This window comes from Lissotriton helveticus, chromosome 12 (genome assembly GCF_964261635.1).
Source record: "Lissotriton helveticus chromosome 12, aLisHel1.1, whole genome shotgun sequence".
NCBI lineage: Eukaryota > Metazoa > Chordata > Amphibia > Caudata > Salamandridae > Lissotriton > Lissotriton helveticus.
This window is the reverse complement of record NC_136073.1, coordinates 908,743,489-909,031,846: the sequence shown is the minus strand read 5'-3', so window position 1 is coordinate 909,031,846 and position 288,358 is coordinate 908,743,489. Positions and strand designations below refer to the sequence as shown.

The following is a 288,358-nucleotide window of genomic DNA, read 5'->3' as shown; positions in this document are numbered from 1 at the left end:
GTTCTCAGTTACACAGTCAGGTAACACACTAACATTACTTCACATTAAACAGTCAGCGGTAAAGTGGACAGGTGCCCTTCCCAGACATGGCTACTGGTGGTCTTCACCCATCATTAGAAGCCCAGGAGACAGAATGTCCCTGGATGTGTCCAGACACAACTCTCCCATCACTGATGAGAACCAGAGATCGGATCCCAAATCTAGAGATGCAATGAGTGAAGAGTGAACTCCACCGCTTCAGGATCTGAACTGGGAGCCCAACTCTAGACATCCTGATGAGTGAACTCCACCCTATCGGGATCAGCAATGAGAGCCCGACTCTAGACATGGCAACGAGCGAACGAACTCCACCCTATCGGAATAAGCAATGAGAGCCCTACTCTAGACATGGCAACGAGCGAACGAACTCCACCCTATCGGGATAAGCAATAAGAGCCCGACTCTAGACATGGCAACGAGCGAACGAACTCCACCCTATCAGAATCAGCAATGAGAACCCTACTCTAGACATGGCAACGAGCGAATGAACTCCACCCATCGGGATAAACAATGAGAGCCCGACTCTAGACATGGCAACGAGCGAACGAACTCCACCCTATCAGAATAAGCAATGAAATCCCTACTCTAGACATGGCAACATGCGAACAAACTCTACCCTATCGGGATAAACAATGAGAGCCCGACTCTAGACATGGCAACGAGCGAACGAACTCCACCCTATCAGAATAAGCAATGAAATCCCTACTCTAGACATGGCAACATGTGAACAAACTCTACCCTATCGGGATAAACAATGAGAGCCCGACTCTAGACATGGCATCGAGCGAACAAACTCCACCCTATCGGAATAAGCAATGAGAGCTCTACTCTAGACATGGCAACGAGCGAACGAACTCCACCCTACCGGGATAAGCAATGAGAGCCCTACTCTAGACAGGGCAACGAGCGAACAAACTCCATCCTATCGGGATAAACAATGAGAGCCCTACTCTAGAAATGGCAACGAGTGCACAAACTCCACCCAATCGGGGTAAGAAGTGAGAGCCCGACCCTAGACATGGCAACAAGCAAACAAACTCCACCCAATCGGGGTAAGAAGTGAGAGTCCGACTCTAGACATGGCAACGAGCGAGCAAACTCCACCTAATCGGGGTAAGAAGTGAGAGCCCGACTCTAGACATGGCAACGAGCGAACAAACTCCACCCAATCGGGGTAAGAATTGAGAGCCCGACTCTAGACATGGCAACGAGCGAACAAACTCCACCCAATCGAGGTAAGAAGTGAGAGCCCAAGTCTAGGCATGGCAATGTGCAAACGAACTCCACCCTATCGAGGCAAGAAATGAGAGCCCGACTCTAGACATGGCAATGAGCAAACGAACTCCACCCTATTGGGATAGTAATGAGAGCTCAACTCTAGACATAGCAATGACCAAATGAACTCCACCCTATCGGGGCAAGAAATGAGAGCCCGACTCTAGACATGGCAATGAGTGAACGAACTCCACCCTATTGGGAAAGTAATGAGAGCTCAACTCTAGACATAGCAATGAGCAAACGAACTCCACCCTATCGGGGCAAGAGATGAGAGCCCGACTCTAGACATGGCAATGAGTGAACAGACTCCACCCTATTGGGATAGTAATGAGAGCTCAACTCTAGACATGGCAATGAGCAAACGAACTCCACCCTATCGGGACAAAAAATGAAAACCCCACTCTAGGCATGGCAATGAGCAAACAAACCCCACCCTATTGGGATAAGCAATAAGAGTTCACCTCTAGACATGGCAATGAGCAAATGAACACCACCCTATTGGGATAAGCAATGAGAGCTAAACTCTAGACATGGCAATGAGCAAACGAACACCACCCTATCGGGATAAGCAATGAGAGCTAAACTCTAGACATGGCAATGAGCAAACGAACACCACCCTATCGGGGTAAGCAATGAGAGCTCAACTCTAGACATGGCAATGAGCAAATGAACTCCACCCTATCGGGGCAAGAAATGAGAGCCCGACTATAGACATAGCAACGAGCGAACGAACTCCACCCTATTGGGATAAGCAATGAGAGCTAAACTCTAGACATGGCAATGAGCAAACGAACACCACCCTATCGGGATAAGCAATGAGAGCTAAACTCTAGACATGGCAATGAGCAAACGAACACCACCCTATCGGGGTAAGCAATGAGAGCTCAACTCTAGACATGGCAATGAGCAAATGAACTCCACCCTATCGGGGCAAGAAATGAGAGCCCGACTATGGACATAGCAACGAGCAAACGAACTCCACCCTATTGGGATAAGCAATGAGAGCCCAACTCTAGACATGGCAATGAGCAAACGAACTCCACCCTATCGGGGCAAGAAATGAGAGCCCAACTCTAGACATGGCAATGAGCAAACAAACTCCACGCTATTGGAATAAACAATGAGAGCCCAACTCTAGACATGGCAATGATCAAACGAACTCCACCCTATCGGGGCAAGAAATGAGAGCCCAACTCTAGACATGGCAATGAGCAAACAAACTCCACGCTATTGGGATAAACAATGAGAGCCCAACTCTAGACATGGCAATGAGCAAACGAACTCCACCCTATCGGGGCAAGAAATGAGAGCCTGACTCTAGACATGGCAATGAGCAAACAAACTCCGCCCTATCGGGGCAAGAAATGAGAGCCCTACTCTAGACATGGCAATGAGAAAACAAACTCCACCCTATCAAGGCAAGAAATGAGAGCCCGACTCTAGACATGGCAATGAGCATACAAACTCCACCCGATTGGGATAAACAATGAGAGCCCAACTCTAGACATGGCAATGAGCAAATAAACTCCATCCCATCGGGGCAAGAAATTAGAGCCCGACTCTAGACATGGCAACAAGCGAACGAACTACACCCTATTGGGGCAAGAAATGAGAGCCCGACTCTAGACATGGCAACGAGCGAACGAACTCCACGCTATTGGGATAAACAATGAGAGCCCAACTCTAGACATGGCAATGAGCAAACAAACTCCATCCTGTCGGGGCAAGAAATGAGAGCCCGATTCTAGACATGGCAATGAGCAAACAAACTCCACCATATTGGGATAAACAATGAGAGCCCAACTCTAGACATGGCAATGAGCAAACGAACTCCACCCTATCGGGGCAAGAAATGAGAGCCCGACTCTAGACATGGCAATGAGCGAACGAACTCCACGCTATTGGGATAAACAATGAGAGCCCAACTCTAGACATGGCAATGATCAAACGAACTCCACCCTATCGGGGCAAGAAATGAGAGCCCTACTCTAGACATGGCAATGAGCAAACGAACTCCACCCTATCGGGGCAAGAAATGAGAGCCCGACTCTAGACATGGCAATGAGCAAACAAACTCCGCCCTATCGGGGCAAGAAATGAGAGCCCTACTCTAGACATGGCAATGAGAAAACAAACTCCACCCTATCAAGGCAAGAAATGAGAGCCCGACTCTAGACATGGCAATGAGCAAACAAACTCCACCCGATTGGGATAAACAATGAGAGCCCAACTCTAGACATGGCAATGAGCAAATAAACTCCATCCTATCGGGGCAAGAAATTAGAGCCCGACTCTAGACATGGCAACAAGCGAACGAACTACACCCTATTGGGGCAAGAAATGAGAGCCCGACTCTAGACATGGCAACGAGCGAACGAACTCCACGCTATTGGGATAAACAATGAGAGCCCAACTCTAGACATGGCAATGAGCAAACAAACTCCATCCTGTCGGGGCAAGAAATGAGAGCCCGATTCTAGACATGGCAATGAGCAAACAAACTCCACCCTATTGGGATAAACAATGAGAGCCCAACTCTAGACATGGCAATGAGCAAACAAACTCCACCCTATCGGGGCAAGAAATGAGAGCCCGACTCTAGACATGGCAACGAGCGAACGAACTCCACGCTATTGGGATAAACAATGAGAGCCCAACTCTAGACATGGCAATGAGCAAACAAACTCCATCCTGTCGGGGCAAGAAATGAGAGCCCGATTCTAGACATGGCAATGAGCAAACAAACTCCACCCTATTGGGATAAACAATGAGAGCCCAACTCTAGACATGGCAATGAGCAAATAAACTCCACCCTATCGGGGCAAGAAATGAGAGCCCGACTCTAGACATGGCAATGAGCAAACAAACTCCACCCTATTGGGATAAGCAATGAGAGCTCAACTCTAGACAAGGCAAGGATCGAACGAACTCCACCCTATCAGGGCAAGAAATGAGAGCCCGACTCCAGATATGGCAACGAGCGAACGAACTCTACGCTATCGGGTTAAGAAATGTGAGCCCAAGTCTAGACATGGAAATGAGCGAACAAACAATTTAACATATAGGGACCCCTGTGAACGATATCAGTTCTGAGGGCAGGGAAATTACCATTGTAATCAGAACACCCCTGAGCAACTAAACACAATTTAACAGTATATGATTACTGTATGGATGGGCCAAAAGAATAATCACAAAACAATCTATCTACTTTACTATTGACTTGAAATCTTTTTTTCCAAAATTAAGAGGCTGATATACAAAATGAAAAAATACAGTCACATATATAGCAGACGTATACACAAATGGCCCTGCACTCAAAAAAACAAGTAGGTTATTAGTGAAGGCAATTTATTGTCCATAATCAAAACAGAGAAATCAGTTGAAGTCTTCCCAAATGAAAAGAGCAATAGTCGTTTTTTTGATTGAAGAAAAGTAGTTTCTTTTATTCCATAGAAAACTTCTTAAAAATCAAAACTGCCCACGCGTTTCGTCCTCATAGGGAATTCTTCAGGGCTTGATATAACATTGAAATGTATCAAAGGTTCTTTGAAGTGTGGCTCTTATAAGTGCAATCGGATCAATAATACAACAAATGGATAAATAATGATTCACCCAGTCACGTTCGACGGAGTCAGTATTCGGAATCTAAGAAGATCTGACCACACACGATGCACAATATAAATCTTTCTTGAGGTAACAATGCAGGATACGTGTGTCCCGAGTAGTTGTGGTGGCATTCGGTTCAGATAGTAGAAACATATATATCAGTCACCAATCACCTCTACATACAGTCGCACATGCACAACAAGAAAACTCATTTCACAGAGCCTCTAAATTCCACAAAGATCAATCAACAATCCAAGCCACACAGTTTGTGATTGTGTCATTTGTGACACCAAATTAAGGTTGAGAGTTATTGCTCATTTCCTATCTTGGACTGCTGTCACCCTGATTTGACAAATAGAAGTCCAAGTCATTTGAGGCCCTGTGTAATTATGTGACACCACCGTATGGAGTGAAGACCTTGTGCTAATCCAATATGTTTTTGTGTGTGATCAGTGGTGAGTCCAATACTGCACAGAGGTCTTTTGTTTGTATATGTGAAGTGCCCATTACATCAACAGTGCTCTACTGTCATCTTGTGGCCAGAGAATGTACTGTTTCCACTGCTTACCTTTGGTTGACTTCATTGTTACTCTCATTGTTTGCTTCCTATTTGTCACCTTGTGTGGGCTTTACTTCCTCTTCCTGCTTTTGTCCCTCCCCTGGAGTATTGCTGCATTACTTGTTTCTTTCACTGCTTACATTTCTTGGGTTCCTTTTTTGTTTTTGTTTAGGCACTCCACAAGAGTGCATGTGTTTTCAAGCTGTCTACTTCCTGGACTTCCGCCTTGTTCAGGTTGCTCTTTCTCTGCCCGCGTGCTTCTCTTCGCCTCCCACCATGATGAACTCGCGTGCTTCTCTCCTTGGGTCTATTTCTCACCCCTGTTCTTCTCCTCACCTCTCACCATAATGCACTTGTGTGCTTCTCTCCTTGTGTCTGTTTCTCACCCATGTGCTTCTCCCTTTTGTCTGTTTCTCAACCGTCTGCTTTTCCTCTCCTCCCACCATGATGCACTCGTCTGCTTCTCCCTTGTGTCGGTTTCCTACCGGTGTGCTTCTCCTCACCTCCCACCATGATGCACCTGCTGCTTCTCATTTGTGTCTGTTTCTCACCTGTGTGCTTTCCTCTCCTCCCACCATGATACACTCGCGTGCTTCTCCCTTTTGTCTGTTTCTCAACCGTCTGCTTTTCCTCTCCTCCCACCATGATGCACACGCCTGCTTCTCCCTTGTGTCGGTTTCTCACCCATGTATTTCTCCTCGCCTCCCGCCATGATGCATTAGTGTGCTTCTTCCTTGTGTCTGTTTCTCACCTGCGTGTTTCTCCCTTTTGTCTGTTTCTCACCTGCGTGCTTCTCCCTTTTGTCTGTTTCTCAACCGTCTGCTTTTCCTCTCCTCCAATCATGATGCACTCGTCTGCTTCTCCCTTGTGTCGGTTTCCTACCGGTGTGCTTCTCCTCTCCTCCCACCATGATGCACTTGCGTGCTTCTCCCTTTTGTCTGTTTCTCACCCATGTGCTTCTCCTCGCCTCCCACCTTGATGCACTTGTGTGCTTCTCCCTTTTGTCTGTTTCTCACCCATGTGCTTCTCCTCGCCTCCCACCATAATGCACTCGTGTGCTTCTCCCTTTTGTCTGTTTCTCACCCATGTGCTTCTCCTCGCCTCCCATCATGATACACTTGTGTGCTTCTCCCTGGTGTCTGTTTCTCACCCCTGTGCTTCTCCTTGCCTTCCACTTTGATGCACTCGTCTGCTTCTCCCTTGTGTCTGTTTCAAACCTGTGCGCTTCTCCTTGCCTCCCACCATGATGCACTCGCGTGCTTCTCCATTCTGTCTGTTTCTCACTCGTGTGTTTCTTCTCCTCGCCTCCCACCATGATGCACTTGCCTGCTTCTCCCCTTGTGTCTGTTTCTCACCCGTGTATTTCTCCTCGCCTCCCACCATGATGCCTTTGCGTGCTTCTCCCTTGTGTCTGACGCTCACCCCTGTCCTTCTCCTCACCTCCCACTGTGAGGAACTTGCGTGCTTCTCTCCTTGTGTCTGTTTCTCACCTGCGTGCTTCTTGCACTCGTCTGCTTCGACCTTGTGTCTGTTTCTCACCCTTGTGCTTCTCCTCGCCTCCCACCATGATGCACTCGCGTGCTTCTCCATTGTGTCTGACCCTCAACCCTGTCCTTCTCCTCGCCTCCCACTGTGAGGAACTCGCGTGCTTCTCTCATTCTGTCTGTTTCTCACCTGCGTGCTTCTCCTTGCCTCCCACCTTGATGCACTTGTCTGCTTCTCCATTGTGTCTGTTTTTCACCCTTGTGCTTCTCCTCGCCTTCCACCATGATGCACTCGCCTGCTTCTCCCTTGTGTTTTTCACCTATGTGCTTCGTCTCGCCTCCCACCATAATGCACTTGCGTGCTTCTCCCCTTGTGTCTGTTTCTCACCTGTGTACTTCCCCCTTGTGTCTGTTTCTCTCCCGTGTGCTTCTTTCTTGAGCCTGTTTCTCACCCCTTTACTTCTCTCTTGTGTCTGTTTCTCATTCGTGTGATTCTTTGGCTAGCTCCACAATGCGCTCTCTCTTATCTGCTAGCTTTCCCATCCTGCTCAATGTTGCTCTCTCTGTTTGCTTCTCTCCTTGTGAACAAGTTGGATCGGTAAACAAAAACAAAAAAAGGCGCTCACGTCATTTCGATGGCATGTGCATGTGTTCCTATAACATGATGTGCCAGCTGCGTAATAGACCTTTTTTAGCCTTGATTTACCTCATCAGAGATGTTGTAAGAATCTATAAAACTACTATCATAGCCGATAGGTCCCAAAGGCAAGACCTATTGTCTTTGCCAATGCTTGTTTAAAAAAAGCAGTGAGAACACCGTTTATTAGTGGTGTCACAGCAGCCCCACGTCAGGGCCACCATAGTTATGCTTTCATTTTTCACACTGTGTGAAAGGCATTTTCTGAACATGTTTGTATTTGCCGCTAAGATTATTTTCTTTATAGTGAAGGTTTTTTTTTTTTTTTAATTCATGGATTGTTTCATTTTCTCACGGTTTATTTGCCAGTGATGTACTGTTCTTTTGGCTGTTGTGGGTGTTTAGTTACTGGTGACGAATTTGTATGTTTTAAGCTTCACTTCCATTCACATGTGCCAGGTCTCTCAGATGTCTTGTTTGAGCCTCTTCCTACAAACATTTCGAGTTGTAGATGTCTTGAGGTTTGATGGGCGTCCTGGGCAGGCTCGGGCACACCTCTGGCATGCATTAAAATTCATTGAAAGGCCGGGCCCGGAATTCCAGGATAAAATGTATGTTTGTCCTGAAATCTACAGGTTTGGCTTCAGAAGAATTTAGGGCCATGTTATCAAGAAAGGGCAATACATTATCGCCGCTTTTATCGGCAGGAAACTGCCGGTAAAGCGGCGATAATGGGCCTGATAATATGCCCTTGTGAATTCCCATAGAAGCCCAGGTTAACAACAGAACCTGACCATCACCATGATGGAAAATGGTTCTCCAGAACATGAACCGCAGGTCACAGGATAGGTTCCCAGCCTGTCTGTCTGTCCCTCTAACCTCCTCGGACGTATCCCTACCCAGATATAATTCCCGCTACGGTCTCGTTCCTTATCCGATCAGAATTTAAAGTTCAAAAATTTTAAAGTCTCTTGCATCATAGGAAAATCGTCTCAATAGACAGCATGTCGTGCTGAGGAAAGGTGTGGAAAAGCGGCTACACACATCATATGCACAGGCTCTCTTATAACCTTTCACTAACTTTCTACACCCACATTTGAAACATTTTAGGGGCTACATGCTCTCGTGATTGGTCCATTGGAGGGGTGGCGAGGTTCACCTCATTCTCCTCCTAGCTCAAACCAGTTCGTAAATTCCTGACTCGTCCCAGAGGTTCTCGGGACTTCATAAAATATTCACATTGGTGCTTAGTTAACATTTGCAACACTTTCTCTGCATCCATGTTTCATTGCTCATCCGTTCCCAGGTCTTTTAAAATAGTCTCTTTGGCACAACTCCTGTAACAGGCCAGGCTGACCTTGATATCTCTCACTCCGGACATAGGCCATGCACTCGTGACTGATCATCCGCCCTACCCATGCGCGGGGGCCATCTTTGGTTTTTCCGTGCGCAGTCGCATTTAATATCAGCCACTTTCAAACGAGATCGACCAGGCCCTCATGGGAACTAGCACGAAAGTAAACATAAGAAAAATTAGGTATAGAACTTAAGCCTTCTGTTTACCACCCACCATTCTAATTTCCCGTGTTAGGTGTTACCTAGCAAATGCAACAGTTTAAAGCGATTTTACTTACCGTCAGCATTCTATGCCGCAATATAAATTTACTACAAACACAGAAATGCATGCAATTTACTCTTAATCACACTCTATGTTACTTCACATCACATTTTATTAATCAATTAGATGTTTGCAACATAGCAGTTAGTTTCCTATGTATATGGTGTCTAAGTGCATTTTGTTGATTCGTTTGCATGCGTCACACAGTTAGTATCATTAAAGTTATGATGTCGTTAACTTTGAAGGGGTACAACATTTGTTTTGTATTTCCCCTGCTCCATCATGTTGTATACTTTAGGCAACTGTTATCGCGTGTTGTGACCCAACCTCTTCCTCTTCTCCGCAGGGTACCTCCAGGCCTGCCGGGCCCTCATGATCACCTCGCTGGTGTTGGGCTTCCTCGGCACTCTCTGCGGGATGGTGGGGCTGCAGTGCACCAAAGTGGCGGACGGGAACGCAGTGTTGAAGGGGAAGTTGGCGACGGCTGGCGGAGCGATCTTTGTATTTGGAGGTAAGAAGTCCCTTTTGCTTTCCTGTGGTTGCCATTTTGTGTGCACACGACTGCCCTCCAATCAAGATACGGGTATTAGTAACACCAAGCGTGTCGTTTACTGAGTAGCAATGGAACACGGCTAAAAGTCACATTTCTAACCATACCAATGTTTCTGCCAGTTCTCTTAATAATTATATGATTTTTCCACGATTCCCATGGAAGAAATCCATGCAATAAAGATGCTAGCTTGTGTGTTCTCCAAAATGTACCAGGCATAACACTCAAAGGTTGAAACTATCGGTGTACTTTTTACACCAATCGGGCTATAGGTAAGCGAGTCGCAGGCAGTACCTCTGAAACGCTGGTGATAGAAGCTGCAGCCCTATTGATGAGGGGAAGCTCACATGGGGACTCATTGAGTGGCCCATGGTCTTTGAATATACCTCCTAGGCTTTCAGTGAAAATCAGGCAGTCTGAGGTTTCTTGCAAAATGGTTTCATGAACAGAAAAAAATTTCAACTGATCTATCATCACCATTAAGGGATTGGTAGCTCTCCCCAGATAGCTGGCTCCCCTAAAGAAAAATTAATTCACAGATGCCTGGCTTTGAACAAATCTCCTTTAACCTAAGACTCTCTAATCAATATTCCAGCAGTAGAAATGTGTCCATGACCCATACTGCACTAATCATAGCCTGACCCTACTCAACACTGCACTAATTGAAACCTGACCCTGATCATTACTGCACTAATCAAAGCCTGACCCAAATCAATACTGCACTAATCGAAGCCTGACCCTGATCACCACTGCACTAATCAAAGCCTGATTCTGATCACTACTGCATTCATCGAAATCAGACCCAGATCAATACTGCACCAATTGAAACCTTACCATGATCAACACTGCACTAATCAAAGCCTGACCCTGATCAATACTGCACTAATAGAAGCCTGACTTTAATCATTACTGTGCTAATCGAAGCCCAGATCAAAACTGCTCTAATCGTAGCCTCACCCAAATCAGTATTGCACTAATTGAAGCCTGGCCCAGATTAATACAGCACTAATCAAAGCCGAGGAGCAGTTTCCAGCTCCATGCAAAATGGCCGCCTGCAGTCTGCAAGACTTCAGGGGTGCATATGTTTCCAGCGCATGGGTGAGCGCTGCAGCCCAGGCTTCGGGGATTGGGTCCAGTTATGGGCTTGGAGCCTCCACTGGGAGATGACCTGATGTTTACAAACTCTCTGATGGATGCAGCAGCGACAGGTCTACACCTGAGCTGTGTGAGCCCCACCATCACAGCTTCACAAGCAGCAACACAGAGATGTCAGTTCCTTCTTTTCCACTGCTCATCTGGACAGACTGCACCGACCTCCATACATCCACCCACCGACGCTCTGTTTCGGTCATTTCCGGAGGACACTGGCCGGACAGAACAGCGCCACTTTCTAGAAGGGCTTCTCATGTTTCCATTCCATCTGAATAGTTCATAAAAGGCAGCCGTAGATGTCCTCGCTGCCACCAATGTTGGCTCCTCCCAGCCTTCCCAAGGCCTCGAAGTCCTTGATGGCTTTGAGCCTCTGTGGGCAGCCTCTGAAGTGTCCACAGAGCCCCGCAGGTGGGCACGATCACACCTTGCGTCAGTCACGTGAGGCGGAGCCGGGATTGGACTCGTGACTCCGACCTGGGAAACAATGGCCCTCGAGCTTGTGATCCGCTGGCAGAGCCCAGCCTTCAGGTCACCTCACTCTGCTCTGCCAGGGCTCACTGGGGCGGGGTGAGGCTCCGTGGGCTGGGGTCACAGCCACCCAGGGCCCGCACTGTGACTGCCAAGGACCCGGAGCCCTGCTGTTGCCTCTCTGTGGGCACTTATGAACCCCCAAACCTCTCTCAGAACCCCCTAACACACATCCAAGGACCCAGAGCCCCCCTGCTGCCTCTCTGTAGGTACTTGTGCACCCCCAAACCTCTCTCAGCCCCCCAACACACCTCCAAGGACCCGGAGCCCTGCTCCTGCCTCTCTGTCGGCACCTGTGAACCCCCAAACCTCTCTCATCCCCCCAACACACCTCCAAGGACCCAGAGCCCCCCTGCTGCCTCTCTGTAGGTACTTGTGCACCCCCAAACCTCTCTCAGCCCCCCAACACACCTCCAAGGATCCAGAGCCCTGCTGCTGCCTCTCCCCAGGCACCTGTGCACCCCAAACCTCTCTCAAAACCCCCAACACACCTCCAAGGACCCGGAGCCCTGCTCCTGCCTCTCTGCGGTCACTTGTAACCCCCAAACCCCTCTCAGCCCCCAATACACCTCCAAGGACCCGGAGCCCTGCTCCTGCCTCTCTGCGGTCACTTGTGAACCCCCAAACCTCTCTCACGACCCTCAACACACCTCCAAGGACCCGGAGCCCTGCTCCTGCCTCTCTGCGGTCACTTGTGAACCCCCAAACCTCTCTCACGACCCCCAACACACCTCCAAGGACCCGGAGCCCTGCTCCTGCCTCCCTGCAGTCACTTGTGAACCCCCAAACCTCTCTCAGCCCCCCAACACACCTCCAAGGACCCGGAGCCCTGCTCCTGCCTCTCTGCGGTCACTTGTGAACCCCCAAACCTCTCTCACGACCCTCAACACACCTCCAAGGACCCGGAGCCCTGCTCCTGCCTCTCTGCGGTCACTTGTGAACCCCCAAACCTCTCTCACGACCCCCAACACACCTCCAAGGACCCGGAGCCCTGCTCCTGCCTCCCTGCAGTCACTTGTGAACCCCCAAACCTCTCTCAGCCCCCCAACACACCTCCAAGGACCCGGAGCCCTGCTCCTGCCTCTCTGCGGTCACTTGTAACCCCCAAACCCCTCTCAGCCCCCAATACACCTCCAAGGACCCGGAGCCCTGCTCCTGCCTCTCTGCGGTCACTTGTGAACCCCCAAACCTCTCTCACGACCCTCAACACACCTCCAAGGACCCGGAGCCCTGCTCCTGCCTCTCTGCGGTCACTTGTGAACCCCCAAACCTCTCTCACGACCCCCAACACACCTCCAAGGACCCGGAGCCCTGCTCCTGCCTCCCTGCAGTCACTTGTGAACCCCCAAACCTCTCTCAGCCCCCCAACACACCTCCAAGGACCCGGAGCCCTGCTCCTGCCTCTCTGCGGTCACTTGTGAACCCCCAAACCTCTCTCAGCCCCCCAACACACCTCCAAGGACCCGGAGCCCTGCTCCTGCCTCTCTGCAGGCACCTGGAAACCCCAAACCCCTCTCAGCCCCCAACACACCTCCAAGGACACGGAGCCCTGCTCCTGCCTCTCTGCGGTCACTTGTGAACCCCCAAACCTCTCTCAGCCCCCAACACACCTCCAAGGACCCGGAGCCCTGCTCCTGCCTCTCTGCGGTCACTTGTGAACCCCCAAACCTCTCTCAGCCCCCCAACACACCTCCAAGGACCCTCAGCCCTGCTCCTGCCTCTCTGCGGTCACTTGTGAACCCCCAAACCTCTCTCAGCCCCCCAACACACCTCCAAGGACCCGGAGCCCTGCTCCTGCCTCCCTGCGGTCACTTGTGAACCCCCACACCTCTCTCAGCCCCCCAACACACCTCCAAGGACCCGGAGCTCTGCTGCTGCCTCTCTGTCGGCACCTGTGAACCCCCAAACCTCTCTCATCCCCCCAACACACCTCCAAGGATCCAGAGCCCTGCTGCTGCCTCTCCCCAGGCACCTGTGCATTCCAAACCTCTCTCAAAACCCCCAACACACCTCCAAGGACCCGGAGCCCTGCTCCTGCCTCCCTGCGGTCACTTGTGAACCCCCAAACCTCTCTCAGCCCCCAACACACCTCCAAGGACCCGGAGCCCTGCTCCTGCCTCCCTGCGGTCACTTGTGAACCCCCAAACCTCTCTCAGCCCCCCAACACACCTGCATTGAACCGGAGCCCTGCTGCTGCCTCTCTGTGGGTACTTGTGAACCCCCAAACCCCTCTCAGCCCCCCAACACACCTCCAAGGACCCGGATCCCAGCTCCTGCCTCTCTGCGGTCATTTGTGAACCCCCGAACCCCTCTCAGCCCCCCAACACACCTCCAAGGACCCGGATCCCAGCTCCTGCCTCTCTGCGGTCATTTGTGAACCCCCAAACCTCTCTCACGACCCCCAACACACCTCCAAGGACCCGGAGCCCTGCTCCTGCCTCTCTGCGGTCATTTGTGAACCCCCGAACCCCTCTCAGCCCCCCAACACACCTCCAAGGACCCGGAGCCCTGCTCCTGCCTCTCTGCGGTCACTTGTGAACCCCCGAACCTCTCTCAGCCCCCCAACACACCTCCAAGGACCCAGAGCCCCCCTGCTGCCTCTCTGTAGGTACTTGTGCACCCCCAAACCTCTCTCAGCCCCCCAACACACCTCCAAGGATCCAGAGCCCTGCTGCTGCCTCTCCCCAGGCACCTGTGCACCCCAAACCTCTCTCAAAACCCCCAACACACCTCCAAGGACCCGGAGCCCTGCTCCTGCCTCTCTGCGGTCACTTGTAACCCCCAAACCCCTCTCAGCCCCCAATACACCTCCAAGGACCCGGAGCCCTGCTCCTGCCTCTCTGGGGTCACTTGTGAACCCCCGAACCCCTCTCAGCCCCCAACACACCTCCAAGGACCCGGAGCCCTGCTCCTGCCTCTCTGCGGTCACTTGTGAACCCCCAAACCTCTCTCAGCCCCCCAACACACCTCCAAGGACCCGGAGCCCTGCTCCTGCCTCCCTGCGGTCACTTGTGAACCCCCACACCTCTCTCAGCCCCCCAACACACCTCCAAGGACCCGGAGCCCTGCTCCTGCCTCTCTGCGGTCATTTGTGAACCCCCGAACCCCTCTCAGCCCCCCAACACACCTCCAAGGACCCGGAGCCCTGCTCCTGCCTCTCTGCGGTCACTTGTGAACCCCCAAACCTCTCTCACGACCCCCAACACACCTCCAAGGACCCGGAGCCCTGCTCCTGCCTCTCTGCGGTCACTTGTGAACCCCCAAACCTCTCTCACGACCCCCAACACACCTCCAAGGACCCGGAGCCCTGCTCCTGCCTCCCTGCGGTCACTTGTGAACCCCCGAACCCCTCTCAGCCCCCCAACACAACTCCAAGAACACAGAGACAGTGGCGACTCCTCCGCCAAGGCGGAGGAGCGTCGCCCCACTGCCAGGAGCAGCAAAAGAAAGGAAAAATAAACTGATAATAACGGAAGGCTATTAGTTTGATTTTGTCCTCCTGCTGCGGCGGTGCGTGAGGGGGCAGTGGTTTGCCCACTCCTGTGCGCAAGGACTGTCTGGCCGGCCCTCTCGGACCGCCCAAACCTTTCCACGTTCTCCATGGAGGCTGCATTACAGCCTGTGTGGAGGACATGCCCACCACTACAGTCCCTGGCTGAACGCCGTGTCACAATGCTGCATTGCAGCGTCGTGATTGGCTTAGGGGTTGGAGCCTGGCTGCCTGCTCCTGTTCCAACCTGAAGTCAGACACAGGCGAGCGGGAGAGAAGACGCGGGACCCAGCGGCACCGGCAAGTGTTATTATTTTTTATTTTTTGCAATGCATCCTGCGCCCCTCCCTTCTCACCCCTGTGCGCCCACCTCCCCACCCAGGAGCCTTGCCCCTGCACAGAGCCCTGCACAGAGCCCTGCTCCCGCCTCAGTCACTATCATGGACCGGCCATATATGTACCACAGAGCTGGGCAGACTGAGGACCGCTCATAGTATGTCATTGGCAGACCGAGGACCGCTCATAGTATGTCATGGGCAGACTGAGGACCGCTCATAGTATGTCATGGGCAGACTGAGGACCGCTCATAGTATGTCATGGGCAGCTCAAGCCTTGTTTCTATGCGCTGGCAGTTGAAGTCTTGCTTCTAGGCATTGGTAACTGTACTTTGACGTTTACCTCTTTAATTCAGGAGGCGGGTCTTTGCCCCTTCGATAGGGGGCAGCTCACCTCATTCCAGGTATTATTCACTCTTTTTTGCAGGTAAGGCAGCCTCTCCAAATACTCACTCACTCACGTCAGTTTTAAATGAAGTCTTAAATCGATGCCTTGTGATGTACTAAGAAACACTGATGAAAAGCAAACTGCTGGTTTGCAGTGTGAGTCGTCACTAAGCAGCGGTCTTGCTGTTGTGCAAAGAATCACCAAAAATGCCAACCCTTGTGTCCTTTCAAGGGCTTGGTTGGTGCGTGATGTGACGTCAGAGGTTCAGTTCTGGGTTAAAGATGTTTATAGTCCAAGGCAATCCTCAAAACCTCTAACAGTGGTTGGGGCTCAGCATGTGATCCTCCCTGTGTGACGCGTCTTCATTGGTGAGCGTGGTGGGGTTGCATGTGATCCCCGCTGTGTGACGCGTCTTCATTGGTGAGCGTGGTGGGGGTGCATGTGATCCCTCTGTGTGACGCGTCTTCATTGGTGAGCATGGGGGGGCTCTGCATGTGATTTCCGCTGTGTGACGCGTCTTCATTGGTGAGCGTGGTGGGGGTGCATGTGATCCCCGCTGTGTGACGCGTCTTCATTGGTGAACATGGTGGGGGTGCATGTGATCTCCGCTGTGTGACGTGTCTTCATTGGTGAGCGTGGTGGGGGTGCATGTGATCCTCCCTGTGTGACGCGTCTTCATTGGTGAGCGTGGTGGGGGTGCATGTGATCTCCGCTGTGTGACGTGTCTTCATTGGTGAGCGTGGTGGGGTTGCATGTGATCCCCGCTGTGTGACGCGTCTTCATTGGTGAGCGTGGTGGGGGTGCATGTGATCCCCGCTGTGTGACGCGTCTTCATTGGTGAGCGTGGTGGGGGGTGCATGTGATCCCCGCTGTGTGACGCGTCTTCATTGGTGAGCGTGGTGGGGGTGCATGTGATCCCCGCTGTGTCACGCCTCTTCATTGGTGAGCGTGGTGGAGGGTGCATGTGATCTCCGCTGTGTGACGTGTCTGCATGTGGCCAGCATGGGGGGGCTCTGCATGTGATCCTCCCTGTGTGACGCGTCTTCATTGGTGAGCGTGGGGGGGGTGCATGTGATCCCCGCTGTGTGACGTGTCTTCATTGGTGAGCGTGGTGGGGTTGCATGTGATCCCCGCTGTGTGACGCGTCTTCATTGGTGAGCGTGGTGGGGGTGCATGTGATCCCCGCTGTGTGACGCGTCTTCATTGGTGAGCGTGGTGGGGGTGCATGTGATCCCCGCTGTGTGACGCGTCTTCATTGGTGAGCGTGGTGGGGGTGCATGTGATCTCCGCTGTGTGACGTGTCTTCATTGGTGAGCGTGGTGGGGCTGCATGTGATCTCCGCTGTGTGACGTGTCTTCATTGGTGAGCGTGGTGGGGGGTGCATGTGATCCCCGCTGTGTGACGCATCTTCATTGGTGAGCGTGGTGGGGGCTCTGCATGTGATCCTCCCTGTGTGACGCGTCTTCATTGGTGAGCGTGGTGGGGGTGCATGTGATCTCCGCTGTGTGACGCGTCTTCATTGGTGAGCGTGGTGGGGCTGCATGTGATCTCCGCTGTGTGACGTGTCTTCATTGGTGAGCGTGGTGGGGGTGCATGTGATCCCCGCTGTGTGACGCGTCTTCATTGGTGAGCGTGGTGGGGGCTCTGCATGTGATCCCCGCTGTGTGACGCGTCTTCATTGGTGAGCGTGGTGGGGGTGCATGTGATCCCCGCTGTGTGACGCGTCTTCATTGGTGAGCGTGGTGGGGGTGCATGTGATCTCCGCTGTGTGACGTGTCTTCATTGGTGAGCGTGGTGGGGGTGCATGTGACCCCCGCTGTGTGACGCGTCTTCATTGGTGAGCGTGGTGGGGGGCTCTGCATGTGATCCCCGCTGTGTGACGCGTCTTCATTGGTGAACATGGTGGGGGTGCATGTGATCCCCGCTGTGTGACGTGTCTTCATTGGTGAACATGGTGGGGGTGCATGTGATTTCCGCTGTGTGACGCGTCTTCATTGGTGAACATGGTGGGGGTGCATGTGATCCCCGCTGTGTGACGCGTCTTCATTGGTGAACATGGTGGGGGTGCATGTGATCCCCGCTGTGTGACGCGTCTTCATTGGTGAACATGGTGGGGGTGCATGTGATCCCCGCTGTGTGACGCGTCTTCATTGGTGAGCGTGGTGGGGGGTGCATGTGATCCCCGCTGTGTGACGTGTCTTCATTGGTGAGCGTGGTGGGGGTGCATGTGATCCCCGCTGTGTGACGCGTCTTCATTGGTGAGCGTGGTGGGGGGTGCATGTGATCCCCGCTGTGTGACGCGTCTTCATTGGTGAGCGTGGTGGGGGTGCATGTGATGTCCTCTGTGTGACGTGTCTTCATTGGTGAGCGTGGTGGGGGGTGCATGTGATTCCCACTGTGTGACGCGTCTTCATTGGTGAGCGTGGTGGGTGCTCTGCATGTGATCGCCGCTGTGTGACGCGTCTTCATTGGTGAGCGTGGTGGAGGGTGCATGTGATTCCCACTGTGTGACGCGTCTTCATTGGTGAGCGTGGTGGGTGCTCTGCATGTGATCCCCGCTGTGTGACGCGTCTTCATTGGTGAACATGGTGGGGGTGCATGTGATCTCCTCTGTGTGACGTGTCTTCATTGGTGAGCGTGGTGGGGGGTGCATGTGATCTCCGCTGTGTGACGTGTCTTCATTGGTCAGTGTGGTGAGGGGTGCATGTGTGATAACCTATGGTCAGTAATAATTGGTGTCCTCAGTTCATGGCTTGGGGATGGGGTGATGTGCACCAATAGAGACTCTCCCTTCAGCTCCCCGTCATGTGATCATTGTTTCTCACCCACTGGTTTCTCTCCACAGGCCTGTGCGCAGGAGTCGCCGTCTCATGGTACGCCTTCAATATCACCAAAGAGTTCTTCGACCCGCTGTACCCTGGAACAAAGTAAGTCTCTTCCACTCAAGTCAGCGCAAGAACCTCTGGTTGGAAAAGGGAAGTAAACGTTGGCACAATCACCTCTCATGACTGACCTGCACCGTGAATGCACCAGCCTACACCCCAAGCACCCACCATCAGAGTCTGAGGTTCCACATCCAAAGCCTGATAGGCCATGGTGAACCCCTGACATTCTGTACCACAAATCCTGAGATACCACGGTGAACCCCTGACATTCTGTATCATAAGCTATGAGATACCAAAGTGAATCATTTTGGGAACAGAAATGCATTTTGGGATCATAAATACCTTAATGAAATGTCCACCACTCATAAAATGCCCCTGCAAAGGAACAGCAGTCATAAAATACCACATATGAAATAGTCATTGATTCTAAAATCTCGTTACAACCCGCTCAAAAATATCCCCATTTTAAATTCTCAGATAAAACCAGCAACTATGATCAAATATTCCATTGATTTTACCCCTGGCCATAAAATAACCACTGTAAATGACAATGAGTAATAAAATAACCTTCACAAAATTACAATAAACCCTAAAATAACCTCTGCAAAATGACCATCAGCCTTGAAACAACCTCCACAAAATGACCATCAGCTGTAAAACAACCTCCACAAAATGACCATCAGCCTTAAAATAAACTCTACAAAATAACCATGAGCCATAAAACAACCTCCACAAAATGACCGTCAGCCGTAAAACAACCTCCACAAAATGACCATCAGCCTTAAAACAACCTTCACAAAATGACAATCAGCCTTAAAACAACCTCCACAAAATGTCCATCAGCCTTAAAACAACCGCCACAAAATGATCATAAGCCTTAAAACAACCTCCACAAAATGACCGTCAGCCTTAAAACAACCTCAACAAAATAACCAGCAGCCATAAAACAACCTCCACAAAATGACCCTCAGCCTTAGAACAACCTCCACAAAATGACCATCAGCCGTCAAACAACCTCCGCAAAATGACCATCAGCCTTAAAACAACCTCCACAAAATGACTGTCAGCCGTGAAACAATCTCCACAAAATGATCATCACCTGTAAAATAACCTCCACAACATAACCATCAGCCGTAAAACACATTCCACAAAATGACCATCAGCCTTAAAACAACCTCCACACAATGACCGTCAGCCGTGAATCAACCTCCACAAAATAACCATCAGCCGTAAAACAACCTCAACAAAATTACCATCAGCCATAAAACCACCTCAACTAAATGACCATCAACTGTAAAATAATCTTCCCAAAATGGACATCAACCATACAACAACATCCACAAAATGACCATGAATCATAAAATAATCTCTACAAAGTGACCATGAGTCATAAAATAACCTCCACAAAATTACTATCAGCCACAGGCTTTAGCATAACTTCCACAAAATGATCACGAGTCATGAAATAACCTCCACAAAATGATCATTTGTCATAAAATTGCCTCCATAAAATTACTATCGACCATAAACAACCTCCGCTAAATGAATGATTCATCATAAAATGACCTCCATAAAATCACAGTGAGCCATAAAATAATCTGCACAAAATTAACATGAGTCATAAAATAACCTCCACAAAATGACCATCAGATATACAAGAACCTCCACAAAATGACCATGAGTTATACAATAACCTCCCAGATGACCATGAGTCATAAAACCAACCTCCATAAAACAACCACGAGTAATAGAACAACCTCCACAAAATGACCATTCGCCCTAAAACAACTGCCACAAAATGACCCCGAGTCATAAAATAATCTCCACAAAATAACCATCAGCCATAAAACTACTTACACAAAATGACCATCAGCCATTAAATAACCTCCACAAATTGACCCTCAGCCATAAAATAACCTCCACAAAATGACCCTCAGCCATAAAATAACCTCCACAAAAGGACCTTCAGCTAGCTGTAAAGCAATCTCTACAAGATAACCAAAAGTCATAAAATAACCTCCACAAAATAACCATCAGCCATAAAACTACTTACACGAAATGACCATCAGCCATAAAATAACCTCCACAAAATGACCATCAGCCATAAAATAACCTCCACAAAATGACCATCAGCTGTAAAGCAAACTCCACAAGATTACTAAAAGTCATAAAATAACCTCCACAAAGTAAAATAAAGTAATCTCTACAAAATGGCCATGAATCATAAAACAACCTCTACAAACTTACCATTGGCTGTCAAATAACCTCCACAAAATGACCCTCAGCCATAAAATAACCTCCACAAAATGACCCTCAGCCATAAAATAACCTCCACAAAAGGACCATCAGCTAGCTGTAAAGCAATCTCTACAAGATAACCTAAAGTCATAAAATAACCTCCACAAAATAACCATCAGCCATAAAACTACTTACACGAAATGACCATCAGCCATAAAATAACCTCCCCAAAATGACCCTCAGCCATAAAATAACCTCCACAAAATGACCCTCAGCCATAAAATAACCTCCACAAAAGGACCATCAGCTAGCTGTAAAGCAATCTCTACAAGATAACCTAAAGTCATAAAATAACCTCCACAAAATAACCATCAGCCATAAAACTACTTACACGAAATGACCATCAGCCATAAAATAACCTCCCCAAAATGACCATCAGCCATAAAATAACCTCCACAAAATGACCACGAGTCATAAAATAACTCCACCACAAAATGACGATCAGCCATAAAATAACCTCCATAAAATAACCTCCACAAAATGACCATCAGCTGTAAAGCAAACTCCACAATATTACTAAAAGTCATAAAATAATCTCCACAAAGTAAAATAAAGTAATCTCTACAAAATGGTCATGAGTCATAAAACAACCTCTACAAACTTACCATCGGCTATAAAATAACCTCCACAAAATGACCCTCAGCCATAAAATAACCGCCACAAAATGACCCTCAGCCATAGAATAACCTCCACAAAATGACCATCGGCTAGCTGTAAAGCAATCTCTACAAGATAACCAAAAGTCGTAAAATAACCTCCATAAAATAACCTCCATAAAATGACCATCAGATATACAAGAACCTCCCCAATATGACCATGAGTTATACAATAACCTCCCAGATGACCATGAGTCATAAAACCAACCTCCATAAAACAACCACGAGTAATAGAACAACCTCCACAAAATGACCATTCGCCCTAAAACAACTGCCACAAAATGACCCCGAGTCATAAAATAATCTCCACGAAATAACCATCAGCCATAAAACTACTTACACAAAATGACCATCAGCCATTAAATAACCTCCACAAATTGACCCTCAGCCATAAAATAACCTCCACAAAATTACCCTCAGCCATAAAATAACCTCCACAAAATAACCATCAGCCATAAAACTACTTACACGAAATGACCATCAGCCATAAAATAACATCAACAAAATGACCATCCGCCATAAAACAACTGCCACAAAATGACCCCGAGTCATAAAATAACCTCCACAAAATAACCATCAGCCATAAAATTACTTACACGAAATGACCATCAGCCATAAAATAACCTCCACAAAATGACCATCAGCCATAAAATAACCTCCACAAAATGACCACGAGTCATAAAATAACTCCACCACAAAATGACGATCAGCCATAAAATAACCTCCACAAAATGACCATCAGCCATAAAATAACCTCCACAAAATGACCACCAGCTGTAAAGCAAACTCCACAAGATTACTAAAAGTCATAAAATGACCTCCACAAAGTAAAATGAAGTAATCTCTACAAAATGGCCATGAGTCATAAAACAACCTCTACAAAATTACCATTGGCGATAAAATGACCTCCACAAAATGACCACCAGTCATAAAATGACCTCCACAAAGTGAAATAAAATAACCTCCACAAAATGATCGTCATTCTTACAATAGCCTCCACAAAATTAACATGATGTACAAAATACGTACACAAAGGCCCATTAGTTATCAAACAACCCCTACATAATTACCATGAAATACCCATAAAATTGTCCAAATCAGTGAAATGCCCCCAAAAAAAGTCCTCAGACAGAAAGAATACCTTGACAGGGTCCTCGGCTGTGACGTGCTCCATATGAAGCACCGCTCTTTCGTGTTTGCTGACTGTCTCTTCCAGGCTTGTTCCTGACCTTTACTTACCTCTCCCTGGACGGTCCTCCTTTACTTGTCTGTATAAAGTCTTCACTCATTGGCTAGAGATGAACTATCATTAAATCACCAAGATGGGAAGGCTGCTCCTGGCAGATCAAGTATTTGAAACATTAGGGCTGTGAGGAAGGGTCCGCCCTGTGTCCACAATCAAGTCCTTTCAATCAGGACCAAAGGGTCAAGAGGACCTCATGTGTTGAGGGGGAGCGGCCAGGCTGAGGGGCTGATCTGGAGTTTACCTTACACAGTACAGTCCATCAAGGTGGCGAAGGACATTATGTCTTCCACACTGACAGTCTACCATCTGCCAAATGTAGAGAGCCCCTCCAGCCCAGCAGTGAGCTCTACACAAAGACTGGCACTGCCATCATGGTGGTTCTTGTCAAGGCACAAAATGTTTGGTGGACGGCTGCCATCGGTTTTGACAGCTGTTCAACAAACTTTAACAAAGTTGTTTTGTTTTGTTAAATCAAACGCCCAAAGAACTATGGGGCTCATTAGGATGGCGGACAGACTCAAGTCCATTCGCCATCTTGGTGTAAACCGGGACCATCCGCCATGCATGCGGCGGTCCCACACACCCGATCAGGATGCGATCGCCACCATGGTGGTCGGATCTTGATATGTAACATTGCGGCGGGTGCTGCTAACAGCAGCACCCGCCACAATGCTAAAACAGCATGTTGTGAATTTCACAGCACTACGTGGCAGGCACCATGCAGTGCCTGCTACGTTGTGCTGTGAAATGATGGGGGTTCCATGGGTACCCACCAACTGCACCCTTGCCTCCCCCAACAAATGGGGGGACTGCAACGTGCCCCTAAACCCAATCCCCGCCAGCCTTTGGAAAGGCTGTCAAGAGTCAACATCGTAATTTTGCGAATGGTGCCTGCTAGGCCATATTACTGATGAAGACCGCTCCGCCAGGCAATCCTAAAGATTGCCTGTGGCGGTTTTGTGGCGGACGGTCTTTGCAACCGCCACGGTCGTGTTGGGATTCCTCCCGCCATCTTTATTTGGTGCTTTGCGGTCGGAGGACGGGTGACAGTCCTTCCGCCATCCTAATGAGCCCCTAAACATCTAATGACCTGCACACTCAGAGAGTTTTTCTCCACAAGTGCGGAGATCCTGCTATGACTGCGGAGGCTCTTTGTAAATCAGCCCCTTTGTCTTGGGGGAGGGGGATGACATGTAACGGGACTGGCGATCTGCCGGACACAGAAGAGTACAACTGCCGATCAGAGCCTTTTACTGGCACGCAAACTTTACAGAACATTCCATGTAAAGTTCCATTCACACAGATTTTAACTATGTTTTTTATGTTTATTCTTTTTCTTTTGAAACAAAGAATGTTCCTATGTAGCAAAGCATTATTTATAAAATAAATCGCATGTATCTAATGCAAACTATTTCTTGTTTTCATAACCAGACATAAATTAGCCATAGAACCATAATCACAAAGATGGGTATTGAAATATTTAGGCAAATTATAAGCCAATTGACCAGTGCAGAAAGATGGGATTAAACGGATGTCCGGCTTCCTTCACAGGTATGAAATCGGACCCGCGCTCTACCTCGGCTGGTCCGGCGCTCTTCTGGACGTTGTAGGCGGCGGCTTCCTCTGCTGTTCGTACAAGACTCAGGTTTCGCAAGTCAAAAGGTAAGAGAACCACCAGCGCCTTGGTGTGAGACGCTTCCTTGCCCTGGTCTGTGTCTAGGGTCAGTTACTGGTTCTACTAGCGCCTTGGTGTGGGGAATCAAAGTCGGGGTGGCAGCATCTGCCAGGTTCCCCATGCTCAGAATCACTTAAAGCCCAATGGGGCTCCCCACAAACCATTGAAGTTTTCCTTTTGAGCAACCCCCTTCCCTTCAGGCACGCACAACAGGTCTTGCTGACAGCTCCTTGGGCCACAGAGCAGGAGTAGCACCATTGTCATCTGTTGGGTGGCCCATAAGCCTTAGCTTCACCTGTGGTGCCGCAAAAACCTTTGGTATTTAATATAAAAAGGTAGTAAAGGGGGGAAGAAAGCACTGTCTTAAAAAATCATTGACTCAAACACCCCCAATAAGGTTCCTGACTCCTACTCCACTAGCATCGACAATGCCGTGCGCGCTCTCCCATGGGATGTCCTTGCACCACGGATTGCCATGAACAAACATTCGGCGGGATGGTAAGAGGGGAGCATCGCACTACCTGACATTAAAACATACTATCAAGCATCTCAGTTAGTGGCGATTAACCGATGGGCACATGGGAATCATGAAGTCCCGAACTTTCGCACTGATCAATGGCTCACAAACCCCTGAAAGTTAAATCTCACTGGAACCACTGCATGCTCTATCGAAACTTGGCATAGGGTCAATAAACAAATGGGTTGGCACAATCGAATTACTCTTGCTACAGCACTATGGGAATCCGAATTCTTCGGGCGCCTGAGTACCTGAGGGTTTGACAAGTGGGACCTGATTGGCATCTCAACTGTTGGGGATCTGTGGAACTCGGGGAGACTAGCCACTTTCACAGACTTCCAGAAGAAGTACGGGCTTGCACAGACCGAAGCATTCAGATATTTACAGATTAGCCAGGCACTCAAAGCAGTGTAGCCCACTTCGCAGGCCTCTCCACTGGAAGATAGGTTACTATTAGATCACATGAACCAAAAAACCATATCCCTCACGTACAAAAAACTGATTTATAACCGACCGGACCCTTTTGGGCATCTGCGACAACTTTGGAGGTGGACCTGGGCGTTTTCGAGGAGGATGATTGGCGCAATGCCTTGGCCTCCTGTTGTAATCCAGGAAACAGCTTGAATTTAAAAGGTTTATTTAACAGCACAGCATAAGTTCTTAGTACAGCTGTATCAAGATTAAACTGCCAGAAAGTGCAGAATGCTACATAAGGAAAACTCTGTTCAGAACATGGAATGTAAGCAGAAACATAACATGTCACATGCATTTAAAGGAACAGTCTTACAAGACTAAATAATAAATAAAAGCTATATCAGAATGTAACACCTCCCCTAGAGAGGTGGCCATCCCCATGAGACTGCGACTGGTCCAGCTGTAGATCCTCCATCAAGAAAATTTGGCGGCGGGCATTCTAGTCAAAATGGGGAAACAGACAGATCCCCTTTGTCTCCGACAATGCCGCCAGGAGGGGACCTTTTTTCACACTATATGGGACTGCCCAGCAGCTCGATCATGGTGAGACGCCATTACCAAACAAATGGGAAGAGGAGGGGCTGGGGGTAAGACGCTGACGTCCTCCCTAAAACTCTGATTACTCAATGTGGGGGACGCCACCGACCTTACACAGACCGAGAAAACATGGGCCTCCTTGGAATGGGCCATTGCAAAACGCAACATCGCACGGAAATGGGGTGTGCGAGCGATGCTTAGTATTCGTGACTGGGTGGCAGACATGGATAGAGCCATGATAGTTGAAAAAGATGTCTTCAAACACAGGGATGCCCTAGGAAGTGGGACCGCAAGTGGGGTATGTGGAGCAAATTTCGGGGAGATGTATGTGTGTCTCCAACAGATGAATTGCGATGTGACAAAATGAGACTCGAGAATGCGCTCACTGATGATGGCCGTCTCCGAGCGGGGGATCATGATGTTATTGATGTAATCTATAAAAATGTCGTCAATGTAATATCGACCAATTCATAATGCTCATGTACATTTTCATCTCATGCATGCCATAACACTGGTGCATTGCTGTGCTGTTGTTTATGTTTCACCAATAAAACAGATTATTAAACAAAATGAAAAAATAATAGACTCAACCTACTATTCTCCTTTGTGTTCTCTTTAGCTACAACTACCAGTACCAGGCCCCGAAGGCGTCAACGTCCGCAAAGACAGCACCGCAAGTTGCTCTCCCACGATACGACTCCAACACGAGCATATGCAAATATGGGAAGAACGCCTATGTCTAATGTACGGAGGCTGGACGTTGAGCCAGAGCACAGGTGCTCCTGCACCAAGAGAGACAGCAAGGTGGACATGGCAGTCTGAAAATTTGGAGATTTTCCAACCAGCCTCATGGACAGGTTAACCCTATCCCTGCCATACGCACCATTCAAGGCACTAATATCTCAAGAAAATAAAATTTCTTTCACACCAGCCTGCATCTGGCCGCTCCCACCTAAGACTGTGTCCGCGAAGACCCCAGGCGTACTTTGCTCGTAGAAAATTAATTATCAGGAATATCTTCTTGGAGAGGATTGTACTCTGAAGCGCTTGTTTGGAAGTCCTCTCGCGTGTTCTCTTTGTTTGTCGTCAACTGCTGGGCGGTCACATTCTAGCAATGTTTCAATGTGCTGGATCACCCAATGCCCGCCTCTTCCTCTGTATCCTTGATACAGATGTACGATGACGACCAATACGAAGCAGCGACTGGTCTCCAATGGACGAGCTCTGGAGGGATTCTCTTTGATATCCTGGAGATCTTGAGAATCAATATTCCCGTTAAGACGGTGCTGGTCTGCTATAATCACTGTTTGTATCTGTGTAGAATCACTGTAGGTTTGAGATGCACTTACGGCATGCCGGCATGACCTGCTTCGTCTGCGGTAACACCTGGCTGTGTGCCTGACTGGGTGATCACTCTCCAGCAATCTTTTTATGTGCTGGATCACCCAATGCCCTCCTCTTCCTCTGTATCCTGGATACAGATGTACGATGACGACCAATACGAAGCAGCGACTGGTCTCCAATGGACGAGCTCTGGAGGGATTCTCATTGATATCCTGGAGATCTTGAGAATCAATATTCCCGTTAAGACGGTGCTGGTCTGCTATAATCACTGTTTGTATCTGTGTAGAATCGCTGTAGGTTTGAGATGCACTTACGGCATGCCGGCATGACCTGCTTCGTCTGCGATAACACCTGGTTGTGTGTCTGACCTGGGTGATCATCAAGCTTCAGATGTTCCTCAGAAGATTGAATCCCCAGCAGCGCGGGCCGAAGTGATCGACATTGTAAACCTTTTCTTCTCTGATGTCTAGATGTATAGCTATGTAAATATTCAAGCCAGTGGCAGTCAGAAAGTTGATTTGGTCTTCAGCCTATTGCACTATCTGGTCACTTGTATATTTAATGTATAGATGAATGGAAATATAGGAAATCAATGAGAAAAGGCTACTCCTGGAGTAAGTTTGCTTGTCATGGAATCCATGAGGTCTGCTCATCCCATGATTTGTTTGTGATTTTGATAAACCTGCAGTTTGGACAGGCTCACTCTGTACAGCTTTCGCTTATCTCATGACTGTGATTTCGACAAAGAATTTGCTGCAGACCAAATACAAACATTTCCGTGTATTTTTTTCTAACTCGACTGGTTGTCTATTTTGTTTATGTGATATTTGTTTTTATAAAGTTCTTTTGCCCAGGACTAGCAGGCGAGCCGGGGGGCGTCTGCCAGTTCCCACTAACCTTGTGCACAGGACCCTATAAAAGTGAAGTTCTTGTCTGTCGCTCGCCATTCCCACCAGAGACCACATATAATGAGATACAAAGGACATTCGTAGAGGCAGGGATAGGGTCATAGGTTGAGGTGGACGTAACTCGAGTGCCTTTCTGCAGCGTAATTACCTGAAATTACAGCAAAATTACACAAGATTATGTGAAATTATGAGAGTAGCATAAACCTGGATTTAGGTTTTAGTATACATTTTATGCTACGAAAATAGCATTAAATGCAACAGAACAGTTGCTCACGCTCTCTTCCTGTGCTTCTGCGGTAGGCATTTTTACCCAAAACACTCTAAATTATGCCACCAGAGTAATGATGTAATTTGTGCTAATTTCACATCCCAAGAGTTTGAAAAAATTACCAAAATTACTCTGATCACTCACCCAGGCATAACAAGGGACAGCACTTAATTTGTAATGATGTAAGTGCCAGGGCTCAAGATACTTCAGAGGAGGCCACCATGGTTGGCACTACCAGTGTCCCTGAGAGCATTGCCAAACCATCACACAAGACAAGCCTTACATTTTGATTATTCCTGATCATTATGCGCTCTACATAATGCCCGGGCCCATAGCTTTTATTCTTTTATAAAGTATATTGAACATGCTATCGATGAGGTCTGCTCAAAGAGAGGCAGCCAGCGAGATCATGTGGTCGACTGCCACTATTAGTGACAGTATTTACAAATACGTGCCAGTGCTAAGCACTGGCGAATACTGGCACAAATTAAGCACTGGACAGGTTCCGAAAGAAAACAGAGACACAGGACTCAACGGCATCTTAACGTGGCTTAAAGCTGCCTTGTAAATGAGACCCCCTTTCATGTAACACTTAGGGGCCTATTCCGATGTCGGACGGACTCAGTCCGTCCGACATCGGTCAGGAGCAGTAACCCACCAACCTGCTGTCGTGGGTTACAGCCTGCTAATACGATGCGACTGAACAGGGTTCGGTCGAACTCGTCTACTTCACAATGCAGGCATGCATTCCGAGAGGAATGCACGCATGCATTGAGAAAAGCAGGGGTGCAGTTCATCCCTGCACCCTGTGTCCGGCACCCCAGGGTGCCTGCCACCGGGTGCACGGATCCACAGACAGGCTGCTATTCGGCAGCCTTGCGCACATGGGGGCCCTTCTGGGGGCCCCCAAAGACAGTTTGCGACTGCCTTTTGTGCCAGACAGACCGGCAGGAAAAGGCAGTGATTAACTGCCATCGTACTCCCTCGGTCGTAAAGAGGTGACCGGGGGAGTACTGAAGGATTTCCGGATGGCAGACGGGCTCTCCGAGCCCGTCGTAGGCCATCCGGAAATCCGAGTCGGATTCCATTCCGACCGAGCCCATCGGAATGGCTCGGTCAGAATGGAATCCGTCCCTCTTCCGACACGTATCGGAATCGGCCCCTGAGCGTGAAAGGGGTGGGCAATGGGTGTTGTCGTGGTTCCACCGCAAAACCCATTGATTTGAATGATGCCCCCTATTTACAAGGGAGGTGTAACTAGGAGGCAGCGCCAAGATTAAGACCAGGGAGAACCTGGTCTTAACCTGGCAATCCAAGGAGAAATGTTTAATTTCTCCTCGTTTTTGCTGTCTCTGTGTGTGCTGCGTTGTGCAGCACACATGGAAACAGCAAAATGCCATTGATTGTTTATGTGCAGGAAGTTGTCCCTTCAAAAAAATGACGTTTTGCAATTTCTATGTGTGCTGCATTAATCAGCACACATAGACGTTACAAAACGCCATTTAAAAATTGTTTATGTGCAGGAAGGGAGACCTTCCTGCACATAAACAATCTTCCCCTCAATGCAGGCACCCTTGCACTATGATGCAATGGTGTCTGCGTTGGCGCTAGGCTATTAAATTTAGTGCCAGATCAGGGGAAAAGGTAGGGCTGCACCATTTTGTTGTAAATATGGTGAAGCCCTGCGTTTCAGAAGTGGCGGAGTGCGGTGTTATGTCATAAAGGCTAAAGCCACACTCCGTCACTTCTTAGTAAATATTCCCCATGGTTTCTACTGAACTTCAGCAGAACCAATTCCATTAATTCAGGGGCGGCTCCTCCGTAATGGCGGAGGAGCGTCGCCCCACTGGGCAGAGAAAGTCAGTGAAAAATATAATGATAATAAAACAATATTATCATTTTAATTTCCACAGACTGACTGAGCCAAGGAGTCTTCGGAAGGGAGGGGCCAAGCCATGACAGAGAGGAGGCATGATGGGCACTGTAAAGTCCACGACGGTTTGGCAGGCTGTCTTCGACTGGCCAACCGACATGCGCACTTAGGTTTCTCCAATCCAGCTGTGTTGACAGCCGGGTTGGAGAAAAGCTGCAGGCCCCCTGTGCCTGAGTGAGAATCCGACCAGCCACTAGGACCAATCCCCATGCTGCTCCTATGCTTCGTATAGCATGATAGCAGCGTCTGTATTGGGTAGGGAGCCTGTCTTTGTGCCCCGGTGTCTGTCAGGAGGAGACAAGCACCGAAGCAGCTGAGACCGTCAACGGCAAGACAGGTACCTTTTAAAACAATTATTCCCCTAATCGCCATTAAACCTGATAATGCGAGGCGACCGCCTTCTGTTCGGGATACATGAGAATTCAAGGCATTCTGGGAATGGTAGTTCATTGCCAGCGCGCTGCCGTGCAGCGCGTCCTCCATTAGTGCAGCTTTAATTCTACAGCGCCCGGGGGCCCTGCTGACCACAGGTCTTTCGCTCGCTAAAAGGCGGGTGCCACAGCGGATGTGAGCAGCGGCTCATGTGCATGCGCCACACAAAGCGGTCAGCATGGCCGCCACTCCCCTCCTGCAAACAGGATCCTCCTATTGCAGAGAAGCTGCCGGTGCTTAATTTGAGTCGGCACCGGCACTTGGGTGTCAACACTGGCACTTATGAGAGTCTGACACATGGTGGCGCTGTTTGTCTAATTTAGAGACGAGCACAGCAACAGTTGTTTATTAATTTAATATGTATTTAAATGATTAGTACCTGCTGCCCATATAGCTTATAGCTTTGGGGGCCTGGAATAGTCTGAATTGTCACATCTGTAGGAGTGTGATGGTCAGTGCGATGGTCAGTGTGATGGTCAGTGCGATGGGCAGTGCGATTGGCAGTGTGATGGTCAGGAATTGTGTTGTTACTGCAGTTGGCAGCACTGACAGTAGCAATGGGCTGTGTATGGAATAAGTGACCACCTGATGACGGTCCTGGCACTTATTGTTTTACAAATAAAGTACTGGACACTGTTTTTCTTACAGTGTAAGCACATGTAGAATATTTGGGGATCTTACGAACATTTTAGGCTTTGAAGAGTTTTGGGGTCACTTCCTATTGGCCGGTTCGCTAAAAAAATGTTACTACCATTTCAGACTCAGCCGGCTGTCTGGGGATGCACATACGTGTGCAGCACATATCTGTGCCACCTCCATGGCTCTATATATGTACCCCTCTTCTCAAATGCAGTGTGTAATGGTGCCTCCTGTGGCTGGCCTGTGATGTCAGACCAGCCCTTTACAGAGGTCTCTTTGCACACTGACATGAGGTCTGCAAAGGCTTCAAGACCTCACTGCATCTCTCTGCACACTGACATGAGGTCTGCACAGGCTTCAAGACCCCACTGCGTCTCTCTGCACACTGACATGAGGTCTGCACAGGCTTCAAGACCCCACTGTGTGTCTCTGCACACTGATATGAGGTCTGCACAGGCTTCAAGACCTCACTGCATCTCTTTGCACACTGATATGAGGTCTGCACAGGCTTCAAGACCCCACTGCGTCTCTCTGCACACTGATATGAGGTCTGCACAGACTTCAAGACCTCACTGCATCTCTCTGCACACTGACATGAGGTCTGCACAGGCTTCAAGATGCCACTGCGTCTCTCTGCACACTGACATGAGGTCTGCACAGGCTTCAAGACCCCACTGCGTCTCTCTGCACACTGATATGAGGTCTGCACAGGCTTCAAGACCTCACTGTGACTCTCTGCACACTGACATGAGGTATGCACAGGCGTCAAGACCTCACTGCGTCTCTCTGCACACTGACATGAGGTCTGCACAGGCGCCAAGACCTCACTGCGTCTCTCTGCACACTGACATGAGGTCTGCACAGGCTTCAAGACCTCACTGCGTCTCTCTGCACACTGACATGAGGTCTGCACAGGCTTCAAGACCTCACTGCGTCTCTCTGCACACTGATATGAGGTCTGCACAGGCTTCAAGACCTCACTGTGACTCTCTGCACACTGACATGAGGTATGCACAGGCGTCAAGACCTCACTGCGTCTCTCTGCACACTGACATGAGGTCTGCACAGGCGTCAAGACCTCACTGCGTCTCTCTGCACACTGACATGAGGTCTGCACAGGCTTCAAGACCTCACTGCGTCTCTCTGCACACTGACATGAGGTCTGCACAGGCTTCAAGACCTCACTGCGTCTCTCTGCACACTGACATGAGGTCTGCACAGGCTTCAAGACCCCACTGCGTCTCTCTGCACACTGATATGAGGTCTGCACAGGCTTCAAGACCCCCTGTGTCTCTCTGCACACTGACATGAGGTCTGCACAGGCGTCAAGACCTTACTGCGTCTCTGCATACTGATATGAGGTCTGCACAGGCTTCAAGACCTCACTGCGTCTCTCTGCACACTGACATGAGGTCTGCACAGGCTTCAAGACCCCACGGCATCTCTCTGCACTCTGACATGAGGTCTGCACAGGCTTCAAGACCTCACTGCGACTCTCTGCACACTGACATGAGGTCTGCACAGGCGTCAAGACCCCACGGCATCTCTCTGCACTCTGACATGAGGTCTGCACAGGCTTCAAGACCCCACTGCATCTCTCTGCACTCTGACATGAGGTCTGCACAGGCTTCAAGACCTCACTGCGACTCTCTGCACACTGACATGAGGTCTGCACAGGCTTCAAGACCCCACTGCGTCTCTCTGCACACTGGCATGAGGTCTGCACAGGCTTCAAGACCTCACTGCGTCTCTCTGCACACTGACATGAGGTCTGCGTAGGCTTCAAGACCCCCTGCGTCTCTCTGCACACTGACATGAGGTCTTCACAGGCTTCAAGACCCCCTGCTTCTCTCTGCACACTGATATGAGGTCTGCACAGGCTTCAAGACCCCCTGCGTCTCTCTGCACACTGATATGAGGTCTGCACTGGCTTCAAGACCCCACTGTGTCTCTCTGCACACTGACATGAGGTCTGCGCAGGCTTCAAGACCCCACTGCATCTCTCTGCACACTGATATGAGGTCTGCACAGGCTTCAAGACCCCACTGTGTCTCTCTGCACACTGACGTGAGGTCTGCGCAGGCTTCAAGACCCCACTGCGACTCTCTGCACACTGATATGAGGTCTGCACAGGCTTCAAGACCCCACTGCGTCTCTCTGCACACTGATATGAGGTCTGCACAGGCTTCAAGACCTCACTGCATCTCTCTGCACACTGACATGAGGTCTGCACAGGCTTCAAGACCCCACTGTGTCTCTCTGCACACTGACGTGAGGTCTCCGCAGGCTTCAAGACCCCACTGCGTCTCTCTGCACACTGATATGAGGTCTGCCCAGGCTTCAAGACCTCACTGTGTCTCTCTGCACACTGACATGAGGTCTTCACAGGCTTCAAGACCCCACTGCATCTCTCTGCACACTGATATGAGGTCTGCACAAGCTTCAAGACCCCACTGTGTCTCTCTGCACACTGACGTGAGGTCTGCGCAGGCTTCAAGACCCCACTGCGACTCTCTGCACACTGATATGAGGTCTGCACAGGCTTCAAGACCCCACTGCGACTCTCTGCACACTGATATGAGGTCTGCACAGGCTTCAAGACCTCACTGCGTCTCTCTGCACACTGACATGAGGTCTGCACAGGCTTCAAGACCTCACTGCATCTCTCTGCACACTGACATGAGGTCTGCACAGGCTTCAAGACCTCACTGCGTCTCTCTGCACATTGACATGAGGTCTGCACAGGCTTCAAGACCCCACTGCGTCTCTCTGCACACTGAATTGAGGTCTGCACAGGCTTCAAGACTCCGCTGCTCATCCTTTATCCTCACAGGACATGAAGCAGCCAATGCTTAGATGAAAGGAGGCCAGGTGTGAATAGGCGCAAACAGTGACATAGCACCCTTGATGAGTGCGTGACTACAGGGGTTGTTAAAACTAGGTCAGGGACAATCAATATTTGCCCGGCGGTATCGCCTCTATAACCCACAAAATATTAATCAATGAAGAGGCAGGCGCTGGAGACGGGAAGGCAGGAAACAAGGTTTATTCTCTCCGGAGGAGAACACATCAGTTCAGACAGCAGGTATCGTCACGAGGTGCTCTAACCGCATCTCTGAGGCCTGGCCTCTTATACACAGTTAAATGAATTTTATTGCAGGTAACACAGTCTTGTAATGCTTTGAAGTATGAAAGGATATCCTCCGAATCTCCCCTTCAGGCCCGTTCCCACACACATTTACAGTTGAAGTCCCCACCCCGGTCACAACAGGTGATGATTATCGCGCAGCTGGACATTCCGCCGATTCATGGAATGTGGGGGTTTGATCGGATCTCATGGGGTGGGGGCTTTGATCAACTCGGGGGTCCTTTGATGAGGGAAGCTTTCTACTGTACGGGGAGGGGCAATAAACAGTATCGGCAGAGCTAGGTGTCGGCCTGGGAACGAGGAAGACAAACGGGCACACAGGAAAAGGGGGTTTGTATCAAAAGGGTCTGGGACCATGAAAGGAATGAAGGGAGGTGTCGCGCTGGGAACAGGATGGGGCTCTGAGGCAGAGCTGTGCTGAAGAGGGGTTTATGACCCAAAGCATGCGAGAGTGGGGGGGGGGTTGTCAGCGTGCGGGCTTTGCGAGGGCGAAGGGCTATGCTGGGGGCCGGTGGCGTGCAGAGGGTGGTTCTGATCGGGGCACCTAAAATGGCGGGTGCACACGACAAAAGTGTGGCATCAGGGGAAAAGGCAAGATGGCGCAGATAATGTTTACCAAACCGTACTAATTTTCCACAGTCCTCCCTTTAACATATCCAAGACATCTTGCTGGCCTAGTTCCTACCCATGTCTACTGTGGTGAAAGAAGCAGAGAAGCAGGAACCTAGGTGAAGGAGCTCTAAACGTTACATTTAAAATCTTTCGTCTTAGGAGGCGGGTCTATCGATAACTCGTTTGCAGGAAAGTCGTAGTAATGAAATATCGGACAAAAACGATTCTGTAGTGAGAGCATGGAGTACATTTCATAGATACTTATAGTCGTTCGGAATGTAAACTGATAGGTCATTACATATGCAAGTTCTGTTCATATTTGGTTGGAGCATAATAAATACAATGGTGGCTGGGAGAGAAATGAGACATAGTAAAAACAATAATCAAGGGTGTCGTTGTTCGAAGTTAGTGAGTTCTCAGCATTCGTTGTCGTCGTTTGTTGGCACTGTGGAGCACCGGCGGTGGAGCTATGGATCCAGCTCTATTCTAAGTCTCGCGTTGCAGGGCATGACCTTTTCCTCGCTTTTCTGGTCAAAAAGGTCCTTTTCGCCCTGTGTCCTTTTGAGTCGATTGTCAAAAAGTTCAGGTGGAAGAAATGTGTGTGTGAGCAGTCCTTAGGGTAGGTCGGAGAAAAAAGGGGGATGGAGCAGGGCCAGATCGGGAACAGACTAGGGGGACGGAAAATTTCAGGTAGGCGGGCTCATGACCGAGTTCAGAGAGCGGGGACTTTTCGGCACACGTTGAACATCGAGCAGGGGCATCAGGTCAGCCCTTTCCTCTCATTTTGTCGGAAACAGTGCCTCGTCCTGCAACTCCTTACTGTCGCGGTCTCGCCTTGGCCAATGTCGCAGGTGTTCCACGGTCTGTAGTCAGGCCGCGTGCTCCCACATCCGGTCTCTTTCTCCTCCGACAGTGGCACCCTTAAATGAGTTTGAAAAGACAGTCTTTAGAGAATTGGCAGAGGAAGGTAATCACATAAGTCTATTTCTCTCCCAGCTCCAAGCAAATGAGAAACGTCCGTTACATTGGGGTTCACAACCAACATATAAATAATTGATGATGGGCTTGTTGGATTTCCTATAACTTTCCTTCCTAACTATTTCTTTGGTGTTTGTTGGTGTTACATTCATTGTCGTGGTACGAGATCTGGTACCTTTTATTGCATTACAGTTACGTCAGTTCTTCTGACAGAGACCCACCTTCCTAGTACGGGCCTTACAAAGCTATACCGTTCTCCAGGGCTTTACATTTAAAAAAGGTGCAACGTGCTATCACCATGGTCTGATAGGTATCTTTCTGAGGGACGAACATAGGCTAAACATTTTTCATTCTATCAATGCATCCTGCCTTTCAGCTAAACATTTTACTTTCAACAGGGTTCATTGCAACGATTTCTTTACTTCGGTCTAATCTTAACTTTGCAAACATCATTCTAGTTCCTACATAGCCTCTTACAACCTGACTACTTAATTAAAAACCGGGGTCTTATGGAAAACAACTAGGGACATAGAAAACTGTGGTGAGGGACTATCGTCTTGCTTTGTGCCATAAGGGCATTATTTAGCAGAAGGCCACAGTTCAGTTGGTGAGCGTTCAGTGATACTTCTCGAATTCTAAACTCTGTAGTTTGCTTATCAACAAATCATTTCTAGGAACAACGGCTGGCCTGCGTTAGTCGTAAATCGACCCATCTCTTACAACCGGGGGTGAGGGACAGTTTTAAAACTCTCGTCTGGGGCAGCTGATACAAAACTGGGGGCGTTCTGGGAAGATGGGGATGTTTCGATCACCTTTACTGTTTGGGTATTGCGACAATTCGGGACGGGAAGTTCGCGTTATCTGAGGCACCTTTTTTTGTCATAGAAGCCGCTGACATGTAGTTCCCTTATTACGGGTCAGATTAGGGAACCTCAGTCGTCTTACCTGTCCTTTCCCTTATGGCCAATTCTCGGTTTCATCAATTTTTAGCAGAAAGGAGAGGTAGTGACACGGCGTCAGGGTGATTTTATTTAGGATAAATTTTGTGCAAATACTTGCGGTATTTGGAGCCAATTGGGTGGTGGTTTGCCAATTTGGAGTCAGTCGTTAGGGAGAGTGAGAGTGTGGGAGAGAGAGAGAGAGAGAGAGAGAGAGAGAGAGAGAGAGAGAGAGAGAGAGAGATGTGCAACAATAGGCTAAATAGTACACGTGCAACATAGGGAGCGGCCGTGTATTGAGATAGGCTATTCAGCGCATTAATCAACATGAGACATCATGGGTCTGTGTTAAAATTTCGGAAGCATGCAGTTCGGGACGGGCGAACATTTAGGCAGAGTAGAGGGGACATGCTTTGAGTAAAAGACACCATTGTATCGCACCTCTCGCACTCTCGGTCCTCCGATCAGTCAAGTCAACGTCTCAGTCGCACAAAAACATTTTCTCATAGATGCAGACATACGTGACACGTGCCCATTCACGCAACACGGCATAGTTTCAGACATACGTGACACGTGCCCATTCACGCAACACGGCATAGGGGTGCCCGTGTTTTATCATATTATACAACTTCTTGGCTCTTTCGTTACAAGAGTAGTTTGTGGGTGTGTTTAGATGCCATCTGGCAACGCTAGTCCGCTTCGTGTATCAGACATGGCGAGGCTTCGGATCTTCACCATACCTCAGTCGTGATTCCAATGTAACCTGCAGAGGGAGGAAAAGAGGGGAAGGAGGGGGGGGGGGGGACAGCATTCGAGCATATCAAAATGTACGGGCACGAAAATCCTTTACTTACCACATACTCGTCTTATCTCCTCGGGATATAATCCCTGGGGTCTTGGTTTCCGAAGCCGGGGGAGGGGCGGGGTAGTGTGGCAAGAATGGCGAGCGATAGGTAGTTCATGAGGGAGACGGTTCGAATGGGACATCATAGGCTGTGTATAGGGAAACGTTTAGTGTGAGGTATCTAGTTTATAGACATATCTAGCCATCGGGATCCTTAAATCTTTTCCAACGCTGTGATGTTCTAAGGCATATCGGCTCTTCGGCCAACTCTGTTCCCTAGTACCTTTGAGCGCCGTACCTTTATAACACTCTATCATTTACACCGCTTCACTTTACCCGTCCTCAGAAGTCGAGGTCCTTCTTCGTGCGTTAGTTCCTGAGCCAGTCTCATACTTGGAGGCAGGGTATCGTGTCGTAGACTCGATCCTTCATCCGGGGCTGGGTACCCATCTTTCGATAACCTTGAAAAGAGAACAAAGCAGGGTGCACAGAAAATCTCTCCCGCTGATCCCACATTTTACAAAAAGCATGCAATACCCATTTCATAGTTTGGAAAACCTTTATTTGCACAATCGTTCAGCATGTTGATATGACAGTGCGATCTCGGTTGGCCGGACACGGCAATGGCTAAAGTGCGTACAGTAGGGGGGGGGGGCTGTTTTGTAGGATTAAAAACATGTTAAAAAGGTTTATTCATTCATTTGCAGGGAACTAAAAACGTCTATCAAATAGTTGAGGGATCAAGGGGCATTCATTTCATAATTGGAAGCACAGTTGGACTAGTTGCAATCAAATTTCCTATAGGTATACCATGGGTGTGTGTCATAAGCGAGGTTACATGTTAGTTATGATAATATCATAATGAATCGTGCATTGAAAAAAAACATTTTTCACGTGGTCCTTTTACATGTTCGTCGAGTGAATCCTCCCTCTTTTCCGTCAAGTGTACAAAGGATCATAACATATCTCGGAACATCGAGTCTTTTTAGCAAAAAAAAAAAAAAAACACCACAAGATGTTCGTAAGTTCCTATTGATACCGGCGCCATTTTGGGCGGGGCCGGGTTAGTCCGGAAGTAGCATCAGGGAAAAAATGTTTCCTACAACCGGCAGTTGGACCAGAGTCCTTTTCGGCAGTTCAAGAATTCATGCTAACAGAAGGAGTGGCTATGTCATGCTTATTTCGTTAGCGATCAAGGCAGTTGTCCCTCACCGGAAGCCTGCAGGGGCCGAGGGCTCCGGGGACTTTTGTAGAATCTTCAAGGCTGTGGAGATGCTGTCGGAGGTGGGGGCTCGTGCCCCGGTGGGCAAGCGTCCGAGTTACGTTGCTGGTCAAAGTTACTCTAGCGGCCTAGACCCGCCTTCCAGGGGGCCCAGACGCCATTTTGAGGCCCTGCAGCAGTCCCCCCCTCGTCGAGTCTGCAAGAGTGGAAGAGACCTTTTTGGGGAAAAAAGAAATGGAACTCCGTGTTGTGGAAGCAGGACATTCGGCCAGGGTGCAGCTGTGGTGCCCCCACCTGGGGGGCGAGGGAGACTCGTTCGCGCCGTCTCCCTCTCCCGGTGCACTCCATGCCGCTCTCTTTCATGGGCATGCACGATGGCCTCTCCACATCCCGTGCTCCACAAGTCCCATGCCCAGTGCTGCGGAAGTATGGCCACCTGCGGCGCATGTTCGGTGCTGCGCAATTATTGGTGAAGCCGTTGCATGTTCGGTGCTGCGCAAGTATTGGGGCGCCACCATGGCATGTTCGGTGCTGCGCAGGTATGGGCGCCACCTGGCTGGAGGAGTTCGGCGCCGGGCCGGGGGCTGGGAAACCTCCTATCCGGGGAGGTGGGAGAGGCCCGTCCGTGTCGCCTCTCCCTCCCAGCCCGACCAGGAGCAATTTCAGTGGAGGTATTTGTGATGGCCGGACCGTGGCTGGGAAGCCTCCTATCCGAGGAGGTGGGAGAGGCCCGTCCGCGTCGCCTCTCCCTCCCGGCCCAACCTGGACTAATTCCAGCGGAGGTATTTGTGATGGCCGGATTGGGGCTGGGAGCCTCCTATCCGAGGAGGTGGGAGAGGCCCGTCCGCGTCGCCTCTCCCTCCCAGCCCGACCACGAAGAAGAGGATGGGACAGCCATTTCCATGCCGGGCCGTGGTGCCGCCTGGACATCCCACTGGCAATTCGATCGACGGTTGTCAACAGGCTCCGCCCCACACGTGCTGTGTTTCACCTTCCGGATGGGCGTGACTGGTGACCTGCGGCATTTCGGGAACTTCCGGAGTGGGGGTAGGTATTTTGTTTGGACAGGCATGTCTGGGTAATGGGGGGTTGTCTATGCAGGCCTGTAATTGCTTCCTTTCACAGAGTGGGGGGGGGGGCAACAGAGAGTAATCAGTCCCATTGCACTCGAAGTTTGAGTTCATCAATGGAATGTATACTAATCTGTCCGATACTACTCTGTGTATTGTTTCTGCAAGTTATCCGAAAAGGGTGGCCTTTTTCTTTTGTGTTAGGGAACAGTAGCGGTAGTACGGGGTTCGTCACTGGGTAACTCAGAGCTAGACTGGGTTTCTCGTCTTAACATTGTTCGATCTATGAGGACTCGAACATGTCGCTGAAATCGGTCTGGCGAAATCTGTGCCATCGGGCATAATCAAATGTGGTGGTTCTATCTGGCTTGTCCATGTCAGTCTGATTCATCTTTGTCTCGCGCCTTTTCCCTTTCTGCCGGCCTGTTATTCTTGTCGGCCCTCTGTTCCTACTCTCGTTCAGTAGAGTCGGACATTGGGCTTTCCAGTGCCCGGCATATTTACAAAAAGCACATTGGTTTTGCCCTAAGTCTGGCCGTCCTGTGCGTAGTGTCGGGGGATTACTTTCGGGACGTTGTGTCCTGGGGTTGTCCTGTCGATATATTCCTTTACCTGCTCTGTCCTCGTCTCTTTTCTTTCGTTGCATTGCTTCTTTGCGCCACATACCGAGACTGTCGAGCATAATAGGCGTTGTCTTTTTATCACGAAGGGCTATTTCTAACGTTTCTATTTTATCAAGATCGAAGGATCCTATCAGTGGCCACTGTTTCTCTTGATTTTCTTTGGTATACCTGTGCCACAGTTTACTATAGGCTATGGTAACTAATCCATAGTTTACGAACATGTCTTTATTAGGGGTGCCTTCCAGTGGAGCTAGATGATCCACCTCTAATAAACGGTCCGGGCTGAACCAACTACCAACCAGTGGGGAGAAGACAGACATGACAGCTCGCGATGAGGACAAAAAGTCAGCACTGCCTATCTTATCACTGCGTGCAAAGACTAGACAGAATATTTCTATTCTACGTTGTTTGCAGGCAGTGAATACCTCATGAACCAATAACAAAACAATTACTAAACGACCAGTGGGGAGAATAAGTAGGCCCGCAAAGGTCTGCGTCCTCTACCCTTTCACTATCTGCAAAGGGGAACCTGTTCTTTCCAGTTTGCAGACAGAGAATCTCCAGAAAACAATCCGCGAACAGTAGTTCGAGGTCAAAAAACCGTTAATCAGTGTGGGAGGGGGAAATCTCCCGAAAATAATTCGTGAACAAATGAACAATCAGTGGGGGAGAAAGATAGGCACGCTGGCCGCGTTACCTATCCTTCACTGTTTGCAAGGAGAAAGAGCCTACTGTTTCTCCGTTTGCAGACAGTGAATCTCCAAATAAGTCAACAAAGAGTAATACTAGTATTTTCTGAACAATTAAACAATCATTTCGCAATTCGTCATGTCTACACGACCTTACCCGGACCGTATAGACAGTTTCTTATCTTCCGAATCCAGCGCCCGATCGTCCTCTTTTCCTCGTATTCCTCGCGGCACTCCTGATGGTTCCCAGTCAGGACCGTAGATCACTCGAGAGAGGTCTGTTCGGAACCAGTGAAGTTCGGATGATCGGCTGCCAGACGAGGGTCTATTGGGCAAGAGCTCTCCCGATCGTTGCAGTCGTTCACTCTGTCGTCAGGACCTCTCCCACTGGATCCACGAGTCACTGATGGGCCCCACGCTTGGGACGCCAATTGTTAAAACTAGGTCAGGGACAATCAATATTTGCCCGGCGGTATCGCCTCTATAACCCACAAAATATTAATCAATGAAGAGGCAGGCGCTGGAGACGGGAAGGCAGGAAACAAGGTTTATTCTCTCCGGAGGAGAACACATCAGTTCAGACAGCAGGTATCGTCACGAGGTGCTCTAACCGCATCTCTGAGGCCTGACCTCTTATACACAGTTAAATGAATTTTATTGCAGGTAACACAGTCTTGTAATGCTTTGAAGTATGAAAGGATATCCTCCGAATCTCCCCTTCAGGCCCGTTCCCACACACATTTACAGTTGAAGTCCCCACCCCGGTCACAACAGGTGATGATTATCGCGCAGCTGGACATTCCGCCGATTCATGGAATGTGGGGGTTTGATCGGATCTCATGGGGTGGGGGCTTTGATCAACTCGGGGGTCCTTTGATGAGGGAAGCTTTCTACTGTACGGGGAGGGGCAATAAACAGTATCGGCAGAGCTAGGTGTCGGCCTGGGAACGAGGAAGACAAACGGGCACACAGGAAAAGGGGGTTTGTATCAAAAGGGTCTGGGACCATGAAAGGAATGAAGGGAGGTGTCGCGCTGGGAACAGGATGGGGCTCTGAGGCAGAGCTGCGCTGAAGAGGGGTTTATGACCCGAAGCATGCGAGAGTGGGGGGGGGGTTGTCAGCGTGCGGGCTTTGCGAGGGCGAAGGGCTATGCTGGGGGCCGGTGGCGTGCGGAGGGTGGTTCTGATTGGGGCACCTAAAATGGCGGGTGCACACGACAAAAGTGTGGCATCAGGGGAAAAGGCAAGATGGCGCAGATAATGTTTACCAAACCGTACTAATTTTCCACAGGGTGTGGCCTCTCCTTTAACGTTGCACAGAACATTCCTAGAATAGGGAACTAGGACAAGAGGTTGCAGCGTCAGGGCAAGTAGACCCTATCTAAGCATGTTACATGTAACATGTTGTTTGCCCCAACTAAATTAGATAGGTTGCCAAAGCATCCTTGACATCAAAACTTGAGATCCCGGGGCACACTTTTGCAGTCCTGATGAAAGCCCTGGATCCAATGCGCCTTTGGCAACGAGGCTCAAACATGTTGGCTAAATAAAGAGGGTATAGGGCCACTATATCCCTTATTAGAACATTGTAATGTTGGGAGCACCATTGTAGACAATGGAGTGCTCCCTGCTTCTACGGCCCGGTAAGGGCCCGCAGAGCAACATTCCAATGTTTTTCAAAGGCCTCTCGGAGCGCGAGGGGATTTAAATCCCATCGAGCTTCGAGAGGTTTTTGTTTTATTTGTTAGAACATTCTGCCCTCTAGTGGCAGAATCTTCTAATAGCCTTATAGCCCTTCGTAGCTGGGCTATACCGGCTATCAAAGTCCCGCACCCTTGTTAAAGGCCCGAGCCGAAGCGGGCCTTCAATTTCCGGTATAGCCTGTTACGGCGGGCTATAAGGCTATAATAAGCCCCTCATATATTAGAAAGCCCATTGTCTCACATTCTCCTCTGTGTTTCATAAATGTTCAGTGTAGGTGTAGACCCCATGTCAGTCCTTCTTTGGATGGGTTACAGGGCACACAGAGACTACTCTGGAGGTTGAGGGTGTTTGACACCAGTGTCAGCGGTCAGTCTTACTGTGGCTCTTCAAACTGGGCCGAGAATAACCCTTTCACACAGTATAACGCTTTCTCAGTAGTGGCAAGAGTGAGCAGTCACAGGCTTGTCAGTGGTTAGCATGGGAGACAAGAACTCAGAACTCTGCAATAAACCAACACACTCAATAGTGTGCTGTCCAGCACGGTGCTTATATTTTAGGTAAAATAAACTTTAATGATACAGCAAAATGGATACTACAGAGTTGTAACCTAAGTTACAATTATCAGTAAGGTGCTACCCTTCCCTGTCGTTATTCTCTCTCCCTGCAATAGCCGATATCTCACGACTACAGTGCGAAATATACCATGGCATAGGCGTCGATTAGGCACCGATGCAGGTTACTTCGATCAATGGGGAACTCTGTTATAAGTATTCTACACACTGCGTTCGCTCAGGCAACAAAGACTTTACTCTACACAGCAGACAGTTCTGTGCATTTTTTGCCTCTAGTTGATTGTTAGGTCCCTTTTCCCTGCTGGCTGCCATTGCAGTTCTTGCCATGGGTGGGTGGGGGTCACATGTCCCACCTTGGGGCAGAAGGTTCCCTTCCCCTGGGGCATCGCCCTCCCCTGGATCTGGGACTGAGGATGATGGAATGTCACAGGTCTGTGGGTGGCACCTGTCTTTGGTAGCAGCAGCCTCTATGCCTGGTGCAGACAGAGGCTTGGGTTCTGCAGCTGTGGCTTCTGGGAGGACTCATCCTGGACTAACTTCAGCAGGGCATGCGCCATCCTTATGGGCTCTCTGCAGATTGCCCGGCTGCACCATGATGGTTGGTTTTTGCAAAAGTGAAATGAAACGTTCGCAATGCCTTATACAAGCTTGAGACTTTTGCAGCAGAGCAAGTGGTCTTGGGCCACATGTCCCTGTAAACATCCGTTCACATCAGGAGAAAACCTCTGGCTAGAATACTTTACTTGGAAACTTGATATGAAGCAAACAGAGTAGACAAGCGAGGCATCAATTCTTGCCATACCCTGAGTGTGTTTCCTGACCTTTCATCTCAATGTCAGCTCTGTACTCCAAAAACAGGCTCACCTGATAAAAATGTGTGTTTCTAAAACCTAAATTAATGGCACTCAGTTTGCCGCCACTGAACCTATGAAAGTGCGAGTTGACCCTACTCCAGACTTATAGATCACGGTAGTTGTGACCACTGAGGGACTTATTTATGAGCCCTTGCATCACTGTTGAGCCGCCGGTGCATCACATTTTGTGACACACCAGCAGGGTAAAAAATGCGCCATGCTGCGTCATATTTTCAAAGTGAAGTATCTAGGTAGATGTGTCACTTAGTAAACCCCGGCGCCACATTATACCTGCGCCAGGTATAATGTATGCAGGGGAGAGCCATACCCCCGCAAAAAGCCTCGTAGTAGTGAGATTTCACTGCATCCCTTCTAGAACGCAAATGTGTCAATATCTTACGCCTGCCTCACAGCAGGCGTAAGACTGACGCAGGCACATTTGAAATGGGACTTGCCCATGTGTATTGACCCATTGATGGAGTTGGGTCACTTCCGTGACACACTCCAGAAATGCGTAATTTTTGCGCCTAAGGATACATCAGAAATACTGAAGTATCCGTAACTACTTGCGACATCATGCGTCATACTGTAAATATGACGCATCCAGCATGTCGCAAGGAGAGTGCAATGAAGTGACGCATCGCTGTTTTAACGCAGCGATGCGTCACTTTTCATAAATGAGGCCCTGAGCGTCTAACGCCTGTAGACCGCTTGCATGTGATAGGGACTGGAGTTAAGGTCTGCTCCCACCTCTCCTGTGGACAGTTTCACTGGCTGTTTCCAAGGCTGCTGTAGACAGGATGTAGGAGGTGGCAGTGATGGAGAACCCATGCATGATCTGCGTAAACTCACGTAAAGCAGGTGACTACATGTAGGATCTATGCGCAGGGGTAAGCCTGGCACCCATGTACAGTTTATGTAAGCAATAATAAAACTGAACTCCATGTGTGTTCTAATTTGGAAGTGATTTTCCAGATTATATCCTTTTTTTATTCACCAGAAAATATAAAGTGATTTATTTGACCACATTTAGGCAATGTGTGGGCACGTTATTTCACACCGCTCATTGGTACTGATTTGAAGATTTCCTACGCGTATCACTAGGGTTCTTTATAAAATCAAACTATTTTCATCAAACATATTCCTACACCACTGAGGGAGCAGAATGGGGACTGCACCTGGTGTAACAGCACCTAGTATCAATAAATTGTGCTTTGCTGGTAGTAGTGTATAGTATTAGGTCCCAGTGTGAAGGGCACAATCCTCAACATCATATAAACTTATTTTGACTTGTACTTATGTTGGTTGTCTATTTACTTATATATTATTGCGCAATCTCCTCTAATGTGTCTGTAAAAGGTACCTTTTGTCCTGAATTTTGACACTCACCGTCCTGAATTTGCAACCATGCCAGTTGGTCACCCGAGCTGAAATAGTGATTCAACCCGTTCAGAAATGCTAAATGGCTTCGTACATCTGGGCCCTGTGTTGGGCTCACAGCAACTGACCAGCGCCAAGAGGCAGCTTACTCCCTAGTATGCGCTACATCCATGCTCACTCTTACTGACATCTTGTGACGTGAGGGTTTAAAGGGACAGTACCCGTGGCAGATACCTTACAAGACTGCCCTGTACGGACATGAGTGCAACAGTACGAGCGCATTAAGGGCTTGCGGGCCCAAGAGAGGGTGCGCTAGGTACAGTCTGGGGGTGCTCCTTCCTGCATCCATCCACCTCCCCCAACCCAGGGCTCCGTCCTGGGTCCTGAGCCTACATGGAACTTGTCCATATTGCCTCTGGTAACTGAGGACAGGGGTTCCTTCACTCACCTTGTCACTGCCACTAGCACCCGCCAGGCACGTCGGATCACTGACAGAATATCAACGACCACAATATGGAGTTACCAAAATATCGGGACATAAATATCATTGCCAATAATATCAACTTCCTATCTTCATAATGGTAAGTACAAAAATATATAGAAAAAAAATATTGTTGTCAAAAATATCGATGTAGAAAATATTGTTTTTTATATGTATAAAAAAGAATGTAAAATAAAGTAATTCATTAATTTAACTTAAAAACATTATTTAGATTTATTTGTAAATGTTAACATTTATAATAAATACATTTAATTAAAAAAATCAAACATACATATATAAAATGTAATACATATATATTAACTTAAAACAATTAAATAATAATTTTAAAATGTTATAAATATATTAAAAATTTGAAATAAATATATATGTACATACACCTGTAACATAAAAATCAATAAATAAATAAAAATGTATTATAAATTAAATATTGAAATATTTAATAATTTTTTAAACCTACATTATGCACTACATTGAGTGCAACAGTAGGGAAAGTGTTGGATAGCGGAGGGGTAAAAATTACTATTCCCACTACAGCGGGTGCAACAGTAGGTAAAGTGCTGTGTAGCAGAGGGGAAAAATGTACTATTACAACTCCAATGAGTGCAACAGTAGAGAAAGTGTTGGATAGCAAAGGGGATACAATTACTATTCCCATTCCAGGGAGTGCAACAGTAGGGAAACTGTTGGATAGCGTAGGGATATAAATTAGTATATATATAATTGTTTATTGTTCGATTACTGAAAATCATGACAATTTAGAATAAAACCGACAGAGAAATACGTTTCATCTTAAATGCAACAAGAAGAAGTTAAAATTGTTAAAAAGATACAGTGGTGTGAAATAATATATACATATTTTCCTTTCTTTTTTTTTTAAAGCAAGAAGCAGCTAAAGTGTGTTTAAATACATAATGACCTTGTTGATGAGTGTAAACCCCACCCCCAGCTTCCAGTAAAACATGCAAAGGCCCCACCAGTAAGAGTCTTGGAGTTTGATAGGGAATGTGGGGTCCCAGATCGGTCATGGATTTAAAGATTGTGGCGATGGTTCCTGTAAACCTACGGAGTTACGTTTTTTTGCAGTTTGGAAAACAAATTTTGTAAACTTAACATTGAAAGTGCGATCCTTAAATGTTTAAGGGCGACCCTCTGGGCGCGGCTTTTTAAGTCGTTATGGCGACATTCATCATAATGAATCAAAAGTTTTATGAATTCTTTTCTTCAATCACGAAACATAATCTAATTGTAATCTTTGAATCCGTTTTAATTTCATCAAACAAATTTGTCATTCAATGTTGTAAATCACATCTCGAATATATTAATACATCAAACAGTCAGGTTCCAATGCATTTCGTGCCATAGGCACTTCATCAGGGGAATCTATAATCAAAAAAATGTATAATGAGGACTAACACTCTTAATAACCTAATGTATCATATTTCATGCATCAATGAAAAAATTAGATAGTTAGTGAATGAATAATTCAAATGTAAATGAGTCTCAGTGAATTTCGTGGTACGTGCGAATGAAAAAAGCACATGGGTGAAAAACGTGGTTGAAAATGATGGATGATAAGGACATGCAACGAAACGTGACCAAGAGAATGAGGAAAAATTGCGTGGAGCAGCAATAAAACGACTTCGGTAGAGTGTACTGTGCTTCTAACGAGAAGGGTGCAGTTTGGAAAACATATTTGGTAAACTTAACATTGAGCATCGTGTTGTTGGGGTTCATTGCTGATATAATGGCTTGCCGGCATGATCGAACGCCGTGCTTGATCCATTCACCTCGCAACAACCGCCTTCTATCCTTGAGAAATGCAGGGCAAACACACACCACGTGCTCAATTGTTTCTGAGTGATGATAGCAGCCCCTACAATTAATGTCCTCATTTGAGAGACACCATGCAGGCAAATGTTTTAAAAAGGGCCATTCGCCCATCCTCAATGCCATAAATCTTTTCTTCCAGACAGCTGCATAAGTGCTCGAGAGATATGGGGCCTCTGATCTGAGTTTGAGCTCAGTGATTATAGACCCAGCATGTTTTCTTTTAGACAATTGTGCCCTGTCCCGATGGAAAGACCAGAGTCAAACACTCCTTTTAAGGGAGAGTTTTAGTGCCTGCTGGGGCGGATTAGTTCCCCAATAGTCCACGGCATCCAGCAGTTGCAAGGAGTGTTCAAGGAAACATCTGTGTTTTTGACTGGATTGACCTGCTGATATTTCTTGCCACAACTTGGTCTCCAGGCTTCTTTCCCTCGAATTACGCAGTCTGTGACACAGCTTGATGAATGCACCTGCTCCGACACCCCCATGGTTCAGAAGGCCAAACTTGAGCCTGATCTGAGCTGGAGATGCCAATTTCGGAAGGTGCCAGTCTCGTTTGTAGATTCTAATTGTTGTTTTATTCAGCATTGACGAATTGCTCCCCAACATTATTTCTTAACCGTAGGTTAAACAGTTTGTAACCTTTGCCTTCATGGTTGTCAGGAGGGGGATAAGCTTCGGCCAAGTAGCTGTGCCGAAAGTTTCATTGTTTCTGCTTCGAGGGACAATGCTTTTGCTTTGACCACTTCTTTCTATTTTACAAACTAGCCCTTGGAATCCATGTGAATGCCCAGATATTTATACGATGTCACTGTTTCAATTTTTTTGCCATCAAAGAACCACCCGCCGTTTTGCTGCTTCCGATTTCCGAAGGTGATAGCGTTTGTTTTTGAAGGATTTAATTCCAGAGATTTACTTGATGTGAAAGGAAGCAGCTGGTCAAGAAGTCTATGTAAACTAACCCTCGTGTGGCTGAATAAAACAAGATCGTCAGCGTAAAGCAAATTACTAATTCGGGATCCACCAAGTAAAGGGGGATGAGAGTTGACCTTGTTCAATAGATGGGATAAATCAGAGATGAAAAGATTGAATGAAAGAGGGGGCAACACACACCCTTGTTTGACCCTACAGAAAGTCTGCATTTTTCTTGAGACGTGTGACCTGTCACCAAACTTGATGCAAATCCAGGTGTTTGAATGAAGTTGGATTATTGAGTTTAACAGGTCACTCGGGATTCCCCATTTTTGTAATTTGTGCCATAACAGGTCCCTAGGCACCCGGTCGAAGGCCACTTTAAAGTCAACAAATCAGCAGTGTAATGACATTTTTAAGGATGCCTCATTCTCCATAAGTACGGATAGGGCCAGCAGGTTGCTAGTAGTGCCGATTTGGCCATGAAGCCAGTCTGGTTAAATGGCAGCCGGTGAGTTTTTAATGCCCAGGATGGCAGATCTTCCAACAGGAGGCTGGTGTAATATTTGGAGTCTAAAACTAGGAGTGCAATCATCCTGTAGTTTTTAGGATCGGCTCTTCTGCCTCCTTTAAAAATTGGGTGAATTATTGCTACTTTCCATGATTCTGGTATATCATAGGTGTGTCGACAATGCAAAAATAGTGGGGCCAGATGTTCGGACTAATGCGTGGGGTCAGCTTTAAACAGCGCCTGCAGGAGCCCGTTAGGGCCTGGGGCGCCGTTCGACTGGGCGTTGCTAATACAGCGAGTAATATTTTGTCTCATGCCGTCATAGGAGAGCCAGAAGTTTGAAAGTAAAGGGTCTCGCTGACCCTTCTGTGCCCGTCCACGCCTGGACCGCGCTCAGCGCCAGGACCCCTGGAACCCGCGAACGCCACGATGCCCGACACCGCTACGATGCCAGAACCCTCCACGCACTCAGCACCGGACGATCACACACCTGCTATGTGGCCACCCCAAAGCGCACCCACTGAGCTTTCACCTGCCGGAACTGCAGCTTCACAGCATCCACCCCATCATGCTGCCGACCAGGAAAGAAGCCAACCACCTCAGATACATCCTTCTCAACACCCGCTCCACCCGCAAACACGCCGTTGAACTCTGGGACCTACTCGACTCAACCTCCCCAGACGTCGCCTTCCAGACAGAGACCTGGCTGAACCCCGCCTCGGCACCCGACATAGCCACCCGGAAGGCTACAAGATCACCCGCAGGGACCGCACCAACGGATCAGGAGGAGGAATTGCGATTATCCACAGGAACACTCTCAGAGTCTCGACCAACACCGACGACACCCTCAGCACTGCCGAACACCTGCACTTCCAGATCCACACAGACCCCAACACCACCCTCAGAAGAATCATCATCTACAGACCCTCGGACCCCGACCACAGTTCCGCGACTCCATTACTGTCTTCGTCAGAACACACGCCCTCTCCTCACGGACTACCTCCTCCTTGGGGCCCTGAACCTCCACCTCGAGAACAATAACACCACCAACTCCACCACCCTGATCGACAACCTAGCCAACCTCGGACTCAGACAACTCGTCACAACACACACCCACTCCGCCGGTCACACGCTTGACCCCATCTTCTCCGCAAGCCCCCACGTCTCCTTTAACCACACCACAGAACTCCACTGGACCGACCATCGCTGCATCCACTTCACCTTCAAGAAACCCACCACGCACCACTGCACCCAACAGATGCCTCTCTGCTGCTGGAGCAAAGTCACCAAAGACCAGCTAACCACCACCCTCGCCCAGAGCCCCCCTACGACCCCACCGACCACGACACCGCCACCCGCAACCTCAGACAGTGGATCAACGACTGCGCCAACACCCTCACCCCGATCAAGAAACCCTCTGTGAGAAGTTGGCCTGGTATATGATGTCCACACCAGTCCAAACGACCCTTATTGATGGTAGGTTGTAAAGTCAACCTTATAGAAAGCTATCCTAATGGTAGCTGTGGAGAGGAGCCTTCAGGCTAAGACTTAGAGGCGAGTTAAGCAAGTTGTTTTGCCAATTATAATCTCTTGAATGACCAAATGAAAGCACACCACACAAGGTATATATCAAATATATATGTATTTAATCTAAACACAACCCCTCTGGTCTCTTTATGAGGTCAGAGGTAAAAGCACAATAAAATGAACTTAATTAGCATACGATAAGTGGCACAGTATACGTTATGCCCTAGGGGCCTCACAAACCATGTACTAAAATAGTGGTATAAGAACCACGTGAGAGTTAGAAAGCAGGCCTAGGGCCTGTAGAACTGCTGGGGCTACCTGGAACCACCAAAGGTTAGGATGCAGGAGGCCCACGGGGGACGCGTGCAGTGTCTAAACACAGCCGCAGATGACCATTGACTTTGTATGGGAAACAAACAAGTTACAATTTTAAAGATTAAGGGCACTTTAAGGTGAACTATGATGGAACCCTTTTAGATTTAGACACTTCGAAAGTCAAGACCCATGGGAGTACCGGAGTACTCGAGTTACCTGACCCACAGAAGCATGGTGCATTGGTGTCTTTTGGAGTCGGGTTTCGTCATCGATTCCAAAGGACAGCTGCGAAGAAATGCTGCAGGCGATCAGAGGAGAAGTGTCCGGGTGGATCCAAGGGTGGATCGAAGATCTGAAGAACCTGAAAGCAAAAGGGACAGAGTCTGGGTCACTTGCCAGTGACCAGGATGGCGATGGGAAGATGCCAGCCAATGTCGGGTGATTTCAGGTGAAAGAGGTGAAGCTTGACTCTTCAGCCACGAGGACCAGGAGGTGTTGACGACAACCAGGAGCTGGATTTACGCTGTCTTATAAAGGATGTTGAGTGCTGTAGTGTCAGAATCCGGATTGGATCCAACAAGCCTTGGCAAAAGCAACCCACGCAAGATAACAAGATTGGCTTTGGTGCAGACCAGCAAGGTCTGAGGGACTCCTCCTTTAGGGAAAGCTCAAAACATTAAAGATGGCCCTTCGTGGGGGCTCACTAGCCAACAGACTAGGAACCGCAAAGGGGCCTTGAGCTGAAATGCACAAAGCGGACCCATGGGACATTCGTAGAGTGTGGGCCTCTGAGCTTCAGTGCAAACAGTGCTTGGGGCAGGGGCTTCAAATACCCCAATGCACAACTTCGGGATACCTCAGGAAGTAGGTGCAGTTGCAAAAGTGCAGGATATCCAGGAGTTCTGGTCCCACGTCTCTCTTGTCCGCTACGGGTCTCAGCTTTGCTGGGAGCTCGGGTCAGTGTCCGAGATGTCTGGAAGTCTATGCTCTGTGTCGCAGATTCTTTGGGACCCGTCGGGAGCCTTGAAAATACAGACCGGCAAAGATGCAGTTGGTGCCTGTTTGAATAGGGTGGTCACTCCTTGACCACAAGAGAGATTTCTTCCCTCTTCCAGTCGATATGGAATGTCGAAGGTCCAAGATATATGTTGCAGACTTTTGTCCAGGGTAATCTAAAGTCATAGGGACTGGGATCATATTCTTATAGCAAGTTTAGGGGTTGGACTAACTCTAAGGTCCCACCTATGGGAGGACCTGGGGAGGGGGTGGTTACACCCTTTCCCCTTTGTCCAGTTTCACTCCAGAGCTGGGGCTGAGTGCCCCAGCAACCGGTTTGAACGGGGAAATGCATGGAGCACCTAGTGTGCCCCAGGCAGTGTCTGAAAAGCATTCACTGAATGCAAACCACCCTGCCCCAATACACTAAGCCTGTCTGGGGAGGTGCTGGCCCCTCCCTAGACAGGAAACCCATTGTCCAGGCCTCCCCTGCCGGAGTTTCGTCCAGCAGCAGGAGGGCAGACTTGTGTCTGTGGCAGCAGCATCCATTTTGTGATTCTGGGGCTCTGTTTAACTTTAAACAGGTTTACCAGTAACTACATGTCTTCTCCCTCTAGAAGGGTGGAATGCTACCCCCGCTGCCAGAACTGGTGGGGTGGTATTTATTTATTTATTTATTTGTGCGTTTTTATATAGCGCGGACTTTACCCGAAGGTGTCAGAGCGCTTCACAATAGGAACAGAACTGATACATGAGAACATTACACGTGAAAAAAAAAAAAGCAAACGTTACATTGAATGAAGCAATAATGACAATCGTGAGCCAACTGAATACAAGAGGTAGCAAACGGTGCATTACAAAAGTGACAATCGTGAACCAACAAAATATAAGAAGTGGCAAACGGTGCATTACAGGAGGAAAAAGTGACGTGTGCAGGTTACAAAAGCGTACAAAGTAAACAGAGGTATAATACTGCAATATATGGAGGGCCCTCAAGCACAAGAAAAAACATTACGTAGGCCATGGTGGCACTTGTGCAGGTATCGAAAATAAACAAATGTAAGAGGTAGAAAACAGTATGTTACAAAAGAAAGTGACGGGTGCATGTTACACACGAGTACAAACACAGGTAGAGAGATAATACCGCAATAAATGTCAGACTCTCAAACCACAAGAACACACTGGGAAGACACTTCCAAAGTCATGTACAGTAGATTTTTCTATCATGGAAGGGCTTCCTTCAGATAATAGAGAGGGCAAGGATTACATTTGGAAGTGTCTTTGACGGAGGAGCGCTTTGAGGTTAGTTTTGAAGGCCTGGGAGGAGGTGGTGGTCCGGAGCTGCGGCGGGAGTTCCAGATTCTCACCGCGTTGCCTGAAAAGGATTGTGCCATCGTTCTTTTCTTCTTGAAAGTGGGAGGTTCAAGCAGAAGATTTTCCGCATTACGTGATGGTCTAAAGCCTCCAGAGAGTTTCAGTTTATTCGCCAGGTAGCGAGGAGAGGAGGAGTGCAAGGCTTTGTGGGTGATACAAGCAGTCTCGTAGATAGCTCTAGCCTCGATTGGAAGCCAGCGGAGGCTGGATAACATCGGTGTGATGTGGTCGCTTCTTTTGGCCCCATAAATGAAACAAGCTGCTGAATGGAGAACAGATTTAAGGGGGGACAGGTGGGATTTGGGGAGGCCAGTAAGAAGAGAATTGCAGTAATCAAGTCTGGAGAGGACGAGCGATTGCACCAGGGTTATAAGGTCCTGCTCCGGGAAGAAGCGACGGATCCCACAAAGAAGGCGCAGATGGTATCGAGCAGACTTTGCAATGGAATTGATGTGGGGGGTTAGATTGAGTTTTTCGTCGAGAATGACACCCAGTGATTTTGCGCTGTGGGCAATGATGGGTTTAGTGTTCAGTAGATTCAACTGATCCATTGGTAGTATTCCAAATTGTTTGATACCTTACACAACATGTTTTGATAAAGCCAAACCAAAGTTAGCATTAACTGCGAGGATTATAATGCACTTACGAGTATATGGTATGGCTATATCATAGAACCGCTATAAGGAGATGGTTCCAAAAGCTGCAGAGGGGCTCAGCTCATGCTAGGGCACCCTCTCACACAAAACCAAGCACTTTGCCTCCAGGATTGTGAAGGCCTGCCATAGGAGTGACTTATAGGCTAATATCTGTCTATATATAAACATAGATATAGGTATACTATATCTAAGTAAGGGGTGATTACACCACCTTACCCAGGCTGCAGGTGCAGACCTGTGGTGTCAGTTTGGATGGCCAGCCAGGGGTGGCAAAAGATATGCTGCAGCCCCTGGTAGGCCTTGGATACACCTCTGTCCTGGGGACCTAGGGTACACTATACAGGGGCTCACAAGGGTGACCCAGTAACCAATCTGGTATGTACCTAAAGTACATGGTATCAATTTAGAGAGAGAACAGCTAGGCTGTGGGTCTGATTAGCAGGACCACAGCCATACTAAAGTTGAAAAACCAGTGAATCACAGCAAAAAGTGGGGGTAACCATAGGAAGCAGACCCTACTCTCCTACACCCTCCTACAGTCACACCAACAAGAGAGCCAGCTGGTACTCTGAAGACCTCCGGGCCTCCAAGCAAACCTGCCGAAAGCTGGTGAAGATCTGGCTCAGTGAACGAACACCGGACAGCCACGCAGACCACAAGAACGCCACCCGCAGACCCCATCACCTCATCAGATCCGCCAAAAGGACTTCCTTCAAAGACTGCCTAGACAATAATGTGTACAACAGCAAAGAGCTCTTCAACATCGTGAAGGAACTCTCCAACCTCAGCTCCAACACCAACGACGTCCCTCCCTCGCAAGACCTGTGCGACACGCTGGCCACCTTCTTCCACCGCAAGATCACAGACATCCACGACAGCTTCAACGCCACAACCGCCCCGACAGCCACTGAGACCTCTGCCCCCACGACCACCATCCGCACCAACCACCTGCTCTCCTGGACCAACATCAACGACGACAACACCATCAAGATCATGAACACCATCCACTCCGGATCTCCGTCAGACCCTTGCCCACACCACATCTTCAACAAAGTCAGCACAGCCATTGCACCCCATCTCCAGAAAGCCATCAACTTCTCCTTTGAGACAGCGACCTTCTTGGAGAGCAGGAAGCACGCCGAGATCAACGCCTTACTCAAGAAACCCAAGGCGGACCCCAAAGACCTCAAGAACTTCCGGCCAATCTCCCTGCTCCCGTTCCCGGCAAAGGTCATCGAGAACACCGTCAACGAACAACTGACCCGCTACCTCGAAAAGAACAACATCCTGGACCCATCCCAGTCCGGGTACCGTAGCAACCCCAGCACCGAGACTGCACTCATCGCCGCCACCGATGACATCAAGTCCCTGCCGGACAATGGAGAAACAGCAACCCTCATCCTCCTGGACCTGTCAGCCGCCTTCGACACAGTCTGCCAGCACACACTACGAACACACCTCCACAACGTCGGGATCCAAGAGAAGGCCCTGGGCTGGACCACCTCCTTCCTCTCCGGAAAACACAGAGTGTCCGCCTTCCCCCCTTCCGCTCCAAAGCCACCAAGATCATCTGCGGCGTACCCCAGGGCTCATCCCTCAGCACAACTCTGTTTAACATCTACATGGCACCGCCCGCCCACGTCGCCTGTCGGCACAACCTCAACATTATCTCCTACACCGATGACACCCAGCTGATCCTCTCCCTCACCAAGGACCCCCCACACCGCCAAAACCAACCTTCACAAAGGAATGAAGGCCGTCGCTGAATGGATGAGGAACTGCCGACTGAAGCTGAACTCGGACAAGACAGAGGTCCTCACCTCGGATCCACCCCTTCGGCCTGGGACGACTCCTGGTGGCCGACTGCACTGGGAACCGCCCCAACACCCACCGACCAAGCACACAACCAAGGGGTCATCCTCGACTCCACCCTCTCCATGACTAAACAGGTCAACGCTGTCTCCTCCTCCTGCTTCAACACCCTCCGCATGCTCCGCAGGATCTACAAGTGGATCCCCACAGAAACTAGAAGAACAGTCACGCAGGCCCTCATCAGCAGCAGGTTGGACTACGGAAACACCCTCTACACAGGAGCCTTGGCCAAACTCCTGAGACGGCTGCAACGCATCCAGAATGCCTCTGCACGCCTGATCCTCGACATCCCTCACCGCAGCCACATCACACCCCACCTGAGCGACCTGCACTGGCTCCCCATCAACAAGAGGATAACCTTCAAGCTCCTCACCCACACACACAAGGCACTCCACAACACCAGACCTACGTACCTAAACAGACGACTCAGCTTCTACACCCCCACCCGCCAGCTCCGCTCCGCCGACCTTGCCCTCGCCACAGTCCCCCGCATCCGAAGAGCGACCTCCGGCGGCAGACTGTTCTCCCACCTCACCGCCAAGACCTGGAACACCCTCCCCATCCCCCTACGGCAGACCCAAGACCTGCTGACCTTCAGAACGCTCCTCAAGACCTGATTCTTCGAGCAGTAGCAGCACCCCCCACCCCCCAGCGCCTTGAGACCCTCACGGGTATGTAGTGCGCTTTACAAATGCTATGATTGATTGATTGATTGATTGATTGATTGATTGATTGATTGATTGCTGAAACTTGGTTTCCACGGTATTAATAAATGAAGTAGAAGCATTGGGTTTATCATGTGTGGTTAATGTGCCATTTCTCATTGATTCCCCTGGTGAGGTGTTGTTCAATTGATCCCTTCCTTTATTTTGATCTTGGAAGTGCTCTGTTAGAAAAAGGGTCCATTCAGCTTTGCTTATGTTGGCGCTGCATTGTCCAGTTACGCCCAGTGTCCTCCTGTTCACCAGTGACCAAAAGGGTTTAGGATTGGAGTTTTTACTGGCGTGGACTAGTTTCAACCAGTACGGATTGGTGTCAGTACAACGCGGATTTTTACATCGCATTCCGTTACAACGGAGCTATTACAACGCAGGATCCATTACATCGGATGCCATTACAACGCATGGCATTACATAGCAGATGGTATTACAACGCATGGCATTACATCGTAAGTATAGGTAAGTATACCTTTTTTTAAAATGTTATTAAGTTAATTTAATTAATTTAATTTAATTTAATTAATTTAAATAAAATACATTTTAAAAAAGCCATTAATTTAATTTAATAAAATAATATCTATTTAATAAATGTAATTTTAATATAAAATGGGAATAATTTAATTTAATTAAAATAATAAAATTAACTTAATGTACATATTTTTATAATTGATATTAAATTAAATTAATTGAAATAAACCTAAAAACACCCCTGTACCCCAAAACCCAAACCTTGCCCTAAAACCTAAAAACACCCCTGTACCCCAAAACCCAAACCCTGCCCTAAAACCTAAAAACACCCCTGTACCCCAAAACCCAAACCCTGCCTTAAAACCTAAAAACACCCCTGTACCCCAAAACCCAAACCCTGCCCTAAAACCTAAAAACACCCCTGTACCCCAAAACCCAAACCCTGCCCTAAAACCTAAAAACACCCCTGTACCCCAAAACCCAAACCCTGCCCTAAAACCTAAAAACACCCCTGTACCCCAAAACCCAAACCCTGCCCTAAAACCTAAAAACACCCCTGTACCCCAAACCCAAACCCTGCCCTAAAACCTAAAAACACCCCTGTACCCCAAAACCCAAACCCTGCCCTAAAACCTAAAAATACCCAAACACCCCAAAACATATACCTCAGTACCACAAAACATATACTCCTATACTCATACTTATTTAAAAAATTACTTAAATTAATACATTTAATTTATAATATTTAAAAACATAAATAAATATGTTTTATTTATTTTCATTTATAATTAATAATAATTAAATCAATTATATAATATTAAATAAAATAAAAAAAAATTATATACTTACCAATACTTACGATGTAATTGTATGCGTTGTAATACCATCTGCTATGTAATGCCATGCGTTGTAATGGCATCCGATGTAATGGATCCTGCGTTGTAATAGCTGCGTTGTAACAGCATTACGACGTAAAAGTTGCGTTGTAAGTGATACACACCACCAGTACTGGTCGGCAGCTTTATGTTTGTCCCTGTTAATGGAAAATCTCAATGCTTTCTGAGCTTGCTTGTAGATGGCAAATGCATGGACGTTTCCTGGCGAGACGTAATGCAGCCTTGCGTTTGGTCTTTAACGTTTTGTCTCTGCTGTAATGGGAGGTTGTACAGGGTTTGAAAACGTACGTACTGAAGGTGTAAATTGTCTCAGCAATTGTTGGACGAGGAGCTCCCATATTTTAATTGGGACAATCTCTCCTGTGCTCCATTCTCCTAGGAGAGATCTGCATTTGTCCATTATTGCGGGGTTTGGATGATCCGTCCATTTCAATCTTGTACGGTTCTGTGTGCATATGCCAGTTGTAGTGTGAGCTATTGCCGACTGATAAACAACATTGAGGGATACACCGATTATTTGAGGGCGATGGTCACTGACGCCCGGAGGTGCAATATAAAAGTTCTCTATTAAAGGGAGCATTTCGAAGTTTCCAAGCGTGTAATGAAGAAAAGAGTGGGAGAGGCCGTTTGTTCGAGTTGAGGCTGGTGGAGAATCCATAGAAAATCTCCCATTCAATACAGTGAAACCCAGGCTGTTAAGTTGCAAAACAGCATATTCACTCAGCTTGCTCGGCCTAATGCCTGATGGTTTGAGTGGGGGCACTAGGTACGACGGTGCAGCAGGGAGTATTTCATGACATTCCTCTGGAGTGCTTAAGTATAAATTGGTATTAAAATCTCCAGAGATTAAGCATGGAACTGCACCATGGTCTTTTATCGTGTTGTACATGATGTCAAACAGTCGGTCGAATTTGGTCTTTTTCTTGCTGAAGTGGGGTGCAACATAAATATTAAGCAAAACAAGTTGTCTGGCTGGGTTTGAACTACTAATTCTGATGCAAATAATCTAGTCTTCGTTAAATTCCAGCGCATTGATATTCAAGGATAATTTACAGGTGATGTAGATCGAAAGGCCGCCTCGTGGCCGGCCATGCTTGTGCACTCTTATTGCTGGTAACCTAAATTCAAGATAACCTTCAATAGGGGAACTTGTTACAGACCGAGGGGCATATTATCAACAACTAGCGATATTTATCGCTAAATGAGCTTAGCGATATTTTTTTATCGCCGCGCATCGCCGGATTTTATCGCAGAGATAACGTGCTATTAACAACGTTTATCTCAAATGCGATAAAATATCCGGTGATAGCGGCGAACTGCGTGAATATCGCTGGGAATCCAGCGATATTCAGGCATCATCGCTAATGGGGACTTAACCTGAATATCCACCTCCCATTGGATATACAGGTTAAGAAGTGGTCTGAGCAGGCGTTAGGTTTTAGCGATAATCGTGCTTAGCGCGATTTTTTTTATCGCTTCGCCTGCCTTGCTAATAGGCGATAGCTGTGTTAGCAACTGTTTTCAGTCGCTAAAAGTTTGGGTACGCCCACTTTGCGTGTCATTAGCGATAAATATCGCTGACATGCGAAGCGGGCAACAAACCTGTAGCTATCGCCGCTTTAGCAGGAAAAAGTCCAGCTAAAGCGGCGATATGGCCCTTGATAATATTCCCCCAGGGAATTCCAGACCGTCGGGGGATTGAAGTTCTGTATCAAGCCATTAATGTTCCAGGAGCATATTGACAAACTGGAGCGGATAATATTTCAATCTTTATGGCTTCGGAACAGGGCCCCTGGCAGCCAGGCCTAATCGGGCTTTACAGTGGATTGGCTCTCTGTGGCTGGCTCGCCTCACCCTGTTAGAGAGCTGCTTCGAGCTGCTTCGAGCTGATCTTAATATCGAAATATAATATTGATAATGGATAGCAGGAACTAAGGCACTAGTTAAGATTGAGGGGTACCGAAGAGCGGTAGTTGTTACTAGGTTTGTGCCCCAGCTGTTAATACCTCTATCTGTGCTAGTACCAGGTACTTTATTGCTCCGGTTGCCAAGGTTATCAAGGTTGTTTCAATTGATTGGTTGCTGTTACTGAGTTTGAATGCAATAGATATTATGTCGCTAGTTTCTAGTTTGCTTAATTCTGGAATTGATTTAAAAAGTCTGAGAATGTTCCCACGATTCAGAATGTCGTGCGATCCTTGGGAAATATACTCTGGGACTAACAGCAGTGTGGTCTGTGTCCCTTCTTTGCACAGGTGGCTCTCGGTGGGGACGATGGTGAGAACTGGGGATTTTGCGGTGTTGTCTGGGCCCCACTGGCTTCCAAAAGATTTTTGCAGGGAGCCTTTCTTTTTGCTGGAAAGGTTTGGAGACACTTTGTTAGAGTTAGATTTGCTGCTAAAGGAGTTAAGACTTGCTTTGTTAAGAGTGATTTTACACTTGGTGGTCCCTGGGTCGTAGTTGGAATTATTCGACACCTTTCTTCTGCGTCGTGAGCGGGATTACCTGCGACGTGTGCTAGATACTCTGAGTTCTTCCCTGTTCTTGTCTTGCCTGCTGTCGGCAGGATAGATGTACAAGCACCGGGGGTAGCCATTAAGTTATCGTTTCTGTGTGACGGGCGGGCCTGATCTGTTTGGGGCTCCTCATTGGGTGGAGGAAGGCCTTCTTTTGGTGATGTTTAGAGAGTAGGGTTAAGAACTTCAATTTACGCAGACCAAGTGTTTGATGCAAGTTGTGGGTTTGTTGATGTCGTTTTTTCATACAAAGTTGATTGTTGGGCTGAGGACTGGCTGGTAATGGAACTAGTTGAGCTGGACGAGCCCAGTGATAAGGTAGAGGTGTTTTTTTTAAAGTAGTGGTTCATTGTGTTTCGACTTTCAGTTACTTGTCTGTTGCGGTTTTTACGGAGTCTTTTTTTCCCCACTTGCTCATCTTGTGGATGTGAGCCACGTTCACTTCTTTGCCGACAGCCAAGCCAGAGCACTCGGGAGCCATGTTGCCGATTGAACATATGTTCTTTAAAGGAGTCACTTCATTTAATTTTAAGGAGGTTGAGTTAGTTGTTGAGGATTGACAGATTATGCGGTTTGATTTGTCCACGTTTTGAGATTCAAAAATTGGGTTGGTAGTGCCAGGGGTTGTTAGTTGGACAGTTCTCTAACTTTCTAATAAGGTGTTATTGTTATCTGGGCCTTGATTCCTGTTGTTTGGTTTCTGAACAACTGGGTCAGATTCCATGGGAGAACAATAATCCTAGGGTGGAATACGAATCTGCCCTCATAACAGGAGTCTCTTGACTTCAGTTAAAACTGACGCAAGGAACTCAGGTAACGAAGAGAGGCTGTGGATTATTTGTGAACAACAACATACCACCTGCACCAAGTGGCCTTTAGATTGTGCTTTTGTGATCAGGGTGTTAAGACCCTCTAGCATTTGGTTAATCCCATCTGTGAACACGGCAAGTGAGTTTAAGAGCTCCACCTGCAAGTCCAATTTATCGGAATGATAGTTTAAAGCTGAAACTGTTGATTGGAGTGTTTGCAAGAGGTGAGACCAAAGAATATTCTCGCTGTTTGAGTAGCAGCTCTCAATGGCAGGAGGCTTGTTGTGATCGTCATTGAAAAAAGACAAGTCAAATGAGTGTTTAATGATCGGGCTGCCTGTTGAGGGTAAACAACCTTTACAACGCAACTTTTACATCGCAGAGCCTTTACAACACAACCATTACAACGCAAACTATTACAACGCATTGCCCTGGGGGGTGCTCTAGGATAGGGAATAGGTTAATTTACTATCCAATAACCTTCCCTAGTGTCCACGGGGACTGGAGTTGGAATAGCAAATTAAACTATTCACTATCCAGCGCCCAAAAGCACTATGCGTTGTAATGGACTGCGTTGTAATACTTGCGTTGTAAAGGCATGCGATGTAAAAGCATGCGTTGTAATGTCATACATCCCCTGTTGAGGAGCCTGTGTGGTTGCACTAGTCAGATGGCTCCGGTATGAATTTTGTGGGCGATAGGAGGTCTTCGCATAAAGTAGGCCCTGTTTGTAGTTCCCTTTGGACGATGAATGCTGGTTTACTCCCAGCTTGCTCGTCCGTAGCCGTAATCGTGGTCTGTACATTTGGTGTTAACTGTGGTGGCGAGCTTGTATGAATACAAAGCTGGTCGTCCTCCCTTAGAGGGGTATTTTGAGGCGAGACTAGAGTTGGCTTTACATTGGCTGATAGCTGGTCATGTTGGAATACGTTAAATCCCTGTAGAGGCGATAGCGAGCAGGTAGCTCTTGGTAACATTTGGAGCTGAGTATTCGTCCTTTGTTGGAATTCTTGAGGAGGAGGTGGTTTGAGGCACACTGAGGCCTGACCTGTGGGGGCCATCATGAATCATAGCCTCTACTTTGTTTAAGTTCCGATCTGAGGGCCGAGGGGCGGCTGTAGTTGCCAGCGCAGTGCTGTACGAAGTATTTGAGGTAAGGCCTGGCTTTTTTGTTGCTGCGACGCTTTAAAAAAAATCCCGCAATGTCGCCCATTTGGGGGAAGTTGCCACACGGACTGTCATGCCTAGTTTTGTATCTGAAGGTTTGGAGCCGACAGAGGGGGATGGCCCGACAGTGTAGGTGGAGAAAAAGTACCGGGGGGATCGAAAGGTGAGTTGATGGTGACTGAGCATGTCCATGTGTCACACTGGACTGAGGTATGTCCAAGGATGGTGCCGTGCTTCCGCCGTGTCTCAGTTATCACTTAGGGACTCTTGCCTTGTAGCTTTAGGCAGGGGTTTGGATTGCAATTTCCTGGTTTTCCCTGACCTCATTGCAGGATTGTAGTGAGGTTGTAAGGTAATGAGGTAGAATACAGCAGTGCCCCTGTAATGTCTCAGTGCCTCAAAGCCCTAATACCTCAGTGGTGCCTGTGCGGTGCCTCAGGAGCACACACTGATCAGGTACCTCCCCTGCCTGGGGCAGTTAGAGCAACTGGGGCAGGCTGTGTTGTTAGGCACACACATGCACTCACTCACGGGGAACTTAAAGCTTTAATCGGCTTGTGTTGCAGCGGATGCTGTCAATGATGAAAATGGTGAAATCACTGAGCTGACTAGAGTCGTCCTCAGCACAACCACCGAGTTGCAGGAAAGCAGGAATGCAGACGGGTGGCAGGAGCCGGGGGGGCAATATAGCCAGCAGGCAAGTAAAGGCTCCTGAGAAGACCTGGAGAACACTGGAAAACACACTCGGGCTGGCTGCTCCTCCGTGACTACCCCACTACCACTTCCGAGCCTGCTTGGGGTGCCGGGGGAGCACCGGTGCACACTGGCGTAACGAAAAGTGAGGGGGCCTCCCTGCACGGTACTAAGGGGGGGCCCTCCGGGCTCAATCAGGAGCTCTCCCGGCCAGAGTTCAGTGCCGAGGGCCCGGGGCCCCTTGGAGCTAGGGGCCCCCCCGCACCGCCTGGGCTGCGGGTGCCTGTGTTACGCCCCTGCCGGTGCAGATGGAAGTCTGATCTCGCCGCCGCCGGAGCCAAGCCGGAGTTCACCGTGGCTGCAGCCGCTGGCTTGGTTGAAAGGCGGAGAGCAGGAAGCGGGAGCCTGGAAAGCCTGGGTATTCCCACATAACAAAATTCTAATTTAAAAACAAACAAAACATCAACTACTAAACAAAGTACAATAAAAAAAACATATATAAAGAAATATAAAAAGTAACAAAACATATCATGTAGAAAAAATCTAAAATTAACATAAAAATATGAATTTAGTTAATTTAACAAACAATTTACTAACAAATAAATATTTTCTAATAAAAATTATTCCTAATCCAGAAAACAAATTGTACATAAATGTAATATTTATTATCCTGCTCTGTGTTTGGAAATAACGTATGGATTTAACCCCTTTACCGCGGCTGAAATTCCGCCCGTGGTGTGACGGTTTTAAAGAGTGGGCAGGGCCGCGCCGGCCAACAGACGTGCGCAGCACTAGCCAGGTAGTGCTCACGATGGCCGTTGCCTGACAGAAGCAGCGAACGGATTAAAAGCACTGCTAGAGAGTTCGCTGGGTGTCCTTCAGTCTTAAGACAGTAATAGAAATGTCAAGATAACTCTGGTGGTTAACCCGTTAACCGCGGCCGTTTTTTTGCGGTAGTGCGGTAGTTTTTAAGAGCGGGCGGGGCTGCGTCGGCCGTTGAACGTGCGCAGCACCAGCCAGGTAGTGCTCCGTACATTCAACGGCTGTCGGCAGCACTGATAGGGTTAATGTCTCTGCTAGAGAGAGTGGAGTTTTGCCTGTTGGCAGTTTTGACTCATCATAAAGTAGCGCAGAGAGCAGTATTAGTGCTGTAGAAAAGGTGTTGGGGATTACAGGGCTGTATTTTATGGGGGTAGCTCAGTGGGTCACTGTCTGTGTCACAGAGATCCTTGTTACTTGTAGTTCAAAAGTTACAATCATAATATAGCCCAGTGACCTATGAACTGTCATCAGCAAAGTTCATGGATTTGGTTACAGAGTTATGTTTTTTCCCATCTTTCATTTTCCTAATATTGATAAAAACACTTCATTTGGGTAGAAATATAATCTAATAAGTAAAGTCAACCTCAGCCACTGTAGTACCTTTTACATCCAGCCTTTGTGCTTCTCCAGACCGAGCACTCTTAAGATATACCTCTTACTAGTCTGGATGACGTGATTCCTACACCTTGTCGCCCTCATGATCTTGAGTGACGTTTCTTAAACCCTGATTTGTACTCATTTGATTCTCATTGCCTTTGCATGATGTGTGTGTGAGGTAAAGTGCTCTGACACCCTACACTGGTGTGAGTGGCGCTATAAACACATGGAGTGTATGTGGGATAGGGCTATGGAGAGATGAGGGGCCCTGCTGGGGGTGTCAGTCAGGGAGTGGAAAGGAAGTCCAGTGCTGGTGGTTTCCGGTGCTGGGCACCAGCACTTTCTTGTCAACCCTGGCAGTTATGATAGCTGCCACAGGGTGGCGCTAGTTGCTTACTTTTGTGATTAGCACAACCATAGCTGTTTAAAAATTCAAAACACAATAAAACTGAGTAAAAATTACAAATACCTGCTACCCAAAGCCATAACAACAGCTTGGGCAGTAGGGATTAGCCATTTTTATGTATAAAGTCTGAATTGTCACTCTTGTAGGAGTGTGGTGGTTAGTAGCTGTGTTGTTTCTGTCACTGACAGTGATGACAGGGGAAACAGTGGTGCAAGCTGTGGCCTCCTGACAAGAGTATTGGTACTTATGTTTTTTTTTTTTTTTTTACAAATTAAGCACTGCGACATTATGGGGGGGGGGAAGATAGTCTTGTTGGCCCCACCAGCACTTCTGACTTTTAGTTGATGACGTTAGACATCTCTTCCTGGTCCTCTTCGCGGACCTCTTGTTAGATCACTTTGCTCGCTGACTTCTTGCAGGTCAGCATCATCGTTTTGACCAAACTGGCAGGCCAGTTTCTTCTTCCTGCGACCAAACTGACAGGTCGGCTTCTTCCTCCTTGCGACCAAAGTGGCAGGTCAACGTCTTCCTCCGTCTCTCCGCGGTCGCATTGCTTTGGTGCGCTTCTGACTGCGCTCTTCTGTCGCTTCAGTGACTAGCTGCTTTGAGCGGTTGTCTTGCGTAGTCTTGCCTCTGCGGTGGTCACCTGTGGCCACTAAGCATCACCACACTCTCGGTCTTCGGCCCTGGCAGTCTCTGTTCAGCTGTGAGTTACCTTTCACACTTCCGTTTGATATCCCCAGGCGTCTCTGGTTTTCTTTTGCGGGAAGGGGGCTTGCTTACTTCCATTCTACTAGAATGACAATGTCTATGGGGTGTGCTTGTTGTTTAAGTTGAATTTTGTTTGCTGTCCTTATTGCCTCGCGCTGTGTTCTTGTATTTCTGGCGCGTTCGTGCGCCTTGTCTCGTTATCCAAAGCGGCTAAGTAGTGGCGTGCAGCCGCGGCCCGTGGAGGGTGTTTCGGTGGGGCGGAGAGGCGGGGTGGGGGAGGGGCAGGGTGGGGGTTGCTAAAAACCAGAGTATGGATAATGTGAGGTAAGTAAACAATGTAATTAATAAAACGAATTTCGTAGCGCGCCCTGCATCGCAAAATGTGATGCAGGGCGCGCTATGAAATTCGTTTTATTTATTAAATTGTTTATTTACCTCACATTATCCATACTCCGGTTTTTAGCACCCCGCACCCTGCCCCTCCCCCACCCCGCCCAAGGACATCCCCACCTACAGCGCCCAAGGCTTTGTGCTCAGTCAGGGGGGCACAAGAGCAGGTGCCTGAGTCCGGTCCCTACGGAGGGGATTCCAGGACTGATAAACCTTGGTTTCTGCAACAGCACAATCACACACACTAGAGTTTGCAGCCACTTGCCCCAGCCTAAGCTGCACTGCTGTCATGAAGCTGAAGGAGAGTGCAGCACAACCCATTGCAACAAAGCACTATGGGGCAGATTTACAATAAGTGGCGCATCCCTGCATATCAGCAGGGATGCGCCACTTATTGTGGGCCATGCCTCCGCCACCATGGATGCGCCGCATTTACAATGCGGCGCACCATGAGGCAAAAACGGCACAGATGCGTCACGCATCTGTGCCGTAAAAGTGGCACATTGCTGGAGTTGCGTCGCAAGTGCGACGCAGCTCCAGCAATGCTTTAGAGTGCCCTATCTTTCAAATGCTGCGTCAATCCTTACGCTTGCTTCAAGCAGGCGCAGGGTTTTGACGCAGCACAGGCACCAAAGTGACTGAGTGAAATCTTGTAGATTTCACTCAGCCACTTTTAGGAGGCGTTCCTGCGCCGTAACCCCCCCCAGTGCAGGAACGCCTCCTTCTGGCGCAGGGCTTTTCTCCCAGATGCGTCACGTTGTAAATACCCCGCACAAAAGTGATGGTGCAGGATGAGTGGTGTGTATTGTGAGTGGTGCAGGATGAGCAGTGTGTATTGTGAGTGGTGCAGGATAAGTGGTGTGTATTGCGAGTGCTGCAGAATGAGCGGTGTGTACTGAGTGGGGCAGGAAGAGCAGTGTGTATTGTGAGTGGTGTAGGATGAGCGATGTGTATTGTGAGTAGTGCAGATTGAGCGGAGTGTATTGTGAGTGGTGCAGGATGAGCGGTGTGTATTGTGAGTGGTGCAGGATGTTGTGGAGGATGAGCGGTGTGTATTGTGAGTGGTGAAGGATGAGCGGTGGCATAAAAGAGGCGCAAGAGGCTTGTAAATCTGCCCCTATCACTTCACCAACACATTAACGAGCCTCCAAGGGCACACCCCACACCGCTGGGGTCTGCTTATCATTTCAAAGCACAGGCTGAAACCCTGCAGTGAGAGAGAGTCCCACAAACACAAACGCTGCCACAGCCAACGCACGGACACTAAAGGCGGCTTAACCCAAAGGAGCAAACTCTAAAGTAAGGTAACGCCTAGGAGAACAAGCATTTGCAATGTAATCGGTCTCGCCTTTAGGAACTTATATGTATTTAGCTATGCAGCACATTAGCCTGGGTGCTGAAATATCTACTGTTCTTTAACATGGACGGAAAGTAAGCACCAAACGGTATGACAAAACAGTTAGGGGAACACATGTAGAGAAATAATACCTCTCAGCCGAAAATAGTATAGTCGAAACCTCTGTTTTTAATATAAAATCAGGGCCTTCGTTGGTCATACCACTCAAAATACAAGATTTGAAAAAATATTATTTTCTATGGGTGCTCGTGGAAGACAAATTCTATGGGCTGGAATCTAGAGAATGCTAAAGCAATTCTGGTATTTTATCGACCTCTGCTGGTCGTTTTTTATCAAGACACTTAAATAGAGGCAGTTGAACAGAAAACAAGGCCCTAAGCGGAAGCAGACAAGCCCTAGGGCTGATGTCCAGAGCCCACAAAGTACATACACATATAAGTATATACGAAAGTATATACAAGAGGTCTCGAATGCTCGACCTAAAAAAAGCAGTATAGAGCCATGAGTCTTGTAGCCACAGGCAGCAAGAGAAAGCTCAAGGTGCACTGCCCAGGGAGAGGAGGCCACACGCAGAGAGAGACCGTGTACCAGACCTAAAAGTGAGAAAGCCCTCAGGGAAAGAAAACAAGAAGGCGAAAGAAAGAGGCCTCACCAGCTAGCCACCCAGCTCAGAATGGCCACCATTGGACTACCGTACGTGGCACACAGAATGACTGACCTTGACATGCACACCCACATTTGGGTAGGACAAAGTCCCACAATGGCGTAGCCTCAAGGCACAAGCAGCGCGTCCTCGACTGAAGATGAGGAAAAGGAAGAAAGGTGACCCACCAGCCAGGGAGTGGAGCACCAAGAAGATCCCTGAGGGAAGGGACATGATGTGTGAGAGGCTCCTGAGGAGAAAAAAGGCCTATGAGATGTCCACGCAGAGAAGAGACATGCCCCACAGACAGGACAAGAGTCAGATCCAACAAAGAGGAGAGGACATGGCCAGGGATGACCCTGTTAAAAGAAGGTCACAGTGAGAGGCCTGGTCAGGACACAGAGGAGGAGGGAATCAGTCCTTGGAATAGGACGTGACTAGGGAGGTGCATACGAAATGCACATCACATCGAGAGGCCGGGTCAAAAGAAATAAGAGCGGGATAAGATGCCACAAGGCCACGCCTTGAAGAGGTAAAGAAAAGAGGAGATGAAGAGTGTGGCACGAGGCCACGCCTGGAAGAATCAAGGTGAAAAGTGTGGCAAGATGTGACATTGCTGCATCGGCATGAAAAGGAAGAGAAGAGAGTGGCACAACGCAACTGTACTACATCGCAAAGAAGAACATGAAAGAAGAGGAGAGAAAAAGAAAAGTGTAACAGGCTCATCACACGGAAGATCACTGACCGTCATCAGTAAGTGTCATCATTATCAAGCGCGTCACATAAGTCACCTAAGGAGCACCGTACATCCAGCATTGAACGCTATGTCTGAGAAACACTTGGAGATTAACAAGGCGTTTCTGGTGCCGTGGGTGGCGGGCCACCCAGAAACCTTCTGTTATACCCAGTGAACCTGAGGCATGCTGAAGAGAGCATACTCGACCATTAGGAACATCCACTTTTGGGGTTGCATGACAGACTTGGTCGTGGTCCTGTTCTGAGTTCCTCAGTGACCTCAGTCATGGGGCATACAAGAGGCTCCGAACAATCCACACAGGTCCGTGGCAATCCAGGGGCAAAGTGTTGGACTTGGCCCTTCTGGCAGGTTCACTCCTAAACTTTTTGCTTTGATACGTGACCTTGTCTTGGTTGTCTTCGGCTTCTGCGCACTTTAACACTGTGTCCCAGTGTAAAGTGCGTGCGCTCCCTGAGTGCGTGTGTGAGATTGGCCTGCCCTCCCATAGGAATGCATGGGGTATATGTGTGTCCATGGTAGTTCCTGATGTGTGGGGAGTGCAGGGTCCAGTTTGGTATGTGCAAACTCGTGAGATTAAATGCTGCCCGATGATGTGCGTGGATTTAATGTGTCTGGTGTGGAAGTGCCACATCTAGAAGCTGGCATGTCTGTGTAATAAATGTGAAGTGACTGTCTGGCTTGTGATTGGCTGGAGCTGGCTGGTGTGTCTGGCTCCAGGAATCAGGATGGGTCTGCCCCGGTGGTGAATAGAGAGATTAACAGCCAGATGGGTGGGAGGAGTGCACCTGGGACCTGAATAGGGCTGGGCTTTCCCTCCACAATGCTGGCTCCGCCCCCTGTGGTGCGACTGATGACCCTAGCCTGATCTATGAATGGGGAGAGGGGCTGAGCACAACAGAGTGCTCCAAAACCAGTTGCATCTGGTTTTTCCCTAACCCTGTGCTACCAGACAAAGGATTCATATGTATAAAAAGCCCCCATGTAAAATGCTCTTTTCCAGATCCTAACTTGAGGGGGGCCTGCCTCCCTGCCTGGAGGGCCCTGTGAGCTGGCCCCTGGGCCCAGCCTTTGCCCCCCCCCCTGCCTGCTGTAAAGACGTTATCCCTGGACTTGAGACTTTCCTGGGACTTTTGGTCTCCCAGCGCCTGGGTAGCGCTGAATCTTCACTTCCAGGGGAGCGCTTTATTTTGGGTGCCTGAAGATGATTACACTGTTTTGAGGGGCCGCGCTTCTGATTCCCGCATATTTGCCTTGTTCGTACCCCCGGTGCCCACCCCGCCAGGGATCGTGTGCATAAAAGAGCGGGAGCCTATCCCGCTCATTAGGGTCTAGTGCCGGTGCCCACCCCGCTTCTACAGTTATTTGTGAGCTCGAGGGAGCCTACCCCTTGTTTGGCACCTGTCAGAGTTGTCACCCACTAGGAACCACGCTGCAGGAGCGAAGATATTCCCAACTCTCTTCCCCACACAGACTGCAGTGTGCCCGATATTACACAACAACCAACGACAGTCTGGGTCAGGGAAGAGGGAAGGGTAAAAAGAAAAACAAGGGGAAGGAATGGCTTCAAAAGACCCAGGACGTCTCGAGCTTCTCTATGTCTCAGTTTTACCAAGTGACTGATTTCCCACACTGCAGAGGGGAGAGAAGAAACAAGACAAAAATCAGCACACCAGCGGCCGCTGACGGCGGGACGGAGTCGGCCAGCACATAGCGGCTGCCGCTTAGTGTTTCTGCGGCAGCGCGCTTTCATTTCTTTCATCTCCGCGTCTGCTTGACCTAGCAGCCTCCAGTGCAACATTTGTATCTTTGCCCCTAGCCGGCTTTGTGTGCCTCTTCTTCTCCGGGGCTGTGAAGGGTGCCATCTTGAACCGAGTGCTTGGTGACTGTACTTGGTGGCCTGGCCAACTATTGAGGAGGCTTACGACCGCCGACTTCACACTATGTCTGTGTGTAGCGTCGGTGTGCACCATGCTGCCCCTGTCCCCGTGACCTGGTCGTGCTTGTCGGGGCGCCCATGGGATGACGGACTGCGAGAAGGGGATGCCGGCGTATGGACTCGAGGACTACCCCTGGTCATCGAGCCCTGTGTGCGAGGAGCTACATCATCCTCCTCTCCGGAAGTGCCCCTTAAGTTCGCCGAGATTCTGGGCGCCCTGGCTGCCTTACGATCTGCTTGGTGTGGTCATGTCCGAGACCTGGGGGGCCGCTTAGACGCCCTTTTGACTACGCTATCCTTAACTGGCCGAGCTGGAGATCGAGTGCAGGCTGCTTCGCCACACCCTGGGCCTGATTACGGTGACACATCTATTCTGAGGTGCATGGAGACGCTGGGGGTGCGAGACCTGGATGCTGCTGCGGCTCTATCTGTTACAGCTGTGGAGGGCAGTGAGACTCCTGGACTGGCGCTGCTGCTGGGGAGTCGCCTTTGGGCGCCATGTCCTGCACCTTCTTTGAGATCTGCTGGCGATTCTTCCTATAGGATCCTGGGCGCGCTGCTCCTACTTCAACTGTTTAACTTTGGAAATCTTACATTGCGAACTGCCCTTCTTTGTACACCGATGGCCCGCACGGCTTTGTGTTGGACAGCTAATAGTGGACGGCGTCCTGTCCTGCCGTGGTCCCTGCAGCTATTTATCTTATTCTGGGTGGCTGTTTTCTTGTTGCTCACCGTTGTTGCGCTGGATCGTCAGGGACAAGGTTGAAAGTGCTTTTTATTTTTGCTCACTGTCGTTTGCTTTGTTGGGACTGTGATGGGTAGATGGGGGAGCTCACTGCTGGATGTGTTTTATTTGGGGGTCGAGGGGTAGGGCGGCCAAGAATATCCTGGTGGGTTGTTATCAAGACACATAAATCTGGCCCTCCTCCGGTATTATATATATACTTTCCTTCCTTTCTCTTCTCTCTGTATTTCGGGTATTCTTTATTGGGCGACAGGCACGCTGTTGGGGGGGTAGGCCGTAGCCTCTACATGTGTGCAGGGTGGGGGGTAGGGGGGGGGGGGTTTGTTTTGTCCGTTTTAGTTCCTATGGGCCTTCTTTTTCCCTTTTATTCTTCGATTCCTTTCCTTTTCTTTTTCCTTGGGTCAAGGGTGTGGTTAGGGGTGGGGTGGATGGCGATCGTCGCACGGCTTACTATGTGATTCTCAATCCTTTCCAGTTATTGCTATGCCGCCATTTTGCCTTTGTTTTCATGCTCGCTGACTTTCCTGGATAGACGTCGCCCTCCTCCGTTCTGGCTGTATATTGCGAACTTTGATCCTTTCTATTGTTTATTATTTACGTGTGTTTATGAACATTATAAAATTAAACCTTCATTTCTCCTGCTTCTCGGTAGAGTAAATGTTTCCGTGTAACCTAGATTGCCTGTATTTGGATTTACGTTGCTACTGAGTTGACATATTGCTTGCTACAGTGCTTCAATTGATGTCGAGGCCGGCCAGTTGGTTGTGGGCCCGTAACTGTTTATGATTCTGTGCAATAAAGGTTTTTTTTAAAAAAATCAAAAAAAAATCAGCACACAACATATAGAGGTGTCCTCTCTATCTGCACATGCAACATCTGCATAAATATACAACCCCTTATCCTGTTTTAACCTCTTACCCGATGAGGGATTCAACAGTCCATGTTCGAAGACTCCAGAAAGCAGAAGTAATATAAGGCTAGTACTAACAAAGCCATCCAAAGTAAAGAATACCACGTAACTTGCCTTCCGCTTGCAAAAAGGGGGGAAAAAAGTCATCAGACCAAAAAAACCCTTGATAATCCAGGCGTGGTACGTATTTCACCACAAATTCCCGAAAACCCGATTCAGTGGCCACAAAAAGGAAAAAACAAGACAAACACCGACTATCTGCCGGTTCGTGAATGCATCCAAAGTTCGCACAACGATGCTGATAGGACATATAACACCCGGAAGTAAGTCTCCGACGTGTATCTTCAGCCTGCACGCAGCCGCGCACAGACCAAAACAACTCCCAATACAGTTCCAAATCCAGCTCGCGATACCCCCAGCTTCTGGTTTACCGGATACGTCTCACAATAATCCATCCATTGCACAGTATAAAGCGAAGCCTCGCTTTGCGCACACGAAAAATGTCCAAGACTCGCTCCACACGGCACTCGACAGGAAATCCAACGCTGGTATCACGAAAGGGAGGGACCAAGACAAACAACGTGACCGTTTTAGAAACCAAGTAAGGGATAACCAGCCAGGCTCCAATAAGTAACGTCACATGGGCAGAGGAGGGAGAGGGGCGTGATTGTTGCATGCACATAGCGAGAGGACTGAAAATTGAGTAAGGAAAGTTATGAGTTTCCCCATCTAATTCCCAACAGCACCCCGCGAGATCACCGCCGCAGCACCGGGGCCGAGAGCGAGTAGAGGTGTGCAGCGCTGACGTCATCCCTGGGCTGCGCAGGGATTGGTCAAGCCTCGAGGGCTTCCTCTGGCGCACCCAGGAAGCTGGCCGGCCCCCGGAGCAAAAACAGGAAGCGTTCTGGCTCTCCAGCGAGGCTCTCCTGAGGAAGAGAGCCGCACCCGCCGCCATTGTGAATCCCCGGTCCCAGGAGCAGGACCGGGTGAAAAGGGCTCCCCCGAGCCGCCCCCGCCCAGGAGCAGCGCCGGGACGGAGAGGAGTCCCCACCAGAGGCCCGGTGAGTGCGGGCGTCTCGAGGCAGGGGCACGGATTCAGGTGAGGAGCGACCCCGGATGGCAGCGGGTCGCTCCCCTGCTCAGTAAGGCACTTTTTCTTTAGAGCCCACGAGGGCTCCAGGGGCCATTGTCTTTCGAGTCCCCAGAGTGGGACTCCGACACTAAAGGGGCCATTGTTTCTCTGAGTCCCCCGAGCGGGACTCCAACGTTGTCTAGGGGCATATTTCCTTAAAGGGGGCCACGAGGCTCCAGGGCGCATTTGTATCTCAAGCCCGAGAGGCTCCTACATCCCGGGGGCATTATTTCAGCCAGAGCCCACGAGGCTCCAACGATTCCGGGAGCATTTTAGAGGGTAGAGCGGACCCGGTTGGCAGCGGGCCACTCCCCCAGTGTGGTGGCATTGCTGTTTAGAGCCACGAGGCTCGTGAGGGCCCAGTTGTTTTATTCTGAGAGCCTGCAAAGCTCCCACATGATTTTGGGGCACTGTTGTGTCGTCGAGCCCCACAGGAGAGCCAGGAGAGACGCTGGTGCCAGGCTCAGTTCCACAGCTGCCCAGCACTTAGTGGGCAGCTGCTACGTTTAGGCCCTGAACCTTTGGGCACTCTTCTTTGGCTGCCTGCGCAGCCAGCCCAGACATTCTGGACATTGCTCTGGTGAGCCCCTGAGAGGCCAGGTTGGCCTGGGGTAGGTTCTGTGAGATTTTGGCGCAAATGTGGTTACCTGCCTAAGGTGATTCCTGCATAATATGCAATGCCTTTATGCCTATACCTCTAAATGTGTTTATGCTTAGGAGGTTGTTTGGCCTAGTATAGTTATACTAGTGAGGTTGTGTCTCTGCGTGATATATGCCTAAGGTGGTTAGGGTTGCGTAGTGTGTACCTACCTTTTACCAGTAGTTACTGGTTGTGTTCTACAAGTGCTATTTTATGTTACAAATATTCTATATTCTAAGTGCTATTTCTACAAAGTGCTAAGTTCTACTAAGTGCTTATTCCTGACAGTGGTCCATGTGGCCCTGTCCCATGTATATAATCCCCTGTAAATTCCGCCCGTGCCAGTGGCACAGTGTAAATTGTGTGTTTATTATCTAATATGTTGGGTATAATACAAAGGCTATTTTTATATATAACCTTGTGTGGAGTTTCCTTTGTGGTGGGCCTTGGGTGTTGTTGCTGGGTGCACACGCAAACACTTTACACCACACTCCGGGATAAGCCTGACTGCTCGTGCCAAGCTACCAAGGGGGTGAGCAGGGGTTATCTTTGGCGGGTGACTTCCTTGCCCTGACTATAGCGGTGGTTTCTGCCTGGCTTTGGCGCAAGCCTGAGCCAACCAGAAATCCCCATTTCTAACACAAAGGCATGAGGGAATCCTGACATGACAGATATGTCTGCAGCAGCTCCATCGCAGGCACCAGGAAGTACTTTGGTCACTCAAAGACTATCTGATGAATGCACGTGCACCGGAGTCCTGATGGCCAGAGCACACAGACCCTGAGACAACCACTCTTTGTGGCTGCACGAGTGACTTGGATGGTATCCTGTTGCCATTTTATGAGTGAGAGAAGGGTGGGTTACCCAATATACCCTTGCGGGCTTGGGCGATTAATATCAAAATGTATAGGTTGCCAGCAAGGGATTTATTTATGGTCGGTTGAACAGCGTTTAGGATCTCTACTCAAAAGGATTTTAAATCCAAACTGTGAACATCAGTTGCTGTATTCTATTCAGTTGTCAGGTGACTAGAGACGAAGTGAATAAAAATAGCTACCACACTAGCTAAATGAATAAAGATGAAAAACACAGGGAAATTTGGTATCAAAATTGTTATTCTTTGTTTTGAAGTCATAAGGGTACTCAATCAGTTATCAGCATTAAATCAAGTTCAAAAATTCCAATGTACAAGGCAACAAATCAATTATCCTGTGGTACACGAGAAAGACGTCCAAACTGTAACATAAGAGACAGTGACTACTAATGGATTTTAAGTTAGTCGCTGAACAGAAGATGTCTGTAGCGCAGGAAAGGAGGTGAAGGTCGACGTTTCGGTCTTTTCAAGATAAATCACAAGACCATCATCAGGACGGATAATTAAACATATACCGAAGACCCCTAAAATATAACATTACAAATCAATCAATGTTTATATCCCTGTAGTGTTAAGCAATTCATAAAATAAACAGTATTTATTCATACAAGTGGTTTAAAAAAAATTGTTCAATTGTATACATCAGTTATACTGGATCTCTAAATGCTAACAGTTAATAAAGACGGTGTGGCGTCCCTATGGTTGTAGCTAAGAGTCAAGAAATCTCACAGTGATGTTTCATTTAGCACTGGAAAAGTTAACTTACTTGGGGGGAGCAGTTAGAGACGTTCCACATTATCGCCTTGTTTTGTATTATTTTGGAGCTGCTGCCTCTGCGTTATTAGGTAACATCTTGAGGCTGCTTATTTCCTTCCAAACAAGTCTGGAATACAACATTACAACACCCCCAGCGAGCTCTGTAGATTATTAGGCATCAAGAGGGTGGTGTAAAGGGCAAGGCATACAAACCGACAAAGTCTATGGTTTGTCACGACCCGGATAGGATTTAAGTTTAACCCAGCTAGGTAGCCAAGATTAAATCGACAAAAGCAGTCAGTCCAATATAGTTGACTGAGACCCAGATGGGAACTGGATCCAAAGTTTCACACAGAGACAAGTACTTACTCGTTCTCAGCTCTCAGTAACGTGTTGGGGGCAGCTACATCCGGCAATCAGTCTTTTTAAAGGAGATCCCGGTTACATGAGTGGTTAACTAGATAACTAGTGATAAATATCATTCCGTTTTTGTCCCAATATGTCCTTAACACTGGTTGTAATGGCGACCACTATTTTGTTGTTTTGAATTATACGTCCAAGATGGAGGTGATAATATGCCACCTACACACCTGACAGGTCACATGATTTGGTTAACCACTCATATAACCGGGATCTCCTTTAAAAAGACTGAGGGCCAGATGTAGGTAATTCTATTTTACCGACTCATAAATACCGAATTTTACCGATTGGGTATTTATGAATCGGTAAAATAGAATGTGGGAGATGTAGGTAAAATCGGTATTTGAAATACCGATTCTGTAAAAATCGGTATTTACCGATTCTGTAATTACAGAATCTGTATTTCCCATTGATTCCTATGGGCTTTGAAGCCCATAGAAATCAATGGGAAATACCGATTCTGTAATTACAGAATCGGTAAATACCGAATCCTGCAAGGGTGCAGGGGGTGTCACTTTGACACCCTCTAGCACCCCAAATACAGGCAGGCATGTGTGCCTTGTGGCACACAGACATGCCCTAAGGGCACTTCTGTCTGTCACATGGCATAGGTGTGCATGCACACATGTGCATGCACACTTGGATTCGGTATTTTACCACCCAATTGGATTGGGTAGTAAAATACCGAATCTGTAAGGCCTTTGAGACTCAGAAGAGTCCCACCTACATCTGGCAGTTTCAGAATCGGTAAAAATACCGATTCTGTATTTTACCGATTCGGTAAATGTACCGATTCGGTAAATTTACCGAGTCGGTAAAATTGGCCCCCTACATCACAAATACCCATTTACCAGGCGGTAAAGGCCGAAATCGGCTGTTACCGGTGGGTAAATGGCCTCCTACATCGGGCCCTGATTGCCGGATGTAGCTGCCCCCAACACGTTACTGAGAGCTGAGAACGAGTAAGTACTTGTCTCTGTGTGAAACTTTGGATCCAGTTCCCATCTGGGTCTCAGTCAACTATATTGGACTGACTGCTTTTGTCGATTTAATCTTGGCTACCTAGCTGGGTTAAACTTAAATCCTATCCGGGTCGTGACAAACCATAGACTTTGTCGGTTTGTATGCCTTGCCCTTTACACCACCCTCTTGATGCCTAATAATCTACAGAGCTCGCTGGGGGTGTTGTAATGCTGTATTCTAGACTTGTTTGGAAGGAAATAAGCAGCCTCAAGATGTTACCTAATAACGCAGAGGCAGCAGCTCCAAAATAATACAAAACAAGGCGATATGTGGAACGTCTCTAACTGCTCTCGAAATTTTGTGCAATCGGGTAGAATTGTTTTACGTAGTTTCCACTGCTGCACACGATCGGTGTTGTCACCGCAATGTGCGCTTTGAAATCATTTGATGTAGTTTGAAATAGGCAAAAAGTAAGTTATCTTTGACTACCCTCACAGATAACCCCAAGATCCCCCAGACGAAGAAGGGAGATTTCAGGATCTGTTCACCTTGAACTCGAGAATCTATCGTGAATTTATCGCGACATTTCAGGTAAAAATTTACTCAGTACTATATGGCCATCCTGATCCATCGACTTTCCAATAATAGACCACACTTTGATTACTGCATTTTATATTGCAGCAAGAACTTGTCACCAACAAAACCAAAGTAGTTGGTATGAGCAAACCCTCCCCCCAAGTAAGTTAACTTTTCCAGTGCTAAATGAAACATCACTGTGAGATTTCTTGACTCTTAGCTACAACCATAGGGACGCCACACCGTCTTTATTAACTGTTAGCATTTAGAGATCCAGTATAACTGATGTATACAATTGAACAATTTTTTTTAAACCACTTGTATGAATAAATACTGTTTATTTTATGAATTGCTTAACACTACAGGGATATAAACATTGATTGATTTGTAATGTTATATTTTAGGGGTCTTCGGTATATGTTTAATTATCCGTCCTGATGATGGTCTTGTGATTTATCTTGAAAAGACCAAAACGTCGACCTTCACCTCCATTCCTGCGCTACAGACATCTTCTGTTCAGCGACTAACTTAAAATCCATTAGTAGTCACTGTCTCTTATGTTACAGTTTGGACGTCTTTCTCGTGTACCACAGGATAATTGATTTGTTGCCTTGTACATTGGAATTTTTGAACTTGATTTAATGCTGATAACTGATTGAGTACCCGTATGACTTCAAAACAAAGAATAATAATTTTGATACCAAATTTCCCTGTGTTTTTCATCTTTATTCATTTAGCTAGTGTGGTAGCTATTTTTATTCACTTCGTCTCTAGTCACCTGACAACTGAATAGAATACAGCAACTGATGTTCACAGTTTGGATTTAAAATCCTTTTGAGTAGAGATCCTAAACGCTGTTCAACCGACCATAAATAAATCCCTTGCTGGCAACCTATACATTTTGATATTTTATGAGTGATGCCTTCCCGCAGCCTACAAGAGGCCCGCACAGTCCACACAGTCCTGTGGCAGCCCGGCAGAAACGCCCTCAAGGAAATATCTGTGAGAGAGGGAAGTCAGAAGCCCATCCACCTGCAGGTACAAGAAAGTACCACAGCCTTCAAGGAAGACTCCCATCCATCAATGTCATGCCCGTCTTTGCAGGTTGGCCATCCATCAAGACAGGGCGTCTTCAAAGATATCTCTGCAGCGGACCCCATCACTGCTCCTGATGCACCCTCATGTGTATCTGTGTAAATAGATTCCAACATCGTGAGACCAGGCGGGACCGACCAACAATGTCAAGGGGGATTGTAGCCCCATGGACAGGTGATCGAGAGATCCACAATCGATCCACACTGCATTTCGTGCCCAAAGTCCCCTGGCTACAGGTGAGTCCCATGAAGCCAGGTGCTCCCAGCTGCTCCAGTCCCCTTATCCTGTCCTACAGACTGCCTGAATAGACTCAGTGGGAAACATCCTTTACGACGCAACTTTTACCACGCAGTGCCTTTACAACGTAGGATTTTCAATGCAAGTCATTACAACGAATTGCGCTGGGGGGCGCTCTAGGATAGGTAATAGTTTAATTTACTATCCAACACCTTCCCTAGTGTCCACGGGGACTGGAGTTGGAATAGTAAATTAAACTATTCACTATCCAGCACCCCCCAACGCAAGTCGTTGTAACGACTTGCATTGAAAAACCTGCGTTGTAAAAGCATGTGTGGTAAAAGCATGCATTGTAACAACGTACATCCGACTCAGTGGGGTTTTGTGTTTGTTGTCCTATTCTTTGTCACAGTTTGCACTTTGTTTATTTCTTTGCAATAAAGTTTGGAAGGGATGTAGTGTCCTGTAGGACATGTTCTACTGTATGTAAATATGGTGCTTCCACCAACCACTCCATGAGTGCTGGCTTCCATACTTACCACACACCCACCCATCACAAATGTCACTGTTCAGGTGACCCTGCTGATACAGGGGCCGGGCGCAGCTGCCCTGGGCCTGTTCCAGACAGTATCACCATGTGTCTGTGTGGCTATCAGCTCTGCATGAGGGTCTAGGGCCCAGACCATTACACCCGGGGTTGTGATCCCCAGAGGCTTCCAGTCCTCCCAGCATGCCAGACACTGGTCATTCCATTGTGCAGGTCCCAGCCACAGGGATTTCGGCTCCTTACCTGGTGACCGTGTGAAGAGAGCCGATATCGAGTGACACACGACAGGGCCGTGTGAGTTGAAAGGTCTGGTCACGAGAGGGGTCTTTGTCCTCAGACTCTTCGGGCGCCCCTTTGGCATCTGTCGGGCAGAGGTCCCCTGATGACAACATCACTCGGATGCTCCACAGCATCACTGAAAGCACAGGTGGTCCAGCACTGGGCAGGCAGCTCAGATACACTCCCCATCAGAGACGCCTGTGGTGGGCCGAGCGCCCTGTGCCACAGGGACAGACCATCACTAGGAGCAGTAAGCAATATAGCTCCTGTATTACAAGACTGAAGTACCACCACAGGCGCTAGCCAAGTGAATACTTGTTCAACACAGACCACAGTGATGGTTTGAAAATAGGGGTGAAGGAGCGATTGGTAGGGCCATAGACCTGACGAAAGCGTTAGACCAGGAATGGTGAAAAGGGGAAGACACCTGTAGGCTATCTCCAGCCACAGACAGGCATTTGTATTAATCTTGTGACTATGAGGGAATTATAAAAAAATAAACAGTGCCCACCGCCACACATTCCAGTTATTAGGCCCATCCAGGCCACATAGGACCTCAAGAGGTCCACCTCACACTCGTGTCCCTGATGAAGAGCTCCCAAGGTGGAAGCATACCGCAACATGTCGGGTGATTGAGTCCTTCTAAGGTACTACTGGAGTAGCTCACCTAGTAAAAGGGTAAGATTCACACCCTAGTCACGCTTACACAGTAACACATTCCTGTGCCTGTGACTCACTACCATGCAGTGGTGTTTCTGTGGTGCAAACACTATAGGATTTACAATGTGCCCACCTGGGGTCAGGCCTGACAGTGCTGTAGGGCCTCACCCTACTGCGCCTACAGGGCTTGTCGAAACCCTGGCAGGGCCCAGATAACCCAGAGCTGGCACTACGAAGTCCACTGGTGCGCAGTCCCATGAGTCGACCATGTTCGAGAAACACGACAAAAGCTCCACCTAAATAGTTGTGCCTGACAGACAGCCTGACATTGGGACAGACATCAGCCCGAACTTCAGAACTCATTTAGAGTCATAGCTTCAAGCTCCCAGTGGAAGCTGCAGTGCGCCCCCTGTCGGTGTGGCTGGAACTGAGTCTCGGTGTATATAATGCAAGCCTCAAGGCTCTGTGAGCCTGATCCCTCCTCTTCAAGTTCAGCTCTTTTCATCTGTTTTACCTTCAGCCCCACTAGAACCCCTCCGAGCTTCTCTTGAGTTTATGTCTCTGTAATGTCAGCCTCTGCCTGCCTCTGCTCCAGGCCCGGCTCTAGGATTTTTTCTTTGGGGTTGGGTGCCGTAAAGAAGCATGAGTGGGCCATGAAGATGAATAGGTACTAGCCAAAAAACAAAGGGGCATATTACCAATAAATAGCGATATTTATCGCTAAGTAGGGTTAGCGTCAATATTTTTATCGCCGAGCATCACAGTTTTTTATCGCTGAGATAACTTGCTATTAGAAAGTTTTATCTCAAAAGCGATAAAAATCAGGTGAAATGCGTGAATATCGCTGAGAATACAGCGATATTCACGCATTAGCGATGGAATGCTCTTAGCCATGTTATCCACCTCCCATTGGATAACATGGCTAAGAACTGGTCTGAGCAGGCGTTGGTTTTTGGCGATAGCGGGAATATTTCCATCGCTACGCCTGCCTTGCTAATAGCCGATAGCGACGTTAGCGACTGCTTTCAGTCGCTAACAGGTTGGGTACACCCACTTTGCATGTCATAAGCGATAAATATCGCTGACATGCAAAGCGGGCCCCAAACCGCTCGCTATCGCCTAAAAACTGTCGCTAACATCAGTTAGCGACAGCTTGCTAATAGAGCGGTAGAATTATCGCCGCTTAGCGGCCGAAAACGGCCGCTAAACCGGCGATAATTGCCTATCGCCACTCTTGGTAATATGCCTCAAAGTATTTAATCGAAATGATAGTTTAGTTAAGGATTTGACATTTTTAATACAATAATCAGCACCCAAAGAGCTACATACTTTGCTTTCTTTGATGTGCTTCCAGCTTTGGCAGAGGGGGGAGTGCTGCGTCCAGAACTTTAAGATGCAGAACTGTAGGACTGCAGCATGCGCCTGGTCAGGTGCCGCATCAGAAATGTTTCTATATTTCTCAGGAGCAAAATCAAGCAATGAAGACGAAGGGAACATAAATATCAGAAATTGCACCCATTTGAGTAACGAGAAACTCTAAGAAGATCTTAAAACTGCTGCGAAGCACCAGAAATAGAAGGGCACTGTGGGACCCGACTGTACCAAACAGGATGTGAGAGGCCCTATCACGGATGATCTCAGCTGCCTGCTAATAAATTACTATAATTACTCAGAATCACTACAGTCGGCTAACTTGCGGACTCGGAGCGCTGCCCAGCTCGCCGCAGCACCAGTCAAACTCAGCAACGAGCTCTCTAAAACAATTAAAATCAATTTTACTGTGGGTAATAGGCCTGACCAGTTAATATAAAAAGCGATGCAAAAAGATGAGGTCGGATATATTTATAGTGAAAAGCATATGTGAAAAGTAACTAGGAATATAATATGGCTGGATTGTTATTACACTGCATTAAAGTCCACAGAGAGGTATTTTGATATTCAAAATCTCACATATTACCACACTGCACTTATATTTGCTCTAGCGATAGCCTTTTGAATTAACAATCCTCTCAATGAAATGGACTGTAATTGGTGTGGCGTTACTCAAGCCAATATAAACGACATGTTTTAAAATAACAGGGACATGCGATTAAAGGGTACATATATGTCCAAAACAAAAACATGTCACTTAAAATGCTATACATAGATTATGTGGCTCAAAATCTACTCCTCTTCTTGGTTTTACCTCGCTGTAGAAAGACTGAGCAGCATGGAGAGTTCATGTGGCCTGGAGTGGCTGTTTCTAAGTCCTGCCATCAGACACAAAAGAAAGAACAGAGTCTGGAAGTGGGAGAGAAGAATTACAGAAATGATGGCAGCACTTGGATCAGTCTGAGATAGCAGAACCCCGAGCTCACTGTAGAGCATCCGTGGCGTGGAGAGGGAAATACAGAGTGTGAGTGTGGTGCGGATAATTGCATTCTTGTAAGAGCATGGGGTGGGGAAAAATTAGAAAAATACTGGTCTGACTGACAAGCTATGGAGTTTTGTGGCTGTAACTGGAGACAGGTAAATATGTGTGCTTCCAGACAATGGAGAGGTTTGTGACCTCTGAGAGTGTAGACAGATCAATGTGCTCCCAGGCGTGCACTATTCCTGAAAGTGTAAAGCGACCTCGGACTGTTTGCAGAGTTGTACACAGTGATTTCGCTGAGCACCTGCGACCCGAGAACAGTGAGCATTAAATGAAATGAGGCCATGAATGCATTTAAACGCTTGCAAACCATGAGCCTTACAAACTCAATCTTGTGCACTTTATTACAGAGGCATTTTACCAACATATCAATTTTTCAATGGTGCATAAAGCAGTAGAAAGCAAATGCAATACATTTTCTTAAATACCAACATTTCCATTTCTAAACAGTGCACACAGCTGTAGAAAGCAAATGGAAAACACATTCTTAGGTGGTGGGTCCTGAGCAGGGGCCAATTTATCTTGGGGAGAGGTATTCATTGAAACACTTAGTACAAACTTTTGGTACTGGTCCAAGCTAGAGGTGCAGGCCTGGGTCGCCCACTTACAACAGAGAGAATTAAGCTGCCAGGATTGACAAGTCCCCAGATTGACTTATTCATCGAAAACTTCTTTGCAATCTTCTGACCAGTCCTGTGCCTTAGCTTCTCTCACGAAGAGGGCAGGAACCGGTCTCCTAGCACATCCATGCTGGAACTAGGGGAAGTGCACATGATTGATTGAGTGCTGGATTTTTTAATCCTGTAGCTACAGAGATGGGGGGGTGGGCAGTCGCTCCAGTGAAACATTTGATACGGGCCGCCCATTACCTCAAACTGGCTATGCCGATCATGCTTGTGTTTGTAATTATTAGAAGAAGAGAGGGCAGGGTGCTGGCTTTGGTTATGGAAAGACACTTTAAGACACATTTCAACGCAAAGCTTAATCTTATCAGCTGTGCGAGGTGTAACGTTTTTGTGTGACAAATTCAGGCCTTGCTGTAATGCGGGGACAATGTCAAAAATGCGTTACTCTAACGTGAGATGTGTGGCACTTGGCAAGGCTGTATTAGTAAGAGTCACTGTCAAGTCACTGGTTATTTAGTTTTGTGAGTGCAGCCAGCCAGGGTCAGCCTCTCAGTCACTCTGCCTCTGAGGCGGCTTGCCCAGTGCTGCGGCGGGCTCTGCAGCTGCACTATAGGGTCAGTCTGTAACAAATTCGTAATTTAATTTACTTATTTTGAATGTTCATCTTCTCTGTCTCCTGATGCTTCTGTGATGCTGCTGGAGTGCTCCGAACCCGCAAGACCGAGTCAGTCTATCAGCCAGTCGTGACTAGTAACTCTCATAATTTATTAACAGGATGAGGCAGCTGAGATCCGCGTGCTGGGCCCTTTCTCACATCCTGTTTCAGCTTAATTACAGTCAGGTCCCAGAGCCTGGATTGACTCTGTGTGTCATGTCTGTTAGTGTTTTTCCATTTCTGGTGCTTTGCAACAGTTTTAAGATCTTCTTAGAAATTTTTGTTGTTCAAATGGGTGTAATTTGTGATATTTGTATGTTTCCTTGTCTTCATTGCTTGATTTTTGATCGCAAGTAAGTGTCCCTCATAGTCGTTGAATGTCACTCATCATTACACTGAAATTATGAACATGTCACTCACACATGAGCAATCTGAAACTTCAGCAGCTATGACATTTCACGCACATCTGGGAGTTGTTTTCTTCTTTCATTCTTCATCCATTAAGATACAACCTCACATGAGAGAGGGGATGTACTAGATTCTGACTAGATTATTATATTTCTCTAGAAGTAAACCTCTCATAGACTTTTACACAAAATAATCCACAGTAAACAGAAATACAGAGGAGGGTTTAAGTTCCCCCAACATGGCGGTGGACATTGTTGCAGTGCGCGCTCTAGTTTCCAAACGAGCTCTGCGCGTGCGCACATTGTCATCACTTCTATGGAACGCTCACAGTAATCGTAGACCTTGTCCTTCGTTTGTGTCGAATGCCTCCACCAATCAGTGACCCCCACGCGCCTGGAGGCCGGAAGTCGGCGTGCGGATGGGCGGGGCCGGCGCGCGGCGGCTGTCATTCTGGCGGAGGGAGCGCGCATGCGCCGGTCCCGGGGTGACGGGAAGAGGAGCCCGGATGGAGGGCGAGCGGCGGCGGCTGAGCGGGGTCCTGTCCTCCGTGTCCCTGCTCTGCGTGCTGCTGGACCTGCAGCTGGACGGTGAGCGGGGGGAGGGGCGGGGCCTCGGGGCAGGGGGGGCTGCAGGGGTCTCATCATTACAGGGACATGCAGGGGTCTCATCATCACAGGGACATGCAGGGGTCTCATCATCACAGGGACATGCAGGGGTCTCATCATCACAGGGACATGCAGGGGTCTCATCATTACAGGGACATGCAGGGGTCTCATCATTACAGGGACATGCAGGGGTCTCATCACAGGGACATGCAGGGGGGTCATCACAGGGACATGCAGGGGTGTCATCATCACAGGGACATGCAGGGGTGTCATCATCACAGGGACATGCAGGGGTCTCATCATCACATGGACATGCAGGGGTCTCATCATCACATGGACATGCAGGGGTCTCATCATTACAGGGACATGCAGGGGTCTCATCATTACAGGGACATGCAGGGGTCTCATCATCACAGGGACATGCAGGGGTCTCATCATCACAGGGACATGCAGGGGTCTCATCATCACAGGGACATGCAGGGGTCTCATCACAGGGACATGCAGGGGTCTCATCATTACAGGGACATGCAGGGGTCTCCTCATTACAGGGACATGCAGGGGTCTCATCACAGGGACATGCAGGGGGGTCATCACAGGGACATGCAGGGGTGTCATCATCACAGGGACATGCAGGGGTCTCATCATCACAGGGACATGCAGGGGTCTCATCATCACATGGACATGCAGGGGTCTCATCATCACATGGACATGCAGGGGTCTCATCATCACAGGGACATGCAGGGGTCTCATCATCACAGGGACATGCAGGGGTCTCATCATCACAGGGACATGCAGGGGTGTCATCATCACAGGGACATGCAGGGGTGTCATCATCACAGGGACATGCAGGGGTCTCATCATCACAGGGACATGCAGGGGTGTCATCATTACAGGGACATGCAGGGGTCTCGTCATCACAGGGACATGCAGGGGTGTCATCATTACAGGGACATGCAGGGGTGTCATCATTACAGGGACATGCAGGGGTCTCTTCATCACAGGGACATGCAGGGGTGTCATCATCACAGGGACATGCAGGGGTGTCATCATCACAGGGACATGCAGGGGTCTCATCATCACAGGGACATGCAGGGGTCTCATCATCACAGGGACATGTAGGGGTGTCATCATCACAGGGACATGTAGGGGTGTCATCATCACAGGGACATGTAGGGGTCTCATCATCACAGGGACATGTAGGGGTCTCATCATCACAGGGACATGCAGGGGTCTCATCATCACAGGGACATGCAGGGGTGTCATCAATACAGGGACATGCAGGGGTGTCATCATCACTGGGACATGCAGGGGTCTCATCATCACAGGGACATGCAGGGGTCTCATCATCACAGGGACATGCAGGGGTCTCATCATCACAGGGACATGCAGGGGTGTCATCATCACAGGGACATGCAGGGGTGTCATCATCACAGGGACATGCAGGGGTCTCATCATCACAGGGACATGCAGGGGTCTCATCATCACAGGGACATGCAGGGGTCTCATCATCACAGGGACATGCAGGGGTGTCATCATTACAGGGACATGCAGGGGTCTCATCATTACAGGGACATGCAGGGGTCTCATCATTACAGGGACATGCAGGGGTCTCATTACAGGGACATGCAGGGGGTTCATCATTACAGGGACATGCAGGGGTCTCATTATTACAGGGACATGCAGGGGTCTCATCATTACAGGGACATGCAGGGGTCTCATTACAGGGACATGCAGGGGGTCATCATTACAGGGACATGCAGGGGTCTCATCAATACAGGGACATGCAGGGGTGTCATCATCACAGGGACATGCAGGGGTCTCATCATCACAGGGACATGCAGGGGTCTCATCATCACAGGGACATGCAGGGGTGTCATCATCACAGGGACATGCAGGGGTGTCATCATCACAGGGACATGCAGGGGTGTCATCATTACAGGGACATGCAGGGGTGTCATCATCACAGGGACATGCAGGGGTCTCCTCATCACAGGGACATGCAGGGGTCTCATCATCACAGGGACATGCAGGGGTCTCATCATCACAGGGACATGCAGGGGTGTCATCATTACAGGGACATGCAGGGGTCTCATCATCACAGGGACATGCAGGGGTCTCATCATCACAGGGACATGCAGGGGTGTCATCATCACAGGGACATGCAGGGGTCTCATCATCACAGGGACATGCAGGGGTCTCATCATCACAGGGACATGCAGGGGTCTCCTCATTACAGGGACATGCAGGGGTCTCCTCATTACAGGGACATGCAGGGGTCTCATCATTACAGGGACATGCAGGGGTCTCATTACAGGGACATGCAGGGGGGTCATCATTACAGGGACATGCAGGGGTCTCATCAATACAGGGACATGCAGGGGTACCCTCAATACTGGGGAATCCTCATTACAGGGGTACCCTCTATTCAGTGGCAAGCTGGGTTACCCTCTATAGAGGTGCATGCAGGTGGCCATCATTGCAGGGGTACCCTCGTTACTGGGGAATCCTCATTACAGGGGTACCCTCTATTCAGTGTCATGCAGGGTTACCCTCTATAGAGGTGCATGCAGGAGTAACCTTAGTACAGGGGCACCCTCTTTACAGGGGCATGCAGAGTGACCATAAGTACAGGGGCATGCAGGGGTACCCTCTATACAGGGGCAGACAGGGGTACCCAAATTACAGGGGCATCCTCTTTACAAGGGGAAGGCAGGGCTGCCCTCTATACAAGTGCATGCAGGGGCGCCCTCAATACAGGGGCAACCTCTTTACAGGGGCAGGCAGGGCTAACCTCTATACAGGTGCATGCAGGGGTACCCTCAATACTGGGGTCATACAGGGCTACCCTCAGTGCATGAACATGCAGGGTTACCATCATTACAGGGACATGCAGGGTTACCACCATTACAGGGACATGCAGGGTTACCATCATTACAGAGACATGCAGGGTTACCATCATTACAGAGACATGCAGGGTTACCATCATTACAGGGACATGCAGGGTTACCATCATTACAGAGACATGCAAGGTTACCATCATTACAGAGACATACAAGTTACCATCATTACAGAGACATACAGGGTTACCATCATTACAGAGACGTGCAAGGTTACCATCATTACAGGGACATGCAAGGTTACCATCATTACAGGGACATGCAGGGTTACCATCATTACAGGGACATGCAGGGTTACCATCATTACAGAGACATGCAGGGTTACCATCATTACAGAGACATACAAGTTACCATCATTACAGAGACATACAGGGTTACCATCATTACAGAGACGTGCAAGGTTACCATCATTACAGGGACATGCAGGGTTACCATCATTACAGGGACATGCAGGGTTACCATCATTACAGAGACATGCAGGGTTACCATCATTACAGAGACATACAAGTTACCATCATTACAGAGACATACAGGGTTACCATCATTACAGAGACATGCAGGGTTACCATCATTACAGAGACATGCAGGGTTACCATCATTACAGGGACATGCAGGGTTACCATCATTACAGAGACATGCAGGGTTACCATCATTACAGGGACATGCAGGGTTACCATCATTACAGAGACATGCAGGGTTACCATCATTACAGAGACATACAAGTTACCATCATTACAGAGACATACAGGGTTACCATCATTACAGAGACATGCAGGGTTACCATCATTACAGAGACATGCAGGGTTACCATCATTACAGGGACATGCAGGGTTACCATCATTACAGAGACATGCAGGGTTACCATCATTACAGGGACATGCAGGGTTACCATCATTACAGAGACATGCAGGGTTACCATCATTACAGGGACATGCAGGGTTACCATCGTTACAGAGACATGCAGGGTTACCATCATTACAGAGACATGCAGGGTTACCATCATTACAGGGACATGCAGGGTTACCATCATTACAGAGACATGCAAGGTTACCATCATTACAGAGACATACAAGTTACCATCATTACAGAGACATACAGGGTTACCATCATTACAGAGACGTGCAAGGTTACCATCATTACAGGGACATATAAGGTTACCATCATTACAGGGACATGCAGGGTTACCATCATTACAGGGACATGCAGGGTTACCATCATTACAGAGAAATGCTGGGTTACCATCATTACAGAGACATACAAGTTACCATCATTACAGAGACATACAGGGTTACCATCATTACAGAGACGTGCAAGGTTACCATCATTACAGGGACATGCAAGGTTACCATCATTACAGAGACATGCAGGGTTACCATCATTACAGGGACATGCAGGGTTACCATCATTACAGAGACATGCAGGGTTACCATCATTACAGAGACATGCAGGGTTACCATCATTACAGGGACATGCAGGGTTACCATCATTACAGAGACATGCAAGGTTACCATCATTACAGAGACATACAAGTTACCATCATTACAGAGACATACAGGGTTACCATCATTACAGAGACGTGCAAGGTTACCATCATTACAGGGACATGCAGGGTTACCATCATTACAGGGACATGCAGGGTTACCATCATTACAGAGACATGCAGGGTTACCATCATTACAGGGACATGCAGGGTTACCATCATTACAGAGACATGCAGGGTTACCATCATTACAGGGACATGCAGGGTTACCATCATTACAGAGACATGCAGGGTTACCATCATTACAGAGACATGCAGGGTTACCATCATTACAGGGACATGCAGGGTTACCATCATTACAGAGACATGCAAGGTTACCATCATTACAGAGACATACAAGTTACCATCATTACAGAGACATACAGGGTTACCATCATTACAGAGACGTGCAAGGTTACCATCATTACAGGGACATGCAAGGTTACCATCATTACAGGGACATGCAGGGTTACCACCATTACAGGAGGAAATAGAGGTAGAGTGTTGCAGTGCCCACAATACAAGGGGGGGGGGGGATTGTGGGGCAGGTGTTCATCCGCAGGGAGATTTGGAAGTGCTCCTAATGTGGAGAGGTGTCCATATTACATGGGTGTGGAGGGGCAGCATGGTGGGCGGGGGAAGGGCGGTGGTCCACAGCAATGCAAGAATGGCCATGGTGCTGAGAAGAGTTCACCCTTGTATCAAGAAGGAGATGCTCTGAGTATACAGAGAATGAATGAGAGTGTCCCTGGTGTGAGACGGTGCTTGATGCACTGAAAAGTGAGTAGTCCTGAGTATTCATGAGTCGGTGGCCTACACTGGTGGTCGGCGCAGACAGTACTATGAGAAAGTAACCAACTGTTGGACATGGTTGAAACCCCTACTGTCCTTCTTGAGACCAAGCAGGGCTCAATCAATCAATCAGGGAGTTTAAAGCGCACTCTCCCGTGAGGGTCTCAAGGTGCTAGGGGGGCAGCAGTTACGCTCCGTCGAAGAGACAGGTCTTGAGAGCCGTCCTGAAGGTGTTCAGGGAGGGTGCACGTCTGATGTCGATAGGGAGGTCTTTCCAGGTCTTGGCTGCGATGTAGGAGAAGGCTCTTCCCCCTGTTCTGGCCCTGCGGATGCGCGGTGTTTCGGCGCGGGCAAGGTTTATGTAGCGGAGATTTCTTTTGGGTACGTGGAAGGTGATTCTCTTGTTGAGGTCCCGTGTTGTGGAGGCATTTGTAGGCGTGGGTGAGTATCTTGAACGTGACTCTGACTGACTGAAATATTTGTTAAGCGCACTTATGCCGTGGCGTCTTGGCGCTGAGAGAGGGTACGGCTACTGCTGGATGATTAAGGTGTTGTAAACAGCCAGGTCTTCAATGCCTTTCTGAAACTGCTCTTATTTGGTTGTAGACGGAGCTTAGTGGGCAAGGCGTTCCACAGCTTCGCTGCCTGATGGGAAAATGACTTGCCTCCCCAGCGTGCTCTCCTTATTCTCGCGAAGGTGATTAGGCCCTGGCACGTAGATTAAGAGTACGGCTAGGGGTGTAGCGGGGAAAGAGAGCTTTCAAGTCCTCGGCTCCTCCTCCTATTACTGTTTTGTGGACTAGGCAGAGGGCTTTGAATTGTACTCTCTGCCGAACTGGCAGCCAATGGAGTTGGCGTATGGCTTTGGAAGTGGGATGGCGCTTTGGGAGGTCCAACAGAGCTCTTGCCGCTGCGTTTTGCAGTGACTGTAATTTGGTAAGTTGCCTTTCACCCATACCCAGATATAAGGCTTTGCAGTAGTCGATACGGGAGAGGACTAAGGCCCCAACCTCTGTTTTCCTTAATGTTGGGGGGATCATGGGCAGTATTTTCCTGAGGGTTTTGATTGTAAAAAAGCATGCAGACGTCACTTGATTCACCTGTGCTGTGAGAGCAAGATCTTTGTCTATCCATAAGCCCAGATTTTTAACTTTTTGTGCAGGCTCAGGACACATTCCTGCCTCAGGAGGCCACCAAAGTTGGCTCCAGATGTGAGTATTGTGTCCGAACTCGATCACCTCCGTTTTTTCGGTGTTCAATTTTAGGAAGTTCATGTTCATCCAACTTTTTATGTTTAAGAGACAGCTTCTAAACTGTTCCACAGTGACTTCAATAGTTTGTGTAAGTGACACGATCAGTTGTGTGTCGTCGGCATACAAAACCAATTTCAAGCCATGTGCTTTAATTAGTGATGTAGCGGGGTCACATAAAGATTAAAGAGGGTGGGGGAGAGTGCCGAACCCTGGGGGACCCCACAAGGGAGGGAGAATTCCTCCGACTTCAGGCCTTCCCAATAAAGTTGTTGGATTCTATTTCCTAAAAATGACTTTAGTAGGGACAAGGCAGTGTCTCTAACTCCCACTGATTCTAGCCTGTTGATGAGGATCCCATGGTTAACAGTGTCGAATGCTGCTGTATCAGCACTGCTCTTCCTATCCTATCCATGGTTCTGCAGGCTTCCTCCGTAGCAATTATTAGGGCTGTCTCAGTAGAGTGACAAGACCTAAAGCCGTGTTAGGTATTGTCAAGGATGTTATTGATGTTGACAAACTCCATTAGTTCCTGATTAAGGGCCTTTTCTAATATTTTTGTTGGTAGAGGGAGACAGGAGATGGGACAATAGTTTTTTGTCTCCCCTGGGTCTAAGGAGTCCTTTTTTAGGATAGGTCTGACGCTGGCTTTTTTCCATTGATGCGGAAATACACCTGATTTAATTACCACATTGAGAAGTGGCGTTAAGGTTTTACTGATTGTTTCTGGGGCCAGCTGAAATATGTAGGGCGGACAGGGGTCTTGCGGAGATCCTGACTTGGCTTGTTCTATCATCTTGGAAATCAGATCTTCCTCAAAGTGAGAAAAATGGGATAGACAATTCTGGGGGGCTGCTGATTGTTCCCTAATGATGTTGGTCCCTGGGTTGGATATCTCATGCAGCTCATTAGCTCATCAGCTCATGATGCAGCTCATCATGGACCTTTTGTTGGAAGAACAAGGCTATCGTATCTACAAAGTGTTGATCAGGGACAAATACTGTGTCCCTGGGCCATTTGAGTAGGCATGACACTGTTTTGAATAGCTCTTTAGAGGAATTTGCAGACGTGAAATAGATCGATTTGGCTTGTACAATCATTTTTTTATACTCATTTAGAGCTTTTGTGTATTTTTTTTTGTGAGATGTGCTATAATCGTATCTCCAGATCCGTTCTTTGTGCCTACAGTTGATTTTTTTTTGTTGCTTAACTTCCGGTGTGTACCAAGGTGAGGTGGCTGATTGTCTCCTGGGTTTCTTTCTGTCTTCAGGGGCTAGTTCTCTAACTGCCTCTTTTATCCAGAGGTTGAATTTATTAGCCCCATCATTGCTGTTAGTGAATGAGGGGAGATTTTTTGGGAGAATTTTAGCTAGACTATCCTTCTGAATACCTTTCCACGGCCTGGTTAAGGCCAGTGTTGGGCGAATCCTACGGCTCCCGGGTTGTGGTGTGTGTTTTATTCTAAGATGAATGACCGAGTGATCTGACCATGGGATTGGTAAAACCGACGTCACTCTTATACTCTCATTGTTCGTAAAGATGCCGTCCAGAGTATGCAGTACTGATGATGCAGCGAGGGGGCCATGTATATGTTGAAGATGGTTGGGCTGAGTGAGGATCCCTGTGGTACTCTGCAGTTAATTTCTGTGGGTGCAGAGAGGAACGGTGGTAGTCTGATTCTTTGGCTTCTGCCATTGAGGAAAGAGCGGATCCATTCGATGGTGGTTTGTTGTATGCCGGCGTCGTGTAGTATGGCGGTGAGTGTGTGGTCGGAGACTGTGTTGAATGCTGCTGACAGGTCGAGTAGTATCAGGGCTCTGGTGTGGCCTTGGTGGAGGAGGATGCGGATGTCGTCTGTGGCTGCGAGAACGGCAATCTCGGTGCTGAGGTTGCTGCATAATCTGGATTGGGATGGGTCGAGGATGGAGTTGTCTTCAATGAACTTTGTTAGCTGGGAGTTGAGTCTTCTCAATTACTTTTGCCGTGAAGGGGAGGAAAGAGACGGGCGGGTAGTTTTTGAGGTCCTTGGGTTCTGCTGAAGGTTTCTTGAACAGGGGTCTGACTTCTGCGCGTTTCCAGTCGTTGGAAGATGCCGTGATGAAGGTTATGTTATGTTATGTTATCTTAACTTAAGCAAAGGGGCGTCCCGGCGCAATGCAAGGCACCCAAAACACAACACTGTTAGAAAGCTAAAGAAAGTGGACCAACGAAAGAATCAGGTAGAAAAAACTTTAGACAAATAAAATAGTCTTGATAGCCCGTCTAAACAGCAAGAGATCTCCAAGGGCCCGGATGTGAGGGGGGAGAGCGTTCCAATACTTCGCCGCTAACACCCGAAAAGAGCGGCCGCCGACTCTGCTCAGTCTGAAGCGCGGAGCGCTGCCAGATTTTGGCCCAGGGATCTAAGGGTCCATGAGGGTACATATGGCTTCAACAAACTCTCCAATATTTGGGAAGATGAGCCCTTAAGGATTTTAAAGGCAAGGCATAACACCTTGAATTTGATCCTCTGGTTCACCGGAAGCCAGTGAAGAGAGCGCAACGCATTAGAGACCGAACAGTACCTTGGCAAGCCTATCACCACTCTGGCTGCAGCGTTTTGAACTCGCTGCAGTCGGGTGAGTTCCGACTGATTAATCCCCACTAAAAGCGAGCTAGCATAATCCAGCCGGGACAGCACTGACGCTTGGACCACTAGCTGCCTAGTGGGGGCGTCGAAAAATTTCATGATCGGTCTTAGGCCTCTGATGATATTGTAACAGGTAGCCGCCACCTTCCTAGTATGGCCAATGAAACTGAGCGTCGGATCCAGCCAAACCCCAAGATTCTTTATCTCCGATACTGGAGAAGGGGTCTCACCCAGTTCAGGAGGCCACCCCCTGTCCCCCATAACTCCGCCTGCTTGCCGACCACCATGACCTCGGTTTTTTTAGTGTTTAACTGGAGACAGTTGGACGTCATCTAGTTGGCCACGGCTAGCAGTCCGCCACGGAACCTGGGAGCCTCCATGTCAGGGTCTCCACTCAACGAGACCGCCAGTTGCGTGTCGTCAGCGTATGAGACCATCGTCAGGCCCCATTGCTTGTCGACCGCTGCCAGCGGCCTCACGTAGAGATTGAATAGAGTGAGACTTAACGAAGAGCCCTGCGGAACACCCAGTTCCAGTGGATAAGATTTAGACTGGCAGGGCGGAATCGCCACCTTAAAGGACCCATCGGCAAGAAATGAACGAAACCAACATAGGGCAGAACCCATGACACCTACCTCTTCAGGCGCTGGAGCAAGATCCTATTTGAGATCGTGTCAAACGCGGCACTAAGATCTAATAATAATAGTGCCGCCGTCCGACCCTCATCAAGCATAGACCGCAGGTGTTCAACCATAGAGAGTAGGGCCGTCTCCGTGCTGTGGCCCGCACGGAACCCGTTCTGGGTGGGGTCAAGAATGTTAGCCCTAGAAAGATGGTTAGAAAGGATTCCGTTCACATGGGCCTCAGTAACTTTCGCAGCCCAAGGCAAAAGAGAAACAGGGCGGTAGTTCTCAGGTTTAAGGGGGTCTAAGGTCCTCTTCTTCAGGATCGGTGTAACTACGGCCTGTTTCCACCTGGAAGGTGGCGTTGATGGTGCGTCATAGTTCTGGTGCGCTGGCAGCAGCTCTGTGGTAGATGTGCGGTGGGCAGGGTTCTGTGGGGGGCCCCCAGTGGATGCTTTTCATGGTCGAGGCGGTCTCTTTGGTCAATAACCGGTGGCCTGGCAGGTGTTGCTGGAGGGGGCGGTGGTTGCGGAACCATGTTTATTTTTTTTTATTTTAGGAGTTTTATATAGCGCTGACCATACCCGAGGGTATCGAGGCGCTTTACAGCAATGTTTCAAGGTAGTTAAGCATATTAAAGTGATTGCCAGCAAAGAGAACAGAGCGATTCGGTAGTCCAAGCGTGCTAAGGCTTATGGAAGCGGTGGACGAGTTAGGAGGTAGCCTTGTTGAATGCTGATTTCGGTAGATCTAAAAAGATCGGCAGACCAGGGGTCTCGAGCCTTCAAGGCGGAGTGGAAGAGTCCTGAGGTAGCCTTGTTGAGTGCTGAGTGGAGGTGATCCGAGTATCGTGAGGCCGCTTAATCATGTGCAGGGAAAGTCTTGAGGCGGGCTGAGGAGGATATGAGCAGAGTCAGGTCAGAGAACACCATCCTCAGGGGTGGCGTGGCTATCCATTTGGGGGGGCGCGGTTCAGCAGGAGGATTTTAAGGTGTTTTTTTAATTTTGTGAAGGAAGGGATAGTGCTGATGTCTGCCGGGATGGAGTTCCAAATTTTGGGTGCGGTTCCGGCAAATGATTTTGCAGCTGTTTTGTGTTTGTGTGTTTTCAAGGGTATGAGAAGGAGGGAGTTTGAGCTCCTGAGGTTTCTCGTCTGTCCGGCCCTCTTAAGTTTGGCGGCTAAATATTCTGATTTTCCAGAGTGGAGGGCTTTGTGCGTGAGGCATGCCGTTGTGTTTGGTTGTTGAAGTTGTCATAGAGATTGTTGATTTTCTGGGGGAAGTAGGTTACAGGCTTGTTGCAGAGGTCCTGGGAGTGGGTGATGTGCGTGGTTTCACTGGCTGGTTTGGTGAATTCCTGGATGACTCTGATGAGCTCCCTGGAGTTGCTGGCGTTGGTGAGGATTTTGTTGTGGATGAAAGTTCTTTTGGTGTTTCTGATGTGATGGTGGTATTTCGTCATGGCGTCTTTGCAGGTGGTGTGGTTTTCGGGCGTCTTGTTGTTTCGCCAGTTCTTCTCAAGGCATCTGCAGGTGCGTCTGGCTTCTTGGAGGACGGAGGTGTACCAAGTGGATTTCCTGCGATGCTGTCTGTCTGAGTTGCCTAGCGGGCAAGTTTGTCTGCGCAGATGGAGATCCAAGGGATTGGTGGCCTTTGTGTGCTGTTTTTGTGAAGGTGTAAAATGCAGAGAAGTCTCCACCCTCAGTTAACGAGGATCCAGGGGAAGGGGTAAGCAAACAGAATAGATGGGGGGGACTGCAGGAAGAAAGATACACCAAGTCCTAGCGACACATGAAGTAATGTAGGGCAAAGCAACAATACTAATTTCTGCTGGAAATTCACTTCTAGCAGTGGGGTATGGGGAAAACGCTTTTAAGAGTGGGGTATGAGGTAAACAGAAAACGCTTCTACCAGTGGTGTATGAGGTAAATAAAAAACGCTTCTAGCAGTGGGGTATGAGGAAAACAGAAAAAAATTCTAGCAGTGGGGTATGCGGAAAACAGAAAAAACTTCTAGCACTGGGGTATGAGGTAAACAGAAAACGCTTCTAGCAGTGGTGTATGAGGTAAATAAAAAACGCTTCCAGCAGTGGGGTATGAGGAAAACAGAAAAAACTTCTTGCAGTGGGGTATGCGGAAAACAGAAAAAACCTCTAGCACTGGCGTATGAGGTAAACGGAAAACACTTCTAGCAGTGGGGTACGAGGTAAATAGAAAACACTTCTAGCAGTGGGGTATGACTGAGGTAAATAGAAAACGCTTCTAGCAGTGGGGTGTGAGGTAAATAGAAAACACTTCTAGCAGTGGGGTATGAGGAAAACAGAAAACACTTCTAGCAGTGGGGTATAAGGTAAACGGAAAACACTTCTAGCAGTGGGGTATGAGGAAAACAGAAAACACTTCTAGCAGTGGGGTATAAGGCAAACGGAAAACACTTCTAGCAGTGGGGTATGAGGAAAACCGAAAAAACTTCTAGCAGTGGTGTATGAGGTAAACAGAAAACACTTCTAGCAGTGGGGCATGAGGAAAACAGAAAAAACTTCTAGCAGTGGGGTATGAGGTAAATAGAAAACACTTCTAGCAGTGGGGTATGAGGTAAACGGAAAATACTTCTGGCAGTGGGGTATAAGGTAAACGGAAAACACTTCTAGCAGTGGGGTATGAGGTAAACGGAAAATACTTCTGGCAGTGGGGTATAAGGTAAACGGAAAACACTTCTAGATGTGGGTTATGAGGTAAATAGAAAACACTTCTAGATGTGGGGTGTAAGAAATGAGGTTACCAAATCTCCAGGGGGGGTAGCACGGAACCAAGGGGGCAGGCCAAACTACGGAGGACATGTGAAGCACTCACGCAGTACCCACAAACGACACACCAGGCACACCACAAAAGAGGCAGGACACCAGCTTGAGTTGGAAAATTAGTAAGTAGTTTAGTATATCTCCAACCTGCAAGGCAAAAATGCATAAACAGTGGTATCACAACACGGCGCCAACTGGCACCAGAGCCAAGTGTATCAGGGGGGATTATTTACATGGGAAGTAAGGGCTGAGTCCGTAAGTCCATGGCTGAAATAAAGAAGGTGATTACATTTGTCATTAAACCTGGGGCCGATATGGCGGGGCCAACTCAGGCTCTCATCCTTAGCAGTAGACTGTAACTGCAAAGTACAACATCAGCATCAGGACACCCCTTGCAGTATAACTCCAACTCGACCCCTATAAGGGAAAAACTTCATGGCATCACAGCATTTATTAACAGGCAGGAGCACCTGTAAAAAAATCAGCAAGGCTTGCTCCTTAACATGGGGCATAACCAGGGGCCTGGAACACACGTCAGACCAGCATAGGGGCAGGTCACCTGTAGTAAAAGGGCACATCCAGGTTTAATCCGCCCTCCACCTGTGGGAATAAAACACTAGGCAGAACTTGTAATGCCTAAACCTGTAAGAAAAGGCACATTCACTTGCCTTGTGGGCACAAAAGCATACAATCACCCATCAGGTGTAAAACAACAGCATAACTGGAATCAACCGGTACTGGATATCTACTCAGCCCGGGACCTGCATGAAAGCATGAGGGCATCAACATTAGATATCGGTCTCATCACCTTAGACCAGGGAGATGACCATCTCATCAGGTAAGTAGGCACCTTGTATGCAATAAAACCTTAGGCATACACATTACGGTGTGACGTTAGGCATTTAACCATGAGCATATCGACACTGGCGCATTAATCCTGAGCAATACCATGGGCATCCAACACATTGCGCACCTCACCAGTGCATACATTAGGCTCACTTAGGCAGGTAAATAACATTCGCAGGGGCCCCACAATCCTCATGGGTATAACGCCTGGAATCAGCATAAGATCACCCACCGCAAAACATCAGTATACCTTAGTCACAGGTCACAACCATTCATGGGCAGGGATAATCAAATATTTCCTATAACCCGGTCACTGTGCAGGAATAAACATTCCAGTAGGGCAACCATATGCACCCTTATTCTTCTAGGCTACCTTAGTCATTTCCTTCACCAGGCTTCCGCAATAACTGGGGACCTCAGGGCAACCCATACAGCAGGGATCTATATCTGCGATAGGGGGATGACGCTCTCCACCCCAAAAATATTCAATAAGGGCAACCTCCTTGCTCCCGAGTTGTCTGGTGGGGCAGTTAGGCACAGGAAAGTCAGGGCAGTTCAACACTTCTGGAGCCCAAGTTGCAGATGCCCTCTGCCAGATGGGGCACCTGATACGGTAAAACAGTCCCCGGGGGCGGGCACCGGCAATGTACCCCGTTGCCCTCTCCTCCTCCACCAGCTTAAGACAGGCCCCACTCACCCGGAATTCCTGCGAGTGCGGGGCCTCATCCGCTGTAGCTCCGGAGGTTCTGGACCGGGGCGCTCCCGATTTCTGGGAGCCCCGCCACACCTTCTGCCAGCTTCACCCCGGCCCTTCTTCCTCACAGGGGCCCGGGGTTTCAAAACGGCCTCTGGGACCCCTATGGGCCTTAGTGCTTCTCCCTCAGGCCTGAGGGGACTTCCACGCTGGACTGGGGGGGGGGTTGGGGCAGGCACCGATCACGTGCCTCGATGCCCCCTCCTCTCTCGCAGAGGCCTCCTCGTCTCGATGGCAGGGCTCCGGCAGCACAATCGGGGCTCCCTCTTCCTCACGGGAGCCCCGCAGGCGCTCTGCACCACCGGCCGGCTTCGCCCGGGTTCCCTCCGCCTCACGGGAACCGGGGACTTCGATCCGGAGCCAACGGGCTCCAGGTTCTCTCCTCACTGCCCCGGCCGCCTTTTTGCTTTGGGGCACAGACCGGCGGGGTGGGCTCCGGCTCCCGCTCGCTCTCCCTACGGGGCTCCCCCTCGTACACGGGGGCCCCGCACCGGCGCTTCACCCGGGTCACCCTTCCTCACGGGGACCCGGGGCTTGGGGTCGGCCTCTTCTTCTCTGGCTGCCGGCCGGCAGCCAATCCCTGCGCGGCCTTCCAGGGGCACGGCCGCGCAGGCCAATCCGTACTCTGAGGGCTGGGGACGTGGCAGGTGACGTCACCGGCGCCCCCGATACGTGATGCTGGCCAGGCCGGCCTCAGGCCTATCGCGGCCCTCACTCCACTCCAACGGCCCTCTCCTGGCACCGGGGGCTGCCGCGACGATGCCCACCTCCGCGGGCGGGGTCCCCACGACAGCATCGGGCCGCGGCGGTGATTTCCGGCGGCAGGCGCAATCTTCAGGCAGCGCCACAGTCTCCTCGACGGTGAGTTTCGGCGCAGTAAGGGGTAGGCTCCCTTTGATTAAAGTATTTACCTTGCGGCGCTATTCTCCTCAGCAAACGGCGCTATTCGCAGCGCACCGCTCCTCCCCCTCTGCCCACACAGCTCTCAGCGCTTCCATGCACAGCGCTTCCAGTGGCAGGTTGGCACCTCGCAACTCGCGGTGCTCAGGGCTTCGCAGCGCTTCGGGGCCTCACAGCACTTCAGCCACAGCAGTCACAGGGCACAGGGCACAATGCTTTAGCACGCCACAGTCCCTCGGGGGCACAATCCTCACCGGGCAGCTCCTCACGACCCAGCACTTCCAAAGGGCCACAGCTTCACAAGAGGGGGTAGACAGTCCCACTCCTCACCTCCTGGGCGCTTCTTCCACACAGCGCTGGCGCGGTTCCAGGTGCAAACAGCGTCAGTGACCTGGGTAGGGGCCCTCCTTTGTCAGGGGCCCGGGGGACAGCAGAGGGGGGGGGGGTTTAGGGTGCAGGGCCCAGCTCACATGCCCTTGTGGCGGTAGCACCGCGCAGCAGGTCCCCTCTCTTTCATGTCCCAGCTCTGTCTCACTCTCTGGTGGCACATCCCCCTTACTTATACCCTCCTCCCAGGCAGTGCCAGAACCTTCTAGAATGTTGGCAAAGCTGGCCTAAACTGGCTCAATGGGAGGGGTTGATCACCCTGGGTGCCAGGCTTTCCCTCCAAAAGCTAGGGGTGGCTGGGTAATATTATCTAGACCGCTGACCTATGGCAATCCGGTGGCAAAACCAATGGCCATGGCATCCATTTTAAACAAAGAACATTTTAGTCAGGTGCATTTCTAAAATGGGGGAAATTTACAAGTGCTCACACCATTACATGACATTACATCTTAACAAGGTGTCTCACACCACTCATGGCCTATACAGGTTTAATCCCATGGGGGAGACATTTCAAATTAGGGGGGCAAAAGCGAAAAAGGCCAAGTCCATCATGGGGTATGAGGTAAATAGAAAACACTTCTAGCAGTGGGGTATGAGGTAAACGGAAAATACTTCTGGCAGTGGGGTATAAGGTAAACGGAAAACACTTCTAGCAATGTTGTAAGAGGTACATAGAAAACACTTGTAGCAGTGGGGTATGAGGTAAATAGAAAACACTTCTAGCAGTGGGGTATGAGGTAAACGGAAAATACTTCTGGCAATGGGGTATAAGGTAAATGGAAAACACTTCTAGCAATGTTGTAAGAGGTACATAGAAAACACTTGTAGCAGTGGGGTATGAGGTAAACAGAAACCACGTCTGGCAGTGGTGTAGGAGGTAAAAAGAAGACCCGTCTAGCAGTGAAGTGTGACTGCTCTGGGGCATTCCCTCAGCATTTAATCCCACAATAAACAGCCACACCGGAGTGCTCACTGGCACATTTGAAGGCAGCCCCCAGAGGTGGCCCTCTAGGGTGTGGTCTGCCTACAATCCAAACAGACTCCGTCACTGACAGAAGCACTCGAGAAATGTTGACGTGGCCAAATGTGATGTGAAGAGGACCAGGATTGCTGCTCTGTGTCTGCCAGCAAGACCTGGGCTTTCACTGCACTGAGATGTCACAGCTGTGGTACAAGACAGCAGGTGCAACCCAACCCCTTGAGCTGACATTTTGGCAGTGAGGACAGCTTGGTTCTTGGAAACTAGTTGAAATAACTGGAAGAGTCTTTATGGATGACTTCTTAACCCAGAATGTTTGGGAGTTGAGAAACGACGAGAGATGTTACTGTAAAGCACAGCGCAACCTGCGAGGTCAGTAAATGCCCAGGAGGAAGTGTAGCAAAGGAGCACACAAACCACTCTCACCTCTGTGTGTCATGGTCACTGTCACCTGCTTACCTCAGAAAATACTCCTATCCTGGCCCCATAGAGCAGATGGCCTTTCCCTGGATGTAACCGTCCGTTTGACGCGTGGTGAAGAGGTGGTCGCAATGGTGGGGTGGTAGGAACCAAGCAAGGCGATGTGTGCATCTCCGCATCCGGAGGACACTCACGGATCCAGTCAGTGCTTCCAGCCTTGACCTACGCAAGATTCACAGCGCACCCGCCTCTTGCACCCTCCAGTGCTTGGACTTTTACACACGGTTCATACTGGCACCTTGCTCCTCGTGCACACGGCTTATCGGCCTCTTGCACCCTCCAGTGCTTGGACTTTTACACACGGTTCATACTGGCACCTTGCTCCCCGTGCACACGGCTTATCCGCCTCTTGCACCCTCCAGTGCTTGGACTTTTACACACGGTTCATACTGGCACCTTGTTCCCCCGTGCACATGGCTTATCCGCCTCTTGCACCCTCCAGTGCTTGGACTTTTACACACGGTTCATACTGGCACCTTGCTCCCCCGTGCACACGGCTTATCCGCCTCTTGCACCCTCCAGTGCTTGGACTTTTACACACGGTTCAAACTGGCACCTTGCTCCCTCGTGCACACGGCTTATCCGCCTCTTGTACCCTCCAGTGCTTGGACTTTTACATACGGTTCATACTGGCACCTTGCTCCCCTGTGCACACGGCTTATCCGCCTCTTGCACCCTCCAGTGGTTGGACTTTTACACACAGTTCATACTGGCACCTTGCTCCCCCGTGCACACCGCTTATCCGCCTCTTGCACCCTCCAGTTCTTGGACTTTTACACACGGTTCATACTGGCACCTTGCTCCCCCGTGCACACGGCTTATCCGCCACATCAAGTGTTCATCTGCGGCACACACCGCCTTGCTTGGTTCCTATCCCTCAGCAGCTCTGGTTACTCCACCGGCTCCTTGGTCTCTCCATTCTTCTAAACCGCCCCACAGCCCTGAAGAGTCACCGGACACTTCCCGTTTTGTGACGAAACACATATCGGCTGGTCGTTTCTTTGTTTTTGCATTATTAAAACTTTCCAACTAATCTACTGGTGTCGACCACTTGAATACAAGACATTCTACCAGCATTTCTTATCCTCATTAAGTGTGCCTAGGACTTTTGCTTAATCACTGGGGTGTCTTCTCACGACCCACACATCTACGGAGGTTACAGGGCATTTCCCTGACCTGGCAGCACCGTACTTACTTTCCTCATTTAATACATCACGTATATCAGCTTGAGCGCCAAGCTTCCTTTTATTACTAAATATCCTACATCTAGACAAAGATTGGTAATGCATGTATATCTATCTTTCTATCTCTTTGTCTCTCTATATCTCTTTCTGTCTCTCTCTTCTCCACCCTCCCCCCCCATTAAACAAAAAAAAATGTGGACGAGTCAGGCCTCAACATTTTGCGCCCAATTAGGAAAGTCACCCAGAGTTACACCGTGGCCTGCACATCACTCAGCACAATTACTGTAGTATCAATTGCCGAAATACAAACTATAAGCAGTACGAGAACAACTATGCATCCGGTGCTAAAACGAAAGCAGCAAAAACAGGAAAAAGAGAAGCAAGTGAGCTGCACTTTACCCGGGTGAAAGTCTCTCCCGTGCACTCCGGAAGGGGGTAAAGAGGGATATATTACGGGATTGAGCAGCAGGCAAGGAGAAGCAGAGGGAATCGTCAAGGGAAGGGAGGGCGGGGATCTGATATGGCCACAGCACCCCCATCTTAGTTCCATCGTTACCCCAAAAGCACATACCGGCGGAGTGACTTGTCCAGATTCAGCTTCGGGCTGGATGGCTTCCGTTCCGGGCCTCTGGAAGCGGCAGGAGGTGGGGGAGGGGAGAGCCATTGGTAACTCTACATCCAACAGGCTATCCAGCATGTTCTCCCACAAGTCCAGATCTTGCTCAGGATGATCATCGGTACACACTGCCCACAACCTTCTCTGCTCTGCCACACCCTGTTCTTGCATATCCACCAACCGTTTGCTGCTTTTCAGGGGCACAGCTGGCAAAGTTACTTGAGAAATGTGTACACCTGAAACTCTGCAACCACATTGAATCATTCCAACTCCTTTACCTCTGCCAGCCTGGCGTCAGAACTGGCCATAGCACTGAAACTGCTCTGACACATTAATATTGCCTTGAGGTTACGTGATCAGAACAAACCCTGTCTACTTATACTTCTTGATCTCTCCCCTGCGTGTGACGCGGTCAAGCATGAAGAATGATGACCTCCTCGAAAATAGGAGGGGGCTATCTGGTCCCATTTTAAACTGGTTTGCTTCTTTCCTTCATTATCGAACACAGGAATTAGTCATCCGATCCCTATCTGACATTAGCCCAGTAAAAATTGGAGTACCTCAAGGCTCCACCCTCTCACCCACGCTATTCAGCTTGCTCATTGAACCTTCAGGGCTCGAAAAATCCAAAAAATGGTCCTAGCCCTGCAGGACCAGTACCTTAAAAAATGTTCTCGACCTAACTGCAACCTACTTGGCCTCCGTCTCTGAAAGTGGAGCAAATGTGAAAAGATAACAAGATTTAAAGGCATTTGTATTGCTCATTCATTTTGTGAGCAATAAAACTGCCTTTAAATCTTGTTATCTTGTCACATTTGCTCCGTTTTCACAGACATAGGACAAAAGTTGGTTTGTTTTCCCACTCGCCAGAAAGGGCGAGCAGGACCTAAAAACAGCTCGACCTTGTTAAATTTAGCTCGACTATGCGAGTGGTCGAGTGGAATTTTCGAGCCCTGACCTCCTACTGAAATTCTGAAGCTCTCAAACATTCATTACCACATGCACGCTGACGAGCACAATTGTTTTTGAAAATCTCCTGACCTGAAGATATCAAATCACTCAATTACATCCTACTAAAAACCCAATAATGGCAGACCCGTAACCACCTCATGCTTAACTGACCCGTAGCCACCTCATGCTTAACCCTCTCAAAACTGAATTCCTTTTGATCGCCCCACCCAATTTCTCGACCCCCTAAAGAATGGCTCAAACAATTCTCAGCTCTCAACTGCTCCCCCATCGTTATGGCCGCTACTCGATCTTTAGGTATAGCGGACAAACATGAAAAGCTAAATTAAAAATATTTTTCACTAAAATATCATCCTGTTACTTGTGAATGCATTAGTGATTGATAGATCACATTAATTTTAAAACATTATTACTTAAACCAGCGAAGCAGATCTCCCTGTATTTCTATCCTTAGATTAATTATTAAATTGATAACTTACTTTTCAGTAATGCGCATTGATTGCATTGCTACAGAGAAAGTTTATGAACACAAGTATTTGTTTGTTTAACCCTCTAAGAGCCAAAAAGCCTTCCATGTCTGTGGTTGCGTTTACTCCTCCATGTAGTGTTGAACTGATGCATTCAGGTTTGCATTGGGGATTGTCTAACATCCTTATGTGGTGTGTCTTCTGTTTCCTTTGGTGTGCAGCTTCGTTCTGATCACCCAGCTGTGAATCGCTGAATGGTGTCTGCTTCGCAGTGTTCAGCCATGTGACTAGTGCCATACCATGCTCGCTGTGCCACTGGAATCAAGCTATCCTGGCTGAAGAGGGGTGAAACACCGAAACCGGTCCTAGGATGCTTATTTCCAGTCCAGGGAAGGACCTGGCTTGGCAGTTCGGGCTGGACTGTTCCCATAAGGAACAGGGTCAAGACTGATTTGCATATGGCTGTGACTAAACTGGGGTGGAATGGTGAGCAAAAAAATGATGGATTTAACACAGATCTCTTGACTGGGAGAGATTGTTTTGATTTGTTCTGCATTCCGTCCATCATTTGTGTCTCTTTTGCAATCCTTGGGTCATCCCTGGTGCGTCCCATTGGAGGAAGATTACAAGTCATCCACATTTTGGTTCCCCAAATGAGCATTGTTCCTGACAATGAGAACCCTCCCTGTTCTTCCAGGAGCCGAGCTTGGAGAGATGGTACTGATGTTGATCACCGCACTCGATCTCACCAGCATCTCGTATATGCTTTAAGCAAGTGGAGTGATAACCGAACCCAGGCCAGGTCCAAAAAGGGGCAGCTTCACAAGCAGCGCATGGAATAGTTGTAAAACGGTTTGGTTTGATCCAGGAGCTAGGTTTATTTACAAAGTAATCACGACCACCAACCCTGCTTCTCTTGCAGACAAGCTCACCATCCCTGGTGGATCTCTGCACATCCGCAGCCAGGACGCCATCACTGGTGGACCTCGGCACACCCGCAGCCAGGCCGCCATCGCTGGTGGACCTCGGCACATCAGCAGCCAGGACGCCATCACTGGTGGACCTCTGCACACCCTCAGCCAGGACGCCATCACTGGTGGACCTCAGCACACCCGCAGCCAGGCCGCCATCGCTGGTGGACCTCGGCACACCAGCAGCCAGGACGCCATCACTGGTGGACCTCGGCACACCAGCAGCCAGGACGCCATCGCTGGTGGACCTCAGCACACCCGCAGCCAGAACGCCATCGCTGGTGGACCTCGGCACACCGGCAGCCAGGACGCCATCGCTGGTGGACCTCAGCACACCCGCAGCCAGGACGCCTTCGCTGGTGAACCTCAGCACACCCGCAGCCAGAACGCCATTGCTGGTGGACCTCGGCACACCCGCAGCCAGGACGCCATTGCTGGTGGACCTCAGCACACCCGCAGCCAGAACGCCATCGCTGGTGGACCTCGGCACACCAGCAGCCATGCCGCCATCACTGGTGGACCTCAGCACACCCTCAGCCAGGACGCCATCGCTGGTGGACCTCGGCACACCCTCAGCCAGGCTGCCATCACTGGTGGACCTCGGCACACCAGCAGTCAGGCCGCCATCGCTGGTGGACCTCGGCACACCCGCAGCCAGGACGCCATCACTGGTGGACCTCGGCACACCCGAAGCCAGGCCTCCATCGCTGGTGGACCTCGGCACACCAGCAGCCAGGACGCCATCACTGATGGACCTCGGCACACCCTCAGCCAGGACGCCATCACTGGTGGACCTCAGCACACCCTCAGCCAGGACGCCATCGCTGGTGGACCTCGGCACACCAGCAGCCAGGACGCCATCACTGGTGGACCTCGGCACACCAGCAGCCAGGCCGCCATCGCTGGTGGACCTCAGCACACCCGCAGCCAGGACGCCATCACTGGTGGACCTCGGCACACCCTCAGCCAGGCTGCCATCACTGGTGGACCTCGGCACACCCGCAGCCAGGCTGCCATCACTGGTGGACCTCGGCACACCAGCAGTCAGGCCGCCATCGCTGGTGGACCTCGGCACACCAGCAGTCAGGCCGCCATCGCTGGTGGACCTCGGCACACCCTCAGCCAGGCTGCCATCACTGGTGGACCTCGGCACACCAGCAGTCAGGACGCCATCGCTGGTGGACCTCGGCACACCAGCAGCCAGGACGCCATCACTGGTGGACCTCGGCACACCCTCAGCCAGGCTGCCATCACTGGTGGACCTCGGCACACCAGCAGTCAGGCCGCCATCGCTGGTGGACCTCGGCACACCCGCAGCCAGGACGCCATCACTGGTGGACCTCGGCACACCAGCAGCCAGGCCTCCATCGCTGGTGGACCTCGGCACACCAGCAGCCAGGACGCCATCACTGGTGGACCTCGGCACACCAGCAGCCAGGACGCCATCACTGGTGGACCTCGGCACACCCTCAGCCAGGACGCCATCACTGGTGGACCTCAGCACACCCTCAGCCAGGACGCCATCGCTGGTGGATCTCGGCACACCCTCAGCCAGGACGCCATCACTGGTGGATTTTCACACACACACTGCTAGGCCCCATCACAGGTCGACCTCGGCTCACCCGCAGCCAGGACGCCTTCGCTGGTAGACCTCGGCACACTCGCAGCCTGGGTGCCTTCGCTGGTGGACCTTGGCACACCCGCAGCCAGGCCGCCATCATGCTACAGACTAAGAAGAGTAAAAAAGGAAACACTTGCAGCAGGCCTTTTCCATGTGTTCACCCAGAATCTGGAACAACGTCTCCTTCTCCTTCAGGACCGCCCAAATACCCCTCCAATTTAGGAAAGAGCTGAAGACTCACCTCTTTAAAAAAAGCCACATCCCAGTGGATTAACCATCCTCAACTCAGCTTCCTCTCCTGTCTCGGACATCTTTACGGGTGTTGCTGTGCTCACAAGTTTCGTCCCACCACACCAGCTTCTCTCACCAGGGATCCTCGTCTCGCTCTACCACCCAGATCCTTGAAGAGCCTCCTTGGGGTAGAGAGAGGAGCAATCTCTGTACGCTGAGTACAGCTCCAGCCTTTCCATGCACCCCGCTGAAGCATGGTGCTCTGCCACCGGTACAATAAAGCAGTTTATTCAGTAGTTAGTCTTAGCCTTTTGTGAGAATGCCATGGGTGTAGCTCCCTTTGCAGGGCTATGCTTTATACACATCAATTATTATTAGCGGAGACTGAGCTAAGCCTTACCTACCTCTTCCCTCTCAACCCTAGCCAATCCACCCTCAAAGGGAAACTTTTAGAGAAACGCATACTCCAAAAGTCGGTCTCCTAATGTTACAAGTCACCTGCTACATTTGAATTGGGTACAAGAATGTACCTTTTCTTCACCTCAACCAATGGGCACCAGGCAGAGAACTAGCTGTTGGTCTAACAAGCTTTAGTTGTGAAAAACCCACCACTGCTTTTGATGCGCCCCCGTTTAGATCTGTCCCCCTATTCCCATATGCTTTGATTTTTATAACTTATGAGTTCTGCAATTATCCATCTGGGAGGTGCGCATGCTGTTTTTGCCTGTATTTAAGTTGTGCTGGCTTACAGATAACGCAATCTTTTGAAGAGTTTAGGCACCGAAAGAAACCTCTGCTAAAACTCATGCAAGCTACACATTTCTTTTATGTGTGAACTGAGTGTCCCCCCTGGATCTTGCTTTTTTGAAGGTTAAAAACCTCAGTGCTCGTCATTTTTAAATATCGCCTGTCTGTGATTGACAAAGAAACGTGGACCTGGTGCTAGTGAATACTCCTGGGTGGCATCTAAAGTGCTTGTTGGAGCAGCTTGTCATGGCAAGAAACCCTAAGCTGATCAGGCAGCGGCTCCTCGGTGCATTGTGAGGACCGTGCCAGGTCAGTAGTTAACAAAGATAATTTCCCACTAGAATAAGCACGAAACCCTGGAGAATTGGCTAATTACCCACTTAGCAGGGATTCAAATTGATTCTGCAGAAGGAGACTGCAATGCAGGCAGCATCTTTCCATCTGTTTCATCACCTGGTGACCCAAGCTCCAGGATTACACCGGCTTGTGGCACATTTACAAGATATAATTCTATCCGTGTTCGTGTTGCAGCAGGACAAAATAATGGAAATCGTTCTTTTCCAAGCCGCAGCAGTATTGCAACAGGCCATCTCTCCATAGTGTTAGGCTCAGCTGTTCACCCCCAAGTTTGTGCCTTTAGCTGTGCTTCTAGATGTAACCAACAGGGGTCCCTCCTGGGTCAGTGGTATCTACTTTCACCCCCGGGAGAACGTGCTAACTCCAAGAGTCAGGACTGTCAGCTGAGACCCACAGTCCAACTCCCCACGCCCCATTCTCCCCCTTTTGAGGTGTAGTTTGCCGTCACTTAACTGTGATCCACTGCGACAAGCCCAGAATTTGGCTGTAACATGGGCCTTGCTCCAAGGAAGGGGGAAGGGCGTTACTACGCTTTATTTTATTGCTGCAGCCACATTGCAGATAACAAGCGCTGTAAATCAGAATGATGGTGTGAGAGGTCCAGTGTAGGATCGATTTCAGAGAAACCATGTACTGGGCTGCTGACTCCACAGGACTCTCTTGACAGGCTGCCTTACACCCTCATGCACGTAACATAGCTACAAAGCAGCTTGGAGTATTCCTTGGTGGGTAACCTGTCTTTTTCTTGCCCCGTTCCTCCCTCTCTCCAGTCTTTATCAGATTGTACTGTTAGAAACAAGGGTCTCTAGTTGACAGGTTGTTACCCTGTCCAAGAAGGGACCCTTCTTCCTAGTCAGGGTAAGGGAGTTACACTTCTGAAATAACCCCTGCTCACCCCCTTGGTAGCTTGGCACAAGCAGACAGGGCTATATCAGAGGCAGTGTGTAAAACTTTTAGACTTAACATACAGTAATACAGTGAACCACTACAAATGGACACCAATCCAGTTTTAGAAAAATAGGCAATATTTATCTGTGTAAAACAAGACCAAAATGATAAGAATCCAACATGCAAGTATGTAAAAGCATCAGTAAGCAAAAATAGACTTAACAGCAATTACTTAAAGTCAGTAACTCCGTCCGGGGCTATCACTGTGTTGTGAACAAACAAATCCAACAGTTATGGCTGGCCGGGGCGTCACGGGCCAGCTACAGTATCGGGAAGACCTGAAAAATAGTACCTTTAGAGATGCAGGGCATCAGGGACCTAGCAAAGAGCTGGTATTGGTTCCGGAGGTCGGCGTAGTAGTAGTCAGGCCCTTGAAGTCCACACTCGTTGCAGGTTGAACTCCATGCAGTTGTAGTTGGGAGCATCGGCGGTGCCCACAGGTCGTGTGCAAAGAGCGGCTCTGTGGCGGTTTCCAGCAGCATCGGTGAAACCAGTGCTGCTGTGCAAAGTGGGGCAGTGCTCATTGCGGTGCCAGCATGTCACGGTGCAGGGATATTCGTTGAAGTGTTGTCGTCAGCTGACGAACTAGAGTTGATGGCGCTGGCGTCGGTGGGCCCAGACCGCAGTGTGGGATGGGGGAGTGCATTGTGTAACTGACTAGCAGTGCCCACAAGCATGGTGCAGGCAGCGGCATCTGTCATCTTGGAGTGGCGTTGTTGGTGAGACCATAGCTGCGGTGCGAAGCGGGACGGTGCTCTGCGTTCTCCACAGGCCACGATGCAGGCAGCGACGATGGCGTCATCTGGGATACCAGGCGACGGTGTGAAGCGAGGCGGTGCAGAGTGCGGTGCTCAAGGGTCACGGTGCAAGCAGTGGCTCAGTGGCAACTGCGTCCGTAAGATCAGGGTTGCGGTGTGAAGTGTGGCTGTGCCCTCTGCGGTGCCTTAAGGTCACGGAGCCAGCAGCTACGTCAGGGACAACGTTGTGTTGCTGTTTCCTCTGTGGCAACTGAAACACCCAGTCCCAGAAGCTGGTACACAAAGGATCTTGAAGTCTTTGTTGTTCTTGAGACTTCTTGAACAGGGGGCACGCTCTACCTCAAGCCCTTGGAGAAACTCTGATAGAAGTTTCAGAAAGTTCAGTCCAGTCCTTTCTCTGCCCAAGACAGATGTAGCTACTGCAGGCTCTCATCACAGCTTCTCCAGCTCTTCTTCTTGGCAGGTTCCTTGATCCAAAAGCCAGGCTTACTCCAGGAGGGGCAGACCGCTTTGTGGAAGGCAGCCACAGTCCATTCAGATGCAAGTGACAACTCCGGCCCCTATTAATACAGCCAGGTCTATTCAGCCTGGCTATGAGTCACCCAGGAAAGGCAGGGCATACCTCAACCTCCCCTTGTGTCTGTCTAGTGTGAAAGCACATCCCCAGCCCCTGTCACTCTGAACCCAGACGGTGATTACATAAATTGCAGAGGCACACATGATGGTTAAGTAAGAAAATGTCCACTTTCTAAAAGTGGCATTTTCAAACCCACAACATAAAAATCATCTTTACTAAAAGATGTATCTTTAAATTCAGAGTTCGGGAAGCCTAACCTCTACTTCTCTATCTTGTCCCAATGGAAATTTATGCTTGTTAGATGTTACAAAGCAACTCCCATGTTATCCTATGGGACAAATAGCCTTTCAATCGTGAAAACGAAATTGGCAGTATTTCACTATCTGGACATGTCACACACACCAGTACATGTCCTACCTTTCACATATACTGCACCCTTCCCAGGAGGGTACCTTGGGCCTACCTGAGGGGTGCCTTACATGTAAGAAAAGGGAAGGTTTGGGCCTGACAAGTGGGTGCACTTGCCAGGTGGATATGTCAGTGAAAACTGCCAGCAGACACTGCAGTAGCAGGTCTGAGACACCTTTCAAAGGCTACTTGTGTGGGTGGCAAAACCAGTGTTTCAAGCCCCCTAGTAGTATTTGATTTACAGACTCTGGGCACACATAGAGCACTGTACTAGGGACGTACTGGTAAATCAAATATCCCAATCATGGAAACACCAATCCATAAATAAAATTTACAATAGGAGCACTTGCACTTTAGTACTGATCAGCAGTATGTAAGTGCGCAGAAACACTAAACCAGCAAAAACAATATTCAGAGCACCACCAAAACCAGGAAGTCAGAAAGAGAAAAAAACTGAGAAGCACACCAAAAGAGGCCAGGTCTAACATGCTGTTTGTTTATTGTGAAGTGCAGTATTGCTGCTGTGCCTGGGCATGAGCTATCCAATAACTTCAATAGAAATACATAAGTTGCCAATTAATTGTAAGTGTAACAGCTGATTGCATTCCTCCCACTTACCAACACCCACACTAAAAACAGCACACACACAGTCAAGCAGCCTGGATGCATTAATGAGGCTTGCAGTACCAACAGTGTAGAGTTGATCTATCGCATGTGTAGTCGAGTCATATTCTCATGCATCACCACATGTGCACACCTTGGGAATGACATGAATATATTGTTTATTTACTGATCCAGGATGGCGCGCGCTGTTTTGATCGTAAATAAAAAAATTTATGGCTTTTTGTATGGGTTAGCTGTCTTGTAGCAAGTAGCAAGGCCGTAACAAAATAAAAAACATTAATCGAAATAAAGAGTTACAGACCTTAAGAGGCTTGGGGAGCAACACAGGAGTGAGTTGGATGGGAATCAACTGGGTCTGAGTGGTGGGCAAGGGAGCTATGGAGGCCCTTGGGGCTCGGTGGGGAGAGGCCCAAAAGAAATAGTAAAAAAACCATAGCCAGGGAGAACTAGGCTAAGCAATGGAAGAGCTTGGTGGGAGTAACGAAGTGGACGCGGGGCAGGGGTTTTGGGAGGAAAAAGCAGCCCTAGTAGAGAACTGGAAAAGATATGCATACTCATGGAGTGATGGTAGACAAAACCTAGTTCCCTTAATGTGAACTGAGGACGGATAAAAGTCGATTTTTCAAAATGATGGTAAAGAGTGCGCTCCAGATGAGCGACAAATACAAGACAGAAAGGCAAGCCTTCGAGTAAGAAGAAAGCAACTGAGAGTGGAACTAAAGCCGTCCGGTGGCAAGTAATGGGCAAACACTGAGCCACCTGTATGTGTTTTTGGTATGGTCCACAAGAGTTTGTCCTACAGAGAGATGAAAGCTGTCCAATAGGTGAGACGTAAAAATTGTAAATGGTTGAAAGAGTGAGACTTTAAAAATGAATGATGAATGATGCATCGCAGGCATGTAGCCTAAGGGAAAAATGCATCCCAGGGAGACCATAATGGGGTATTCTCCTGATGTTCTGATGTATTTAGCTGGGGGACTTGGTAGTGAACTGCCTTCTGTTTTATTGCTTTGGCGAAATCCAATATGGCATCTGTTTCCCTTGAGTGGATGCGTCGCTAGTGCCCCTCCTCGCTGTCCATGATCTCTGACGTGTGATCTCGAACACTGTAGGGCTTTACATGCCGTGTTTGGTGGGTTGCATTATTTTTTGTAAACTGCCCTTGTAGGTAATCTGCCCAGTAGCCAGTAGTGTAGATTATATAAGTAGGCTTATTCAGTTACAAGTGAGATAGTAAGTAATGTGCCCCACCGGGAGCAGCGTCATGCTGCTCAGCCCCACTCATTCCAGTTGAGCACTCATCCAAGCCATGCACTCATAAACATTCTATCCCATCACACTCACACAGCCTCAACAGCCTGAACTAGGAGACCCAAGGATATAACACCCCGCCCCCTCCCCCCGCCCTCTGAACTTCATCTAGTCTCCCCGACCCACCCACCCACATCATCTTACTGCAGCTCTTGTGCCTCCCTGGCCACGTCTGCTGTTTAGGAGAGTTGAAGGTGAAGACAGGGGAGACAGACTCTTGAGTGTAGCATTAGAGAGGCTGATCCAGATGGGAACCCCAAGCGTGGATGGTTCAAGGAGACGTGTGGTGGTGGGGAGACTGCTACTTGGCTCTACCCTGTGTTCTGGCAGCATGAGCGCGGTCCCTTCGCTGTTTGCTTGTCCTGCTCTTACATCTGGGATGGACCCACACATTGCTCGTGTCCACTGTTGTCGGTTCCCTTAGGGTACAGATTGCAGAAGGCTTTTTCTTTTCTGTATTATGAACAAGGCACTTGGCCTTGACTGGCACTGATACCTGCCACCCTCACATCTGGGTGGAGTTTTTGGAAGCATGTGCAATGTGCACCATTGATCCCCTCAGACTTAAGGGTACTTTTATCCGTACAACATGTCTTGGGCCAATAGCTCTTGCCATTGAGAGGGATAAAGGGTGCGTGGTCACATTCTGCTTTGAGAGGGCTGGAGGGTACGTGGTCAGACCCTGGACTGAAGGAAAGCACTGGGTTGTTTGCTTTGAAGCCCTGCTCTGCCCCAAGGCTGTTTCTTGTAACATTAGTAAGACTGGAGATGTTCAGCACAAGGAGCTCTTAAATATAGCATTGCTCGGCCCTCCTGCCTCGTATCAGATATCTCCGAAGCCAAGAGCACCTTTAACATGTGGTCTGTGAATGTCCTCACACCTCGGCTTGAAGCACGCGCCTTAGGGCCTTAACCTTATATTGCGAACAGTGAAGGCGGAGGACTCTCCATGAATGCTAGGAAGATACAACTCTTCTGAAACTCCACACCCTGCTTTGTGCTTTGAACTCTAAGCTCGCTGCTGCAGCCCGTGTGAAAGTGATTGTGAGTTGTGTAACACTTGTCTGTATCTAGGTTACCTCTCCAGAGGCTGTCTGTGAATCCCCGGGTGAGTGCACCTCTTGTACACCAGAAGGGTTTCCTGCATTATGATGTACATAAAGTCTGAAATTTCATACACAGTATGTAATGTGCAGGCTCCCAAGCACACCTTCTCAATATGAGATCACTAGAGGGTAAAAATAGTCCCTTTCAGTGTGGGCTGTCTGCATCTGGACTGCTGGGTATCCTCGTGCATGGCACCAGGCGGGTAATAACAAAGCCAATGCTGGCACCTAAGTACTCATGAGTTTGGAAGTAGGGAGGAGACGGCCCTCCTTCTATGGCACGGGTAATGGGCAGAGGAAAATCAAAGCACCAGAGACCAGGTAAAGCACCCTGTTTCATTTATAACCGAAGGCCCCAGGTCCACTGAACTGACCGAGCAGTTGTATAGATGTCTGAGACTCCTTACAGATCCAGACCAGTGGCATAGCAAGGGCCCTGACGCCCTCATGCGAACAAGACAAAGATCCCCTCTGCCTCCATTTCTGTGGTAGAAGACAGCCGTAGTGGGGGCAGTAAGCACTCCAGTCCCTGCACTTCACACACCTGTCCAGACCCACAGACACACAAGATAGTGTCCCTCTCACACACACATCCATGTTCCGGCTAATCCCACCCAACAACATACCAGTAAGTGGTAGAAGTCCACAACTCTCAGGCACAAAAACCATCCTGCCTGCTGAGACGTAGAACCGTGGCCTCCGCCAGACACACTGCACCACGCTTGCATTTACTTGTGTGTACTTGGTGCTCTGTAGGTCTTCAAACTCTGCGATATAAAGGATGTTTGCGGCTAATTCCTAATCTATTGTTGATGCTGTATATATGCTTAATGTTCTAGTGCAGGATGAACCACGTCTCTCTTTGCTGACGTAGTTGAAGATCTGTGGTCCCACTGGACTTCGCAGAGTCTTCGCTGCCATCATTTCTGCAGGACATACTGTGCTGTTCTCCTTGCTGATGCAGTTGCTGCTTTGAATGGCTGTTCTGTCAGCGGGCCATACTACGCTGTTCTCCTTGCTTATGCAGTTAGTAGTATGGTGGATCAGCAGCGCAGACTACACTCCTGTTCGCTTACCTGTAGTTGACCCAATGGTACTGCAGGTTCTGCAGAATATATTGCATTGTGTCTGTTTGTTAACCTGGATTATGCTGCATCGGAGTGGCATTTCTGCAAGCCATACTGCACAGCTTGTCTGAGCTGACACTGCCTACTAAAGTATACGTCTAAGGTGGCCACATTATGCCATTTCCTTTACTCATTGGTCGGTTCAGTGAATTACAACTATAACATATGCTCATGCATTTTTTGTGGTACATTTTGTTTGTAAACATTGAAAATATGTTGTGTTTCAGGTTTACTTGCTGCCAGCCATGCTGAAATTGAGAGCCATTTGGAAATGGGACGGAAACTGTTGGCTGCCGGGCAGTTGGCTGAAGCACTTTCACACTACCACTCTGCAGTGGGTGAGTAGAACTGCATTTGGCCTCTTTGACTTCACCAAAAACGGTGGGTAGTGAAGAACATCTTGGAGGACAGTAAAGGAGGGTGCTTTGTGTGCAGCGTGTCTGTGTGTGGCGCGCGAGACGTGTCTGTGTGTGGCGCGCGAGACGTGTCTGTGTGTGGCGCGCGAGACGTGTCTGTGTGTGGCGCGCGAGACGTGTCTGTGTGTGGCGCGCGAGACGTGTCTGTGTGTGGCGCGCGAGACGTGTCTGTGTGTGGCGCGCGAGACGTGTCTGTGTGTGGCGCGCGAGACGTGTCTGTGTGTGGCGCGCGAGACGTGTCTGTGTGTGGCGCGCGAGACGTGTCTGTGTGTGGCGCGCGGGAGGTGTCTGTGTGTGGCGCGCGGGAGGTGTCTGTGTGTGGCGCGCGGGAGGTGTCTGTGTGTGGCGCGCGCGTGTGTGTTCAGCGTGGGGTATGTGTGCCCAGTGTGGGGGCATTTGGGTGTGCAGAAGGGGGTGTGTCTGTGTAGGGGCATGTCGGCGTGGGGGTGTACCTGTGTAGCGTGGGGGCATGTCTTTGTTTGCAATGTGTCTGTGTTTGCAATTTGGGGCATATCTGTGTGTACAACGTGGGGCGTGTCAGCGTGGGGCATGTCTAATGTCAGAAATAGCAGGCAAGTTGAGATCTACGAATAGAAGCACAGAAAAAAAGATTCCAGGGTGGTTTGATCATCATTGTTTTTTTTCAAATAAGAACCTGAGGAAACCTTTACTAGACATTCCTAGGGATACGGATTACATCATTAATCTGAGAGCTGCCTCTAACCAAGCCTTGGTTAATAGGAAAAGAAAGATTCAAGATAATGCTTGGGCTAATCTAGGACAGGCCGCTGACACGAACATTAAAATCCTTGTTTGGAAAACCTTAAATCAGCCGTTTTTGTAAGACATAGCGGCCCCTAGGGTTGAAGCATTTGTACAACAAGAGGACTGGATAAATAATTTTGGAGTGATTTTTAACCCTCGATAAACTTGCCATAGAGCTACCTTCGGCAGTAGTACCGACAGCCAGTGCGGTATACTTGCCTCCCATAAGCTTGGATGAGGTAATTAACGCTCTAAATAAATCCGCTAACGCCAAAGCCCCTGGCCCTGTTGGGGTGCCGATAGATATTTTTAAGTCGCATGTCACCCACTATTGTCCATATTTTTAAAAAGGGAGGTAGGAGAGATCCCAGATGCTGCTGCCCAATAATCCTCCTGGACTCGACGCCAAATTGATAGGCAGAGTCCTCTTGGAGAGGCTAGAAATGGGGGGACTGAAATGTCTATCATTACGGACACACAATATGGGTACAGGAGGAATGTTGATACGATGGAACAATGTGTTAATCTGCATCTCCTCATTAATACATACACTGTAGCAAAAGAGTAACATAAGCACTTATGCTTTGCAGATGTAAACAGTGTGCTCAGATTTGATGACCCACGCTAAGCTTTGCAAAGCTGTGACAGAGATGGATGCACCAACAGGGATTATTGCATTCCTGTCACAACTGTACGCTCACCGACTGCCAGAGTACGTTATGGTCCAAAGTTGAAATGTACCTCCCGCTTTACGGTTTAACACGGGGTACGCCAAGTATGTGTTCTTGCCCCCTGCTGTTTTCAGTATATATTAACAGGGTGGATGAGACACTGCAAAAATTGGAGGCAGATGCACCTAGGGTTAAAAACCACCCAACTCCAATCCTACTGCACGCCGATGATGCTGTTCTGATCTCTAGACCCGTAAATGGACTGCAGCTCTTGATTGATACCTGTGTTTTTTTGATGGAAGATAAGGATATGAAAATTAATTTAAAGAAACCATTCACTATGGTGTGCGAAAAGGGGAGATCCAAAAAGAGATCACGTCACATTAAGGGAGAGCGATTGGCCGATACCCAAACATTTTCCTATCTTTGAATACGATTTACTGGGGATGGAGGGCACAGTTGCAATCAGGAAAATTGAAGTTTTTAAGATCTGTAGAAGCCTTGTTTAGATTTTTGTCCAAAGTAAGTAATAAACCAATCAGAGAATTATTGATCTTATATATGAAAATAAGAGTCTCCCCTGTGTTAGTTATGGGGCCCCACTGTGGGTATGGGCAAATTGTGCCATCCTATAGACCCACGAGAACCTTTTTAGGTCTCGTGGCGTAACAGCGCGTAAGCGCTGTCTCGACAGAGATCTTTTGTCACTGGGTCTGCTTCCCAGGAGACAGTACCTGGCCTCGCGCATCTCGCAAAAGGCGTTTGGCGCAGGCCACGCGCGCGTGAACGCGCTCGCCGTGGCTGTCTCCTGGGAAGCGCAAACATATACAGGCACACCTCCCCCTGCACGCATGCGCACAAACAGAGACAAACACACACGAGCGCACCTACACACACACACACATACAGAGACCCCGCCACCGCCGCTGCTGCACACACAAGCGCACCCCCCCTCCCCCATCCAACTAAGCCCCACTTACCGGCTTTGTTGACTTCTGCAGACTCCGCGGGGCTCTCCCGCGGGCATGGGAGCCCCGCATCACCAGCACTGCTTCTCTGGCCATCCGAGGGCGCGGGCTTCCGGAGTGGGAACTACAAACGTCTACGCTATGACGTCATTTTGTAGTTCATCACACGTCAGGACATTGCGGCGCATCTGGGGAGCATTCGGATTTTAAATCCCTACACTCGTTTGTGGAGGTGCGGTTTTGACTGACAGAGACTTTTTGAGCTCAGGTTGTCTCCCCTTTCGAAGTTTCCTAGTTACACCAGCCAGTAATGCACAGTGACTGGTTTGGCTGTTGATTGTGATGTGCTAGGTATAAAGGCACTCGTCCAGGCTCTGTTGACGTCTGTGCAATCCAGCACTGCTGTTCTATTGTTTTATGTCAGGACTTTACATCAGCTATGTTGTTTGTTACAGGATGTTTTCCCTGGTCTGAGCTGCGATCTACTCTATCTACTTTTTCACCCTCGTATTTAGGTGGCATCGTGCCGGGATTTCACACTCGGTCACGCTTGTGAGTATGTCCCTGTCAAATTTTCACCCTCGAGTTTGGGTAGGTTCGTGTCAACCTTTCATCTTCAACTATGTTTGCTGTATTCCGAGGTGCTCAGTTTCTTATCTGCATTGTGCAGCTCTTTGTATTGAAACACAGAGCCAGACCTATATTAAACTGCACAATGCACATCAGTCAAAGTAGTCCCTTGCTACTAGTACTTTAAGCCTGAATAGCTGGCATTGTAGATTCATAATATAGTTCACTGCGTTATGAAAACTACTTACTTATTTTATACATAGGTCTGTCATCAAGTTCAATCTAAGCAAAATCTATACAAAACACGAATGGGACCATATCTTGCAGCAAAATATATATGACTTCATAGTCCTGATCACACTTCTAAAAAGACATGAGACTATGGGCTGTCGCATAGACGTAAGCCAATGGCGAGACTATAATAAATGGTCCACCAAGGCCATTTGAGAGGCCAATCATAAACGAATAGCATTTTTTTCTAAATGGCAATTATACTATACCCCCGCCAAATTGCACAAATTGTTCCCAGAAATATCATCGGATTGCCCTAGATGTAATCACGCAAAAGGGGACTGGCTGCATATGTGCTGCTCTTGCCTGAAATTGACTGTCTACTGGACTAGGGTCTTTCAGTCGATTAGTCAACAAGTCGAATGCAGCATTGACCCCAATCCTATGGTAATTATATTTGGGATCTCTAATACTACTTTAACAGTGCGACAAAAACAATTTGTGTTCAATGCTTCACTAATAGCTAGATCATTGATCTTACAAAATTGGAAATCATCGGATCCACCAAAGCATGCACAATGGGTAATCAAAATAAGGAACACGAAAGAAAGAGAAAAATGTTATTCCATCAGGATAGGAGCTATCTGGAAATGTGCACAAATATGGGGAGCAGAATAAACTAATAGCGACGGATACTATAACATTGCATAAATAAAGAAATAGATGTTGACAATTGGTTGCAACTAATAAGAATTCACACCTACTCAGTACGGTCTTATGGTCCATTTATTGCCCTGTGTTTATTTATATTAAAACACAGGTACAGATGTCCACCCCCAAATATTAATGAATAACATTTTAAATGATGACTATTAATGGCGTTTGAATTATGAACTATCATTATTTTACTCTCTTTCTTGTAATGCCTTTTTTTCTCTTCTCTTTCTGCCTCCAGAAAAACATTCTGCAATTGTATAGAATGATCTGTGATTTATATAATAAAGATTAAAAAAAACAAAAAACGAATGGTTTAAAAATCATGCCATTTGTGTACCTGTTTTCTTACCTACTAAATTTGTTTATGCTCTACTTAGCGTGCCCTCAACAATTCTGACAAATATTTATGCAATGTGGGTCTGCTAGTTGTTGTATATCAGTGGGAGAAATGTGTCTAAACTATAGTTGATACACGTTAATGACCGTGCGTGGGTGCGTTTTAATTCTCTATAGACACTGCAGCTATATGAGTTGTACCCCTAATATAGTTATCACAGGAGCAGCACTGGGACTCGAGAATATGGGAAAATAATATTGACATTATTATAAACAATGACATTATAAGGAATTCACAATATCGCGAATTAACTCAAAGATGAGAATATGTGCAGACATCGTTTAGTGGCGTAGTGTAACCTCACAAATCCTTAGGAACTTTCGGGGAACTGAGGAAGAGGATACATGTATGTAAAACTAAGCCATAGCCCGTCTATACTACACATGTAATTGAAATGAATCTACAACCTCTCCTGTCTACCTCTCAAGCTTTATATCTTATTTACTAAATGCAACAGCAAAATCTATTGGCATTCCATGCGCTTGTTTTAAGTTTGGATTCTTTCCAATGCACTCAAGGTCTTCATGAAATTCTGAATTCTCTCTCTCCTGGGATTACTAGCCAGGTTGTTTTGTAAAACATTGTCAAATCATTGCTGATCAAAGTCAATATGTTTATTAATTTACCCAAAATTGGGTGGTTTCTGTCTTACCTTCCTATGTCATGCTTATCTCTTGTTGTTTGTTTTAAAATCTGTTGAGACGTGAGCATGCCGGCCAGGCCGCACATCTGGCATATATTTTTTCTACTTTTTTGCTTTGAAGCAAAATGACATGCAAAGCTTTTACCTGTCCTCGAAAGTCTAACCCAAAGAGTTACACACCATTGCCATCTTGGCATTTGTTTTGCAAATAGACCAGATGTATAGATATAGGACCATATGTATCAACATCCTGATTTGCGATTCTCAAATAGTGATTTTTTTTAGAAATTGCTATTTGAGAATTGCACTTAGGGATGCATGTACAAAAATTACAATTTTTTAGCGATTTCTTAATATTCCTTAATTGCGATTAGCAAATTGCAAATCGCAATTAAGGACTACTTTCCCATTCATTTCTATGGGCCAGGAGGCCCATAGGAATGAATGGGAAGTTATTCTCAATTTGCGATTCGCAATTTGAGAATAATATCAAGGGTGCAGGGGACAAAGGACACCTTGATGCACCCTTGAAATAAGCAAGGGTGCACATGTGGCGCACATACATGCCCTATGGGCATGTATGTGCTTCACATTGCACTTTGAAAAATGTTTAAAAAAAAGTGCATTTTCAAAGAAATCACAAATTACCACCAACTTGAAGTTGGTGGTAATTTGCGGTTCCTTAAGGTCAAATTGCACTTTTTTTGTGCTTCTTACATTGCATTTAAGGAATCTCAAAATTTGCGATTCCTTAGATGTAATCGCACAATAAGGAATCGCAAATTTTGCGATTCCTTATTTTGCCTTAATACATACCATTTGGCAAAATTGCAGTCGCACATCACTCGGGGCCACCACCACATCACACAGGACCACCACCACCACCACATCACTCAGGGGCACCACTCGGGGGCACCACCGCATCACTCGGGGGCACCACCGCATCACTCGGGGACACCACCGCATCACTCGGGGACACCACCGCATCACTAGGGGACACCACCGCATTACTCGGGGACACCACCGCATCACTCGGGGACACCACCACATCACTCGGGGACACCACCACATCACTCGGGGACACCACCACATCACTCGGGGACACCACCACATCACTCTGGGACACCACAAATAAAACAATTACAGTTAATTGCTTTTGTGCCTGGGTGTTAATGGATTTTATTGTCTATGGCCTGGCAGCCCCATTCCTAGAAGGAGATGGTGAATGGTCTTTTCTTTTTGCACGTTATTTATGGTCTGGTGGACGTGGTACAGGGAGGCTATTTTATTTATTTATTAGTTTTCACTTTTATATGGCGCAATCTTTACCCGCAGGTATCAGAGTGCTTTAAATCAGCATGCTTATAACAAGCAAGACTAGCACTCTATATGACTGCCAACGTTGCTTAGCATAAGCAACAGCTAACCATTCACAAACAATGTTTATATACCAATTGCAAATTAAAGAAAAAAAATGAATGCAAAGCATTGTCATTTACAATGCCAGTAACTCAAACTTTAATGCTGCGAGACCTATTGCATTGCAAATGCTTGTTTTAGATAGACATTTGGCAGTCTCAGAGTCTAGCCTGTCCTTTCATAGTACACAAGGAATTGGCAGTACCATCCTTCGAGGACCCCATACAGGTTAGTTCTGTCCTATTTTGGCATATGGGGCAAAGTAAGTACAAAGTTTACTAAAAAAATAATAACAGATGGCCCGATTCACAAAAGTAATCAGAGACAAAATCCTAACTTTACGACTTTCGGTATTCACAAAAGGCATTTAGGAGTAGTAAAGTCAGGATTTTGTCTCAGTTAAACTTAAGTTTTGGTCTTAAGTTAAGACCAAAACTTAAGTTTAACTTAGACAAAATCCTAACTTTACTTCTTTACAGTTTTCTTCTCCTTGGAAGCTCAATTTGATTGTTTCTAAATGCACTGCTCCTCTGTTGGAGCCTGTTCATAAGGTGACATTGTGGCATCTATCATGGAAAATAGCTTTTCTGGTGGCCTTTACATGACCATAATAGTAAATGATCTTCCGCCTCTATCCTCTGTCTGCCGTAAGCTATTTTCCACTCCAATGGAGTGATGATTAGAACACTTTCTACTGTTTTAGAAAAGACTGATTTGGATTTTCATGTAAACCAGTTGATGATCTGCTTTCTTTAGTAATCTTTCCTCTGTGGCAGACATTTTACGTTCCCCGTGCATACTAAAAATGTCCTTAAATTCTGTATAGACAGAACAAAAGGTATAAAGACATCTCAGCTGCTTTGTTTAATTATGGTGCAGTTCAAGCCGCAACCAAGCAGCTCACCCTGGCATGGACTTGCCTTTCTCTTATTACCAGCTGGACAAACAAACAAGGCCTGGCAAACGCAGAGCTCATTGCACAAGAGGAAAAGCAGCCACTTGTGCTCCGTTAAGACACGTCCCATATTGGACATTTGTAAAGCAGCGCTCTGGACATCTATTCATAGCTTTGCCACTCACTGTCTAGATTCAGAATCCAAGATTGATTCACTCTTTGGTTAACGCATTTCTTGTCTGTATTTGAGGACTCTTTATCCGGTCGCTGTTTTAAATCTGGAGATCGCGGGTTCTTTTGAGGATAGGCTTCGCTCCTGTTCTCTACATTAATGATCATCAATGAAGATGCTGATAGGAATCTTCCTTGAAGTCATGAACAGCCACCTCTCCTCTCCAGCCTCTAGTTTTCAGTGATGTGCTGCTAATTCCAATCCTTCCCATATAAGCCTAGGCTCCTCCGGAAGGACCGAGGCTCTTGGTCGCTGCCAGGCGTGCACTGATGTGGCAGCTGCTGGCTCCGTAAAGGAGCAGTGTTTTCAGCTTCTCTTTACATTCTGTCCATTGGTCTACTTTCTTTCCCTCTGTTCAACCTCACACATCTGACTTTAGGATCAGCCTTCACTGCAGCGGGAGACCTTGTGCTGCGGTGTTGTCTTAAGACTCAAATGATAAATTTGTTGATCATTCTTCCACGTGTGTTAGAGAAGTGGATCCTGCATGTTGAAAATGCCCGCTCTCTCCTCTTAAATGTGCATCCTACGGTATGGATGTGAAGTGTCTGGGAGAACGCCGGAGGGAATATTCCACATACATGATTTCAATGAAGATTCCTACCGTACAGAACTAGGATTATTAACGGGTAACATTTCCTTCTCCTGTAAACCTGGCCTGGATCCGACCCTCTGGGTCCTGCTCAGCCAGCCCTGTTATAAATTAGGTCTTCTATTATGGTGCTTTTATGACGAGCCCTTTATAAACCTTCATATAAATTGGTCTAATAGATTTTTGTGCTCATGTTCTTGGCCTTTAATGTATTTTACTAGGACTGCGACCCTGAGTTTCTACTCGTTCTGCAGCTGACCCTTCACTGAGCTGTGGACTATGTATATCTAATAAGGAGAACAAAATGCAGCAGTCTGATCCCCTCATGTAAAATGTCTTTTTTTTTGTATATATATTTGCAGAAGGAGACTCCAAGAACTACCTGACGTATTACAAGCGGGCGGCTGTCTACCTCGCCATGGGCAAGTTCAAGGCTGCGTTGCCTGACCTCTCGAGAGCCATCGAGCTGAAACCCGACTTCCTGGCTGTAAGTGGTCCATGTGCTCGAATGCAGTGTCGTGAGGCAGTTGTGTGTCGTCATTCCTAAAAGCGACAGTCTACGAACCCTAACACCATGGGTTAAACGGAACCCTTGGGCGCGGCTGGGGCTGTGTACAAACGATGGTGTGTTTGCTCATCAAAGCTGGCGTTTTTCCAAGTCTCATGTGTACACTTCCTCACTGCTGCGCCTTAGATCCGTGTGAGGTCACCAGCGTCCTATGATAAATGAAAAGCTTTGGGCCTTTCATCCCATGTACTCGGAACAAAAGATTCCATGAGAAGGATGTGGTGTTCTCTACACTAAGAAGCAGACGGATCTTTTGGTTGCACTCTGGGTAAACTGACGATGAGTGCTTCTGTAGCCAGATCTGCAGGCATTAAAAGACATGAGGGAAACCTCGCTTCAGGCCTTAAGGTAGTTTTTGGAACTGAGAGATTGTCCTGTAAGAAGACAAGGCCAAGCCTTAGCCATCCTTTGATGCAGGTTAATGGTTGTATTTGCATACATGACCAGTAAAGAAGAAATGTGTGTAGTCTATTGGTGCAATCCGATACAGTTGACTGAGATAACTTGTTTTAAGAAGGGAAACTGCTTTCTTCTCCTAGCCTAATTGTTCTCATGCATCTGTTTGGAGAATACTGCTGAAGGACATTTTTGGACCTTCCCAGGAGGAAGAGGGTGGGGACCTGTCAGTGTTGTCATCACTAGATTTAGCGAGACAATACCATGATACGCAGGTAGTAAAATTGGTGTCATAATCTAGAACAGTACAGTCGACGACAACACCCAGGCTGAGGGTGGTATCATCTCAGTGAAAGGACAATTCGATCCGGCAAGACAAAGACATAAAAGCAAGCGGTGATCATAATATCATACCCTAGGACAGTAAAGGATTCATCAGGCAGCATCCCCAATAAGGGTGGGGTCCACTCAGTGTTGACACAGATAAATCATAAGGACAGTAGTGGAACAGGCTAGCAGTAACCTTAAGGTGTGGGTGATGAGTATAGACTGCTCGGAAAGGGAGTTACTAGGGTCTAGGGCAGAAATCTGCTCATGAGTGATAGTTTATCTCCTTTCGTGAAGGATATGTCTCCTGTATGGACTTTGTATCACAAATGAAAATAGGTGAAATCTTCAAGCATGGATATACGGTTTGATGGAATCCGTTTGGAATGTGCTGCTCATGCCCATGACCTGGTGTAGTCTTTTTAAACCCATCGATGAAGCGTGCCACCATTTGGTGAGGGGGAGGCATGTGCTCTGCTGCTAAGTTGCCTCTGATGACCTCACGTTTAACCATTCTATCAAGTTTGATAGCTTGTGCCATTCTTTCAGAGCTGCACACGCATGTGTGGTGTGCTTGCAAGAGGGAGGGCATTGCTGGGCCAGTAATCCTGTCTTCCCCCTCCTTATTCATTTGGTAAACTTTAAACCTTTGCCTTTGGAAATCATATACCCTGTTTTCATGACTGTTTCCAATGCAAGTCTAGATTGTGGGCTTCAGGTGACACCATCCGCCAAGCAAATAGTAATCCAGTGAAGGCCATAACACGTGAATCTTGTATGTAATGAGCAGGGCCCATGTTAGGTCTGCCAAGCTCAGGTGGTTGCCCCATGTTTAACCTTTCATCATACCCCTCCAGCTCCTGGTAGGAGCCGCCTGTTAATGTGGCTGTTCAGAGGTTCTGCCAGTTTGGCTTTTCTGGAGCGCTTTGTGGTTAAAAGCACCAGACGAAGTAAGCGTGCAGCCCCATGCAGGTGTGCCAGCAGGGCTTCAGTTGGCCGGCCTGCTCTGTAGTGAGTCACTTTCAGGTAGAACCAGGCATTAAAGATAAATCAAGCATTCGCAAAGACAGGCACTTTTATGCTATACAGTGACTATGTAGTAGTATGTGACAAACACCTTGTAAGAAAAAGATGAGACTGAATGGTTGCATTCTTCACTACCCAGGAGCAGGTTCACCCCAGTTCAGCTGGCTATCTTGTGTCAAATATTTTCCAGGTACATATGCAATAATTCTGTACATTATCTAATCAAGTAGCCTCTTTCTCTGTCCCCCATTCTCCAAAGCAGTCTGGCATAGACTCGTTCACACTCCGCAGAGGCGAAATAGTGTAGAATGTTTAGAAATCAAGTTTCTACAAATATTTGTCATTTGTCCATCACCAAATAAACTGTTCTGGTTTGTTTTGCTCCTATTTAAATCTTTGTTTGCATCGCACTTGTGAATTACAAAACAAAATGTGCTTTTGTAATTCCTGATACCTTTTGGAATATTTGTACTATTCATTTGCAAGCTGTTTATATGATGTGTTAGGAAAAAACTGACATCTTACACCCTTTTGTTTCACAATGATTGTGAGATGGATCACTTGACAAAAACCTCTGGCTGTAATAAGAGAAAGAAAAGTAAACTCCTTTTTCCAGGATAAGATGAGCAGCAATTAGTAACTAACATTTGACCTCTGTGCTTGAACAGTCAGCAAATGTGTCCAGATAAAAACAAGATTTAAAGGCGTCTTTATTGCTCATTCACTTTCTGAATGAGCAGAACACCTGTCCTTTCCACTTTAAGTTCACTGGTCAGAACGCTAGAGTAGGACCTGTAATTAGCTCGACCTGATCAAACCTGACTCGCCGTAGCGAGTGGGCGAGTAGATTTTGCAAGGCCTGGGATTGGTGATTTTGGACGTCTCAACTTGAAGCAACCAAACACTGCGTTTGTAACTAGATCGGACCTCAAAATATGGGACTGAGAGGCAATAATTTACAGAGCTCAAGTTCTATCAAGCAGCAAGCAGTCTGGCGCTGGGTGCAAGGACATTGCACTCAAGCAGAGAATAACCTGGATGTGGTGAATACTCTGCTGCACAGGTTCTTACTTCCTGATTTAACAGTGATAAAGAGGCTCATGGTACAGAGGTAAGTGATGGTGTTGTTCAGCAGCCTCTTTGCCCTTTTTTTTTTTTAAATTGAAGGAGAACTTTTATTAGTTCTTGAGTGGTTTCTAGGGGAATTGAAATCGTGCTTCTGGCCATTTCATTGCTCTTTGATGCTAATACAAGGATAGACTATAGTGTTGCAGACTGTTTGGCAACCTGGTATTTCTTGATGTTGTTGTATTTGCGGCATTCAGTTCCAGGACATGGAAATGGGCTCTGAGACGGTGGTGCCTTCTCCCCATGTTCTCCTCCTATTGTGAAGATTAATATGGCTCAACAGCCATCCTGCAGGTGTTGTGGTGCTACATTCAAGTAGAGAGATTGCAAGAAGAAGGGACACAGTGAGCAGCCAAGTTCTGGATTTTCCATAGAATTGTAGATGGCTCTACCTCTGAGAGAAAGGAGATGACTATTGTAAGCTTTGTAAGTTAAATAAGAGAACAACCAGCCCCCCACTTCTACACTCCAAATGATGTGTATTTAAGAGTGTGTGCAGAGTTCAACCAGAAGCCACAATCCAGAAGTGTATCGGAGGAGGTGGCCTTGTAAAGGTGCTGGTCCTCGGTTATGCAACACTTAATAGCATACACCCAGGCATTGTGAGGGTGTCTGTTTAGGTACTAGAAAGCTGTAAAGATCTTGTAAACGTGATAGACCAAAGGCCAGTGGCCACAAACAAAGAAGGTGTAGCCACACCATTGTGAATCCGTTAAAGTTTTCCATTTGATTTAAGAGGCGTTTATATAGTTGACAACAATCACCAGAGCTGCAGTTTTATAGCACCTTAACGGAAGGTGGAGAATCGTCTTCAGAGTTTTGAGGACCTGAAACAAGATGTAAGAATATCGATTGAAAGCTGGAGATATCAGCAACTTTGGCTTCCATCAGTAGCCCATTATGTTGAAAGGCTTGGGGGTGGGACCCACCTTTCTGACCATGGGGGTTACTCAGAATGAGGGCTTCAGTTTTACTGAAAGAGTGCACATGAAGCATGTCTTTGAGTGGATACGCAATCCGAGTCCGTGCAGATAATGAGTTTGATGCCATCAGCTGGGCAATAGAAGTGGATTCTGAATAAATGACTGAGGACAGTTGGAAAGAAGGCTGACATAAATAACAAAACAACGTGGATCTCAGTGGCGAACAGAAAGGAAGGATGATCACCACCTGGGGGCAATCCGTAAGAAATAAAGCCCATACAGGGCATTTCCGCTTTCTGCCACCCACATGAGGATGGAGGGATTGATGGTGTCAACTGCTGCATAAGGACAAGGGTGGCAACGCCATCCTTGTCTCGTGTCCTGTGAAGATCATTTAGCGCCACAGTGAAGACTTGCGCCATGCCATGCAGAGGTGGAAGCGCACCTGGGCTGGATTTAAGTTGAGTTGGATGGAAAGAGAGCAGTGATGGGTCGATACGTGCCCAGCGCCTTGGTGCTCACATTAGATTTGTTAAGGAACCGTACCACTGTGGCATCTTTCCAGATGTCCTGATTGATGAAAGTGGATTAGATTTCCGAAAGGATAGTAGCCACAGCGGTAAGTTTGAGGGTTTCCACAAAGCAGAAGTTCTCTGTGAGCTACCGGGCAGTGTTTGTACCAGGAGTATTGATTGTTTGCCGAAGGGGCATTAGTTATGCCAATCGGTTTGGTAGAGACCACAGAAGAGCCAGATAAATAGGTTCAGATGTTGCTGCTTTCACTGTGAAAGAAATCTGACAACTCAGCAGAAACCTTTGGGGGTTGAAGTGTTGGAGACCCTCACATAGAAACATCCTTATCTATGTTGAAGATTTTTTTTTCACATTGACAGTGGCAAAAAGGCTGTTGAGAAAATTCTCCAATCAAGTTTTGCTGAAAGCTAATTTATATGTGGTTTTAGGGCACTTGAATATAGGGTTCTAACCTCTTGTAATGAATCTATAAACAGAATAATGTCTTCAGCATTGAGGGTGGAATGTAGCTCTTGTCCCCCCATGAATCTGACCGCTGGTTCCTCTGTGCCGGAGAGATCTGTGGCGAATAAAGTATTCTCCACTATGATGATTCACTACCAGACTCTGCTTGCAATTCCTTCTTCTTCTACTGTTGTGACCAGAAAGATGCATGAAGTGGTAATTACGCGATTCCTTGCAGCGCTCTTTATCACGCGGAGTCATGCCCCGTAAGGACCACTCCTGTGATGCTGCGTGTTCTGTGTCTTTCACAGCAGCACTGTTTGGGTATGCCAAACCCCTAGGTAAGCCATCGCTTTAAATATTCAGTGGTCAAGTGAAGGTGATGAGAAAAGCTTTGTTTTACAAGGCCCCGTGTTGTAGGGATTGTGATGATGAAGAGGAGTAGAACTGCATGTGACGATCACCACTAAACAATAAAAGCATAGTGTTGGAAAATGAGCTCAAAGCCAATGCCGGCTTCTTCTTTCGCCCCCAGTACGTCCAGAATACGTATAACTTCCCGTGCTCCCTCATTCCGCTGCTCAAATGCTTCTTTTTGGAATGAACATTCATGTTTTAAAGTATCTCTTTTTACAGATGTCTGCATTTTTTCTGACAAATGTAGTGCAAGCCGAACAATACAGGTGTAAACCTTTCTCCTTGGGGCTAGTGCGTGCTCATTCGCAGTAATCCACCTGATGTATGATTGATTAAATGAATGTAGTCTGCAAACATCCAGTCCGACTCAATAAACTGATCCTTGCCCCCTGTCTTGTACATTTCAGGCCAGACTCCAGCGGGGGAACATTCTCTTGAAGCAGGGAGACACTCAGGAAGCCAAAGACGACTTTGAAGCGGTGGTAAGCGATTGTCTAGGGTTCTTGATGGTCTTGTTTCACCCAGTGGAATTCATCTGACTGTAGTGATGCTTAGAGGTATTTATTTCTTTGAGGAAAAAAAGGCAGACAACTAAAAACTAGGTTTTCCTTGCACCCAAAGCAAACGATACCAGAAAATGAACCTGTTTGGTCTTGGTATTATAAAACAAATGTATGTGAATGAGTCCACAAAAAGTGTGAAAACATGAAAAGTATATTAAATCCCATAAATTATTTGGTTTTAAATTGTATACTTCCCTAAGGGCCAGATGTATCAATATTGGATTTTGTGATTCCATACTAGCGAATTTCACCAATTGGCTGTTATGGAAATGCAAAATGCAATGTATGTAGGTTTCACGATAATAATTGCAATTCCTACATATTCCTTAATTGCAAATTGCTATTAAGGAATACTGTAGTGTAGATCCTATATTCCCAATAGGCTCTGCGCATTGGAATAATATATCCTATAGGTTAGACGTAGGACTGAGGTCGACTAGGTCTCTATCGAATATATTAGACTTAATTGTGAGTGCCAGCTAGCTCAGAGGTCACTAGAAACTTTCTCGAATAAACAAGAAGGGATTAGTTTCTGACAACCGCATAAACGTGACAACTTTGCTCCCTCAGAATAAGGGTGTATCTCTAGAGTCGTGTGAAAACATTAGACAGCTTTTTCACTCAGTCAATCGTGCATGCTTCGTTTCACCAGAGGTGCAGAGAAATAGAGAGACGGGCGTTTTCAAAAAAAGTATTTATTAAAGTCTTCTTTCTCATGCAGAAGAAATTAACTGCTACAATCGTAATACTGGTTGCAAAGTACAATGCGTACAGTACGAAGAGTATTATAAAGTAATACTGTAAAAGCATGGTATGGTTTCTAAGCCATATAAAATAACATAAAATACATACATTAATAAATAATGACTAAAAGTACTCAACTGGTGCTCAGGGTCCGACCTACAATGGATCCTGAGCAACTGGGCCAAGTTCCACTTCTGCACTTGACTCTGTTGTAGCTGTAGATGAGCAGTCAAAGGCTCCAGGTGGGGGGGTTTGAGTTGTGTAGATAAAGAGTAGAGAACACGACTCTTAACTCAAAGTGCACACAGTGATGTCCTTCCCTACAGGGCACACTGGTGTTGGCAAGCAAGCGCTGGTGCTCCACACGTGGTGGTCTTGGTTTCGCTGGATGATGTCCCACACCCAACAGGGAGACTAGCCGGCCTTGGGCCCCAGTTGTGGTCACAGGCCTAAGTTTTGCAGAACTTCCCCATTTGACAGAAGTCAATCTGGCTGCTTGGTACATTTTTGGGGTCTCAACTTTCTCATAGTCCATATAAAGGGACTAAATGGGATTTAGGGTCTGTTTGAAGTTTTATGTTGGGTTTCTGCATCTTTTGAGGTATACACTCTTCTTTCCTTTCGAAAGGCTGTCTGTCTCAGCAGGAGAGACTCCAAAGTTGATAGTCCCACAACACAGGCCATGGGAGTGACTAGAGTTCTCACCTGGATGTCAGCCACAGTGATGTGTATCAAAAGTTTAATCCTAGGCTCCCAGGCCTACTCATTATGATTCCCTTATTAACCCCACCTTCCTGAGATGTGTCCAGGCCCGTCCTTCTGATCTCTCACTGACTCAAAGAGCACTCTTGAAGTGTAAAAGGGGAGTCACTCTCTCGCCTTCTCCAGTGTTTCCCACCCAGCTCACAGCAAGGCAGCAATACACAAATCTGCCTGGAGGGATTCCTCTCCTCCTTGTGTCTTCACCAGGCAGGCCTGGGCTACCCAAAAATGAACCCCGTGTCCTCCATGTAATGTACCGTTGTAGGTACACTTGCACTCAGTGCACAAACACAGCACATATACACGCAGTGTACATACACAGCACACTCTGGGCATGGCTGACCTCTGCAAGATGGCAGACGCAAATTAGAATTGCTCTGTGCCTCGACCCACAATCTGCTGCCATTAATCTGTATTCTGGCGTTATGTCGACCCCATCGTAGAACCGGTGGGGTGTATGTGTTTGGGGACCCCGGAGATCGTTCTGGCAGCCCCGAGAGTCTGTGTGATCTGCTGATCTCTTCCTTGAATATGAGGGAGCCCGTGTGGAGCGCCGGACGCGGGGCCTTGCCTGGTGGGCCTGCGGGCGCAGTCAGAGTATGCTACATGGCGGGAGCCGTGACAGACCCTTACTGAGTGATCCTGCTAGTCCCTCGCTCGAACAGAGACAGTCGGACTACTTTACTGTTCCGGGGGCAGACTATGGAGGCCCGGGGTGCCTGAAGACCGGGCTGCTAGTGAGGCCGGCATAGTGGGCGTTGTGGCGGAGGTCGGAGCGGGTGGGTGAGAGGGTGGCAGCCCCCGCTTCACACAATAGGCGAGTCGCATTGCTGGGGTCGTCCCTGGGCCTCGCGCCGAGGAGCTGGCTACTGGCACTGGATTCCACCTGTTGGTACGGAGGCCTGGGACCTGAGCGGCAGTGGTAAGTTCCGGCTGACACATGCTGGGGATATCAGATATAGCATGAGAGAGGTTTGTGAACGCGCGCTCTAACCCTCCTGCCCAGGCAGCTTCAGAGGGCCCCGCTTGTTGTTTGATTTCTCCTGGAAGGTGCCGACCTCGCCTCCTGGGCCTAGATTTGATCAATGACGGTATTCCCTGCTTGGTGGGGTGGGGGGGATGGAGGATAAGGGAATCGGATCTGCAGCTGCCTACATCACCCAGGGGGGATATTTTACAACTTGTGACCTTCATCGCTGGGCTGCGGGGTAACTTTGACCACGCATTCCCCTCTCCCAACTGCGAATCCGCAACACGCGTGGAGAGGTGAGGCGAAACCAGCTATGGGGCCCAGCCAACCAGAACACTCCCCAAGAACACTACCACTGTGGCCCAGCATTGCCAGAAGTATCATCCTCTTGATTGCATAGAGCAAACAGAGTATTGCTGAGAGGTGTGGTGGTTTCCTACAGTGGTGAACGCTTATATATGCTGCTAAAAACGCCTATTGTACATTGACTCGGACCAGAGGTGGTCCACTTCCTGAACTGCACCGGTTCACCCCAGGTCTATACATTAGAGGTGCATTCTACATTGGTGCAGAGATTTCTCCTTATACCTCTGTCTTTTAGCTGCCTTAGGAGGTGACTGGGGATCTGCGGTGACTATTGAGCGAGGAGTGGTTTCACAGACCTTCTCTTCCCCCTACTCTTGTTTGGCCTAAACACACCTGCCGGTGCACCCATCTTGTGAGAGCAAAGAATGGGGAAGTCTGCAGGTCATATGACTCACTCAGGTCAGGGAGCATGCTCCCCAGAGTTGAACAGAGCACAGAGCTGATGACTCCCCCTATCCCCCCCACTCCCAATCGATAAGCTGGATAAAATACTGGCGACCATAGCAGAAACCCAGCAGAACCTGCGCACCAGAGTTGACCCTATGGCGATGGTGCGCTTGTTAAGAAGGACCACAAAAAGCTGACGGGACGAGTCACCCAGATGGAGTGCACACTTGACGAACTGCAACCTACGGTCACGGACCTCGAGACCAAGTCTGCTCCTTGTTGACCAAGTTGGCAAAAGGAGTTGGAAAACGGAGCAAGGTCCCTCCCGTTGCAACAATCGCCGGGTTGTCGGACTCTCTGAGGGGGCAGAAGGTTATGACCCAGTCTCCTTCTTTGAACAATTGCTTGGTCAGGTAATAGCCCTAAGGACTCTTTCTAACCACTACCAGATGGAGCAAGCACACAGGGCTCTGGCACGAAACCCTCCTCCGGGATCGCTCCCGAGACCGGTGATGATTCCTATTGAACTTCAGGGACAAAGAAACTATCCTGAGGTTGGCTCACACTTCAGATCCCCTACAATATGATAATGCACGTATTTTCCTCTTCCCGGATTATACGTTGGTGGTGCAGCATCGAAGGGCATTTCTTTTGGGTGTCAAGAAGGGGGCCTTACCTACTCTCTGTTGTATCAAGCAAAGCTTAAAGTGATAGCCAATAAGACCAGCTATTTTTTCGTAGAACCTGCCAATGCCTGTGGGGGTGGGGGAACAGTGGCGTTATGAATCGTCCACTCTGGCCACTTCAACACAACAACCTAGTACAATGGGGAGGCGGCCACAGGAAGGCGGTGCGGCCAAGATGGCGCAGTGCCGCACGCAGAGGGTGCTCCCTCCCCGGCACAGACATGGGATCAGCAGCAGTGCACACTGACGGCTGTGTCTCACTTGACGTCAGAGCGCCGCTCCCCCCTCCCTCCTCTGCAGCTCACTGATGACTCACAGTCAGGCTCCGACTCCATCGCTTTGTTCAGCAGCAACTCCTCAACGGTCCTACCGATTGTCACCCCTCAAACTGCAGATTTACTGGCTTGTATCTTTTACATTGTTGAAGCATACGTGTTTGAGTAAATGAGAAGGTTCTTTCCTTACACTGCTAACACCCCTCTCCCCCTGCGGGTCGCTCCCCCTTATACTGAGTCTGGCACACATTTCGACCTTCTCTCCATGTTGTAAAAATGGGTCTGGCAGGCCTAAAAGAGTGATTTTGCCTCGCGCCCTCTATCCTATACTCTTCCACATCAGGTGAATGGGTATTAACTCCGTTACTGGTCAACCCCCCCCATACCCCACCCCCCATATGACAACTCCTTATTTGGCTGGAGACGTTTGAGACTCCACTAATCGAGTTCCCACAGTGTGGGTCTGCCTGTTATTACCATTATCTGGAGTATATAGACCCTCTGGGAACATGTATCTGATGCGGTCTTAATTCAATCTAAAAATTGGTTGAAAAAAACAACAACAAAAAATACACAGCACACTTACACTCGTTGTACATACACAGCACATATACTGACCAGCACTGTTACCTCTGTATTGTGCCCAAAAAGATTGTAGCACTTTAGATAGTTAATAGTTGTCTTGTTTATATGTGCATGCTTTATATAAGCTGAAGTCTAATAGGGCTCTGGGCCAAGAGAATTGTGTAGGAAAGTAGGATCTGCTTCTTATGTTTATCCCCACGTTTTGCTAAATGTGATACTGTTTTCAACTAGTCTGACTGGGATCCTGCTATCCAAGACCCCAGTCTATCTGCTTTCTCCCTAAACTGTTATGTTATGTACTTGGGTACACTCCAGATTGGATACTGTGGTACCCTTGTCAGTCCCTAGTATATGGTCACATGTACCCAGGGCATAGGTACCCCAGAGTCCTCCCAGGGGCTGAAGCATGTATTATGCCACCCATGAGAGGCCATGCAAAATGGAACTATAGGCCTGCCATTGCAGCCTGTGTAAGTTGGTGCCTGCACCACTTACTTAAGATATAGGTTTACTATCTAAGTGTCACTGCACTTAAAACCTATAAGTCATCTCTATAACAATCCTGAAGGCAGGGTGCCTGGTTCTAAGTGAGAGGGTGCTACTGCATGGACAGGCCACCCCTGCAGCCTTCCGTGTCCATTCTTCCGGCTTGTCAGTGAAACAGCCATTTACATCATATAGAGCGGCATTATGCGACCGCTTGATGACCAACTCTAAAACGGCTGAAACAAACCCTATTGTCTTTGGTGTCAAACATGTTGGAATCATACCCCGGTGTGGGAGGTTTTATTTCACCCCTCAGAAGCGAGCTTCGTGGGGTCCCTGGTGTTCCCAGTACCAGCCTACTAGTCCCGGACAGTACAAAATGGCTGCTGCCGACCAGAGAAACATTTCTGCCCTCCTGCTGCTGAGCCAAGCTTTAGCAGGGGAAGGCAGAACAATAGGTATCCTGTCACAGGGAGGTGTGACCACCTCCCAGACAGGCCTTAGTGTATTGGGGCTAGGTGGGGGTGCTTGCCAGTGCCACTAAGTCTGCTTAAAGGGCACATTTGGTGCCCTCCTTGCATATTCCAGTCCAAAACCAGCTCAGGGAACCGTTGGCTCTGGTGCGAAACTGGACAAAGGACATGGGAGTATCCTCCCCACTGTCCAACCCCTCCTCTGGGAGGGACCCCTGAATCGTCCCAACCCTTTCCTTAGGGTATTTAAGGGCTTACTTGTGGGTGGGTCCCTAGATTCGTCAGGGCACAAGATTCATTTCAGACACCACTTCTTCTCCAACTGTCTGGGCACTCTGCTCTGGGCATCAAGGCTGCAACGGAGAAGACTCCTGCTGCTCCTGATCTTGGCGCCCTGCTCGTCTGCTGGAATGTCAGTGACTGTGCACCATACAGGAACCTTCCAAGGCCTGTGAACATCCAAGACACCTGAAGGAATCTCCCTTGAGGTGAAGGAGTCACTTCTGTGCATCTGCAGGCAACGCAACCAAGCTGACCGGTCTGCTGATCCTGGGCTCGGGCAGGGGAAGGAAGATGACTATTCTGCCTTCCCCTGCCCGAGCTTGGCTCAGCAGCAGGAGGGCAGAAGCGTGTCTCTGCTCGGCAGCAGCCATAGCTTGCTGTCTAGGTCTGGAAGACTGGTACCTGGAGTACCGAGGGCCTCCCAAAGGAGCTTTACAGTGCATGGAATCAAACCTCCCACACAGTTTACAGTGTGGGGGTATGTTTCCAACATGTTTGATACCAAACATGATAGGATTCGTTACAGACAGTTTCGAGGTGGTTATCGCGTAATGACATGATGCCCCCCTATATGTTATTTGGCTTTCTCACTTACAACCCAGGAGAATGGACTCCATAGGTTGTAGGGGTGTCCCTCTCATGCAGGGGGCATCCTCACACTTAGAACCGAGCACCCTGCCTTCAGGATTGAAAGACCTGCTCTAGGGGTGACTTATAGGTTTTAAGTGCAGTGACCTCAGATATAGGTAAACCCATATCTTTTGTGAGTGGTGCTAGCGCCACCTTACACAGGCTGCAATGGCATGGCTGTAGTTACAAATTGCGTGGTGTCCCATGGGTGGCATAATACATGCTTCAGCCCATGGGGGCCCCATGGGTGTACGTATGCCCTGGGCACCTCAGTGGCATATACCAGGGACTAATAAGGTTACACCAGTGTCCAACCTGGGATGTACCCAAGTACTTACCAAACCAATTTAGGGGGGAAAGCACAGAGACTGAGGTCCTGATTAGCAGGACCCCAGTCAGGCTAGTCCGAAACAGCGTCACATCAAGCAAAAAGTGGGGGTAACCATGAAAGCAGATCCTACCTTCCTACAGTGAGCGTCCAGAGGATGATGACCTTTGCGCACCGGAGTACTTTGCTGTCCCTCGCATAGTGGTGGTATTTGTTGGCAACTTATGGGCATGATGCCCACAGCTTGTGGGATTCCCCTCAGCACATCGGGCCTCCTCCTCACTTCTTGAGTACCACAAGAAGCTGCAGACCTGTCTTTTCAAATATTCCACGGGGACCACAAACCTACACACCTGCACAAGTGCCTAGATACCCTCACGGGTGATTTGTGTGTTCTACACATCTACATGAGATAAAATAACATGCTGCATTTGGTGTAATGGTGACAATTCCTGGCATGTGGTGGGCATCCATGCTATGTGGTGCCTCTCTCTGACATAAGACTGCTCCTGGCAGAACGTTGGTTATCCCTGCCTTCTCGTGGGCATCCATGGTACATGGAGGGTTCTGGTAGCATGGCAGTGATTATTTTTGTAATGTTGTTGTCAATTGCAAAGCATTCTTAATTCTTGACTTATTGTGAGCTTTTGTAACCCGGCATCTGCTGTATTGCTGACTCCTGAATTATGGCATTCATGTATAGTGGGCCCGTATGACATGGCAAGATGGTGTCCATCCCAGCACATTGCTGGTCCTGCCTTCGTGGTGGTAATTCTGGCATGCTGTGGTATGATAATGTCAAGACATGAATATATAGAAATCAAAGAATGTACCACAAACGCTAGTGTACATACTTGGCCAACCCTCGCTGTTCTCACCAGTGCCCTAGTTTTGGAGAGAGTGTTCTACAAGGCGAAACCTAATGCATTTGAAAATACTACCTAACCACAGCTGGGGTTGGAGAAAGTTCAAGAGCCTGCATAGCAGGTTTTTCCTGCATGTACCAGTCTATTTTTGCAGAGCAGTGTGTTCCAAAGCCTGAGGCCAAATCGGAGAAGGGCTGGCCCTCTTGCACTTAATTTTGATATAATTAGACAGGTAGGCGTCAATATTTCTTTTTGAATGATTCTCGTTATAAGAACATGCTCAGAGCAGCGTTCTCATCCAACTTAACGTTTTACATGCACTCTGTGGGGCTAACTGGTGAGTCACCTAATCGGTCGACCATGATGTGAATTTGTTTGGTCTTGAAACAGTAACTGTTTTTAACCATTGTGAGGGTTCTACTACTCTTTTTGATTCCTTTGCTAGGCTCACAGTTTAAAGCATTATTTAAGTCTGGTGCAGCGTCCCGGGTGAGCTTCTCCTTCTGCAGTAGGAGTGCAGAGTTGATTAGGAATGCCAATGAAATGCAAATCCTGTTTATAACATATACATTGGCAATAAGCTATTGATTGGAAATATTGTGGTGTGAGCGTGTTGTGTGCATTTCTTATGGGGGATTTTTAAACCTTCATTTTTCAAACGTGTGATTTTAAAACTGTTTGCATTTGCACTTTACCATTTGGATCGCTGACTCCCCGGTCCACCGCAGCCCTCATTGCTGTTTGTTGTGGAGGGAGGAAATAGCACTGGTACTTCCTGGTCGTCCCACGACGGGCGGCCATCTTGTCAGGGTGTCGGTCTAGTCTCCCACCCCCTCCCAATCTATCTATAGTCCTGCCATTTCGCGCAGCGTTGACGCGCAGCGGAGCGCCGTAGACGTGCCGAAGAGGCGCCAAAGAGAAGCCAGTCTGCGCCAGTCCGCGTCCAGACGCTCCCAGCTCACAGACTGCGCCAACACTATGGCAGGTGATCGCCTGACTTATAGTACCGCTCTCTTGCACGCTCTGCGCCCCACTCCCAACCTGCGGTGTTCACACTCAATGGCACCTACAAACAAAGGTGCTCGGTGCAATTCCTGCAACTGGGGCATGCGCCCTCCGGTGCTCGGGAAATCCCTACCCGCGCCTAAATGGAGGATGTACCTTCTTAACTGTCGGTCCTTGCCGAAGCATCATACTGAGTTGGCTCTGCTCATAGAGGAGTACAAACCCGATGCCCTCTTCTTAACGGAGACATGGTTACAGCTGGAGCTCGACCCCGCCTCAGTTTGGGCCTCACCCCCAGGTTATACCATCAAACGACTGGATCGTCTGACCGGAAGGGGTGGAGGGTTGGCTATCATCTACAGAGATAATTACGGATGTCGGATCTCCCCTTTTACGACATCAGGCTGTGAGAGTCTACATTTTACTCTGGAATTCTCCCCTACCACCACCTTCACGAGAGCTCTAGTCTACCGCCCACCTGGGACCCTCGGTAATTTTGTCTCTGACCTCACAGATATTGCCGCCAATTCAATGATTACTTCGGCCAATTTTACTGTGCTGGGTGATCTGAATTTACATCTAGACGACCCTTCTGACTCAGCAGCCAACAGTCTTCGCTTGAACTGTTTGGCTATTGATCTGCGGCAGAAGGGGTTCCACCCAACGCACATCAAGGGACATCTTCTTGATCACATTTTCAGCAATTTAGACAACCTGAAGGTCGAGGTACCTATTCCTCTACCCTTGACCGACCATTTTTTAATACCCTTTTTGTGGTCCCCAAACATCTGTCCTGTCCCACTGAATAATAACAAACGATGGGGGAGGAAGTGGGCATCACTCTCGTCCTCTGAGTGGATTCTGGCCCTCAATAAACATCCTCCTGCGATGGCGACCAATCCCGCCATGGCTACCGCCAATTTTGATAACTGGATAACTTGCACCCTTGATCAAGTCCTCCCTAAGAAACACCTCGGCTTGATAAAAAGACCTAAAGTTGCCCCCTGGTACTCCCCTGCTCTCAGGCTCAGGAAGCAGTCTTGCCGTAAATTAGAGAGAGCATGGAGAAGTGACCGCTCACCCTCAAAAAGAGCAGATTACAGAGCCGCTATAAAGCTCTACAAACTTGAAATGAAAACTGCACAAGCTCTTTTTTACGACTCAAAAATCAACTCAGCCGCCAATTCTCCCAAAGAAATTTTTTAAATTGCCAAATCCCTAATCTCTCCCGCACCCGAGCAGCTGTCCCCAACGGGCGCCCAATCCAGATGCGATGATCTAGCCTCTTACTTCTTTCAGAAGATTCAAACCATCTACTCTTTATTTTCTGGAGGTAATGAGGCTGAGGAATCCACCATCTCTCTGGAGAGTGCCTCTACTGCCCCCTGCATACTGGACAAATTTCCCCTGTTAGACTAAGCCACTATTGATAAAATCATCCCTAAAGTCACCTCGGGATCCCCTAATGATCTAGCGCCCCCGAGGATTCTCACAAAGGTCTGGGATGCCATCCGCCCGGCCATTTTGAGTGCTCTCAATGCCTCTATCACCACCAACTCTGTCCCTGCCTCTTGGAAGTGTGCGATGGTCAAGGCTTTATTAAAGAAGCCCTCCCTGGACCAGAACAACCTGTCTACCTTCCGCCCAATCTCCCTACACCCCTGGATGAGTAAACTGCTCGAGATACACATCAACACCATCCTAGTAGACCACTTGGAATCAGTGGATCTGCTCTGCGTCTCTCAGACAGGGTTCCGTCCCCAGCATGGGACCGAAACTGCTCTCATTGCAGTGACGGAGGAAACCCGAGCCGTGCTGGACCGGGGAGGAAAGGCAGCCATTATTTTGCTCGATCTCAGTGCCGCGTTCGACACCGTCAACCACACCATCTTATTACATCGTCTGATGAGTTTGGGAGTGTCGGGCGCGGCACTGGAGTGGCTGTCCTCCTTCCTGGAAGAGCGTTTCTTCCAGGTGTTTGAGGGTGAGGCTGTTTCCATCAAACATCCACTTAGCTGCGGGGTGCCTCAGGGCTCTTCCCTGAGCCCCACGCTTTTTAACGTTTACATGCAACCTCTAGCAGGGATAGTCCAACCCTTCGGCGTGCGTATTGTCACCTACGCAGACGATACCCAACTGGTGGTCTCTCTAGACCACACGGATAGGTCGTCCAACACCTTAGGTCCCTGTCTAGAGGCTGTAGCTAGGTGGATGCAACTGTCCTGCCTCAAACTCAATGGGGAGAAAACGGAGGTCATGCTCCTGGGCAACCCTCCTCCGACCTGTCTGGCCTCTATTTGGCCTTCCTGCCTTGGCGCCCTTCCCGCCCCCAAACCCCAGATAAAGAGCCTGGGCGTCTGGCTGGACAAGTCGCTTGACTTCTCGGCTCAAGCCATTAAAACAGCGGCCACATGTGCGGGGCTCATGAAGATGCTTCGTAAAGTGCTCCCGTTGCTCCCTTTCCAGGCGAGGAGAATCTTGGTCCAGGCCCTGATCCTTTCTCGCCTGGGCTATGGAAACGCGCTATATCAAATCAAATATAACTTTATTTCGATTCCACAAAGAAATCATAAAAGTATACATCAATATAAAAAATACAAGCTACAATAAAAACCACGGTACATATTTACATGATACTGATTTCCATAAACATTCACTACCGATATCTAATAACTAGAGCTGATCTAATAGGGGTAGGAGAGTTGAGAGTTGATAGTATCCCTTCCTAACAGATATTTGCGTGGGGCTGTTGATCTTGATGAGGGTGTGGTAAATAAATAAATAATACCCTATTTTTGACTAGACATATATCATAACAGATAGCTCAATAAATAAGAGTCAAGATTCGAGGTAGTAGGAGTTTCGCAGGTTTATTACAGCATAAGGACAGGAACAGGACAACCTGCATAGGAATAGGATGACAGGGCCCAGCAGCTGCTGGGGCTGGATCTGGGATGAGCGCGCTGACTTTTAATAACAATACATGAGCATATATACATAACGCAAACACATAGCATTACATTGCAGTAGGCGTAGCAGTGGGTGGAGCAGAAGGCGTGACGTGTAGCAGTCGCGAAAGATAAGGGCGAAAGTAGGTGTAACTGGGCGTATACATGGACATGTGATGCAAACGTAACAGGATATGTCATGAATGGGGCGGAAACCATGGAGGGGGCTACCTAAGGAGCCGGGACCTCTAACCTGATGGTGCGCGCAAACTGGCAATGACGTATCACTAGGAGAAGCTGGGGGCTATGAACTCTGTGCTAGGAGCAGAGACTGAAGTCTGGAGGGTCGGAGCGACATGTACCTAAACCCTATCTAGTATCTGATGTTTAGGGAACATGTTGATATAAACTAGAAGTCAGGAGAGGAAAGGCTAACTTGATTCTAAGACTGGACCATGCATTATTCTACATGTAGTGCGTGATGAAGAATATTAAATGACCATTAAATGCAGTATTTCTCTAACGTGGAGACGTGAAGGCTAGACAATGACGGAAACTATTGATGCAGTTCAGTAGCTTAGGAATGCAGAGAAGGAGGACTGAACTGATAACTGGAATCATAACATAGTCTTGGCAGACTCAGAGGCAGAGCCAGGCTGCACCGGGCACTGCGAGGCAGGAAGTAAGTGAAGGGTCGAGGATACAGGTGGGGGCTGTATCGCTCCTCAGCGAAGCTTCAGGAGACAGGAGCTGAATCTGGTGTCCGGGCCCTTTTGAGGCCTGGAAACGGGGACTTTCAATGAAATAACGTGCACACTGAGAAACGTGGCAACATAACTTTACATAGGCCTAATACTCGTATTATTCACGAGAACTGGAAACTGACATACTAGAGGTGGACACAACTGTAATTGCGTCATTAATCGGACATGGGGAGTACATATGCATATTAATCATGCACACATAACATATGATGGATGACACGTAGGGACACAGAACATGGCAAAATTTACTTTTCCACATTCCCTCCTTGTCACTACGTTTCCATCAGGAAACATCAATTTTCATGATACCGTCTATCATTTCATACAGTATCATTTGCTCATCTTGAATTATCCTGGAACGGGATTTAGAACTGGGCTTGGGACTAGGAATACAAGAGGTAGCACAAATGCCGCAAATCGCAGGGCCACATTGTATACAGAGGCAGCAGCTGAATATGATCGCTACTGCAATACCTAGAAAGGACAATATTTTCCATCCCCATGCGGAAATTATATTCCAGAACCAACCGGACCATGTCCAGGTGCCTGGATCTTGGTGTATCAGATGGGCAATTTTATGGAGTCTGGTTATAGCTGAATAAACAGACGGCGCGTTATTTGGAATGAAAATGCAGCAACTAGATCCGATGACTCTACAGGCCCCGCCCCTATCGGCCAGTATGACGTCAAGGACGAGACGATTCTGTAAAACGACAAATCTCATAGCAGATTGCTCTTCAGTTAAGTTACCTAGAGCAGAGGCAGTCTCATTTATTACAGCTTCAAGGGTTCTGGTTAACCTACGGATCAGTTTACTATTCTGGATAGGTCCTATAAAGAAAAAGAAACCTCTGTTGAAATCTGTATACTGTTCTAGAGCAGTTTCAGTATAATCGACAATTGGGGACTCCCTTCTATGTCTAATGTGTACTAGATGTGTATTTCTATGATAATCAGGTGGGGCTAGGAAAACTGGTGGCAGTAGGAAGGCAATATAACAGGTTCCCTCCCAATCGAGGGGTAGACGAATATATGCGGTTTGACCACAAATAAAATATGAATGACGTGAAGCTTTGAAAATAGATTTCCCACTGTCACTATACTTGACAATAGTAGTACAATCACTATGTCCTACATGTACGGAACCATTATTTCGGACACATAATTCGCCTTTGACTGGTAGTACTGAAATAGCAGGTAAGTCTGGAGTAGTATCAGACTGAACATTCAAGACCATGAAATTCGACGAATAATTACCTAAATTATACACTTCATTTTCTAGATCTAAACCTGTTCGGTGAGGGAGACCTTGTTTGTCTGGGAAACATGTACTGTTAAGAAAAGACATATCTGTTGAGGATGACGTTAACGTGGACCATGCTCCACACGAACCATTATGTGAGAATGGATAAGGAAAAAGTGGCAGAACTCCCTTCGGGGTCGGGAAAGGGGGGAGTCGACCACACACCCAACAATTAGTGGCATTGCTGGTCTGGTGTGAGTAATGTAACATGCAGATAAATGAGTTATTTCGCATAGCGAGGCGGTAAGAGAGGTCATGTGGGGGCAGATCACTAAACGTGTGCTCTACTGTAGCATTAGCAGACTTATTTACATGTGAAACTGGGAAACATAGGTAAAATGCATAACTGGTGCAGGAAATCATAATGCTGAGAAATAATATGAAACATAGAAAAACGATACATCGGATTGAGTTTTGACTAACTCTCTCACTATGGGGGTCTATTTTATACATGTCAGAAACAGTCTAACCGTTTCACCTAGGGGAGGACTTAGACAATCAAACTGACTGACTTATTTTACTAGACCGTAGTTTCTGTTTATACTCCTGCTGCGGAGTTTTCTCTAACAGGGGGGGTTTTGAATCAATGTCATTTGCGGGACAGTCCTTGAGAACAATATTCTGGCAATCCTTTGAATCCTGGGAAATGTTCTTTAATGCGGGTTTCAGTCCATTAAAAAGTTTAACATGAGAAAGGTGTACCCAGCCTTTGCGTCCTTCCAACTTCACGGCTGTACGGGTAGTGAGGAGGACCTGTCGGGGCTCTTTCCATCGAGGCTCCAGCGGACTTGATCTGTCAAAGTTGCGGACCATCACCATGGATCCTGGAACGATTTCATGCGGTGCCACCTCGGTATTGTCTGGAAATGCGGCGGCAACCTGTGAACGACATGAGTTGAGGGCAGACATCAAGGAAGCTAGGTAATCTGTCAGCATATTACTTGAAACATCGGTAATACTTCGGGGTCTAGGAGTACCCCACATATTTGGGGGCCGGCCGAAAACGACCTCATACGGGGACAGACCTGATCTGGAATGTGCGACCATGCGCATATAAAATAAAGCGACTGGCAGGGCTACTAGCCAGTCCACACCTTTTTCTTTACATATTTTGGCGATTCGGACTTTCAGAGTCTGGTTATGTCTCTCAACGAGACCGGCTGCTTCAGGATGGCGTACACAATGGAACTTCCACTGGTACCCTAGCAAAAGGGAAACATGCTTCATGAGTTCAGATGAGAATGGCTGGCCGTTATCAGAATATACGACTCTAGGGAGTCCATAACGGGGGAAGAACTCACGAACCAACTGCTTGGCAGTGGTCGCGGCTGTGTAATCTGGGACTGGATATGCTTCTGTCCACCTGGACAAAGCGCATACAACTACAAGGACATACTTGAAACCTCGACATCGCTCCATCTGAATATAATCCATCTGGAGGACTTCAAAAGGGTGGTCAGGGGGCTGGAATCCACCTTGTTCCACCGGGACACTTTTACCTGGATTAAACTGACAACATATCATACAGGTACGGACTTTCTGCTTGGCTGCAGCTCGTAAATGCTTGTTGAACCAAATGTTCTGGATACTGTCTAACATAGCTTTTTCTCCTAAATGTGCTGGACTATGTGCGGTATTGATAATGACTTGAACCATAGAGTCGGGGAGAAACCATGTGGCTCTACCCTTCGTTAACCATCCTTGATCTGTCTGGACCCCTCCTTGTTCGGACCATTTCTTGATTTCTTCGGGAGTAGCATGTAACTGTATGTCTATGACATCTTGTGTAGGGTCCTTAACTGTCATGCATGTAATCGGATCTGGAGCATATGTCTGATTAACTTGAATGTCTGGAGTCTGTGCTGTAAGCTTGGCTGTGCGGTCTGCTAGATCATTACCTTGGGAAATAATGTCAGTAACTTTCGTATGTGCTTTGCACTTCATGATAGCAATAGATGTCGGTAAGTGTATGGCATCTAACAGAGCTTGAATAAGGAGACCATGCTGAATCTTGGTTCCATGAGAAGTCATGAAAACCTCTCTCCTGCCAGAGCACTCCGAAGTCGTGTACAACTCCAAATGCGTAGCGTGAATCTGTGTAAACATTAACTTTCAGGTTCTTGGCGTGTATGCAGGCTTGTGTCAGAGCAACTAGCTCTGCTGCTTGAGCGGACAGAGTGTCAATACGGTGTGTCTCAATAACTTCGGTGTCAGTAGTCACTGCATACGCGGCTACTAGTTCTCCTGTACTAGTTCTCATACATGAACCATCCACATAAAGTGTCAGGTCGGGGTCTGGTAACGGAGTATCTGTCAGATCTTGTCTTGGCTTTGTCGTAATGTTAACTACTTCCACACAATCATGTGTGGCAGAATTTGATTTAACTGATGGTAACAATGTAGCAGGATTTAAAATGTTGCAGCGTCTGATTTCTATGTGTGGCTGGAACAGTGTCAATTCATAACCTGTTAAACGTGCAATTGTCAAGTGCTGAGTTTGTGTTCGGTTTAAAAGAACTTCCACGGAGTGTGGAACTTGTACTGTCAAGGTATGTCCTAAGACTATGGAATCACTTTGTCTGATAGCTAGGGCTGTGGCTGCAACTGACTTGAGGCACGCAGGCAGAGCCTGGGCGACTGGATCTAATGTGCTCGAAAAATAAGCACAGGGCTTGTATTGTCCTGCTTGATCTTGTGTGAGAACAGATAATGCTGTACCTTCACGTTCTGTGACGAAAAGTGTAAAAGGCTTACTGTAGTTCGGTGTGGCTAGAACTGGAGCTTGACATAAAGCTTTCTTTAACTCGTTGAAACTAAGTATATGTTCAGATGTCCAAGGGAGAACAGTCGATGCGGCTGCCTCCTGTGTCGTTAACTGTATCAGTGGCTTGGCTAGAAATGCATACTGAGGAATCCATTGTCTACAATAAGAAGTAAGGCCGATAAAGGCACGTACCTCCTTCTGGGTCTTGGGCTGAGGAAGACTCGCTATTAACTGGATACGGTCTGGTGTCAACTGCCTACCCCTCTTGGACAGTAAGTGTCCTAAGTATACCACTTGCTGGACACAGAATTGAAGTTTAGAAGGGGACACCTTGTGCCCCATCTCGGCTAGGAAATACAAAACTGTCAGGGATGCTCGCTCGCAAGCACGTTCAGAACGGGCTGTGATCAGTAGATCATCGACATACTGGAGCAGGGCAGTGTCAGTTGGCATGTGAATGTTGTCTAGTTGTCTCTTGAGTGCTTGACTGTAAATACTAGGACTTTCTGTGAAACCTTGAGGAGCTCGTGTGAACATATAGCTCCTTCCATTTAAACAAAATCCGAAAAGGAACTGGCTGTCTGGATGAATAGGGACACTGAAAAATGCGTTCTTGAGGTCTATGACAGTGAAGAACGTGGCTTCGGAATCAATGGCTGTCAATAGGGAAGAGATGTCTGGGACAACTGGGTACTGCGGAATAATACATTTATTAAGCTCTCGTAGGTCGATCACTAATCGATATACTGGGGGTGCATTTGGATCAGTACGTTTCATGACTGGAATGATCGGAGAATTACATACATTGGAGTCAGTTTCTACAACCACTCCTTGAGCGATGAGCTCGTCAATAATTTTGGATAAGGCTGCTACAGCCTCGGGTGGCAATCTGTACTGTCTGATTCGTGGTAACACTACACCTGGCTTGAGAGTCACACGATAGGGTGTGATTTGCATGTAACCTACATCAGTTGGACCTTGCGCCCATAAGTGCTGCGGAACATTAGACAATCTTGAATCAAAATCTCGTAACACATAGTGACCCTTGAAGTCACGTAGGAACAGACGTATTCCCTCTGGGGAACAGCAAATAACTGCACCTAATTCTTTCAGTGTCTTAATGCCTAACAGATTTTCTGGACATGACTTAGTAAGTAACAGATCAGTAGTACGGGACAATGGACCTACTTCTAGAGTAACTGGTTTTGAAATCTCATTTACGATAGGTTTTCCTGAAAATCCAAGGGAAACATTTCTTGAGCCTGAGAGCGGAGCCCCTGGAACTTCGGCATGACTAATTGTGGTCCTACTTGCCCCTGTATCAATCAAAAACTTTCTGTCTTTCCCTAATACTTGACTGTGAACATAGGGACCTTCTTGATCTACAGGTATCTCGATGAGAGGCAAGCCTACCTCCCTCTCTAGGCTGTTTCATGAATACTGCTGGTACTCTGGATACTCAGACTGTGCATACTGGTACATCTGCGATGTAACATGCTGTGTTGCAGCAATAGGCTGCGGCGCGGTAACTGTCTGTGGTGCATTCTGTGGCTGAGGAATCTGTGAAACTTGTTCTTGTCTAGGCGGACGTGGTCTTTCTTTAGTTTTACCAGTAGCTATGTTGTGTTTCAGAACTGCACACTCGTTTATAAAATGACCTGGCTGTTTACAATAGTTGCAGTTTCCTTTTAATGGGAGCTGCAGGATGACTGGCTTGATTCGGACCCCTCTTCTGACTGTCTTGAGGAACAGATTGTGCAACTAGTACTTTCATTTTCGTGTCTTTCATACGTTTTCTCTCGTGTTCTTGCTCTTCCCTGATTCTATTCTGGTGGTATTGGAGCATCTGCAACATCTGGGACGGGGTATTAGCTTGCCAGGTACTCTCGACTTTCAGAACTCGATTTTTAATTTGTGGACTTGAATTCTCGACTAATTTAGTAACAAAAAGGTGAGGGTATGACTCACTACTTGTCTTGAGGCCACTATTGATGCTAAAGCATTTTTCAAACCTAGAATAAAAATCACTAATATCTTCCTCTTGTTTCTGTTTACAGGCTGAGATTGCATCCCAGTCTTCTTTTCTAGTTGTCAATAATCTGGGTAAAACTTGAATCAATAATTCTGGTAATTCTTTACATTTCTCTCCTAGACCAGTACCTGGTACTCGTGCCTTGTCTTCAGCTTCTAGAACTGCCCTATCGATCTTTTTCTCTCCCACCTCCCATTCTTTTTCCTTTAGCTTTTCATACACCCCTGCGGGCAACAGGACCTTTAACATTTTAATGATATCTGGGTAAGTGTATTCTCCCATACGGAGCATGTCTTTTAATTCTCTATGGAACCCTGCTGGATCTTTGTCATGACAGGGAATTAATTTCTTCATTTCGAGGAGTTCCATCTTTGTAATCGGGGTGTAAACAAACACTCGTTGCATTTCACCGTCCTCTGTCTTAACTGGATGCACTTCTCGTAACGGGTTCTGTCTTTCCATGTAAAATGGTTTACTTTCTGGGGGTGAGACATGAACAAAATGCGGGTTCAGAAACGTTCTATATTTGTGACGCTGTTCTAGAATGACACTAATTAAATCGGTACCTAGACCTCTCCATCTATACTGGAGTAACTCGTTCAGGATATCGTGTAACGGACCTGGATCAGAGTGCTGACCCTCATACAGAGTAATGAGGTGCTGGATCATATACATACCCACCAGTCGCTGCTCGGCTGGGGCCAATTTCAGAAACATTTGTGCCACTATTTCGTCTGGAAAAGTGGTAGAATCAGTAATCCATCGGACTGCTGATCGGGCTAGTTCTTGTTCATGCATGGTACTTAACTCACTGTAACCGATTCGTGATTTCAGAATGTAATCGGTAGCTTGGAATACTTGTTCTAGGGAACCTTGTTCTGGTGCTGAATGATGGAAAATTGACTTGTGTTCTAGGCGTAAATGGCGATCTGGAAATCTAGATTTTCCTACATACGCTATCCTGGCGGTATTCTCGTCGTCTTCCTCTTCAGGATCAGAGTTACTTTCTTTCTCGCTTACTTGTGCTGCTTTACGTTGTTCGTGTATCTTTATTATTTCTCTACGGATTTTCTTGTACATACTCTCCATGGCACTAATGGTATTGTGCTTACCCTCGGCTATATTATCACTCCACTTTGTCAGGGTTTTCATTTCGGCCGGATCTTTAGACGGGTAATCTTGTTCTCTTATTAGACAGTTAATTAAAAACTTTAATATCATACGCTGGATCTCAGCTTTCCTTTGAGACATGGCATCACTAATACTTTCTGGATCATCCCCTGTACGGATGAAACGATATATTCTGTCTAGATCTTCTTTCATATTGGGTAGGGTGACTAGATACTCGGTCACCCTCCTTACGCGTACTGAATATAAAACCATATTATTCTCGCCTGGGACTGGGTCATAGGCACATTCGCCAAGGGCTTGCCTGATTTCTGCAACAGACTTATTACTCTTGGGAGTACGCTGTGATGCTTGAGCATGTAATTCGAGTGCTGATAAACGCTTGCGTGGCGGCGGGGTTTGAGGAGGACCTCCTCCTGCGGCCCCTAGACTAGAATCGTCGACTGATATTCTTCGTGGCGGAGCGGGAAATTGAAATGCTGGCTGGACCGGGGGTACCGTAGCAGGTACTGCATGGGGTGCCCCGGTGTCTGGAGGAGCAGGATGTGCCTGATTTACAGGGACTGGCGGAGCGCGAACAGGATCTGCATATTCAGGGACTGTGTCGTCCAGATAGGACGAAATAAAAATATCAGCTGCGGTCGGTTTGTGACGTAGCTTGGTCGGAACTAGTGGTGGCGGGAAATTACTGGATGCCTCCGGGGTCGCTTTTGGCAAGCCCTCGGCAAGAAGAGGATACATACCCTTAATAAGGGCATGCCTCTGTCTGTCTGACTGTTCGGCTTTGACTTGTTCACCTATCTCGATTAATTCTTTTTCTTGGGCTCGCTCTAAGGATTCTCTACTTAATTCTGACTTTCTGATTTCTTTTTCAGTTCTTTTATGAGCTTCTTTACGCCATAACTCGATGGCATCTTTCTGTGACTGTCTGGCTTTCTTTTTCCATAATGCTTCTTCTACTCGCATGATGCACTCGGCATCCCATGTACCCGATACGGGCCATCTATACTTTTCTTCTAACTGTTTGGTATACTCTACCCATAAATCTAGATACAATATGGCGCTTATGCCATGTTTCTGATACATAAAGTGACCTGGACTGTCCCTGGGCGGGACGGGAACTGCTGCTTCCAGCAGACCCTTTCTAGTTTTTAACTGACGTAACTTGGAAAATATGGGCATGACTGAACTGTAATCTAGACACAATACAATACACAATGAACACGATACTTATTCCCCATTCATACCACGACATTAAAATACATGAAAAAACATTTAAAAATAACAGTTCGAACAGAATACTACCTGGAAATACTGAGAACAGAACACATAAATTTTCTCGAGAACAGAAACTGACTAGAACAGAAATTAGATGCACTGCTGAAACAGTACGAAACTTACCGGTCTCATCAAGAGACACGTCAGGACCCGCATCCACCGAAGTGGGCACTTCGTTTGTGGGACTGTGTACCACCAACCCACAGACCAGAGTCAATTTAAATTGACCCTGTCTAGATACCACCCCAGTAACGGTACTCACCGGGCAGCAAGAACGGAGGGCCTCGGACTGGACTGGACTGCTACGACGACGGACGACGAACTTCGGACTTCGGACTTCAGTTACGGGTGGACCTCCGGATACCTCGGACCTTGGACTCTTGGCTTGGGCTCTGGTCGGGACTCGCCGCGTTCCTCCACCGTCTCGTCTGGATGCTGGACCGCCTCCTCCGTCTCCTCCGTGGGCCTGAGGGATACTTGAGCAGAAATATCTGCCACTGCGCAGAAGAGTTCCGTCACGACTGCAGAGGGTCAGGGGGTCGGCGTGGCTTCACCGACGCGTGGGGAAAGGGCAAGTCCCTATTCGGGCGCCATTATGTGGTAAATAAATAAATAATACCCTATTTTTGACTAGACATATATCATAACAGATAGCTCAATAAATAAGAGTCAAGATTCGAGGTAGTAGGAGTTTTTTGCAGGTTTAATACAGCATAAGGACAGGAACAGGACAACCTGCATAGGAATAGGATGACAGGGCCCAGCAGCTGCTGGGGCTGGATCTGGGATGAGCGCGCTGACTTTTAATAACAATACATGAGCATATATACATAACGCAAACACATAGCATTACATTGCAGTAGGCGTAGCAGTGGGTGGAGCAGAAGGCGTGACGTGTAGCAGTCGCGAAAGATAAGGGCGAAAGTAGGTGTAACTGGGCGTATACATGGACATGTGATGCAAACGTAACAGGATATGTCATGAATGGGGCGGAAACCATGGAGGGGGCTACCTAAGGAGCCGGGACCTCTAACCTGATGGTGCGCGCAAACTGGCAATGACGTATCACTAGGAGAAGCTGGGGGCTATGAACTCTGTGCTAGGAGCAGAGACTGAAGTCTGGAGGGTCGGAGCGACATGTACCTAAACCCTATCTAGTATCTGATGTTTAGGGAACATGTTGATATAAACTAGAAGTCAGGAGAGGAAAGGCTAACTTGATTCTAAGACTGGACCATGCATTATTCTACATGTAGTGCGTGATGAAGAATATTAAATGACCATTAAATGCAGTATTTCTCTAACGTGGAGACGTGAAGGCTAGACAATGACGGAAACTATTGATGCAGTTCAGTAGCTTAGGAATGCAGAGAAGGAGGACTGAACTGATAACTGGAATCATAACATAGTCTTGGCAGACTCAGAGGCAGAGCCAGGCTGCACCGGGCACTGCGAGGCAGGAAGTAAGTGAAGGGTCGAGGATACAGGTGGGGGCTGTATCGCTCCTCAGCGAAGCTTCAGGAGACAGGAGCTGAATCTGGTGTCCGGGCCCTTTTGAGGCCTGGAAACGGGGACTTTCAATGAAATAACGTGCACACTGAGAAACGTGGCAACATAACTTTACATAGGCCTAATACTCGTATTATTCACGAGAACTGGAAACTGACATACTAGAGGTGGACACAACTGTAATTGCGTCATTAATCGGACATGGGGAGTACATATGCATATTAATCATGCACACATAACATATGATGGATGACACGTAGGGACACAGAACATGGCAAAATTTACTTTTCCACAAGGGGATAGGTGGGGTACTCGGGTAAAAATCATAAAGATCCCAAACGGAAATGGAGCCATCATTTTCATGGGGCTGGGAGGATCTTAAGTAGGGGACTATGTGCCTGTCCCTAAATTTAACTAGAACTAGGTCCCCGGGAATTTCTTTAGATGATGACCCTAGCCAGCCCACCCTTCTAACGCTCAGGATGCCACCGTTTTTATTGGGTGGGAGGGGTCTATTTTTTGATAGCCAAAACAGGACTTTATGAAATAGGTCCTGATGGCTTTCAGGTTTCCCGTGGATGGGTGCAGGTACTCCTGCAAGAACAAGCACAAAGGGGGCGGCTTCTGGAGGCAAATCTATACAAGTTGGTCTGTAAGGTTCTACTCTAGTAGCAGAAAAATTAGATAACACTGGGTTACGAGGAATTTTGGTGGCAATTGGAGATTTTCTCTTAGGCGGTCGTCGATCGGTTTGGACATTTTTTGTGGCATTGATTACAGATGTATGGGCGGTTTTAGTAACGGTATTAGGTAAACAGTTGTAGGATTGACTTACAGTTGGGGCAGTTTTTATAGTGAGAGGCACTTTTGGGACAGTAGGGAAAATGGAACGGTTAGGTGTAACAATCTTTGCAGGTGGGAAAGAGTTGGTTTTAATAATAGTCTCTAGGCTTTTCAACCTATCCCCTAAGATGTTGATTTGGTCAAGCAGGGGTGATATTACAGATCTTAACATCAATTCGAAGTGGGGCAATAGTTGTAGATGGGGGGATGCTCCCTCGTCCTCCAAAGTTCCAGTGTGCACCTTGGATGAAACAGGATCAATGGCAAGCGACGAGGCTTCTGTCTCGCAATCACTAGCCCCGTCGTGATTTCTTTTCGCACACTGGCCCTGCGTCAGTCCAACAACCTGGCTGCTATCCTCCTTGGGTGATAGGGGTGGATCGCAAGATTTATCTGCGCGAGGGTCGATAGAGCCTTTTACGGGGGAAGGGGCTATAACTGGAATAAAATTAGTCCCGCACAAAGCATTTAATTCCTCCCAATAAGACACTTTTTCTGAACTGACAGAGGGTTGTGGGAGGGTTTGAATTGGATCTAGGAGTTGACAACAATCATCAGAATCTGTATCACTGATAGTGATAAGGGTCATATGGCTGAGTGAACGTGTCCAATTCCTGGCCCGGGCGTCCCTTTTGAAAGAAGATTGGATAGGCCCCCTTTGATGTCATAATTTATGTAATGTGGCTATGCTGATAAAACGAAATGTCCTTAAGTCTTCTGCAAACGAGAATAGGCACTGTACCTTCTTTAGCAGGAATGCCAAGGGGTCTGGCCCGTCCCCGTCCTCCTCGTGCCGCTGAGGGCCACAGAGGGCCCGCCCTTTGCCCGGGCTTAGCCCCGGGCGCCGACCCGCACGCGATCCCGCGACGCGGGGGCTCGCGCTGGCCTTAAGCGCACCTCCGGGGGCGGGACAGGATGCGCGCCTTCCTAGGCGCAAGCGGTGCTGGGAAATCTAGTTCCCGATCTGCTGCCTCGCCGCGATGGTCGGGAAGCGGCAGGCAGCAGGGAGTCAGAGAGTCCGGTGGCAGCAATCCAGCAGCGGTCAGGCTGCGTCAATCCTGGAACCCAGGTGGAGACCTCCCCAGGTCAGTGTTAGTGGCGAGTCCCCCGGGAGCACCGGTAGCTGTGACCCACAGGCTCCAGGTCACCCAAAATTGTGCCGCCCGCCTACTGTACAACATTCCTCGCTGGCAGTCTGCTAAACACGCCTTGAACGATCTTCACTGGCTTCCAGTCGTCGCCAGAGCTCAGTTCAAGGCCATGTGCATTGTCCACAAATCTTTTCATCGAACGGGCCCTGCCATCTTGTTTCCCTTAGTACTGCCTTATGTCCCCCCCAGAGCCCTTCGCTCCGGATCATTGCATCTAGCAACTATAACAAAGATTAACAAAGCTAGGTGGGGCGGCCGCTCTTTTTCCCACACGGCCGCCAGGCTCTGGAATTCCCTCCCTCTTGCCCTCAGAGGGATCCCCAACAGGATGGCTTTTAGGAAAGCGTTGAAGACACATCTGTACACCAAAACTCGGTAACCTCGCGGCCAGCTCATTATTACAATCATTGTAAGCGCTGCGAGGCCTCCGGGTAGTTTCGGCGCTATACAAATATAATTTTTCATTTCATTTTTCAATAAGCTATTTCAACCCTAGCACCACCACTAATAGAAAATATTTTGTTTGTGGCATATGTAGCTGTAGATACACATGCTATGCACACTCTTGCCATCTAGTGTTGGGTTCGAACATGTGAAACTTGTTTTTGTTCGAAGAAGTCTTTCAAGTCACGAGGTACGATGACTCCACCCATTACCCGTAATGCATATGTGCATCGACTCTATTGTTAGATTGTTGGGTTTTTTTTCGCCCTCTGCTGTAGACGTGTCCCTTTGAGCTCCGGTTCGACGCCATCGAAGTTGTCGCGAGGACCGCGCACATCCTTTCTTACTCATCAAACTGGTTTTTTTTTTTTTTTTTTTTTTTTTTTTTTTTTTTTCAACAAAGCTGATCCAGCACACAAAACAAATATTATAGAGAAAACAATGATATACAAATTTCAGTTTTGACACAATGATTATTCAGTAGCAGAGTCGTTGGATGTATTTTTTGATGTTCAATCTTTATTGAATTCTTCGAAACATGTAGCCAACGCGTTTCGTCCTCCACGGACTTCTTCAGGGCTACAAACAATGTACATACATACATAAAATTAATATAATATATATACACTAAATTACAATTTTAAAAACAATTGATAAGGCGAGACAAACGATAGGTGCAGTCGTGCATATAACCCCTTTCCCCGTTCTATTGAAAAAATGGTTTTTTTTTTTTTGTTTTTTTTTAAACAGTAGATCTCAGCACCTGTTCCAAGCATCAGGTTGCCTTTGCTTCAGTTCCGTGGTCGAACAAATTTGACACCCTGTATGGGGCCTAGTGCCATCAGGGCTCCGTCCATTCCTCGGCGCCAGAGAATGTACACGTAATGGAAAGGACTCCATTCAGATACTGCCTGAAGTGTCGAGCGAAGTACCACAGGACAGATCTCCACCAGGGGTGCAACCCTTGCCTGTCCCCAGACCACCAGGAGGTCTCCTGTTCCATGTGCCTTGCATTCAGGAACAAGAAAACTCTCTAGTACCGTCAGGATTGTCGCATTGCTTCAGCCTCAGTGGTGCACAATCGATCTCGGGATACTCCAGACCTGTTTCAAGAACAGGAGACTGAGGGAAGAACTGCAGCCAGAGGCTTCCAGTGCATAGACTCAAGAGTTTGAGATTGAGGAGGGCTCTGGTACCAGCATCAAAGCGAGCGCGCCTCCACCTGTGCACATTTATGGACAAAGGCCGCAGTGATTACTGTATCCCGCCGCCTACCCCATGACACCATCTTGATGCGGAGCATTGCCCTCGAGAGTGTCGCGTATCGAGCTCACATGCCATCCATGAGACCTCCGGTCCACCACTGCCGCACTCCAGTCTGCCACAAGGCTTTGGTTGGCACCAAGAATAAGAGTCAGCTCTGACACATGCTTGCCACTTGACGTCGACGCCTGTCTCTAAGCCACACCCTTTGACTTAGGCAGATCTTGGTTGAGGCACAGAAGACACCCTCGAAGCAGAGTTCAGAGTGGATCCTAAATCCTGCTCGGTACCAGTTGGTCAGCAGCCATCCTCGCTGCCTAGGAAGCCGAAATCCAGCGCACCGTCCTCTACTGCTTCGTGGAATTACGAGCAATCTATCCTCCAGCGCCTTCCAGATGAGATTGATGCCATACAGCAGCAAATACATATGCAGCCTGGGACTGGATGAAATATGGCCAAACCAGCGTCCCAGACAAAAGACCCTATTCATCCAAAGAGGAAATTGACTTTTGAGGTGAACCTAAATCCACCGTCTGAGTCGATGCCCAAGAAACCTCAGCGCCATCTCAAGGGCACATCTCTACTACCTCCTCTGCCACGGCTATCTCCATCTCACACTTCACCTTTTCCACCTTTACCTTCTTCTACACCACCTCTATGCCAACCCTCTCTACTACCCCACAGTCACCTCAGGGTTCCGCTACTTCAAACTTTGGGGCATAGTCCAGGGTCTCCAAATGGGTACGATACACCTTATGACACACAACCACATGAGAGCCCATGGGATGATTACGACATGGAGCCCCAGGTGGCACCGACCCGGACCTCTATCTGTGTAAGCCCTCCCCACTGGATAACACTGCTGCTTACCATGAGGTGTGGGGTTATGTGGGTCAGTTTCGGGAGGTCCAAGATAAGTCTGGAAGCGGCGTTCTGTATTGTCTGGAGTCTTCTGAGGAGCTGGTAGGAAATTCCTGCATAGAGAGTGTTGCCGTAGTCGAGGCGGCTGGTGGCTGTACTTTTGGTGTTGACTGGGATCCATCTGAAGATTCTGCGGAGCGTGTGAAGGGTGTGGAAGCAGGAGGAAGCGACTGAGTTCACTTGTCGTTTCTTGGTTACTCTGCTGTCGATGATGCTGAGGTTGTGTGCGTGGTCTGTTGGTGTGAATGTTGTTCCGAGTTCTGCTGACCCTCAGCTGTGGTCCCAAAGTAAGGTGTTCTTCTCAAAGATCTGTACCTCCGTTTTGTCGGAGAGGTATTCTAAGTTGGGGAATCTGCGGGAAGTTGTAATATCCACCAGCGACATTCCTAGTGAAGTTTAGTGACTTTTATAGTTTGTGTACTGGTTAGGATGGCCGCTTTTGTTTGTTTTGCATTAGCTGTTAAAAAAAAAATGGCGATTTGGGGGGGGAAATGGCTTTATATTCCCCATTGCGGGAGTGAGAAGAGAACGATGTTCCCCTTTCTGTAGTGTCCATGATGTTTCTGCTAAAAGCACGATGAACCTGGAAAGCAGTTTCTGCCAGTACAGCAACAAGTAGCTCTGATGGCCCAATCTGTGACTGCTTTTACTTTCTGTTTTGTGTTTGTGTTGAGCAAATGTCTCTGTTGTGTGGGTCCGTCCATGCTGTCTGACTTCCCTTTTATTTTCTGCTTTCCCAACAGCTCCAGAACAGTCCAGATAATGAAGAGGCGCGGAACCAACTGGCCAGAGTCCAGGAGTTGGAGTCGCACATGGAGGAGGCGCAGGGCGCATACAGTAGGGCGGACTACACAAACACAGTCGCCTTCCTGGAGCGTGTGGTCGAGGTATTTCACTGCATGACTTTAAGCTGTTGCTTCACGGGGCACTGTGTGTTCGGAGTTAACAATGGTCATTGTATAAAACCTACAGCGTTTGTATATTAGAGCTTCGCAGTTCTTGCTTTTCACCAGTGTTAAGACTTTTTAAAAACATAACACATCTCTTAGTATCGAGTTTGTGCAGTCTAGATTAATTACATGTTTTTCTGCAGAGAGTGTCCTAAATTCTCTAGAAGAGGGCGGTGGTACTTGATCTCACAACATCCATCATTATGAAGTGCGCCTGCTCTCTCTGAAAACTGCTTTCTACCTTCCCTCTGTTTTCTCTTTCTAGCTCTCGCTCTCTGTATGAATGTAGCGCCACACATCTTCGAGCTGCGCTCCCCCTCTCTTCACCTTGATCTGTGCCCTCTCTGCACATAGCTCCAAATATCTGCAGCTCTTTCTACTTCTCTCTACCTGGCACTCTCCTCTCTCCACCTGACACAGCACTGGGACCCTTTGCAGTACGCCCTAACCCAGGCCATTCCTCTATCTGACCTTGCAGTGACGTACACTGGCTCTCATCCTGTTGTTGGGTGGCCCCTTCTCTCTTCCACTTTTGCCACGTGTAGACACCACAATCTCTTCGGAGTATGTGTTGGGGCGCATTGTGGGGAATGCTTAGTCTTTCCCTTGTTGGTCTGGGTTTTCAGGGCTCAAATATTTGGCCCCTAATTGGTGACTTAAGAAAGCAAAAGTAAATGGTCCTGATCCCTGCTCGCAGCCCCCCAAAGTATCTGGGTGGCCCTGGAGTCAACGCTCTTGGACTGGGCAGATTGAGAGCTATCACCGCATGTATCTAGTCATATGCCAGCAGGCGCACTGTCCGCATTCTGGTGATCAGTGGGCAATGTTTTATATATTTACCTACAATCATTTAGGCTTTCCTCCAGGATTGCTGGCCCCAGGTCCCTGAACATGCACTGATCTGAGGGTCTTGCCAGGTTTTTCAGGAACCTACACTTCCAGAAAGTGTTCTGCAGGTTTTGGGAATGAGGTATTGTACTTTGTCTAGGTAAAGCCTCGAAGGGATCTCATGGTACAACACAGGCTCCCTAATGCGGTACCAAACGTGTCCAATTTATTTTATCAACAACTGGGTACCAAACAGAAAGCATGACAAAACAAATGTATAACAATTAATCTGTTCACGCAATATCGGTATACGAAATAGGATTTCAGATTCTTAAGTTATTGACTGAAACTGTCTTGATCTATTAGAAGTCATCAGGACAGACTCCTTCTGTGTGTATTCACAATTGCCATATTGAACCGTAAATCAATACTTCAAGTCCTGACACAATGGAGTCCTGATTTGGCAGCATTTAAAACGTGCATTACTCAGGGCGAATACTCTACCCTAGAGTTCTCAGTTCAGTGGACCCTGTAAACCTGACCAGAACTGTAAATATGTAAACCATATAATTTACGTACTCTTAATTCTATACGAGCCATACATTCATGTAAATTATGAGCCTAGCGGACAACCTGAGCCCTCAATACCTACATTACCTCTTGAGTAACCTCTTTTCTTTCCATCCAGTCCTAGCACAGTTTTATCCAGGAGCCTGCCGTCATCCACAGTTGCGGCTGCGCATATACCAACATCACGAGCCGATAAATTAATTAGTCTGAATCATTAATGCACTGTAGCATGTAGAAGAGTAGCTGAAAAGACACTGCTATTTGCTTTCAAAAGATAGTCATGTGCGTCCTTTCAATTCTTTAAAGAGACAATAACTTTTACTAAAATCATATTTTGAAAACGTGTTCACTTTATTGAACACAGCTTCACTTTGTCTCACCCTGTGCAGCAGAGACGCCTCATGGTGTCAGTAATCGGCCAGTTGTACTGAGACAACACTTAAACTACACCAAAGACCATGGAAAACCGTGGAAACAAGGTCACAGCCTGTCAGCCTTCTCTTGCTCCGGCCAAAGTCATTGTTGAATCTGCTTGAAACTGCTCAAGATGCGATGAAGAAGCTCACATAAGCCAGTTACGTCAAGGTCCAAACAATTTGAACCACAAGAAAGCATTGAGCTAGAGTAAAATCATCCAATACAACTCGATTTTATATCCAGAAAGATTTTTCTTCAATTGTCGTGTTGTGTAGAACACAAGAATTCAGTTCAACACCATGCAGCGATAGCACTTGCAATACAACGTTGCCTCAGATGTGATCTACAGTGAAACACATGTAATATATATGAAATAAATATTGCACCAATCTGATAGCAAAAGACTTTGTTTTTAGTTTTATATAGCGTGAACTCAACCCAAAGGTATCAGTGCGCTTTACATGAGCACCAGTTGCATTACATGAGGGCGCACTCATTTTGTTAGGCCCTCGAGATTGTGATCTGCCCAGAATCACAGGATGTTGAGCTGCCCTGCTGAGATTCATACCCGGTTTGGGCTTCGAGGTCAACCGCTCTGGGTGTTAGGCCACATCCCCTCCGTGCTCTGCCTCACTCCTCACCACAGAGTGCCACGCTCTTTCCTTTCTTCAGGACAGAATTTAAGACCTTTATGGTTTTGTTTTACAGCACTCCCCCTGGACATAGCCTGTGTCCTCTCGGCTCCAATCTCTTCAGTATTCGTCTACCCGTCCTGTCACCTTATCCTTCTCGACCCCCAGCCTCTGCTTTACTATGGTCAATACCCTCCGCATAATTCTGTGTTTTAAGTAGGGCTCCTGCTTTTATGGTATTTAACTTTCTTGACATTTCCTTCTGCGTTTATGTAGCTGAAACAAGTCTATTTTCATACTTATTGAGCAGATTGAAGTACTCTTACCCTGTTGCATGACCGGTTGCAATTATGTGAATACCTATAGATGATAAACCAATGCACTCTTATGAAATCATGCACCTCTACAGCTGTTTAATCCTTGTTAAGAACATTTCTCTTTTCATCTACGTTACCAGTCGATCCACATAGGAATTAATCTGACAGCTGTGACTAACAACACTTAAAATAACTTAGAAAACAACCTCATGTCTGTTTTTCAGTCATATTTAAAAATAAATACAAACCGGTAAGTTTCGTTTTTTTCTCTTTGTAAAAATCTTTTAAATTGAAACCTAGGAATATTAGTATTAAAGCCAATCAGTCAGGTTGTACTTATAAAGCGCCACTTGTCACCCAAGAGGGTATCCGGGCACTTGCTGCATTTTTGTCGAAGAGCCAAGTATCGAGACCATTCTTGAAGGAGTTCAGTGAGTGTGCAATGCAGAGATGGAGGGTAGGGTGGGGTGGTCCTAGGGTCTATGGCAAGATGGGATCCCCAGTTGCTGCGTATGCGAGGGATCTGTACAAGGGCGAGGTGTGTGGAGCAGAGGTTCCTGCGGGGTCGGTGGAAGTGCAGGAGGTGGTTCATGTATGCGGGTTCTTGGTCCTGGAGGGCTTTGAGGCGTGGGTGAGGAGTTTGAAATGGAATCTCTTCTGGACCAGGAGCCAGTGAAGTTACTTTAGGTGCTGGGTGATGTGTGTCCTCTGGGGCAGGTTGAGAATCAATCTGACGGCTGTGTTCTGCATCATCTGGAGTCTCTGCATGAGTTTGGGGGTGGTGCCTGCACAGTGCTTTGCTGTAATCCTGTCGCCTGGTGACGAGGGCCTGCGTCACCGTCTTCCTGGTGCTGGTGGGGAGCCACGTGAAACTTTTGCAGAGTATGCTGAGTAGACGGCATTGACCTGTCGTTTCATGGAGAGTTCGCTGTCGAGGATGATGCTGAGGTTGCGGGCGTGGTCATTCGCCGTGGGGGTGGGACAGAGATCCGAAGGACACCGGGAGTCATTCCAGAGAGTGGTATATTTACCAAAGATCAGAACTTCCGTTTTGTCTGTGTTGAACTTCAGGCAGTTGTCCTTCATCCAGGTTGAGACGTTCTTCATACAGTTCTGGAAGTTGGTCTTCGTCAAGGAGGGGTTGGTTGAATCAAGAGGAGGAGCTGAGTGGCGTCGGAGTAGGAGATGATTTTGATGTCATGTGATCTGGCAATGTCTGCAAATGGTGTCATGTAGATGTTGAAGTGGATTAGGCTGAGGGATGAGCTTTCGGGGACGCTGCAAATGGTGTGCTTGGCTTGCAATGTGAAGGGACGGAGGCAGACTCTCTGGGTGCGTCCCGTAAAAAAAGGATGCCATCCATCTGAGGGCATTGTGTGTGTATTTGATCGATGAGTGTGTGGTGGGAGACGGTTTAGGTCCAGGAGGATAAGGGCGTCTGATTCTCCTCTGTCGAGTAGGGTGCAGATGTCATCTGTTGCGGCGATTGGAGCTCTCTGTTCTGTGGTTGGTTCTGAAGCCGGATTCAGAGGGATCCAGTAGGCTATTTCTCTCCAGGTGTTCAGTAAGTTGGAGGTTGATGGCCTTCTCCGGGACTTTGATGGGGAACGGGATCAGGGAGAGTGGACAGTAGTTCTGAAGCTCGCTGGCGTCTGCCGTCTCTTCTTGAGGTGGGTCTGACCTCGATGTGTTTCAAGGTTTCAGGAAAGTTGGCTCTGCTTATCGAGGTATTGAGAATGGTGGTGAGTTAGCAGCTGATCTAGTCTCTTCCGAGGTTGAAACGTCAGTGGGGGCAGGGGGTCAGTAAGGGCTCTTAAGTGGATGGAGTTCATATGAGTGATAGTGTACGGTGTGTTGAGTTGTTCCCATGCAGTGAGTGGGTGGTCTGCAGTGGTGTTTGAAGGGTTGCTGAAGAGATCGGAGGGTTGGGGATTGAAGTTTCTGTAGATGGTTGCTATGCTGTTGACTGGCAGGCAGGTCAACTCTGACAATGCTGAAGAGTTCCTTGGCATGGTTGGCGATGGTATCGATCTGGTGGGTCTTGGCATTCTTTTTTGCAACTTTGATCTGGCGGTGGTAGTCGTTGAGGACTGACATGAAGGTCGCTCGGTCGGTGCGGTTCCTGCTGGTGTGCCATCTTCTTTCCAGTTGTTTGCATCTGCATTTTGTTGTGCTGAGTTCCGGGTTGTACCATCTTGCTTGTTTGGAGGGTCTGTGTGTCTTGTCTGGTTTGGTGGAAGCGACTCAGTTGGCAGCACTGGTGATCTAGTCGTTGAAGTTCTGTACTGCTGGATCTACTTTGGTGGTGTTGTTGGGCTGTGTGGTGCTGAGGGCGTCAGTCTGTTGATCCTGAGTGAACTTGTAGCAGCTGCAGAAGTGGGTGCTGTTGCGGTTGTGGCGCACTGGCAGGTCTGACGAGGGTGGAGTGGTCCAACCAGGTGAGTTTCTAGGTGTGACTGTACCTGATTCTGTTGCTGGATGTGACGATGGGGTCCAGCGTGTGTCCTGCCTTGTGCGTGGGGTCAGTGACCACCTGTTTGAGGCCAATGTTGGGCAATCTTTCCAAGAGGTCGGTGTAGTTAGCGACAGAAGTTGCCCATGTGAAAGTTGAGGTCTCCCAGGAATACGTAGTAGCAAGTTGATGAATTCAGTGACGGTGTCGCTGAGGTCAGTTCTTGGTCCTGGCAGTCGGTACGCGAATGTGCCTTTGATGGGGTGGTATCGCCGGTGCAAGCAGGAAATTCATCTGTTCCATGATTGACGTGATTTCGTTCATGACGGTGATGGTGCAGGTGATTGAATCCTTGTGTACGACGGTGATGCCGCCACTGTGTCTGTTGGTGTGGTCGCTGTGTTTCATCTTGTAGTCGATGGGTGTTGCCGTGGCAATGTCCGTGGTCAATGGGGTGGTGAGCCAGGTATCTGTATTGAAGGTCAAGTCGGGGTGAGAGCAGAGGCAGTGTCTCAGATTTCTTTGGTGTTTTTTGCAGAGAGATCTGGCATTGATCAGGGGGCATCTGAGTTGTTCCAGGATGGTCTCGGACTCTGGGTTGGCGTGGCGCTTGCTGCTGGGGTGGAGGTGAACCGGCAGTGAAGGCAAGTGAAAGGTCCTGCTGTGGAGCGCGGTGATGTGGGACAGCAGTGGTTGTGTCTGGGATCCATGGCACGATGGTCTGCGGCTGAGTACCTGTGGGATTTTAGATGGCTAGGGCTCCTGGTGCTGGATGCCGACGGCTGCAGATGGGCTTGCCTTTGGCGTACCCGCTGCATGCCTCTGTGCAGCGGCCTCCTTAAGTAATCCTGTGAGGTGGGAGGAGCTGGCCGGAGCTGGCCGGAAGGCAGGAGGACAGCTAGCGAACAAGGGCTGGAGCAGTAAAAACGGTGCAAAATGATGCAAATTGCAAAAAAATAAGAAGACCCAAAAGTAAACGAAAGAAAAAAGCTTTACAGATACCAATTAAAACTAAACAATTATTGGCTAACACAGTGCTGAGACCAGCAGGTGGTCACCTGACCTCGGGAGTGAGCTGGAACTTGCGGCTTCGGGACTGCACGCGATGTGGCCGTCATACGGAGCTGTGCAGTGGAGGGAGCGGTGCAAGACCATGGGGTCATAGGCTACTTGCTCCATCCATTTCTCAGACCCAATACATCCCTCCATTTCATGTGAGACTGTATGCTTCAAATGTTCTTGTTGTAGCTGTAAAAATCTTCCAGGAGATCGCTAAACCTTACACTCCGTACTGTATCCTGACTAAGCATGGGTGTAAAATCCGTTCCGCTCGCGGATTTTGTGGATTTTCGGTAAATTCGCAATCCGCGAACTCTCGCGAACTTGCCGAAAATTCGTAAAATCCGTGCGAAGCGGATTTTTTGCTTGGTCGCACTTGCCAACTAGAATACTATACAATTTCGCGGGAGTAAACACTCGCGAACACGTAGATGCGGCGGGCAGCGACAATCTCGCAATTGCGAGATTGCAAAATTTGCAATTTCGCACAAGAAATCCACCAGCAGGCAGCATAAACCTTGAAAATTATGATTTTTATCAGAATAACTCCTCAGGTTGACATTTGCCCGCACTTTTTCTTTGCAAGGAGTCCATTTTGGGGGGTGGGAGGAAGGAAGTGCCCCACAGTCTCCAACTTCCTGTTCCTGTCCACCAGGCTCCTCCCAGTGCTTTCTTCATGTGCTGGTCACTTTGATTTGGATCTTGACCTGGAAGGATTACTTTTTGTGGATGCTGCTGGATATTTGGATTTTTGCAAAACTGAAAGCACTCAGCAGGTGCAAAAGTTCAATCTTATCATTAGTAACCATTCCCTGTAGTGCTTCCTGAGGGGCCCCTTCAGAGTTTATTTGCCTACTTGCAACTATTCTATGACTCTGCTCTGACCCTCACAGAAGGCTCAGAGAATAGCTACAAGTATACAACAAAGGTCCTGTTAAAAAAATTACACTGCAACAGAAAGCAATTACAGACAAAACTGAAAGCACTCAGCAGGTGCAAAAGTTCAATCTTATCATTAGTAACCATTCCCTGTAGTGCTTCCTGAGGGGCCCCTTCAGAGTTCAGTTGCCTACTTGCAACTATAGGCCACAAAGGTCCTGTGAAAAAAAAGTGCACTGCAACAGAAAGCAAATTACAGATAAGGAAGCAGGTGCCAGCCAGACTGGAAGTTTAAATTCAGTGACACATTAATCAACCCCAAATTAATTCATGTCAGTTGAAGCAGGGCAGGTGTGCTTGCTTTTTTTCACCCCCATAATCTACAGTGATAAACCAACCAGAGGGTGGCAGTGATGTACCAGAGGGTGGCATGGGTGTACCAGAGAGTGGCAGTGGTGAAACAGAGGGTGCTGTGAACCTGTGATGATGAACCAGATGTAGAAACAACATAGTCGCGGCCGTTGCGAGCCGACAAGTAAGTTCGCAATTGCAAACTGGTACAGAACCCTCGCGAACTGGCAGAAATCCTTGCGAACACAAAAAAAAAATCCGCGAGAGTTCGCGGATTTTGCGGATTGCGAATCCGTAAATACGCAAGTTCGCGGATTGCCAATTCGCAAAATCCGCCCATGCTTAATCCTGACCACCAGTCTACCTCCTCTATTAATATGCGTTTTTCAAACTCTTGTTCTCCTTTTTACAATGTCAGCTTTCTCCGTGGGATCCTGAAGTGAGGGAACTCCGTTCTGAATGTTTTCTCCAAATTGGAGACTATTCCAAGGCCATCCTGGATCTGAAACCAACCACTAAACTGCGCAACGACAACAGGGCGGCATTCTTAAAGCTCAGCAAGTTGTACTACACCATGGGCGAGCACGAAGAATCTCTCAAGTAAGCAGTTTATGTTTTCTCCACTCAGTACTTGCGTTATTTTCATATTTCCACTCGCCTGTTTCTGCTTCGGAATGTGGAAGTCTTCGTGGATATGGTGTGGTCTGTTCAGTGGTCATGATCTGTTTTTTAGGTCGAGCGTCAGCGAAAGACCTATTGTCAGCCGTATTTGGGAATGTGGACACGAGAGGGTGCACGAGCGCAGATTTGACCTTGTGGGCGCGCACGGCGCCGTGCCCCTCGTGCCTCACATTCCCGTGCGCACACACCAAGCCCCCACACCCCTGAACACACACCACACAGGCACATGTACACACGCTGCCGCCCCCCCACCACACACACACATACACGCAGGCAGGCACACACACAGGTACAACACACGCAGGCACATGCAAGCGCGCCCCCCCCGGCGTACATACACACAAACGCGCACACACACACTCCCTCCATCACTGCTTTTTTTAGGGCTGGCACCTGCGACGCAATCGCGAAGCGATTGTCGCTCTGCGAGCCTTATGTGTGTGCGCGCTTTTCTCCTTCGCATCACGAGTACAGGCGATCTGCCGCCTCCTTTTCGGGCACCTAGAGTTTGCAAAGTCCGCATACTATTGCATGTACTAATTGTGAACAGCTTGCCAACACCACGTGCCAATACATAAACACCACTTTCCTTCTCAAAGTAAAGATGCGCCTTGTCCACGTGCACCCCCTTATCTTGGCAAAGGCACTGTGTCTGAAGCCGTTTTACTACGACTCTGGTTGCTTTTTCATATTTCTGCACCTAAACACGCGTTCAGCAGTACGTTTGCAACAAAAACAACTTTACTAAGTATTTGGACAGTTTAACCCCAACCACCCCACTTACAAGCTCACGCGCACACACTCACAGCCCGTTTCCCCCCACCCTTAACCACCCCACTCACAAGCTCATGTGCACACAACACCCCCCCACCCACCCCACCCACCCCACTCACAGCCTCACACGCACACACACAGCCACGCACACCCCCTTACCCCACGATGTCTTCATCGGCATACTGCAGCGTCTCCGTCTTGATTACAAGAGCCCCCTAAAGTCTGCCTCGCCGCCACTGTGCACGAGCCGCAGATCCAGGAACCGCGCATGCGCCAACAGCCCTTGCGCTCCTAGCCCCCCCCTCTGTCTCCTCCCCCGCCCGGATGTGGGGCACAGGTGCCGCGATGCTTATTTGTGGGAGCTGGACGATTTTTACCCAGGGATATGCAATGTATGAAGACCCGGACACAAATCTACTCAATTTGGACGGTACAGTTGAAATAATTCTCTCATTTACTTAGCTAAAATGAAAACACCAGGGATACAGAATTGTGTTTTGGCAAATATGAAATGGGGATCTAGACATGTCTCTATCGAAAGATACAAGGAAATTACTACCGGACTTTGATGGTAGTTATGGGAACTTAAACCATCACATGTTTCTGCCTATTGTGCCAAAGCACTCTCCCGTCATTTTACACGCTGCACACTTCAACTTACTTTTTTCTGAAACATTCATTTTTCTTTCTGTTTTATCTGTAAACTCTCACTTCCTCATGCCGTTTACCCCGGCCTCAACATTTTTTAACATATAAAATGTTACTTTTATCCATTGTTAATCCAAGGCTGAAAGACATACTATTAATACATTTCATGAGAATAATTTCTTTCCACATAGCCGTCAACCACAGTTTTGCAATTAAGAGGCCTCGCTACTGTCCGAATCCATGGTACTCCTTTTATCAACCTAAAAACGCGTCATTCAGTATTCGAGCCTGTGAGGTGCGGATAACACCCAGCTCCCTACAGCTATTCCTTGCAGTCTTTAGTAGGAGTCAAAATTGACATGAGACAAATAGATCTCTCGATCAAGTATGCTAATCGCCAGAGTCGTCATGCTGTTGTTATTTTTACCGGAAAAATGCACCACACACCCAGATCTTGGCAGGATGCGCTATTCTCTCCTCAGCCTATCATGCAAACGAATTTGGCCCCTGGTGCGATGGCACCTGTTGCACCTTCCTAAAGCTGGCACTGTTGACAGGCATTCTGTGACTTCTGTAGCAAAAAGTGATTACGAGTTATGCCTCATGCCATCATTGTCTAATATTTAAGGACATGTAGAATTATAGTTCTCTTACCTACATTATTACGCATCAAAAAGACATGTAGGAATCCCATGAGTTAAGGTGTGAACAAGACTTCACTTTACAGCCTAGATTATCTAAACATAAGGGCTACTTTACTCTACATATATCTCAAAAATCTTATCAAGTTGTATTTACTCCAAGTCTCGAGGTTCAATTCCCTTCTCATCCCATTATCTCATTGCTCGCCCTAACCACTTTATTTGTAACCATGAAGCCCACAGGGATCTTATGAATTTATATTTGATGGTGATAACCTTAAAACTGTGAAGAAATAGTTTGGTGACTCGGTGCACTGATGTGTCCACTGCGAGGATCCGTGTTTCCTCCCAAAGGCACAGGGTTCAATCCGGAGCAGGTCCACTCTGCCTTTAATCCATCTGAGGTTGATAAAATGAGTGCCATTGAGTTGGTTAGAAATAAGCATCTGTTGTCTGTCAACAGCGTCACCCGACCTTCCCAATGCCTGTATCAGTAATAGCTGCAGCAGTACAAATAGTATTGTCATGGAATTCTAGGGAGGTGATTATCAACAATGTTGATGTGACCTACTTATGCAGCTTCAGGAGTACTCCCGACTCCTGCAGTGGCCCGGACTAGTGCTGTGTTTTACTCCTGGAATCCAGGAGTACTGCACTAGTAAGGCACGCCTCTTCACAGATACACCTCTGTAAATGAAACCTTCAGGGGCATATTAGCAACGGGAGTACCGCCGCTATCCCGGCTCGTGCAGACCCCAATCACCCTATCCCCCGGCTTGCGCGCAGCCCCCCCCCCGCGGGAGCGCTCCCAAGTCGCGTGACAGTCGCGCGCGGCCCCGCTTCCTTCTGTAGGTCCCGTTAGTAGGGGCAGGATAGAGGCGGTGTCAGGTGCTTTCCGCCCCAGCCCCTCCGACACTTGGTGCACTGGGGTCTCCTGATCTCCAGTGTTTATGCAGAGAGGTGCTCAGCTGCTAAGAGTGGAACATGGTGCTTTCTAGAGGAGTGGCAGCTCCCCCCCTCTCTCCCGTCCTCCCTCACCCCACTTCCTATCAAGATTGTATACATATCTCATCGTGGCGCGCTACACTTGCATTCCCTGGGGAGGCAGTTGTGTGCATGTCCGAGAAGGGTTCTGCTGAAGCTTGGCTACAGACAAGTTTCATTTCAAGTATCGGACCCGGATCTTGGTTAGTGCCATGACATGGGCAGTTAAAAAACACTGACCGGCTGTGGCCAGGATGCCCCCGTGTCATGCCACGGTGGCACACCTCCCTGCCTGGCTTCACTGGCGACGAGCCTGGATAACGCATGGCTCGTGCGCCCGGGCCTCACACCACCACCATAACAGCCAAGTTCTCAGTTTGCCTATGTGTGACATTTTAATGTTTTCAGCATGATTGTGTGACTTTTCAATATATTACATGTGACATTTTGAATGACACTTTATAGCAAGTACAGCAAAACAGTTAACTCATGATTCAGATCTCGGGAAATCCTCCTCTTCTTCATTGTAATGTTTTTATTTAAAAAAGACAAAAAACTGCCTTGACATTACTGCCCTTGTTTGCAATTGGATCTATTACAGTTTAAGGCTGCACTTTCAGTAGGGGATTCGTAAAAGTGTGCGTTTATCAAATATAGATGTCGTTCAACATATCCCTCCCCCTCCAATAAAAACAAGCATTTGCAATGCCATAGGTCACGCATTGTTAAAGTTTGAGTTATTGGCATTGTAAATGACAATGCCTTTTATTCATTTGCATCGGTGCGTAAACAAGCACTTTGTACTTATAGTCCATGCTTATAAGAAGCAAGGCTGGCAGTCTCTTTTACTACCAGCCTTACTCATCGTAAGCAAGGACTATACGTTCAAAGTGCGTGTCTATGCACCGATTGCAGGTTTTAAAAACAAATAAATAAAAGGCATTGTCATTTACAATGCTAATAGCTCAAACTTTAATAATGCGAGACCTATTGCATTGTAAATGCTTGTTCAGACTTGGTTTTGTCCTTTAGTAGGAGAGGAGATTTGATTTATGTAGCAATTAATCCTGAGGCATCATCACATGTTTTCATGGCCGATGACTCTGAACACCTTCCTGTATTAGTCTTTGTGCTGTTATTAGGTGATGCAGGTATGTTTTAAGCCTAAGGCTGGCCCTGCATTTCTGACATTAACTTTGAATTTACTGATTGTTAATTGTAATTGTATGATGTAATTCAGGCCTTCTGTAGCCAATTTTAGCACACCAGCTGGTGACTTGATGTACAAACGTCTGGTCATTAAACCATATACTCGGATTGCCTCTAGTCCAAGTATTGAGTGTGTATCTGATTTAATGCTCTAAAGTCTAGGGAGTACACAAATGTATTTAGATTTTCTGTTTATTATTCAGTCAGGTCCGTGAGTGTCTAAAGCTCGACCAGGATGACAAAGACTGTTTCAGTCACTACAAACAAGTGAAGAAGCTTTCCAAGCAGCTCGAGTCGGCAGAGGAGCTGATCAAGGAGCAGAGGTGAGGGCTCCTGTGGCTGGAAGATTGTATGTACCGTAGAATGGGCTGGTGGCAGCCGAAGGGCTTCACTGCATTTACCACTGGTTCAGACCAGCTTTTGTAATGTACTCAGCAGTGTACCGATGACAGCAAAACCCAGGCATGTCATAAAACGCACAACTGAGTTCATGGCAGCACAAACATTGCGTCAAATAACACACTGGAGGTCACCCAGATGCTCAACACAAGTGGTAACTCGAGATACCTTTGAATAGGGAAGCGCACTGCTGACGTGGCTGGATGCGGGGTCTCAGTGTGGCTTACAAGCTGCTTTGGAGGGGTGAAGCAGGTTAGGGAGATGGTTGGGCTCAAGACTTGCAACTTTCCACTTTAAATCTCGTGTTTTGTAGAAAATTACTGTAGAAAATAACTTGGATTTCTTTCTGAGGGGCGGTTGAACAATATGCAAAGAGTTGATTTTGATGATAGTCAATAAAGACGTCGTCTTCCACTCTATATATACTTCATGTGTATACTTAAATGCGTTGCCCTAAGCGGGACGGGTAGGCCCAGAAGGAGATCCCGTGTACACAGTGTCACTGGAACCAAGCTGTACCCCCCGGCTGATGAGTCCATAAGAAGGGCAAAACCGGTCTTAAGTTGCTTGTGTTTTGGTTCAGGGAGGACATGGCCAGACAATTTGAGCAGAACTGTTCTAATTAGAGAAGGGACAAGACTGATTAGCATATGGCTGGGTCCAGTCTGAGGTGGCACGGTGTCCACAATAACAATAGATTGGACTGCAGACCCCAATAATTACCAATGGCGGAGATTGATTTAAGCATTCATCTATCGCTTTTTGTATACTCCTGTGTGTAATATGATGTGCACATATGTGAAGCTAAATCACGTGTACAGTCTTAATCATATCTTCTCACACGTCTTTACTCCCCATCATATCCTCATTTTTGTAATCTGGCCTCAGCTCCGCCTCACGGATCACACTTTGTTCAGCACTTTATGTCTGAGATGCTCCTGCACCAATCAGTGAGTACAATGTAAAGTGCTCCCACATTGTTGGAAGCTAGTTCTGCTCTGTATTGAACAACTACAATAAATATGGTAAAATTATAGAAGAGAGAATTCCCGCCCAAGACAGTGCTTACACAGTTTGCTTAGGTGTCAAGTCTTGATCAAAATTGTCTCTTTAATCACTAAATGCTCCTTTATATGTAGATATGACGAAGCCATTGAAAAATACCAAGCTGCTGTGAAAACTGAGCCAAATGTAGCCGTCTACGCCACCAAGGCTAAGGAAAGGATCTGCCATTGTCTGACCAAGGTAAGGCTTTGTGGAAAATGTACTCTGCTCCGAACTCATCACAGGTGTGGGTTATTGACTATGTAAGGCAAGACTGCGGGTAAAAGAATCTGCCAGTGCCTACAAAACGTAAGGCTGTACGTAAAGTAGATGGCGCTTACTGTATATGGAAAATCTGCACTTAAAAGTATCTACCAGTGTCTGATGAAGGTGTGACCCTACATAAAGTTGCTGGCTTGGACTCCGAGAGAAGGCTGTGTTTGCAGGTATTTCCCTTTATCCAGCGCAGGGTGAGATTTTATAAGAATTTCAGTAGAAATTACCCCAAGAGCGTGAAGCAGTGCCCTTGCTGAGGTCCTTTTCACTCCCAAGCATGAGTGGCTGGATGAGGGTTATTCCCAACCAGAGAAAGATGAGAACCCAGTGCAGCGCCAGACAAGTCGGTACGGGTGATATGGGCCAGGAGCAGAATGTGCCGTAGGCGTCCGACACGGGGATGTACTCTTACCATCATGACACCCTTGGTGATGTCCAGAAACGCCGCATAAGAGTTAGACCATCCCCAGAAGTTATTTGGGGATGATGCTGCAAACATGGCTCAAAATATCAATACATAGAATGTTGGCGGGGTTTTAAAATGAATGCTCTTTGTTTATTTAGGAAATTGCATTTTTATGGAAATGGTTGTTGAAGCGCTTTGTTTTATAATCGAACAGCAATTCAGCCTTGGGAGTTAATGTTGCTTACGTAAATGCCTGCTTACCTCCAGAAACAGCGCCAAGATGCTCCTTCCGGAGCGACCGTCGCGCTCTACAAATACAATCACAAATCACAAATGTCCAACCTTCTTCGGGAATGCTCATGGATTCAACAGTACATTTCTTAACGGTGCCCGGATGCGCCATCCTCTGAAACCCGTCACGTAAACGGGCAGGGACCGCCTAAGAGAAATGCAGAGTCTGCGTTCCTTTCCTGGCACAGAGAAGACCCTAGAAGGATTAAGCTTAGATATTTCCTGGCGATAGAGTGATCAGCAACTTGAGGAACACACAAAATCTAAACCTATGAAATCATTTTGTGAAAATTGCTGCACCCACACCCCTATAAAAAAAAATATAATTGGGCCCTGGGGGATAGGATCCCTGGTGCTTAGAAAGGCTTGTGGAAGGCCCCATTTACCACATTTCCTCTCCTGGGGATGAGGTTTCTGGGGCCCCAAAACGGGCTGTGGGAGGGGGAAAACACTAATGAACCCTAAACAAATTATTAATTTAATTGCATGATCCCCCACCCCATCTATTTTTTCCCAGAGAGGGGGGCCTAGGCCCCCTTCACAGGACATAAGGGGGCAGCGTATCCCTACCCTGCCTCTTATATTTCGTTTTATTACTTCAGGACTAGGAACAAAGTCTCTGAGTCCTGTAACTTTGTTCTCATTGTCGCTCTCAGCCAAGCAGAGCGCTCGCTCCCGTGGGAGTCTGACTCCCGCATGAGCGAATGGGCCCAAGGAAAAAAGCTCAATGAGCCAATCGGAACGCTCTGTTATTTTCAAAATTCGGTTTATGGGACTTTCGCGAGAGTCCGTCAGACTGAACAGTCCAGGTATACAATTATTTTTTAACCATAATTTTGTAAAAACTTCTAAACGGATTTACACCAAATCGCAAAAGGCACAATCTGCGGCCAAGATCCCGCTTCCTTCCAAATTGGTGTCATTCAGTTCAGCAGGTTTTGCTGCCTAAAGAAGTCGATGCAAAATACATGGGGACATTTGCTTTTGGTGCCCCTTTTTCTCGGCCCCTGGTTGACGGATCACCCCGAAACTTTCCATGTAGGAGCGGAGGTGAATTAGTTTTCTTTTTGGTTTTTTTGGGAAAGTTTCATGAAAATTCACCAAACAGCGCCAAAGTTATTAGCAACGGAAAAAAGCTTTGTCTATGGAAAAGCAATCCTAACTATAAATATAACTGTATTAAGTTCAAAATAAAATCTTTAAGCGGGTGTGCGGTGAGTGGGGTCCAAGGAAGTCAAAAGGTGAGAAATGCTGCTTTCCCCTTTAATTCTATACATTGCTGCCCCCTGGCTCCCATCATTCTCCCCTTTCCCTCTGACTCCCTTCATTCTCCCCTTTCCCTCTGACTCCCTTCATTCTCCCCTTTCCCTCTGACTCCCTTCATTCCCCCCCCTTTCACTCCGACTCCCATCGTTCTCTCCTTTCACTCCGACTCCCATCGTTCTCTCCTTTCACTCTGGCTCCCATCGTTCTCCCCTTTCACTCCTACTCCCATTGTTCTCTCCTTTCACCACTCTCACTCCCATCGTTCTCCCCTTTCACTCCGACTCCCATCATTCTCCACTTTCACTCAGACTCCAATCGTTCTCCCCTTTCACTCTGACTCCCATCGTTCTCCCCTTTCACTCCGACTCCCATTGTTCTCTCCTTTCACCACTCTCACTCCCATCGTTCTCCCCTTTCACTCCGACTCCCATCATTCTCCCCTTTCACTCTGACTCCCATCGTTCTCCCCTTTCACTCTGACTCCCATCGTTCTCCCCTTTCACTCTGACTCCCATTGTTCTCTCCTTTCACCACTCTCACTCCCATCGTTCTCCCCTTTCACTCTGACTCCCATCGTTCTCCCCTTTCACTCTGGCTCCCATCATTCTCCCCAGGGGCGGCTCTAGGCTCATGGCGGCCCCAGGCAGGGAGCGTAGGTAGGGGACCCCGGAAGAGGGGGTCCGGGCGGGGCGGAGCGCGGAGGCCAGTGAAGAGGGGTGGTCAGGGTGTTTGGAAGTGGAACAGAGCTGGAGGCCACCAAATCCCTGCCAGGGGCCGCCACGCAAATATGTATCCATCCTCAGAAGATTATTATATTAAGGATATATATATTGGCGTGGTGGCCCCTGGGGTTTGGTGGCCCTGTGCAGGTGCACATGCCTAATGCCGCCCCTGATTCTCCCCTTTCACTCTGACTCCCATCGTTCTCCCCTTTCACTCTGACTCCCATCGTTCTCCCCTTTCACTCTCACTCCCATCGTTCTCTCCTTTCACTCTGGCTCCCATCATTCTCCCCTTTCACTCTGACTCCCATCGTTCTCTCCTTTCACTCTGGCTCCCATCGTTCTCCCCTTTCACTCCGACTCCCATTGTTCTCTCCTTTCACCACTCTCACTCCCATCGTTCTCCCCTTTCACTCCGACTCCCATCATTCTCCCCTTTCACTCTGACTCCCATCGTTCTCCCCTTTCACTCTGACTCCCATCGTTCTCCCCTTTCACTCTGACTCCCATCGTTCTCCCGTTTCACTCTGACTCCCATCGTTCTCCCCTTTGACTCCGACTCCCATTGTTCTCTCCTTTCACCACTCTCACTCCCATCGTTCTCCCCTTTCACTCTCACTCCCATCGTTCTCTCCTTTCACTCTGGCTCCCATCATTCTCCCCTTTCACTCTGACTCCCATCGTTCTCTCCTTTCACTCCGACTCCCATCGTTCTCTCCTTTCACTCCGACTCCCATCGTTCTCTCCTTTCACTCTGGCTCCCATCATTCTCCCCTTTCACTCTGACTCCCATCGTTCTCCCCTTTGACTCCGACTCCCATTGTTCTCTCCTTTCACCACTCTCACTCCCATCGTTCTCCCCTTTCACTCTCACTCCCATCGTTCTCTCCTTTCACTCTGGCTCCCATCATTCTCCCCTTTCACTCTGACTCCCATCGTTCTCTCCTTTCACTCCGACTCCCATCGCTCTCCCCTTTCACTCCGACTCCCATAGTTCTCCCCTTTCACTCCGACTCCCATCGCTCTCCCCGTTCACTCGGACTCCCATCGCTCTCCCCGTTCACTCGGACTCCCATCGTTCTCCCCTTTCGCTCTGACTCCCATCGTTCTCCCCTTTCGCTCTGACTCCCATTGTTCTCCCCTTTTGCTCTGACTCACATTGTTCTCCCCTTTCACTCCGACTCCCATCGTTCTCTCCTTTCACTCCGACTCCCATCGTTCTCTCCTTTCACTCCGACTCCCATCGTTCTCTCCTTTCACTCCGACTCCCATCGTTCTCTCCTTTCACAACTCTGACTCCCATCGCTCTCCCCTTTCACTCTGACTCCCATCGCTCTCCCCTTTCACTCTGACTCCCATCGCTCTCCCCTTTCACTCCGACTCCCATCGCTCTCTCCTTTCACTCTGACTCCCATCGTTCTCCCCTTTCACTCTGACTCCCATCGTTCTCCCCTTTCACTCTGACTCCCATCGTTCTCCCCTTTCACTCTGGCTCCCATCGTTCTCCCCTTTCACTCTGACTCCCATCGTTCTCCCCTTTCACTCTGGCTCCCATCGTTCTCCCCTTTCACTCTGGCTCCCATCATTCTCCCCTTTCACTCTGGCTCCCATCATTCTCCCCTTTCACTCTGACTCCCATCGTTCTCCCCTTTCACTCTGACTCCCATCGTTCTCCCCTTTCACTCTGACTCCCATCGTTCTCTCCTTTCACTCTGACTCCAATCGTTCTCCCCTTTCACTCTGGCTCCCATCGTTCTCCCCTTTCGCTCTGACTCCCATTGCTCTCCCCTTTCACTCCGACTCCCATCGCTCTCCCCTTTCACTCCGACTCCCATCGCTCTCCCCTTTCACTCCGACTCCCATCGTTCTCTCCTTTCACAACTCTCACTCCCATCATTCTCCCCTTTCACTCTGACTCCCATCGTACTCCCCTTTCACTCTGGCTCCCATCGTACTCCCCTTTCACTCTGACTCCCATTGTACTCCCCTTTCACTCTGACTCCCATCGTTCTCCCCTTTGACTCCGACTCCCATTGTTCTCTCCTTTCACCACTCTCACTCCCATCGTTCTCCCCTTTCACTCTCACTCCCATCGTTCTCTCCTTTCACTCTGGCTCCCATCATTCTCCCCTTTCACTCTCACTCCCATCGTTCTCCCCTTTCACTCCGACTCCCATCGTTCTCCCCTTTCGCTCTGACTCCCATTGTTCTCCCCTTTCGCTCTGACTCCCATCGTTCTCCCCTTTCACTCTGACTCCCATCGCTCTCCCCTTTCACTCCGACTCCCATCGCTCTCCCCTTTCACTCCGACTCCCATCGCTCTCCCCTTTCACTCCGACTCCCATCGTTCTCTCCTTTCACAACTCTGACTCCCATCGCTCTCCCCTTTCACTGCGACTCCCATCGTTCTCTCCTTTCACTCCGACTCCCATCGTTCTCTCCTTTCACTCCGACTCCCATCGTTCTCTCCTTTCACAACTCTGACTCCCATCGCTCTCCCCTTTCACTCTGACTCCCATCGCTCTCCCCTTTCACTCTGACTCCCATCGCTCTCCCCTTTCACTCCGACTCCCATCGCTCTCTCCTTTCACTCTGACTCCCATCGTTCTCCCCTTTCACTCTGACTCCCATCGTTCTCCCCTTTCACTCTGACTCCCATCGTTCTCCCCTTTCACTCTGGCTCCCATCGTTCTCCCCTTTCACTCTGACTCCCATCGTTCTCCCCTTTCACTCCGACTCCCATCGTTCTCTCCTTTCACAACTCTGACTCCCATCGCTCTCCCCTTTCACTGCGACTCCCATCGTTCTCTCCTTTCACTCCGACTCCCATCGTTCTCTCCTTTCACTCTGACTCCCATCGTTCTCTCCTTTCACAACTCTTACTCCCATTGCTCTCTCCTTTCACTCTGACTCCCATCGCTCTCCCCTTTCACTCTGACTCCCATCGCTCTCCCCTTTCACTCCGACTCCCATCGCTCTCTCTTTTCACTCTGACTCCCATCGTTCTCTCCTTTCACAACTCTGACTCCCATTGCTCTCTCCTTTCACTCCGACTCCCATCGCTCTCCCCTTTCACTCCGACTCCCATCACTCTCCCCTTTCACTCCGACTCCCATCGTTCTCTCCTTTCACAACTCTGACTTCCATCGCTCTCCCCTTTCACTCCGACTCCCATCGCTCTCCCCTTTCACTCCGACTTCCATCGCTCTCCCCTTTCACTCCGACTCCCATCGTTCTCTCCTTTCACTCTGACTCCCATCGTTCTCTCCTTTCACTCTGACTCCCATCGCTCTCCCCTTTCACTCCGACTCCCATCATTCTCCCCTTTCACTCTGATTCCCATCGTTCTCTCCTTTCACTCCGACTCCCATCGCTCTCCCCTTTCACTCTGACTCCCATCGTTCTCCCCTTTCACTCTGACTCCCATCGTTCTCCCCTTTCACTCTGACTCCCATCGTTCTCCCCTTTCACTCTGGCTCCCATCGTTCTCCCCTTTCACTCTGACTCCCATCATTCTCCCCTTTCACTCAGGCTCCCATCATTCTCCCCTTTCACTCTGACTCCCATCGTTCTCCCCTTTCACTCTGACTCCCATCGTTCTCCCCTTTCACTCTGACTCCCATCGTTCTCTCCTTTCACTCTGACTCCCATCGTTCTCCCCTTTCAGTCCGACTCCCATCGCTCTCCCCTTTCACTCCGACTCCCATCGCTCTCCCCTTTCACTCCGACTCCCATCGTTCTCCCCTTTCACTCCGACTCCCATCGTTCTCCCCTTTCACTCTGACTCCCATCGTTCTCCCCTTTCACTCCGACTCCCATTGTTCTCCCCTTTCACTCCGACTCCCATCGTTCTCCCCTTTCACTCCGACTCCCATCGTTCTCCCCTTTCACTCCGACTCCCATCGTTCTCCCCTTTCACTCCGACTCCCATCGTACTCCCCTTTCACTCTGGCTCCCATCGTTCACTCCTTTCACTCTGGCTCCCATCATTATACCCCTTTCACTCCTACTCCCATCGTTCTCCCCTTTCACTCCGACTCCCATCGTTCTCCCCTTTCACTCCGACTCCCATCATTCACTCCTTTCACTATGACCCGCATCATTATACCCCTTTCACTCTGGCTCCCATCGTTCTCCCCTTGCTTTGTGAGCTGCCTAGTTTGATACTGTCTTAGCTCCAAACATTACTGTTCGAGGCATGTGGGCTGCTAAATTCATATCTTTTGCATAGATCGCCGCCTAGTGTTGGGTCCGGATGATCGCACATTGTTGTCCTGGAAGAGTCTTCGAAGTATCCTGAGATAGGTGGCTCCTCCCCTGGACTACAGTGCGCATGGGCATCGGCTCCATCCCCAGATTGTTTTTTTCCGCCATTGGGTTCGGATGCGGTCTCGACGTCTCTCTGTCGGAACCGAGAAAACTAGCTTCTTTAAGGCCAAAAGGCTTTCGTTTCATTACGTCGGTATTGTTTGCGTACGGTCTCGAGTTCTTCCGTCTCTTTGAGTCGGAATATGCGGAGTCGTATCACTCTTCGGACATCGAGGCCTTCTCATCGCAACACGACCACAACTTTTCAACATGGAGCGGAGCCCGTTTAAATACTGTCCCGTCTGTGGGTCCAAATACCCACATATCGACGTGCACCCGGTCTGTAACAAATGCCTCTCGCCAGACCATAACGAGGACAACTGCATGGCCTGCTCCAGATTCAGGTCGAAGAAGACGCTCAAGCTTCGGCGCGCGGTGCGCCTTGAGGCCAGGCATGCGGCCCCGGCACCAGATAACATCTTCGGCGACCCGGGAGAAGAGGGCCTAAGCCATCATCTTGAAATCTCACCGGCCGCGACGGAGGTCGAGGCCGATCCCGAGGACAACGACGGGGTCGTGGATCAAGACCTTGAATACGTCGACGAGGTAGGGGACGTCGAAGAAGTTTATGGGGCCCCGGAAGATAGCTCAGGGGATGAGCTATGCCCCGAAAGTTACGCGGATCAGGCTCGGGTCACGGGATCGCCACTCGGCCTTACCCAAGACCCTGCACCGCAAGCCAAGGCCGCGCCTTCAGGCCCGGCCACGGACATACTTGCTACGCAGCCCGTATCGAAACCGAAACTGAAAGCATCGGTATCGACTACGCCTAAAATGGCCGACCCGAAATCGAAACCGAAACTACCGGATTCGAGTGCACCTAAGATGGCGGTCGTCCCACCAAAAACACCAAAGCCTGCTACCTCATCGGCTCCGTCGGCCTCCGGTCCACAGAAGTCGAAGAAAACTGTCGATTCGACAGTGCCGAAGTCATCGGCGGAGGAGGCATCCTCTAAGAAGGTCGTCCGGCACGGGTCGACCGGGGCGACGCCAGCAAAGTCCACAAAAGTCGGCGACAAGCATCCAGTGCCGACTGGGACGCCGTTAGTCGGACGCGTGGTTGAGACGGAGTCAGCAAAATCCCACGGATCGAAGAGCGGAGGCTCAACACATAGGTCCAAAGACTCTGTGTCTACGGATGCAGCATCGACGTCTAAGATTCCAAAGGGACCACAGGACGTCGGAACCGAAGGCAAGGTGAGGGCCTCCTCGTCGGCGCCAAGTGCCGCTGTGAGTGACGCATCCCTCATCGCCACTTCACTCCAAAGAATTCGGGATAAGGCCTCTGCGACGTCGGCTCCGGCGCCGTCGCACCAGAAGCCGATGGACATGCCGGCGAAGCCTGCTGGCAAGCTTCTATTCATTCTGCCGCCAAAGGAGGCACCAAAGGCCTTTGCGCCAAAGACGGCGCCAAAGACATCGGACTCTTCCACGTCTACTGGAATATTGGGGCGACAACTCGACTCAGGAGACGATTCTGAGCGTTTTATCGACGCGGACACGGGCAAGTTGACCCTTTACAAGCGGAAGATCACTTCCCAACCAGTGGACTCCTATGTTATCCCACTGAAGAAGAAAAGGCCTGCACAGGACGTTCCAGCCCTGGTTGAACCTATCCAGCCTCCTCCTAGAAGGAGTCCAACACCTTCCCCCGACCACTCTGAGGGAGAGGAATATGGACAAGATGACCAGTACACTTTCCCCATCAATGACCCCGATGCACAACAGGATTCCTATGACGACATAGGTGACCAGGGAATCCAACATGTGGGGCAAGACCCACAGCCTTTCAGTGCACGTGCATCCCCGACAGAGGACTCTGCAGGATTTCATGCACTCATTGAACGGGCAGCTGCTAATCATGATGTGGACATGCATGCTGACCCAGTGGAGGAAGATTTTCTATTTGACACTTTTTCAGTCTCTGAAAGGACTGTCAAGACACTTCCTATGCTCAAAGGTGTCCTTAAGCATGCAGCGGAAATCTTTAAAGAGCCTACCAGGGCGAGGGTGGTCAATCCACGCATCGAGAAGAAATACAGACCAGCACCTGCAGACCCTGCATACATTCGGGGACAGTTGCCACTAGACTCTCTTGTGGTCGCAAATGCCCGCAAACGGGCAAACTCCCAGACAACGGGCGAAGCTAAAAATGAAGAGGCCAGGAAAGCCTTTCACGAGGTTCAGTCAGCATATTATAAAAATATAAAATTAGCCAGGAAAGTCCACTTCTCCGCACAACTGGAGGAGGCAGGAAACTGTCCGCGTGAATTATTTAAAATTCTGCAAAATTTTATTAAACCCACAGCCACTGAAAGTACCGATGATGCTTCTCAACCACTCTGTGACGAAATTTCTGAGTTCTTCGAGGAAAAAATAAATTTGATTTATGACAAAATTTTAACCTCTAAAGGTGGGGTTACTACATCCATTCCCGAAGCTAAACCCGGCACTCAGCCCACAAACTCCCTGTTTGTCATTCCTCCCGTCACAGATCAAAATTTGGCAACCCTTATTGGCCATATGAAAACAGGCTCTCCCAGCGACCTCCTTCCTGCTAAAATGATGGCCCCTCTGATTTCCATCATAGGCCCCTCGATCCAGGCAGTTATCAACACCTCCCTGGCCAAAGGCCAAGTCCCCATGGAATGGAAGACTGCGGTAGTAAACCCAATCCGGAAGAAGGCGACCCTACCCTGGACGGATCTATCTAACCTCCGACCTATCTCTCTCTTGCCATACATCGGCAAGTTAACAGAGAAGCACGTGAACACCCACTTTTCTAACTATATCGAGACAGCGGATGGCCTAGACCCTTCACAATCTGGTTTTAGGCCCAACCATAGCACCGAATCCGCCCTACTGGCTGTCACCAATAACATCAGGATGACGCTTGACAGTGGAGGGTCGATGATTCTGGTGCTATTGGACTTATCCGCTGCCTTCGATACGGTGTCTCACGATTTGCTTCTCTGCCGTCTGAGAGAGATAGGATTGGGAGGTACTGCCCTGTCCTGGATGGAGAGCTTTCTTTCGGGTCGCTCTCAAGAAGTCAGATTGGGCTCCCATAAATCCATCGCTAGGGAGCTCACCAGGGGTGTGCCACAGGGCTCATGCCTAAGCCCCACATTGTTTAATGTGTACGTGGCCCCCCTGGCTGACTTAGTGAGATCCTTTGGGTTTATACCGGTGTCCTACGCCGATGATACCCAACTTCTGTTCCCCTTTAAGACCTTCACTCCTGCTTTACAAAGAACTTTTGCAGAAGGTATGAGGGCAGTTTCCAAATGGATGGCCAACAACTGCTTACAGTGCAACGTGACCAAAACAGAGGTTGTACTTAATGGGGAAGCAGTAACATCATGGTCCAATGAGTGGTGGCCTCTTGAACTAGGACCTGCCCCTATCCCTAACCAGACCATAAGAAATCTGGGAGTGCTATTTGACCAGTCACTGACCTTCAAAGATCATGTCAACCAGGTTGCTGGTACCTGTTTCGGGGTTATTTCTCTGCTGAGAAGGGTGTTTCCTTTCCTCCCAGATCACCACAGAAAGACCTTGGTCCAGGCTCTGGTCATCAGTAGACTAGACTACTGTAATGGCCTTCTTTTGTCAGCTAATGAAGGCCAATTTAACAAACTACAGGTGGTCCAGAATACGGCTGCGAGGTTAGTCATGAAGGCTCCATCCAGGACTCCCTCCCGCCCACTACTGATGGAACTTCACTGGTTGCCAGTGCGACTGCGGACCACATTTAAAATCTTGTGTACTATTCACAAGTGCCTGATGGGGAGAGGCCCGAAATTTCTCACTACAGCCTTCCTTCCTTATGTTCCTGGCCGCTCACTTCGATCGAGCAATCTCCAGCTTCTTAAGGTTCCAAAAATTTAAAAAACTCGCCAGGGTGGCAAGGCTTTGGCATACACAGGGCCTGTTCTTTGGAACACCCTCCCCCTCTCACTAAAGCTTAGTACTGACCACCTGTCTTTTCGAAAAACCCTGAAAACTTACCTTTTTTCCAGCATTTAATTCATTCCCCTCCCACCATCTACTAGTACTGTCCGGGCAGAGTAGCTGGTTCTTCTGTATGGCAAAGCGCAGAGATACCCCTTCGGGGGTCTATTCAGGCGCTATAGAAGCATATAAATAAAAATAAATAAAATAAGCTCCTCCCCCAGACAAGGAGTCTAAAGTGCTTGAGGCAGGGGGCAAAAGAGTAGCTGCGCAGGCTGCCAATTTCTGGCGTATTGCAAACACACAGGCGCTATTGGCACGTTATGATAGGGCGCATTACGACACCCTAGAGCAACTTTTACAACACCTGCCTACGCAGTTTCAAGAGGGTACCAAACTGCTTATAGAGGAGGGAAAACTCATCTCCAACGCAGCAATAAAGTGTGCACTTGATGCCGCAGACACAGCAGCTAGGGCTATTAACACTAGCGTCATGCTTAGACGACAAGCGTGGCTACGCATATCAGGGTTTAAACCAGACATTCAAACGACCATACTCAATCAGCCCGTCAATCCTGATAGACTGTTTGGTCCTGATGTTGACACCACCCTCGAAAAGATTAAGAAAGACAACGAAACAGCTAAGTCTATGGGGGCCCTTCAGTCGCAACAATTCCGGGGCAACACTTTTCGTCGCTCAGGTGCACGTGGAGTCACCCGAGGACAGATGGGTCAACAATCACAGTTCACTAGAGGTGGAGCACAGTCCTCGTACCCCAAGCAGAATAAAGGGGGTTATCGAGGAAACAGCACCAGAGGACGTGGCAGAGGAAACAACAACTCCCGTTCCTCTGCCCCAAACAAACAGTGACTCTCTGTCACTGCCCCCCGACCATTTAACACCTGTCGGGGGGAGACTCCAGCAGTTCCTGCCAGTCTGGACAAACATCACCACAGACAGGTGGGTATGACAACTTGTCCAGTACGGTTATTGTCTAGAGTTAAAGTCCACTCCACCCAACATTCCACCAAGGCAACGGCCTATGTCCGCAGAGTACTTGCACTTATTGCAGCAAGAAGTAGTGGTGATGCTGCAAAAAGGCGCAATCGAGCTCGTGCCAGTGTAGGAGGAAGGCACAGGGGTCTATTCCCTGTACTTCCTTATTCCAAAGAAGGACGGATCTCTCAGACCCATTCTAGATCTGCGTCCCCTCAACCTGTATATACTATCAGAACATTTCCATATGCTTACACTGCAACAGATTCTTCCCTTGCTCAACCAAGGGGACTTCTTGGCAACCTTAGACCTCAAGGATGCTTATTTCCACATACCACTACACCCGTCCCACAGAAAGTATCTCAGGTTCACTATCCAAGGCAGGCATTATCAGTTCAAAGTCCTACCCTTCGGAGTGACCACAGCCCCAAGAGTGTTTACCAAGTGTCTGGCGACGGTAGCGGCGCACCTCAGGAGGCAGAACATCCATGTCTACCCCTACCTAGACGACTGGCTCGTTCAAGCCAAGTCGGAACAACAGTGCGCCGCGGACATGTCGACTACCATTCACCTCCTTCACAATCTGGGCTTCTCGCTGAACTACCCAAAGTCGCACCTTCAACCAGCACATATCCGGCAGTTCCTAGGTGCAACGATCAACACCCTGACGGCCATGGCTCAGCCAAACAAGGTCAGGATAGACAGCATGCAGTCTCTAATCCAAAAGTTCAGACCACAACACTCGCTTCCAGCGAGAGTATTCATGCAGTTGATTGGCATGATGGCCTCCTGCATCTTCATAGTCCCTCACGCAAGGTTACATATGCGTCTGCTCCAGGAGTGCCTGGCACGACAGTGGATCCAGGCTCAAGGGACAATTGACAGACCTAGTGTTGGTTACCAGTCGGGCGTACAACTCTCTGCATTGGTGGAATCCACACAACCTTTGCAAGGGCCGACTGTTCCAAGAGCCAGTGCCACAGATTATCCTGACTACGGACGCATCTCTCCAGGGATGGGGAGCTCATCTGCTCACTTACACAGTGCAGGGACTATGGACGACGCAGCAACAGAAGATGCACATCAACTATCTAGAACTGATGGCAATCTTCATGGCGCTCAAGTCCTTCAATGTACATCTGTGCAACAAGGTAGTGTTAGTCCGGACGGACAACATGACAGCGATGTACTACATTCAAAAGCAGGGAGGCACCCACTCGCCGCAGCTGTCTCATCTGGCTCAGAGCATGTGGAAGTGGGCCATTCAGAGGAACATTTTCCTCATGGCAGAACACCTCCCGGGCAAGGACAATCAGATGGCGGACCTGCTCAGCAGGTACAGCCATCAAATGCACGAGTGGGAGTTACATCCATCAGTACTCCGCCCGTACTTCCAGCAGTGGGGTCATCCGGAGATAGACCTGTTTGCCACAAACGAAAACGCAAAATGCCAACACTTTGCCGCCAGGTTCCCTCACCCACAGTCGCAGGGGAATGCGATATGGATGAACTGGTCAGGCAAATTTGCGTACGCTTTTCCACCAGCACCTCTGATACCGCTGGTGGCAAGAAAACTAAAGCAGCACTCGATGACACTCATCCTAGTTGCTCCAACGTGGGCACGCCAAGCATGGTACACCACGTTTCTGGAACTCTCGGTGGTGCCGCATCAAAGGCTGCGCCTAACGCCCAGGCTTTTGACGCAGAACCATGGAGACATTCAGCATCCAGATCCGCAACAGCTCAACCTGGCGATCTGGCTCCTGAAGTCCTAGAGTTTGGCTACCTTCACCTACCTCCAGAATGCATGGACATCATCAAGGAGGCAAGGAAGCCGACTACCAGAGCATGCTATGCTGCAAAATGGAAGCAGTTTGTCATTTACTGTACAGCCAATAACATAAACCCGCTAGATGCATCTATCCCTAACATCATTTGCTATCTGTTACATCTTTACAAGTGCAATCTAGCGTACACTTCCATTCGGATACATCTATCCGCCATAGCAGCTTATCTTCAAAACAGGCAACATCTCTCTGTCTTCAGAGTGCCTGCCATTAAGGCCTTCCTTGAAGGTCTGAAACGAGTCATTCCCCCAAGAACACCGCCAGCTCCAGTGTGGAACCTCAATGTGGTCCTCACCAGGCTGATGGGACCACCTTTTGAGCCACTGCACTCGTGTGAACTCCAGTTCCTAACATGGAAAGTGGCTTTCCTTATTGCTATCACTTCACTGAGACGTGTCAGTGAGCTGCAAGCGCTCACAATCCAAGAGCCATTCATACAAATTCATCCAAATAGGGTGGTCCTACGTACTAACCCCAAATTCCTTCCTAAGGTGGTGTCACAGTTTCATCTCAACCAAACTATTGACTTGCCTGCATTCTTCCAAAACCCACAAACGGTGGCGGAAAGAATGCTCCATACTTTGGACGTTAGGAGGGCGTTGATGTACTATACTGACAGGACACAACACTTTAGGAAAACAAAACAACTTTTTGTTGCCTTCTCAGCACAGCACAAAGGCAACCCTATTTCCAAAGCAGGAATAGCCAGATGGATTGTTAAGTGCATCCAGATCTGCTATCAAAAGGCTAAACGCACCTTAACAATACCCCCAAGGGCGCACTCCACACGCAAATTGGGGGCATCCATGGCTTTCCTAGGGAACAGTCCTTTAGAAGACATTTGTAGAGCAGCCACATGGGTTACACCACATACCTTTACAAAACACTACTGTGTTGATGTGCATTCCAAACAGCAAGCAGCTGTTGGGCAGGCTGTTCTCAAGACACTTTTTCAGGTTTCTGCAGCTGGCACAGGCAACCGCCGCTAATGGAGGGACTGCTATATATTCTATGCAAAAGATATGAATTTAGCAGCCCACATGCCACGAACTGAATATGCTACTTACCAGTATGCATCTGTTCTTGGCATGTAGGGCTGCTAACATTCATATCGCCCACCCTCCTCCCCGGTGCCTGTCGCAGCTGCAGACATACTCTTGCATTCAATCATTAGCATGGACATCCTTTACATTTTTCACTCCATCTCTGCCACAATGGCTAAAAACAATCTGGGGATGGAGTCGATGCCCATGCGCACTGTAGTCCAGGGGAGGAGCCACCTATCTCGTGATACTTCGAAGACTCTTCCAGGACAACAATGTGCGATCATCCGGACCCAACACTAGGGACCCAACACTAGGCGGCGATCTAATGCTAAGATATGAATGTTAGCAGCCCTACATGCCAAGAACAGATGCATACTGGTAAGTAGCATATTCATTCTTAATCCAACCCCCTCTGCACCATAGAGTGAAGTGTGGCTGCTGGATTCCACTAGGACGTCATTTGGATGGTTGTTTCTACTCTGACAGTGATTCTTTTATGTTATCCCACTTTATTGTATGGTTCTAGCATCCTACTATTCGGGGTTTAGAGCAGCGTTTCAAGGATTGGTTCAAATGTGAGATTGTGCATTTAGGTGTTTTGTGGAACAGATCAAACAGCAGTGAATGTTCCGTTCACAGCTAAGATTTCAGTAGATCCAGTAAACGTTGCTGTTTCCTTTCTCTCGACAGAGTAAAAGAGCTGTGGAAGCCATACAGGCCTGCAGCGAGGCTCACAACATGGACCCCAAAAACATCTTTGTCCTTCGTGACCGCGCCGAAGCCTACATCCTCAATGAGGATTTCGAAAAAGGTAGGACTAAAGCTTTCATAAGAGCTGCAAATAGCTGCATTTGTTCTCCCGCACACTTCCTCTCTCTCACATGAAATCTACTTAAGAAGTGAAGGCATTTGTGACAAAATTCATGCTAGAATCAGGAAGTCGAGTTAAAATACACAAGTTTGACCGATAATTCAGTGGACAGGCAGGTGTGTGGAGCCTCCAATGTGCCTGGTATTCAGTCATGAGCCGGGAAAAGAGGTGGCTCTGAGAAGCAATGCAAGTATAGTGCCTCGTGGATGCCTGAAGCTCCTGGAGCCTATAGGACACAGGAATCATTTTCACAGCTTTAAATGAACCCCAATCAGGCTGCCCTTCTTCCTATATATTAGGCAGGTTTTAAACATTTCTCACCCCAAATGCTGCAATTCAGCTGTGAAATTGGCCTTCTGGAGTCTGACAGTCTACATTTAAAAAAAAAACTTATATTGGATAGGCTTCAAAAGAATGACACTGATTGTAAGGACACTGATGCTCTGTGTTTTTAAGCCTGTGGGCAAAATACATTCGAATGAAGTATTCTGGGATCCGCACACACAGCGGGCATTATTTGTATGGCTTTTATGAAGCTTCTTATGGTACAAGTATGCATTCCTGCAAGGACACTCCAGCACCACCAGGTGGCACTGCTTGGCTCCAGCCATGAGTCTGATTCTGGATGTGATGTCACCAGAGTATATCCGGCAGCAGCCACTGCGCTGAGGTGAGGCCTGTCTTTCTGCCCTTCATCGGATCGGGCTGGAGCAGGCTCTGAGGGATGGCAGTCTCAGCTTTCGACAGTGACTGGATCAACTGTCCCTCAAATGGCCCCAGGCTTCCAGCCTTGCAGACGGTGCTTGCAAGACGAGGTCCCCACTAGATCGCCACCATGACTGCGCGTGCAGTCTGGGGTGGGGTCACGATGCTGTATCCTGCAGCACGTGTTCCTCCATCCGACTGATGGCCATCAGGCATCGGGAGACCAAGTTACTTATGGCTAAAGCCCCTCCCGCCCCAAGCGTGCTCCCTCCTCCAAGGGTTCGTCACCTTTCAGGGAGCCCTCTCCTTGGAGATCTTGCAGTATCAAAATCACAAAAGGCGCCATCGGAAGCAGCAGGTGGAAGTGCCATTTAAGGGACTGTTTTTTGGGAGTTTTGCTACTTTTGCTAACACCAGGCTCTTCCTCAACATCAAGCAAACGCCAGGCATCTAAGAAGCGAGACTGGAATTCCCCAGTCCTTTAGCTCAGTTTTCTCAGGTTAAGGCCTTCTGGCTAGCGGAGCGTGGTCTTTTCTGGAGGGCTTTGCTGCCCTCTGGACTACTCCCCAAGGGAAGGAGTCCTTTCTTCTGGGCTGGCGATTCGAGGAGCTCAGACACTGTGTCTTCACAGGCATTTTCACGGACGAATCAGACAAAGTTGGAACTAATCCCAGCACACACTCCCGTTAATTCAGTTCCTCCCACAGCGGCGATTGTTAAATCGATGCCGATGCTTCCCTGAAAGTCCGCGCCAGCCATGGAGTCCGTAAGGAAAGAGGTCATCCATTGGCAAGGGAGAAAGTCCGGGCTATTTAAACTATGAAGCTTTATGTGAGCCCCCCCACTTTGTCCAAATGTTCACATACTGGAAGGAGATTTTGTTTTCAAATTGTGGTGCTTGGCTATGGCAGATAGACTAGGGATTCACAGAGGATAACGATTCAAAAGCTGGACACTTCTGCCTCCTTATAATGCTAACTCTAGGGCTCTTGGTACTTATCCATAAGGAGATCTTTGATACCCCTCTGCCTCGGCCTCATCGGGGGTCTCGTCATTCACACTCATTCTTCAGAGCGCAGTAGAGGCCTGGGAACGGACGACTTCTGTGGAAGTGAAGTGGAACATTCTGATGGGAGTCCTACAATGGGGAACCCTATCTTCCAAGGCTCACTTAGAGCCTGTAATGGCTGCCTGGGAAAAACCCTTTCCAGCAGCCCTTAGGCAATCACCAGGCGTCATAGGTCAGCTCCATGCGACCTACACTTTTAATACTCTCGCACATCACTGGAGAGTCTGGTGGTTCAGACGTCATCCTCAACAGAACCCAGATGTCTTTCCTACAGCCCTTCCAGACAGAGTCCAGGAAACTTGATGTTTTTGTGCACTGTGTTTTTGCCTTCGGCAGCTTTGGTCTACCGTGGTTTATGCTACCTGCGTTTGGTCCGCTATGTCCGTGCCTTATGGGAAATCACCATTGTTGGCGTGCCAGAGCACATGACGAAGCCAGTCTCTGATCTGGTCCGGCATGGCCTGGATGCATCAACACAGGTTCTGTAATAGGGCTTTGACTCTGTAGTCACCCTCATCTGTTCTTTGCATTTGTCTTTCTCGTTGCGTAAAGGCTCTTGCATCCACTGGCTTTTCAGGGTTGTCCAGCCTACACTCGCAGACATGCCCTATGATGGAGAACAACTCTGTAGAGAAAGCGGACTCCCCTTCCATAGAACGATTCAAGAGCACCAGGGCAATGGTCAAGCCCGGCCTCCCCTGTACAACAGCCCCACCAAAAAATATTGAAAGTTTTGCAGGTGCTACGTTGCTGTGTAGTCCCAGCAATTGCAACAGTCTCAGCTTGCCCTAGTGCCTCAGCCGACGTCCTGCTCCTTTTGATGCAGGAGTGGATCTAGACGACGTGTCAGACTGCATCAACAACAGATCTGTTTCCACCAACCTCTGCAGGGTTTGCTGCCTCAAAGCGCCCTGGTTCCTCCATGTCACAGCACCATCGTCCAGTGGGTCAGGGGGTGCGGGGAGGGGAGGGAAAGAAACTCCTGCTTTCATACCAAATGGGAGACGATCACAATGGACTGCTGGGTCTTTCAGCTGATCTTCCAGGTCTACTCCCTTTTCTTCATATACTTTGCACAAGACCACCCCTCTTTTTCCGGAGCATACTCACTGACTTGCACTGCCACCAAGTAAGCAGAGGTCTTTATCTTCGAGGAAAAAGAGCCCATTAAGTGATGCGTCAAGAAGGCAGGACCACAGGATTCTGTTCCCCTACTGCCTGTTTCCCAGGGCATATAGAGGCCTCTGGCCTCTTCTGGACCTGTTTATCCAGCAAGACAAGGTCAAAATGCTGCCCATAAGCCTGTTGCTTTGCGCTCATAAGATTGGCTGCTCTCCCTGGACGCGTCTATCTTCCAGTTTCCCCTCCTGTTCAAACGGGCAACATCGCCTCTTGTGTTTATGAAGGTGCGGGCGATCCGTGCATCATCTCTATGTAGCTTGGGAATCCATGACTTTAAGTGCTTTCAGGATTGGCTAGTGAATTCGGAGTCCTTGACACTGGTCCTGGACCATTTCCAGCAGATGGCTTTCTAGAAGCATGAGCGTTCAAAAGTCCCACCTCAATCCCACACAGAGGCTAACTTTAGTGTGGTGGTGCCAACGCAAGCTTTATGAAGGCCTTTCCTGCTCCACATGCAGTAAATTACCCACAATCCTCGACCATCCCAAGTCAAACAAGAGTATTTTTGGGTGCCTTCCTCAATACGATCAGAAACAAAGCCTATCTGCCTCAAGATGGGCAACGAAGATGGGGAAGCCACGCCCTAAATATCACCAAAAGAAAGTCGGTTTCAGTGCAGCTGTTCAAGTCTGTCCTCGGCATGATCTCCTCGGCGATAAACCAGGTCCCTCTGGCACGACGAAGAATGAGGCCCCTGCAGGAGGAGCTCCAGATGCAATGGGTCCAATCGGAAGGCTCCTTCAAAGATTTGATTAACATTACCTCAAGGATGGGGAGACACTAGTGTGATGGTGTCAAGCATCTCATCTCTCACAAGGCCTCACATTTCTGATTTCAATACCAGATTACTGCTTCACCACCGTGCCTCCCTGGAAGGCTGGGGTGGCCATTTGCAGGACCTGCAAATCCAAGGAAAAATGTTCCGCACTCCAGACGTCGATGCATATCTATCGTCTAGAGCTCAAGGCCATTTCTCTCAATCTTCAAGCCTTCCTTCCATGAATAGCAGGAGCCTCCGTGCTGGTCCATACAGACAATACAACCAGCAAGCACTACGTCAACAAGCCAGGGGGGACAAGGTGCCTAACTCTCTCAGGAGTCTCAAGACCACAGGAATTGGACAGAGTCTGCCATACTTTCTCTCTCTCTCTGGCTAGATCAGGATTGGTGCATGCATCTTTAAAAGTTCAGCTAGCCGCAATTTCAAGATACAGGTGTTCCTCTCATTCTCCCTCTCTCTGTTCGACTAGGATAGTCAAATAATTCATGAAAGGGTTGTTCATAGCTTGCCCTCCAGTAAGGTCTCTTCTCCCAGAATGGCATCGGTGTGGTTCTTTCGCAGCTCATGAAGCCTCCATTGGCGCCCGTTCACAGGGAAGATCTGACATTTCTTGTGTGGACGGTCGCTCCATTGTTGCCTCTCGCATCTACTGGAAGAGTCGGTGAAATTCAGACTTTTACAATTCAGGAACCTTTCTTATGCTTAACTGACGTTTATGCGCTTCTCAGAACAAACCCCAGGTTCTATCGCAATTTCATCTCAATGACCCTATCATACTATGCACTCCCTTTCCAGATCTGGAATCTACAGTTGAAAGGTCTCTCCACACCTAGGACTAAGCGTTGTCTCAAATGTTATCCCATCATACAAATCAAAATCTGATCAGCTGACGGTCTCTTACGGACTCTGTTATACAGTCACGAAAGCTACCACCGCGAGAAGGATCTCTGCCGTCTACAGTGTTGTCACAGCAAAGCTTGCAAACCACCCTTACCAAGAGTGAAGGCGCACTCCACCAGGGAGTATCTACCTCAGCTGCTTTGGAGGCGTCCAGCAGGAAAAGATATGCCGTGAAGCGCACCCACACGTTCACGCAGCGCTGCTGCCTAGAGTCGGCGCAGAGAAGTAATGTAGCCGTAGGACAGGCATTTTTTGCGTGATCTGTTCCAATGAGATGAGCCTCTGTAAATATGAGTGATGTGAATATATCTTTGCTAATGTATATCACAGCATTTGATGCTACATAATTGTCTCCTCCAATATAGATTATTTGCGTTAAGTTATGCATACTTGATACAATAAAAATAAAAGAGTCACTCTAAGTTATGCATACTTGTTTTTATATGTATCTATTTTTAAAGATAGGTATTTATACACTTATAGATGTGTGTTAGACTGTTACCCACCATCCTAAAGGGTACTTCTATTACTTATATATATTCACGACAAAAACTCCTTGCTATTCTGATTCAAGCATGTGAATCTATAGAAGATCCAATTCTGGAGAGACAATTAGTTACTTACCTGTAGCTGCAGTTCTCCAGTTTTGGTATCTTTCATAGATTCAAATGCGACCCACCCTCCTCCGCTGAGAGCCCCCCCTTATAGCTCGGGATTCTATCATTCCCTCTTGTACTTGAGCCTCTGAGGGACTCGGCCTCTGTTGGGAGTGTTCTAGAGGATGCTGCCGCCTGGTTGATTATAGTTCATTTGTTCCTTTTTTTTTTTAAAGGACATAGACGGGCTAGTAAACTGACTTTGTATTGCCATTATAGCCTGTGATACTATTACATACTCCTTTACAATGGTACCGTGGGACTCCCACTTCGGAGAATGATTCAAGCGTGTGAATCTATGAGAGATACCGGTCCTGGGGAACTGCAGTTACTGGTAAAAAACTAATTTTCATAGGTGTGAACAACACACAGCTTTACCTGAGAGTATCAATAAATAGTATCACGGTTCTGAAGCCTCGTCCCCCCCGACTCACATGCATGACCGTCACCTCCTTGAAACTGAACGTGCCAAAATGTATATTCCTGAACCACAAACCAGGAATATTGACACGTCTCCTGTCCTTTTCTAAGGGCTTGCATATGCCGAGAGAGTGCTTGAAAGATTCCAGTTTGTGTGACCGTAATCTGAAGCTTCCTTCTTTATTAGAAAAGGTTTTTCAGCTGTTCCTAAACTGAAGTGGGCTGCACAAGTCTGCTTCCTAAAGCTTCTCCTCTATCTTATCTTACTGAAGCCATCACTTTAGTTCTGATCTTGGACTTACTACATCACTGAATTACCAAAGCTGATGCTTTTTTGCTTCACTTCAGGAAATCAAAACCATTGCCCTGTAAATTATTCCAGCAGGCATTAGTCTTGTAGCACTTGAATGCAGGGAGCACCCGTCTCCCCATTCTTCCTAGTTCTGCGTTGACTCCTTTTGGGCCTGTTTCCAAATTGCTGCTCAGATCATTTTGGGGAATCGGCCGTCATTGACCCCACCAAGCCAGATTCATATTAGACACCCACATGAAATCGAGGATATGCTGCAACAACTTTAATGACCGTTGTACTCTTCTAGGAAGCTCAAACTTACAAAAAGAGTACCGACCCACAAAGAATAGACATTCCGAAAGCTAAATATTGAAAACATTTGATCACGCCTTGCTTACCTAAAAAAGTCTCTCCCCTCTGTTAATTTTTAAAGTATCTGTTATTTTGAACACTTTTCAGAGTGGTGTAAAGCGAAGAAAATGGCAAAATCCTTGTATCAATCCGGTCCGCCACAAGGCTGCTCCACTTTAGGAAAGAATTGAAAACTCACATGTTTAAAAACACTACAGCATTAGCCATCCACAATTCAGACTTCTCCCTTGTATGACTTTATGCTTGTGTTTGACCATGCACAGCCCTCCCCTGCCTTTTGGGTGCGTTTTTCCTTTAGAAATACCATAGATATATATATACAAGTTATGGGGCAGCCTGTTTATCAGCTCCATGCCCTCACCCGTTAACGTGTCTAACCTTGGTTACATGGCAGAACGTTCCCACTTTGAAAGTTCAGTCCCTAAAACCCACCTTAACAACCGACTGCCCTGATCCCTTATTGGTTCCCGTATTTCTTCAACCTCCCGCCAGGAATACCTACATACTATGTCATCGGTCATACAAAGCGTCCTGTCCTTTGCGCTTTAAAAATGTATCTTTATTCAAATGCAGGAATTCTGTTTAGAAATCTTCTGCGTTATTGCAAGCCGGCCTAAGTGTGTTTCTTCCGCAGCCGTTGAAGATTTCCAGGAGGCGAAGGAGTTTGACGGGGAGAACGAGGAGCTGAAGGAAGGTCTGGAGCGGGCGCAGAAGCTCCTCAAGCAGTCTCGGAAGAGAGACTACTACAAGATCCTCGGCGTCCGGAGGTCTGTTGTCAGTCTGCATGCTTTTATTTTACTTTCTGCATGTTGATCACCTAGTTTGGTGTCCGCACAGATGTTGGTTCAAATATTCATGTCTTAGCACTATAGGCCCTCGTTATTGAAATCAATCAAAAGCTTGGGGGGTGTTAGATTGGGAGGGGCCAGCATTTTTACTTCATCTTTCACAGTCATTATATCATATAAAATCTCTCAGGTGGCGTGAAAAGGTTCAAGTTAACTAATTTCAAGCCCACCAGACCAGGTGTCTCCAGTGTATTCAAAGTGGATACGTAGGACCCCTCCTTGACTATTGCTTTGGGTTTTTCTATAGTGCTCTCGGCTGCCAGATCAACTCTAAAGAAAGCCACTTCCTTTAACTTGGTAATCGATTTCAATTCTAATAGGTTTGAGTGTTTTTCACAAGGTTTCTAACATTTGCTGGGGTTTGTAATCTGTTCCAGATTTCAGCTTCTTTTAACCTGGTGCTCCGTATATCTGTGTCGTGCTGATTCTTGTTCACCTTTAAGGAAGACCCCTTAAAGAAAACTCACACTCCTAAATATTTATTGACTGTTAATAACATTCTTACCAATCACTACACTAGGTATTCAATTAAGAAAATACATATTTCAAAAGTAAAAACATATAGTAAAGAGAATTAAACACATTTTAAATGTTGACTGCAAATATTAAATCTAAAAATAATATCAAAACATACAATCGCTTCACAGTGCAGAACCCTCAAGCTTCTTAATGGCACAGCCAAAAGTTTTACTGTTCCTGCAGAAACTTAAAAGGTTGTCTCCATTCAAGCAAAGGTGAATGGCTCCCCCGCGTTCATTGCATCCCACTGTTATTTTGCAGCAACTTAGGTCACCACCAATGTCTCCTGCCCTTTTCTAAGGGCTTGCATATGCAGAGAGAGTGTTTGAAAGATTCCAGTTTGTGTCCGCATGATCTGAAGCTCCCTTCTTTATTAGAAAAAGGTTTTTCATCTGTTCCTAATCTCCACGCTCTGCAGCAGCACAAAATGGAGGCGTGTAATTGAATGTCCAATTCTCTATTCAATAGAACACTATATGACCATGCGTTCCCCATCCAGCAGCAGCTGCCTCTCCTCTCACTCATCGACGTCACGCAGGATTTGACTAGGTTCACGTTCTAAAAATACCTGATATATATACATAAATGTATGCATTTCAGAATGCCGATATGATTGACACCCTTCCCGATGAAAATATTGGAAGGGAGGACCTTGCCTGGAATGTCCCAGAGGCATTGCGATGAAGGGTCATATCTGTTCAGGGTAACTCATGTTGGGGGGAGCTCCTTCGTTTGGCCCTGTTTGTTACTTGGCAAGCCTTAGTACTCTGCTTGCCGTTATAGGAAGAGCACCTTCCACTTAGCATACCTTCCCATGCTTCCCTGTATAACCTAACATTCCTCCCAGTATAGTGCACCGTAGTCATATGTGCCCATGCGTCTGCGCCTGTGTGCCTTTGAGTCATGTCTGCTTCATCAGATAAGCCATTGGTTATCTCGGGTCCCTACCATTCCCACTACCCTCAACACCAACCCAACTTTCTAAAACAATCTTTTCGTGTTATCCACAGCAACATGTGTGACAAACACACCAAGTCACGATATTGGTGCTCATACTCTCTTGTGCTCATGAATGTGGTCGCCGCACATAAACATGCTTCCGATGTCTCTGACCTGGCACTGGACAGCCTTGACACCCTCTTCATTATGGAGACCAAACTCCCACCCCATCCTCCATAAGTTGATCGCATATGTCTGCATTATCATCCACGTCCACTCTTTCTAAACGTGTGTTGTGGCCTCAACATCATTCGCAAAGTATCTCTATTCACACTCCCCTCCGTCCACACTGGGATGCCTCTGCACACTTCACACGGTCAGCCTCCCTCACTCACCCCAATCAAATGTCCTTTCATCTTCTGCCCTCTTGGCTTCTCTGGTTCGTCTTTCTCTCCCAGCTCCAAATCTGTAAACACTTATCTTGATGACTCTAGCCTCCCAAACTCCTAAGAGACCAAAGATATGAGATACTCCCTGACGAGACTCTATCCTCTCAGTCTCCTGCGTTAAAGCATTCCATCAGAGAGTCCCCAGACCCTTCATTCAACCCAGGGGCATGGCAGCAACACCAGCCTCTTTGTAGATTCATCTGCCCCAGAGATCTGCAGGGCAGCATCTTGAAAAGCACTGCTCAGATTTAAAAATCACCTCTAACAAAGATGGCCACGCGGTATTGAAGATACTTTATTGTTAAAGCATCAGTGTCCCGCGTACCCAGGTATTTACTACTTGGTTCTTTGCTTCAAGTGAGTGACGTTGTGAAATATCCAGTGCTAGAGAAAAAAGATGGGACCGCAGTGGTCCACCATGGGTTAATTTTAGAGATTCATAGACCACCGCCTGCACCCCCGGGTGTATGTGGCACTCTCCGCTGCTGGATTCTTGGGTGGTCTGGCACAGGTGTATCGCTCATTCATTGGATTTCTCGCTACTTATATAGCCCGAAAATATGGTTGGGTTTAAAAAGTTGATTGTCTTTTTAAAGCTGCTTGATTTATATGTACCAAAGAGATCCCTAGCTTCACAAAGGGAAATAGAAATGTAAAATAAAACAGCACTTGAAGACTAGTTATGGATTGTCTATTTCCACCTGCTTAGTTACACTTAATCTGAGTATTGTCATCAAGGTGTTTGCTCTTGTTTGTGTTCTAGAAGTGCCAATAAGCAGGAAATCATTAAAGCGTACCGAAAGCTCGCACAGCAGTGGCACCCCGATAACTTCCAGACAGAGGATGAAAAGAAGGAGGCCGAGAAGAAATTCATCGACATCGCAGCCGCCAAAGAAGTCCTTACAGATCCAGGTATGGATAGAGACTGTTTGCAGCACATAGCACTACCGTGGCATGGCGAGAGTGGTAAAACTTACCTAGTTTCATTATTGTTGTTGTGTTAAGTGTGTTATTGGTGCTTACACCACAGAGAGAGCACCATGTCCTGGCTCGTATTTCATAAAGAAACCGGCTGCAGAGTAGGCAGCGATGCAGTGGTGGAGCAGCACACTTCCTTAGGATGTACATATCCTGTAGTTATTTATTTTTACAGTAAATCTTGCACCTGACAGTGGAACATTAAGATACTTTAGAATTAAACAAAAATTCGAATTGGAACAAAACCCGATGTGCCCAGCTTGTTAATGTTCTGTAAGCTCAGTTCACGGTTCTAGGCAAGCGGAACGTTTGTGGATGTCACACCACAGACTTTGAAGTGGATTCTAGCAATTAGGTGGAGCCTATCCAGGTCTTTTAAATTATGGGAAATGCGCTCAAACTTAATTAGCTTGGTGATTAGCCAAACTACTTAGTAAAGAACTGCTTCCATCTACTCCGGTGAGTACCTGGTCGATGTGTGATACCACGTAGGTCTGGACTGTGAACCAAAACTTCCTAGATCAAAGTACGGACTTCAAATCAAATGTTAATTAAAACTTGTTATCACATCCTAGCAAAACCAAAAAAAAGAGTTAATATTCAGTTAAAACACAATTTCAGTATTATAAAAGCTTTTTCAAAACTTGGTCTTTAAGCATTTAATTAGTGGTTGGCACTGCTCAAACAGGTTTCAGCTGCTTAACTACATGTTGGAGGCCTGCGTGGCTGTACAGACACATGCTTAGCATAATACGGGATGTGTGCAAGTTGTTTTTCTTTGAGGAAAGTCTTTCAAGACACGAGATATAGTGACATCTCTTTTTGCTGGTAATGCACATGGTCATCGAGTCCGTTGTTTTCTTCCGTCGTCTGGTTCGGACGTTTGCTTCTCTGCTTCGGTTCGATGTTGTCTATTCTTTACAAACTTTACCGTCAGTATTGTATTCGATCGCAACTGTTCTGTCTGTCTCATCGGTTCATCGATGTGGACCTCGCCGGGGCGGCTCGAGTAGACTGCGGCCTTCATAAGCCTTTGCCCTTCGAGGCCGTCTTCATCTTGGACGTTCCCTTCATGCCATATCCGCCCAGAGATAGAACAGACACCCTTCTGTCCTCGCTGCTACACCAAGGTCCCACGCACCAGTCTCCATCAGGTGTGTAACTTGTGTCTCTTCCCTAAACACGAAGAAGCTAGCTGCCAGGCCTGCAGTTCGTTTCGGTTGAAAAAGACACTGCGACCTCAGAGCTTGACGCCTTGAGGTGTAACGATGCAGCACCAAGGAAACACCAGATCGCTTAGGTTCCAAAGACCTTAAACTGGAGGTGTAAGCCCATCCATCCCTCGCTGACAAGTGCACCTTCTCTCACGAAAATAGCTCAGATTCAGAGATGCAGGACCTACTCCAGGGCAGCCAATGAGTACTTTGCCCCGTCTGCATTCACCCCGACCACAGCAGACTTCGCCAAAGAAGACTCTGATCGGCCAAAACTATTGTTGGACCATCACTGCCTGCGGGCCATGGTCCGCACCGACTGCCTGCTTCGAACACGCTCAGCCTCGGCTTGGCACCCAAACAAATGCACCTGCCTCATGTTCCCGAGCCGACTCCTCCATCAGAGCCGGATCCTTCGGCGTGTAAACACCACTCCCTTCAGTGTTGGAGCTGAAATCATGCTGCAAACATGCACAAACTTTCGAACCTGTGGAACCAGTGCTTCAAAGGCTACAAGAGGAGATAAACTCAAGACAGACGCATATCATGATACATCCGGACCCTGGTTGTATCATTGCGAGACCTCCTCAGTCAGAGACACAACCAGCCAAAAGGCAATTGTCATTTAAGTACGTTTTGGAAATGCCCATACCACCAAAGCACAGGAAGAAGGTGGACAAGGCCATAAGTCCTGCACACATCAGCCCTCCACCCACACCTGCTGCGCACCACGCTCACTCATCACCACCTTATATTCGACCGTCACAAGGTTCCAATCACTCCTACAGAGGAGACTGAGGGGAGGGGACGAGCTTTCCATCCATGGGACTCGTATAACGCGGAGCCACCTGCAGCTACAGAGCCAGATCTATACCCTGCTAAACCCTCCCCCCGATGGCACTACCCCCTACCATGACCAAACAGGTAGAGCTGCCATTTTCCACAAGGTTCAAGTGCATACCAAGCTTTAGGGATGACTTTTTATTTAAACCCCTTTCCTCCAGTCCACGCTTAACACAATATCTGCCAGTGCCTAAAGGCATGCTCCACCAGACGCCTGACATAGTCAGCTACCCAGTTAGTTCCAGAGTCCTCACACCCAGGGTTGACAAAAAATATAAAGCATCACCGAGCGACTCCTCCAACACCTTACTCATTGATAGATGCCGCACCACGTAAGAGGGCTGACTTTCAAACATCTGGTGAGGCACCCACCAGCAAAAGAGAGTAAAAAGGTAGCTGCCGCGGGTAAGAGGATGGCTGCCCAGTCTGCCAACCATTGGAGGATTGCGAAGCCCATCGGCCTCCTATTACACTACAATAAGGCTCACTGGCACGGAATGGAGCACATCCTCCAATGTCTCCCAGAAGAGCACAAACATGGGCATACTAAAGGGCCTCTGAGGAAAAGCAAACTTCAAATAAATACCACAATTGGCTGTGCCCTTGATGCTGCTCACACATCAGCTAGTGGCAGACATTCTATTATCCTCCTTCGGAGACATGACTGGCTTACTGTGTCAGATTTTAAACCTGAGGTTCAGCTAAACCTCTCCGCCCTTCCCATCAACTAGTAACCTTTTTGGTCCCCAGGTTGATTCCCTCCTGAAAAAAGTAGAAAAGAATAATGAGGGGGCCGAGGCCATGGGGGCGTTACAAACATCAGTGCAACGTGGCTTCTTCGCCGCTCCTCTTATCGCAGAGGATCCAAAACCACCTCCTTGAAACCTTTACCTTCTACCAGCACCCCCAGACCCGACCCACCTCACGTCGGGGATACTGCAGGGGCTCCTATAGGGGCAATAACTGCAAGTGAAGAGGCAAGGGCAGTTTCACCAGGCCCTCCACCGCCAAACCTTGACTTGCCGACCATCCCCCTGACCACACACCTGTCAAGGTTCGACTACAACGGTTCTTTCCCACCTGGCGGAACATCACCCCGACCAGTGGGTGTTGGATATTATCCAACACGGTTCTTGTGTGGAGCTCACGTCCACACCTCCAGACACTCCACCTCGCAAACAGAAACTCTCCACACAACATCAACAGTTGCTCCGGGAGGAAGTTCAGGCGCTTCTCAAAAAAGGGGCCTTAGAGCCGGTGCCAGAACACCAGCAAGGCACAGGAGTCTATCCACTCTACTTCAGTCTTCCCTAAAAGGATGGGTCCTTAGGACGTGTCATGAACCTTAGACCCTTAAACAAATATGTTCTCTCAGAGGACTTTCACATGGTCACTCTTCAAGATGTCATTCCCTTACTACAACAGGGCGACTTCGTAATGAATGGGCAGCACTTCCAATTTAAAGTGCTCCCCTCCAGGGTCACAACCGCGCCCCAGGGCTGTCACCGAATGTCTCGCAGTAGTAGCTGCTCACTTGCACATGGAAAGTCATACATGTCAGAAGCGCTTCAAACACACTCAAGCCACCATAAACCTACTGCATGAACTAGGTTTCACTATCAACGCAGTCAAATGCCACCTCCAGCCCTTCAAACACAATCCTACCTGGGAGCCATCCTCCACTCGCAACGAGGAATAATTTACCCAAATGCCGCGGGGATTCAATCCTTACAGGCGCTTATTCTCCAGTTCCAGCCTCATCAGCAGCTAACAGCATGGACAGTTTTGCATCTCCTCGGAACCAAGACTTCATTCCTAGTCCTAGTACCTCATGCCAGACTTGGCATCATCCGCTACAAGAGTGCTTAGCGCACCAGTGGACTCGCGCAGAGGGTCAGTGGGAAGATCTAGTGTTGGTTGGTCGTCAAGCTTGCCACTCTGCAGTGGTGGAATAACCACAATCTCCTAAAAGGAGAGCCTTTCCTAGACCCAGATCTACAGAAAACCATAACAACGGACTCCTCTCTCGCAGGTTGGGGGAGCGCACTCACAAGATCGGACTATCCAGGGACACTGGACCCTCAGCCAAAGACGCCTCTATATCAATCACCTGAAGTTCATCCAGCGCTCAACGCCTTCCTTCCCTACCTGATTGGCAATGTAGCCCTGATCACAACAGACATGACTGTCCTGTATTATCTGCTAAAGAAGAGGGGGGTCCCCTCAGCTAGCCAAGAACATTTGGAGGTGGGCCCTCTGATATAATATTCACCTGTTGACGGAGTACCTGCCGGGAGTGGACAACAACTCAGCAAGAGGCACCAACAAGTCCATGAGTGAGAGCTCCACCTGCAAGTCCTCCTCCTACACTTCGGGCGTTGGGGTCACTCAGACATAGACTTTTCCCACAGCAGAGAATGCCAGATGCTCAAACTTCGCCTTTGGGTTCCAACACCCTTAGTCCAAGGACAACGTACTATGGATGAGTTGGTCTGGGATATTTGCTTACGCTTTTCCTCCTCTCCCACTGCTGCCGTTTGTGGTTCGCAAACTACAGCAGACATCTCTCGCCCTCTTCCTAGTGCCTCCAACATGGGTGCGACAACCATGGTTGCCCACTCTCCTTGAACTCCTAGTGGTTCTCCAATACGTACTGCCAAACAGGCAGGACCGTTTCACTCGGGACCATGGAGAAAGGAAAGGAGTTGGCCTAACGGCTAGGGCAGTCGACCGTGGTCGATCTGGGGAACCGGGTTCGAGTCTCGGCAAGGAAGAAGAACATTCTGTGATTCTGGGCAAATCACTTAATCTCCCCGTGCCTAACAAAATTAATGTGTCCTCATGTAACGCAACTGGTGCTCTTGTAAAGCGATCTGATACCCGATACCTTCGGGTCAAGTTTGCGCTATATAAAACTCTAAAAAAATTAAAAAATGGACACCCGGTCCACAGGTACCTCAACCTTGCGATTTAGCATCTGAAGTCCTAAAGTTTGGTTAGTTAAATCTACCTCAAGCTTGTATGATCATTCTCAAAGAAGCACGCAGGCCCACCACTTTTGCCTTTTATGCTGCAAAGTGGAAAAGATTTGTTCACGATCGTCATCCCAAGCACATGAATCCTTTAGGAGCCACTATTCAAGACATTCTGTTATTTATTCAACTTTCATTCCTCCGATCTAGCTTTTACATCTATAAGGCAACACCTAGCGGCAGTAGTCTCATATATACAAAACAGACCACACACACGTCCCTATTCAGGATTCCAGTCATTTAAGCCTTGCTGGAAGGTCTCAAGAGTCCTTTCACCAGCTCCCACTTGGAATATCAATATTGCATTAACAAGATTAATGGGTCCTCCATTCGAGCCCCTCCAGTTCGTATCCTGGAAGTTAACATTCTTAGTTGCTTTCACTTCACTCAGACATGTCACTGAGCTTCAGGCATTAACTTTAGAAGAACCCTTATTCTAACTACATAAAGATAGGGTAGTACTTTGTACCAGATTCCTCATAACACTCGGCGGCAGAAGCCTGGCAACTATTCTATCCTAATTTGCCTCTGACTACTGCGCCTATAGTTTTTCTTTAGCACCTGAGGCGGAAGCCGGGTGATAGCCTGCAAATATTTTAAAATTAAGCACGGTCTTATTTTGCGCCACATTTGTTTATTTTAACTGTCCCTTTTGTTGAAAGCACATACCGCATGAAGAGCGCCTCTCTCCTCTTGCTCACAGACGAGTAGGTTCTGCGGCTGGAGACGCGCGAGCAGCCCCCCCCAGGTTTCAGGAGTAAAAACTACAAGTCCCAGCGCCCTCGCGCCCTTGAAGGGACTACAAAAGGAGATGGTTACCATTTTGCTCAGCGAACGCGAGCAGCGAGCGCGCCATTGCCGCGCTGGAGTCGAGCCAGAGTCTAGCCCGTCTGCGCTCGTCCGCGCCGAGGACGGGCCTAGGGCCACCCAGAATACTCAGATGTTTCATTATTCTAGAAACTCTATCTTAGCCTTGAACTCCTCCCCCACTCACTGCCACCATGCTCTGAACGTAGCCGAATGGGCTGGTCCCGTCTGCTGCTTCACATGTAGAAACATCTTACAACTTTACCACCCTGTCACTAATCACTTGTCGCCCAATTTCCTTAAAGGTGGGCTGATAAATGCTCGCTCAATGTGCAAAAATGCCCTCTTTTTTTTTTTTTTTTTTTATGACCTGGATTGTCTATTCATCACAGAAACCTGGCTTCACGAAGGGTCGAACCCAGACGTAGTGCATGCCGTACCCCCAGGCTATGCAATTTGTAGACAAGACCGTGTAGGACAGCGTGGCGGGGGCCTAGCTATTGCATATAGAGACACCCTCAACTGTACTGTTAGAGAGATTCCCGACATTGAAGAAGCCGAAAGTCTTTATTTTTGCATTCAAGTGCATGACACTTTCACCTTTTCGGGTGCATTGCTCTATCGTCCTCCCCGGAACCCCACACAGTTCCTGGCTAGTATAGGGGAAGTGTTGACTGATATGACTTTTAGATACGCCAACTTTACAATCATCGGCGACCTTAACCTTCATTTAGACAATCCTACTGACAATTATGCCACCTGTTTCAAAGACATCCTTCAGATACTAGGACTTACCCTTAGGACTTCGGGAGCAACTCGCAAAGCTGGACACTCCCTTGATTGTATTAGTTCTAATTTAGATAAAATGATAGTAAAAAATCCCTCACCCCAGACCTGGATGGACCATTACTTCATTGAATTCAATATAGAACCTGTAGGAAGTCTAACTACATCTAAGAGAATGGCAAATAAAGGAAATTCTTCACCCAATTGGGGCAAAATCATGAAACATCTTGATCTTATTGGCTGGGCCATTGATAGCAAACCTTCTCTATCTGGCAATACCTCCACAGATTATCAAAACTTCGAAGGATGGATGACAGAGATTGGAAGTAAAATCAAATACCCAGAAAAATTCAAACATCCCTCTGTAAAAAGGAAAAACTCAGCTCCTTGGTTCCTAGACACACTAAAAAAACAACTGGCGGAAATCAAAATACTAGAACGTAAATGGAGACGAAATTATGATATTGACTCTAAAGTCATATATAAAACTGCCAGGAAATCCTATCACGCCTCCATCAAAGTCGCTAAAACCAACTACTTCACCTCCCGAATTGAAGCAGCTAATAACAAGCAAAAAGAAAATTTTAAAATCGTCAATACCTTTACGAAACCTAAAATAGCAACCCAGGAAATCCCTCCATCTCAAACCTTGTGTGACGACATAGCCAAGTACTTCACTCAAAAAGTAGGCACACTTATCAATAATTTCCCCTACTCTTCAATAGCAGAACTAGATATTCCAATTGTCTTTAATTCTCATCAACCTAGATGGGAAAAATTCAGTTACATCAGTTCTGAAGATTCTCTACGGGGAATCTCCGTACTTTAATCAGGTTCTCCATCCGACCCCTGTCCCCCTACATTTCTTAAATCCATAATACAGGAGGTTAACCCCTACATCAACGCTATCATTAATTCCTCCTTTCACTCAGGGAAGATTCCTTCTCAGTGGAAGGTAGCGACAGTGAAACCTTTACAGAAAAAGGTATTACAAGACCCGACTATCCTATCCAACCTATGTCCCATCTCTCTTCTTCCTGCCATTTGCAAAATTACGGAAACTTTCGCCAATAAACAGCTAATGGCATTTCTTGAAGAAAATGACATTCTCCATCCCTGTCAAGCAGGTTTTAGGACCCACCATTCTACCGAATCGGCACTCCTATCGTCCACGGAAACCATACGTGCTGCATTGGATATGGGCAAACTGGCTGTCCTAATCCTATTAGATCTTTCTGCAGCATTCGACACGGTATCCCATGCTATCCTTTTACATCGCCGTACCAATGTAGGCATAGCAGGAACCGTGTTCGAATGGTTTAAAAATGATCTTGCCCACAGGCGTCAGATTGTCAGGTTGGGTGAATTTTCTTCAGAAGAAAAAATGATTAAATCAGGGGTCCCTCATGGCTCTAGTTTAATCCCTACTTTGTTTAATCTTTACATGGTCCCCCTATTAAAACTTATCTCATCCTTCAACATAAGTACTGTCGCCTATGCTGACGACACTCAGCTTGTTCTGACTCTCGACAAGAATCATTCCAACGCAGAGCAAGTACTTAAAGACTGTCTGTCAGCAACCTTCAAATGGATGTCTCTCAACCATTTAAAATGTAACTCTTCTAAGACTGAGATTATTCCTTTTGGTCCCAACAATTCCTTCTCCCCTCAAGATTGGTGGCCCGATAAAGCTGAACCCCCTCCTAATACTATTAATGCCGCCCGAAACCTTGGCATAAAGTTTAACAACTCCCTCACATTCAATCAGCAGGCCAAAGAAGTAGCGGGAACATGTTTCGGCATCATTAGAAGCCTTAGAAAATTCTTTGACTTCCTCCCTCTTAGTGCCAGACCTACGGTAGCTGTGGCCCTTATAACATCAAGGTTGGACTATTGTAATAGCCTCTATGCAGGGCTAAACAAATCTGCCCTGCATAAGCTTCAAATGGTCCAACACGCAGCTGCCAGACTGGTCCTTAGAATGCCTAGGAAGTCCTCAGCCTCCACAGCCCTTAACACACTACATTGGCTTCCTATACATAAGCGCATTCTGTTTAAGGTTCTTACCATCACCTACAGAGCGTTTCATCATCATGGCCCACTCTACCTGCGCAAATATTTCAGACCATACCAACCCTCACGATCACTTAGGTCCTCCACTGCTAACCTGCTGTACGTTCCCAGGTTCAAAATGGCAACAGAGGAGGTAAATCCATTGCGGTCATTGGTGCGAAAGCCTGGAACAAGGTACCCCATGTCTGCGTCAATCCACTACGGAACTAAAATTCAGAAAACTTTTAAAAACTTGGATTTACTCCCTGCCCAACTCCGAATGCATGAGACTCCTAGGATATGCTGCGTAGCCAGGTAGCTTTTTTACATCTCTTACTACCTTCTGCCTTTAGGAATTTAAGCGCCAAGATACTCCTTGGAGTGGTAGTGCGCTATATAAGTGCTGTTTCACATCACACACACAATCCAAATTTTCTTCCAGAGTTGGTGTCTCAATTTCACCTCAATCAATCTATCTCATTGCCAGTATTTTTTCCAGAAACTGACTCCGTTGCGGAAAGGGCTCTGTAAATGGGCCCTCATGTATTATATTGATAGAACCAAATCACTTAGGTACAATATCAAACCGGGGTGACCCGGTGTCCCTGAGAACCTGGGTATAACGTTTCTAAGAAAAAATGGTTTTGTCGGGTTCTCAAAATTAATTTGTCGCATAACCCAAATATTCATAGGGCATGAAGTCACACACGCCTAGACACATGTAAATAGTGATCAGAAATAATCACAATAACATAGCTTCTGCACATCTACTTTGCATTTTATCTGAATTACTTCATTCAAATATATTCATTTTTTGAAGAATACAAAAAGGCTGTTTGCAATAGGTTGAATATGTACAGTGCTCATGTGACATATCTGCTTAGTGAAAAAATTGGTGTAGTATATACAAGGTAGTTCAGAATGTATGCACAAGGAAAATGACAACGTTTCTGATGGCCAGACTCATAAACATGGACCCTGCTGGCTATTAATGCTTCATTTGGTATGCAGGGCCCTGGTTAGTCTAAGCCTTGTTTCTATCATCGACATTTCAACCCACGGTGTGCTCCCTTCGGTAGTCACTACGGGTCTTCATCCGGACATGGTCCGGGGTCGACGGGGTTATTTGGTTACAGTCTAGTCCAGACCAGAACGTATTCTGGCTACGTGTTCCTAAAAGTGAAGCCTGTCGGAAGATTCTGCAGGGACCTTGGCGATTGATTAGCTTGGGTATAAGTTGATTGCTGGGTTAAGTCAGCAACGGAAGAGCGGGCATGAGTCCTGCTACAACAGTGTGGTTGAATCCTGGATTCCTTGTACATAAATCCTGAACCACCTTGTATATACTACACCAATTTTTGGCTTTTGACGTTTGCATGTTTCCATCTGTCTGGGAAGGTTGCTGTGGTGATGTTGAGGATGCTGGGGAGTTGCTTGCTGATTGGGTTTTGTGGCGAGGTTGTAGAGGTGGTGGGGTCGGGGCAGTTGGCGCTCCGGAGTGGATAGAAGAAATGATGGCTGAGGTGGTCGGGGCGGCGAGCTGAGACCAGGTGGTGATGGTTTTGGCTTATGTTCGCTGGTTGTTAGAGGTCGCTGGGGTTGAGGGTGGTGGGTTGGAAGTTGAAATTGTTGTAAATATTGGTTATCTTGCTATGGAAGTGGTCTGAGAAGGGTGTCACAGAGTTCTTGGGAGGGATAGGATGATGCTTTCGGGTTGGAGAATTCTTTGACTATTTTGAAGGTCTTCTTGGTATCGTTGGTCACAAAGTTGATACGGGTGGTGATGGCTGCTTCCTTGGCTTCCTTGATGTACTGGTGATGAGGGCTGTTTTGGGAGCTTCTCCGTCAGCGTGGTTCTTGGTTGTGCGCCATTGTTTCTCCAGTTGGTGGCAGTTGTGCTAGGTGGTCCTCAGTTCTGGGGTGTACCAGCTGGCATGGTAGAAGGTTGGCTTGGATTTTGTAGCTTTCAGTGTGGCGACTCTGTTGACGATGTTGGTGATCCAGGCATTGAAATCTGGACTTGCCTGGTCGAGGTCTGTTGTTGAGGCCTCGTGTTGGGAGGTGGTGAGGGCCTGTGACCACAGAGTTTCTGTGACTTTGGTGATGGTGAAGTGTACGACGGTGTGGTCAGACCAGTTGAGTTCTGTGGTGTGGCTCAATTAGACTCTGTTGCTGGAGGTGTAAATGGGGCTGTGTGTCTGTCCGGATTTCTGCGTGGGATTGGTGACTAGTTGGGTGAGGGTGGTGATGTTCAGGTTCTCTAGGAGGGCACTGGAGTTAGCGTAGTTGGCTCATACATGTGGAAGTTGAAATCGCCAAGTTGGACATAGTGGTGTGAGGTTGGGGGTGGCATTGCAGAATGTTGCTCGGGGGTCTTGCTGGGTAAGTAACATTTTCCTTCCTGAAGTTCAAACGAAAAAACAGGTTCTTAATAGTTTCCCTCTTCTTCCAACCATGTCCTGGTGCATGCACAAAATACACGAGAGACTAGTCTCCAAGGATGCACATGTGGCATCTGATGTTTCCACATCAAGTTTTCTGCCACGGCAAAAGCACAGAATACGAAACAATTCTTACTGGACTGCACTTCCTTTGAAGCCTAATGGGAGTTTCAAATACTTCTGTGAAGTTTTATGGGTGTACGTACGAAGGGTCATCCACATGTGCTTCCTGTGTTCTCAATCTAAGTGTTCTTCATGACATGAATATAAGTTTTGTCTGTTTCAAAACTATTCCTTCGAGTAAGAAATTATTCCAAATGTCGGAGAAGCACAGATTGTCGAGTGATACAGCGAACTAGTAGTCTGTGGGTTTGCAAACCTAGAGGAGATCTTGGTATCTTCCAACCATAATAAGTAGCAGATCTACGCTTTGCATAGTATGAATCAAAGGAGTTGGATGAAAGGCACACTTGTGTTTGCTGCTGTTGGACAGGACAAAAAAGTACTTTGTGTGTATGACATCATGTCATGTCCACCCGCTTGGAGAGCCTCCAATGAAACACTGCTAGGTCGTAATTTATTGTGGGATTCAACTGACTTGAAATCATGTGTAGTATTTGGGTTACAAGGGCTGATCAGTGTTACAAAGAGGGCTTAATAATCTATTGCTCATTACTGTGACGTTAATGCTGCTTGATGCCATTTACTGCGCCCCTGTTCTTCGAGTTGGAGGTCCAAGCATTTGTAACCCATTTACCCATTCCGTTTTGGTGCTACTCTGGTTGCAGTGACCCTTTTTGTTTACTTTCTGCCCAACGTCTTTGACTTAAGTGTTTTGCTCCTTGATTTAAGAATATTGTTGATGCCGTCTTTTTCTAGCGCGTTTACTGTTCTCTGCAAATCAACAGCAGTTTGGTTTTAACTCTTCCTCATATTGCGGCATGTTTAATGGGAGTCCGCTGAATGTAGGAGGAAACCTGTTACCGTTGTACGGTGAAACTCTGCAGTCTGCTATATAGGGTAGAACATAAGTGGGTAAAGACACATCCCTGCTTCAAACCTATGTTTATGTATGTCAGCGGTGAATATATGTGGGCCTAATTTAATTGTATCTACATTTCTGAGTAAAGGACAAGTATGGCTGTCAATACCTAAATTGTGGCAGTTTGGAACATAGTTTACCACGGTCAGTGCTGCCAGAGGTGGTTTTAAAATCCGTGAAAGCCGCATTATTTGTTTTGTGCAATGCTTCAATAGGGGCAAATAGTAAATGATCTTCTATACCATAACCCAACTGGAGCCCAAGATGGTAGAAAGGTAAAAGTTTAAGTTTGAGGCATATGAGCTGCAGATCACACACTGTGCATAGATCGCCATCTGGTGTTGGGCCGGATGTTTGCAGTTTGTTATTGTCTTGGAAAGTCTATTGAAGTCACGAGTTGGGTGACTCCTCCTTTGGACAATAGTGCGCATGGGCACTGACTCCATCTTCAGATTGTTTTTTTCAGCCATCGGGCTCAGATGTGTTCCACGCGTTCCAGTTTGGTAACGTTACCGAGTTAACTTTCGGCGCGTAATCCTTACCCAATTCTTCGGTATTAACTCGATCGCGTTTCCCTTTCAACGCCATCTCTACAAGCTTCTACTTTGGTTCCAGTCATCGAAGCAGGCCTTCGGGCCTAGCTACGCCATCAGGCCTTCGTGGCTCATGGAAAGGACTCCATTAAAAAAAATGTCCTCAGTGTGGTTTCAAATTTCCAAACGCCGATGTGCATGAGGTGTGTAACCTCTGACATTCTCCTGAACACGAGGCTAAAGACTGTCTGGCTTGTGCCTCTTTCCGCTCCAAGAAAACCATCAGAGATCGTCGAGCTCGAAGAAGCATGGCTCGATCATCAACATCGATACCGGACGACATCTTCCAGGAGGGAGTCGATGTACCAGAACAGGAGCGGATGGAAGAAGAAATCTCCGAGGCCGAAGAATCAGACTTCGAAGACATCACCCTGGGGCAAAGGTTCGTAAGTACTGACATCGACCCCTCCCCCCCCACCCACCCATCCAAAGGCTTTGGTAACACCTTCACCTTCCGGCCCAGGTGCACACTATGACAAAACTTCACACTCCCCGCCTTCAAGCTCGGCAAAGAAGTCCACACTCAAGCCTTCAGGCCGCTCAGGATCGGTTGAGCCTACCCTCGGTGCCAAAACTCCATCCTCGGCACCGGCCAAGGACAAACCAAAAGTGAAGCCAAAAGACAAACCATTGTCTTCGTCCGTGCCGAAGCCTGGTCCGACACTGGCACATTTGGCACTAAAACCAAAAGAGACTCAACCTTTGGATTTGTAGAAATCCTCTGAACCAAGGAAGTCACCGGTTCCGAAAGCCACTACCGAACCTTCGAATCCCAAAAAACCATTTGAACCGAAAAAAAACCTGTTCTGAAAACACAAGGCACCTCCGATCCGAAAAAATCATCGGAGCCATCTAAACCATCGGTTCCAAAGACTCCAACCAAACCTTCGGAACCCACAAAACCTTCCCAAACCAAGCCAAAGGAGCCTAAAGCAACTCCAAAGACTGTGCCGCACAAGTGTTCTGACCCCAAAAAATCGGCTCCTAAACACCCTATGTTCACAGGAACAGCTTTTTCAGCCTGATCCTACACAAAAGACTCTGGAAATAAGACCCAGAAACAGGTCATCTCAGGATTAGTCCTTCCAACAAAAGGAAAATGGACAAACCTGTACCATCTCCACTTCCATTAATGAAAAGAGACATTACCACTTCTCCTTTAAGGATCCCTTCTCCACCTCCTCCTCCTCCTCCATTGCCACTTCTCCTTTAAGGATTCCTTCTCCACCTCCTCCTCCTACTCCTCCATTGCCACTTCTCCTTTAAGGATCCCTTCTCCACCTCCTCCTCCTCCTCCTCCATTGCCACTTCTCCTTTAAGGATTCCTTCTCCACCTCCTCCTCCTCCTCCTCCATTGCCACTTCTCCTTTAAGGATTCCTTCTCCACCTCCTCCTCCTTCTCCTCCTCCACCATACATTTTTCCTGTTCCATCTCCAGTACCACCTGAATCTCCACCTCCGGATAAGGATGACACCACTGGGGACAAAGGAGATCATGAAGCTCTAGAGGAGCCTCGTCTTACATCCCAAATGATCCATGGGAAAGTTATGGCACACCAGACGTTCCTGATGTACCACAAGAGGACGTGTATCCATCTAGAGGACACTATAGGTTTCACGCAACTAATACACAGGGCTGCAGAATACCACGGGGTAAACTTACATACAGACCCCACAGAAGAACACTTCCTTATGGACACTTATGCAACATCACAAAGGTCCACCTCCATTCTGCCAATGTTAAATTTGGTAATTCAACACGCTCCCGAAGTGTTTAAAGACCCGGTTAGAGCCAGAGTTATCAACCCTAGAATAGAGAAAAAGTACAAGGCTGCCCCAACTTACCCTACATACATTAAGGGACAGCTTCCATTAGATGACTTAGTTGTTTCAAATGCTAGAAACAGGGCCAATTCTCAAACATCAGGGGATGCTCCACCACCTGACGAGGAATCAAAACTCTTGGACGCATCTGCCAAAAGAACTGCGTCACAAGCAGCCAACATGTGGAGAATTGCCAACGCACAGGCTTTACTAGCCAGATATGATAGGGCGCACTATGACAAGCTAGAGATCCTCCTACAACACCTTCCAGACCAATATAAAACAAAAAGCCATGATCTTATACAGGAAGACAAGCTCATAACTAATACCTCCATTCGGTGTGCTCTAGATGCCGCTGATACAGCCTCCAGAGGTATAAAAAACAGTGTCCTATTACGCAGGCAGAACGCCCTGTGGACGCAGGAGGCAGCTTCCTTTCTCAGTGCGGCTGAAATAATTCCTGAAAGATGTAAATGTGGAGAAATTTACAAACCTCTGCCACCAAGGTTCCTGTTGGCAGTGAGGCTACACTACTACCACAGCAACAGTAAGTTCCAGCCTCCTACCGGACGCAGAGAAGAAGGGTGTTGGAGTTGGATGGACATCAGGAAAGATACTCTGTAATTGGGAATGGGAGGCAAGGGAGATGATCCTCTCTGTAATTGGCCACCCGTTCACACCTTCGGATTGGTGTGGTGTGGATATGCTGGAGAAAGGTTTGTGAAAGAGTTTTGGGCAGAGTGAACAAAAACATCAAAGGAAAGAAAAAAACTCAACTGAGCGCTAGTTTGTGAATAATAAATACACTGCTTTTGTCAAAAAGGTGGGGAAGAAACAGACAGGAAGGGGAGAGTATGTGGCGTAATGGCCAGAGCTGCCGACTCAGCAGCTGGAGACCCAGAGTCGAGTCTCTGCATCTGCTCAACGTCCTGTGATTCTGGGCAATCACTTCATCTCCTGACCCTCTACCAAGAATGAATGTTACCTTGTGTAATGAAACTGCTGCTCGTGTAAAGCCCTCCAATACCTATGGGTCAAGATTGCACCGTATAAAACTACAAAAGGGGAGGTGGGAAATCAATACACAGTGGAAAGTGGTCTCTGAACCAAGGTACTACACAACTTAAAATAGTATACTTTCTATAGTACTAATAAGTGATACTATTTCTAACATATATTTTTTAAGTGGCTGTGTCACTGTGTATCCGTGTGTGAGTGGGTGTCTGCGTACCTGTATGGGTGTGTGAGTGACTGTATGGGTGTATAAGTAGATGTGTGAGTATCTGGGTGAGTGGGTGTGTCTGTGGCTGTATGGGTGGATGAGTGGGTGTGTAAGTGACCATGTGGGTGAGTGAGTGGGTGGGTGTCTGAATGGCTGTATGAGTGGGTGACTGGATGTTTAAGTGTCTGTATGGGTGAGTGAGTGGCTGTTTGAGTGGGTGTCTGCGTACCTGTATGGGTGTGTGAGTGACTGTATGGGTGTATAAGTAGATGTGTGAGTATCTGGGTGAGTGAGTGGGTGTGTGTGGCTGTTTGGGTGGATGAGTGGGTGTGTAAGTGACCATGTGGGTGAGTGAGTGAGTGGGTGGGTGTCTGAATGGCTGTATGAGTGGGTGACTGGATGTGTACGTGTCTGTATGGGTGAGTGAGTGGCTGTTTGAGTGGGTGTTTTGTGGAGTAAGCATCTGTCAATGGGTGGGTGAGTGAGTGGAAGTGCGAGTGCTTCTATGAATGTCTGAATGGGTATGCAAGTCGTGCGAGTGCTTATATGGGTGAATGGATGGCTGTGTTGGGAGGCCGTATGGGTGAGTGAGTGCCTGCATAGGTAAATAAGTGAGCATGTGAGTAGCTGAATGGGTGAGTGTGTGACTCTGTGAGTGTCTGTATGGGTAAGTGACTGGTTGTATGAGTAGCTTAATGGTGAGTGAGTGCCTGTGAGGGAGTGGGTGTCTCAGTGGCTCTATGGATGAGTGAACTGTTGTGAGTACTTCTATGGGTCTGTGAATGAGTATATGTGTGATGGTGTGTACGTGGGTATATGAGTGGTTGTATAGGGGTGTGAGTTGATGTGGCAGTGCTTCTGTGGATAATGTCATCAGTGATGTCACTGACCATGTTATGAGTGATGAAATATGTGAGGTTATAATAATTAGCAGTACATTGCTGAATTTCACTAGTTTTGTACAAGTGAAATGTAAGCGTAACTACGTCTGCAGAACCTTCGTTTTTTCAATAAATTTCTGTTTTTTTAAAATTCCAATTCCTAACTGTAACATCGCTGTAACCTTTGTTTTTTTCAGTGAATTTCTAAGGTTTTGTAAACTCTGTCCCCTAACTGTAACTTGTAACCTTTGAAAATGGGTGTGTGAGTGAGCATGAGTGTCTCCATGGGTCTGTGATTGGGTCTGTTAGTGAGTAAGTGGGTTGTGAGTGTGGGTGTGAGTGGCCATGCCACATTTAAATTGAAGAAGGGTGCCATGAAGCCCCCCTGCCAGCCTGATTTTGGCCCCCGGGCCTGACTATTAGACAATGAGGAGGGGGCCGCACAGCCACCCTTCCTAAGCCAATTTCGGCCCCCAGGGAGTCGGGGTATTCCTACCCTGCCCCCTTCTCTTTATTCCAACTTTTTGGTTGGACTCTGCTAAAGTGAAGTCCCACGATGGCTGCCAACACCACCTGGTTTGAATTGTCGGCAGCCAATCGATTTCCTCTAAGGATCCGTGTTCCTGTGTATGCAAATTTGAATTTCTTTTAACAACACCGCAACTACTGAACAGTTTTACACCAAATCAGAAAAACTTAATCTTCAGGGCCAACAGCTACTTTTCAGCCATATTTGGTGTAATTCCGTTCAGCGGTTTGGGCTGTAGCTGTGTCTAAAGTCCTTATGGGAAATTGCATGGGGAAGACGCATTTTGGGACCCCTCTTTTTCTCTGCCCTGGCTTGACGGATCATCCTGAAACTTTCAAGTTTGCAGCTGAAGTGAGCGTCGTACTAGAATTTTGTGAGGATTGGTCAAATGGCGCAAGTTATTGTCAAAACAAAAAACGCTCTTCCTATGGAAACTAGGTTGCCAGTAGGTAATTAAAAAACAATATAAATATATATATATATATATATATATATACTCTCTTACACACACGCGCACAACCACACACACACAAGCTGAATACACACACACACACTTGGCCTTAATCAATGGCCAATCTGTAGTTGTGTTTGTTCCTTCTTTGAGTCGACTTCCAGAGGGGAACCGTTTATGATCCAGTCATTACCCAATGGGAACATGACCAGTTTGTGAATCTATAGCAAAGGCTATGTGGGTTCTCATCCTACCTAGCTGGGAGTGAACGTAGAAGTCTAACTCCTTGGACAGTGGCTGCCCTTAGAAACTTCCAGACTTGGCTCTGTCAAGGCAGACTTTACCAAAGCCTTTGTCTGTTGAACCAAGGAGTGCATGTCCCGTAATCCCCGAAGGAGGCCCTCATGGAGGAGTATTACAACAGGGCCTGCACACCTGGATCTAAAATCCATTTGAGGACCACTGAAAACTTGAAAGTTTCCTTAACCCCGCCTATGCTCATGACGAGGTCAGCTCGTCATGAGCCACGGTGCTCGTGTGCTCATGACGAGCTGAGCTCGTCATGACCGTTGGAACGCTCGCGCGACTCGTCTTGAGCACACGAGCACCGTTGCTCATGACGAGCTGACCTCGTCATGAGCACGGGGGCGCTGTACGCGCGCCCCAGCACAGCGGGGGAAACAGCCCCGCAGCCAAGGGGTTAAACCAGATTGAAGGTGGTTACTTTTGAAAATGTTGCTCAGCATTTGATATTAGAAGATTTTCTCTGATCCTTCTATTTGCCCAGATCACACCTGGTTTGTACTCGGGTGTTTGTTTTGTTTGACATTGGATGCAGGAGTTTTCACTAGGTGTATTGCTGTGTACTTAACACATGTAATTTGGAGGTGGGACTGCAAGTCTTGTTTGGTGTAACTTGTTTCTTCGTATATGATACCCAAAACGGAACGCGTGTATCCCACTGAGGTGTTAATGGGAGAGATCTCCTTGAGTTCTGGGCTTATGACTCTTATCCTTGCAATTTTTTTCAAGAAGAAAACTCGTATGCTATCAGACTGTCTGTAGGGAGCAGGGTCTCTATGTAGTACACACTGTTCAGAGAGTCCAGTGGGTCCGCAATTGGTTTACAGAGGCAAAAGTAGGTAAAACGAATGCTATCTTTTGACAAAGTGTGGGCGAGCAGTTAGGCTTATCAGAGGGCAGTGCTAAGCATTTTTTGTACACACACAGCCAATAAATGACACTCATTTAACAAATCAGAGACCAAATTAGAAAATAACACATATATATTTATTTTAGAACTGAGAACTTCGTACAAAGGTAAATACAGTTTTCAGTAGAATGGTCTCAGGTAATTAAAGTTTACAAATCTGTGCGCTTTAACGCACAATGCAGTCCTGTGAGAGGCAAAGTCAAAGATGCATAAAGGTAGGGGCGTGGTCGGATTCAGTGGTTCACCTTCAGGGTTCGGTGTTGTTGTGGGCCAAGATCCAAAGTACTACCAGTAGTTCTTCGGAAACACCACCCTTCCACCCTCCCCGGGTTCTACCAGGTGCAGGGTGCCGGTGGGGTTGGTAGCTGGTGAACTAAGTCGAAAGGGGGGCCATCCAAAAACAGGCTGCATAGTGGAACTTGCGGATAAGTCCGGGGGCTCCCAAATGGAGGCTAAGGTCGCAAAGGTCTCGGAGCACAGGGGCACAGCCATTTCGTTGGGACTCGGCGGCAGAGTGGTTAAGTCGGCTGGACTGGGTGTGCAAAGATGCACCTCGCGATCAGGGACAAACAGCAGTTAGGGACAAACTGCTGGCAGGGTCAAAATCTAAGCACCTGGGCCACTCTTGAAGTGGGTCTCAGTGATGCTGACGTTCCTCGACGGCTGCTTGATCCTGGTGCAGTGGGAATCTGGACTGTGCTCTCACTGTTTGTGTTTGGTGCAGGGTGTCCAGTACCCCAGGGGTTGGTGCTGCACAGCTCCATTTGGTCCTGGTATCTTCACACTCTGAGGAGAGATAGATCTGACCTTCCAGAGCCACGACTACCTCCTCCTGGTCATCCGCAATGACGGTCGGACCATGGAGCTGCAAGGCGCTGGACCTGACTCTGCTTCACAGTGCCTGTGGACTGCAGGGGAGTAGTTCCTCTGCTCCAAGAGAAACTGCTGGTGATTTTCGAAGTACTAGAAGGCTACCCAAGACTTTGGTAGTTTTCCTGCTTACACAACAAGTCACTTTCTCGCAATTGTCGAGAGGGGACTGAGGACAGCAGGGCTTCGCTCCAAAGTTCTGCTGCAGTTCTCGCCAGGCAGTGACTCTTCTTCCTCCTTCTGTTGATCTGTCGATTCCGAGTTCTTGGGTTCAGGAGTACCAACTAAATACTTAATTTAAGGGCGTTTACGGAGAGTGATAGGTAGTAGCCAAGGGGCTGCCTACCCTTAAGGTGTCCACTCTCTCTATATGACCACTTAGTGGGCCTAACCCTGACTCTAGAATGCTAATTCCATTCAAAAGTACATGGAGGAATCTAAAATGTGGAGTCAACATAATCTGGCCCACCCTTGAGGTAATGCTGGTTGAATATGGACACATCTTCTAATCTTACTAATTTTACTACCTGTCTTGCCTCCAAAAGTGGGGTTAGGACAGGGGGGTGGGCACCTTCACTATCTGGTGAGGCCCGGGGTCGCATAATAAAGGCTGCAGGGCCTTTGAAGCTTCCTGCCCTGGAATGCCCATCCCGCTTGGAGGAGGTGTGAACACCTCTGCCCGGGGCAGGCTTTGTTCCTGACCTCCTACAGTGACTGCTGTCACCTCAGGAGACTAGTAACCTGTCTATGGTGGCTGACTGGTCGAGACCAGTCAATCAACACACCAGTAGTCTGTAGGTTTTCAGGGGCCACCTCGAAGGTGCCCTCTGGATGCATTTCGTAATAAATCCAACACTGGCATCAGTGTGGCTTTATTAAGACACCTTGGGGTACAATGAAGCCATTATGCAGCTGTGGAACTCGTGATGCGTGTCCAGCCCATGTTCTCGTTATGGCTTCCCTGTGCACGGGTAATATCGAAGGTAAACTTGGATATCACCAGGGCATATCCACTCCCGCAGATTTGCCCTCACATGGGTATAGTGCACCCTGCCTTGGGGTTGTAAGGCCTGCCATAGGGGTTACTTACCTATACCTCATGCAGTGCTGGCAAGTATGGCGCAAATGGAGGTGTGCCATGTCGACTCTTCGATTTTCTCTGCACCAAGACACGCAGGCTGCACTGGCAGTTTACATGAGCTTTGTGAGGGGTCCCTTAGGGTGGCACTTACGTGCTGCAGCCCTTAGGGGCCCTCTTTAGTTCCAAGGCCTTAGGTACCCGGGTTACCACGTACTAGGGACTTAAAGGGATTCTAAAGGGCAGGGGTAATCATAGAACAATCGTTCAAGAAAGAACACTGCTACTGGGGGCCTGGTTAGCAGGAACCCAGTACACTCTCATTCAAAGTTGCACCAGATACCAGGCAAAAAGTGAGGGGGTAACCATGTCAAATGGGGCACTTTCCTACACTGTCCCAATAGGTAAATCATGTGAGCCAGAAGACTACCTGTAGTGTTTACGTCATTACAGGTAAATGAGTGATACTGGTCTTGCCACGCACTGCTTTGTGGAGTTTGTGAAGACCGAACCAGGTTCTGGAGCCCTACCTTTTTACGTCCATTAACTCTGCTCGTCTCTCCATCGTAAATTAGACTATTGTCTCATCTTAATTCTGGGCCTTCAAGTACTTCCCTTTTTGTACTCATTTGGTTATGCTGTGTGCAAGGTTTGCGAACTGTAAATACGCCCCTAAACTATGAACTCCTTTACATGGTCAGCCTTGCAGCATTAATGGAGTGGTGCACCACAGACCGTAATCAGTTCACTACTGTCCAGATAATGAGTCCAGCCAAGTGTCCAATTTAGTCCTCTGTTTTATTTAGTTGGTACAAAAGAGGATCATCCAGCCAACACGTTTCGTTCTGATCGGTTGATTGAACTTCATCAGGGCTGTGGATTATACATATATAAAAACATAAACATACACACAATGGACACATCTACACATGACAAACAAAGAAGACTATTTCATACTCAATTTACAGAATGTTCCATCACAAAGAGACAGTTAAAAACGACACGCTGAATGATGCTCTTTTGTACCAACTAAATAAAACTGATGACTAAATTGAACGCTTGCTGGACTCATTATCTGCACAGTAGTGAATTGATTACTATCTGCAGTTGCACCTAAAGACAGCGGGTGCAGGAGTGTCTGTGCACTAATCATTGTTATATAAAGGAAACGGGAGAGCGAAGTGCGGCTATCACAGTTCGCCGTTGGTAGTGCCCATATAGTCAGCCTTGATCCTGATAATGTGGCAATGATCCAGCTCTCCTGGACCCAGGTTTGACATTCCTTAATTATTAGGGGTGGGCGGTATATGCGTAATCGCGTTTCGCAAATCTCCGCGAAACGGTAAAAAATCGCCGCGAACACACAGAATTGTTTGTTCGCGATGCTTTTTTCCTGTTCGCAATCGCTGTTTGCGTGCTTGGGGGGAAATATCTTGCGCAAACACATTTTGAGAACGCGAACAAGCAAACAATTTCGCAAAGTCACCGAACGCAGAATTTTGGGCAATTTCGCGTTTTCTACGGAACGCGAAATTAGCCAAATTCCGCAAGCGGAACAGAATTTACCACCCAGGCCTATTAATAATGTCTTTAAAGAAAGGATCCTAACAGCGGCTGGGTCTTACGCTACCCCCCTTCCCTACTAGAGGTTGGGGAGGGTGGCTTTTGTCTGATGAGGGTTTTCATTTCTGCTCATCATATTAAGGAAGATGAGAAATTGTGATTTTAAACATGTGTCTCTGTGTGTGTGTCTGTGTCCTTCTTTCCTTCCTAATAGGTAGATCTGAGTATTTTTATCACTAGTGATTATCCCCAGTATTTGAGAACACTCTTACTTTTTTATCTTCACAGAAATGCGACAAAAGGTTGATGCCGGCGAAGATCCCCTGGACCCCGAAAACCAGCAAGGAGGAGGGCACCCCCAACAGTGGCCGTTCGAGTTTAACCCCTTCACATCTGGCAATTTCCAGTTCAAATTTAACTTCAATTAATTTTGCAAAACTGAAAATCTGGGAATTAGGAAATGTAGACTGTCTTAAAGCCAGAGGTTTTAAAATTGGATGTGTATCAACTTTGCTGAACTTGGTCAATAAAATGAATCAGGACTGGCCTTCATACTGGATGGCATTCCCCGGTGGTGGGCAGGCTGCGATCGGCCCCAGAGGGACGTATACAGGGGCTCCTTTGCACGTCCTTCCACCAGTTTGCAAAATGTTGTTCAGCAAAGATTGGAGCTGAAAAGTTGATCTGAGAAGCATCCTGTGTTGTTTTTCTGCGGAGTGTGCATCTTCTAAAGTTAATCTCAAAGAAGCAATCCTTCTATGCACTCTGACTCCTCTGACCGCTGACGGGGAGTGCACACGATTCTTTGGAGCCCAGAGCCAAACTGAAGTTGCTTGCAGCTTGAACCCTTCCAGAGATGTGGGATGTTTGGTTCTAGGAAGTGCCCTGGTCATGCAGTTTTTGGCTTTTTGCTGTTATTGGAGTTCATTTGGCATTGTATGCATTTATCCAAACCAAGCCACACTCCGCTCTTGTTACAATTCTGGTTCTTCAAATGGAGAAGGCCACAAACTCAGCCTTTCTAATCAGATTCCACTTATCGGTAACTGTGCTGTATTTTACAAGTTTACATGGTGGGCACACTCCTTTATACAATAAAGTGTTATCCTGTGGGCGGCAGCGGCCCTATGCTTGATTGCGCAGCCAGGGCCATGTCGTCTCCAACATAACAACGGCAACATCAGATCAGCTTGGACTGAGTCACGTGATACTTTATCCCACCCCAAGTATGTACCTCTTTCTGAGACTAGTAGTGCGGAGTATTGTTTCAACTATGCTGCGGCTGCTCAGGCACTGTTCATGTTCGTGCAGTATGCATAGACTGCGTGCTGCTTGGAAAAGGCTCTCTGCATGTGAGCTCTAAGAGTGCCTGGGCTGGAGTGGTTCATTCACTGACGAGACATGAAGAAAACCTGCCAGTAAAAGTGGGATTAAGTGTGTTTGTTCTGAGCCTGGGTTTTTTTGTTCCTTACTGTTTCCCAAGTTTTGGGTAGCATCCAAGTTTGTTTTTCGTTCCTATTCTTCCTTTAGAACAGTTTGCATGCCATCTTAGATTCACAGCAAGGGCTTGTAATGGGAAGCTCCTGTGACAGAAAACCATAGCCCCCCCCTTCTGTTTCATGAGGTTAAAGGTGAGAAAATAAATACCCAGCATTTTATTTATGGCACAAGTATGAAAACGCCACGCTGATCAGCCCCGGCAGGGTCTTCTCAGTGAACTGGCATGTTCACACAGTTACCGTTGCCAACAAATCTCCAACTATTGAAAATGCTTCTTTTATTTTTTTAGAAATGTTATTTTAGTGGGCCCTGCAGTGCTGGTGAGTTGGCATTACATTTTCAATGCCATTGGCTGGAATGTCCGAGACTAGTCCGCGAGCCGGCTTCCTGCTCATGGTCGCACCGGGTTCTTTTGTATACTCTTTATTTGAAGGAGTTGCACCCCTCTCAAAAAATTGTTGCTGATGGTCTTCAGATGTCATAATGGTTTGAACCTGTGTGCCGAAAGATGTGTGTTTGACATAGGGCGCTGCTACTTGAGAGAAAACGTGCATGGAAAACATGCGAACCGAGTCGCTGGCTTCCAATATGTTGCTTTTTTCGGTCATGGTCAGTTTTTTATTTAATTTATTGGCAATCCGGGGAAATCGGAGTACAGTAAACAATTAAAAGGAGAACAAGGGCTGATGGCACAGAGGTTTATTGCTCTTCTGGGTGCTCAGTGACTTCCCTCTGATTTCTCATTTGAATTGGAAATGGTCTATTGCACAGAATAGAAAGTAACTCTCAAAGTGGTGTTGCTTTTTGTGTACTGAGTATTCCAGATGTGGACACAACTAGATCCACACTTATGAGCTCAAAGTCTGGAACTTGAATGTTTGCAGGATTTGAAGGATCATAACCTGCATAGGCAAAGCACACTTTCCAACCGTCTGCTGTCTGCACCTATCTTTGGCCTCTCTTGCTGTCCTTGGCAGCAGCTTTTAGTCTACCTTGCCATTAAAAGCATGGCTCGCTTCGTTGGGCTGCTAACGAGGCTGGAGATTTTTGCAAGTTCTTTGATGCCACCAACAAGTTCATGAAAACAACCACCTGACTTCACCACAGCAGCCTCTAGTGTGACGTCAGGTAACTCCAAACTTCAGTTAGACTTGCATCTTATAAGTCCTTGACCAATGTGCCAAAATGCTGAGGAAGACTGTCCGTTGAGCCCCATTTGTCAAACAAAAATCCTATTGGACTTGTCTAGTTTGCTGGGTTTTTTACTACCCACACTTTACCCACCATGAACCTACTGGCCCAAGGTTAGGCCAATCTTTGCGAGCTAGACAGCAAATAAATGAAAAATTAAGACTTTGTTTTAGGTATACATTGGAGCATTGCACCAAAGGTTGGACAGCAGTTACTGCACTCTGTGTTCAAAGTTCACCTACTGTGTATTAAATTATTTTAGACGAGGAGGGGTAAAGTTGATGCTGTAGAGAGGCATCATTGCCTCCAGTGAAGGTTTTATTTTTATGTTTAACAATGTGAATTTTTGCAGAGCTGTTAGAGGGGTGCACACTTTCTAAACCATGTCCTTTTTCTACGTTTCGTTGGATTTGGGTTTGTCTTTCTTTGTGTTTTGCCAACTGGCATATTTGTAAATGATCCTTTTGTTCATAGCGCAGTAAGTAACATGCTGGGAAAGCATGCCGATGACAGAAAACCCCAGCGTGCTTACTGCGCTGCCCTGATTCCCAGTAATCTGTATATTATTTAGGTTGTAAATCGAGAGGATGCAGACAAGAAAAATTATATTTCTATTTAAGATCTGAATGCTCTATAAACACTCCACAGCGAGTTGAACAAGAATCTGTCTGCGGCAGAGTACTTTATTCAAGGGTTGGCACAGGGTTTGACAATTGTACATGTTTCAACTTTATACAACTGGATTTCCATTCTGGATATACTGTGTATAGAAGGTGATTGGGGATGTTCAATAACCTCACAAGCGGCCAGAGCCGCCTGTCTGTATTTCTGAAAAGTAACAGAGAGGAGTAAGTATCCTGAGCACGGGTGTTTCTAATCTGAATCTTTTTGTATTGGCTTACTGTGTATTTTTTCGCCATCTAATGGTGTGGTCGGAATACTTTCCTTAGTCCTCTTTTTCCCTTATGAAAAAAAAATTGTTCAGCGTTGTGTGGCTATTTGATGCAATGTCTGTCCCCTTCTGACATCAGACATTCCCTCCAGGATCCCCTGTACCTGGTTGCCATCTAAAGATTATTTTTCCCCGTTGAGTCTGAAAGCCTTAGTTGAAGCTCTGCGGATGCAGGATAAGAAAAGCGAGAAGTTTGGCAAATTGTCCAGGACAACATGGGGAAAATCCACTACAAAGGACACCCCTAGAGAGAGAAGAAAGAAAAAACCAAAACGTTGGTGGACCAAATGGGCAACCGACCATGTGGATTGGGATCGCATGGGTAGGGCGCAGGAAATACCAAGGAAAATGTAGAACACTCTCTTTAGAGTCCCATTTGTCGCCATTAATTCATTCAGAAAGACAGCCATCAAGTCTACAACCTCTGCCTGCCAACAGACCACAGCGCCGAAGGCTGCGAAGTGTGTGCCAAGTTACTCCCGGAAATGCCAAGGACTAGGGCAACGCAGAGGCAGGCACACTATGCCACCATGCAGACACAGAAAAAAGGCAGCTGGTCACTGAGAGAGCTAAGGCTGCCAAGAGATGAAGAGTAACATTTAGACCCTGAGGTAGGGCAGGTTGAGGGCTTCCATGCAGAGGGAGAAGTTGTCGTTGAATTTGAGCCAGAGGTTCCACCAAAGAATCAAAAGGAGAGAACTCCGAAAACGCCCTCAGGTGACGTCCAAAAACAAGGGTCGGCTGAACAAAAGTTGTTAAACTCCAAATCCCACAATACTGTGTAGTAATCTCCCATTGCTATCTATCTCTTATGTTAACTTGTCCCCAGCTGCTCAGCCTGTGTGAATGTTCTGAGTGGAATGTTGGTGTGAGGGCTGAGTGTGGAATGCTTGGGTGACTGGAGCAGAATGACGGATGGATGGGGTTGAGCAGGCTGCTCCCGGTGGGACTGTTGATGGATACTTAGGACTGCTGATATACCCGTTTGTGAGGATTTGTACATGTTTATCTACTACTGGAATAAACCTACATTGGCTCCATCACACCAGCTTTATCCTGATTATTACATACTGCCTTAGCACTAAAAGAAAGTTGAAACACAAGTAGCCCCACGGGTCCAGAGATAAAGACATTAATGAAGGACGTCCCTCAGAGAAACACTCAACATCGAAGGACGAGTGAGAGACTAAATAAATCTACAAACGTCAAAGCCTAGGCTTTGAAGAAGAGGTGGACGACCGCAATCGATGCTGGTTAGTGCACTCAAAGTCGAGCAGAAAAAAAAATGCCTCTAACCTGAAATGATGGCAGTCCTCTAAAAAGAGGGGTTTCAATGCATCCCTTCGAGAATATTGGATCCCGTCAAAGTACTTGGGGAAGCCGAGCTGGAAGGAGGAACGGCTGCTCGCACTCTATCCACCCACCACACCAGAGCCACAAGAAGAAGCGCAATAAATGTTCTTCGAGGTAGAAGAACTGTAAGCCTAGAGAATATTTCAGGGCACCGATAATGTCAAAGACCACTGGCAAGAACTCGACACTGACTCCCGGAGGAGGGAGTTCCCTCCTACCCTTTGAGGTCACCCCCTCTGGATGATGTCACCATGTGCAACTCGGTGGTAAAGAGGGCAGCGGACAAGTATGGAGTCCAGCTGTAAAAAGGGGGAACATCCTGAACAACTCCGGAACGACGAGTTCTGGAGTCACGCAAGCCGAACAACGACTTAGCCTGAACCACGCAAGTGCGTGGTCGAGGCTAAGTCGGTCTAGTGTTCGGGCTGGGCGGAGTTGAGAGGAGGGTCGGAGGAACAGGACAGGTAACAGGGGTTCTGATTTGGCCGGGGGGTTTGGTGTTGGTGTTGGTTTTTAGGTGGTGGGAGGGCTTCGGGGTAGATTTTGATGGATGGGGTTTGTGTTAGATTTTAAGGGTTGGAGAGTTTGTGATTGTTTTTAGTGGGTGGGAGGGGTTGGTTCGTTTTTAGGGGGCGGGAGGGGTTAGAGTAGTTTTAAGGGAGTGGGGGGGTCTGTATTAGTTTTTTAGGGGATCGGGGGTTCCTTTTAGTTTTCAGGAGGTGGGGGGGTTTGTGTAAGCTTTTAGGGGGTAGGAGGGGTTCGTTTTTAGGGGGCAGGATGGGTTAGTTTTTAGGGAGTGGGTTGTTCGAGTTAGTTTTAAGGAAGTTGGGGGCGGGTTGAGTTAGTTTTAAGGGAGTTGGGGGGTTGGTTCGTTTTAAGGGAGTGGGGGTTCGAGTTAGTTTTAATGGCGTGGGGGTTCGAATTAGTTTTAAGGCAGTGCGTAGTTGTGACAGTTTTTAGGGGGTGGGAGGGGTTTGTGTTATTTTTAAGGGGTTGGGAGGGATTAGTGTTAGTTTTTAGGAGGTATGGGGGTTTTGTGTAAGTTTTTAGGGGATGGGAGGTTTGTGGTACGGAGTAGTTTTTAGGCAGTGGGTGGGATTCAGTTTAGATTTTAGGGGGTGGGTTTACCACGCATTCCTTTACCACAAAAATTCATGGTATAAGAATGCATGGTAAAAATAATTGTGGTTGAGAAGTTGTCGTACTACAGACCGCGTGGGTTAGGGAGTCGTTGAGGAACTTGTTCCACAGACTTTTATTTTTATTGGAAACCCTTGTACCCTCGCAAGGCAAGAAACAATACCATCTGATGATGCCCTGCATTCTAGACCAAGGAAGGGAGGCATTTAGGGATCCAGCAGCCTGCAAGGCAGTAACCCTGAGGGTCAAGAGGGAATATAAACTCTCTTCTAAAGACCCGTTGAACATTCGGGGTAAGGCAATAGCAAATTCGATAATCGTGGTCTTGGCAAGAAAGAAAGGCAGGCCAATATTCCTCTCATCCACTGTCCCGCCCCCGAGAAAGAGAACAAAAGAGTGGAAATGGTGGGGTGGAAAGTGTAGCAGCAACACTGCGTTAGCGCTGACTCCAACGCCCTCTTGTACTGGTAGGCCCTCCAACATTGGTAAGAAGTGGAAAACTTAATGAAACGCGTCCCAAGGCAGTTCTAGAGACTGGCATCCACGCTCTTGTAAGAGGGAAGACCTTTGCCAACACATGCCTGAAGTCTCCACACAACGCAGCAGAAACGGACAGCAGGCAGTTGGTCACACGGACAGACCTGAGGAGACACTCCTGGCTACAAGTGTCAGTCTTGAAGAGCAAATTGCAGAGCAAAAGCATCCATTCAATTTGGAACCACTGTTCGGCTCGGCAGTGAATAATACTCTGCAGCAGCTTCAAAAGGATGACAGCACGGCTAAAGCCAAGGGGGTAGCTTCAAGGTCATCACGAAGAGGATCAGCACCCACGAGGAGACCAACTGGAAGGGGAAGTTTTCAGGGAGCACCGCCACAGACACCCTACCAACACACGGCAACAACAGACGACAATGCAGCAGTGGCGGTTCCAAGCAACCCAGCGCCAGCCTTTTCGGGATTCCGTAAAAGACAGAGGCCAACCCTCTAGAGGAGCTGGATCTTCAAGAATGTTACTCTAGATACCAGCCACCCCCCTCCACCCACCACAGAATACCAGTGGGGGGCACAACAGTGCCCTTCCTACAGTAGTGGAGGATGGTCATGTCAGATGAATGGTTTCTCAACATCACCAAGCAATGGTTATTGTATAAAACCTATAAAGACACCTTCGGGGTCAGACCAAAGAAAAGATCAAGCTCAAACTTGACGCCTCATTTAAGAAGTTCAGGAACTCTTACAAAAAACAGGCAGTAGAGAGAGAGAGCCACCAGCAGAGCCCACTCGAAGAAACAACTTGACATACTTCCTAGTTCCGAAAGAAGGAAGCACGAGATCCAATCCATTCATAAAGACACAAAAACTCAAAATGACGACCATCCAGGAGGTCATACCGTGGCTGGAAAAGGACTATATGGCAACTATACACCTAAAGGACTCTTAGTTTCATGTGCCCAGGAACCAGAAATACAAAAGAAACCTTTGGTTTGTTGTCAACAAAAACTTTTATCTATTCAGGATTCTCCACTTCTGAATCAAGTCAGTCCCCAGAGTGTTTACAAATTACCGAGCTGCAGGAATAGCATACCTAAGAAGGAAAGGGATACATGTATACCCCGGCCTAGAGGACTCGCAGAGCAAAGCGAGCTCATTCTCCCCGAGCAAGAGAAGCATCAAGATAGTCATGGACACACTTCACAAACTGCGGTTCGCAATAAACCTGGAAAAGTCATCAACACAGCGGGAGAGTAGATCTGCATAGGGTCAAATATATACACACACTGTGGTTGCTTTAATTACATCACGGTTGGATTACTGCAACACGCTTTATGCAGACATCAATAAAAGCCTTATCCGACGTCTTCAAACCATCCAGAACGCAGCTGCTAGATTTGTCCTGGATGTTCCTAACCTCTCCTCAGCTCCTCTCGCCAGGAAGAGTCTGCATTGGCTCCCGATCCAGGCCAGGATCTCTTTTAAAATCCTGTGCCTGGTTTTCAGCGCTCTGTCTGGCGGCTGTGCTGAAGCTATAAGTTCCCTTCTGGTTCCTTACACCCCCAGTAGAAACTTACGCTCCGCTGGCAAGAACCTCCTAACCGTTCCTCGGACAAACCGAGTCAGATGGGGTGGAAGGGCCTTTTCCTCTGTGGCCCCTAAACTGTGGAATGCCCTCCCCTCCGAGCTAAAAACACAATCTTCCATGGCACTTTTTAAGAAATCCTTAAAGACGTGGCTCTTCATCGAGGCCTACCCATAGACATGCTCTCGGATCTAGGATTATGTTTTTGATTATGTTTTGGTTAGGCGCCTTGACGCCCGATGGGCTAAGTTGCGCTATATAAGTTTATTTCATTTCAGTGAAGGCAAGAGCCTTCACCATCCTCAAGAAGGTTGACGTGATTACAGAACAGACTCGTCGCTACTACAAGGCTAGATCTCTTGACAGTGAAGACTGTGATTAAAATAATGGGCCTGATGACCTCCTGCATACCACAGATTCCCCAAAAGACTGAATATGAGGCCAATTCAAGATTGGATCCAAAATCTATGGTCAAAGGCAACGGGGACTTGTGAAGATCTAGTGGTTGTGATGCAAAAGGTACAAAATTATATGACATGGTGGAACATCAACAAGATACCAGTGGGCAGGCCTCGCATGCATCTGCCTCCAGGGGTGACCATCACCACGGACGCATCCCACACGGGCGGGGGCACAAATAAGCTCAACATCGGAGGACTATAGAAAGCAGACAAAGCCATCCAACACATTAATGTCCTGTAGCTCAAAAGTATCTTCCCGGCCCTAGAGGCCATCCAAATGCAAGTAGTTGAAAAGACAGTGCAAGCCCGCATTGACAACAACCACAAAGTACTATCTCAACAAACAAGAAGGTATAAAGTTTCATGTGCTGTCGAAGCTAGCCAAGGAGATCTGGAAGTGGGCCGATAAGAAGAATAACTTTGATAGTAAAACAACTGCCAGGTGTAGAAAACATGGAAGCAGACAGATTACGTGGGCAGGCATTCATATGAAACAAATGGGAGCTAAACCAACAAGTACTTCAAAGGTGTTCCAGCAGTAGGGTACACCAGAGGTCAACCTGTCTGCAACCCTAGAAAACGCATAATTTAAAGCCTTTGCATACATGCCATTCACACCAGCAATCCCTAGGGAATGCCCTGTCAATGGACTGGTCAAGGGGATTTGCATATGCTTTTCCATCAGTTCCTCTCACCCCTGATAGTGATAAACAAGGGCAAATAGACACCAATGACAATGATCTTAATTGCCTCACAGTGGGCAGGGCAGACGAGGTTCTCAGACCGAGTTGAAATGGCACAAGAAATGTAAAAATACTACCAACAAAATGCAACCTATTCTCCATACGGGGAGAAGGTCCACTACCTGAACACCAGAAGTGTTGTTCTAGTGCCTCGCTCCTAAAGACAAGGTTCTGGCACCTAGAACTCCCAAAGCAATCCATGGACATCGTCAAAGCTTGAAGGCCAAGCACAAGAAAATGCTACACAGCGAAATGAAGGAGATCTATCTTATGGTGCAGAGAGAATGAACTGTTCCACAACAGGACACAAGAGACCACAGTGATCTGATAGAGACTTCTAGCCGCAGTTTGCTTACCTTAGAATATTCCCAGGCATCAGACTGTATCTGGAAGATTTTCGAGCTGTACCCCTATGTGCCAGTAGATGGCGGTGTTCAGCCTCTTTTCATCCACGCCGGAAGTGACCTATGCAGTACTTATATAGGCATGCTGAACCCAGTTCTTTCCTTTCCATGCCAGATATCGCTGATGCAGTCTGAGCTACCTATCAGGCAGTTTTTGACCAGCTTTTTTTACTGATTTGCCGATTTTTATTTTATTTATTTATTTATTTATTTTTCCTCCTGGTACCAGTTATGTCACCCAAGGAACCTACTCGTTTCAAACCATGTGGGGCCTGTCACATGTCAATGACAGACCCCACTTGGTATATTATATTTGTGGTACTTGGAGCGGGACCAAGACTCCAAGACCTGCGAGGATTTCTGTACCATGCATCCAAAGGCACTTGGGGAGTGTTCCCTCAAGCTCCTCACAGCCCGACGTTATTCGATGCCTAGTCGCACTGAAGGTCCTGGTCCCTTTCGCAAAGCCTGTCCTGATGTTCGCCACCGCACTACAAAACGTCGGGTAAGTCCCCCAAACATAAGAAATCTGAGAAGTTGAAGGGGTCTTCTACTTCGCCTCATCAGTCAAAGTCTTCCAATGAGACGTGGAATATCTTCACTCCGAGTCCCACGAGTCACTAGAACCTGAACTCGGGTCAGCTTTGCGCTTCCTTTGTTTTCCCAGATCCTAGCGACCCCCGCCCGGTTGAAGGAGTTCTGAGGCCATGCACCTCATATCTCAGTGGCCATCCCCTCTGAAGTGCCTTTGGCCCCACAGCGAGGGAACCGCTACTGGATCCCTGTCGGCGGGTTCGCCCTCGGCGTCCGTGGATCCCATGCTGGAATAGGAGCAGAGCTGCCAGCAAGACCAAGACCTTCCTCTGCGCCTGCTCCAGGGCTTGCGCCATCTCCTTCTTTATTCCGGACTCCAACACTGAGCCGGATGGGCGTCATCCGACGCGGACTCTGGCACCGACTTTGAATTGGTGAGCAGTGAGAGTGTGTGCAAGAGTATGCTGTTCTTGAAAGCAGTGTGGTTGAGAGAGCAGGAATTTGGGTGCTTTATTCCCTTCAGATGCACAGTTAGGTGGGCATACACTTAATTTCTGCTTTGCAGAATGAGCTGGCAATTTTCTAAAAAAACTTGGGTATGTAATTAAAGTGAAGAAAAGAATCCAAAAGCTGGGACAGTCCTCTGAAAACCAGGACTGTCCTGGGAAATCTGAGACTGCTGGTCACCCTACTCTCTCGAAGAACAGGGTTCTCCATTCAATTCACTATATACTTTTAACGTATATGTTTGCGCAGGGCTTTAAATGGGCTGGGTCCTCCTGATGCACAGTGCTGAGATGGGTCCAAATCTAGCTCTCCATTTATGCCCTCCAATGGTTGAAGTAGGTTGAGCCGCTGACCTATTATCCCAGTAATGCTGTGGTGGACGGACGCAAAATGTCAATGACAGTTCAACAGAACAATGGATAAAGAGGGCACACCAACATCCCCTATTTGTTGCACATATGCAGGCTTTATTCTATATAAATTCTAGATGACTTGAGACTTCTAAAACAATTAAGGCGGCTCTTGGCCATATCTATAAAGTGTCAATATTTTTTTTTTTTTTAAACCAGCAATCTAAACAAAATAAAGAGTGAAACGAAGGGAGAATCACTAACCCTGCAGCTGAATTACGCACTATTAATTAGCAAAAAAAAGTGTTTAAATTATAAAGCAATTTCTTCCTCGCTTTCCATAAGAGGGGGATCAGTTTAACCTGTGTTGAATTCTACATAACATCCGAGGGCATGAAAGACTGCATACCACGGCTCACAATGTAATGTCTTTTTGGTAACAAACACCGCCATTTGGGGATACTGGCTAAACGTTCGTAATGCCAAAAACCGACACCCCTTTACATGGACCCAGAACGGTTCATTTACACACCACCAGTCACAAAACAGCATGCAAAGGGCTGAAAAATTAGTAGGCTAAGTTTGCAGTTTAGCCTACCTGCCCAGTCAACTGCAGGGTGAAATACCTGCGAGCTGCAGTTGGTGTTTGGACTTTTCCTCAATTACTCCCAATCCGCGCCCATGACAATCATTATATTGCAATCCTTTATGTGATTTAACCTTGCAACTAAGCATAGGCACATCATAGCTGACCAACATCTCAGCCACGAACCATGAGAATAAAAAATACAGGAAATAATGTTCTGATTAACATGGTATTTCTCAGTCAAAGATATCATTTCTTTTCAATGACCACAATCATTTTGTCTCATTACCCAGACAGCTACACTTACCCTCTACACAACCACCGAAAGTCATCTCTGTGGAACAAGCAAGCAGTACCAGACCAAAGCAGCCAGCATGATGGCCACCACAAAGATGTGTTGTATAGAAATAACCTGCATCCATGACTGGCGGCCGCCAGTCTGCCACAGAGGGCACCCCTCAAACATCTCGTACCTCACGTCACCACTGTTTGTGAGCCAGATCTGAAATCTGCGTTCCTCGTGGTCTTACATCAGTAAGAGAGTACTGGTTATCTGGGGCAGCGGTCCTCCCTTGGACCCCACCCTCAAAGACGAAAACATAGAAATACCAAAGTCGAAGTGCACCACAGCATATCCATTGTACACGTTTTATTTTTCTGTCACATTTGCATACAGGAAAGGAAAACAAGAAACAAACAACAAGCAAACTCACTGCCGCAGACCGGCTTCAACAGGAAGCCAGGCAACCTTTGTTGGGACGGGGGTGGGGCAGGAAGCAGACGGAAGCCTACCCCACCGGAAGATTTGCGTCTCAGCTAGCGGGGCTCCCGTGCTCGTGGAGAGCCCCGCGGCCCCCGCCCAGAATGACCCGCTGGCTGCCGAGGGACACGCAAGAAGAACCTGGTGAGTGGGGTGTGAGGGAGATGTGTGCACGCGTGTGTCTGTGTGCGCGTGTGTATGTGTGCGACGGCGGGAGTGGGAGGCGTTCTCTGTATGTATGTGTGCGTGCGTGCATGTGCGCTCGTGTGTGTGTGTGTCTCTGTGTATGCGCATGCGTGTGTGGTGTTGGAGCTTTCCATGAGAGGAGACAGGAGCTGGCCACAGCGAGCGTGTTCACGTGCGCGTGGCTCGCTCAATTCCGAGCGCGCGGCCAGCTCCTGTCTCCTCCCTGGAACGAAGACTCGCTGACAATAGGGTCTCTGGCGAGACCGTACTTCGCGCGGCTAACGCCTACGAGACCTAAAAAGGCAATGCTGTGCAGGAATTGGACCATCTCGAGATGGATTTTTCTGTGCATTAAGATCTTGCTACGCATTGGCCGAGAGGCACCCCCCTGAGTGCTTGCGAGCTCTCTCCACCAGAGCCCAGGCTGTGACCACTGCGTTAGCACACTGCGTCCCTGTGCTGGACATCTGCCAGGTAACAACGTGGACTTACCTGCACACATTCACCAAGCACTACTACCTGGACAGTACGCGTCTGCTTCTACAAGTCTCTATCAGCTGAACAAGCTACTTTCGCTTGGTAATGCCTTATCAAAGTCAAAGTCAAAAAGGCTTTATTTCGATAAAAAAATTATCATAAAAGCAGCACATAAACACAATACACAGTAATTTATAAAATCAATAGAGCACATATAGAACATTTTTACAAATTTGCAAACAGTTCATTTAGAGAGTAAAAAGGAATTAAACAGTTAATTTTAGCCTCTTGATACGGATGGACCAAGCCCATGATAAGAATTTAGCTAAAACACAAGCATAGGTGGGACGGCTATCAGACATTAATATCCTGATTGCAGTCACATGACTCTTGGTACCTAACTGCCGACATAAATTTTTGAGCCAAACCCTCCTTGGAATTGCATACTCTGTGCATTCAAACATAAAATGCGCCAATGACTCTGGTTTAAGTGAGCACGCTGGGCAAAGCTCTGAGGTTTGAACGTGTGATTTCCAACTTGAAGTAAAAGAATAAAGGGGAAGGGTCCCTGCTCTAAATTTAAAATATAGAGCCCTATCAAAGGGTTTTTCAATAGTATCAAGATACACTTCCCGTTTAGGGTGGTCTTTAAATTTCAGGAAATCCTCAGTAAGTCTGCCCATGATAGTACTAGTATTTCTTTTTGTGGAGATCCAGTCCCAATAAAGTTTCTTGAGCGTTAACTTCGGGGGAGAAGTTCTATTTATCCACGCCTCATTAAGGCCCAAATTAGCTAGCAGCAACTTCATGTCTCTTAGCCATTTAATTTTGTGCCACCCAGGTAGTGACATGATTTCTGCAAGGCCTTGGGCATATTTGCTGAGTTCCTCCACACGCCACAGCCGCGCCCATAACAAGAGTGGTCGAAATTTTGCGAGGTCATCAATTGGGCGACATCCTAGGTCCAACATTAGCGGGACCGTGGGTGTTGCCTGCGGTAGAGACATAATCGCTCTGCAAAATTTCGTCTCAGATCTTGGTAGAGCATCGGAAATGGATGACCCCCAGAGTTCGGCCCCATAAAGGGCAGAGCTGACACCCTTGGCCGAATAGATCTCTAGGACAGTAGCTATAGGTCTTGTTTTACAGGAGCGTTGTTCTTTCAAAAGAGCTCCTGTTATTCTCTTATGAGTTAAAAGCATTTTGTCCAAGTGTGGTGTCCAATCCATTTTATGTGAGAGGCGTATCCCAAGATAGTCGAAAACTTCGACCCTTTCCAGCGGTTCAGCATTCAAAATAGGAGAGCGTACTGGTTTTTTGGGAGGATTCAGAACAAAATATTTTGTCTTACTAGTGTTGATTACCAGGCCACGATTAGCACAGAAAGATTGAAAGTTGTTTAGGAGTCTTTGGAGACCTATAGGGGTTTTGGACATTAAAAGCGTATCATCCGCGAAGAGGAGGGTTGGTATGCGCTCGCCAGCCAGGGATGGTTCATCTGAAGGATGTTTCCGAAGATGCTCAACCACCCCGTTAATATAAAGGGAGAAAAGGGTGGGAGCCATAAAGGGAGAAAAGGGTGGGAGCCAATGCCTTATCTGATAGAGGCTCCAGCTGCTTTCCAAATTGCAATCACTTTTGTTGTGCAGGGCCCCATCTGCAAATGCTCAAGGACAAGGTTGTCATGTAGACTAATCCACGCGTCCTACAAAGATCATATCACAATTCCATGTGAATCAAACAATTCAGCTTCCAGGTTTCTTCAGACAACTGAAAATGCTAGCCATAACAACCTGCTTACGCTGGTTGTGCATCGTGCAGTAATGTGCCACCTAGAAAAGACAAAGAAGACCGAAAGTAATGGAAATCAGACATTTGTAAATTCAAAGAACGTCTTACCGGTGATGAAAAGCACCAACATACGATAGATATTCCAGACATTCCAAATATGCCACCAAAAGGCAGGCATGCGCCTAGAGGCAAGAACCAGAGCACATGCCACGAGAAAAAAAGTCACCTTGGCATTCCTAACAACTCTCCAATAAATTACATATGTACGGCAGCCATGTGTTCATCCATCCACACGCTTACAAAACATTACTACGTGAACATCCAATTGAACAATTAGTCACAGGTGGGACATAGAGTACTGATAGATCTGTTTGCAAGGTCATCCTCATTTCAGCTCCACCTCCAAGAGTGACCAAGAACACTGCACCGCGCGTGAATCCAGGGAAGATTCACACTGTGAAACGAAATTGTTATTTACCAGTAGGAATCGTTTTGTGCCTTGAAGAATTTTGTGGATTTACAGGTGATCCCCCCCATGTGAATCCAGAAAACTTGGCAAGCTGCAAAACTACTCCTACTGGTAAGTAATCATTTTGTTACAGAACTAGTCTCTAAAATCAGTGAACCCCAAAAGTCTTGGAAACAGTGTTCCCCCATTAAAATGTTCTTTAACCCCTTCGATGCTCATGACGAGCTCAGCTCGTCATGAGGTACACCTCTCGTACACTCATGACGAGCTGAGCTCGTCATGAACTGCTGTTTTTTTAAAACTTCAGCACACTGCGGGAAAATGCACCGCATGCATGGAGTTAAGGGGTAGAGAGAATGCTAATCCAGGTCTGCCCACCGAAACCTCTGGCTTGATGACAACCAAGGAGAGGCGGGGTGAGTTTGCATACAACTGCAACTAGACCAGTGAACTATTACACAACTATATTGTTGCCCACCTCAGGGCTACATGAGTTGTATTATGCGCAGTGGGCAGGATCTAGTCGGCTGCTGGTGGGGGGCAGCGGGTCCTAGCTTGTCCATGAAGCAGGAGTCCAACGCCACCTAATTCCCCACAATCCCTCCTGGAGTAGATTGAGTGCCTGGGATTTTAGCACCCACCAGACTCCACTCTCGAGCTCAGCTGTCTCTAATGCCCATTAGGAGCAGGATTTTGTGCGTGGGGGCATAGACGCGCCACACCCCACTCCACCTGATGAATTGGTGTGGAAGGGTTGGTAGCTACCCAGCTGTTAGAGCCTATGTGAAGAATTCTGCAAGAGCAAGGAGGCCCGGTGCATTGGCTGCCGCCTCTCAGCTGTGTTGGTAATCAGTGGGGCAAGGAATTGATTGAGTGGCCACCAGGCCACATGGACGGTGGTGTTGAAGGACATCGGGGCTGCCTGCAGGAGGGTTGTATGACAATACAAAGAATGCATTTACCACGCAAGGTACATTTATTAAAGACAAGTTAAACCCAAATATATAGAGATATTTCAATGAAAACCCAAAAGTTAAAACTTTGTTTTAGGTAGGAAAACCTAATTTATTCTTTCTATACAAACCAAACTTAAACTATACATACATTAGACATTCTAAAGTTATCACTTGCGTTTAGAATTCATGCAACACCTTAGAATGATTAAATCTTGCACCTCCGTACACAGTCATCGACACACTACATTAACTATAACTCGCCACTGTACCATACACTGTGTTCTCACAAATCATATAATTAGAGATGTCTTAAGTGTTATGAATGCTATGATTACACGTGGTGCACAAGATGTAATATGCAAGGGTATAACCAGTGTATGGAGAAGGGGGCGAGTTATTGGCGGAGGGGGAAGCACAGTGGCGTGGCGTCCAGTGAAACAGCCTACAGTGGAGAAGTGTGTGGTAGAGTGGACTGACGTACAATGGAATAGTGCAGAGTGGAGTGGAGTGGTGTACAGTGGACTACCGTGGAGTGGCATATAGTGGAGTTGTGCAGAGTGGAGTGAGGTACTGTGTAATGATATAGAGTGGAGTGGTGTACAGTGGAGTGAGATAGAGGGGCGTGAGGTACAGTGTAGTGTCGTACAGTTCAATAGCATAGAGTGGAGTTTTGTGACGTGCAATACCATAGAGTGGAGCGGGGTACACTATAAGGGCGTACAGTATAATAGTCTAAAGTGGCATATAGCAAAGTAGCGTGCAGCGGAGTAGTGTAGAGTAACATTGAGTTTAGTGACAGATTGCAGTGTCGTACAGTGGAATACAGTGGAGTGATGTGTAGTGTTGTACAGTGTAATAGCATGCACTAGATTGTTGTGTAGTGGTGTACAGTGCAGTGATGTACACTGAAGAGTTGTACAGTGGAGTTGATTACGATGGAATAGTGTACACTGAAGTAGAGTGGCGGGCGCAGACTTTTGTGTCCTAGAATGGAGTGGCGTTGAGTATAATAGCATAGAGTGGTTTAGGTTAGAGTGGCGTACAGTGGATTAGTTCAAGAATAGAGTGCGGTGGAGTGGCATAGAGTGTAACTGCATGGAGTAGCGTAGAGAGGATTGTAAATTCACTCAGATGTAGCGTGAAAGTGCATGAACGGAAGCAGATTTAATGTGGCAGGAATATATTTTATGAGGTTTAGTTTTGGTAGTATGTGTGAAAAGTGCAGGTAGTGTTGAAGTTATACGTTTTTTTTTTAACTTCTTTTTATTAAAGAAATACAAAAAACAATCGGCAGATGCCTTACAGTACGGAGTAAGCAGCATTTATACAGACCAACAGTGGATAATGTACGGAAATTCCATAAGGCGAACACAGGATATGTCATTCCGACCAGTTCAACACTTTTCGTAAGGCCGCCACCCTTAGGAACAGAATTTTAAAGGAGAAAAAGAATCATAAAGTTTGAGTGGCAGGCAGGCTTAAAAGAATTGAACCATAGCAAAACAACGATCGCTCCCTGTTGCAACACTTGAAGGCAATACATTATAAGGATCTCTTGCACATCACCACCCTTAGGACCCGTCCACCCACCAATCAATACAACCCCTCAGGAAGGCATCTAATAACAGAAGAGGAACAGGATATTATATGTGAAAAACCAAAAAAAAAAGGACATTACAACAAACCCCTACCCCCCCACCCTGCACCCCTGCATAAGGCTTCCGCCCAACCCCAACTAGCAGTGGGCCTGTCGCCCCAACTAACTGTGTTCTAAACGTAGAAAAGAAAAGTGGGGGAGGAAATTGACATACGCCTCCCGGTCCCCCCTCCCCCCGTCAGAAAAAACGACCTCTGAGCGCGTAACCAAAAAAACCAATCAAGATATTCAATAAGAGCTAACAGGGGTGGTTATAAAAACCGCCCTACCCTCCGCAAGAATAGTGGTAGCAAACCCACGTGTATTGAAGCGACGTTACAAGCCCCTTTCAGTCAATCTCAACCTTGGCCCCTACGGTCTGCAATACGAATTCCCACATGTGGAACCACTCTCTCTACAGGATAAACGAGATGGAAAAAAAGGGCAAATATGTTCAGTCCATATAAAGTCAATAGTAGTAGTCCTTCACGGATCCCAGTCTCAAATAAGCAACCCCTCTCCGAAGTAAGTCCCAATACCGTTTCCTCCGAAGACACGATGAAGCTGCCGGGGGGGGAGAAGTTGTTATTGCGGTTCGAGAATGATCAAAGAGAGGCTCCGGGAACGGAGGGTCGAGTGGTTCCATCTTCGTCGGAAGAACGAGTAGATGCGGCAATACAGTCACGATACCAAGGTTACATTCAGATATTCGGTTACTAACCAAGGGTTCCAACACTGCATCCAGCACGAGGCCATAATCCACCGGTAAGGCATTTACCGTGGGAAGCCCCGCACATTTGGGCTCTTGCAATGAAGCATAGTCCGGTCTCAGGCGCTCAGTCCCAGCTGCACAAGCGGACATCTTGTGGATCAAAACCTCCACATGTGAATATAGAGCCCCGATGGCCATCAGGACGGTTCTCAGCGATGATTCGCTCTCCGTCCGACCCATCTCCGTTCTGTTAATTACTGGCAGGATCTTCGTCCCCAGAGCTCCGGTTCTCCGGGGGAACAGGCCAGAACGGAGCGGACGGTCACGGAGAGTGGTTGATCTTGTGCCGCACAGCAGTCTATTCTCCGCTACCGCGAGCGGGTACCCCGGCCCTTCAAACCCGGGGAGGGGGCGTACCCGGTCTCCGGGACGGGGGACTCCGGCACACGGCCACAGGAGCGGCGTGGCACCTCTTCTTCAGTGTTAAGCAGACCGAGCGACCGCCGTCAGAATCAGGCAAAATTACCTCCGCAGCGAAGACCGGACCCAACCTGAGTCCCACAGCCGATGTTGTTCAATTGTAACCCAGCCGGGCCAGTACTCGAGGCCCCGGTTCACCAGCCGGGTTAGGCCGAGAATTACAACACGGTGTAACTTTGTCGATCAAGTCTGCAAAATGATCGGGATTGCACCACCGGGGTCAGCAACTATTCATCCACCTGGAGGTCGGGCGTAAGATCAGGATACATAACAGGATAATCCGACGGGAGACGGAGGTCGGCGGAGCCGGGAGCCAAAGCGGCCATCTTGTTCGCGAGCGTAGCTCCTCCCCTATACGTTTTTTAAAATGTAATTATATATTGGTATACCGCGGTACGTGTGGATGAGAAGTCAGTATGTGATTGGCTAATGGCTATGGTTACCAAAGGTAAAAGACAGACGGTCTGAATGTAAGATGGCTGCAAGGAGGGAGCTACTGGGATGAGCTCCGGGTCAAGGGATCACTATATGTGCAAATCCCGACTGGGGCGCCCCACCTAATCACCCGCCTTCCAACGGCACGACGAGCAACGGGCCCCGCAAAAGAACCGTAACACTGGACCCCATATCCATCCAGGAACACGGGGGAATCGGCACAGGGGTCGACAGGCCCTACTAGGAGGACCGGGTTCCAAACGCACCAGAGCCCCCCCACATGATTCGGGCACCAGAGTTTCTCCCCTACCTCAGCATCCCCCAACCAGAAGGGAGAACCTAGCTCAGCACTCACCGGAGTGTCAAGAGGCGGCGCAGCATCCGGAGGCAACTGCGCTGAGGCTCGCAGCTCTGGGAGGTCAAGAGCAGCGACGAATCAGGATCCTCTCGCACCACTAACAGCAGGGGCTCAGTGGAGGCTGCAGCTAAGTGACGCCCAATCCAAGCAGTAGAGCTGGGGAGGGGACTCTATGCGGGAGGTAACGGGCCACACGGCGGTCCGGTGTAATGTTCTCCACCGCCGGGTCTGCCTGCCCCCAATATGGCCGCCTGCCAGCCGAATCATCTGAAAGAAAAGTGAGCCCAGACAAACTGAAAGGGTCCTTTACACCGCCAGCCCTGTGTCGCGGCTAGAGGATCCACGCGCCGCCCCAAAGGGGCGCCTAATCCCTTCCTTCACGGGAGAACCGCGAGAACCAACTCGCTTCACGCTCAAAGGGCCGCCTGTCCCTAAAATGTCCGCCACTATGGACATGCTCTGCTCGATTTCAAGAAACAAATGGCATTAACCGAGGCGGAATAATTTCTCCCAACGAAGGTGCAGCGGAGGTCACAAGCAAAGCTGCGACCCCAACATACACCTGATTCAGCAGCAGAGACCCCCACCACAAGAAAACGCTGGCCACTTCAGTGGTCTGGTGCTATGCCTCTTTACCTCGGGGTGGCCTGCTCCTAAAATGGCCGCCCGCTAGCTCCATACAGGCAAATATGAGGCTCCATACAGGCAAATATCCAGGCTGGAACTGACCCCTTCAGTCACCTGCTCTGGCTAGATGAAAGAGGAACCACGCAACGACCCAAAGGGACACCTAATTCACTGCCACGCCTGATGTCTTCAAGCACCAGCTCACTTCTCGGCAGGTAGGCCGCCTGACTTCAAAATGGCTGACATGTTTTGACCCCAACTGTTCTTGCAAGGAGCTTGAAGCTCTTCGTTGTCCTTCTCTAACACCCAAGGGGTCGGATCGACCCCCCCCCCCACTCCCCGCGTGGCCGAAACGTCCCCACACCACGTGACCAGCGAGAGAGGCGTAATCGAGGCACACTCAAAGGTTACTCAGCCCCAGCTCTCACCTCCATAAAGGGGCTTCCCAATCTCAATTTGGCGGCCATCTGAACTAACCAAGAGAGCCGAGGGCCTCTGCATTCTTGGCCCTCCAGGGCCCCGCCCTCAGAGAGGTCCCCTGACCGCTCCTCCAACATCCCTCCCTCCTCCTAGGCAATCAGCCTCCCTCCCCCCTCCCACCAATAGACCACCCATCATGAGCGTCCTCAGTGCGCTACACCGCATTACCTACCTCTTCGAACAGCCCAGACCCCACCGCCATAACACTTCTGCCTCCCCCAGTCCAGCTAGGATGGCCCCGGACGTGCAATTGGACACTTATCCCTGCCCCTCACTCAACCACCTGTCACCATACGGACGGAACACCTTCGCTATAACCTTCCCACACAGTCTCTCCTTCAAAGCGAAAAAAAGCTTTAAACGGAATTTAATCAGGCAACATCCCGAAACACTAGTTGTTGACACTTACCACTGCTCATCTAGAGGGCAGAGGAAAATGGACCTCATTTTCCATACCAACAGGGCCTGCCCTTTGGGCCACCATCTTTAACTCACACCTCCCCGTCTCCAAAACCTCCATCACAACACAACCGTAAACTAACAATCTCCCCCCTGAAACAACAGTCCCTGACCGGAGACATTTCCATTAACATTTTTGTGAACGACACCATACTAATTCAGGCGAAAGACGAGAACCCAGAGTTCTTCCACTCTCTCTTCCCTGCACTAACGATGGCAACATCTCACTACTCACACCTTTTGAACCCCCCCAAGTTGCTCCTTACAAACTCCAAGTCATCTGAGCCCGCTTTCCCCAATGCAGCGACCCCACCCCCCTGAGTTTAGTCATTGCGCCAGTCCTACGTCACCCTCAGCCTTAGCTCCCCAAATCACCCAACCCCCCTCCACCACCCATCCCACCCAGCCTCCCAGAACCTCCCATAACTCAGCCCCCCTCCCATCCCCAACCGACCCTCAGCCGACCATCCCCCAGCACCTGAAGCACTCCCATAACTTAGTCTCCCGCCCATAGAGAATCCAGACTCCCAAGCAACTCCGATTCACAGCCCCCCCTTCTAACCCCCTCTCCACAAGTTCACATCAATCCCCCACCCCCTCGAGAGGAAAATTACCATCCCCAACTGGGCCTCAACCCCCCTCCTCCTCCAGCTTTCCCACAGTCGAACTCCAAACCAGAGTCAGAACCCCCCCTCCTCTTAACCCCCCAGGAAATGACTCTTCCCACAGCCCCTCACCCACTGGGCTCAGCTCCGCCCATCCTCCCCCCCTCACACAAGCTGACGCAACACCTTGATCTTCTGGAAGAACAGATCGCAACCCTGATTCATGGCCTGAAGGAAACCTTATCCTCCCTAGGAAAAATCTAGCTGCCCACCCATCACTTCGCAACACCCCACATCCCTCCGCTTCTCAAAAGGAATGATTCTCTGCCACCTAACCGGTCCCTCAACCCCCCAGGTTCTCGGCCATCACTCACTAAACCCCGGACTGAGGCGCGAGCAGACAGACCCAGTAGAACAATTCCCACCCTCTCCCCCCAGGAAGTGACCGCACTCGTCTCATCATACGAACTCCCCATCAACCAGCTAGCTCAGGCTCCACCTCTAAACTCTACTCCCATCTCTTTGATCCCAGTCATTACCGGAGTGGGTAGGGACCCTCCCCTCCGAAGAGCCACCTGATCCCCAACGTATCTATCCTCCATACCCAGAGCCCAGCCTGACAATCCGAAATCAAAAGATGAACCTTCCATTAACTGTATGCTTATCAACAGCCGTTCTGCCGTCAAACTTGCAACGGACATAGCAGAAGCCATCCTCTCCCATGACCTGAAGGTAGCTTTCATCACGGAAACCTGGCTAAACACTCTGTCCTACCCCATTATGGCCCTGCTGGTGCCGCCCAGTTTCTCAACTATCCACAAAGACAGGCCCGAACACAAAGGTGGCGGCATAGCAATTATTCACAAAAGTGACATCTCCATCTCAGAAAATCCCTCTTGCCTGTATAACTCCTTCGAATGTCTATAGGTCAACTTCAAATTGCCCACATACAGTTCACTACAATGCCACCTCCTATACCACCCTCCAGGCAACCCCAACGAATTTGGAGCTCAGTTGTCGGACCTGATCACCCAATCTGGACTCATCAGTGACAACAGAATAATTCTGGGCGACCTCAACCTAAGATGGAACGAAACAAAAAACCCGCTCATTCAATCTCTTAACACCCTGCTGCAAGACAACGGTATGATCCAACACTGTTCAGAGGAAACACACCATAGAGGAGCGATCCTGGATGCGATCATTGCGGACAAAAATGCAATCACGATTGACTACATCATCCCGGTGGACTGGTCAGACCACCACATCATCCTTTTTCACATCAACCAACCGGCCCTATCCCACCTACCCATTCAAGCCTCTCCTAAATGGGTCAGGAACACATCCCGAGTCCCCCGAGACAAGCTAGAAGAAGGACTAAGCTCGCTCCTCCCAAACACGGTGGAGCACCTCTCAACCACGGGACTCACCTCGCTCTACCATTCCAACGTGGCGCTTACCTTGGACCTGCTGGCACCCTTGAAACTTAAAAAACCCAGAAGCATCCCCTCTAGGTCCTGGTTCACCACAGACATCAATGAGGAAAGAAGACACCTCAGAACCCTAGAAAGAAACTGGAGGAACAACCCCTCCTCCCTCCATCGGCATCAACTCAAGGCTGCACGCAGAAACTACTATAAACACATCAAGAGCATAAAGACAACCTTCTTCTGTTCCGCTTTAGACAATGCTAAAAACCGCCCCAAAGAACTCTTCAACATCATCAGGAGCCAAACATCCAATCCAGTGACAGCCAACATGGTGGCGTCCAAAACCCACTGTGACAACTTTGCAAGCTTTTTCAATGAAAAAATCGCCAAAATTGATGGATTGCTCAGAACTAAGCCCTCCTCCCCCACGGAGATCCCGACTCCAGCAACAAATTGTAACACCCCACTGATCACGTCTATCCGTTAGTCATCCTTCCGCCCCATCCAGGATGAAGCGATAAGCAATCTAATCGCCTCCGCTAAACCCTCGTCCTACTCCCTCGATCAGCTAGCATCGAGACTGTCTAAAGACCTGAAGCTTACACTAGCCCCAATTTGGTGCAAGATTAGCAACAGCTCTTTGAGCGATGGAACCATTCCAGACTGCCTCAAAGTAGGACAAGTCACGCCGCTACTAAAAAAACCTTGCCTTGACCCTAAGGACATGAACAACTTTAGATGGGTATCGAACCTTCCTCTCTTATTCAAAATTCTTGAAAGATGTGTTCTGTCACAGTTAACCCAGCACCTAGAGAACACCAAACTACTAGACCCACACCAATCAGGATTCAGAAAGGGCTGCAGCACCGAAACTGCAATCCTAAATGTCCTAGATGATCTGCCCATGTCACTCGACTCTGACCAATGTAGCCTTCTCATCCTCTTAGACCTCTCGGCCACGTTCGATACAGTTGATCATACCCTGCTACTCAAAGTCCTCCAGGAGAGAGCGGGTATTGAAAAGACGGTTCTAAAATGGTTCTCTCTTTTTTCAACAACCGCACACAAAGAATAAAAATCAACAGCGTTGAGTCGGACCCCCTCCCCGTTATTAGTGGAGTTCCACAAGGGTCAGAACTCTCCCCACAACTTTTCAACATCTACATGGAACCCCTCACCTCACTTCTAAGGAACTCCAACATCCCCTTCCACCTCTACGCGGACGACACACAACTCTATCTGGAAACCACATCGATCGCAGACATTCACAGACTGAATGTTACACTCATTGAGGTCCAACATTGGCTCTCATCCAACCACCTCAAACTCAACCAAGAGAAAACAGAAGTGCTCCTTATCTCGAATAGAGATGAAAACCCCAAAATAGTAGAATTGCTCAAAGCCTTAACCGCCCTCAATGGTGCCCTTGCGCCAACGGACTCGGTGAAATCCCTAGGGATTACTCTCGACCCCAAACTGGACAGGAAAAAACACATCTCAAAAAAAACCGCCAAAAGTGCGTTCCTTAACCTGAAACTTCTCTACAAAATAAAACCCTTCCTCCCCCCGAAAGATCTGAAACAGGCCACTCAGGCACTAGTGTTCTCCAGAATTGACTATGGTATCGCAGCACTGACCGGAACACCTAAATCTCACCTAGGGCCTCTTACCACTACCCTTAACGCCGCAGCAAGAATGGTCACAGGAACAAAGAAATACAAGCACATCTCACCAGCACTCAAGGAACTGAAGTGGCTCCCTATTGACCATCGAGTCAGCTTCCGTTCAGCTTGCCTCACGCACAAAGCCTTGCTCACAGGCAAACCAGAATATCTGGCCGCCAAACTCAAAAGGGCCAGTCAGTCTAGGAACCTCAGAAATTCCAACACGCTCCTACTCATCCCACTGAAATCACGGAAACACAAAACCTCAAATAAATCCTTTGCGGGAAATGCTCCCAGGATCTGGAACTCCATCCCCCCCATATCAGAATGACCACCTGTTTCCCGAAATTCAAGATTCTACTCAAAGCCCTCTTCCTCGAGCGCTTTCGATCGTAACGAGAAACCCACGATTGACTGGGAAGGACTGCTATTTCCCCTTCTCGATATCCCAGAGCCAGAAGATATGCTCTTGGACTCCGTTCCATATTGCTCTCAAGTTGGTGATATGCAGACTATAATTTCCTTTTTCTGCTCTTTGCTCTTGTTTATCGCCCAAATTTTCTGGTTCATAACTGTATTTGCTGTAAAGCGCTCTGATACCCCCAGTCCAGCTAGCGCTATACAAAACTTCAATAAATAAAAAATGTGTTTTTTATCAGTTTTTCTGCAGTCTGCGTTTTTCTGCATTCTAAATTAGGGTCTTAGTTATTGGTAAGAATTAGGTTTTATTGGAATCTGGAGTACTCCATTGAATACAATTGAGTGCTCTGTGCTTCTACGGGCTCGTAAAGGCCCGCAAAGCAACATTCAAATGTGGTTTTCACAAAGGTATCTCGGTGCCCGAGGGGATTTAAACCCCCTCGGGCTCCAAGAGGCATTTGTTTTATTTGTTAGAACATTCTGCCTTTTAGTGGCAGAATGTTCTAAGAGCCTTATAGCCCTTCGTAGCCGGGCTATACCGCCTATTAAAGTCCCGCTTTCTTTTTAAAGGCCCTCTTAACACTTGAGCAGGCCTTTAATAGCCGGTATAGCCCCATACAGCAGGCTATAAGGCTACATTGTTGTTCACTACCAATTTATTAAAGTGTTAGTAGGTCGAGAAATGTATTCATAATTTTCTATATATTTTTATAGCAGTTTAGGGAGAATACACAATTAAGTAGCATGGTCATTTGTTGGTATTACTGTGCTACTTTGTAGACTTATTTTGTGCATATTTGAATATGTTACAAAATAGAAAGTATACTTTAGTGCACTATATTTGTAAAATATAGTGTACTATAGTGTATTTTACATTTTATGAAATATATAGAAATGTATAAATATTTTCCCTCCCTATTCCCACCAAATTAAAGTGGTAATTAGCAGGAGAAAATTAACAAACCTAATATTTATCTAGACATGAAAGTGTAACGCAGAGCACAGTCAAACTGTACCTAAACACAACATGACTGACTATAACTTTTGTAAAGGTAGTCAGCCAATCACCAGGACTGCGCACTTCAGCGAAATTTTGCAAAAATACAGCAACAACAGATATCACTAAGTTAAAATACCTTATTATAACAAAAAAATGCTTACCCTGCTACCTATAGTACCCAAAAGGATCATCAGTGCACCATAAGTTCTCATCCTGCCAAATTTCATGTAAATCCATTGAGCTTTTTTCGTTCTACGTCCACTGCAAAAGTCTATGGATAATGCATTGGTGGAAAAACACATTTTGGGACCCCCTTTCTATTTTTGCACCCACTTGAAGCATTACCGCAAGACTTTGCATCATCTGCCAATATAGTAGGAATAAACAGTCTGCAAAGTTTTGTGGCCATTCGTCAAACAGACGCAAAGTTATTAATTGTAAGCAATCCAAAGAATTCCTATCTCTGTTAAGTAACCCTAACTGTAACAACAGAGTGGCTACCGCCTCTCTGTGATGTAATATAAATATATATATATATATATATATATATAGTATATAATAAACGCAGCCTCTTTTCTGTTTTACCTTACCACCCTATAACGTTACCCACATCTATACCCGAATATATATATATATTTTTGTTGTTTTTTTTCCTTTCATATATTCACTGGAAAAAGCAACGGTTACAGAGACATAAATTGGCTCATGTGTCACTTGTACAAAACCAGAGAAATTCGGCTGTTATACTTAGTGAGCTAATTATAACTCGCACCCCACAATGCACTGCTTATGACCTCACATATTACATCACATGGTCTGTGATATCACTGATGACACCTCAAATGACATCACTGATGACATCATCCGGTGACTGAGTGCTTTTAAAAAGTTTAAGTGTTACATTATATACCAAGGTGTATTGGTGACTCAGTGAGTGTATGAGTGTCTAATTGGATGATTCAGTGGGTGTGTGACTAACTGTATCAGTGAGTGATTAGGTGTCTCGGTGAATGTATGGGTGCAAAACTGGTTGTGTGAATGTATCTGTCAGTTGGTGTCTAAGTGGCTTGAATGAGTATGTGTCTGTATGGGTGAGTGGTTGTCTGAGTACCCCTATGGGTGTGTGGGTGGGTGATAAGTGACTGCATGAGTCGGTGGCTGTATGGGTTAGTGAGTGCATGTGTGTGGGGCTATATGGGTGAGTGAGTGTCTGTATGGCTGTGTCAGTGAGTGAGTGTATATGTCGGAGATATGTGGGTGAGTAACTGGGTATGTGATAGGCAGTATAGGTGAGTGATGGGGTATAAGAGTGACTGTATGGGTGAGTGAGTTAATATGAGAGTGGATGGAAGGTTGAGTGTGTGCTTGTGTCAGTGACTATATAGGTGAGTGAGTACGCATTAGTATCTATGAATAAGTGTGTGTGTAAGCTGTGTGACTGTATGGGTGAGTGAATAGGTGTGTGAGTAGCTATATGGATGACTGACTCGGTGTGTGTGAGGCTGTATCAGTGGATATATCAGTGGCTGTATTAGTGAGTTATTGGGTGTATGAGTGGCTGTATGGGTGACTGAGTGGATGTGTGTTGATCTATAACTCACTAAGTGGCCGTGTAATTATCGGTATGTGTGTATAAATCGGTTTGAGAATGGTAGTGTGGTAGTTGGAGCGAGTGTATGAAAGGTTATATCGGGTGTGAGTGGCTGCACCATAGATATTGTGGATGATGTCATCAGTGATGTCACTTGCCATGTCATGAGTGATATAATATGTGAGGTCATAAGCTGCGTGTTGAGGGGCGTGTGTTATAGTTAGCTCACTATACTGGCTGAAGTCTCTGGTTTTGTACGAGTGACACCTGAGCCTAACTAGAACGTCTCTGTAACCTTTAGTTTCTTTCAGTGATTTCTAAGGATTTTTTATTTTTTTATTCCATTTCCTAGCTACAGCACCCCTGTAACCTTTGGATTTTTCAGTGAATTTCTATGTTTTTTAACTAGCAGTCCAGAGTGGTGGTGAAAGGGGGCTGGGACTCTCACCAGCTCTCAGGAATCCATCTGTGTAGGACTGACAGGAGGGCTTCTTTGCCTCCACTGTCCCTCAGGAGTAAAGTGGGCTTCATCTCCAAACCAGTAGGGCACCTTGAGTCGTGTTTGCAAAATAATGAAGAAAGGGGGCGTGGCCTCCGAAGACATCTTAGCAATCACACTGTGTAGGACTTATTGGAGAAAACAGGAGGGGTTGTTGGCGCCCATGGACGTCCAAGGGGGCCAAGTACCCCTCCTGTTATCGCCAGTAAACCCCACACAGCAGTATTGCTAAGACCTGGTAGAAGGCCATGTTCTCTTTCTCTATCACTCTGCAAATGCGCCTCCTGAAGCACTACTAGTAGGGGGATGAAGTCCCCTTGGCTATTGAGGGGTCCTTGGTGGCCAACTACACCTTATGTTACCTCCAGCAAGTCCCTCGCAGCAGGTTTGCTGAGAGGTTTTTAGTGGCCACACTCCCTTTCTCCACCTCTCCGCAAATGCGCCTCCTGTCACACTACTAGATGGGGTATTTTTTTTATTTTACAGAGTTTTATATATCACGAACTTGACCCGAATCGGAGATCGGAGCACTTTACATAGCACCAGTTGCATTACATGAAGACACATTAATTTTTGTTAGGCACGGGGAGATTAGGTGATTTGCCCAGAATCACAGGATGTTCAGCGTCATTGCCGAGACTCGAACCCAGTTCCCCAGATTTGAGGTTGACCGCCCTAGCCGTTAGGACAACTCCTCTCTCCCAACGGGATGAAGTCCCCATGGCTCTTGAGGGTCCTTGGGGGGGGCAATCAGCCCTCCTGTTACCTCCAATAAGACACACACATCTGGACTTCTGAGAGGTCTTCAGCGCTCACACCCACTTTCTCCACCACTCTGTAAATGGGCCTCCTGGTGCACTGCTCCTAGGGGATGAAGTCTGCTTTAGTCCTGAGTCTCCAATGTTTATTAAGCACCGGGTAGATGGTGGTCCCTGGGGCTGTGGGGTCCACATGGCCCCCATATGTAATTTTAATTTAAAAGGTGGTGGTCCCAGGGGCTGCATGGGGGGCTAGAGCCCCCAGCACATTACTATTCAATTTGGCCCCAGGGAGGTTGCGGTCCCCGGGGCTGCGGGGGTGGCCCCCGCATTTCTCATAATTAGCCTGGGGAGGTGGGTTGGCATAAGGGCCTCCCCTGCATTAATTGAATGCATGAGCCCTGGGGAGGTGGCGGTCCCCGGGGCAGCGGGAGCTATGCAGGCCTTCCGCATCACATTATAACTCTTTGCCCTGGGGAGGTGGAGTCCCCGGGGCGCAAGTGGTGCTGCATGGGACCCCCCTCCCCGCATTTCTATAAGAACTTGCCCCTAGGACGTTGCCCACTTGGGGGGGCCTATATTAAACAAAGTACAGGAGACTGCGCTTCATTTCTTCTTTTAAAATAATTTTGGCAGGAGTCACAGATCCAGTGCATTCCTTCCCAATTTCTTACTTTTATTTTAATGCATTTTTTGGCCCACCACGAGATCAGGGTGTTTCAACGCCCCCCCCCCCCTTTTTTTCTCATTTCTTTTTTTTTTTCTCTTGTGACTTGGTTCAAAGGAATCACAAGATGACGGCCTTCCTTGTTTAAAGTGTTGGCAGATCTCAGGCTGCGGCCTCAGTTGTGTATCTTAAATATCTTTAAATTTCTCAGCAATTATTGAACGGATTTACACCATTTAACAAACAGGGCACTTACTGGACCAAGAGCTGCCTTTCTGTCAAAATTGGTGTAATCCGTTTAGCAGTTCCGGCTTTAGCCAAGTCTAAAGTTTCATATAGAAATTAACATGGAGAAAATGTGTTTTGGGCCCCCCTCCTTTTTCTTGGCCCTCTGCTTGACGGATCACAATGACATTTTCAGGACAGCGCCTGAAGTGAATGACAATTTTGTTTTGAAACTTTCGCGAAGATTTGTCAAACTACGCCAAAGTTATTGGCAAATGAAATATAACGTTCTTCCTATAGAAACTACATCCTAACTATAACTACCTACTGGCGATCGCTAGATAGATCAAGATTTTATATATATATATATATATATATATATATATATATATATATATATATATTACCTACTGGCGGTCGCCAGTAGGTATATATAGTTAGGATTTTTTCTCTATGGGATTTTTGAAAATTCTATGTCTAATAACTTTGGCGTTTGTGGACGGAATTGGCTGAAATTTTCAGGAAAATGGCACATTTTGTTTCTGAGCAGCCCCTGAAAATTGGGGGGGGGGTTCGTCCAGGGGGGGTCGAGAAAAAAGGGGGGTCCCAAAACGTGTTTTTAACATTGAGTTTTCCATAGGGCGGTTGGCCTCACTTTTAGCCCGAACGGCTGAATGGATTTGCACAAAACTTGGCAAAATTGTAGGGACTGGTAGCCCGATGTGCCTTTTGTAGGTCTCAATATATGTGCTACAGTGGATTTTGAGAAATTAACGTTTAAAAAAAGATATATATCTGTAACAGCGGACCGGGCAGCGCTCCAGTTCGCGTACTTTTCGCGCAACGGAGCTTTGTGAAGCGAAGCTGATTGGTTCTCCGGCGTCTGTAAACATTCCAAACAGTCCGTAGCGGCCGCCATCTTGTCTCTCGGTAGGATCGAGAGACAAGAGGAGGCCAAAGCGAAGGGGCAAATGACGATAAGGGGGCATAGTAGATCCTCCCTGACCTCTTAGGTTTGATGTACCATTTTGCCAAGTTTGGTGTAATTCCGTTCAGCCATTCAGGCTGTAGACGTATCTAAATGTCAATAATCGAACGGCTGAATGGATTTGCACGAAACTTGGCAAAACATTAGGGACTGGTAGCCCGATGTGCCTTTGCTAGGTCTCAATATATGTGCTCCAGTGGATTTTGAGAAATTAACGTTCAAAAAAAGATATATATCTGTAACAGCGCTCCGCTTCGCGTACTTTTCGCGTTACGGAGCTTTGCGAAGCTGATTGGTTCTCCGGCGTCTGTCAACATTACAAACAGTCCGTAGCGGCCGCCATCTTGTCTCTCGGTAGGATCGAGAGACAAGAGGAGGCCAAAGCGAAGGGGCAAATGACCATAAGGGGGCATAGTAGATCCTTCCTGACCTCTTAGGTTTGATGTACCATTTTGCCAAGTTTGGTGTAATGAAAAATTGTCTAGCAGACGCGACAAAGAATTTTCAATTCTATTAAGGACACGGAGGCGAGGATTATGCTTCTCTTTACTTTACTGACATAAACAGCAGCCAATAAAAACTTTAAACTGGCATGACCCCGGAAGGACAACCCCCTCCAACAGTCTGCACCAATCAGTATCAAGTCCCTTGTATAATTGTCCATGCACATAATACGACCTCCTCTTTCTTTGCGAATACATCATCCGTCCAACGTGACCGGAGGCCAACATGGCAACCATCGCATCCAACGTCGAGGAAATCATCCTCTGCATAACTGCAAACAATCCAGATCATAGGCAGGTCGACTCAAGTCTGCTTCTGTTGATCACCTGAAACAAGAATATATGTCGTAATGGCTATTCCTCAAACTGGAAATACAAGCAAGCCATCATAAACATTCGGGTGGGTACAGTACATCATATAATCATTCAATAATGCATGACATCACAAGTCTGCAAGCCCGGGTGGGATAATCCTCGCCTCCGTGTCCTTAATAGAATTGAAAATTCTTTGTCGCGTCTGCTAGACAATTTTTCATTCTATGTCAGTCCACGGAGGCTCAGATTATGCTAGTTTAAAGTTTCTCCACCACCACTGAGGCTACATCCACAATAGGCTTATGATAAAATGTCTTGAATGTGGATTCAGAAGACCAATCTGCCGCAGTCATAATATCCTGAAGCCGAGAACCAGCCCCAAATGACTTAGATGCCATAGCACCCCTCACAGAATGAGCTCCAAATTTAGAGGTATCAATACCGGCAAGGTCCAACAACCAGGTAACCCACCTGGCCAGAGTCGCACAGGCGACTGGGCGGAAAGGCCTCTGCAAGGAAATTAACAATTGACCAAAACCAGTCCTAAACTCTCTAGTACAATCCTCATATACCTTCAGACATTGAACAACACACAATTTACTGTGATGAGGAAAAGCAGGATAAGCAATACACTTTGTATGCGTCTTAGTACGTTTAGAAATCGTAAAAGAAACTCCCGAGGGAGTGAATACTCTACCTGCCAAATCCAAGGCGCGAATATCCGATACTCGCCTGCACGAGATCAAACAGAGCAAAAGTGTAAGCTTCGCCGAGAGCTGCTTGCGAGACAGCCCCTCATTAGCCGGCCAGGTCGTCAAAAAACGAAGGACCACAGACACGTCCCAAAGTTCAGTGTACCGTGGCTGAGGAGGATTCACCAGGCGAATCCCCCTAACTACTTTACAAACCAGGGGATGCTCCCCCACCGGCTTGCCCTCAACATGCGGATGTCCCGCCGAAATAGCCGACCTGAAATTATTCACCGATCTGTAAGCCATTCCTGACCGCGCCAATTCAGAGAGAAAGTTCACGATCACAGTGATATCGGATCCCATTGGATCACCCTGTCGTTCAGCACACCAACCGACCCACCGTCTCCAAGCTGACTCATACCGCTTGTGAGTGGAAGGTGCCCATGCCTGAGATAAGAAAAAGATAGCGTCTTGCGAAACTCCCGGCATTTGCCAACGACGCCGGAAAGTCTCCATGCCATAAGAGACAACTGCTCCTGAAGGACCAGCGGATGGTAAAGACCCACCGGGTCCGTCAGAAGATCCGGGAACGACGAGATCCGCACCGGCGGTGCACAGGCGAGACTCATCGCTTCTGGGAACCATGCTTGCGCCTTCCAGCACGGGGAGATCAATACCATCTCCGCCTTCTGCCTCCGAACCTGAGCCAGAACCCTCGGGATCATGATAAATGGAGGAAACGCATATAGAATGCCCGTCGTCCATGACTGAAGAAAGGCGTCCGAGCTGATCGCCAACGGATCCGGCCGCCAACTGTAAAACTGGGGCACTTGTCTGTTGAGCCGCGAGGCAAACAGATCCACCACACACGGACCCCATTTGTGATCCAGAGCCCTGAAGATCCGGGGGTGCAACCTCCAATCGCTGGCATCTCTCAAGTATCGAGAGTTCCAATCCGCCGTCACATTGGCGGATCCCGGTATATACTCCGCCGTCACCGAAATTTGATGGGCCAGGCAATAATGCCAAAAGTCCTTGGCTATCTCCGCTAGGAGACGCGACCTGGTGCCTCCCAGGCGATTTATGTAGCGTACCGCGGACACATTGTCCATGCGGAGGAGAATACAACACGAAACTCCCTGAGGGGACAGAGTGCGGATCGCAAAAGAACCTGCCAGGAGTTCCAGACAGTTGATGTGGAGACTCAACTCCTCGCGGGACCACCGGCCCCCGGTCTCCACCGAGCCGCAACGGGCTCCCCAGCCCCACCGGCTGGCATCCGACTCTATCACCACCTCCGGGGTGGCCGCGAAAATGGCTCTGCCGTTCCACGCATCCATATGCTCTAACCACCAGTTTATCTCCGTACGTGCCTCCGCAGAAAGAGAAATCTGTTGGGCATAGGTCAGGCCCTTGCGCAAATGCAAGGCCTTCAAACGCTGCAGGGCCCTGTAATGCAAAGGACCCGGAAAGATCGCCTGGATCGAAGAAGCCAGAAGCCCTACCAGGCGTGCCAACGTCCTCAAGGAGATTGTCGGAGAGGCAAGCGCTCTCCTCAACTCCTTCCTCACCGCCACCCTCTTCTTGAGGGGCAAGAGTAATTGAGCTTTCACCGAGTCCACCTGGAAACCCAGGAACTCCATCACCTGAGAAGGCTGCAAGATCGACTTCTGTATGTTCAGAAGAAAACCCAAGTCCTGAAGGAGGTGGATCGTCCACGACAGATGGAGCGACACCACCTCCGGTGACTGACCTAAGATCAAGATGTCGTCGAGGTAAATAATGAGGCGAACACCCCGTTCCCTCAACTTCTGCACGATGGGTTTCATCAGCTTGGTGAAACACCATGGGGCGGACGACAGTCCAAAGGGCATGGCGGAAAATTCGAACCACCGATCGCGCCATTGAAACTGCAGGAACCGCCTGTGTGGAGGATAGATGGCCACCGCCAAATAGGCGTCCTTTAAATCCAGACGCACCATCCAATCCTGTTCCAATAGAATATCTCTCAGGAGGTGTATCCCCTCCATTTTGAAGTGTCGATAAACGACCCAGCCATTGAACTCCTTGAGATTCAACACCAGTCGATACCCTTGGTCCTTCTTCGGGACCACAAAGACGGTGCTGACGAAGCCTAGCTCGTGTGGGGAGGATTCCACAACCGCCCCCTTCTGGATCAAGGAGCATATCTCTGCCTCGATGAAACTCTGCTCTGTTTGGGAAAAACACAGTGGACTTGGTCTCCGCCGCTGCATCGGGGAGGCATAAAATTCTATGTGGAAACCCTGTACCGTTTGCAACACCCAAGGGTCGTTCGTGAGTTGGCGCCACCTGTGGAGAAAAAGTGACAGTCTGCCCCCCACCATATGCTCTGATGGACATAGAAGTCGTACCTGAATAGGAGTAGTCTCCTGAGTTCGCCTGTTGTCCACGATAGTTTCCTCTTTGCCCCTTGCCACGACCTCCTCTATCACGGGAGGGGTAGAAGTTGGGGCGTCGATTACCTCTGCCTCTCTGCTCTGCTCCACGTGAGGTCTGTGCATAACCTCGGCCGGACCCTCGACCTCTTGGGCGTCCGGCCCTATCAAAAACACCACCATGGAGAACCCTCTTGATGTTGGACTGGGCCTTGTCCAATGCGGAGAAGGTGGCAACATATTTGCCCATTTCCCTGACAAATTTGTCTCCGAATAGCATACCATTAGCTAGGACACCAGGTTCGGAAGGGGCCATCTCCGCCAGCTGGGAGTCAAGTCTCATAAGAAAAGAGCGCCTCCGCTCTGTAGACACGGCCACATTCGCATTACCTAAAAAGCACATGGCACGCTGTGCCCATTCCAGAACCTCCGACACATCCAGCGGCACATTCCTATCCTTTGCTATCACTGCCGCGTCTAGAATCTTCGTGAGGGGTCCGGTGACATCCAACATTTTGTCTTGGACACCTCTCCATGCTCTATCCAGCCCCTTCTTTGGATCCTTCGCAAACTTGCGCATAAACGCCGCCATTGTGGGATCTAAATCCGGTGTGTCAGCCACCTTCCCTGTCAAGGATGGCCTGGGGCATTCGGAGCGCAACGTGGCCCTCACTCCATTATCGAAACCCTGACGCAGGTTGTTGCTCACATATTGTGCCACCTCAGGGCACGGTATCCACTCAGTGGACCGAGGGTGCACAATATTGTTTGGGTTAAAAAGAAGATTCCTGGGTACCTGACCATCGTCCGCCTTTTGGGTGTGCTTCACCTTCCTAGATCTCTTTCTGGGGGCCACTGATTCCACCTCCGAATCAGAGGAATCCGGCGGAGTCGGGGAAGAATCCCCAGACGTGTCATTCGCCATGGAGCCATGGTCCTTCAGGACATTCCTGGCCATTCGGGCCAACACCTGGGCCGAGGACTGAGAAGAGGTACCGCCCTTCCCGGCAGATTTGAACTTTCTCTTTCCGTAATTTTTAAGGGGTTTAGCAAAAGGCTTAAGAGCCTGGACTAGTGCAGTCTTCACTGACCCTTGGACGTGGGAATCCAGGGCCTCTACCAAATTTTCCTCCAAATGCTCTTCTTGTGGCTCATAGTCTACATACTCATCATATTCTGCCCACTGGTTATCCTCCTCGGCGTAGTACGCCATAGCTCTGAAGCAGGGAGGTGTGGAGGAACTTCAAGGGGGGGAGTAGCCCAGGGGTGCCTCCAACACACACACAACACTGGCAACTAGAAACACTACAGGCAATGAGGCTAAATATCAGGTGGAAGGAGACCCCTGAAAACACACTGAAAGCTCCCCTAGAGCAGAGCTCTAATACGGATACGCTCCGTTTAGCGTTCTGATGAGGCCAGGACTTATGCAGTCTACAAACGCGCGCTGCGTGAGGAGCCGGTAATGCGAGGAAAACGAAAGCCGGCTCCTCGCGCATGCGCGTTGCGTGTGGGGCCGGGCTCGACTGCCTCCTGAGCGCGAGCGTCTCGCGTCTGCCTCCTCCTGCTCCACCGCCCCCTACCGAGCGCACAGCATGCCTCGGTTCGCGCGCGGAAGACCGAGAACACACGCACGGGCATAAACAATGAAACGGGCCAAGACCTGTAAAATAAGGTACAATCACAAAATTCACCAACAAAGCAAATCACGAGCGAGGACCCGCTCCGTATCAACAAATCACAGGCGCGCGCGCGCGCCGTCAACAATCACCGCCCCAACACACATTACCCCCAAGAAAAGAAGTAATATAGAAGGGCACTTAACTCGCTGCTGCAGCAGCAAAGAAAGAGGAGGTCGTATTATGTGCATGGACAATTATACAAGGGACTTGATACTGATTGGTGCAGACTGTTGGAGGGGGTTGTCCTTCCGGGGTCATGCCAGTTTAAAGTTTTTATTGGCTGCTGCTTATGTCAGTAAAGTAAAGAGAAGCATAATCTGAGCCTCCGTGGACTGACATAGAATTCCGTTCAGCCATTCAGGCTGTAGACGTATGTAAATGTCCTATGGAAAATTGCATGGGGAAAACACATTTGAAAGTGTTGAAATTTAGAACCAATTAAAATGTTACTTTGGTTTTGTATTTGTGTGTGATGAAAGTTAATTGGTTATGTATATATCTCAAATGAGAGGAAACCACAGCCATTTTGTGATACTACTGTCTGAGGTACATTTGTGAGGAATTTTTGGTGGTGAATTTCTGGTGTTTGATTTACACAGTACTAACACTTCTCCTACTTTTAAAAAGGTGCGTTGTTAATTTGTAAGGGGAACTATGTTGTACACTTGAAGATAATTTGAAAAATGTTTTCTGTTATTTATTTGCAGTCCTTCTGTTATACTAAATACTTGATAAAGTTAGTTTTATATTATGTATTACTAAAAACGATAAATGAAAGTGATTATTTTTTTCTGCAATTTACAGCAAGCAATTTCAAAATAAAATGGCTCACAATGAAGAGACCGTGGCAATTTCTTTTGCATTGTCCACTACATTGATTGAAATTGAGAGCACCAATAATGAAATATTGTCACAAGGAGGAGATGACTTGTATGATTTCATTAGATTGATTGAAATTGACAGCACCAATAATGAAATATTGTCACAAGGAGGAGATGACTTGAATGATTCCACTACATTGATTGAAATTGAGAGCACCAATAATGAAATATTGTCACGAGGAGGAGATGACTTGAATGATTCCACTACATTGATTGAAATTGACAGCACCAATAATGAAATATTGTCACAAGGAGGAGATGACTTGAATGATTTTTTTGATCAATCTGTTGATGGCGAATTTATCGAATGTTTGGAGACCATAGAGTTACAAGAATCATCATTGCAGACTTTTAATGAGGAGATTCCAGATGAGATGATTGAAGAGGAAATTGCTGATGAGGACATGTTACTAGTTCTTTCAGATTTAGAAAATTCTGAAGAATAAATTTATATTTAGAAATGAAAAATTGTTTGAGACATTATTCATTTTTAATTTATGAGGTTGTAGCGAAGTGATTGTAGTATAAAATGAGACTTATAGTATAGAGTGCAACATTTTTATGTTACATGGTAAGTTTACTCATATTTACTTCCCTTCTCCCACTATATTATCTCCAATGTGTATTTGACATCTCTTCTTCATCTCCGGCCTCCTTTCTCTCACTGTGTGTCTCTGATGCATCTTATCGCTGCTATTTTGTGTAATTACAGAAGAGAGTAAAATAAAATAGTTCGGAACGTGAAAAGGGGGCAAAGTAGAGTACCCCTCACCCCCTAGGCCTTCTCAGGCGGTCCCAAAAGGATCAGTTTCTGCTTTCCTGAGAGATTATGGTATGAGTTCCATATACCACAATAATTTGCATTACAACATGCAAGATATATATCTCCTATTACCAACTTTTGGAGATATTCGCGCTAAGCGCGAATATCTCCAAAAAGTAACACCTGCCCTGAGCAGTTCTTAGCCATGTTATCCAATGGGAGGTGGATAACATGGCTAAGAGCATTAGCTCGGTAATGCATGAATATCGCTGACTTTTTAGCGATATTCATGCATTGCGGCCGTTTTTTATCGCATTTGCGATAAACCTTGATAATAGCAAGGTTTATCTTCGATAATTTCTGACGATGCTTAGCGGTAAAAAATTTGTTGGTAAGCATCGTTAGCGATAAATATCGCTTAACTTTGGTAATATGCACCAACGTCTGTTAACGTTCGATTCGAAGGAAATGAGGAAGTGTTGAAAAACATTGTTTGCGCCATCTTGCCTTTTTTGAAATGCCACACTTTTGTCGTGCACGGCAGCCATTTTAGATGCCTTGACCAGACCCACTCTCTGCACGCTGTCGATTCGTAGCATGGCTCCCCACCCTCGCAAGCATCTTCCCCAGGCACTGGTCACCCCCGCTCTCTGTCTTATGCATGGGCAATAAACCTCCCCCCATCTGCGCTGCTCTTCTCTGAGAATCACACTCTGTGCCCGCCCGACACCTCCCTTTCGCCCTATTCACTACCGCACCCTCTGACACTCCTCTTGCTCTGTGTCCGATTGTCCAGGCTATCAGCTAGCCCTGCAGATGTAGTTTATGGCTCCAGCTGTAAAGAATCACCCCTCTTCAAAGGAGTTATAGTAGATCAAGGCCCACACCCGATGAGATCCGTCACACCACACGTGTTCCTACTATCTGAAAACCATCCTGTATTGTGATTGGGGAGGGGACCGAGCCTGAAGCGGAAGATTCTAGGAATGACTCTTTGTACATCAAAGTTTTTACAATTATGTGTCACATTAAAAATATATAGCACTCCAACAAAGTAGTAGGAATATAAAACTTTAATAACATATAAATATATACAACAAAACAAAAACAATAAAAACATTTAAACAACGAAGAGACCGTGGCAATTTCTTTTGAATTCCTGATGAGGACATGTTACTAGTTCTTTCAAATTATGAAAATTCAGAAGATGTTGCCTGGGGGTGGGTCGTCAGTAGCAGTCTGTTGTGCGAATAGTTCCAAGGCAGCAGAACGCGCTGAAATCTAGATGGCACGAAAGTGATGTCTAGTAAGTTGCCGCCCAGCAAATAACGGCGTGGGGCGCCGCGGGGGTGAGTGAGTCCAGTAGGCACCACAGCTATTCTTACCCGCATTGCAGAATTACTGCTGGGGACAATGCCTGTGCTGTAGCAGGGTCACAGCAGAAACAAAAAGGATTCTGTTGAAGATGTTGTTGGTTTTCAATTTGAAAACAGTTCTGGTGTCAACTGCTATGGTAATGTAGTGGTTAATGTTTTGTTTTCTCTAGAAAATGTAAAAGAGGGGGAGGCAGTCCAAAGTTCCGTTAAAAGGGCAAAGGAAAGGATCGGTGGTTTGAACTATCACTTCAAAAGGGGAGGGGGTGCAACAATTTTTCCTACCGGGTCACACTGTGCTTTCACCGGAACTGAGGTCTGCAGGATTCTAGTAATTCAAAGTGAGGCTGGCGCCAGCATGGGAGCGCCGACGTCCTGCGGATACAGTTTCGTCACTCCACGGGCGATCATGGCAGTCATTCCCCATCGGGGGTCGGAGACTCCCGCGGCTCCTGTAGAATCTTCAAGGTCGTGGAGGACTACGGTGGTGGAGTCAACCAGTGACCGGGCCATTTCTTCATGCTGGGCCCGCTCTTGCCAGGTCGATCGCCATTTTGAGAGTTCGGCAGCTACCGGCGATCGCGGGGTCACATGAGCGGACGGGCTCCACCCTGCCGGGCGAGACGTTGCAGCATCGCCACAGTGGACGAACCCTTTTCGGGGCGCCTGGAGCGCTGAGGGTGCAGCTGGGAAGCCTTCACCTGAGGAGGCGGGAGAGGCCTGTTCGCACCGTCTCTCCCTCCCAGTGCACCCCACGGCGCCCCGCTTGACATTTGTTATGGCCGGTGGCGATGAGGACGGGGGGGGGGGGGTCGGATGCATGTGCAAGACATCCCCCCCCAGTGTTGTCAAAGCCATTTTTGAAGAAAGAAGTGGTGCCTGGCGTGTTGCCGCTGCTATTACGAAGGAGAAAAGAAAAAATGTCCCGTCCGTCTTTGGGCCGGGCTTCCGGTGGATGTCGGCCGGACGCCCCTGGCTCTGGCCCCATGAACGGGTTCCTTGGTTTATCGGCTGCAGCCGGATCCCGTCGGCCTCGGCCCCCCGACCGTTGGTGGCCGGACCGGAAGAGCATGTGGCGGGACTACCTGAAACTCTCAAGGGCCACCGCGGCCGGACTGGGAGAGAGAGGGGAGGGTTGAGGAGACATTCCCCCCCCTGCAACTCTTCAGCGTTGTAAAGGCAATCCCCTGGCCGGGTCCCGCTGGCCTCGGCCTCTCCTCCGGCTACACCCTACGTTAGGATCTCCTGGCCGAGGCGTGGCAGCAGGACCCGCCTTATATGGGCTGCTCCCGGCTGGGCGTAGCCGCAACCCTGCCCCACCTTGGAAGTTTCCAGAGTGGGGGCGGATGTTCTACTGTCTTGCATTTTCCCTAGTCTATCGATTTTTTTGGCGTGGCAGGCGGTGGGACAGCGAGGGGTGATTTGGTTTCTCTTACTGTTTTTCTGGTCTCTCACCACTGGCATATTTCTAACGTTTTCTTGTTTCTAGGACATTAATAGGTTTTATCATTACGTTATGTTATCGTTTCTTTGTTCGTTGTTTAATAAAAGTTCATGTTCATCAGTGGCCTACTGATTTTCGTTTTCCTATTCTTTTCTTTCCAGGTTGTTTCATGCTAAAGTTTCTGTTAACAGGATACAGTGATCACTTCGTTATTATTGCATATGTCCTTTTCACTAGGGGTGCTCTCTGGTCGGGCCAGATGACGTATCTCTAGTAAATGGTCCGGGTGAAACAGGTGCATCAATCAGTGGGGAGTAGATAGGCATGACAGATTACAACGGGGGAGAAAGGTCCGCATTACGTACCCTTTCACTATTTGCAAAGATTTTCCTACGTATATTTGCAAACAGGGAATACCTCCAAAAAGAACCAATTCCCAAACAGTCAATGTTTGGGGAAACAATCAATCAATGAGGAACGAAATAGGCACGACGTGTTAAAGGTTTGCGTTACCTACCCTTCACTATCTGCAAAGGGAGAGAGAATATTCCTATTCTTCCTCGTTTGCAGGCAGAGAAGATTCTTAAGAGAACCAACTTCGAACAATTCAATGGTCGATTCAAACAATCAACAAGGGGTACTGTGAACACAAATGAACGCCGCTTATGTACATACACATTGGTATTATCAACAGGTTGTTCCTAATGTTTCTATTTTAGGGAGGTCAAAAAGAGATCCCATTAGTGGCCTACTGATTTTGCTCGATTCCTTTAGTTTTTTTACACGATTTTTCGCTATCTGCAAAGACTAAACAGAGTATTGCGACTCTGTGCTTGTTTGTAAATAGAGAATGAACCAAAGAGAACAATCAATCAAATGGAGAGAGAAGCAGGCACGACGGATTACAACGGGGGCAAAGGCCTGCGTTAACTACCCTTCACTATCTGCAAAGAGAGAGTACTCCTAATAGAAATGAGGGGTGGGGGGCAGCATTCAAAGCAGATCAGTGTGCATAAACACGAAAATGTTTTTACTTACCACGTACTTGACATTCGACAGCTTATGATATTTGCTATTAAAAAACCATTGAAATTCACTGAAAAAACCATAGGTTATAGACCATATATAGTTAGGAATTAGCATTTACAAAACCTTGAAAATTCACTGAAAAAACCATAGGTAATAGACCATATATAGTTAGGAATTAGCATTTAAAAAACCTTATTTTACTCACACAAAACCATTGAAATTCCATATATAGTTAGTTGCACTAACTATATATCGCGCACCCGCAATCCACTGCTGATCATGTCACATATTACATCATTCATGACATGGTCAGTGACATCACTGATGACATCACTGATGACATCTCAAAAAACCCATCAGTGAAGCTCTGTCCTAGCTTCGACACCAAGTAAGCTATTCACCATAGAAGAGATTGAACCATAGGCGGTGTGGCGTCCAGTAGAGGAGAGGGCCGGAAAGATAACCTGAACAAACCCGCCGGCCTACCAGTCTGGCCAAGTTTCTTGAGTACACTGTATCTTGGTGAAGAGAAGCAAAATCCTTTCTGGACAGTGCGTAGCTCATGTGGTAGTGAGGAGCAACTGGGCTGAAACTCAAGGAATTGTTGCAACGAGGGGGAATGAGAATTGATTGCGCTGGCATGGAAACAGGATGTCCAGAATCTGAAGGATTTGGGCTGAACCGTTCAACTGCCGAAACCACAATCACATGTTTTGTGTCATCAGAATACAATATTATGGGAAGGAGGTAGACAACAGAGAGGAAGTACCTTGAGCCTGTGCCATCAGTTGTCTCACAACAAGAGAACAAATAATGGTGAGGGAAACAGAATTGGAATAGAGAGGTATCCTTCATTCGAGTCGTAATGTACCCTCCATGTGTTTTTATAGAAGGGATCCCTAAGAGGGTAAAGCCTCTCCACTGCAGAACTCTAATAGGTATTCTTTCACCACTTCTAGGTCTCAAAGGTTGACAATCTGAGAAAATCCAGTCGGAAAGAATAACATTTTGAGTCATATTCTTTAAGACAACCAGAAAGATGTCATCAGTCTTACTATGGGAATTTACTCTGGTATTATGTTTGCCTTGGGAGCAGTAGGAACCTCTCCCTTAATTAGTGGCATAAGCCTGTTTGTGCTCTGTTGGGATAGTGGGTGTCCCAGGTGTGGGAGGAGTAGCCTTTGGATAGATGAGATGACTGGGGAATCTAATGGTAACAGAGACCTGGCAGATGTCCCAATGTATCGGAAGCCCGGCTGGACAACCTCTACTAAGGCCATGTGAACGGGTTGGGTCCCGCAAGCAACCAGAGCCTCCACTATGCCGTTTACTCACCTAAGCTCCTCCTTGACGTCATGGGACCCTTCTGGAGCATTGCGACAGTCAGCCATACATGAAGGGTTGTGCTGAGTTATTGCCCAAGGTTAACGAGCAAGAAGCGGTCTGAATGGCTGTGAAAAACTGTGGCAGGTGAAGGGGGATGTTAACCCTGAAAAAGGCAGTGGATTGAGGCAGGATGTCAGAAGAGATGGTGCCTGAGCCGACGATGTCTCAAACCCCTCAGGTAAACCCTGTACAGCCAATATACATGCCCAGGTGAGCGGGTGTCGGGGAGTCAATTGCTAATTGCTACTGAAGGGAAGAGGTGTGGCGCAGCGGCCAGGGCAACTGACACCGGACGCTGGTGCTCACGGTTCGATCTCCAGCTCCGGTGGCAGGGGTCTGCCCAGCACCATGTGACTCTGGGCAATAGCTCGCTTAATCTTCCCGACGGCCCCCAGCGCCGGGATGCCTCCGGGTAGCTGTGCGCTTTACAAATACTGGATTTACATTTTACTCCACCGCGAGCGTAGAAGCGGGAGCAGAGCTCTCTCTTGCGGAGCCAGCGTCTCCTCACAACCTGGGTACAGGCCATGACAACCAGCTGCGTGTAATCACACAAACAAGACAGAAACCCGTCCGCACCACAGCACCCTGCCTCCAGGCACACCGCCCGGTGTCAATGACATACAGCCTGAAACAATTACCAAGCGTATCAAATAATGCAAATATAAAGACTATGCGGTAAAATGAAGTACGGTTGCCGTAAACAATGAAGATCGCACTGCAGCGTGCGCAAACCAGACTACCAAACACACAGTACCAAAAGGAAAAACAGTGTATTTTTTTTATTTTTTATTTAATGCATTTTTATAAAGCGCTGACTTTACCCGAAGGTGTCAGAGCACTGTACAATAGAACCAGTTACGTTACATGAAAGAACTGTTGCCGGAATAGAACAAACAAAAATAGCATGCCATAGAATCGGAGCGACGCAGGCAAAAGGCACACAATCTCAAGCACAGCATGAACAGACTGTACAAGCAAAACTAAGAATAAATATGACAAATTATACAAATATTTTTTTTTGTAGAGTTTTATATAGCGCGAACTAGACCCGAACTGAATCAGGTATCAGAGCGCTTTACATAGCACCAGTTACGTTACATGAGGACACGCATTCATTTTAGGCACGGGGAGATTAAGTGATTTGCCCAGAATCACAGGAGGTTTTAGGCGTCGTTACCGAGACTCGAACCCAGATCCCCAGGTCCAAGGTCGAGCGCCCTAGCCGTTAGGCCATCTCCTCTCCCCCTCAATGACTTCCTGGCGAACAATAGCAGACCATAGAATCAAAACAACGCAGGCAAAAGGAACACAATATCAAACGCAGCAAGCACAGGATGTACAAACAAAAATACAAATATTTGTGACAAATTTACAATGACTATAGAACTTCCTGGTGGGGTCTGAGAAGGAGGGAATTAGTTCTTAAAGTGTCTTTGGAATAAAGGAGATTTGATGTCCGCTTTGAAGATCTGGATGGAGGTGATGGCACGGAGCAAAGGAGGAAGCGAGTTCCAGGTTCTCACCGCATTACCTGAGAATGATTGTGCCAACAATTTTTCTCTTTTGAAGGAGGGGGGTTCAAGAAGAACTTTTCCGCATTCCGAGAATGAGCCTCCAGACAGTTTGAGTTTATTCGCCAGATAGCGAGGGGAGGAAGAGTGCAAAGCTTTGTGGGTGATGCACGCTGTTTTCTAGATAGCTCTAGCCTCGATGGGAAGCCATCGGAGAGAAGACAGGATAGGAGTGATGTGGTCACTACGTTTGGACCCTGTAATGAAGCGAGCTGCTGAATGGAGGACGGATTTGAGGGGGAGAGGTGAGATTTGGGAAGGCCAGTCAGAAGAGAATTACAATAATCCAGTCTAGAGAGAACTAGCGATTGGACCAAGGTTTTTAGGTCATTCTCCGGGAAGAACCGACGAATCCCCCATAAAAGGGGCAGTTGGTAACGTGCGCTCTTGGCCATGGAGTTAATGTGTGAGATTAGGTTGAGTCTTTTGTCAACTATGACACCTAAGGATTTAGCGCAGTCCACAATGATGGGTTTATGTTGAGTAGATTCGATTGATCCATCCAGGATTGAACAGGAGGCGGAGAGAGCTAGATAAGAGGAGGAATTCCGTTTTGGAGGGATTGAGAATGAGTTGGTGAACCAACATCCAGTTGTGAATAGTATTGAGAGTAGAGCTGAGTAGTGAGAGATCATGAGGGAAAGACACCTTGAGGTAGATTTGGGTGTCATCCGCATAGAGATGGTAGAGGATTCCAGATTTGCTTAGAAGGTTCCCTAATGGTTCCAGATAGAGATTGAACAGAGTGGGAGCGAGGATAGAACCTTGAGGGATGCCTTGACCAACCACCAGTGGAGACGAGAGACTGTTTGCAATCTTGATCATTCGGGATCTGTCCGAGAGGAAAGAGGCAAACAATTTGAGTACTGTGCCTTCCACGCCCATTCTCTGTTGAAGAATGTTAAGGAGGGTGTTGTGATTAACAGTGTCAAAAGCTGCAGAGAGGTCAAGAAGAATCAGAAGGCACGATTCCCCCGAATCGAGAATATGCAGCGCATCATCGATCACTTGCAGCAGGGTTGTTTCAGTGCTGCAGTTTTGTATAAAGATCGACTGGAACATGTCGAGGAGATTATTGTCCATAATGTGTTGGGAGAGTTGTTTTGCAACACATTTTTCTGTGATCTTTGAACGAAAAGGGAGATTGGTGATGAGGCGAAAGTTATTGAGGTCATTTGCATCCACAGAGGGTTTTATTTAGAAGGGGGGTAACCTGTCCTTTTTTTAGGACAATTGGGAGGGATCCTTGACTGAGGAAAAGATTGACTAGCCTGGTCCAGTAGGAGAGAGTGTTAGTATAGAAATCAATGGCGATGCCACTGGGAATGGGGTCAGAGGAATGGTTGGAGGGTTTGGTTTCGCGGATGCATTTTAGGAGATCAACCTCTGAGATGGTGGCAAAGTTCTGCCAAGTGACTAAGGATTTTCGCTCCTCGATGGGGGTGGGGTGGGTGACCTGTTCCACCAGATATTTTACCTTTTGATCGAAGAATATAGCGAACTCAGTTGCTTTCTTAGAAGTATCCTCAGGCTTGATGGTTTGGGGAGAACAATTGAGGTTTTTGATGAGGTCTAAAAGTTTTTTGGGTCTGTTTTTAGCTGAATCGAGGAGGGATCTGAAATGTGATTCTTTTCCTGGAAGATGTGCTGGTGGTATATGGATCTTGCTGAACGTAAAAGAGAGAGGTTGGGGGTGGATGGAGATTGTCTCCAGTGCTTCTCCAAGATTCTAAGGTGTTTCCTTTCGTCATAGAGAGCTTTGTTGAACCAAGGAGCTTATGGGGTGGGTCTTTTCCTTTTGCTTTGGAGTGAAGCAACCTCGTCGATTTCGACTGCAAGGATTGAGAGGCAAAGGGGAGTGAGCTTGTTGACATCCGTATTGGGGTCTAGCCTATGAAGAGACTGCATAGCAGAATCAAATAGAGTCTCAAGATCAATGTTTTCTGTGTTTCGGAACCACATAGAGGCTCTTTTGGGATGACAGAGTGTTAAAATGTGAGAGAGGTGAAAACAGAAGGGAATGAGGAAATGGTCAGACCAGTCAACAAGGATGGGTGAAGCAGTGGTAATCTGGTCTGATTTGGAAATCACAAGGTCCCAAATTGAGCCCTTGGCATGTGTAATTTCCGAGCAGTGTTGTGCAAGATCGTTAGCTGAGAGAAAGGTTGCAAGCTTGTTGGCAGCCGAGTCTTCCACAGAGCCCCAGTGGAGATTGAAATCGCCTAGGAAGATCTGCTTGTCGCTCTGTGAATATTGGTCACTAATGAAGTCGATGAATTCCTCCATGAAGGAAGAGCAATTACCAGGCGGGTGGTAGATGGCATGGAACCTGAAGGGTGTGCCATGATGAACTTGGAATTCTAGGGAGAGGCATTCAAAGGTGCGAAAGAGGGTGGAGGGCAAGGCTTTGAATTGGAGGGTGTTTCTGAAGATGATCGCAACACCTCCTCCGATCTTGCCTGGTCTGTCGTTTCTGAGAATAGAGTAGTCGGTAGGTAACAAAAGATCAAATGAAGTGTGAGAGGAGTCATTAAACCAGGTCTCAGTGAGAAAGAGCATGTCGAGATTGTGGTGAGTGATGGTGTCGGAGATTTCCAGTTTATGTTTGGTTGCAGATCTGCAGTTATCGAGCATACAGTGTAGCTCTGACGCAACTGTTTTGGTGATGTGAGAGTCTGGACTGATGAGGGGGATAGGGATTAGATTCTTGAATGAGGGTGCCCCTTGAGGGGGAGGCTGGTAAGTTCTGACGGAAGAGATGGTCTGAATGGCAAATTGAGTAGAATTGTTAGGAGAGGCGAGTGTAGGGGAATTGACTTTGATGGACTTGTAGGTAGCCAATAGGTTGGTAATGTCTGTGGAGGACAGATTGTGGAACTCCTCAGGAGGTTCTTCGGGGAGGGGGATATCTTAGCACATAGGAGGGAAATGGACGCTTCAAGCTGGGAAATGGACGAGATGAGGGAATCAAGTTAAGTTTCCAGAGTGAGGTGTGCTGAGCACGGAGTGAAGGGTGGCTTAATGGTTAAGGGAGAGAGTGGCCTAGCCAAAGGAGGACAGGAGGAAGTGGGGGACCGGAGGGAGTGTTGGGGTGCGAGGGTCGAAGGTGGGGGAGGAAGTGAAGTATGAGAAGAAGGGCAATGGGCTGTGGGGGACTGGGGAGATATATGTGATGTAAGGGTCTGAGGTGGGGAAAGAAGGGGGTGGAAAGGAGGGAATGGAGTGACTGAGATATTTTTACTGGTGTTGTGCAGTGGTGAAGAATAGAGATCATACCCAGGAGGAGAAAGTTGAGAAGTAGAAATGGATGGCTGGAGGAGGAGGGGGGAAGGAGTGGGGTAATGGGAAGGCCATGGATACAGTGAGGTGAGAGGAGAAGGGGCTGAACAGGGAGAGGAGGGAGGGAGGTCAAAGGGAAGCCACACGAGTCGGGAGAAGAGAGAGGGTGCAGGCCAGGTACCATGGGTAAAGAAAGGTGAGTGTAGGGGTGAAGGCACCAGGCCGAGTGGGGGGGGGGTCAAGCAAAATGAAAGTTGTGGGAGGAGTGAAGGACTGAGCAGTGAAAGGGAGGGAAGAGGGAGGAATTACCAAGAGGGGAAACAGGGTTGTGAAGCATAGGAGGGAATGTAAGATGAGGAGAGATGGGGTGTGAGATCAGTGGGAGGGAAGATGATGGGATTACCAATAGGGGACGCAGGGATGTGAGGCATGGGAAGGGTGAGAGAAGGTTGTAGAGAGATGGGGATGTGAGGACAGAATTGAGGGTACGAGGAAAGGGGAAGAGCGGAGAGGGGTGAGGAGTAGAGGGGAGGGAGGGGGGAGGGTAAGGCGAGTTGAGGGTTAATTCAGATTGTAAGGAAGGTGGATTAAAAAGGGGGGAAATTGGAAGGAATAGGGGAGTTGGGGGTGGGAGAAGGCAGTGGAATAGTGGGGAGATGCAGGATGTAGAGTGGAGTGGGGTGTAAAGCAGATGAGGTAAGGGGAGGTCCAGTTGGGAAGGTGGCAGAATGGGAAGGGAGGGAATAAGAAAAAGGGGGGGAAAGGGTCGACCTGTGACTCCCGGGAGAGCGGTCTGAATGAATGTGTGGGGGTCAAGGGGGGAGAGAGGGAGAAAGAAGAGAAGTTAGAGGAAGAAGAAGAGGAAGAATCTAGAGAGATAGTAGTCGCAGGGGGGGACGAAGGGAGTGGAAGATGTGGTCAAAGAGAGAGAGACAGGAGTCAGAAGCTTGGATCAGGACAGTGCCATTGTTATAAAGTGTAATGGTGAGAATGCCATTAAAGCGAGCGGAGGGAGAAATTCTTAACCGCTTCCCATGCGGGAAAGAACAGGAGGAGGATACAATGAGGGAATTGGAGAAGCTGGAGGACCAGGAAGGGATGTCATTAGTGAAGAAAAGGAAGTCATTTTTAATCTTCCCAAGGTGCCCATTATGGAATTGGTCAACAAAGAGGGAATCTGGAAATTGTTCAATGATGTTATGTTTGAACCGTTTAACTACTGCTTTGGACATATTAGGGGGATAGATTACTTTGAAGCAGTTGAATCCAGACTTAATTCGACTGGAAGCCATAAGGAGATGAGGTGAAGACGTGGTGTGGTGGACAGAAAAAGGGGGGCCACTAGGGTAGTGATGGCGCAAAGAGGTAAAATAAGAGGGTGCGCGCAAATTCCGGAAGTCAGTGAGAATAAAACCAATTGGAGTGAGGTCAAAACAGGACCAAAGGTAGATACTCGACAAGGCAAGAAACAGGTAGAGAGGTACAGGGGAGAAGCAGCATTGAATCATGAGTGCATACCTCGTCAGTTTCTAAAAAAAGGAAGAGGAAGCACCAATCCAAGATGGCCATCAAAGATTTGAAGGAGCATCCCTCTTTCTGTTCTATGCACTGCCTAGTGGCAAAGGCCGCCATCTTAGGATCAGGCATCCAGGTTCTAGGCATGCTGTTTAATAAATGAAGAAAGGATATGCATAATCCTCGCCTCTGCATCCTTAACAGAATTAATAATAATAATCCACATTTGTAAAGCGCACAATCACCCATAAGGGTCTCTAGGCGCTGGGGGCCGCCGGGAAGATTAAGCAAGCTATTGCCCAGAGTCACATGGTGCTGGGCTAATCTGCCGCCGGCACCGGGGATCGAACCGTGATTCCCAGATTCCGGAGTCAGTCGCCCTGGCCGCGGCGCCACACCTCTTCCCTTGAAACTTTCCTTCGTGGTAACTAGGAAATTTCTCATTGTCAATGTATTTTCTTCCCGAGAATTAATGTTATTTGTCCCTCTTTAGTGTCGGCTGCTGCCTTGCCTCTGTAGTGGTAAGATGGCCGCCTGACGTGTCTTGCAGATTAGTCCCTCTTCGGTGTCGGCTGCTCCATCTGTTCTCTGTTACCTCTCTGTAGTGGTAAAATGGCTTCATGCCGGGGGTCCCAGTGCAGTAATCAACTAAAATCCCGAAAACAACTGTTGGGAATGACAGACATCAAGCGCAACACGCTGGGGCAGCACTGCACCTTAATTGTAATAACTGCATATATAATAGCAAAATCACACTCCCAAGTATTAAATAAACACATAAATGTAGCTATCTGGCTGCAAAGAAAGAGGAAGTCAATCTGGTGACAATGCAATTTATACCAGCAGAGACCTTGGGATTGGGGCAAGAGAGTGATGTCATGCTATGGTTTATGGGAAATGTGGTTTATTGAAAAGGGGAAAAAAAAGTCTGTTTTGATTGGGCGCTGCAGATTTTGGAATTAATAAACAGCAAAGAAGGAGAGGCATATTCCGGTCCGGATATAGAATCAGTATATGCGCTCCACCCTCGTTTTGGGAGTTTTTCTCAGTAAGTAAAATTAGTATCATAAAAAAATGTTGAACTAGAGCAGCGCTCTAGCCATCCCCCACCCACTCGCTTCTCGCTGCCCCGACCATGAACCCATCAGAAGCTGGGACAGTGGCGGGGCTGTTCCCTACCCAAGATGGAGACGAGCGACGCACCGACGCTGAAGAAACGTGCTTTTACGTGCCTACGTCCCAGCCGAAGTGCCGTCTTTCAAAACGATGATGCCGCAACCGGGGCTGGTCAATGCAGTGAAGTCGGTTTACCAAGCTTATGTGAAGCTATAACGTCAATAATCAAAATCTAGTATACATATGTTTTTTTTAAATTATAAAGGGTATTTTGTATCAATATTTAATGCAATGTGTATCTTGTAGGTAAGCCTTACGGTTACACAATTTAACTAAGTAGGATATACTTTTAACGATTGACAGATGAGTGAAGTGGTGTATTCCCTCGGTTTCAGCCGACCTCTGGTCGGTGCCGTGAGACGCACTCCACTCCAAGATGGCCGCCGCGCTGCCGCCGCGCGGCGCGCACTGCGCATGCGTGAGGCCGCGGCCAGCCGATTGTCCATTGCGCGCCGTGCCTCGCTCGTCGCTTCCCGCGCCTCGACCCGGCCCTCGTCTCTTCAGCTCCCCCGACGGCAGAGCATGGCGATGGCGCAGCCGGCCAACCCCCGCATCACCAGCCTCATGTCCCTGAGACTCAGCGGCCCGACGTGGAGACCCGGCGGCGGCGGCGGTGAGAGGGCCTCGGACGGAGCCGGGGCCCGCGCGCCGGCCTACCCCGGCCTGAGCGCGCCGCAGCCCGGCGCGGCCTACAGCCGAGACCCCGGCCTGGAGCCGCGAGGAGCCTACCGGATAGAGCCGGGCCCGCTGCGGGGGCCCCACGCGCTGGAGCCCCGAGGGCCCCCCCCGGAGGAGCCGGGCTACGGCCCCCAGCACGGCAGAGCGCCCTACAGCAGCGAGCCCCAGCACCCTGGGGGCCCCTACGGCCGGCCCCCGCCCAGCGAGCCCCTGCACCCAGGGGGCCCCTACGGCCGGCCCCCGCCCAGCGAGCCCCTGCACCCTGGGGGCCCCTACAGCCGGCCCCCGCCCCTGGCCATGCCGGGCCCGCAGCTGGGGTGGGCCAGCAGCGCCCCCGGGGGCGTGGGGCAGAGCAGAGCGCCCTTCATGACCAGCCAGGCCAGAGAGCTGCCCCCCCTGGGCATGGCGCCCCCCGCCAGGATGAGCTTCATGGACGACCCGGCGCCATCGCAGCGAATGAGCATGATGAGGTACCGCGTGCCGGCGATGGACTCGACGCCCATGGACGCCGGGCTCAGCCGAGAGCCCCCGCCTGAACGCATGGGCCCCCACCGAGACTACAGCCCCCTGCAAGTGGCACAGATCTGCGACTACGGCCACCAGAGGGTGGGTCGAGACCCCCCCGCCGGGAATGCGCATCTCATGGCAGACGCCTCGCTGGAAGAGCGGAAGGGCCGAGACTATGCTTCAATGGGAGTCGCATACAGCAGAGACCTAGCGCCCCTGAGTGTTGAACAAAGCAGGGGTCAAACTCTCCCAATGGGGGGTAGACGAGAGACCCTTCCCCAGAATTTCGAAAGTAACAGGTTGTCCTCTCCTGTGCGGCTGCCACATGGCAGGGATCACTCGCCTACAAATCTGGTACATGGCTGGGACAACTCTTCTGCGAGGCCAGAAAGCAGCAGGGACCACTCTTCTGCAAGGCCAGTAAGCAACAGGGCCCCCTCTCCATCCAGGCTGGGATACGGCAGGGCCCCTTCGCCATCAAAGCTGGGACACGGGCGGGACCCCTCTCCATTGAGGCTGGGACATGGCAGGGACCCCCCTCCATTGAGGCTGGGACATGGCAGGGACCCCCCTTCCTCGAGGCTAGCTCACGACGGTAACACCTCTCCAGCAAGGCTGTGGCATGGCAGGGAACCCTCTCCTGTAGGGCTGGGGCACAGCAGAGAACCCTCTCACATTGTAATGGGTCAAAATAGAGAGCACGCTCCATTGAGGAATGCACACAGCAGAGACCCTTCTTCCCTGAGGATGAGACATGATAGAAGCCCTCCACATGCAAGAATTAGTCGCAGCCGAGGCCATTCCCCACTTGGACACAGAAACCAATCACTTACCAGGATGAGACACAGCAGAGACCGCAGTCCCCTGAGGATGGGACGTAGCAGAGAACGCACTCCCCTGAGGATGGGACGTAGCAGAGACCGCACCCCCCTGAGGATGGGACGTAGCAGAGACCTGTCCCCCCTGCGGGTGAGGCGTAGCAGGGACCTGTCCCCCCTGCGGGTGAGGCGTAGTAGCAGAGACCTGTCCCCCCTGCGGATGAGGCGCAGCAGCAGAGACCTGTCTCCCCTGCGGATGAGGCGCAGCAGAGACCTGTCTCCCTTGAGGATGAGGCGTAGCAGAGACCTGTCTCCCCTGAGGATGAGGCGCAGCAGAGACCTGTCTCCCCTGAGGAGGAGGCGTAGCAGAGATCTGTCTCCCCTGGGGATGGGGCGCATCCGAGACCTGTCTCCCCTGGGGATGGGGCGAATCCGAGACCTCAGTCCCCTGGGGATGGGGCGAATCAGAGACCTCAGTCCCCTGGGGATGGGGCGAATCCGAGACCTCAGTCCCCTGGGGATGGGGCGCAGCAGAGGCCGCAGTCCCCTGGGGATGGGACGCAGCAGAGGCCGCAGTCCCCTGGGGATGGGACGCAGCAGAGGCCGCAGTCCCCTGGGGATGGGACGCAGCAGAGGCCGCAGTCCCCTGGGGATGGGACACAGCAGAGGCCGCAGTCCCCTGGGGATGGGACGCAGCAGGGGCCGCAGTCCCCTGGGGATGGGACGCAGCAGGGGCCGCAGTCCCCTGAGGATGGGACGCAGCAGAGGCCGCAGTCCCCTGAGGATGGGACGCAGCAGAGGCCGCAGTCCCCTGAGGATGGGACGCAGCAGAGAACGATCTCTCTTAAGAATTAGATCTTCCCTAGAAATGGGTTATAGCAGAAGCTTATCACCGTCTTTGTCATCTGCTAGACGCCCATATCGTGGCAGAAGCAGGTCTCCTTTCTTGCCTCCCTTACTTTCAAAGACAACTGCGAGAAGATCCCCTAGTTTCATTTTAGCTAACAACACCAGACATAAAAATCAAGGAGACAAACTTTCTGGGAAGCCTGGTGAAGAACGACATCAGTATCCACTGCAAAAGAACGTGCTTAAAGTAAAACCATTTCCAGGTGACCTTTCAACTGACGAACTGAGAAAGGGACTTGAACACAAGTTTAGAAAGTATGGCATGATTACTTCTATTCACTTCCATAGTAGTGGTGAGGAGCGTTATGCCTTGCTGGCCTACTACAATCCTAAAGATTTGGAGGATGCCCTTGCTGGTAGCAAAGGAGAACACCTTTTTGGCAAGGAATTGGAGGTGACTTCAGAGGAGATAGATAGACCATCTTCCAAAAGTGTAACATCTGCAAATAGAAATGGATCAATTGTTCAGAAGGCCCCAGCAAAGCTCTATGTTGGAAATATAGAGAAAAAAATGGCAGCTGCTGACATCACCTTAGCTCTTGGCGGGTATGGGAAAATAAATTGTGTTAAAATAAAAGAGGGGCCTGGACTTTTTAATTATGGCTTTGTAGAGTTTGAGGAGATTTCCAGTGTTCGTAAAGCCATTCATGAGAAGAATGGGATGCTCCTAGGAAAACATGAACTTAAGCTGGGATTTAAGGAGACTCTGCCCTCAAGGTGTTTGCGGCTTAAAGGCCTTCGACAAACTGGTCTAACAGAGGAAAATTTAACGCAGCATTTCAGTCGGTTTGGAACTGTGAGGAAAGTGCTGTGTGATCGCATTACAGCGACAGCCCTGGTTGTCTTCGAAGACATTTCTAGTGCAGAAAAGGCTTTGAATAGGCTGAGTGAAAGAGTTGATGGCCACAGGCTTATGGGTGACTATGTAAATCACAAATTTCAGTCTGAATTTTGTTGTTCTATGGAATCGTCTGGACAAGATGTTGGTGATTTCCATCAAATTTTGGAGGAGACTGCGTCAGATGAGTTAGAAGAAACTGATGAGAGCCAAATGGTGGCTGAAGCAAGTGAGGAGGAGACAGAGCTGCCGGAAGTACAATAAGAGGGAAGTATCTTGGTGTAACTTATGGTTCCCCTAACTAATTGTGAGTGAACATATTTTCAGGGAGCTTAAAGTACTACAGGATTTGTCAACTTCTTAAGATAGTCAAAACCAGTGGCTAAAAAGGGCTTCAACAAACCACAGATCATTCAAGCTTAACATTGTTCAGAGCCCTTTGATTGTCTTGTGTCTAATTTGGATGGGGTTCCTTGTACTAACGAGCCTAAACCGGGTTGTCCTAGGAGAACATAGATGTGGATTATAAGAAAGTAATTCTGAGATACTTCAGGGTGTTTTCACCCAAGGTGTATATTTAGATATGTGTATTCATTTGCACACAATATAAGCAAAAACAGTTTTCTGGCTCCTTGTATAGTGCCTCCTTTTATTACCCCATCAATGCAGCAGAGCGACATGTCACTCATCTGATAAAAAGAAAATGTAAAGCCATCTTGTTGATGTTTTGTTGAATTACACACTATTAATTACTGGTTTGTTGGTACTCGTAAAATTGTGATACATATGTGCAGTCCAAAGCCTTCGCTCATTATAATTTTCATTGTGCTTCTTTGCACCCCCACTTACTTTACTTTGTACACATCATACTCTCATATAATTTGGATTGTTTTGGCATTCAGATAATTGCCTGTTCGTTGCCCCTAGGCGCCTTGCAGATCGTAAGAGCGGTATTGCTTCCCAAATATGCATCTGTTTCAGCTTTTGAAGCCAGACCAGAGAGTGTAGCACACACCTTAAGATGTTCTATGCCATGAATGGAGGGTTCACCTCTCGCAGGACCTGGCTTACTTATTCCCAGGACACCATAATGCACACAAATGTCTGTTCTAGTTAGGAATTACAAACCTAATAATGAAGTCTTTAAGTTCACCTCTTGTAATGATGTGTGTCCCACTGATAATGAGCACCTGACTTATTTTTGGAATTTAACTTGACAGACTTTTAGTTGCATCTTTGTTCCTGCTTTCTGCTTATAGGCTGGGTAAACTCAGCTTTACTTGTGGCTTTCTTAGAGACTAACTAAAGTCCTGAATACTCTTGTGCTCAACTATTACCCAGTACTCTTTTGCACACCACAGCCATGCAGATGTTCTGTGGTGTTTGACTACTCCCATTTTGTGCTTGCATAAGGGTCGGAATCATACACTGAATAGTTTATTCCTAGCTGTTACCTTTTTTTTCCCAGTAATCATTTCCTTACAGTTGACGTACTTGCCCCTTAAGCTGCTGGGTAAGGGAAAGCCAAGTACATTGTGTAAATACAATCTGTAACATTTGTTTCTTTATAGTTTGCGCTCTTTTCATTCCTGTTACATTACATTTACATCTGCGCAGCATTTCTGAAAGTCGGGCAATGGTAGGGTTTGTTATTCAACTAGCCTTTCTATATCCTATTGTTAAAAATATATGTAAGCTGTTAGATTTGCTGCCAGATAGTCCTCCGCTGTAATGTTTGAAATAAGTTTGTGAATAACTTTATTGTCCAATTAAAGTTAACTTTTCCATCCTGCTTCTGTTTTGGGTGTTTTTGTCTGCTTTGTGATTGTTTTTCCCCAGTCCAAATGTAAAGCAACACACTTAATGATCTCCAGTGGTGCTCCATAATGATTTTTATTTATTTGTACTGACACAGAAACAACTGATTTTATTTCATGTTGATGAAACAGTTTTTTTTTCCTAACAATGGTCTTTTTTAGGTCTCGTCTGAACCAGCGCATGCGCTGATCTGGCGGGGCTTTTAGTGAGGGCTCCAAAAATGCTACCATGGCCAGGCTAGAGCTACTGTGCACGGGTGCGCGATTAGGAGCAGAGGCGCCATATGACAAACCTCGTAATGGTTATTAAGTACCCGCTTTCGCGGCTCTCCTTTGATGTTCTCGTTCAAATAACATCAAACATCAAAGAACATGTGTTAATGCTTCGCTGCGCCCATTTGACTTACAACGTGCTTTCTCTTTCCACAAACTCAATGTTTGTGTTCCTTTATTTTGAGATGCATTTAGTATTACTGTTTTGTGACTTAAGGAACATTAAGGAAATGTTGCAGTGAAACGGGACAATGTTCAGTGTTTATTTCTGATCGCAGCGGCTGCTTCATGCCCGTTTCACCATTCAGGGAGTCCTTTCGTTGGTGCTTTCATGAGGACATGATGAGGAAGCTGGAAACTTTTGGCACATTCTCTTTAAAAGCACAGCATGTTGGCGACTGGTTAGTCGATTACACCTATGTAGCGCTTTAGATCTCAAAGCGCTATGGTGGGTGCAGCAGTTATAACTCATGAAATATGGGGTGCAACTCACAAGGAGGTGGCTGGTTTGAGTGCACATTGGCTGCAATCAAACTCTAAAGATGATGGGCTGTGTATCCATTATCAGCACTCAATCTTCGCTAAGTGATCTTGTTTTGTTGTGTCAATGCTTTGCTGCACCAGTTTGACTTACAACGTGCTTTCTCGTTCCCCAAACTCTGTTTGCGTTCCTTTATTTTGAGATGCTTTTAGTATTACTGTCACACACACAACCACAACCTGACACCCAACCCCCCACACACACACCCAACCCCCCCCACACACACACCCAACCCCCCCACACACACACCCAACCCCCCACACACACACCCAACCCCCCCACACACACCCAACCCCCCACACACACCCAACCCCACACACACACAACTCCACACATACAACCACACACACACATAATCACACATACCACACGCACACAACCACACCTGGATTATTAGCTTATGGTACTGCATTTGTTCAACCCACAAAACAAGTTGAAACGCATCTGCAGGTGGTGCTACAAAAAAAATAGGGACGACTACTAGTTAATCATTACAATGGGACCCTGTCTTAAGGTTATACATATGGTGTTGCACTACTAAAATATATTTTTTTTAAAGCAAGCTTTTCCAGCTGACCGTCAAGCACGTCATGTGTGTGGGTGGTAAAGATCAAATTTTCCTTGAGATAAATCTAGTTTCTCTAACAAATTAAATGATTTTAACTGTGGCATAGAATAAGAAACTTTCAAAAATAGCATATTTTGGGCAAGGGCTATCAACCCTTTTTATCTAAATGCTATTGTGGCACCACCAACATTCTTAGATTCTGTTTCATTGGGTTGTCATGAGGTCACTGCTGCCATGGTAGTCTAATTGGGCTCACGGCTAGTTCCATTCCTGGCACACTAGCTGTATAATTAGGCACATGATTGCTTTTATAATTTGTGCATTCTTCCTCAGCAGCTCTCTTTGGGTAAAGGCTAGTGTTGGATGGGTATGCCACAAGTTAAATCCCTAAAAAACTAAAGAGATGAAGTTTGTCACTATGTGGACCTCGGGGCCTTGAGTTTTGTCCAAAAGAAGTGAGCATCTGTCCTGAGCTTGTAAATTCAGTCAAGAACTTGGGCTTTAAAGCTGACACGGTTCTGAAATTGACATCTCAGACCTCTGGCACTTAGTGGCCTGGTTTATTTCATGTATATCTGTTAGCAGGCTTCTGGTGAAAGTCCATGTTGAGGGGAGGCATTCTGCATTTCACTGTTTTCAGCTTGAGAGTGGATTACACTAATGCGATAAACCATGGCCTTGCTATGGGCCTCTGTTAGAACTCTGCAGATTAGGTTGCCATTGGTACTCACAGATTTGTTAAGGGAGCTTGGGTTTGTGACTATATTGTGCATAATGTTCTTGAAAATAAAACTTGGTAGGTCTACCACCAGGCGTACCATGCATTTAACTAACCAGGGTTTACTCTTGGTGTGTCATTTTTAAAAGACAAAGGATGGCGTGGAGGGCTTATACAGTCTTGCAACATTTCTGTGAAAGTTTTCTCAGCCTTGTCTGAATCTGGAAATGTGACTTTCTTTCTTGCTACAAGTTATATCAAAGCTGGTTATCTCGTTCCAGTTTGGAGGCTGTAAAAGAACAGCTTTAAAAACATAGGAAGGACTTGAATTTAAATGCCTTTCTCTTGGGGCCACATCTAATGATAGCATAGAATATTTATATATATCACTCTAAATAATGAAAAAACAGATTACAGGGACGTTGTATTTGAGGTCAGAGTTCACTCGTAAAAAACATCGAAACTCAGCAGTTAGTTACTTGAGCTCACTATAATTTACACCCCCACAATGCACTGCTTATGACCTCCCATCACTCATGACATTATCTCGCGAGTTTAAGTATTTTCTAGGAGTTTCTAGGACATATATACCAACCTACTACAAAAGATAAATTAGTACAAGGTATACTACTGAGGGATACTCTTTCTAACATGTGAGGGGCTGTGTGACTATCCTTGGACATATGGATGTGTGAATGGATGTATAGGTGGGTGAGTGAGTTGCTGTGTGTGGATGTTTTGGTGATTGAGTGGGTGTGTTTGGCTGTGTGAGAAAGTGGCTTCTTGAGTGATTGGTTAAGTGAGTTGCTGTGTTGGAGAGAGAATGTCTTCATGGCTGTATGGGTGAGTGAGCTGCTGCGAGTGCTTGTATGGATGTGTGAATGGATATGTAAGTGGTTGTATGGGTGAGTTGCTGTGTTGAGAGGCTGATGGGTGTGGGTGAGTCAGTGACTAGGTAAATAAGTGGGTGTGTGAGTAGCTGTATGGGTAAGCAGGTGGCTATGTGACTGGTTGCACAGGTAAGTGACTAGTTTTGTGAGTGGCCGTATGGGTGAGTGAATGTGTGAGGGGCTGTACAAGTGAGTGGGTGTATAATTACCTGTATGGGTATGTGACTGGTTGTGCCGGTCTGTGAGGGGTGTACAAGAGGTATTCGTGTCTTAGTGGTCCTGTGGATGATGTAATATGTGAGGTCATAAGCAGTGCATTGCAGTGGCGTAATTTATAGTTGGCTCAGGTAGCTAACTGCTGAATTTCTATGGGTTTGTACGAGTGAAATCTGAGCCTAACTATAACATCCCTGTAACCTTTGTTTTTTTATTGAATTTCTAAGGTTTTTCAAATTCTATATTCTAAGTATAATCTCCCTATAACCTTTGGTTTTTAAAGTGAATTTCTCTGTTTTTTTAAACTGCTAGTCGTGTTTGCAGTGTGGTGGAGAAAGAGGGCGGGTCCTCTGAGCAGCTCTCTGGAATCCCGCTGTGTGGGAATTACTGAAGTTAACAGGAGGGCTTCTTGGGCCTCCAAGGACCCTCAGCATCCAAGGGTAATTCATCCCCAAACCAGCAGTGTGCCATCGGGTGCATTACCAGAGTGGCGGAGAAAGCGGGCGTGAGCTCCAAAGACCTCTCAGCTGTCCCTCTTTGTGGGACTTACTGGAGGTAACAGGGGCAAGTTGGCCCCCAAGGACCCTTGGCACCCAGGGGGACTTAATCTCCCAACCAGCAGTGCCAGGAGTTGCGTTTTCAGAGTGGTGGAGAAAGGAGGCTGGGCCTCCAACCAGCTCACAGCAATCCCGCTGTGTGGGACTTATTGGAAGTAAGAGGAGGGCTTGTTGGCCCTCAAGGACCCTCAGCATCCAAGGTTATGTCATCCCTCAACCAGCAGTGCACCAGGAGGAGCGCTTGCAGAGTGGTGGAGAAAGGGAACGTGGCCTCCGAAGACTGTCAGTAATTCCACTGTGTGGGACTCACTGGAAGCAACAGGAGGGCTAGTTGGCCCCCAAGGACCCATGGAGCCAAGGCACCAGTAGGCACAAATGCAAAGTCAAGGTTACAGGGGGCGAAGCCTTGGGCAGCCTGCTCGCCCTGATCTTTAAAAAAAAAATTCTTGCGGAGGGTGGCCGCGTGGCCCTCCTCCCTGGGCCAATGTGGGCCCCGGGGATCCCTTCGCCCAGGACCAGGCCTTTTTTTTTAATGGGGAGGGGGTAGATTTCAGCCCTGGGGATCCCATCCTCTGGGGCCCGGTATTTATTGTGGGTGCCCTAGTTCCACCCAGGACACCCATACATGTTTTGGGAACCGCGGGGGAAGCCTAAAGGCCCCCATGGTACCTACTGGTTCCCCACCTCCTGCGGAACCTGCATTGCTTTTACAGAAAGGGAGATGCTTAACATGCAGTTCCCTCTCTGTAAAAGTAATTTTGCTGCGCCTCCGCAAAGGAGAGCATTTTTATGCTCTTGCTTGCCAGAAGCTGAGCTTTTGCAGTGGCTTGGCGGGAATGGTAAAGCTCCCGCCAAGCCATAGCAAACATCTATCTCCCAGGGATGGGCACCCCAGGACATAGCAGGTGCCTGCGCTGGGGGTGGATGTCCCCAACGCCATCTATGGCTCCTGCACGGCCCCCTCCATTGCACAAAACAGCACCAGGAAGGTGGTGGTCCCTGTGGGAACTCACCACGCCCCCCCCCCTCCCTGAGACCTAGGGAAAGGGTAGTCCTGTCCCCTTTAATTTTTTACATTTTTTGTGGGACTCTGCTCAAGCATAGTCCCAAGATGGCTGCCAATACTTCCTTGTTTGAAGATTTGGCTGGCAATCCTATTTATGCACGAAGATTTACAGACCCTTGGAAGATCCATGTCCTTAAATAAACAAATTCAGATTTTGGTTAATAACTGCAATTACTGAACGGATTTGCACCAAATCACATAAAAGCACTTCCCTGGGCCAGCATCTACCCTTCTGATAAATTTGGTGTAATCCCTTCAGCAGTTCGGACTGTAGCCGTGTCTAAACGTCCTATAGGAATGAACATGGAAAACGTCTCCCCATTTTTCTCAGTCCCGCTTTAGGAACACCCCGAAACTTTCCATGCGCAACAAGAATCACTAGAGCACTTTTATGGGAACATTTTGTGATGATTCGTCAAGTGGCGCAAAGGTATAGGCAAGTCAAAAAAACTATTTTCCTATGGAAAGTAGGTCCTAACTTGAACTACCTAATGGTGACTGCCAGTAGTAATATATATGAGGTCATAGGCAGTGCATTGCCGGGCGTAAGTTATAGTTCGCTCGGGTAACTACTGCTGATTTTTTTTTTTTTTTGGTTTTGTGTGTGTAAAATCTGATGCCTTACCATAGCACCCTTGTAACCTTTGATTTTTTTCATTGACTTTCCAGGCTTTTTTAATGTTAAATCCTATAACGTCCATGTAAGTTTTGTGTTTTTTTAGTTGTCTATGGTTTTTAAAAATTCTATTTCCTAACAATAACATCAATGCAGCCTTTGAGAGTGGGTGTGTAAGTGACTGTGTGGCTCGGGTGAGAGGGTCTATGAGTGGCTGTTTAGGTCTTTGTGTGGCTGTGTGAGTGGATGTGTGAATGGTTTTCTGGGTGTATGAGTGACCACGGGTCTGTGAGTGGGTGTATGGGTCCGTGTGGGTGGATTGCGTCTGAGTGGGTGTAGGAGTGCTTGTGTAGGTATGTGAGTAGTTGCATGGGTTTGTGAGTGGGTGTGGAATGGTAGTGTGGGTCTGACGGTGTGTGAGTAGCTGTGTTAGTGGCTGTTTGGTTCTGAGTGCATGCTTGAGTGTATGGATATGTGAGTAGCTGTGTGACGGTGTCTGGGTGCATGAGTGGCTGTATGGGTCTGTGAGTGGACATGTGAATGATTTTATGGGTGTTTGAGTGCAGAGTGTCCCCAGGGTGTCTGTAGAAGCTATGCAATAGTCTGTCTCCTGGTGTCTGTGGGAGCACTACATGGGTCTTCCCCTGGGGTCAATAAGAGTTCTGCATGTTGTGATGTGTTTGTCCCCATATGTATATTGGAGCTCTGAGTGTTTTCTGTTTGCTAGTGCCGGTAAAAGCTCTGCAGGTGGTGTCTGTCCCCTCCCTTAACCCCCTTCTCTTTAACATTTATATGACACCCTTAGTCTATCTGGCCGAGAGCCTGGGAGCCAAGGTGAGGGCCTACGCGGATGACACCAAGTTGCTCCTTACCTGAGACAATGACGATAATTCTGTCTCCGCGGCTCACCATTCTCCCCTCTATTTTTAGGTCTCGGCTAAAGACGCGCGGAAGCACGTCTCCGCCGAGATCTTATGTCACCGAGCGTGCTTCCCAGGAGACAGCGCCGGCCGCGCGCTTCTCTCAAAAGGATCGGCGCAGGCCACGCGCGCGCGAATGCGCTCGCCGTGTCTGTCTCCTGGGAAGCGCATACATACACAGGCACACTTCCCCCTGCACGCATGCGCACACACAGGAGCGCACATACACGCACGCAGACATACAGAGACCCCTTCGCGCGCACAAACACACACACACACGCTCCCCCGCCACACACACGCTCGCACACACAAGCGCACCGCCCCCGTCCCACTTACCGCCAGTCCGGTGTTCTCCGCGGGGCTCCGCCCGAGGGAGAGCCCCGCGTCACTGTGAATCATGTCCGCCTTCCAGCGCGTGGAAGATCCGAGGCCGGGGCCAATGGACTCCGAGAACGAGGCTGACGTCACAGCACCCCTCCCCGCCCCCTCCTCCGACGCCGCATCTGTACTACAAGGGGCGCGCAGCTGGTAAGTTTCGGTTTCGCTGCTTTCCTCCGCTGCTATAGATCTCTGGCTATCTCTCGCTGTTTTTCATCTAAACCACAAACGGGATCCGCTTTTTGCTGAGTTTATTTTCTGACCCAGTCTGACGCCTACCAGCGCTTGAATCATTTCAGCCTCCAAAGCTTTTTAAGCTTTTGTGTTTTGACGATGAGGTCGGGTACATCAAGGTTCCTCGGCACTATAGTAGAGATAGCGCATGCGCCCTGAAGTTATTTCACTTACCTCCATGCGTGGGGACGTCGGGCATTGAAAGCTGCGTGATCCTCCGAGCCCACGCCTCGGCGCTCTGGCGGTTCTCTTCTGGGTCCGGAGAGCCCCCGGCACGGAATGTCCGGCATAGCTCCAGCCTCCTCCCCCGACGCCCGACGGGCGGGTAGGTGGTGACAGTGAAGTAGTAGCCAAGAGGGTCGGCTGGAGGGGGGCGAAAGGCCCAGCTTCCCAGGCAGTCTGAGTGCAGTCTGAGTGCCTTAGCTCCTCGAGGACCCCTGGCGTGCCCTGAAGGCGCTGGACGTACAACGCACTGGTGGTCAGGGTGAGGGCGTACTCGACTGGGGGCCCCGGCACCGGCGTGAAACGACCACAAAGAAGGATCTCCGGGGAAGCCCCTGCGCTCCAAGGCTCCAGGTCCATAGCGCCGTGCTCATATGTAGCGCCCAAATGCTGGAGAGTATAGCGCCCAGAACACCTCTTAGAAGCTGGTGAGTATCGCTCCTATCAGACGGGTGCGAATGCCTAAAGAAGTTGTATTGTGTGGTTTCTAATGCTGAAGAGATTCATCGGAGGCTGGAGGCATACACCAGAAATATGGACAGGAAGGGGCTGTTGGGCAGAGTCCCTGGGGTTGAAAATCTTTTGGAGGTTGTGGTGATATAGCTCCTTGAAGCTGGAAGTGTGCAGATCGCCGATCGCGGATGTTCTGGGGATATGGCTCCCCCGCGCCCCAGAAGCCGGAGGGGACAGCACTAGAAACAGGAGGTCCCGGTGAGAGAGACTCAAGGACGGCGGCACCTGCTCCGGCCGGGAGCTGCGAGGCACTCGGCGGCACACGCACGGAGCAACAGTGGGGGTCCCTAGTAACTCCACGCCCCCTCTGCGAAGCCACGAGTCGCGGCTCCTGCCCGCCAGGGACACCGGGGGCCTTTACAGCACCAGCTGACCGTGGCATCTCTTTTGATTATTATCAGCATTATTTTATTACAGAGGGCGACCTTCGCCCCGGGTTACACTGCAATTCCCTGGGCGGCGCCGGAGGTCTGAGGCCGCGGCTGGCATGCTACCATATTGATATCATTATTTTCATATCACAGATGAGGTGTTTCAAGTCTGACCCGAGCAGCTCCCACGTCGAGTCATGATGTGCATTTATTTTTGCACGTTGTCTCTTTACCCTACTTTCTCATTACAGTGTGTAAAAGTAAGTATTTTTTGGTCCCTGTAATTTTGTTTTTCCGCTCTACAGGTCGGAACGTGTTCCAGAATGCACAAAAAAATCCTATGCTTTTTTAAAAAAAAATATTTTATGCTTTTTTATATAGCGCGGACTTTACCCGAAGGTGTCAGAGCGCTTCACAATAGGAACAGTATTGATACACGAACAGAAAATTACTAGTGAGCAAATTACAAACGCAAACGTTAAGTTACATGAGGCAAAAGTGGCAATTGTGAGCAAACAAAATACAAGAGGTAGCAAACGTTACATTACAGGAGGTAAAAGTGATATGTGTGCAGGTTAAAAAAAGCGTACAAAGTACAAGTAGAGGTATAGCACTGCAATAAATGGCAGTACTATACCTACTATACATATAATAAATATGCTCTGCATGACAGAGTGAGCGCTTTACGCCCGCCTGCCCTGGGGCCATCCGCGGACCATGCTCACCGAATGTTCTGCCAAGGCCTTGCGGCGCGAGGAGAGCCCCCTCCCCCAAAGGCCCCCAAACTCTCACCCCCAAAGACTGTGATTATAAGGATCTGCCAGTCCCGGTCAGACA

General features: G+C 48.1%; 2 protein-coding genes across 2 annotated transcripts in view; both read left to right on the top strand.

Moving 5' to 3' along the window:
• CLDN15 (claudin 15) overlaps nt 1-28,090 on the top strand; it is a 121,410-nt gene extending 93,320 nt beyond the window's left edge. Inside the window, exons 3-6 of the mRNA XM_078669223.1 lie at nt 9,568-9,732; nt 18,510-18,591; nt 24,301-24,411; nt 26,572-28,090. Of these exons, the coding sequence (XP_078525349.1) occupies nt 9,568-9,732; nt 18,510-18,591; nt 24,301-24,411; nt 26,572-26,695 (482 nt within the window). The 3' untranslated portion in view covers nt 26,696-28,090. The remainder of the gene's footprint in view (nt 1-9,567; nt 9,733-18,509; nt 18,592-24,300; nt 24,412-26,571) is intronic.
• A 57,766-nt stretch (nt 28,091-85,856) lies between these two features.
• LOC144798673 (dnaJ homolog subfamily C member 3-like) lies at nt 85,857-225,725 on the top strand. Its single transcript, XM_078669656.1, has 12 exons — nt 85,857-86,011; nt 117,134-117,244; nt 125,785-125,909; nt 131,593-131,667; nt 159,685-159,828; nt 167,815-167,996; nt 172,537-172,656; nt 173,872-173,977; nt 189,640-189,760; nt 196,832-196,964; nt 199,716-199,864; nt 222,660-225,725. The coding sequence occupies exons 1-12, from the start codon at nt 85,930-85,932 to the stop codon at nt 222,797-222,799; spliced, it is 1,488 nt and encodes a 495-aa protein (XP_078525782.1). The 5' UTR covers nt 85,857-85,929; the 3' UTR covers nt 222,800-225,725.
• The last annotated feature ends 62,633 nt before the right edge of the window (nt 225,726-288,358 follow it).

Bases quoted from the DNA above. Each gene is read 5' to 3' on its own strand.
- LOC144798673 (XM_078669656.1), top strand. From the start codon at position 85,930: ATGGAGGGCGAGCGGCGGCGGCTGAGCGGGGTCCTGTCCTCCGTGTCC. The intron at 172,657-173,871 runs GTGAGGGCTCCT...CTTTATATGTAG, and splicing joins GAGCTGATCAAGGAGCAGAG to ATATGACGAAGCCATTGAAA. The intron at 196,965-199,715 runs GTCTGTTGTCAG...TTTGTGTTCTAG, and splicing joins AAGATCCTCGGCGTCCGGAG to AAGTGCCAATAAGCAGGAAA.